The sequence below is a fragment of the Mastigoproctus giganteus genome, chromosome 12 (genome assembly GCF_048544385.1).
Source record: "Mastigoproctus giganteus isolate SK-2022 chromosome 12, ASM4854438v1, whole genome shotgun sequence".
NCBI classification, from domain to species: domain Eukaryota; kingdom Metazoa; phylum Arthropoda; class Arachnida; order Uropygi; family Thelyphonidae; genus Mastigoproctus; species Mastigoproctus giganteus.
This window is the reverse complement of record NC_143586.1, coordinates 24,574,845-24,830,310: the sequence shown is the minus strand read 5'-3', so window position 1 is coordinate 24,830,310 and position 255,466 is coordinate 24,574,845. Positions and strand designations below refer to the sequence as shown.

The 255,466-nt window shown below is 36.6% G+C and overlaps 1 protein-coding gene across 2 annotated transcripts; it reads right to left on the bottom strand.

The window, feature by feature from the left end:
- Positions 1–22,507: 22,507 nt before the first annotated feature.
- ema (C-type lectin domain containing ema) lies at positions 22,508–245,549 on the bottom strand. Of its 2 annotated transcripts, none has more exons than XM_090386684.1 (23): positions 245,319–245,549; positions 226,008–226,136; positions 222,954–223,087; positions 214,924–214,991; positions 207,207–207,287; positions 200,690–200,795; positions 194,377–194,500; positions 188,671–188,860; positions 179,290–179,340; positions 172,798–172,911; positions 159,959–160,211; positions 150,205–150,325; positions 143,832–143,932; positions 136,382–136,434; positions 127,038–127,107; positions 110,473–110,660; positions 104,045–104,095; positions 103,244–103,372; positions 86,417–86,537; positions 77,312–77,463; positions 70,330–70,627; positions 28,450–28,829; positions 22,508–23,262 (listed from the first exon to the last, which is right to left on the bottom strand). In XM_090386684.1, exons 1-23 carry the CDS (start codon positions 245,390–245,392, stop codon positions 22,660–22,662), a joined length of 3,591 nt encoding a protein of 1,196 aa, XP_090242810.1. In that variant the 5' UTR covers positions 245,393–245,549; the 3' UTR covers positions 22,508–22,659. The 2 variants fall into 2 exon arrangements, with proteins under 2 accessions (XP_090242810.1, XP_090242811.1); XM_090386685.1 differs by having other exon boundaries at positions 22,509–23,262; positions 110,473–110,627.
- Between the last annotated feature and the right edge of the window lie 9,917 nt (positions 245,550–255,466).

The following is a 255,466-nucleotide window of genomic DNA, read 5'->3' as shown; positions in this document are numbered from 1 at the left end:
CTATTAATGAACATTGTTCTGCAGTATTTAAAAAAATTGGAACTTACTTTACTTTATAATAGCAATTATATTTTTAAATTAAAAAGATGGCGCTTTAAAAAAAGCGCCATCTCTTAAAATACAGTAACAGAAATCACTGAATTTAAAAAAATAATAATAAATAATTAAAATTTCCAAAAGAAATATTTATATAAATTACAAAACTAGACATTTAAAAATAGGTATGAAAAGTTAAACTATTTTTGCCAGTTTAAAAATCTCAATCATCAGATTGATCATTCAGTACGCAAAGAATGAAAAAAATTATTTATTTATGTATTCAATTTGTTGTCATAGTCTTATCCTTGGACAGTAAGGGCTATCGGGGGTTGTCCACATCAGCTACAAGTCGATTATGAGGTTATATGAGATTAACAATTTATACAATAAAGTGAAAAATAGAGCATGTCTATTAATGAACATTATTATAAAAATTGGAAATGACTTTACTCTATAATAGCAATTATAATTTTAAATTAAAAAGATGGCGCTTTTTTAAAAAAATTATACATGTATTTGTAAATTTAAAAAAAATCATCACGATAACAGAAATTACTGTATTTTAAAAAAAATAATAATAATAAATAATTTAAATTTCCAAAAGAAATTACACAATGTTTACATAAATTACAAAACTTTACATTTAAAAAATGTACGAAAAGTTATATTATTTAAACGTTCAGTCAACAAACTGATCATTTAGAGTCATCCCTGGACAGTAAAGGCGACTATCGGGGTTGGTCCATATAGTTACAAGTCGATTATGAGGTTATAAATCTGTAAATATCCAATAGAAGGGGTGGTGAGGAAAATATCATATTTGATGTGCTTATTTGGAATTGCTGCTCAAATTCCGGCGTTTTTAGTAGCTGGTGAGTTGCAATTGCAATTTAAGTTTCGATGCCGAAAATGGCACGTCACATTCTGGTTTTTTTCTGTGGTACCGGTAGAGACTTAGTTATTGGTACCAACGTCAAGTTTGTAGAAAACAGTAATGAAAAAAAATAGAGAATTTATTGATGAGAACCAGTGTTTTCTACCAACATCAATTTGATTTTGATCCGCTAATCAAACTGCACACATCGTAATGGAAATATTTCGAATGCGCAAAAGCAAAATGACATTTGAATTTATTTATTTATTTTATTTCTTTCTGTGAAGCACAGTGGCATCGTCACTGTCCTTCCCACACTCGGTGGAAAATGCCTGCGTCTGAATCCCGTCAATGGCACGAGGAACTTTTAAGGTTTTTTTTCTCTCCGTGGCTGAGTTAGTCGGTTTCAGGCGTAGATAGCAAGATTCCCCCCCGCCCGAAACTCGGGTTTTTTTCCAGCAAAACAGGCAAATCGACCACAGAACACACACAATTCATGAACATAATACACTTGGCAGAGGATTAACATTCCAGATGGCCCTAGTGTGATAGTTTTTCTTTCTTTCTTTCTTTCTGTCTTTTTTTTTTTTTCTGTTGACCAAAGTCCTCTTCGAATTCATACCAGAAGACCAAAAGACCAGAAGATTCAGTCAGAAAGGGGAGGGGATCCTTTTGTATTCAAAAGAATTCTATTAAATGACTGCATTTAGATCCTCTGGTTTGAACAGATAAATTCGAAGTCTTCCAGTTCTGAATAACAACACGTGGAAACATACATTGTCCGAAAATACCTCTCTTGATGCTGAAAAGGAAGTAAAGTTTTTTTTTTTTTTTTGCTTTTTTTTTTTATGAAAACCCCAAACATGAAAGGTATCAAAACCTATAGTACTTAGTACCGTACATAGGTTAAGGAGATGTATGGCGGTGGGTATGCCGGAAACTTTGCTCTAGAAACTAAACATGGGTTTCACCACTTCAAGCCTCCAATAAGCAAAGTGGTGGTATTGCTCTGATTGATGAGAGTCATCTATTATTACTAGTCATACTAGTAATAATATTTTAGAAAAATTATATGAATTTCTGTTTAAGAATCTGATTAAGTGAGACAAACAGTAAAATGTATGATTCAATAACTTGAATTTCTGTAGGTTTGTAATTTTCAAGAAATACAAAAGAAGCAGTGGCAGATTCGGGTCGGAAGTCACTACGGCTTCATAGGTCAGCGGGCTCGTTGCACCATAGCCTCTCACGTTATAGTTGTGTTATGGCATCTCGGGCTATAGTTGATATATATTGAACTACAGCACAACTTACGCTTCTAATGATAATGATATCATATATCTAATTATTTAGATCAGTAGTTCTCAACAGGGACCTTATGTCCCCCCACCCAGGAAACCATGCCGTATTTCTGAAGGGCCATAGATAAAAGTCGTAAAATTACAAGCCATTGAAACTTAAGTGGGCCACGAAAAGTTCACTTCTAAAATTAAAATTATTACTAATATAAAAAAAATTAGAGAGATCCGCAAGGATCTCACTAAACTAAGGGACAATAATATTATTGTAATATTTTTTGTTAGAAGAATAATTGTATATTGTGAATAAACAATATTATACGAGTAAAAATTCTATTATAAATAAAGATTGTAGTTAATAAACCCCTTTTTATTATTAATATTCCTTATATTATAAATAAATAATAGATATTATAAATAAAAACTGCTGTTGATAAAGTATACATATTTATTATAATTAAACAATATGGTGGTAGGGCCACAGAGTTGAATGAAACTCAGAAGTGGGCCACGAGCAAAAAAAGGTTGAGAATCACTGATTTAGATTACAAAGTACTAGACACACTGTATTTTCAAAGATTAAACAAGACGCCATCTTAAAAATATTTTATTTTATTATTATATTTTGTGATATCTTTTTTGGGATTTCATTTGTTCCTTTTATATATTGGGTTTTTTTTCCTTCTTCCTTTTTTTAAATATACAATATATTTACTAATTATTATAGCTTTGAGTTCAGTAAATCAAAGTGCGGCCTATATATCAAATACAATTTTCCTTTGTTATTAATGTTTGCAAATATCTTCAGATCGTTTCCTTCGTAATATATATAGTATATTTTAATATATATATTTTTATTTTTACTAAAGTAGCATTCTACCATTAATAAAAGGCGTTTTCATCCAATAGAATAGTGGCGTATATATTTTTGGTTCTCTTTAAGATGAAATATTAGGATCACATCGTTTTCAAAAATTCTATTATTTATTATTATTTATTTAATTAATTTAATGATTTATTTTAATTTATTATTTACATATCTCATAGATTTTTACCCTAAAATTCCTAGGAGAGCAAAGTGCACACGGTATTTGGACAAATTCGGTTGGTTCACTCTTAAAAAACCAAGAAGTGATGTTTTATCAGTACGAAATGGAGTTGCTTTCCAGATCGGCAATACAGTATCAAGCAATAAAAGGCAAACTTGTATTATCATCTACCACCTGGATTTTCCCAGTTCAATCATAAATAAAGTCTGAGGATATACTTTTAACATACAGTTTTTAAAATATTTTTCGGTTCCTAAACGTTCTTTGCTTGAACAAGTACAGTTTAATGCTTGCAGTTGTAAATACACACCGTCATCTTTAAATCCGGTGGTTGTTTCTCTTTGGCTAAAAAAAAATTAGAAACCATTTGCACTTAGCATCAACAGATAATTAAATGTACGGAGTGCAAATGTCGCATGGTGTGGTCACAAGTTCTTTGATATCAGATAAACATTGCATGCTTTCCTCGAACTTTTTATCCAGTCTGGTTATGGAAAGACAAGCAATTTTCCTGATTTTCAGAAGGTGTTATTGTTGGAGCACGATTAAGTGGAGCAATACTCGGAAAACAAAGGAAATCACTCGTTTGTCAAAGCAACCATCTGAAAAGTATACAATGAATGAACGACGAAAGGATAATGTAGCTCTAAAAGGAAGAAATACAGCAGAAAGTCGGCACTCCAAGAACGAGAACATAGTAATTTAAAGCGAATTGTGCTTCACAATAGAAAGTCTATTGTGCAGCAAATGACTGAATATTAAAATTTTCAGTGGCATGGATAGAACGAGTTGTGATAGTTGTACCACAAAGATGCTGATCCAATCATCAATAGCTTCTCACAGTCTTAGCTAATTGGACGGTTTTAATTCAATTTTTCCGGTTTTAATTCAATTTTTCAATTCAATTCAAATCAAACCGGTTTTAATTCAATTTTTCCCGGCATATGGCTTTAAAATAGACTTCAGTTCGATTTTGTTCAACTTCTTAAGAAAAGATTAAGTTTGTGGTTACTCCCTTAAGAAAATATTGCTTCTTTCCAATAGTGCTTCCGAAAGGAAGTTTCACACAGCAACAGCTATGTATTTTTCTCCTTAAAAAGAGTATAGTAGATTTCAGTTTGTTTTTATTCAACTTAAGAAAAGATTAAGTTTATATTTATCTGTCGTGTTCAGTGTGTAGACTTGAGTTTATTCTCAAGAAAAGATTAATTCTATGGTTATTTGTGCTTACGCTGCTTGAGTATTTTGCTCTCTTTATTGTGTTTATTGACCTTAGATATGTATTTTCTGAGAAATGTGCATGAAGTCAAAGAAATTTTGTGGTTATCCGTAGACTTATATCCCACAATGAAATTCTTAAATTTAACATTGTGCTGTTAACATTGTGTTTAATGACCTTAGATTCTGTCAAATGTGTCAAAAAAAGACAAACTCCAAATGAAATTCCAACTTTTTCTGTTGCTCTCTCTTTAAAAAAAATCAACTTCTGAAGAGTTTATCTATAGTCTTAAGAAAATATTAATTTTTCTGGTTATATTTGCTTAATCTGTTTGGTCATTCTTTAAAATGTGTAAAAAGAGACAAACTACAAACGAAATTCCAACTTTTAATGAACATTTTTCTCAAGTAGGAGGGATGATCATTTAATTTGCGTGCTGGTGCAAGATTATATCTTAATTTTCATCATTTGAATCTTCTGTAGAGTTCTCCTTCTCGAAATACTCTCCCTTGAACTTTACATGATTTCGCCACCATCGTACCCATGCATTAAATGCTTCTTGCAAGCCATTCTTCGAAAAGACTGCGAAGTGCTTCATTGTGGCTCTGCAAATAACGTTGTGTCGGACACGAAATTCTTGCCTTTCTGAGCTTTCTTCAGACGTGGAAACAGAAAGAAATCACATGGGTCTAAGCCAGATGAATAGGATATGGCAGAACCTCGACACCTATGGCAGTGTTCACAGCGTGCACAATATTAGCCGTATGGGGCCTGGCATTGTCTTGATGAATATGGTCGTCCTACCAACACACTCATTACCATACTCTTCATTCATTTCTTTAACTGTTTCCCCGACTAACATAATAACGACTATTTGGTCTGTATGGATGTACTGCCTTTGATTTTTTCCGAGAACATCATGTTCTAAAGGCACATGAACTGTTCAAAAAAGCACGTAAATTGATTACCAGGAATCATGAAATGAGATTCTATTTGTTTATGATATCTATTTCCACTAGTTTTTTCTTCAAAGCAATGTTATGGGGGTGGAAGTTACGCTGTGATTTTATTTTACTTAAAGGCTGCACATTGTTCTGTTGAACAGACCAATGCCAGAAATATTGCCAGTTCTCCGCAGCGTGTCCCATGATTTCTAGTTCCCTCCTTGATTTGTTTTCTATTGCGTATATTGTGCAACATGATGGGATGACAACTTAGTGCCATGCTTCAACTGGTTCAGATAACAGCAAAATTAAGGGACCGGTTCATTTTCAAAAATTCCTATTTTAACCAATATTTCCTAAGATCTATTACTATGCGCATCTAAATAATTGACATTCATATAAAAACTCTTTAACATAATAATGTAAGAATGTAAGAAAAAATTAAGAATTGACTCTAACAAAAGTATGTTAGAAAGTCAATGTCATTAAACTAAGAACACCAAAAAATTACTTTGAATACATTAAGCCTTTAGTGAATAAGAACTCGCTTATGACTGTCCATCCCTTACTGTTAAGAAGGTAGGCTGCAGAATATAATATAAAAGTTACTCTTCTCGGTAGATCTCTGGCTTTTTTGAGTGTAAACTTTTCACAAATTCAACAAAATTCTTAAAATTTGTTGATTGTGATAAAAGATCTCTTAGATTGTTCTGATCAAATACAATTAAAAGAAATGTTCTTAAAAGTTCGTCTAAGTTACAGCACCACAATCTTTTTCTTGCCAACACAAACAAAGTCGAATTTCTGATGAACATATATCCATTTTCTTTTTTCTGAATGGTCTATGTCCCTGATAAAATATATGACACCTAAACTAAAGAACAGCCATGGACTCGTTTTGTGTTCACATAAATTACTTGAGGTATACAAGTTAGCTTTGCATTAGCGGCGCTGTGTAGGAATCAGCTGATCTGTGACCCCAGTGAACGCTCAAAGTGTGAAAAGACTGATATATGACAAAAACTGATTTCCACACACGTGGAAATCAGTTTTTGGGTATCTGTAAGGAAGAATGAGTCGACGTCAAGATTTTTCCGACTTCGAACGTACAGTGATTGTACGGAAAAGACGTCAAGGTGCCTTATCTCAACAACAACCAACATGGTTAATTGCTTCTATGTTGTCACAAGTCTACCGAGGCTGACTCAAGTGTTTGAACAACCAGCAAAAGGTTACACGTCGGAGAGCCACAACAGGCTGGTGGCGATAGTGTTATGATTTGGGAACTGTTTTCTTGGCATGCCATAAATCCTCTGATCACTGATAATCAACAGCTCGATGGAAACACTTACCAAGTTGTTGGTTGTTGGATGAAACAATATAATTTTTTGTATGGATGCTGATGTTAAATCTCACTTATGGTACAGTAATATTTTGGATACTAGAGGTACTTTTGTAGAATTTTTTATTATAGACAATGATTTCTGTGTGCTCAGTAGGGGTGGTCAGCCTACCACTTTTGATAACTTGAGAGGTTCCTCAAACATTGATGTTACAATTACTATACTTGATATAGTTATGAGGATTTTAAATTGGTAAGTGGATGAATAAGATGATTAATTTGGTTAAAGTCTTCAGAATGATTTTAGTAGTGATAAAATGCAAACATTAAATTTGTTAGATGCAGTAGAATATTCAATGTATGTACAAAATTCTTTATTTAGAGCACTATGTTATGTTTAAAAAAAAGGGGTAGTTATTAAGCAAGTTCCATGGTGGACTGCTGAATTATTAGTATTAAGACTGGAAGCATTTTCAGCTAGGAAAACTTACCAGAGATAAAAGAGGTGAGGGTAAATGAGGCTGATCATTTTAAAGAAGTATATAAAACAAAAAAAAGGATATGTAGTAAAAAAATTGCTGACAGTAAAATTAAGGTTTGGAGGGACTTAGTTTTAACTGCAGGTTAAAACTAAGGGATCTTATTTATAAGATTATGACAAATAAATTAGCTAGTAATAATATTTTTAACATTGTTATTGTTGACAATGTGGAGACAATTGATTGGAATACCACTATTAATGTGGTCACTGGTAGGCTGTTTCATAATGATGACATTGAAAATGTTACTAAGGAACAAGCCAAGGTTAGACTGGATAACTTGGACAGTGGCCCTGAAGATGATTCTTTATTTATTTATGATGATTTGAAAATTGTGGTTACACAACTTAATGTTAATAAATGTCCTGGTCCTGACTTGGTGGAAAAAAGTGTAATACTAAAATTTTTAGATCTATATCCTGTGATAATGCTAAAATGTATAACAAGTGTTATTTAGAAGGTGTTGTTCCTGAATTTTGGAAGTTAGCATTGTTAAAATTATTAAAGAAACCTAGGAAAAGATTACAGAACCCTCGGGAATATAGGCCAATTTGGGCAAGTGCTATGAAAGACTATTGTTTTAAAAATTAAGCTCATTGTTGTATGAAAGGATTTTTAAGTTTGTTTTAACAAAATTTGGTTTCTCTAAAGGTGGATGTTATAAGAGATTTGATAACACATATTGATCTTCACATAAGTATGAATTAGTCGTATTTGTTGACTTTGAGAGTGTCTGGTTTCCAAATATTTTATATGCATTGGGATCTTTACAATGCACAAATTTGTTGTATAGAGTAATTTTACTTTGAAAATGACCGGGCTAGCCGGGTGGGTAAAATGCCTTCCTGGCAACCCAAAGGTCGCGGTTTCGAATCCCGCATCGGGCTTGGACATCACGATGGTGCCGCACTATCCGGTTGGATCTCACGGCCACGATACACGAGGAAAGTAGGAAAAAACTGGTTCCTTCGTGTATTGCTCACATCATACGATAAAAAAAAAAAAAAACTTGCAGGGCTCAGTTTTAGGTCCTATCTTCTGGAATTTAGCGTTACATCAATGGTTGGTTACCATTCAGGAATGTGTTTATAAAGGTTGCCTATGCAGATGACCTCGCAGTATGTATGTCTGACAAATCTAGTAAAATATTGGAAAATAGAGATGAAGTTGTGCTATCCAGTTTAGTCAAGTGGGCTTGCCAGCATAAGCTGACAGTGTCCCAATCAAAGACAGTTATGATGTTATTTAGGGGAAAAATATATTTAAATAGACCACAACAAATGCAGGGGAAACAAATTCCAGGGGTGACATAGGCCAAATATTTAGGGATCACCTTAGACAGTAAATTAATTTTTATATCCCACTTATTATATTTCAGTGAAAAAATTAAAAATTTTACCTCAGTTGTTATGGACTTTAACATTATATTTATAGGGAAATTTTTCTGCCTATGGTTTCATATGGTTCGGTTACTTTGTATAAAAGATTGGACGATGTTGAATTCAGAAATAAACTTTTCTCTATATAGAGGTCAATGTTGTTAGCGATTTGTAGCCTCTGTAGAACAGTAAGCGGTGGTCATTCCCTGACCTTTCCTCATGCTCCGTATTTGGTGGTCACGGGCTCAAACCCCGGTCTAATCAAGAAGCGAGTGCTATGCACTGCTGCTCCTGCCCACCTGGCTACGGAGGCGCCATGTGGGCAACTATACTCTATACTCATTTTTTTCTTTCTTTATTTATTTTTTTAATTATTTATTTATTTTTGCTGGCTTCTAGGCCTGGGCCTGGGATTGCTGGCAACTTCTGGTCTAACACTTCTATCAGAGGGTGTGGGATTTTGTGCAGTCGGCAGTCAAATTAGTAGACCCTCATGTATATTTTTATTCAGTTCATTTCACATAGTATGTATTATAACGAACAGCGACAGTAGGTGGATTTGGACAACATTGTGAGGGCCAACAAAGACAATATATACATACATAACCCCAGGATCCTGAGCTGGATATCACCATTCTTCTTTTTCTTGGTGATTCCCTTCTACTTCCGACTCTTGTTCCCTTCTCTCTCGGGGTAATTGAGAATTTTTTTTTTTTTTTTTTTTGGCTGGTGCATCATAAGCCTCAGGCTTCCTTGCACCATATGGCTAATAATAATAATAATAATAATACCAAATACACCACGAGAATATGATCCTCCACAGCTGGCTCACGAAACTCTTGGATGATTGGTAATTAGTGGCTTTCCCAGATGATCTCACTATCGTCGTTCCTGGCAAATCCCGCTTCAACCTAGAGTGTTTACAAACCGTATCCTATTCGATATCAACTGCTGGACGGTACTCAACAAACTACGAATCAATCCGAATAAAACAAAAATGATGCTCTTGAAATCCAAGCTAGATCTCAGATGCCTGCCACAAATCAAGATCTCTGGAAAGCAACTCCCGATTACATACGAAAATCCTGGGGGGTTATTATTGATCATAAGCTGAGCTTTCATCAACATCTTATGTACTTAGGGACCAAGACTAAAAGATTCTCAGCGACCATCATTAGTTTCCAGATGTGACTGGGGGCTCTCAAATAAAATGCTCTCCTTATATTACAGAGCGATCTTTTTGCCCATTGTGCCATATGCGGCTGGAGCGTGGTTCATAGAGCGAAGCTAGTCAAAATGAGAAAACGAAGCTAGTCGAAAAAAAAAAAAAATTGAAATTACTTTATTGGTCACCAAGAATTTCTGCTATATACCCACTTGTGTAATGTGTCTGTAAATTGCGTGTGTTCTCTGGCCCATTTGCCAGACGAAAAACTAGTTTCTGGGTAGGGGAACCTTGTTATCTACGCAAGAGACCGACTTAACTCAGCCACGGAGTGAAAAAAACCCATTAAAGTTTCTCGCGTCATCGACGGTATTCTAATACAGGCCTTTTCCACCCTGTGTGGGGGAAGACGGTGCCGATACCACTGAACTACGCGCGCAGACAAAATGAGAGACAAGCTTAACTCCACCCACCAACTCAAAGAATTTGCCGGAGAGTGGACAGTGTCCACAGCTGCAATTCAAGTGATCATCGGAACATTACCATTGGATTTATACATCATCTACCGAGGCCTAAACTTTTTGATCAAGAAGAAAATTCCAACGAAAATTCTTGATATTGAATTGGATCTAAACACCAAGCCGAAAGCCATGAGAAAGAATCCCATCAGCATAGAGTCTGCCCAACCCATTCAAGGCCTTGTATACCTCAATCGGATCACCTCACAGGTGCCTAGTCGCCAGATGTTGCAATTTGCAGAACTTTAAGCTTTTCTTGGTAACAAGCCTTTGTTCCCCTCACCAATGTTGTTTCCCTTCTCTGTACTCGTTCTAGCAACTTTATATCCTTCCTAAAATGATGCCTCCAGAACTGTATGCAGTAGTCAAGGTGTGGCCTGACCATTGCTTTATACAAAAAAAATAATCATCTCCTTATCTCTACTAGCAAAATTTCTGTATATCATTCAGTAAACCCCATCACCTGGCCAGGCAATCTGTCTGCTCAGAAAACTTCATATCTGACTGCACAATTACCCCCCAGGTCTTTTTCATTCTCTACCATCTTGAGTGTACCACACAGTTTGTACGTTTCTCTGTGGTTACTGCTACCCATATGCAGTACTTTGCATTTGTCAATGTTAAATTTCAGTTGCCACTTCTCAGCCAATTTGCCTATCCTTTCTAGATCCTGCTGCTGTAGCATACTGTTATTAGCAACCTTGCTGACCTTCGTATCATCAGCAAGTTTGGATAGTAAGCCTGATAAATCTTCATCAATATCATTGATAAATATACAAAACAGGAAAATTTCTTATTCTTCTACAAATACTGATATCAACATAGAACGTATTGACCATCCTGGTTGTTATATACTAATAAAACAATGGGCCCAACACCGAACCCTGGGGTACTCCACTAATAACATTAGTCCATGAAGGGCAGTTCCATTGATCACCACTCTTCCATTGATAACCCGGAGGATACCTTCGCCTACATCCTCCATATTTCTAGCTATACCCTCCTTTCTTGCGTACACTCTGTACTTCCCCGACTCTACCTTAATTTTATTTTATTTTTTTTGTCTCCGTCCAGGAAGCTCTGGCGACTCTGGCGGAGACAAGCCAGAGAATAATGGGCAGACTGGCTACCTCCTAGTGGTGTGTGCGGGCAACGTGGAGTCCCACTAGGGGCCCTGCGGCCAAATTCCAGGACACACAACAGAACCTAACACAATATGTCATATACAACACACAACACTTTCCTGGCATTTACAGTAGTACTGTATTCCTTCACAGCGAACATATGGCGCAGATGTGGGAAACCACAGGTGGCGCCTGACCCTAATACTATGCACACTATGATCACCACTCTGTCTTCTCCCACTCAACTACCCTTAGAGGGCTACCTTACTAGTTGGACGTGCATCAACGCTAAAGAAAAATGTGCTTAAATATGCGTTTTAATTATTATAGTTATTGCCCTAAAAAGTGTTCTCACCTAAAGAAGTCAACTAGTGGACTCTCATGGTAAGAAATTTTTAAATTTCAACTGGGAATTTAGCAGGCTATTTGCGTTTTCATCTATATCCTTTGTTTGCGAGACCGCAGTGGTCACCATGTGGCTGGCAGCAAGGATATAGAGAGGCGCCAATATAAAGCGGCGGCCACGTAAATACCCTGCATTTGACTGGGGAGGTGCCCCAACTTGTGCCAAACCCGAGCTGCAAGAGCGTTCCATCATCTGTGCTGAATTACCGTTACTGTGCTAGTGAAACATGTATTTTATGTCTTCCCCCCCTCTGCAATAGACATACCGTGGACAGAATGGATCTTAGCAAATATACATGTAGCGCAAAAACTGATGTCACCACTGTTATCGGCGCCAAGAAAAACCCCCCAGAGAAAGTAACCCCATTTTCCTAGGGCCACTTATATACTAGGCTGTTTCCCCCCCACATACTGCCAGTGGGGGAGAGCCCAAATCCTCGCCTGCAGATCACACGGCAACAAACATACCCACGGACTAGTGGTTTATATCCTCCAACAGCTCTCAGAGCCCTCAAACAAAATAACTCGTCTAGACCTCACTAATCCGGATAACTTCGAAAATCCGAAATGGATACAAACATGGTTGAAGAACCACACGAAAAAGACTGACTCTGACTGTGAACAAGTTAACCCTGAACACCAATTCCATACTCAAGAAGTTAAACTGACACCTTTGGCTAAAAGAAAAAATAAAAATCAAATAGTCTCTAATTCGGACAGAGCAACTAGAAGCCAGAGCCAGCCAAAGGACGCTCATGATGATCCTGACTCCCTACAACCAGGAAAACAAGTTGAAACCAAGCCGAAGGATTCCCCCCCTGGACCCTGCACACCCAGAGGGATCCCCCCTGGATCAAGCATGCACCCTCAAGACAGCCCTAAAAGACCTATTTAGGGACCAGAGCAACAGAATCTCAGCAGGCCTCAGAGGCCAAATTGTTACTTTATGGAATAAAATGGAGTCCGTTTTATTCCAAACATACTTAGAATCTGAAATAGCCACAGCTAAACTGGAGGCTTATAAGGAAGGAGGAGCAAAAAATATGCCACAGTGCACTCCCTCCTATGCAGATGCGCTGAGGACACCGGCTCAGTGTGTATATATATATTGGGGTGGCCATCGATTCCGCGAACATGTGGCTATCATCAAATGCTACAACTGCTGCAAGTTCGGACACACGTCGCACACATGCTCCCAGGCTGTGCGAACCTGCGGCCACTGCGCTGGCAAGGGCCACAACTTCACCGACTGCTCAAATAAGAGCACAAATGCCGTTTGTGCTAACTGCAGAAGTCAGAAAATGGATGCCTCCCGTTCCCTCAGAGACAGCATGTGTCCCATATACCAAAAATACAAGAGCTTGACCCAATCCAGAACAGATTATGGCACCACACCATAAACAATTCAACACGAAAGTAATCAAATTCTTCCAGCTAAACGCTCATAGAACCAGGGCAGTGGCCGACCAGGTCAAGATGAAAGCTGAGGACGAAAATATAGATATCATCATACTCCAAGAACCATACGCAGCCGCTAATCAAGTAAGGGGATACCCCCTACAATACAAGATCATACAGCATGAAAATGAAATCCCTTGGGCCGCTATTGTGGTGAAACCCGGATATAACAGTTACCAGGATCACTCACCTCTGCACGGCCTGGGCAGTCTGTGCATATTTTATCTCAGCACTGGGAGCCTTCTACGTAGTCGCCCTTTATTGCCGCCCTGGAGAAGATATAACGATGGCTACAAGGTACCTAGAACATGTAACAAATATCCTCCCTGACCAGAAACTAATAATAGGAGCGGACGTGAACTGCTGGTCACCAGCTTGGTACAGCCACACCCTGGACAGGCAGGGGACAAGGAATGGGCAGCGCTTTGAATTCCTAGCAACATCAACGATAACAGTGCTAAACCAACCTAATCAACTACCGACTTACTGCAACCTACGATGGGAATCAACCATCGATGTCTCCCTAGCCACTAGGAACATTGCTGGCAATATAACAGACTGGACGGTTCAGGATGCCTGGACAACATCCGACCACAGGGTTCTGACCTTCCAACTCAACAGAGACCATCAGAGACAATATCCTGAGAGAAAAATGCTGCAGAGATATGCACTGAACACTGCAAACTGGAACCAATTCAGAGACACTTTAATAGCAGAAAAAGATACACAGCAAGCTGCAATTCAAACAAATCAAGACCCTGACCACCTCCAAAAAACAGTCACAGCGATCATTACTAAAGCAGCGAATGCTGCCATAAAACGAAGAAAACCAGCCTCAGGCGCTGTACCATGGTGGAGTCCGGAGCTCCAGAGGCTCCGAAGAGAAGTCCAGGACAAACGGAAAGCATTCCAGAGAGCCAGACGCTCCTCACCTGCCCCTGAAGTGGATGCACTGCGGGAAATCTACAAGGAGGCCAGAAACCAGTACACCTCGCTCATACGCAGAAGTAAACAACTCTCGTGGGAAAATCTGGTCGCAACCACTGGCAACACTGACCCCTGGGGGGTGGTCTACAAAGTAACCACTAATAAACTCCCCAGGGGAGAGTTAATTTCAACCACCATAACACCACAGGGAGATGCTACCAATTCTTGGGAGGCAGCTGTTAACAATATTTTGGATGCAACCTTCCACCCTCATGTAGACCCACAGACACCCCAACAAATCAAGATGTGCACAGAGAATGATGACTACCGAACAGAAGACAGGGAACCGGATTTTACAATAGAGGAATTACAAGCGGCTGCGCACCTTATTAAAAGTAAGAAATGTCCGGGTCTGGACCACTTGGAGCCGGAAATCATCATGAAGGTGGTGGAGATAGCCCCCGATATGCTACTGAACCTCTTCAATCTATGTCTCCAAACTGGGACCTATCCGAAGGACTGGAAAAAAGCAAATATTAAACTCATAATTAAAAACCCGACAAAACCACCAGACCAATCGACTTCCTACAGACCAACAGCCCTACTAACAGTCTGCAGTAAACTCTTGGAACGACTCCTGTTAACCAGAATACAGGCTCACTACCTACAGGCAAACCTAATGTCCCCAAACCAGTACGGCTTTAGACTGGGAACATCGATGCCCTGAAGAACGTCCTTACATGTGCAGCTGCCACAGAAAACAAATACTTCCTAGCTATCTCTATCGACTTTTCTGGGGCGTTCTACACCTTTCGGTGGCCGAGCGTCCTGGCCCGGCTCCAGGCGAGTGGGATGCCAGACAACCTCTATCGAGTAGTCCAAAGCTACCTCTCCAGTAGACTCATCATAGTGAATGCCCCATATAAAATACTCACCAGAAAAATCAACAGAGGCTGTCCACAAGGCTCCGTTTTAGGACCTACATTATGGAACATCGTCTTGGATGAATTCCTAAATACCGATATTGGAGAGGCGTCTTCACAAGCCTTTACAGACGACCTCATCCTGATGATAGAGGCAAACAGCAGAATCCAGCTGGAAAGAAAGGCAAATCATGCCCTTGAAATCCTGCAAGAGTGGACCAATATCCACTTCCTTAGGATCTCTGCAACCAAAACGGACTCCATTCTCCTCAAGGGTGCCCTAGATTACAGGAGACCCCCCCCACAGATTAAGATTGCTGGTATCACACTACGACTGTCCAAGGAACTTAGATACCTGGGAGTAATATTGAACCCCCCACTCTCTCCTTCCAGGCACACTTGAAATACATCCGTAAGAAGATACGGGGCTATACAGCCCTTGTTACCAGAGTAGCAAAAAGGGACAGGGGATTGAAAAAGAAGACCCTCAAGCTGTTTTACAAAGCCGCCTTCCTGCCGATAGCTACCTATGCTTCCAGAGCATGGTACCCCAAAGTCACCATGGCTGTAAATCGCAGAATCCTCGACTCTATCCATAGAGCCATGCTGCTTGCTATAACCCGAGCCTGCAGAACAGTTAGCACACACGCGCTGCAGGTGCTGGCGGGAACCCTACCTTTAGACCTCGAAGTAGCTAAATGTGGAGTATTATACGAACTCTCCAAGGGAAGAGCCTGCACCTTCGTCGGTTCGACGCAGATCCTACCACACACCGTTTGACTGAGAAAAAGAGACTTACAAATCATCTCATGCAAACCTGGCAAACCAGATGGGAGAATTCCCCAAAGGGAGAAGTCACCAAACGATTCTTCCCCAACGTTGGCAAACTCTATCCAATGGCTCCAGCATGGTTCACGCCCGGACTCCACACGACCTTCCTGCTAACAGGACATGGTGCCTTTAAGGCCAAACTTACAGCCCTGGGCATTACAGATGACCCTACTTGCTGCTGTGGAGAGCTGGCACCACCTTATGCATGAATGCCAGCTTTATGATGACCTCCGCTGCCAGCTCATCAGCCGGATCACCTTTTTACCCAGAGATAGAGAACACCTCCTGGACGGGAGACGGAATATATTGCCTTCTCAAAGTTCGCTGAAGCCTTGTACAGAAGAAGACGGGACCTAAATGCACACTAGCCACATAATGGCTAGAAGCCAAAATGTGCATAACACCAAAGATGACCTACCAAGCAACCATGAAGATAGACAAAAAATCTGAATGAATGATGAATAGCAGCTGTTCTGGCAGCCTGAGCCAAGCACTAGCCTGGCTTTCCTTTAATACCATTTCCTGGCAGGAGGACAAGATGACCAGTCGCCTCGTTACCCTGCTACCCCACCTTTCCTTCTGGTGAGGCGTGGGCATGCCTCACTGACCACCTGGGGGAATCTCTTCTGTGTCCCCCATACTTCTGCCTTTCCCCCCCAACCTATCTATACACAACGCGAGCACCCTACACACTAAATTTAATCTAGCCCAAAAATAATCTTCGCCCAGTCTCGGCCTAATTATCCTACGCACTGCCCTATTCCTGCCAAAGAATGTATTCACACGTGCTGTATGCAAACATCCAAAGTAATTACGATTGCATGGATGTGTATATATTATATACCACTGTTGTGTATATGTGCATATATGTGTATGTGCTTGTATGTGTACGTGTACATAAGTTTTTTTTTTTTTTTAGGTCCTAGCAGCCGAAATCTCAGGAAATTAAACGGCAGGACCTGCCAGAGTAAATTTTAGTCTACCGGTGTTTCCTGGTCTGCCTCCACGGGGCGAAGGTGGGGCAACGCTGGGCTCCAGCGGCTAAATGACCAGATGAACAACGGTACACGACATTACACAGGTACAATACCCACACACTTTTAAACCTCTGGCATTCTCAGGAAACTGGTACACCCACAAAAAAAGCAACGCGGAGATGGGGGAAACCCCTGGTGCCGCATGACAATATACCTTACACCTCAACTACCCTTTTATCCATTGTAGCAACTTGTTCTTAATGCCATACTGCTCCAATTTGTATAGTAGTCTTCCATGTGCAACAGTATCAAAAGCTTTCCTGAAATCCAAGTATATGATATCAAAATTTTTTGCATCCAGTTTCTTTGTAACCACATCACATTATCTGATCAAATTGGTCAGACAAGACTTTCCCTTAACAAACCCATGCTGTGTCTGAACTATATTATTGCAGTCCTGTCTAGATGATCCTGCAATACTTTCTTAACCAGTGACTCCATTATTTTACCCGGAACAGAAGTTAAACTAACAGGTCTATAATTACTCATCACCCGCTGATCGTTCCCCTTTATGAATTGGGGATACATTTGCACATCTCCAGTCCATGCGCTCTCCCCTGAATCAATTGATGCACTCATAATTATGGCTACGGGTTTGCTTACTTCCTTTGCCGCCCCTTTTAAAAATATAACTGGATAGAACCCATCCACCTGATGCGCCTTGATGAACTTCAGTAAATTATCCCCTGATTTGCTCTGTTATTAGTCAGTTAGCTCTCTGTTACAGTTTAATGAACTTCTGCCCTTGGCTTCCCTACAGAATTCGTCATTTGTGAATGTAGATGCAAAATACTTGTTCAGTTTGTCAGCTATCTGAGCAGGATCAACAGTCGAACCATCCATATCCAATAGACTAACCTGATTTATCTGCTTCCTTCTAGAAGTTTATATAAGTAAAGAAGTCTTTGCTGATTTTATTTGCATCCTTTATCAAAGATTTCTCATAATCTGCTTTCGCTTGCCTAACCTAAAGCCAAGCAGCTTCTTTGATTACTTCCTATTTAGAATTTGCTGTTGGTAACATCATGTTGGTCTCACTGCACTATATTTAAAAACTGTATAAGACCACTGTAGTCACCTTTATGAAAGCAAAAGCCTTTCCCTTTACCCTTGATAGTAGTTATTCCTTTAATTAAATTCCGCATCAGTACACTGTGAATGGTGCTACCCAGTGGGTCTTTTTCCTGCAGATTCTTAATGCATGAACAATCACTGCTGATAATCAGATCAAGATTACTGCTTTCTCTTGTTGCCTCTGACATGCTGCTGTAGAAAACAGTCATCCAAGAAATCCACAAGTCTTCCTAGTGTGTGTGTGCACGATCAACCCAAAAATTCCAGTCAACATCTGGAAAGTTAAAATTCCCCATTATGAGACATTCTGATTTGTTGGCCCACTTTATTTCTCTGTATAGCTGTACTCATCACAGTTATTAGGCCTATAACACATTCCCACTCTTAATTTTATTTTCCCAGTGCTTATATCACCACAAACTTATCCAACATCGTATTCATCACCCATGTCAACTGGATGTACTGTCTTAGATTTAATATGCTTCTTAACTAAGAGTATAATCCCTCCACCTCTTCTGTCTGAATGACACCATCTCCACTATTCCTACAATGTCTGCATTCAATGACTTAAATCAGTACTTCAAATTCATCAAATTTATTTGCAATGCTCCTAGAATTGGTGTACATGTGAGTTCTCTTCTACTACTTCAGCTCAATAATTGGTTACAGTATTGAAGTCTGGTCCACAGCTCATTTCTCCAGTCTGAAGAAGCTTTGAAGATGCTCTAGAATTTTGGGTCCTGAAGTGGGCCAGCAATTGGGTTCACCTTCCCTATATGACATCAAGATCAGTCCTGTAAAAATCTAAGCTACACCCCAGCCCAGCACTTGGCATATGCATGGAAGCTCACAATGGCACCCAATCTGTGCTCTGCAGTTCACGACTTCATCAACTTCTAAGAATTTGTGGGCTGAAAAATCTCAGGTAGAGCTCTATGAAACTCTCCAGTGCTCTGCTCAAACCAGCAGAAGCTCTTGACCTTCAAGCGGCACTTTCCCAATAGCATCACTGAGCTTCTCTGACATTTTTTTTGATCTGTGGTCCAGTGATTCGGCCCATATGGAAAAAAAGAGAAAATCCATATTCAAGCATTCCTGCAACTGTCATTAAAACTAATACTGACTTCAAGTGAAATGTGTCCAGACTGGCTCAATCTGTTCATCAGGTTATACTTAGTTCATAGTCTATGGTATGGCACTATATCATTAGTATCTCAGAAGAACCAGTTCAAATGCAATTATCTATAATTCAAAGCTGTTTAGGTTAATTTTATGTTGGAGAAAGTGATGTATTCACTGTGATCTGTGTATTATATGGATGTTCCATGTATTCTATGCAATATTTCCATGTTTTAGCAGTTTTTACGTAAGAAAATATGTCTCCAATTAGATTGTTAGATTCCTCGATGCCTGTAACGGGAATCGTATCCTTGTAAAATCTTGTGAATAAAGAGTTTTATTATTATTAAGTGCTCATGTTCTTATTCTTAGTTATCCTAATACAGTACATGTATTTATTTGTTCCATGATGACTCAGAGTACGGCCTGAAGTCCCAGACACCTTGCTTTCGAGGCTACTGCATTTACCAATAGTAGCAGTGCAAGAATCACTTTCATCTCTGCCTGCAGCTCTAGTTAAGCTATTAGCCTATGTAGCCACTCCAAGCTAGCAATTTCCTGACACACCTATCACTGCCTCGATAGCATCAGCAAATATTCTTCCCCACCCATCTATTATTCAAGTGTATCCCAGCCCTGTAAAAAGTCTCTCCTGTTAACAAGCACAGACCATGGTCACCACTAATGTGGAATTTAATTAATGAGATAACTACTGTTAAGGGTAAAGGGGAAGACTTTTGTTTTCATGAGGGTGACTAGAGCACAATGGTCTCTGACAGTTTTCAAATTCTGTGCAGTGGGACCAACTGATAATATTACCATGTATGCCATTTGCAAAAGGCTTCAGAAGGAATACAGTGTGTGATAAAACAATTGTACATATACATGTATGTATTTGATAGTATGAACCAGAGCTGTAATGCTCAATATGTTCTACGTTGATATCAATATTTGTAAAATAATAAGAGAAGTTTACCTCAATATAATATGTAGAACACTTCCATATGATACTCTCCAGCAATTAAAACAAAAATCTTACATTACAGTAAAAAATAATTAAAAATCAATTGAACACAATTAAAAATCAAATGAACACAATTAAAAATTAAATAAATTAATTAAAGGAAATTTAACGAAAAAAATTGCAATCTTTTTAATTTATTTTTTAAAATTTTTAATTGCATTAGATTGATTTTTAATTATTTTTTACTGTAATGTAAGATTTTCGATTTTTTCGTTTTAACTGCTGGAGAGTATCATACAGAAGTGTTCTACGTATTATATTGAGGTAAACTTCTCTTATTTTACAAACGTATGTGTGTATATATATATATTAATGCTATCGATGACTGTTATAATTGGCCTAATAGAGCACAATCAAACAATGCTAAAATCGATTTTTGATTAGACCACCTCATATTTTAAACTTCTACTACTGACTCATTGATTAATTAAATTAAAAAAAAAATCTAAACTATTCTTGACTTTAAAAATCTTACATTAACTAAGGAAAAGAATCTTTTCTACATATAAATTCACATGATTAATGCAAGAGACACTTTCTTTACCTATACAAAGTTTATTTTTTATGAAATCGAAACCAGTTTCCTGACATTTAAAATAAATACGTACAACTGAAAGGAAATATTAACAAGCATTCACAATAAATCTACAACTTGCACTACACTGTACAAAATGCATGGCAGAATTATTTTACATAAATCATCAGATAATATATAAAAAAAATTCTTAAAAAGTTGCATTCCAGACATAACAATTTACAACACCAAGAGCATTGAGAAAGTGTTTGTTTTAATTAATATTAACTTTACAGTTAATATTGATTAAAATAACATTATATACGTACAATACACAATTAATATTGTATATGTACATTACCGTATATATACAAAGTTTATTTTTATTATGAAATCCGAACTATATTCCTCTCATTTAAAATAAATACATACAACCGAAAGTAAATATTAAAAGCATTCACTTCTAACCATAAATTTACAACTTATACAAGACTGCACAAAATGCATGGCAACATTCTTTTATCCAAATAGCCAGATAACATAAAATAAATTGCTTAAAAACTTGCATGCCTGAGACAATAACAATTCACAACACTTAAAAGCATTGAGAAAGTGTTTCTTATTTTAACCAATATTAACTTTACAGTTAAACGAATCAGGTGCGTTTAATTTTTATATTGAAAAAAAAAAAGAAAAAAAAAAGCTGTTTCATAAAAGAGAAAACAAAAAATTAATAAACATGAGTATTGTAATTTGTAACTATCAAAGTGGATAAATATTAAATATATTTTTAAATTCAACCATTTAAAAATGAAAGAGAAACTTTGAATAAAATTTTATGATGCATATATTTTTGCATGCTGCTGCTGCTGCTTATATATGAAATTTATTTACAGTAATATGAAAAATTTCTATTTTCAATGAATCATGATTCTCTTAATTTTTTTTATGACTAAAATTCCTATCGCATGTCAGTCTAGAATTCTGTATTAACTAGCTAAGATCCAGATAATAAGAGAAAAGATTTGATCATTCTATCCTAACAAATGTGTAGATTATATTAATTAGAGCATATTGATTCATTAAGGAAAATATTATGATTGAAAAGAGCAATAACACAGATTATTAAGTTCTCTGAAATAACATTAAAGACAGTTTCTTTAATGTTTATTTAAATGAAATATACTTTATTAAAATCAAAATCAGAGGTAAGCTAATGTTTCCTTCCTCAGACTAGAACACATTTTATACATTTGTTAGTTTTATAAATTAATTCCAGTTCAATTCAACCTTTATGCCATTCGTAATTACAGATATTTAATTTTAATAAATAAAGGTGGCCAATAATATAAAATTTAGTTCGTACAAGCTGATTAATATATAAAAGTGCAATAATGTACAAAAAGAAAAGCTGAACCCTGAACCCAATTATGTGTGCTTCTATTATGTTACTTACGTACATTATGCACTATACATGTGATGGCAATGATGATATTATTTTGCATGTGCAAAAAAGATATATTTTGTTATATTCTGACATCGAATTACATCTGAAAATACAGATTTTTTTTTTTTTTACAGTGCAAATATTCAATTATTTTCATCTCACAAAGAAGTGTACAACAGTTCTGGATACTTTACAACTTTTTTTTTGATATATATATTTTTACCCTATGTATAACTGGAAGTACTGTTCATAATTTGAACTTAAGGCATATATCATCACAAAGAAAAGTGGATTACGCTTTGTATTATGTACATACTGAAAAATGCATGTCTTGGCTTGCACTTTTAATTTATTTTTGTTCAATCCACTGATTTAACTCTTGCGTTATTCAACGTGGCAATGGTATTAAATCATACGGTGTGTATGGCACCTTTAAATTTGCTACTTGATGAAGTAGTGGAAAGCATGGGTTCTTCGTTGGCACTAGCTGCTAAAGGGCAATGGGCACTTCCATTTTTTGAGTTACAATCATCAGTACCACCTACATACTCTTCAGAATTTCTTCTATTACTTGTTACACTACCATTTCTAATATTTTCTTTTCCACACACTTCAATATCCTTTTCTCGTGATAGATCATTTGCACAACAAGGTTTTGAACACACCTCTGGAGGACTTTCAAGATCGGAGTCAAAAACGTGTTCTCTATCACTTTCAGAAGGAGGAACTAGTCGAGGGGCATTTAGAAGTGCTTCATTTGTAATCAAAGATAAGGAAGGCGATTCAGGTGGACACAACGTTTTAGATGAACAGCCAATTGATGCATGTGACAGTTCTTGGAAAATCTCATCACTCTGAAAAGTTACATGAGAAGTTCTTCTGTATTCACCATTTTGAGCTATATTTTGATCACTGGAAATTTCCCCAAGGATTGTAGTTGTGCTTGTAGTATGGTGAGCAGATGCTGAAAAATGATGAACATGGCAGATATTCGGTGGAGCACTGATTCTAGCCTGTAAATAAACATAAGTAGCTATGAATAAAGAAAAAAATATTTAAATGAAATTATTTCATTTTAGTGTAAATTGTATATTTTTATATACATATAAAAATTTTAATTTTTAATAAAAATTAAAGCAGAAATGCTTTTAAAATGTCACATTATCAAATCTTTTCATATAATAATAGCAATTCGATGAATGTTCCATGTAAGCTAGTTGTTTTAAAAAAAAAGTACACCTGGCACTTAAAAATCAAAAACATATTTCAATAAATGCATGATCTTGATTCTCAGGCATTTGAAGATGCTACTAGAAATTATCAGAGCACCACACACTTGAGCCATTTCATAGAGCTTCTTGATAAGCAACTTGGCATATTTATCACTTGTGTAGAGCTAAAATGAGTATCTAGATGCATTGTCAGGTGTAAAAAAGCTTAAAAGGCAACAGTAACTTTAAAGCAAATACGAGGTACATTCAAAACGTTCATGGGATTTAACTATAAATGTTTGAGTGAATAGTTGGGCTTACTAACCTAATCTTAAAAGTACCTTCCTTCAGTGAGCGTGCGCACGCACACCAGTGGATCAACACTGACGGAATCTATACTGGCGATCGTTGATCAGACAGGAGGTTTCTAGGTAGTTCAAAAGTTGGCAGTTAATTGATTTCTCCATTACTTTAGAAAGAGTAGAAGTAATTGCAATGGGATGATAATTGGATGGGAGGGATTTGTCACCCTATTTAGGAACTGGCTGGATATGAGCAAATTTCCAAGCAGAAGGAAAAACACCTTTGGAATAAGAAAGTGAAAAAAGGTGGCAAAGAACAGGAGTAAGCTCAGGAGCACAAGGTTTTGGAACAAGTGGAGAAATACTATCAGGATCTGGAGCTGTCTTAGCATCAAGATTCATCAAAATCCTTTTGACGGAAGACCACAGGAGGCATTGAATGGAGTGTGTTAGGAATGGTGGGAGGTGTTTTACCAAGATCATTAATACTGGAGTTGGAAGAAAAATGGGATGCTAGCAGGTCTACTTTATCCTTGGCTAAAGTGACAACAGAACCATCTGGTTTTTACAGAGGTGGGAGCAGAGATGGGCAAAGGTGGCCAATAGCTTTGGCAAGAAACCGGAATGGTCGGCTACCATTATGGCAAGAAGCAAGTTTTATACTCTTAGCGTGTTCAAAATCTAGTTTGGACTGATTAATAACTGCTTTACAATTGTTGCGAGTTTTGGTGTAGGCAGAAAATGAAACTGGAGAATTGGAAACAAGCCAATTATGATATGCAACATTCTTTTCTTGAACAGCCTTAGCACATTTATTGGAAAACTAAGGTTTAGATCAGTGGTTTTCAGTCGGGGCGCCGCAGCACACTAGGGTGCCCCAACAACATTTTTGGGGTGCTGTGTAATTTGGGTTTAAGTTACTTAAAAAAAGTTATTATTATTTTTTTAAATTTGTATATTTATTTCATTATAAAAGGTGTACAGTATCCATTGTACCCTATATTTTTAATTTTGTAGCGATCTATAATTGCTCTTTATTTAGTACTTCTATATAAAGAATAAAATTATTATATAGGTATATATTAAAAGGTCGAAAACCACTGTATTAGGTATTCCTTTTGGCCTAGGGGTGCCGTGAAAAAATTACTGGGACACTAAGGGTGCCGTGCACCGAGAAAGCTTGGGAACCTCTGGTTTAGATAAAGGACGAGATTTTAAAGTGGAGTGGAGGATAAAGGATTCCATTCCTACAAGAATAATTTCACTGACACGATCTGAGCAAACAATATCAGAAGTTTTGAAACAGTAATCCGACCAAGGAAAAGAAATTTTGCAGGTCAACCCATTTTGCATTCTTGTAATGCCAAACAACATGAGGTTGGGAACAATATGAGATAAAGGCTCCATTGGAGAAGAGACAATCACCAAGTTGTGATCTGAGGTGCCTAAAGGACCATTCACTTTGACCATGTACTTAGAAGGGTTGTTTGTGAGAAAAAGATCAAGCATGTTGGCTGTATGGTTAGGACTGTCCGGTATTCTTGTAGGTAAATGAACAATCTGTGCAAAGTCATTAGTAATTGCAAAAGCCTCAGCATCTCGATCAGCTGGGTTGGTGTGACCAGAAAACGGAAGCCAGCTGGAGTTGTGAGCATTAAAATCACCAAGGAAAATTAGCTCACTGTTAGGAAAGTTGGACTGGAGAAAGTCAAGTTGCAAAGAGAGGAAGTCAAAGAGCTCCAAGTGATTAGTGGTGTTAGGAGAATGGTAGAGACAGCAAATGAATTTGACAGAATGAGTTAGAGGGATTTTAAGACAGAGAAGATCAAAAAGAGGAGATTCCAAATTACCAAGTCTCTGACAGGGAATGTCGGAATGGACATATGTACAAGTACCACCTTTGAGGCAAAAGGAATCATACAGCGAATAATTTGGGCAACTGAAAGGAGTTGAATCAACCGATAACTGAGATTTTGTAAGAAAAAGTAGATGGGCTTTGGCAGACTGCAAGTGGAAATGGACATCGTTGAGATTAGAATTGAGACCACGTATATTTGTGAAATTAACTAGGAAGTGTTTGGGAGGTTTAGATCTTTTCGCAGATAAGTTTACTCTATTTGTTTGACAATTCATGGTGTATTCAATAGTAAGAAAAAGTGGGGGGGGGCATGCTGTATGAAGTAATGAAATTTTTGGATATGAGGTGCAAGCAGAGGATTTAGCTGTCATAGACTGTCCGGACTTCGTCGAAATTGGGTCCACTTGACTTGAGTGTCACCTGAATATCAGTTCCATCAGCGTTTTAGACTTCCAGGTAGCAAGTACAACTTGTCTGGCATATCTGAGAGAATGTCTGTGACAATGGCGGATTTATTGAGCTCTGCGGTCCGTATCGCTCGTGAATGTTCCCCCAGACGGTCCTTGAGACGCCGTCCTGTCTCCCCCACGTAACTTGAGACGCCGTCCTGTCTCCCCCACAGAGCTCAATAAATCCACCATTGCCGGGTGCTGTTGGGAGGGGCAGCACCGGATCTCTCCCGACAGTGCTGTCGTCCTTGGCCGGGCGCGTGGATTCTGGGGCCACGGGTGGCTGGGGGGTCTGTGGATTGGGTCCTCTGGTGGCAATGGTGTGGGCAGAGACGGGAGAGTTGGGCTTCGCCCCCTTTTTGGGGCGGTGGTTTTGACGGGAGGTAGGCGTTTTAGTTTTCCACGTGTCTGGACCGCTTCCGGTTCTGGTGTGGGTGGGGGGAGTGCTGAGTGTGCGCCTGGTCATCCACGTGTGCCGTGAGCCTGGTGTTTGGGGGTGTGTCATTTAAGTCTCACTGTTGCTGAGGGGGGAGGGGGCACCTCCGAGGGCTCTAGTGGTGTTTTTTGTCGTCTTTTTGTCGCTTTTATGTTTGTATTTTGGTGCATTTTGGCTTTTTTGCTTTTGTTGTGGTTTGGTTTTTTGTAAGTAGTTAGAAGTTTTTTGCAAATGTTATTTTACAGTCTTTTTTATCATTTTGTTTTGTTTTATTTCATTGTTCAGTCGGTCATGAACGGTTGGTGTGTGTGTTTAAAGTTGGTGGGATAGAGGGATGGTTGGGTGGGGGAGAACGGAGGGTGGTGGTCAATGGGTGCTGCTCTTCTTGGACTAATGTTATTGGTGGAGTCCCACAGGGTTCGTCGGTGTTGGGTCCACTGTTGTTTTGTGTGTTTGTCAATGATATTGGTGAGGGTATGTCGGGCTTGGTGTCGGAGTTTGCGGATGATGCAGGGGTTGGTGGGGTTGTTGGTGGCAGTAATGGCGGTGTGCTGCTGCAGCAGGATCTATATAGTTTGGGCGGATGGGCTGGGGAGTGGCAACTGAAGTTTGGCCTTGACAAATGCGGAGTGCTGCATATGGGTGGGGGTGGCCCCAGAGAAACGTACCAACTGTGCGGTGCTGCACTTAGGGTGGTGGAGGGTGGAAAGGACCTGGGAGTGGTTGTGCAGTCGGATGTGAGGTTTTCTGAGCAATGCGGACAGGCTGCCAGGGCAGGTCATGGGGTTTTGTCAGTGATGTATAGGAGTTTTGCTGGCAGGGAGGAGGAGGTGATTGTCCCTCTGTATAGGGCAATGATCAGGCCACGCCTTGAGTACTGCGTACAGGTCTGGGAGCCTCATTTTGGGAGGGATGTGGATTTGCTTGAGCGTGTGCAGGGAGGGGCGGCGGGATTGGTGGGGGAATGAAGGGATCCTCATTCCCTTGAGTTCTGCGGATTGCAGTGGCTGGAGACTGGGCACCTGCGCGGTGATCTGATTGAGGTGTATGGGGCCTTGAATGGGTTGAGAGTGCTGAATTCTGATGGGATCCTTCCACTTGTTCAGATTACGAACCCGGGGGGGCATAGGTTCAAGTTAGGAAGGGACGGATGTAGATTGGATGTGCGGAGGTTTGCCTTTGGCCGGCGGGTAGCTGGTTGCTGGAGCAGGCTTCCATCTGTCGTTGTGGAGGTTGATGGGTTGAATAGGTTTGGGGAGGAACTGGAGAGGCATTTGGAGGGAAGGGTGTGATTTTTTTTTTTTTTTTTGGCTGATGCTGCATAAGCTCATACACTTGCTTTCTTGCATCAAATGCCACTGCTACTAATACTACTAATACTAATACTACAACCTCAAGGACCAATGGACCCTTGATGGGCCCCTTATATTAATTTCCTCGAGGACATCTACCCTACAGCAGAGGTTATATTTCACAATTTATGGTGTATTCAATAGTAAAAAAAAGTGGGGGGGGGACATGCTGTATGAAATAATGATATTTTTGGATATGAAGGTGCAAGCAGAGGATTTAGCTGTCATAGACTGTCTGGACTTCGTCGAAATTGGGTCCACTTGACTTGAGTGTCACCTGAATATCAGTTCCATCAGCGTTTTAGACTTCCAGGTAGCAAGTACAGCTTGTCTGGCATATCCGAGAGAATGTCTGTGACAACCTCAAGGACCAATGGACCCTTGATGGGTCCCTTATATTAATTTCCTCGAGGACATCTACCCTACAGCAGAGGTTATATTTCACAATTCATGGTATATTCAATAGTAAGAAAGGGGGGGGGGACAGGCTGTATGAAGTAATGAAATTATTGAAAATAATTATGAAGGGATAGATTTCTAACAGAATATTTTTAAAAGTTTTTTACACGTTTAAATTTTTATGCAACTTTACCTGGGGTAAGCCTGAGCTGCTTCTTCGCCTCAAATTTGGACTGCTGTGCCTAGAACCTCTTGAACGTGACATATCTTCTAATGGAATTTCTTCAGATCCACTGCTTGCTCGTTGACGTGGAGATGAATCTCTGGATCGTGGAGATGGTCTACGTAATGCAAGGGGACTGCTACTGGTGCGGCGCCTTTCTGCTGTAACTCCACTTTTTTCAGTTTCCATAACAGCCTGAATATGACCTGTTTCATCATGTTTGAGGATTGTTGCATAACCTGGAACTTTACTATTTGTAGTAAAGAGTGGTCTATATGGACCTTGTCTGCCACCAGGAGATGAAGTTCTTCCTCTTAATCCTGTGTCTTGAGACTGGCTTCTGTGCATTACTACATTAATAAATTAGTAAAATTACTTATAGATTTAATAATTACATTTTTTTGAAATTAAAAACACTTTAAAACAAAAACTATAGGTGTATGATGTGTTTATAACCTCATTAATACGTTATATAAACATTACTCCAAATTTATTTTATCTTAAGCTCTATTAATACAAGCATGGTTCATTCGAAATAAATGTGAACTGCTATTCATATTTCTCTCTATATGAAGAATGTAGCAGTAAGGAGTATCTCATTAGTAACTGGGTGAGATATACCTGTAACCAATATATAGAATAAAAACAGAAATTTTTAAAAATGATTCATTGACATATTCTTTAGAAACTAGATTCAGAATTTAACACTATTGCTTTCAGTTCTGAAGCTTATGTATTGACTGTATGTTGTTTTTCTGGCATCATGTTATTTAAATGAATTTCAATAATGGTATTAACTCTGTATATAAAAGATTATGATTCAAAGTTGTTAAAAATCATTACTTTCTCATCTTCCTATTGCTTTCTTTAGAAAAAGTGAATGATTATATTTCAGACATGGAAAATTTTATGCAAGTCACCCATTGTTTAACACTAACATCAGACAATTTGTTCTGCATTCAGTAAAATGCTGGTGTTAATATTTGTATATCATCATAGTGTTCTCTTTGCCCGAGGAAGGCAACACTGCTAGAATGTGAGAAGTTTATAGTGATTTTTTAACAGCTTTGAAGTTTTCATATACATATACACAGAATTAATATTGGTATTCATTTAAAGTTGAATTATGTACTATTGGACAACTTACTATTCACCGCCGTAACAATAGTTGATGTCTTTTAACTGACTACAGTAGAACCACAAAAATTTAGCACTTTGTATATTTCTCCAAGTGTAGTCAACTATATAAAGGACAAAGGGGGAAATAGGTGAGCCAGACTTAAATGCAGGTGCCATATTTACATATTATTATTATTATCCACATGGTGCAAGGAAGCTCAGGGCTTATGCTGCACCAGTCGGGAAAAAAAAAAAAATTCTTAATTACCCTGAGAGAGAGAAATAGAAGAGGATCACCAAAAAAGAGAAGAATGATGATATCCAGCTCAGGACCCTGGGTGTGCCAAACCCATACACACCAGATGTGAGCCCCTGGGGTTCCATTAATAATTTCCAAACACCAATATTTTTCTGTTTTACATATTTTAGAGACAGTGTCATTGTCACTATATATTTGCAATGTATCAATTCATTCATTTTGCAAGATATTCAATAGAACTTAATAGAACAACAGTCTGAATTTAGTTTTTAAGATGACTTGATTGCTGAAATCACATCACATTATACCTCATATTAAAAAATATCGGACAATCATAACACACATACAGAGGCAGCATTAGAACCCACAACCATTATTTCTTAGGCAAGTACGTTATCCATTGGGTCAAATCTGGCAGGTACAGATTAATATCTTGGCTTAAAGACTATCATGCTGTGGAAATTATAGAGATCAGAGCTACTGTATTATATAATAAAAATAATGAATATCCCCCAAATATAAATATGTGTGCCAAAACACCATGCTTTCTTTAAAACATTTCTTTAATTTCAGCATGTTTAAATCTTTATTAATCAAATATTACTCTACCGTCAGTTTATTTAGATGATACAGAATTCCAAATTAGTCTCTAAATTAGTAATCAAAGATTATTACTTAGTTTTATTTAGTGTCCAACCAAATCATATATAGCTTATTAACCATAAAAGTAAATTGCAGCAACTTGCCTGCCTTTTGGTAGTCATTTCAAAAAAAAAAAAAAAAAACTGTTCATAGAAAATAAGTTTGCCTTCAAGCATAAATTTAGCAATCAGGAGGATAAAGAAAGGCATGCAAGGCTAGAATGAAGTAATATACAGGTCTTTGTTTTTTTTTTAAAATTTATTATGATTATTTTTTGACCCAAATATATATATACACACACACACAAGTAGGAATATTCAAAATACTTCACAGTGCAGAAATATCCTATTTAAGAAACAAAATCATGTAAAGAATTTTGTATATTCCTTACTTAACTCTTTACATATGAAATATTTGTGGTATTCTATTGATGAATGAGGTATTGATGCTTTCTCACGGCTACCACAAATGTGATTTTTCTTTTCTTTGATATTTCTGCTTCTTCCAAAAAAATCATAAAAGAGTTAATGCTGACATATGTGAAACTTTCAGTACTTTTAAATAAATTACATCTGTAGTAAGTGACTTAATGAAAATTAGTGTAAAAACCTATATCATCCTAGCACTCATTTTTTGAAAAACTCCAAAAAGTCACAATGATTATTGCTTTAGTGGTTTTAGGCTATGTGAAACAAAAAGTTGCAATTTTTACAGTGTCACCTTTGTTTGGATAAAAATGATATAGTAAGAAAAAAAAAAGTATTTCAAATGTTATGTCATTTTTATAAATACCAGCATAGCACTAAATCTGATTTTTAATCTTGATCAAGTTACTCATGATTTTGCTTATGGGGTGGGGTGGGGGGGGACTGCTGAGATATGTGCAAAATAATAACAATAAATAAATAAAAATGAAAAAAATAATAACTGTCTGGAGCACCGTTTTTCACTTAATGCCAAAGCCATTCTAATTGTGAATTATTCTGCATTCAGATCAAAGTGATTTCTTTCTAGAAATCATAAATATGTCTTAATTCCATTGCGTAGTCACTATAAAAATCAATTTTTAGTAAAAGAAACATATTACTTCATTGTGGATCTTAGTGTTGAATTTTAATGACTAGACAATCTTACAAAAGTCACATTAAAAACCATAACTAACTTGCTTTCTTTCCTGGAGGAATCTAGTTCTGATGGCAGCCACATTCCAAAGTTTGCATACGCACTTGAAAATTGTACTCCTTTCAAGTAATTGATGAAAATGCAAATGAGCATATAATTTTTATACGTAAATATGCATGGTTTGAAAGAGAGCAATATAATTACACATTACTCTGTTTATTTGTACACAAATACCAAGCATGTCTGAGTAATGTTTATTACAAGTGATATGGGGATATATCAATTGTGTAGGTGGTGCCAGGAAACTGAAGATAATGGTTCTAACTCCCTCATGACATAGGAAGATGAAATTATAGAAAATTTCCAAGTTGGCGCTGTCTTAGGAGTATATCAATGATTTTTGTTTCTCTCACTTTTTTTTTGTCAAAATTCATTTATTATATCTGTACAAGGGTGTGTTTGCCAGCTAATTTAGATATTCTAGATTTTTCTAATTTAGAAGTCTTTGAATCTTTGATAGAGTTGAACCCAGTCTTCAAACAAGTGAGAGGACTATTATACTGCCACTAAGGACCAGCCACAGGAATCAAATATACAACTCTCCATAATCAACAAAGATGTGCACAGTGCTATTTTATCTAAGAAGGAAATCTATCACAAGTAAAAAAAAAACAAAAAAAAACAGTTACAGTGTTTTTTCCTTCCCTCTACTGAAATATAGTAACATTTCACAGAAACTTGCATGTTGAGAAGTTGTATGATACAATCAAGTTTCTAATGTACAAGCTGAAGGACATGATGCAGAATCAATTGAGATGAAAACACAACTCTGCACTAATTGATTTTCCCCCTAACATTATTAGAATAAATTTGTTAGTAATAAATCAATTTTTCACAGACTGCTATCAAAGATCAAATTAGTTGCTTGACAGAAAACATTATTATAAAATTTAAACCAATTGATTACATTTCTGTTGACTTATGAATGACATTTGTCAGATACCTATACAAAGAGGCATAAAAGGACCCACACAAGGCACATGGTAATATTCTGTCATATTTCAAGTGTTAATGAAAATTGTTGATATTAAAAACGATTTAACTGTGACCTGTTCTCAGATTCAAGAAGGAATCTAGTAAAGACAAATGACAGATGGAACAATGCTTAACTGGTAGAAAATGTTCTTGAAGTGGATGGGGTATTAAAAAAGTTTTTTTTTTTTTTTTTTTCTTTTCCTTAATCAGTGATCAGTTAACTCAGAATTGATGTTTATATTTCTTGTAACTATTCTGTGTGAAAGAATCAGTAAGATACTTGGAGCTAATGTGATTATTATAAAGTGAGAGCCTGGACCTAAGGTTGTGTGTGTGGAGGAGATTCTCCAAAAGCATTCATTCCAAACACTGGAAGCATTAATATAATGATCATAATCTCTTCAGTAATTGTCTTTGTGAGTGCAATTAGCTTCCTGGGAGTGATTCGGATTGAACAAACACTTGAGTATCAGTTCTTCTATCATGGTGGAAATTGAATTTCTATGGGAATATGATGTTGGTAGGAGAACTACCAAAAACATTTAGTATTCATTAAAGAAACTGATGAGGGAGTTCACAGATTGCAGAGCTCCAGTTCAGCAAGATGGTTAGGCAAAATATTTTTAAAACTTATTTTATGAAGATGGAGAAGTTTCTAACATCTAGCCCACATTGGTTTGCTTGCCATCTGAGCATTTTCACATGTAGTATCTAAAGCAACATCATGGAAAAGAAGTCAGGTCAAAAATGACATCAACATCAGAATGTTGGTAAGCTGCTGGAATTAGATGCTTTGAAGGATCAATATCAGATATAAAAAAAAAAAAAAAAAAACTAAAGTTTTAACCTTAGAACTGGTACAAACAAAAACTGAAGTTATTAAAATTCAATTGTGCACAAAGCACAATTGAATCTACTGATATGTTTTTTCTCATGTACACCTAAAGGTTAACAAGTAGATCATAAGAACTGATTTAGAAGACAATGGTTAGAATAGTCAGACAGTTGTTAACCCTTTTGTAAGTTTTCCAAATGTGGCCAGGTCCCTAATAGTGCATTTCCAATAAACATTGGGCTCTGTGAATGAATTTTTTGCTGAAATTTTGTACACAAATGCTTTAAAATGTCTTAGATTTCATTGACCAACACAAGAATTTGCAAAAAATAAAATCTGAATTTTAAAAAAAAATTATATTACTTGATTTGATTTTATTTAACTGCTGCTGGATTTGAATTTCAAAGAAATTCTTTAATTTAAGCTTTTGGAAGACCAAAGCAGACAACTCATATCACTAGGTGTAATTTCTTTCTCTGATTTTGAACTGTTACCTGTTATGAACTGTGTCTAGGATTAGTTCAAAATGCAGATAAGAGACAGCAGGATGTACTGGAAAAATTTCATACATTAACAGACACATTTGAAGTGACCTTCCAAATATAGATCTATGGACATATTCCTGAAACGGTTAAGGAGCAGAATGGAGTCATGATGTTTTGATCATCTGCATAGCACACAATGCCATTTCTGGTAGTAATGATAATGTACATTGCAGCAATGAAACCTACTCTGAAGTACCTTTGGATACTTCAGAGTAGGTTTAGTATGTGAATGTTGTTCATCCTACTACAAGACATAGGATTCTGCTTGTGATGAGAGAGTTAAGGTGAGCATTTTGCCTCTTACTATATTCCACAGGGACTGAGAAAAGCAGGGATATTTTATGAATAAAGTGCTAACTAGATATCCAGTTAAACTACTTCAAGCTTAACATTAGTCTCAAAGGCAATTAGAATTTAGCAGTGATAACAAACAGGCTGGTTACAATTAATCTTCAAGTCAGCATCTACTTGGAGAGTATCTCTCTGGTGTCAATTAATTTTAGTGCTATCTGTTGAAATTACAAGTAGTATGTTGGACCAATCCAGGCCATTCTATCTTGTGGAATCTGTAGCATGTGGGTGGGGAATGATGAAGTAAGAAGCTTCTGCCCATACCAAGTTTATGAAATCGTTATTTTTTAATTCACTCAGTCCTTTTAAGATTTCTATATCACTATTAAACTAATTTCTATGTAATATTGTTATCCTGAGGCATTTTTTTATTTGCAGTGCATTTATCCTGCTAATGGTTTTAAAAACTGTCCTAGAAATTCTCAAATTGGTAATTATATGTAAATAAAGTACACCATGCCCCTAGTACTTCACACTGTCATTGTAGGCACATTGCAAAGCAATATTTAATAATATTAATTATATATATGACTGGGTCTGGGTGGGAAGCAACCAGATATGTAACCCCACTCTCAACTTTCTCTGCCTTGCTTATCACACAACGTGTTAGAAATATATCACTATAATATTCCAGCTCAGAATATAATTTCCACCCTTTAATTGTTATGGGAAACTGAGCTTAATGCAATTTTGCAGCACTTTTCAGACTGTGCTTACTGCATCAAGTGAGGAATTTGTAGGAGAAATAGGTTACCCATGCAGATATAACACACAATATTCCATACAGAACAAAGAAAGTAAACTATGGCACTAAACAGAAAAAGCATTTTCTGTTAAAATCACCACTCCAAGGTAAAAAAAAAAAAAAAGTCTTCAAATGTGACTTTTTATATTTTAACTGAGACATAAAAATCAACATTTGGTGTCTGAACTAAATACAGGAGCTTGGAGTGGTGATTTTAACAGAAAATGTTTTTTCTGTTTAGTGCCATAGTTTACTTTCTTTGTTCTGTATGGAATATTGTGTTATATTTGGTTATGACAACTACCGATTTCAAATATTTGAACACTTCCAGTATATTACCGTACTTTCTTCTAAGGCAGATTTAGGGTGAGCAGGTCTAGTCACTCTATTCTTTGTCACTCTATTCTAAATAGTGGGGGTCAAGGATTAACAGAAAATCTGATTTTTTCTGTTTAATGGTACAGGTAATTTTTTTTTTTTTCTGTATACAGGTTATTCTATGTTAATTCAGCTATAGTAATGATTAACTTTACATAAATATTTAAAAATTTTCACTATGTTACTTTCATTTTCTAAAAATAGTTTTAGGATGAGTAGTCCTTGTGTTCTGCATAATGGAATTAGAAGCTATTTTCCATTCTATTGTAATGGAATTTCTTTTGACAATGGCCTATCAAGGATTAAGTGTTGACTATTTGTAGTTTATACATTGGGGTAGTCTTCTGCTTAGAGTAAGTCAGAGTGCATAAGTTGTGTACACTTTTCTTAATATAACAAGAACAGCTTTTTGTACTGGATCTCCATGGTTTTAGTTCTGGTTTGATTCTGCCATAGTTGCTGTCATTATTTCTTTCCACTGATCTGGATGATTTTTGTATTTGCATAGGGTATTTTGTACAATTAAAAGGACAATTTACCTATCCAGTAAGACCCCAGTATCCACAGGGGATACGTTCTAAAACCTACCATGGATTGCTGAAACTGCAGATATAAGCAAACACCTGCTGACCCCAATATACATTGGTGCATCACTCCTTAAAACCACAAACTATCAGCTGATTATCTTCAGAAATTGATCTTGTCAATGCCTCGACGTTGTCTCAGGGCCAGAGGAGGTTCAACTAAATATTAGTTTGCATCTGGTGAACTTTTCATTTTGTTTTCTATTTAAAATAATGATAAATTGAAGCAAATTGAGGGCTTCTGATAACATTTCAGCCATAATTGTCGTGTTTACCAAAACTGTTGTATAAAGCTTGCAAATTCATTTTGTTCATTTTGGAATATTTTGAGAGCACCTGTCAAATATTACTTAGCTTTGCCTTAACTATTAATAAATATCTTTCGTTTATATTTCTATTTGTGATGCTAGTGATTAATGTAACATACCACTGTGAAAAAGGGTTAGAAATGTGAAATTCCTAGGTGAAGTACTTTCTTTGAACACCAGTGTATAACATGATTTTCTTGTACATACATACATATAATAAAGTTTAATTGATAAATTAAACACACAGTAAGACATTACCAACATTAAACACGGTAATAATAAAGTACAGCAGGCTCTCGATTTACCGGGACACTTCAAGACTTCAAATTTAAAAAAAAAAATACATCAACCAGAAATCATAAAATTCAAGTAATAACTAGAATAGGTATAAACAGATATTTTGCAAGTCATAAATAAGTGACAAGAATCAGCGTTATAAGTCGCCATTGGGAGATTAGTGTACCTATTATCTTGCAACCCCTGCTGTCTTCACACTTACTGCTTAAAAAAAAACCAAAAAAACCCCCAAAAGTTTAGTTTGATTTAGTGCGTCGCATTGATTGTTGTGTTCCACTATTTTGTTTCGTTATTTATGTGAGATTTTTTTTTTTTTTTTTATATTTGGAAAAATTTTTATTTTTTCTGTTTAGAGATTGCAAAAATGATGGGCAAACGCAACAGTTGTGCTTTCAAATTAAACAAAACTTGAAATTATTCAAAAGTTTGAAAATGGTGCATTTGTTAAATCTCTAAAGAACCATTATAATGTTGGTGACCAAACCATATGCAACATTGTAAAAAATAAAGGGAAGCATCGTATTGGACACGCAAGTAGTAAGTGTTAAGTTTTTCATTTTTTCCCCGTGGTTAACTGCAGGTAACTGAATCAGCAGATACGAGAGCACAACTGTAATTTATTCCATAGTACTATGGTGCAACTCTTCAAATTTGAAAATAATCCAAAAACATTATACATGTAGAACACCTCCTTGCTAACAAGTATGCCAAGTGAAACTCCAAAGATCAATATTATCCACCCTTATCAAGCTACCAACCAGATAAACAGTGGGATCTCTTGAAACCCAGCACCAAATATCACTGAACAAAACAAGAGTAAAAAGTACCCACCATTTCAGATGTCTATTCACTAAAATAAAATTATAGCAGTTTACAACAATTAGACTTGTTATCAAAAATGGAAATCTGATAAAATCTAAAAATGTGGCATGCTGCACAAGTTCCAAGACTAGTTGAATGGCTAGTGTTAGCAGAAATTTTATTATTTTTGGTTTGATCAAGTCCTATCATACAAATTCTGTTAAAGCTTGTTATTCTTAACTGGCATAACATGACATATCCCTTTGATATTGTTTTCAGATTTCATTGGATTTTGATACTGAATCAGCTTGATTACAGTAAACTGCATATTTCTGAGATTTTACTTATACCTGAGAGTAAGGCGCATTTACGGCTAGAGCCTAAAGCTGCGAACAAATTTAGACTATGTATATAAAGTGCTTAGCATCATAATACACAGCCATTTCTGAATAAACAGAAAATTTTTAAGGTGGCATCGTTTTAGGTTATATCTCATATTGTGAATGCCTTCACAACGAGTTGCCATGATATTGCACTACTTCGAATAAGTAACGCTTCACCTAAGGAGAAGACTAGTGTTACTTATTCTCAGATAGGTACCACCACCCAGACAGCACTGTTTCAGGGCTATTTGGCCCTTCGTCAGTGAGTGGGTAGGTACCCAAGTGATGCAATAATGGCAAAAACAGTTATGAAGTATAACTCCACAATATGAGAGATGCCTGATGGTGTATGATGTATTTAGACTAAGGCGCATTTAGGGCTAGAGCCTCAAGCTGCGAACAAATTTAGACTATGTATATAAAGTGCTTAGCATCATAATACACAGCCATTTCTGAATAAACAGAAAATTTTTAAGGTGGCATCGTTTTAGGTTATATCTCATATTGTGAATGCCTTCACAACGAGTTGCCATGATATTGCACTACTTCGAATAAGTAACGCTTCACCTAAGGAGAAGACTAGTGTTACTTATTCTCAGATAGGTACCACCACCCAGACAGCACTGTTTCAGGGCTATTTGGCCCTTCGTCAGTGAGTGGGTAGGTACCCATGGCTGTGTATTATGATGCTAAGCACTTTATATACATAGTCTAAATTTGTTCGCAGCTTGAGGCTCTAGCCCTAAATGCGCCTTAGTCTAAATACATCATACACCATCAGGCATCTCTCATATTGTGGAGTTATACTTCATAACTGTTTTTGCCATCATTGCATCACTTGGGAACCTACCCACTCACTGACGAAGGGCCAAATAGCCCTGAAACAGTGCTGCCTGGGTGGTGGTACCTATCTGAGAATAAGTAACACTAGTCTTCTCCTTAGGTGAAGCGTTACTTATTCGAAGTAGTGCAATATCATGGCAACTCGTTGTGAAGGCATTCACAATATGAGATATAACCTAAAACGATGCCACCTTAAAAATTTCCTGTTTATTCAGAAATGGCTGTGTATTATGATGCAAAGCACTTTATATACATAGTCTAAATTTGTTCGCAGCTTGAGGCTCTAGCCCTAAATGCGCCTTAGTCTAAATACATCATCAGGCATCTCTCATATTGCGAGTTATACTTCATAACTGTTTTTGCCATCACTGCATCACTTGGGTACCTACCCACTCACTGACGAAGGGCCAAATAGCCCTGAAACAGTGCTGTCTGGGTGGTGGTACCTATCTGAGAATAAGTAACACTAGTCTTCTCCTTAGGTGAAGCATTACTTATTCGAAGTAGTGCAATATCATGGCAACTCGTTGTGAAGGCATTCACAATATGAGATATAACCTAAAACGATGCCACCTTAAAAATTTTCTGTTTATTCAGAAATGGCTGTGTATTATGATGCTAAGCACTTTATATACATAGTCTAAATTTGTTCGCAGCTTGAGGCTCTAGCCCTAAATGCGCCTTAGTCTAAATACATCATACACCATCAGGCATCTCTCATATTGTGGAGTTATACTTCATAACTGTTTTTGCCATCATTGCATCACTTGGGTACCTACCCACTCACTGACGAAGGGCCAAATAGCCCTGAAACAGTGCTGTCTGGGTGGTGGTACCTATCTGAGAATAAGTAACACTAGTCTTCTCCTTAGGTGAAGCGTTACTTATTCGAAGTAGTGCAATATCATGGCAACTCGTTGTGAAGGCATTCACAATATGAGATATAACCTAAAACGATGCCACCTTAAAAATTTTCTGTTTATTCAGAAATGGCTGTGTATTATGATGCTAAGCACTTTATATACATAGTCTAAATTTGTTCGCAGCTTGAGGCTCTAGCCCTAAATGCGCCTTAGTCTAAATACATCATACACCATCAGGCATCTCTCATATTGTGGAGTTATACTTCATAACTGTTTTTGCCATCATTGCATCACTTGGGTACCTACCCACTCACTGACGAAGGGCCAAATAGCCCTGAAACAGTGCTGTCTGGGTGGTGGTACCTATCTGAGAATAAGTAACACTAGTCTTCTCCTTAGGTGAAGCGTTACTTATTCGAAGTAGTGCAATATCATGGCAACTCGTTGTGAAGGCATTCACAATATGAGATATAACCTAAAACGATGCCACCTTAAAAATTTTCTGTTTATTCAGAAATGGCTGTGTATTATGATGCTAAGCACTTTATATACATAGTCTAAATTTGTTCGCAGTTTGAGGCTCTAGCCCTAAATGCGCCTTAGTCTAAATACATCATACACCATCAGGCATCTCTCATATTGTGGAGTTATACTTCATAACTGTTTTTGCCATCATTGCATCACTTGGGTACCTACCCACTCACTGACGAAGGGCCAAATAGCCCTGAAACAGTGCTGTCTGGGTGGTGGTACCTATCTGAGAATAAGTAACACTAGTCTTCTCCTTAGGTGAAGCGTTACTTATTCGAAGTAGTGCAATATCATGGCAACTCGTTGTGAAGGCATTCACAATACGAGATATAACCTAAAACGATGCCACCTTAAAAATTTTCTGTTTATTCAGAAATGGCTGTGTATTATGATGCTAAGCACTTTATATACATTATACCTGAGAGTTACACTAATGTCTATCATCCATTCATGTCAGGTTCATGGAACTATTGCAGGCTGCATGACAATTTCTGATTATCCCCTGTATAACGAATGGATAAATACATGTCACTTTTAAAAGTACATTATCACTTTCAACAGCACATTTGAAAAGTAGTCTAGCTTAGAGGAAGGTTTCATTTTTATTTTAGTGAACAGATGGTTCCCATAGTGGATATTTTCAACTCATTTTGTTAATATTTGCATTAGGTTTCTTGAGTCATCTCATGGTATATCTGGTAATATAGCACAATAAGGGTGTGTAGCCTGTCAGAAACCCTTGTTAAAACACTGTACTGTTTCATATGTACAATGTTTTAGCAGGGTTGGTTTCTCAGTTTGAAAAGGAAGTACCATGGAATCAGTTACTAGTAAATTGCTCTTTAACTATATAATAAATACTGTGGTAATAAACACTGTTCTTTTATTAATATGTATATTAAGGTTAGTGGAAGTTTGCAGATTCTTCTGTCGCATGGTTGGCTCGTTCGTTTCCTATGAGCCCTGCACATCCTAGAATTCAAAAGAATCTGTTTGTTTCAATGAATGTTGAATGTTCTGAATGGATTCTGATATGGGAGTGAAAATATAACTTTACCTTGTTTGGAACAGGGAAAGTATTTTTCTTTTTCATATATAACCACTGAATCATAAAAATTAAAGATGTGAAGCACTAACAATGTGTGTCGTTTTTTTTGTTTTTGGTATTTTTACTATGAGGAGGCAGAGAGAGAGAGAGAGAGAGAGAGAGAGAGAAAAAATTGCCATCCAACTAGATGAAGCCTATGAAACTTTCAAGGATAACTTACTGATTTATATCTGATAGCACGAAAGTACTCTGCTCCATTTTTGATATCGATGGGTCAAGTGTTGATGATCCTGCTCAGGTAGCTAACAAACTAAATGAATATTTTGCGTCGACATTCACACATGAGGAGTTATTCAGCGAGGGGAATGCCAGAGGTGTATTCAACTCTGGCAGTAAGCTAGAGAATCTTGTAATAACTGAGAGTAAAGTGGAGGAGAAATTTTTGAAGATAAACACAAGAAAGGCACCTGGGGTGGATGGGATCTATCCAGTTATATTAAAGGAGGCAGCAAAGGAAGTAAGCAAACCCTTAGCCATAATTAAGAGAGCTTCCTTGGACTCAGGGAGGGTACCCACAGACTGGAGATGTGCAAATGTGACCCCAATTCGCAAAGGAGGATCAAAGGCTGACACAAGTAATTATAGACCTGTGAGTTTAACTTCTGTTCCAGGAAAATTAATGGAGGCACTGCAGGATCATCTAGACAGGACTTCAGTTATAGCTCGGACACAGTATGGTTTTGTTAAGGGGGAGTCTTGCCTGACCAATTTGATTGGATACTATGATGCAGTCACAAAAGAACTGGATGCAGGGAATAACTCTGATATTATATACCTGGATTTTAGAAAGGCTTTTGATACCATTGCACATGGAAGACTGCTGCACAAATTGGAGCAGTGTGGCATTGGAGGCAAATTGCTGCTATGGATAAAGGGGTGGTTGAGGGGGAGAAGACAGAGAGTGGTAATCAATGGACACTGCTCATCGTGGACTAATGTTATTAGCGGAGTCCCTCAGGGTTCAGTGTTGGGTCCATTATTGTTTTCTGTATTTATAAATGATATTGATGATGATTGGTATATCAAGCTTAATGTCCAAGTTTGGAGACAATACGAAGGTTTCAGGGTTGTCAAGGACACTACTGACACAATGCTGCTGTAACAGGATCTGGAAAGGTTGAGCAGATGGGCTGAGAGGTGGCAAATGAAGTTTAACATTGACAAATGTAAAGTACTACATATGTGGAAACAGCAACCCCAGGGCAACGTATCAACTTTGTGGTACTACACTGACAGTGGTAGAGAATGAAAGGGACCTTGGGGTGGTTGTGTAGGCAGATATGAAGTTCTCTGAGCAGTGCAGATGGGCTGCAAGAGTAGTTCATGGTGTATTGTCAATGATATATATAGGAATTTTTCTAGCAGGGATAAGGAGGTGATTATTCCCTTGTATAAGGCAATTGTCAGGCTAGAGTACTGTATACAGGTCTGGAGGCCTCATTTCAAGAAGGATGTAGAGCTGCTGGAACGAGTACAGAGAAGGGCAACAAGATTAGTGAATGGAACAAAGGGGTGCTCTTACGAAGAAAGGCTTAAGTTTTGCAAATTACAGTGTCTGGAGACTAGGCACCAGCGAGGTGATCTGATAGAGGTGTATATAGCCTTGAATGGTTTGAGCATGCTCAATGCTGATGGGATTCTTCCTCTTGCTCAGAATAATCACCTGAGAGGGCATAAATTCAAATTGAGGAAAGGCAGATGTAGGATAGATGTGCGGAAATTTGCCTTTAGCCAGCGGGTGGTTGGTTGGCGGAACAGACTTCCATCCCTTGTAGTGAATGGTTGATAGCCTAAATAAGTTTAAGGCTCAGCTGGACAGGTATTTCGAACGAACAGAGGGGTGAAGTGGAAGTGTTTTTTTTTTTTTGGCTGATGCTGCATAAGCTTGCTTTCTTGCATCATATGCCTGTACTAATGCTAATTTCAATTATCAGAATTAAATTCTAACATTTAAAGGTAAAGGCAATTATTTTACTAAAAAAAAAACATCCTTTATAGTCAAGATTTGTATCATATTTCATACTACAACAAATGAAACTATTTTTAAAACTGAAATTTTTTTTTTGATTTGCTACTTTTTCAGATAAAATAATCTTTGTTGTAGTATGAAGATAATACCCTTCTCTGCCTACACAAGTGTTTCATATTCAGACTGGAGAGATAAAACATGATTACAGAGTGGATTGTAAATAAAGATAGGTTATGGTTATGTTGGTAAGCGTAAGATACAGCAAATTCCCAATTATCCCATATAAATGGGATTTTCTTGCATCTATGGCAGGAGAAAAAGTTTTTTTTTTTTTTTTTTTTTTTTGTTGAATAACACATGCATAAGAGTAACCTGTGTATACTGATAACATAAACAAAATATACTTGAATAACTATTAAATATTAATTTAACAGATAAAATTAGCTAGCTCAGACTGCCATTTTAGGGGGGAAATGTCTTTAACAAGACTTTTCTTCTATAAGAAAATGTCTTGCATTTTCTGGTAATATTGATTTTATTCATAAATACTAAATATGATCACATCTTAATTGTGATCAATGTATTATACAGTCGGTCCTCGTATAACACGTGTTTACATTACACGAATTCGATCATACACGATTTATAAATAGGGGAACGATATCTTATATAACATGAACCGAATTCGCTTATGCACGATTCGCCTTTGTGTTTACAAGAAATGGCAATCACCCCAACCGAACACAACACGATAGAAATGAAGAGAAGATTCTGAAAATGTATTTATGTTTTTTATATCAGTGAAGGGGAAACATATTTCACCATAATAACATAAAAACCAACACAATTCCAGCTATCGATATAATCGCAAATGCAATTAGATGGAGTTTACTACCAGTTTATAATAGATTCCACTAGCAGAAACGCAACTGGAAATTGTTTTATGGTAGTAACCCCCAGAAATGTGCTTTAGTAAAATGTGAGGTGTTAATAGTGTATCTCGGCCTCTACGGTGTTGTTTATTCAGTTGCTACACGGGCGCAGCTTTGTTTATATGTATCAAGTGTGCCTCCTCGTTTTGTAATTGTGCTTTATTCCCTAAAAATGAGTGAAAAGGAAGCGTCCTGGCGAAGACATTGCAGATTCAGAGAGAAAAAAAAAAGCAATATCGATAAACAGGGGCGGACTGGGTCAAAAATTCTTACCCGGGAAAATTTATAGTGGCCTCATACTACGGTTTATGGCCAAAATCACACCGGCCTCCGGCCCACCGGGATTTCCCGGGTAAGGCTTATGGCCAGTCCGCCTCTGTCGATAGATAAAAAATATGAAATTGTGAAACGCTTTGAGCAAAATGAAAGACCATGTGATATTGCACGTGCTACAGACCTAAATGAGGTAACGCCGAGAATTAGAAAGAATGCAGAGAAAATAAAAACAACTTTCATAGCAGGAACAACACAGTGTAATTAAAATCCATTACATTAAGACACAAATAACTGGAAGAGATGGAACGGCTGTCATCTGTTTGGATAGAAAATCAAACAAAAAACAAGTTTGCTTACGATAGAAGCAAAAGCATTAGCAATATTTTATTACGTAATAGTCGTAATAAAATACGTAAGCATTTTATTATGACTTACGTATTATAAAATACGTAAGTATTTTATTACGACTATATTATTTAATATAATAAATTTTTTACTATTTTATTAATAAATTTTTATTATTTAAATAAATAATAAAAAATAAATTTTTTATTATTTATTATATTATAATAAAAATAAAAAAATATTTTTTATTACGTATTTTAATCGTTATAAAATACGTAAGTATTTTATAACGATTATTAAAATTACCCGATTATTTATTGTGTTTGGTAATGTTTTGGTTCCAAATGTGTGTTCAATCTTGGGTGGTCGGCACCTAACCCCACTTTTCCCATAGGGCCTGTTGTTTATATTGCACGAGGGTTTCTAGGAACACAACTATCGTGCTATACGAGGACAGACTGTACTGTAATTTTAGGAAAAGTACAGCAGAGCTTGCTGAATTCCCCAATAATAAATAAAATTAACTTTCTAGCATTATTTGGTATTTGGAATAACCCATAAAGTATACTTGGTAGGGAAAAAAACTACAAACATTGACAACGTGCAGTTTCACAAGCTATTAATATAGCTGTCAATAAAAAAAAAGAATCATGCACTTTTGCATTAGTTGGAAGGGAACAAACCTAAATAAACTTCTGGAAATATAACTGGAGAAATTAAAAGAAAAAAAAAAAAAAAAACCCCGGTCACGAATGGATAATTTGCATACAGATAATCAGGAGTTTACCATATCTATAAAAAATTCATTTTAATTTGATATATTTCATTCTATGTGATTTGTCAGTCTCCTTTATGAGTCAATGTCAAGTCAAATTTCTGCTAATGCTATTAATATAAGATAATAGCATCAATGTGTCACACATACTGATCAGGGGAAGAACTGATGTAGTGTACATACAGTCAACTGTAATTTAGGAAAGTGAGTTTCCCTATTTGTGCTGAATTACAATATAAAGTGGGCATAAATTGGCCAATGCATTTTTAGTTTTTCTGTTTTAACCAAAAAGATTATGTAAACGGAAAAGTATGTTGAATATTTGATCATTTGAAAATATATTAGCAGCATCAATATACCAATGTTCTAAATGATATTTAAACTGTTTGTTAAGACTTCTTTTAGAATAACATAACAATTGCCAAAGCTTTATATATTTGTTTATTTTGTATATTTTCCATTTATAAAGTGGGGTGAATATTTCCCAGCCCAACGTGGATATGTTTCCTTAATGGTTGATCAATTAGGCCTCACAATAGTTCATAATATTACCGATTTGCATACAGGATCTAACTTATTATCAAAACAATTTTCTTAAAATCAAGCCATTGCCAATTATGGTAATCTATAATATAATGTTTTCGTCATATTTGGTCTGAAATATTAATTTTATATACCACTATAATTTATAAGGTAGAGTGTCATAGGTTTTATATTGGCTAAAATTCATCTTATATACTGAGATTTGAAAAAAAAGTTAAGTGTATTCTAGACCAGATATTTTTCTGCATCAAAAATGCCCTACCTTGTGGAAGTAATTCAGTCAAGTGAACAACAGGAAGTGGGATATTATTGGAAGAAATGAAACACTGCCTTCAAATTGTGAATAAAATGTAAAAATGGATTGGAGGGGGAACAGTCAGATTTAATAATATCCTGAAAATATCAAACTGGGCTTTCCAAGTTGGATGATTTCAGAGGGTTTTCATTCCCTAAATGAATTTCATGACTTTGTTAATAATTTTAAAAAGTTTTACACAAGAAGCAATTTCTGTTTCAATATAAAAAGATAATGTAAAATCTAATGTTTCTTTAATGTAATGATCCTTGGAGGAGAATAATTACAAAAAACATTTACATAGTTCTAATTTTCAAGAATCAGAATAAACATATATATATATATAAATCCTGCATTTTTCACATTTATGTGTATAATTTCTGAAGTAACTTTTCATAATCAAATCATACAGGGAGCAAATTAAATGTTACTTACTACACACATTCTAAAACCACTGTTTGATGCTATTCATGCCTAAAAGTTTCTTGTTTTTGAAATATTATATCTATTTGGAAAATTAACAATGCATTTGGAACTGGGTGAATAAAAAATACATAGAGCAAATCAAGCAAATTTAAGATCTTGATTACATTCATAAAAATTAGTTCATTCAGTGTATCTGTTTCTGCTCTGTAATATTTGTTGTGACCTTGAAATGAAACAGTGTCTCAAAATAACAAAGATAACGATGTTTAATTCTCAACGACTATACATTCTAAACAATGTGACAATTTGACAGTCATAAGAAGTTTGAAAAAAATGATATCTGAATGAAGTTCTCTTTTAGATGAAAGATTTATATACACAATACAAAAATATGTTATTTACAATCGGTACAACAAAAATATGCATTTTATTTAAATTTTTTCACTTTTTAGAGAGCCAAAAAAAAAAAAAAAAATTACTGATAGAAAATCCATTATATTAAAAAATATGGAATAAGATGTTTTGTTAATTTTCATGAATAACAAATGCACTATATATATACTACAAAACAAAACATTATTTGGCACTAATAAATAAAGATTTTAAATATGTTTATGTTATTACATCTAATATACACCATATTTACCCAAAACTACAATGTTTTTTTATGATTTATGAAAAGAAAAAGCAGATGCTTTTAAACACACAGTGGAAAAATATAAGTGTACAATGAAGATAAATCATGCAATGAAGATGAGCATGCTTTTCACAATTAACAAAACTAACATTACTAAAATGCAATGAGCTGAAAAGTTTGGGTGCTGACTCAAAAATTATGTATGCCACACTCATTTTTCAATGGATTCTCAGTTTATGCAGCAGAATATCTGAGTTCATTCAGTAACAGATGAAATCAAAGGCATTTACTGTAAGAATATAAGGCACAGAAGAGAATTAGAATTAGAGTAACAAAGAATGCAATGTGAAAATGACCACTGAATACGATGGATGAAACAGAGATTAATGTGATGCCAGTAGCCAGATTAATGTGCAGCATCAGTGTTTACAACACTGATTAATTTTCACCAAATTTTTCCAGCATTCACTTCAAGTTTGCATATAAGTGACTTATGTGCAATTGCAGATATCTGCAATTTGTCACAGTAATCACTAATCTTTGATCTTAACAACTGCACTAAAACATTAGCAACATATTAAGCTAATTTATTTATTTTTTGCCCCCTAAAACTAAACAAGAACAGTTATGGAGTGATATTAAATTTTGAGTTGGTTTCAGACAAATATGGTACATAACCAAACATGACTGGAAGTAATATATTTTAAATTAAAAATTATTCTTATCTTATCTTTCTATACATTAAAATAATTTTCCTCCTAGTTATATTTATTCAGCCAATGGGAGAAGAGAGATACAGGTTATGGTAATACATAACAAATACACGTAACAGAAGCTTGTTTTACTGTGGTGTTTTACTAAAACTAAACGTGTTTTACTAAAACAAGCTTCTGTTTAAGCGTGATGATGCACTATGTTTATCTAACATGACCACGTAGTACCATTCTTGATTTCCATATGTAATGTATTTACTTAAATAAACTAAATGCAACAAGGCATAATATTTTAAGATTCTATATCTATATAATATCGGTGTAGATACACAATAGACAACTCTTAAAGAAAAACTATGATCGTAGTGTGAAAGGCACCCACCGAGAATAAGTGACAATAGTCTTTTCTATTAGTGAAGCATTGCTTATTTGAGGTACAGGTAGTGCAATACATGGTAACTCATTGTGAAGGATGAGCACAATATGAGATACAGATGAAATGATGCCTTTCACACTACAATCAGTTTTTATTTTAGAGTTGTCTATAGTGTATCTACACCAATATTATATAGATAGAGTAAAATATTTATAGCTAAGGAAGAGACACACAGAGAGTCGAAAGCTTCTGTAAGTATTTTATTTTATGAAAAGAAGCGAGTGCAGCGAGCAGGGGCGAAGCCCCATAGTTCTAAATTAAAATTAACTTCTAAAAATAATCTTATTTGTTAAAAAAAAAAAAAAAAAAAAACAAACAAACAGAAATCTGAAAAGGTTGCACAAAATAAAATTTAATAAACCTGACACGTAATGGTACTTCACTGCATTGATAATAAGTAATATTACTATTTAACTACTGTTTATTTCAGAATTTTACATCTAAAATACCTAGATTATTTCATTATTTATATTAATACTAAGACAAGATTTATTGTTCAGATATAATGATGGCAGATGAAGAATAACTATGAGAAATTTTCTTATAGGTATTATCTTTCTTTTCTTTTATTAGCATCAGCATAACTCAGGCTATGAAACACTGGTTTATTGTATTTGGAAATTGTGTCTGTTTTAAGGTTGGTTTGTCTGCTTATGCAGACAAAAATCCAAAAAAAAATCCTGCACCTCTCCCTGGATTGGCCAACTTTGAAATAATGGTTGCTTGCTTGAAAAGATCTCAATAGTTCTTCCCTTCCTTGACAGATTTCAAAACTTGGAGCTTTTTAAATAGGTGGAAAAAAAACAAAACCACTATCCTACACAAACACAAGTAGATTACAACATATAAAGAAATATGTGCAACAGCTGGTAGTAGCGGTCTTGACAATAATGACACACCTGTAAGCAATCTCTTTATTGCAAATAGTAGCATATGGTTGAGAGAGTTCAAATATGTTTAGTTTTGAACTATGAGGGGAAGAGAAGAGTAGAGCTCATGGTTCTCAACCTGTCAACCACCCAGGATTATTTTATCTTGATCAGGGATATTTCAGTCTGGTCCCAAAACAAAGTGAGCAAGCTATGTTTAGAATCACACAGTTTCTCTGCTAAAAATAAAAAAAAAAATAAAAAAAATAAAGAACATATATAGAGAGTGTTTCCAAATACATGGGGCATGCCACCCACATATTCAATTCCAGATCTGAACACAATGAAAATAGTTCATATAAACATGTCTGAAATTACTTTATTTCCAAGTTATGGCCCTTTTTGTTTCTAGAAATTATCTGCTGGTAAAAAATGCCTCAGTCTATGGGTAGGTTACCATATTACAACAGCATAGGTCCATTGGTATAAAAGATGCAGTGAAGTGCAACTGGCAGCCTAGTCAAACAAAGAAATGATATGTGCATCTGATATATGAACTTGCCAAGCATAGTGCAGTCACCACAGCAAGATGTTTGTACCCAGAAAGGTTTCTGAATCATCATGTACTGGATAAGAAGACCATTCAAAGAATAGAAAAGCACCTGAGATAAAGATAGACAAAAAAAAAAAAAGGTTCAACAAATAAGTTTCAGAATGTGACAGACCAAGACAAGAAACATCTAGAAATGTTAGGTTGGAAGGGCTATTCATGAGTAAAATCCTGGTGGAAGTACCTGAAAGATAGTATGAGCAGAGGGCACAGAACATGCTAGTGTGTGAAGAATTTTATGGAAAAGACATATTTATCCATAACACACTCAAAGATTACAAGGACTTGCCAAAGATGATTTCCCATCAAGAGAAGCTATTTGTACTTGGTTTCTACAACACTGTGCTTGCAATCTTCTTTTTATACTTTCCACATTGTTTCCTAATGAGGTTGTTGTTTTCTGGCATGATCAATTTTCATAACAGTTATGACTGGGCATAGGCAAATCTGCATGCAACCATCCAGCCAAGGCACCTGTAACAGTTAACTACTGATGCATGGGCAGAAATTATTGCCGAATGTGCAACTGTCCCTTTGTTTATGGTCCATGTCAATTTGCTGCATGTGACAATTCAGTGCATGATAGTCCAGTGTATGCAACAATTCGGTGAATGAGATTTTGGTGTGTGAGACAATTTTGTGTACGACACTTCACCATACGTGACAATTTGATGAAGGACAACTGGTGGCTATAACAATTCTGTGTATCACACAAAGATCAGAAATTAACAAAATCAATGAAGTAAGGACACAAGAGAAATGTCTGTTTGCCTTATAGATGACACAGAAAGGGAGAACAAAGAAATTTAGAAAAAATAAAATATTTTTTATCCATTTATTTTGTATAAAAGGATTCACACTGATCCTTTTTATAAGCAGGTTGGAAAGTGAGTACGTGCCTATTTAGCATTCAATCCATACTGTAACACCTTTAATCCACATAAGATTATTTATTAATTTTTTTAAATCCAATCAGCTGAATCCACTTTTCTAAGAGCATAAATTAGTTGAGGGTTAGGAAGATAGGAGGAAAATTATGGGTGCAGAAACCAGGTCAAAGGAACAAAAATGAAGATTATCACTGTGAAAGTTGTTAAAGCCATGCTGTTTTAATAAAATGGACTGGTTGAGGATTGCAAAGCTAGAAGAAACTCATTTAGACAAGAAACCACAGGATCTGGTGAGTATGGGCTTGGCACATCCAGGGTCCTGAGCTGGATATAATCATTCTTCTCTCTCTCAGGGTAACTTGGAATTTTTTTTTGGTTGGTGCAGCATAAGCTTCAAGGCTTCCTTGCATTGTATGGCTAATAATAATAATAAAATGAAAGTGACTTTTTCTTTTACAGAGAACTCCAAAGCCTACTCTATTCTAGTAACATGAATTTGTGATGGTTAGGAAGTTGCAAGAAATTTACTGACTGACACAAAAAAAAAAGTTATCAAGCTGCTAATTTTTTTTTTTTATTTATTTACTTTTTTTTTTGAGGCTGTGGAGCCTATGCTGTTCTAACAGGTTGGGAATTCAGAAGAAACATTAACAGAGAAACTACAGGAGCAAAGTTACCATGTGGAAAATTCCATGGGTACTTGGGTCCCTCCATCATCTAGTAACCTCGGGTGTTTTATGAAGCAAATAAGGCAAACAGACAATACAATATATGCAATTTGCAGGTATCATATACAGACACCTCACTGTCTTAGATGTTCAGTGTAAAAATAAACACCTTTTAACTACCATCCTCCATGCTAACAAAGTGTCTTTTGGTGCTGCCATTGTCCATGGTGAAAATGCCTCACTGGGCCAGAGTGCTTTCCATGTAGGAGATTTGGACTCCAATTCCAACCTGTACACAATCTCCAGGGAAACTTACCTGCCTACCCTTAACCCCCTCCATGGTAGTAGCCTACTACAAACTTTTTTTTTTATTGAAGAGCTTTGAGAAGTTCTTCAATAAAAACTATAATATGGGTTGCAAACCGAATGTCAAGAAATGCACATTACCCAGCCGGCATCCATTAATGATCTCTACTTTTGTCCCTGGAACAACTCTTCCCCCCATGTGTCTTTCCTAAAAAATGCAACTTAACAAAAGTGAAAGTGCAAACAAGGTTCTCCTATATACCAATCTTTTTAACCTTTCTGTGGCACTTTTTAAAATTATTCCAAAGGATTCGCCAAATCAACATACTCTGCAACTTGTCATAGCCATCAATTGTCTTTCAGCAAACTGTCTCATACACTGAACTGTCATGTACTGAATTGGTGCATGTGCTGAACTGTCATGTACTGAATTGGTGCATGTGCTGAACTGTCATGCACCAAATTGCTGCATATACTGAATTCTTGTACAACCCTTTTTTTAGCCTGCAAGGCTTAACTGGAGAATTCTATTGATTTTTTTAAGGAATGATTTACATGATTTATTAAATGAAGTACCTCTTTCTGCCTCATGTCGTAAAGTGGTGTTCGTGTGATGATGCTCTAACTCTAGTCAAGTAGCCAGAGACTAATACACTTGAAATGAAAGCACTTCACCAGTGTGAAGTTTAGACTCTATTTATTACTAAGAGAAATAACAACCATATGTTTATAGATATTTTTCTCCTCTGCTTCTTCTGTGACTGAAAAATGAACTTGTTCAACCACTATATTAGCCAAAGACTATTTGGATGAGCATTTCTCTGATAAGCAGACCACACAATTGTGTGGTCTGCTTGCTCCCCAAACCTGAATCAATTAAATTTTTACCTGTGGGATTTGAACAATAATATTTGAAATACTTTACCAATGTGTAGAAGAAGGATGTCCGCAATTTTGCACAATATCTGGAATTTTTCAACACATCAGGCAGTCCATGACAAAACATGTTCAGGCATATATTCAAAGGCATGACAATCATTCTGAACATTTTGCAGGTAATATGAATAACTGTTGGAACACAAAATAGCCTTACAGAAAACAAAGCAATTTTGGGTGCATGTTCATCTAAACTTCATTGGTTTTGGCCCCTGAATGAATCCTGAAAGTATGACCCATATGTTATGAAATGCCCGGTAAACATCAAATTCTATGATATATATCAACCTTGTAGCATTTTCACTAACAATTAATATTATGCAGAAGTTTTGCAAAAGCTATGGGAATATATTTGAATAAATATGAACTGTTTAGGGCATGTGAATTTTGTAGCATGCCAATGCCAGAGATATTACTGCCTAATTTGTCAATTTTTAAGACACCTAAACTATTCTGTCCTACCTTATCTCCATACATTACAGATACAACATGATTTTTAGCCAATTCCTGAAAGAGAAATTCTGGGGTAGGAAAACTGAAGCATATGGAATATGATCAGAGCACTGAAAGAAGGGGTGGGGGATATCTGCACTGCAGAAATGCAAGGAATGATGTGATAAGTATACACCGATCCTAGTGTTCCAAAGGACAGGCAAATATGAACATGAGGAAGACTAAACTGGTGCAAGTTAACCGGAGTAAATTTACTTTATTCTGCTACTTTGGGCAGTCCTCATATTATACAAATACAGTTTTTAATAATTTTCACATAGACAAGTTTTAAAAATTATCTGGAAAGATATAATGCAACACTGATTAAAAAAAAAAATATAGCAGTGGCATATTTTAAGGCCTATGGAGACTTTTTGATAATCTGAAATACCTTATTATCAAAATTAGATTATTTTCCCAATCCTATATTGTAATTTACACTTTAGAAAATATTGATATATACTCTGATTTTGTAAGAAACTTTTTATGTTAAAAAGCTTGCATATTTTTCTCTTTTATAAATACAAGTACTACAAAAATGACAGTACAAAGTTTGCAGATTAGTTACAATATAATGCAAAAATATTGCATTATATTATGATAACTAAAATCCAGAATATATGCTTTAAATCCAGAACATATGCTATAAGAAAAAAAACATTTTTTTTTTTAACTCAAAGTTAATGATGATAGTAAGTTGGCATGAATCCCAAAATAAGTTTGTGAAATGCTAGTTATTTCTTTAAAATGAAAAAAATAATTTTGAATTGTTTCTGTTAAAAAAAAAAATTGGAACTTGAAATAGAATTTATAGCACTACAGATTATTATAAACATTTGCAACCCTAATTTAAAAGAAAAATGCAAAATTTAATTTTCAAAACAAACATGAGATTTCTACATTTTACTTATTGGCACACTAATTTTAATTGTGCTAATTAGGAAGATTGACAACATTTAATTCATATCTGAAATAAACTGGAAACTTTAATTTACAATGGAATAAATTAGTATGAGATATTTTATGGCACACATGATGTTATGCTGTAATGAGGTCTAACTATACAAATGATCTATAGCAGTCAAATCAACTGATTTTGAGCTTTTTCTCTTTTTCGTATTTTTGTTTTCTGAGCTCGGGACAGTGATAGGGAAGTACTGGAAGAAGAGGAAAACCAGGACATTTTCCCCAGACCTACTAAGCCTGTAGATCAGAGACTCTCAACTTTATTTATTTTATTTTATTTTTTCAACTACCTACATAACATTTTATTATGTAGGTAAAGGCCCATGGTTAAATTCCGTGCCAGACCCAGGATGCTTGATGTGGTCCGGGTTGAGTGCACCATGGTCTATTTATCTATAAATAAAATATATGGACATATTGATTAAGTGTACTTTATTTTCCTTAAATAAATCTGTTACTTTTCACACAACATACAAAACATAAAAGGTATTTAGGTAAATGAAAAGGTAACATCTCCTGTATAGGAAAGTGGCCAGGAAGCAGGGAACATTGGCCAAACAACCACACTGCAGAACAGTCAGTACAATTTATTAATATCAACAATAAATGTCAAAGAATAATCTTAGCAAAGTCAAATTTACAGATTAGAAGCTTTAAAAGCAAGTTATTAAGACTATTAAATAATAAAACAATAAATCTAGGATATACTAAATTTTGTGCACTATAATACAACAAATACAGTTATGTAAGATAGCGATTAATCACAAATAGCAAAAGATAAACTAAAATAATTAAAAGCAATAAGCATTATCATAAAGGCAAGGAAGGTTTCCTATAATGTTGGGCAGATTGACACAGATCAAAGTCAGCTGAATGACACTTCCCTGTAAGAATGAAGTTAATCTATTCAATACTGTGATCAACTAATTTATATTTATCATATGTAAATATAAATTAGCCAGTAATCAGTTTTTTGAAAAAAATTATTACACAATGTTTTGTTTGTTTGTTACTTGGTTTTTAGGAGCTTTAGCAACTAAGGCCATATTGCTCCGGGGATATGCGGTGGTCATTCCCTGACCTTTCCACACCCTCCATATTTGGTGGTCATGGGCTCGAACCCCAGTCTAATCAAAAAGCGTGTGCTACGCACTGCTGCTCCTGCCCACCTGGCTACGGAGGCGCCATTACACAATGACGGCACCCTTGATCATAATATACACAGGGTCTGACACCTGCATATTTCTTTTTTTCTTTTTTTTTTTGAAAAACAAACTTTGGGTTTCTTATTTTGCTTGCATATTACCAATGTTGACTTTTCCCCAATGAACTGCAATATCGATTAAATGTAATTATTTATTTTTTAAAAATAATTTTTCCAGTTTGTGTGCGTGGCTGGTTTTTTTTATTTTTTTCCAAAGCAGGGAGAAACACACGCGCACACACACACGCACGTGCGTGCACACACACACACACACACGCGCACACACACACGCGCGCGCACACACACGCGCACACACACGCGCGCGCACACACGCGCGCGCGCACACACGCGCGCGCACACACGCGCGCGCACACACACGCGCGCGCACACACGCGCGCGCGCACACACGCGCGCACACACACGCGCGCGCACACACACACACGCGCGCACACACACACACGCGCGCGCACACACACACGCGCGCACACACACACACGCGCACACACACACACACGCGCACACACACACACACGCGCACACACACACACGCGCACACACACACACGCGCACACACACACGCGCGCACACACACACGCGCGCACACACACACGCGCGCACACACACGCGCGCACACACACGCGCGCACACACGCGCGCACACACGCGCGCACACACACGCGCGCACACACGCGCGCACACACGCGCGCACACACACGCGCACACACACGCGCACACACACGCGCGCACACACACACACGCGCACGCGCGAAAAATAAAATATAAAAATTGATAAGTGAAAGTAACTGCTTCAATGCTAGAATAACTGATAAGATTGTTGCTCTACTCATTCATTGCTTTATGAATGAGTAGTGTTCTTCAATTTCGCTGTTTTGTCTTATTTCAAATTTATCCTCCTTATTAATACTGTACAGTATGTCACAACAAAGTAATGCTAGGGAGAGTGACGTTAATAAAAAGAAACCGTGAAGAGGAATAACAGTGGAAACAAAATTAGATCATAAGCAAACATGAAATCATTATTCATGTTAAAGAATAAACATTTTTTAACATTTGTATGACAAATAATTTCTTTATTACTATAATTTGCTTTATTTAAAGACTACTTTTTCATTTCTTTGGATAAATAAATCATTGTTTAGGCATAAACTATTATTTTGTTGACCTTCATTTAACATTACATATGATCAAATTTCATCACTGAGAATGTAACTCCTGTTTTTAACACTATGCCTATGGGAAATAAATTCCCGCTTTACGAGTTTGTGCTTTACAAGCATGCGCTAGGAACAAATTAACTCGTAAAGTCGAACTACCTGTACAACTATGGTGGTTATTTCAGAATATGAAGGTAGCTGCTTTAGAAGCTAAAACAACTCTCACCTGTTTACAAAGGGAATAAACTAAAAAGCCTATAGTCAACTGCATTTTTAAGTTCATAAAACTGATAAGCACATGAAAATTCAAATGCATATGCATGTATTGCTATATTTTGTCAATTTAACTTAATAAATTGTGTAACGTATTAAGACATTCACTAATCACAAACTGGCAATTAACATATAACACACATAGAATTGCATTGCCTACATAGAGAATTGCACACATAGAGGTGCATTGCCTGTTAAAGCAATGCACCTCTGCCACTGGGTTAAATACAATTAATGCAAAGTATAAGGTACAATGTAGTGCTGATAATTCTCTTACTTACAAGGTAAGTAATTCAAAATAATATTTTTATTTTATGTTACTTTACTTTATTTTATTGTATAGAAAATGCAGATTAATTTGTAGTGTTTAATAAACCAGTATAATTCTACACACAGAGAGGTGTCACCATACAAACAAGAACAGCTTTGTTTATCATTTCACATTCAAAGTTTTTCCTATATTTAATATTATTAATTAGAATGCAGTCAATACACAATGAGTCAAAAGAATATGAGTATTTGAGGAAGAGATTCTGAAAGTCTGACTACACTGAAAATGCCTGACAAGTGACATTTTTAGTTAAATTTCTCTCTGAAGAAAGAGGTACAGTCATATATATATATATATATATATGGCATATGGCATTTTTAGTACTATATTGATATATTTATTACTTTCAATTTTTTTTTTCTACTGGCACATAATCAGAAGATTTAAACATTAATTTAGAACTGGTAGGTAATAAAAGACATTACAGCTGTGAAAAGTACAGTCATCCCTCAATTTGCACAGTTTTTTATTGTGCGGTCAGGTATTTACTACCTAGATTTTAGATTGCGTGGCGAGTTTAGCTACCTGCATGATTTTTGTTTACGAAGGTTCAAAAATAGGGATGAGGAGCATATTTTGAAAATTTATTTATGTTTTTTACATTAATTAATTATTACATTAATGATTGAAGATTTCACTGAAGGAGAAATACATCTCACCATAATAACGTAGAGCCCCAGAATCCCAGCTGTCGGTATAATTGCGCAATAAGATTGAGTTTACTATCCATTTATAATTATATTTCACTAACAGAAAAGCCCAATAAACCAGAAAGTGCTAATTGTTTTTACTGTTTTATGGTCGTGACCTCCAGAAATGTGCTTTAGAAAAATATCACAAAGACATTCTAAACTGATTCTTATAACATAGCAATAAATGGTGGTGTGTTTGTCCAGTTATTTTTGAAACAACTTTCTCATTCGGGAATCCTCTTCATCAGTTATCCTACATTAGCTGTTCAGACAGAATCTTTTTCTGGTACGAACCAGATGTAAAGTGTTTTAATCAGCAAACGTTGCTTTTTCTGATTTAATATTTCTTGTCTATATAAAATGTGTTTAATTAGTGCCTAAAATGAAGAAAGCTACAACAAAAAAAAATTTTTAATTTAGAGGAAAAATTAAAAATCGTTAAGGAGTTAGAAAATGGCAAAAAGGTTATGGCATTGGCCAAGAAATACAGCATAAATGAATCTTGCATTCGACAAATTAGGGAAAATGCTGAGAAAATTAAAAGTTCAGTTATCTGTTCCATATCACTGGCTGCAAAAAGCACTACAAAAGTGAGAAATCTGTTAATAGAGAAAACCAAAAAATTACTTTCTTTCTGGATAGAAGATCTTAATCAAAAGAGAGTGCCTCTTAATTCAGATATTATTTGCAATGAAGCTCTGCAAATTTTTAATCGCTTACAAGAAAAAGAAGCCAGTCCATACAATGCAGATGTCTTTCAGGCCAGTAAGGGTTGGTTTGAAAATTTTAAAAAACATCAGTGTCTTCACAATCTAAAATTAATGGGTGAAGCAGCCAATGTAGATACGGAAGCTGTTTCTTTGTATCTGAAAACGCTCAAGGATGTTATTGCGACTGAGGGCTATCTAACAAGTCAAGTGTTTAATGCTGATGAGACTGGCTTATTTTGGAAGCATGTGCCAAGCCAAACATTCATTTCAAACGAAGAGAAAACTGCCACAGGTTTCAAAGCTGCAAAAGATAGGTTAACACATTTGTTATGTGGCAATATACAGGGTGACTTTAAGTGTAAACTGCTGCTAATTTATATGTCAGAAAATCCTCATGCTTTTAAAGGAATATCAAAGAACTCCTTACCAGTTCATTGGAAATCAAGCAAAAAAGCCTGGATGACAGCTAAAATCTGAGGATTGGTTTTTTAATTGCTTTTGCATCGAAACAAAAAGATACTGCCTGAAGAAGAATATAGCATTCAAAATCTTGCTCATTCTTGACAATGCACCCAGTCATCCTACAAATTTCTCTGATATGCACCCAAATGTGAAAGTTACCTTTCTTCCAGCGAATACAAGTTCGTTAATTCAGTCGATGGACCAAGGTGTTATAGCTTCTTTTAAACTTTGTTACCTAAGATCTTTTTTACAATTGGTAGAAGCTACTAATGGACTGCCTACTACTAGGCAGTCTTTCAATTCGAGATAATTGGCGGAATTATAACATTCTTGATGCTGTAAAAAATATTGAATTTGCATGGGGTGAAGTTAAGAACTCAACAATGAATGCAGCGTGGAAAACACTGCATTAAAGAAGCCACGGTCGAAATGCTGGAAGAAGTTGAGATTGTGAGAACTGGCAAAATGATCAGCGGAAAAAGATGAACCATGAAGAACTGGAACCAGCAGATATCACAGAAGTCCTTGAATCTCATAGAGAACAATTATCAATGGATGATATTTTTTTGCAACGTGAAGATGATGACAAAAACGAAGAAGATGCACACAAAAATTTGACCGAGAACAGACTAGCTGAGTTTTTAATACTTGCAAATCAGCTTAACCAAGGAGCTCTGGATAGGGATCCTAATTTGGAGAGGAGTTTAAATTTTTGCAGAACTTTATCATTAGCTTTAGTTCCTTATGAAAAAATTTAGAGAAAAACAGCGTGCTTCTAAGCAAACAGTTTTAACTAATTGTTTTCAAAAAGTGCCGGATACTGTTGCAAGTTTATCACAAGAAAACGGCGATGAAGAAGCAATGAATTTAGATTAAAAATCTAGAGGTAAGTATTAGCAAGATTAATTTTATAGACATGTTTCTAATTTTTCTTTTTTTGTTACTGAATGAAGACAATTTTTTTTACATTTTTTTTTTTGTGTACAGGTACAGAACCCTCATTATTTCATGGTCAGGCGTGCGGGTGCCTAAGTACACGTGCCTTGAGTGACCGGGGTTCAAGCCCGTGACTACTGAATACGGTGCTGTTTCTTGTATTTATTCAATCTATCATGCGAACTCCTCTGACCGTTTGGTCGTCCCGGAGTATAAACAGAAAATTTATTTATTTATTTATAAACTACATTTTGCATTACGCGGATTTGGACTGTGTGGTATTTTCCCGGAATGTAACCCTGCACAAATCAGGGTATGACTGTTATCTGATTAGATCTAGAGGTGGTGCTTTAAAAAAACAATCCAAGAGAAGAGAATATAAAGTCAGTTAATTATAAAATATCTGAATATTCTAATTAAATAGGTATCTTTAAACTCCTTAAAAGTACTTTAAATTGGGAAGAATTTTAAATGTAGAACTCAAAGTATAAATAAAATGAAGTGTAATCAACTAATGATGTCTAAATTAAACACTTATAGCACAAATAAAAATTGCTAATGAACATAACACAAAATATGAAACTTGAAATAACTGGCTCCTAGATGCAATCTTATTATTTTTTAATAAAAAAAAACAAAAAAAACCCCACCAACATATTTCTGAGTCTTGCAGGGCTGATGGTTACATTTTTTGAAATTCCTTACTAATAAAACTACTATAAGTACTTCTGCCACTGATAATGAATTTAAAGTCTGTTGATTGTTTTAAATTTAACAGTTGTATGAAGAAACAGCAACTTAATATTAACGAAGTTGCTGTTTCTTCATACACTAATGAAGGAAATTAATATTATCCAACTTTAAATTTAATCTTTTATGTAAATGTATTATTTTTCATTTGCTTTGTCAGTGGTGAAAAGTTTTTTTTTTTTTTTTTTTGCCAATTTCAGACAACACTCCTTGCACTTCATTACAAAATTATTGGAAACTTGGGTGATGTTGATATGGATATAACATGACAGTGTATAGCAACTGTTTTTTGACAGTGGAACACAGATTTTTTTAAAGGACATGTACTGTGTACACAAAGGCAACTTTATCTTCTAGAAATCTAAAAGATCAAACTTTTAAAATTTTGATTCCAGCTTGGCATTTCATACTCTGAGGAACTAGCAAAGCTGCAGACTGCATGTTGTCCACCTAAATATTTTTTGTGGCCCATCTCAGTCCATTAGAATATTTGAATAAATTAAAAAAAAAAAAAAAAAAACCATGCAGTTCAAGTAGCAAAACTAATAAAATAAATAGTTTCCAAAAATATAAATGTTAATAATTCACACATAACAGATGTTGTTAGTGTTGTTTCCATTGCTTACATCAGTACTGTGCTAACAGAGAAAGAGGGAATTCTCTTGCATTGATTAGTAACACACACAGTTGTTGTTGTTCATGTCATATCATGTCATGTCATAACTGCTACATATCAAATATTGCAAGATGTGAAGGTATGGTTTCATATATGAGTCCTAACTATCAATGATTTAAAAATACGTTGTTCTGTACCAGTGTTAAGCTATTATTGTATTTTATACTTTACCAACAGTTTAAAGTTTTGAATAAAATTCCTGTTTTTCATTATGGAAGTAAACATCCAGTTCCCTCATCCTGTGGCCCATGTAATCCAGAATAATTTTTTAAATGGCCCTTCAAAGGAAAGGTTGCGCTTCACTGATCTAGCACTTCCTCTTCTACATATGAAGCCAGTTGACATCGATGGACAGGGCAGGGCAGTGTCGAGTCAGTTTGGTGTGACATAAGCATAGGGAAATCAAAATTGAGAGTAGGAGTGTGCTATAGGCCTAATGACTCTGATGAGTATAATAATATATTGTACAGGGAAATAGAGTGGGCCAGTAAATCAGAGAGTCTTATAATGGGGGATTTTAATTTCCCGGATATTGACTGGAATTTGTGGGTTGGTCACTCGCACACTAGCAAGGCTTTTGTGGATTTATTGGATGATTGTTTTCTACATCAGCATGTTCGTGAGGCAACAAGAGGGAGCAATACTCTTGATCTGATTATCAGTAGTGATTCTTCATGCATTAAGAACCTGCAGATAAATGAACCACTAGGTGGCAGTGATCAGTGTGTTGAAGTGGGATTTACTCAAGGAGGTAACTACCATCAGAGGTAAAGGGAAGGGTTTTTGTTTTCGTAAAGGCGACTATGATGGTCTGAGACAGTATTTAAATTCTATACAGTGGGACCAACTGATGATGTTACCAACAGCAAACTCAAAATGGGAAGCATTCAAGGAACTAATCTTGGTGGCTACCAGGCTTTACATACCAACTAAGAAATATTGTTCAAGGTTTAGGCCTAAATGGTTGTCAGATGGACTAATGAGACATGTGGCAGAGAAGAAAAATGCATGGGATACATACAAATTAATGGGTGACATGGAAGCCTATGAAAGATATAAGTTGGTCTGTAACCAAGTCACAAAGGAGATTAGGCAGGCAAAGGCAGACTACGAAAAATCCTTGGCAAAGGATGCAAAGAAAAACAGAAAGGAGTTCTTTACATACTTGAACTCGAGAAGGAAAGGAATGAATCAGATTGGTCCACTGGATATTGATGGTTCAACAGTTGAGGATCCTGCTCAGGTGGCTAACAATCTAAACGAGTATTTTGCATCTACATTCACGCATGAGGAGTTATTCAGGAAGGAGAATGATGTAGGTAAAGTAAACATTGGCAGTGAGCTGGATGATTTTGTAATAACTGAGAGGAAAGTGGAGGAGAGATTGTTGAGGATAAACATAAAAAAGGCACCTGGGGTGGATGGGATCTATCCAGTTATATTAAAGGAGGCAGCAAAGGAAGTATGCAAACCCCTAGCCATAATTATGAGAGCTTCTTTGGACTCAGGGGAGGTACCCATAGACTGGAGATGTGCAAATGTAACCCCAATTCACAAAGGAGGATCAAAGGCTGACACAAGTAATTATAGACCTGTTAGTTTAACTTCTGTTCCAGGTAAATTAATGGAGGCACTGGTTAAAGAAGCACTGCAGGATCATCTAGACAAGTATTCAGTTATAGCTCAGACGCAGCATGGTTTTGTTAAGGGCAGGTCTTGCCTGACCAATTTGATTGGATACTATGATGCAGTCACAAAAGAACTGGATGCAGGGAATAACTTTGATATTATATATTTGGATCTTAGAAAGGCTTTTGATACTGTTGCACATGGAAGACTGCTGCACAAATTGGAGCAGTGTGGCATTGGAGGCAAATTGCTGCTATGGATAAGGGGATGGTTGAGTGGCAGAAGACAGAGAGTGGTAATCAATGGACACTGCTCAACGTGGACTAATGTTATTAGTGGAGTTCCTCAAGGTTCAGTGTTGGGTCATTGTTGTTTTCGGTGTTTATGAATGATATTGATGATGGGATATCAAGTTTAATGTCTAAGTTTGCAGATGATACAAAGGTTGGCAGGGTCGTTAAGGACACTACTGACGCTATGCTGCTGCAACAGGATCTGGAAAGGTTGAACAGATGGGCTGAGAGGTGGCAAATGAAGTTTAACATTGACAAATGTAAAGTACTACATATGGGTAACAGTAACCCCAGAGCAATGTATCAACTCTGCGGTACTACACTGACAGTGGTGGAGAATGAAAAGGACCTGGGGGTAATTGTGCAGGCAGATATGAAGTTCTCTGAGCAGTGCAGACGAGCTGCAAGAGTAGCTCATGGTGTCTTGTCAATGATATACAGGAATTTTTCTAGCAGGGATAAGGAGGTGATTATTCCCTTGTATAAGGCAATGGTTAGGCCACATCTTGAGTACTGTATACAGGTCTGGAGGCCTCATTTCAAGAAGGATGTAGAGCTGCTGGAATGGGTACAGAGAAGGGCAACAAGATTAGTAAATGGAACAAAGGGTTGCTCTTACGAAGAAAGGCTTAAGTTTTGCAAATTACAGAGTCTGGAGACTAGGCACCGGCGAGGTGATCTGATAGAGGTGTATAAGGCTTTGAATGGTTTGAGCATGCTCAATGCCAATGGGATTCTTCATCTTTCTCAGAATAATCACCTCAGAGGGCATAAATTCAAATTGAGGAAGGACGGATGTCGGATAGATGTGCGGAAATTTGCCTTTGGCCAGCGGGTGGTTGGTTGGTGGAACCGACTTCCATCACTTGTTGTTGAAGTTGATAGCCTAAACAAATTTAAAGCTCAACTGGACAGGTATTTCGAACGAACGGAGGTGTGAAATGGGAGAGGGTTTTTTTTTTTTTTTTTTGGCTGATGCTGAATAAGCTTGCTTTCTTGCATCATATGCCTCTACTAATGCTAATGCTAATATAACACTGGTCAGCAAAAAAAAAACACATTTTTTTGCTCCCTGTTAAAATTGGGTAATTCTTGTAGATTTGATATTGCTGAACCCACCAATTTTAAGGGAAAAGGGATTAAAGTCAAAAACTAAGTTTCTAGTAAAAAAAGATTTTATATATTTTAAGAAAATGTCACACATACAGTACTAAATATTGAACAATGGGTCTATTAACCTTATTCTATTTACAAAAATGTTTATCTGATAACAAAACACTTATTTTGCCATTTTTTTTCCCATTTATAATCATCCACTGGTTTTCTCCCTACGAGAGTCCAATAGTAGTCTGCCAACATATTTGGACTCCATTTTCCCCGGTATCTTTTTTTCCATTTGAGAATTATCTTGGTGAAACCTTTCTTTCACCATGTTCAATGGAGAGCACTCCCAAGTTTTCAGGAAAAAAGTCTAAATGAGAATGTAAATGAAACTTCAACGACATGTTGCATCCCAACTCTCTGTACACTAAAATTAGCTCATCCACAATTTTACTGTAATTTTGCCATTTCTCACTGCCTAAAAGTTCCTGCAGACATTTTCGAATGCCTTCCAGGATCTTATTTCTGTAGCATTTAAATTTTTTGTGAATTCCTCATCTTGGAATAGCAGCTTCATTTAAGGACCCACAAAAATTCCCTTTCATCTTGGCCTCACTGATTCAAACATTAAGAAGACTGTTAGAAGACTAAATATCTGAATAAAAAATCTCATTATGAATAGGGAAGCTTTTACCTCAAACAGGAAAATTCTTTTTTGTCCATTGCTTTCACAAATATTTTTATCAAACCCAGCTTGATGTGAAATGGAGGTTTGTTTGTTTGTTATTTGGTTTTTAGGAGCATTAGCAACTAAGGCCATATTGCTCCGGGGATATGCAGTGGTCATTCCCTGACCTTTCCGCATCCTCTGTATTTGGTGGTCATGGGCTCGAACCCCAGTCTAATCAAGAAGTGTGTGCTATGCACTGCTGCTCCTGCCCACCTGGCTACAGAGGTGCCGAAATGGAGGTAAATGGATTTTTGACTTATCTACCAAAGAAGGATGTGCTATATTTTTCTGGCCTGGTGTAGTTTCTGAACAGTCTGGCCATTTTTTACCCTGTAGTGGCAATCCTTCGCTTGGCTATCCCACTCACATAAAAAAAGCAGCAGTATTTAGTGTATCCACCTTGCAACCTAGTCAGCAAAGATATTCCATTTGTATTCTCGATAGCATATTTTTTGCAAAAGAATAGGTTCTCGTACATTTCCTTCATGTGAACTGCATGGGTCAATAGTACAGATCGATACTTATTTCCATTATGAAGTAAAACTGCTTTCAAACTAACCATGGATGAATCAATGAAAAGCCTCCACTGCTTGGGGATGTGCTCCAGATGTAACTCATTAATTCCCGGACACCGTTACAATAAACCAAAGCACCATCCATGGAACAATAAGTTGTTATGTTAGATTGCCTCTCCCTATAAAAAGATGCGTTGACACTTTTACAAGAAGATTCCACTGCTAAAGCTGTAATCCTAGTAATCAGGCCTTGGTTTTGGAGAGGTCCAAATCTCTGACCAAATTGCTGAATTCTGCCAGAGTGATTAGATGTGGCTTTGCAGTATCAAGATCTGAAAAGTCTGGATCTGTATTTGTTCTGGGTTCTACATCTTCTGAAGACTTCTTTTCTGATCCTGAATCAGAGTCAAGTACATAAGTTTCTTTTGGCTTTGGCACTGGCATTGTATCATTATGAGGAACAGGCCCTAGGGAAGAAGGTATGTTGGGATACTCTACTTTATGCTTGGATTTTCCAGAAAACCAAAAATATTGGTCATGCAAAAGTAACAACCGTTTGTGGTCTTGAGGTTCGCACTATTTCACCGGAACAGCAAAAGGCATCGATTTATGATTACCTCTAACCTGTTAATGTCCTTGAACATGAGCTACAAGAAATCTTTGGAGACCATACTTTATCTTGATTTCCAACTTTACACCCAAAATAGGGTTCATAGACTTTTCTCACAAGTTGTGACAGTGACTTCCGCTGTGATTTTAATACCATTTCTTTGCAAATGTAGCAAAAGCTATCAGGCTTATTCTGGCAAGGACATGGCATATTTCATGTATGGTTGAGGTACGTGCACATAACACAATTAAGAAATTTTAAATTTTTATTTACAATACAATAATTTTATCTAAACACAGTTGATAATTTATACTAATGCACACAACTCTTGTTCACCGCTTGCTCTCTGAAACACATACTTTTTGAAAAACGAAAATGCTTGCTTGGTGCAGAACCCACTCATATATATATATATATATATATATATATCGGTAGACAAGTTTCCAGAAGGCTCACAATGTTTCTAGAGAACTCCATCGAAACTTCTAGAACCTTCCAGAAACATCCTGACCTTTCTTCTGCACATAACAATATTCTAGAATGTTGCAGAAAGCTCCCGACTGCTCTATAAATCTCCGGAATGTTCTATAAAAAAAATAGATACAGTCAGTCCCCGACTTACGTAAGCCCGAGTTACGCAACTTCGGACTTATGTAAATTTTTTTGGTAAAATCGTAAAGATATTTTCTGTATAATTGTTAAGAGTGAAGTCGAATGAAGGAACAATAATTATAAGTTTTTATTTTCATTCCCATACAAACCATGTTGGATAACAACCTGTGGTGTAACTAGAGTTAACATTTCATTTTCTGCTTTAAAACGTCTGAAGAAATATTCAACAACATGTTTGAGACAGGTGAACTACATCGAAGCACTTCAGAGAAACCCCCACAACATTCAAGCCACATGGATTGTGTTTCATCGGCTATTTATTTGAAGAATTACACTCTAGCACTTCGTCTCTATATCCTTTCCTTCCTTTCTTTCTGGTTGTAGGGTCAGTTCAGTTTTGTTAGAGAGCAAAGTGGGAGCTTTTGTTTGCATTTTGTATGTAATATTTGTTACACATCGGGTTATTGTGGTGAAGTTGAAATTCATGTCTTCCAATCATTTTCAACGATGTTGCATCAAACTATCATTGTGTAGTGCATGCCTCATTCGCATGTTTTAAAGTGTGACAGCATCTCTTGTGACTTAACCCTGTGAAGTTCTTTACAGAAAATTCCATTTTGATCATTATCATGGTGTCACCTAAGAGAATAAGTGAAAGTGGTACTACTTCACTGCTGTTCCCAGATAACATTTTTAATTGTTATGGTATACAGCTATTTTTCTTCATTCTGAGGATATTAAGGATAGAGTAGCAATATTTTATTAGCCATTCCTGAGTTACGTAAAATTCAACTGTCTGGAACATACCTCTTACGTATGTCGGGGACAGACTGTAGATAAAATAGATGGAAAAAATGACTAAAGCAACTACAGGTCTTGATTTTCAGTCATTAACCTACGATATTTGAAAACTTTTAAAGCACATATCTGAGTTTTGAATATATTTTCTATGAGAATCTGTTGAAATTATTTCAAGGTGGAAATTGATGCCAACTAGTGCAATCCAAATTACATTTTTTGCTATACTTTTTTGTGATGGAATGTCAGCAAGAGGTTAATTGGGTGAGCTATTGGTGACCATCAGGTTTCTCAGTGCCACAATCAGGAGCTGCAGTACTTGAAGCCATAATTTATTTTATTTTTGGCAAAAAATTCCACCTCAAAATACATTTTTATGATCTTATGTTGTTGTTATTTGGTTTTTAGGAGCATTAGCAACTAAGGCCATATTGCTCCGGGGATATGCGGTAGTCATTCCCTGACCTTTACGCATCCTCCGTATTTGGTGATCGTGGGCTCGAATCTCGGTCTAATCAAGAAGCGTGTGCTACGCACTGCTGCTCCTGCCCACCTGGCTACGGAGGCACCTTATGATCTTATGGCTGAATTTTAAATTAAACCAAAATCTGAAAATTATGATCATGACCATTAGTTCTTTACCAATACAGATGTCCAGATTACCAATCATTATGTACTTATAGTGACTGTGAACAAAGCAAGCCAACTCAAGAGAACTGTAGCTGGAATTATTTATGTAATTTCCTCAGAAACTTTCCAACAATTGCTCCAGGGCCATGCAGTTCATGCTTACTTCTAGATATTTTTCCTTATTACATTACATTATATGCAAGTACATAAAGAATTTTCCAAGGCTGTTATACTATGCTTAAAATCTGGATACCAGTTTTTAAGCATGGTGCTCAGAAAAGGGCTGTTCAAATTTATCTATCTAAATGCCAAAATGTAATAACTTTTCAGTACATATTTGTTGTTTTTGTCCGAATGAATTTTTAAAGTTAGAAAGATACTTTTTTTTTTTTTTTTTTTTTTAGTTTTGGTCTTCTTTCAATGTCCCATACATTCAATTGAACTGAAATAAATTGGACAAGAGAAGGACAACTCGTTGGGATGCTCAGTGAACCAGTCCTATCACATGGGATATCTAATTTGTTCATAATGCATCATGTGACACAGCTGAAAGATGGCCTGGTGATCCAGGAAGACGGTCACCATAAACAGTACGTGTATTGAGAAATGATGGACCTCTATATATCTCCAACAAGGCACTGATTGACAGCCCAATTGGGTCCCGGAGGCTCACAGATGCTGCTCCCACCAGCTTGAACAGCTTCTCCCCTTCATGCAGTGGGATTTGAGAGCTTTGTCAAATATGCAGCAACTGCACTCATCCATCTGGATGGTCTACTTGGAAAAGATTCATGAGATTTGTTGAATCTTTACCAACCCATTTCCAGTCATTCACTATCCAAGTCCACTCCTTTTGTATCTGCATTGCTTGTGATATAATGTGATGGGATATCACAAGCAATGTGATATCCCATCACACTACTGAAATTGGGTGAGCTATTGGCTGCTGAATTGTGCTAATGTCTGATAAACAGCCCAGGCTGAAATGGGTCATGGCATCCCTGTGTTGTATTGTTTAGTGAGTTGCTCAACTCCACTGTGGCACATCTGTCCTGCATGGTTTTGGTCTGTTTGGTAGTTCTTCTACAGTTGGTCCACACTTGATGCACGCACACAAGACATGACTGTACAGATACTCACCCTTGCTAATCAGGCTCCAACAATAATCACCCACTGGAAATGAGATCATGTCTCTGGCTCATTCTTCAGATAGCAGAAGCAGACACCATGCAAGAATTCATGGTTGGGGCTGTTTTCCTAATGTAAAAATATCTCAGTGCACATTTTTAGTGCTGAAAGTGCTTTAAGGTGGTGGACCGTACCTCAAATATACCAATACATTGATGTCTATAAATATCTTCAGAGTGAAAATGTTTTCTCACTTCACACACACACACACACACACACACACACACACACACACACACACACACACACACACACACACACACACACACACACACACACTTATTTCTCATTATATTTCTAAGAAAACAGCATTTCTATATTACTTTTAAACCGTTTTATGTGATGCATTAAATTATATGCTTACAAAAGCATCATAAATGATATAATTTTTAGAATCTGAATCATTTAAGTTTTAAGAAATTATGAAGTGACTAATGTGTTCTGTTTATTTTTATTTTATTTTTGTCCTATTCTTGATCATTATCTCAACATGGTAGCATTATAGAATTAAAAAAAAAGGAAGAAAAAAAGATTGGTGCTATAAATCAAAGACATATACCCTTAATAAATAAGAAAATACAGAAATTTTCAAATATGGCCTTATGAAGAATTAGTAAACCCCATGTCAGTCATATCTAAATAAATTTTCACAACTATTTAAAACAAATTTTTCTGATCATTCAGAGAATTAAGGTAAACTCACCAGAAGAATGTTCACTATCCCTCACTGCATGTAGCCCATATCTTAGAGGTGAAGGAGAAGGATGGATGTGTTCAGGAAGATCCAGAAGACGAGCAATCTGATGCATTTTCCTTTGCCTTGCTTCAATACGTCTTTTGGTTAACCTCTGCTTAGCAGCCATACAGCGAATATGATCATCAAACAGAAATCTAGCTGCTAGCAGAGGTGTACGATTGTTGGCTGCCGCAGCACTGGCTTGCCGATGCACAGTTATATGCAAGCACCTACTGTCATCCTTGTCTCCTGTCACTTCTATATCCTTTAATAGATAAAAGATATTTTTACAGAATGCTTCACCACAAAACAAATCTTTACACATATTATTCAAATCAGACTCATTTTCTTACTAATTACAGCTTCAGACTAAGACAATGCACCATTATATCTTCCAACATAAGCACTGTGCACTACAGTCATAGTTGCTGATGTGCCAGGAAAATTTAAAAAACAAAGACAGTGAATTATTCACAAATGTAATTTTTTAAAAAATTATTCAATTATACAGTAATTAACTACAGGCAGGATTCAGGTGTTATTTTTAAAATGCAAATATAATCAATGTTATTTTAATCTCCTTGTAAAGGTTGAGGCACAGCCTCATTCTGTAGGTAGCAATAAGCAAAGCGTTTGCTCCTAAGTGTGGATACACTTCACCATGATTTGAGAAATACCATCGCTATTTATTATTTAAAGTGTATACCACTAGCCATACCACAGTCTCATTGTCCACTGGAGGAGTGCTTTTATTTAGAATAATGTATGTAATAACAAGGCAACTTGTGGTGATGTGCCTCAACAATATGAGAATAATTCATTAAGTAGTTGGTAGATGACTTTCATCAACTGGTGCAATGCCACCACTTTTCTTATTTGAGGCTTGAAGTGGTGAAACCACTTCAAGCCTCAAATAAGAAAAGTGGTGGCATTGTTTAGTCACCAGAGCAAAGTTTCCAGCATCTCCTCCCCCATTTCCTTTAACCCATGCACAGTACTATAGGTTTTGATACCTTTCGTGTTTGGAGGTTTCATAAAAAGAAACAAAAAAAAAAAAAAAAAACCCCCAGCTCACTGCTACATACAGAATAACATTTATGCCCCACTTCTATAATAATGCTTTGCAGCTTAAAACATTATTGTAGTATGAGGTTTGCTAAATTCCCTTTGTATAACCTTGCTTAGCTTTTTTTTTTTTTATAAAAAGAACAATCTTAATTCAAGTTGGTTCATTTTACAATTAACTTTCAATAATAAATTCCAGTTAAGCTTCTATAAAGAGTACAGTAGTATTGAAGAGTTTGAAAGGAACTGAATCTAGACAGAAGAATTAAATTTATTTTTCTTGAATGGACCACTGGGTTCTTCAAACTTCACAAGTTCCAATTGTATTCAAGGCTACTGAATTTCTCCCTTCAACTGTTCAACCAAAAATACCAAAACAGAAAAACTAATGCAATGAAGAAATTCATAGTTTGTTACAATCAAAACACATTGATTGTAACAAACTATGAATCCTTTATTCTCGCTTTTATAATTCAGTGATACAGATTAAGCAAAAAATAAATCACACTTTTTTATAAAAACCCCAAACACGACATGTATTAGAACCTATAGTACTTAGTACCATGCTTGGGTTGGAGGTTGTGAAGATGAAAGAAGATATTTGCAGACATTAGACTTGAACTTCTGTAGACTGTAATTTTCAGGAAAAACATATGAAGGAAGGTTGTTCCAGGAAACAGCAGTTGAATGAATAAATAAGGAAGATGAAAAGTTGGTTCTGTGAGTTTGAAGTTGGACAGTAAATGGATGTTGGCGGCACATGTTCGGACTGTTTTGAAAGAGACAGCAGGAATTATAAAAGCCAATTCAGAAGAACAATGCCCATGGCATGCAGAAGAAACAGTACGTCTATTAGACAGTGAGTGGAGACTTTGTTAGAGATCAGTCATTAATTAACCTAACTGCCCTCTTCTGAATGGAAGAGGGCAGTCAGGTTAAGTTAGGTTAGGTTCTGAATGGAAGAGGCACTGTTCCAGATGTGGGAACAATATTCCACAGTAGGGCAGATTTGCAATTTGTACAGAGTGAACAGTCATTTGGAAGAAAAGTAATGGTGAGAGCGAAAGAGAAAACCAAATTTTTAGATGCAGAGGAAGCAATATTTGTAATGTGCTTGTGTCAAGAGAAATTAGAAGTCAAGGTAATCCCCAAAAGAGAGGTGCCTCCGTAGCCAGATGGGCAGGAGCAGCAGTGCGTAGCACATGCTTCTTGATTAGACTAGGGTTCGAGCCCGTGAGCCACCAAATACGGAGGATGCAGAAAGGTCAGAGAATGACCACTGCATATCCCCGGAGCAATATGGCCTTAGTTGCTAATGCCCCCCCCCCAAAAAAAAAACCCAAAAGAGATATATCATTTTGTCTAGGAATTGGAGTGTCACCAAAGATAAGCAGAGGAGTAGAAGAATCCTTTTTGCGAGAAGTAAGACAAGACCGAGTTTTAGAAGGATTGAAATGAACTAAATTGTCTTTGCCCCACTGGAGAATTACCTGAAAATCGGAATTCAAGGAATTGGTAGCGGATATTCGAGAAGTTGAAGCTGACTGAGCAGGGCAAGGTTTCTAAAAATGGAAATTGGAATGCAATGTGCTATCATGTCCCATTATAAGAATCAATTTTGTTTCCAGAGGTCACCACCATAAAACAATAAAAACAATTTGCACTTTCCGGTTTATTGGGCTTTTCTGTTAGCGCAATATATTATAAATGGGTAGTAAACTCAATCTTATTGCATTTGCGATAATACGATAACGGGAAATCTGTGGGCTTTTACATTAGCATTAGCATTAGTAGAGGCATTTGATGCAAGAAAGCAAGCTTATGCAGCATCAGCCAAAAAAAAAAAAAAAAAAAAACCACTTCCACTTCGCCCCTCTGTTCGTTATGGTATTATGGTGAAATGAGTTCCCCCATCACTGAAATCTTCAATCATATAAAAAACAAATAAATTTTCAGATTCTTTTTTTCATCCCTATTTACTTATTACAATGGTGAAGGGAAAGGGACCAACGGAAAGTGCAAGTGCTAGGAAACAAAATAAGATTGATTTAGAAATGAAGATGCGATTGATTTTTTTTTTTTTTTTTTTTTGATTTGGTAGTTGTTGGCGCATCGGCTTCTGTGGCCATATTGCACCTCCCAAGGTTTTTGCAGTACTTTGATCCAAGCCCGAGGCGGGAATCGAACCCGCGACCTTTGGGTTGCCGGGCAGGTACTTTACCCACTCGGCTAGCCCGGTCGGCAGAAATGAAGATGCAAAAGCATAGATGTAGGTTAGTGATGCTTTTGCACTAACCTACATGTTAGTCATTCTACCTCAGAGCATGAGGCCTTTGCCCTTAAATATTTTATAAATGAAGATGATTAATTAAGGAGTATGAAGCAGGACAAAGTTTGTTATCTATTGCACAGAATTAGGTCTCGCTGCTTCAACGGTGAATACTATTTTAAGGGACAGTGCATGTATAAAAGAACATGTTAAAGGATCAATGCATTTAAGATCAACAGTGATCATAAAACAGCATTCAGGTGCTATATCGAAGACAGAAAAGCTATTAATAATTTTTTTTTTGTCCTCGCCTTTTCCCATTATTATATGGGGTCAGTGTTTTTATTGTTTTTAGCATGCAATTTTTACGGTTAGATTCCCTTCCTGACGCCAATCATCACCCTTTATTCGGGCTGGGAATATGCAGTGGTCATTCCCTGACCTGCCGCATCCTCCGTATTTGGTGGGTACAGGCTCGAAACCCCGGTCTAATCAAGAAGCATGTGCTATGCACTACTGCTCCTGGCCACCTTGCTACGGAGGCGCCAGGAAAAGCTATTAATAATATGGATGGAAAATCAGATTCAGAAGCAAGTGCCCCTCAGTCCAATGGCCATTCAAGCAAAAGCAAGAAGCATTTATGAAGATATTAAGGATAAGTACGGCGAACTCCAAGCCAAGTTCGTGGGAAGCAATGGGTGGTTTAATAGGTTCAAGCATCGCACTGATTTCCAAAACATTAAAGTATGCAGTGAAGTTGCCAGTGCTGATTCTGCAGTCACAGAGAAATTTTGTGATGTGTTGGAAAAAACTCCTTATAAATCTCCACAGCCCTCAACTTCTTCAGCAGCGTGCTTATTAGCTGGAGAGTTAATTCTGGCAACAATGCTCGAAAGGTAAAACTTGCTGACGTTATGCCTGTCTCCTCTCTCTTTTTGTAATTTTGTACACTTTCGTAATTTTTCCTGCACATGAAATTAAAAAAATGAATAAATAATTCTATTTACATGTTCATCAAACATTTCCTTTTTTGCTTCAATCAAATTCAGTGCACATAGCTGCGAGTGCTGCATAAGCACTTAGGAAAATTCCAACTTACATAAAATTTGATTTATGTAGCATTCTGCGGAACGCAACCCTTATGTAAGTCAGGGAGTGGCTATACTGGTAAGCCATCAAATGGGGACATTGAGAGATATCAGAATTTGAACATAGGGAGTAGAATGTATACAGAGAGGACAGACAAGACAGGAGGAGGTTACGCTCTTAGTTAAGAAGTACAAAACATAAGGCCGTGACATGAGTGGCCAGTGCAATGTGGAGTCAGTTTGGTGTGACATAAGCACTGCAAAAACAAAAATGACAGTAGCTGTGTATCAGTGGCTGAATGACTAATGAATATAATGAGCAAATATACAGACAAATAGAATAGATCAATAAATCAGAATATTTTAAAGTGAGGATTTTAACTTTCGAGATATTGACTGTAACTTGTAGGCTGGTCTTACTACAACAGTAGTAAGACTTTTCTGGATTTATTGGATGATTATTTTCTGCATTAGCATGTTGAAGAAGGGGGGGGGGAAGGAAAGCAGCATTCTTGATCTGACTATTAGCAGTGAATCTTCACATTTTAAGAACCTGAAAATAAAAGAACCACTAGGTTACAGTGGTTACAGTAGTCATTTGTGTTTTATTTAAAGATATAACTACTGTGAAGGGCAAAGGGAAGAACTTTTGCTGTCATAAAGGTGACTAGAATGGTCTCAGACAGTTTTTAAATTCGATGCAGTTGGACCAACTGATGATGTTACCAATGGAAAATTCTAAATGGGAAGCATTCAGAGAAGTAACTGTATAGGCTCTTTATATCTAAGAGATATAAACTAACAGTTAGTTAGTTTATATCTCTTAGATATAAACTAAGTCACCTTTATGACAGCATCTCTTAGATGCTGTCATAAAGGTGACCAGAATGGTCTCAGACAGTTTTTAAATTCGATGCAGTTGGACCAACTGATGATGTTACCAATGGAAAATTCTAAATGGGAAGCATTCAGAGAAGTAACTGTATAGGCTCTTTATATCTAAGAGATATAAACTAACAGTTAGTTCAAGGTACAGATCTACATGGATGTCAGATGAACTGATGAGATTCGTGGCAAAGAAGAAAAGACATGGAATGCACATTAATTATCAAGTGATTGAGAAGCCTACAGTAGACATAAACCAGTTTGCAATCGAGTCTCTGGAAAAAAAAAAAATGCAAGGAAGCCTTCTTAACTTCCTTAGAATCACATTGATCCACTAGACATGAATGGTTTAACTGTTGTTGATCTTGTTCAGTTTGCGACAAACTGAATAGATATTTTGCAACCACATTTTTTTTGTATGAGGAATTTTTTAGGGATGGATAAGCTTAAAATGTATCAACTTCTAACAGGGAGCTAAATGATTTTGTAATAACTGAGATGAAAATGGAAGCTAAATGTAAAAAAGGTACTTTGGGTAGGTGGAATCTATCCCATTATATTATGAGAGGTAGCAAAAGAGGCAAGTGCTTATAGCCATAATTATGAGAAAAGGTTCAACATTACTTCTATAACCAGTGACACCATAATTTTCCCTGGAACAGCTTGACTTCTTCTGTTCACGGAAAATTATGAGTAACGTAGGACCATTTAGACAGGAATATAGTCATACTGCAGTCACAGTATGAATTTGTTAAGGGGGTGATCTTCTCTGACCAATCTGACTATGATGCAGTAACAAGGGACTAGATAAAAAAAAAAATTTATTTGGTCTTCATTAAACAAGTGTTGTTGGTTTCAAATATCAGTACCTTCTAGAACTTCCCAGATCATTTCATTCGACAGAAATACAGCCGATCTCATTAAATAGAATTAAAATTCTATCTAAAGCTCATAATCTAGCAGTTAAATTCCCTATCCCTTATCACTGACAATGGTTATTTCTCTGAATATAATTCTTTTCAATTTTCACTGGTCCTATGATTTCATGGTTTTTAATATCTGATGATCCTGTCTGATCATCAGACATTGAATGAAAAGAATGGAAAGATAAAAAAAAAAAAAAAAAAAGTTATAATGCAAGTTGTTTTTTTTTCACTATTTAGGATTACCTGCCCAATTATATCACAATAATTATGACTTAATTAGCAAACAAAGCAGCTGACACAGGCAATTTCACCCACTAAATATTCTAAGTATTCTTGAAGAAAAATCAAGTCAAGTTATGTTTAAAAATGATATTTCAAAATCCTGAAAGCAATAGTTCGATAGTTATTTTGCACCTTTATACTGCTGTGAGAGGCATATAAGATGTCAGCAGGTATAAGAACTCTTCCATAGTGGTAGTTTTACAACTTTAAGATTTTGGTTTTTCATATTGAATGAAGACAAGAAGATAAAGTAACCTAAGTCTTAACACAGAGTCTACAGAAAAAGTTAATCATCAACTATGACTTAAAGACGTTACTGTGACCTATGGAAAGGAGACAATGGATAATTAAATTAATTAGTCATAATTAATCAGTCATAAGGAACAGTGTTATAAAACATCTGGGTTCTACTAAACAATTTTTAATGTAGTTACCTGAAGAAAGCCAACAAATTTGGCAACACCCCATCCTAGTCTTTTGGTATCTGGTTCCACTAGAATAAGCTGCAACCTATTAATAACCATGAATCTTCTAATCTTCTGGTCATCTTTGGTCACAACAGTGCATGCTATGAGATCACTATTATCTTAAAAAAAAAAAAAAAAAAAAAAAAAAACTTAGATTTCCATGTTTAATCTAAATTCAATCATTCTTCAATCACTATCATTCTTCTCAAAAAAAAAAAAAAAAAACTTATCAATATTCCATTATTTCAAAAACTATTAAAAACAAACAAACAAATTAACTACTGTGAATTTAAATTAAATAAAAAGTGCAAATTACAACAATCTTGTATTAATTACTCTTTATATCTTTCATATACATGTAACCATGAGATTCCTGTAAGAGTCCTGAAGAGTTAGAATTCTAGGTCTGGAAGCCCCATTTTAAAAAAGATGTGGATCTCTTGGAACAGGTACAGAGAAGAGAAAAGAGATTAGTCAAGAACACAAAAGGGGACTCATACCACAAAAGACTTCAGTTCTGTGAATCGCACCACATGAAAACTATGCACTTGCAAGGATTGAGATGTTTAAGGCTCTTTAAACAGATTAAGTAAACCTATTGATGATGGTATTCTCACTCTTTTTTAGAGAACATATACACAGGGGATATTAAACTTAATTTGAAAAAGGAAGGTTGCTGAAAGGAGGGAGAAAGAAAGAGAGAGAGCCAACACATATCAAAGTATCTACTCTTTCAGATTTTAGAAAAATATAGCATCAAGGAGGATAATCTTTTATGGGGCATATATAATAAAAAGCAGCGAAGATTGAAGGAAGCATTAGAGCTCTGGCTAAACTGGAAGTGAGTTAGGGATGCTTCTTATTGCCACTTATTTCTATAATGTTCTTAGATCATTTAATAAAATAATTTACTAACAAAGTTCAGCATAGAGAGCAAAAACTGGAGAATTACTGTAGAACCATATGCGATCATGTTTTAAGGAACTTTACATAGCTGGATTTCATTTAAAATGAATACTACGACTACTACTACTATTAATAATAATAAAGTGAAGACTATCCTCAAGAAAGACAGCACGCACAACAAATACGAGACCTATAACCAGAAGATCGAAGAATACCTGGTTATCCTGAAGCAGAACCTTCTTGCACTCTGCATGAGGCTTTGTCAATATGGGGAGAGCACCCATATAAAAACAGCAACCAAATATTTAATGAAAACCAGAGAGCCTTCTACAGTAAGGCTGGAGGGCAAGAGATCTTCACAACCAGAAGGCATTCTGAGTTCTGGGCGACCTGCAGAGCAGCGGTTAGCAATAATGGCTGTGTCCCCTGGATAAACCTGGAATGGAAGAAAGCCTAAAACATACAAGTGATGTCAGAATGGGAGATTCATGCAGAGGAAGTACAAGATTCAATCAGGAAGAGAAGTTCCACAATTGGTAAACACCAGGGATATACAACATCCACAAATAATGGTACAAGAAGTTCAGCTGCATACACAGGCACAGAGAAGGGCAGTTCACCCAGATGATAAGGCATCTTGACACAATCTCAGTCTCTGACTCAAAGAATAGTCTATCTGAAGGCTAAGGACAAAGACACTATAAACCTAGTGAAGTATAGACCAATCACCTGTCTTCCAACAATAAACAAGATCATGACCAGCTGCATAACCAAGAAGATATCAGACCACTGGGAGAGTTCGAACATCATGGCTGAGAAGCAGAAGGGATGTAAGCAGATGAGCAAAGGATGCAATGATCAACTGACAACAGTTGTGGAGCAAGCCTACAAGGAGCACTGCAACCTGCACATGGCCTGCATTGAGACTGTATCGCACAGCTGGCTGATACACTAATGATCTACAAAGTCAATCTGATACTGACACATTTCCTAAATGCAACCATGGCAAAATCGAGAAAAACTATCAAGATCAAGAACATCATGATCAGACTGAACCCCATCAGAAGAGGAATCTTCTAGGGAGATACGCAGTCCACTATGGTTCTATCTAGCACTCAACCCACTGTCCACCATGCTCAACAACCGCACACACAGATATACCATTAAAGAAGGAAGGACCTGCACACCCTCTTTTGCCTGATGTACATGGATGACATCAAATTATGTGGTAATCAACAATCTATTTCAGCAATTACTATTAGTATTGATGGTGGGAAACGGTGCAAGAAAGCAAGCTTCTACAGTGTCAGCTCATAAGTTTGCTCAAGCCTTAAACACCTCAATCAGATCACCTCACAGGTGCCTATACTCCAGATGCTGCTTTTATTTGCCGTTATTTGTTATTCAGGAGCATTAGCAACTAAGGCCATATTGCTCCGTGAATATGCGGTGGTCATTCCCTGACCTTTCCGCATCCTCTGTATTTGGTGGTGACGGGCTCGAACCCCGGTCTAATCAAGAAGCATGTGCTAAGCACTGCTGCTCCTTCCCACCTGCAATTTGCAGAACTGAAGCCTTTCTTGGTAAGGGCATCCCCCTCTGTAACCTTCACCAACTGAATTGCCCTTCTCTGTATCTACCTATATTCCAGCAGCTCTATATCCTGCCTAAAATGAGGCCTCCAGACCTGTATGCAGTAGTACTCAAGATGATGAACCACTGCCTTATACAATGGATTAATTACCTCCTTATCCCTGCTAGCAAAATTCCTGTATGTCACTGACAAAACCCAAGCTGTCCTGGCAGCCTGTCTGCACTGCTCAGAGAACTTCATATCAGATTGGATAATTACTCCCAGGTCCTTTTCATTTTCCACTACTCTGAGTGTACCACCACACACAGTTGCTACATTACTCTGATTACTGCTACCTATATACAGTAACTTGCACTTGTCAATGCTAAACTTCAATTGCTATTTCTCAGCCTATCTGCCAAATTTTTCTAGATCTCGCTGCAGCAGCACACCTCCTTTACTGTCATTGACCACCCTACCAACCGTTGTATCATCTGCAAACTCAGACATTAGGCCTGATATACTCTGATTAATAAACACAGAAAACAACAATGGGCCCAGTACTGAACCCTGTGGGAAGGTCCCCACGAATAACATTATTCCACAAAGAGCAGTATCTATTGTCTCTTTGTCTTCTTCTACTTAACCATCCCTTTTTATCCATAGCAGTAACTTACCCTTAATACCACATTGCTCCAGTTTGTATAGAAGTCTTTTAAATGAAAGAGTATCAAAAGCATTCCTGAAATCCAAGTATATGATGATAAAATTATTTTCTGAATCCAGTTCCTTAGTCACTGCATCATAGTAACCTATCAGATTGGTTAGACAACACTGACCCTTGACAAACCCATGATGTGACTGAAGTATAATGGCACTCCTGTCTAGATGGTTGTGAATTACTTCTTTAACCAGTGACACAATTATTCTTTCTGGAACAAACAGAAGTTAATTTAACAGTTCTAATTACTGGAATTAATTGTAGATGCATTAGCACATCACCAGCCCACAGGGACCTCCTCTGAGTCCGAAGATGCTCTCATACGGCTAAGGGTTTTCTTACTTTCCTTAATATAATTGGATAGATCCTCCTCCCCATGTGTCTTTATGTTTAACTTCAAAAACTTCTCTTCCACTTTCCTCTCAGTTATCACAAAATCATTCAGCTCCCTGTTAGAATTTGATAAATATCTAGCATCCTCCTCCCTAAAGAATTCCTCATGTTTGAATTAGACATGAGACACTGATATCAAGTGGACCAATGTAATTCAACCCCTTCCTTCTGCTGTTAATATAGGTAAAGAAGTGTTTGCTACTCTGGATCATAGAAGAGTTCAGCACTGATATCAGGATGGAATTTGGCCTAGACAAATACAAGACGATGGACTGCACCAGAAAAATTCAGTTGGCTGAAATTACCAGCTGACAACCAGTGAAGAGATTGAAGTCATAACAGAAGAGAGACCTACAAATATCTGGGATTGATGCAGGCTCAACAGTTAGAACACAAGGAGATCAAGGCCTGATAAACTGCAAAATACCGAACACTGAGGAGCCTGCTATAAAAAAAAAAAAAAATTAAATGGTAGGAACATGATCAGAGCCACAAACTCCTAAGCAGCCCCAGTACTAACATACTCCAGGATCATAGACATGGAAGTCTACCATCAAGAAACTGACCATAGCCCAGAAAGAAGGGGGGAGGAATTTGAGAGACCTCACTGAACTACAGAAAAAGGTGATTAAGATGTTTGTTATTTGTTATTTGGTTTTTAGGAGCATTAGCAACTAAGGCCATATTGCACCGGGATATGCGGTGGTCATTTCCTGAATGACCTTTCCGCATCCTCCGTATTTGGTGGTGACGGGCTCGAATCCCGGTCTAATCAAGAAGTGCGTGCTACGCACTGCTGCTCCTTCCCACCTGGCTACGGAGGTGCCAGGTGATTAAGAACCTGAGAGATTATTTCCAGGAAAACACAGCATCAATCTAACAAATGGCACACACCACTCAACCCACTAACAAAGGCATCCTACTTGCACAGACAAGACAGACAGAGGAAAGTAAGAAAAGTGAAGAATTCACTCTAGAGCAGACATTACAATGAACTCTATCAATATTGCACAGTTCAGATGGCTTCCAAAATATTGCTCATGAGCAGCTCACCCCTGAGACCAAGAAATCAACACCAGGAACTACAGGAAATACATTATCAAGGACCCCAGAGTGACAGATGATGACACATGGTATGTGTCATCATACTATCACTTGGCCCCAGACACAATACAGCTCACCATAGGATGCAGGGTGAACACTCAGAAAGAATACACCAACACACTACCAGGTCGAGGATAGTACACCAGAAGTTAGTGCAAAAATACCAGTCGATCAAAGGAAGCGTACCATATTACAAGTGCAAACCCAAGGCTGTACTAGAGGCCCTTACTCACCAACTATATTGGCATCGCACTATAATAATGGAGAAGATGACTCTACACAACTCGTCTGGTAGTTGTTGGCGCATCAGCTTCTGTGGCCATAATGCACCTCCCAAGGTTTTTGCAGTACTTTGATCCAAGCCCGAGGCGGGATTCGAACCCACGACCTTTAGGTTGCCAGGCAGGCACTTTACCCACCTGGCTAGCCCGGTCGGCACTCTACACAACAGACCAAACATAACCATAATTGACAAGAATGAAATATATACTTACCTGATAGACACAGAGGTGCACAACACCAGCAACCTCCAGAAAACCTATGAGGAAAAGATCAGGAAGTAAGCAGACCTAAGACAGGAAGTTAAAGGTATGTGGCATATGTAACAAGTAATGACCATCCCGATCAACAAGTCAACTACTGGCATGGTGCCAAAGAGCCTCCAGAAGAACCTAGCAGCTGTTGTTGTTATTTGGTTTTTAGGAGCATTAGCAACTAAGGCCATATTGCTCCGGGAATATGTGGTGGTCATTCCCTGACCTTTCCGCATCCTCCGTATTTGGTGGTGGTGACAGGCTCGAACCCCGGTCTAATCAAGAAGCGTGTGCTACGCGCTGCTGTTCCTTCCCACCTGGCCACGGAGGCACCTGAACCTAGCAGCAATAATAATTCTAGGGAACACTTTACATGGAACTCCAGAAAGCCACGATCCTGAACATATGTAGGACAGTCAGAAAGTACCACCCATTCACGAGGTGGAAAAAAGCTGCAATAATAATAATAACAACTATGGAGCTTTGCCCCCTGCTGCTGCACTCGCTTCTTTTGATAAAATAAAATACTTACAGAAGCTTTCAACACTGTTTGTCTCTTCCTCAGCTATGAATTATATAAATACATTACATACAGAAATCAAGAATGGTAAAGTATGGTCATGCTAGATAAACAAAGTGCGTGCACAAGGTTTATCTAGCATGACCATGCTAAAACAGAAGCTTGTTTTACCACAGTAGAACAAGCTTCTGTTAGTATTTTAGCTTTTGTTATGTATTACCACGTAACCCACATCCCTCTATTCCCATTGGCTGAATAAAAATCACTAGGAGGAAAATATTTTAATGTATAGAAAGATATATATGCAGTTAAATTCCGTTAAACAAATACTGTTTTAATGAAAATTTCACCATAGCAAAAATATTTGTAGTTCCAGGCAACTTCCCCTAATAGTGCTTTGTGTATCTCATGCAAAATATTTTTGACAAAAAATACTGTGCACTGAATTGATATTCTACCTAGCCTATACTCTAAAATACGCACATGGAAGCATATGCTTAGGAGGTGGAAATTTTAAAATATGCCACAAAATAAAATTATCACGCCTTTCTGAAAGATCCTGCGGCTCCCCCCATATTTTAAATTGCACTTAAGTTGAATTTTTGCATTAATGCAGGGAGAGAAAGTAAAAAAAAAGTGGTATTTTTATAAATAAAATGTGCTTTCCAAATGGCACTCTAACCAAAATATTTTTACTTTTGTAATAACACATATTACACAATTTTATTTGTTTATAAGTCAATATTTTGTAAAATAATGATAAATTACTAGTTCTGCATACTAGAAAAGTGTAACAGAATTTATTTATACAAAAAAATGACTCTTTTGAAGTAATTTTCAATGATATTCATTATAACAAAATTGGACATAATGAAATGACATGCGCACAGCCACAGTAAAACCCCATTTTACTGTAATCACACACACACACACACACACACACACACACACACACACACACACACACACACACACACACACACACACACACACACACACACACACACACGAACAATCCAATCTAATATATGAACTTTAGCCCCCTTCTCACTCAAAGAAAGCTTTTCACATTGAATTGCCTTGTTTTGGTTTCTTTTTTTCCACCCACTTTGCTATTCTTTAATTTGGCTGTAAGGCAGGTTGTGAATTTTTTTTTTTTTTTAACACTGTGATGATGTTTTTTGTGACAAGATCTAATGATTTTTTCTATCTTATTATCTAATATAATGTCAGAATTAAGGATAAAATTTTAAAGTTTCCCATTTTAAATAATTTTTTTGCCCTTTATAAGCAGAGGCAAGCAAAGGCGAGGGCAGTGAATGAGGCCTATGGGGAACTGGAAAGGAAAGATGGAGATAGGCAATTGATGAGAACAGCCAAAGTGAGAGACAAGGCATCAAAGGACTTCTCATCAATAATACAGATAAAAGATGAGAGGGGAGTGGTTATACAGGACCAGGAGAAGGTTAAGGAAAGGTGGAAAGACTATTTTAAGAAGTTATTAAATGAGGAAAACCCAACAGCATTATGCGAGGATGGAGAGACGAATGAAAGAGTAGTGGAAGGCATAAGCAGGAAAGAAGTGGAAAGCGCACTCAGAAAAATGAAGAGGAGGAAACAGTAGGTGTTGATCAGATACCAGTAGAGATATGAAGAAGTCTGGGCGAAGAAGGGATTGATATCCTATGGAACTTTATGGAAAAACTATGGCAGCAGGAGAGGTTACACGATGAGTGGAGGGAAAGTATACTTGTGCCAATCTATAAAGGAAAGGGTGATGTGCAGGAATGTGCAAACTACAGGGGAATCAAGTTAATGTCTCATTCAATGAAGATCTGGGAAAGAATTGTGGAAGGAAGGAGACGGAAATAGGAGAGAAACAGTTTGGTTTCATGCTGGGAAGAGGAAGAACAGATACAGTCTTTGCTTTAAGGAAGAGATGGAAAAATGCAGGTGATGGAAAGATACAGGGAGGTGCAAGTAGAGTTGTACATGGCGTTCATAGACCTGGAAAAAGCATATGATAGTGTGCCCAGACAAGAAGTATGGAGATGCATGAAGGAGAAGGGTGCATCAGAAAAGTACGTAAGGCTTGTGAAGGAAATGTACGAGGGAGCAGTGACTCAGGTTAACAGTAGTGTAGGTATGACTGAGGGGTTCTCTGTAGAAGTTGGACTGCACCAGGGATCAGCTCTCAGCCCATATCTGTTTGATCTGGTTTTTTTTTTTTTTTTTGGTAGTTGTTGGCGCATAGGCTTCTGTGGCCATAATGCACCTCCCAAGGTTTTTGCAATACTCTGATCCAAGCCCGAGGCGGGAATCGAACCCGAGACCTTTGGGTTGCCAGACAGGCACTACCCGACTAACGCAGTCGGCTTTGATCTGGTAATGGATGTGTTGGTGAGAGAAGTGAAGAGTAGAGCACCATGGAGTATGCTGTTTGCAGATGATATCGTACTGTGCAAACCATCTCAAGGAAAGGTAGAGAAGAAATTGGAGGAATGGAGGAAAGCGTTGGAAGAGAGAGAGGCATGAGGATAAGTAGAACAAAGACAGAATATATGGTATTGAATGGAGAAGATGAGTTTTATAAAACTGCAGGAGGAAAAGTTACCATCAGTTTCAAAATTTAAGTATCTGGGATCGAACGTTGAGAGGGATGGAGGATTGAGTGCAGAAATACAGCATAGAGTGCAATGGTTGAACTGGAGAAAGATGAGTGGGGTGCTGTGTGATAAGAAAGTAAATTGTAGAATGAAGGGAAGAGTGTATAAAACAGTTTTATATGTCTCAGCACCGTACATTGATGTACGGTGCTGAGACATGGGCGATTACAAGGGCCCAGGAGAAGAAGATGAAAGTGGCGGAGATGACGATGCTAAGATGGATGTGTGGTGTGATGAGGAAGGACAGGATAAGAAATGACAACATCAGAGGTACAGTTAAGGTGGCCCTCTGAGTAAAAAAAAAAGGAATCTAGGTTGAGGTGGCTTGGACATGTGGAATAAAGAAATGAGGAGTATGTGGGGAAGGTGTGAAAAGCTGCAGGTGATAGGGAAGAGGAAGAGACCTAAGCTGAGATGAAAGGACAAGGTGGCAGAGGATTTAAAAGAGAAAGGATGGAAGAGAGAGGAAGCCCAGGATAGGGAGGAATGGAGGGAAAGAATTAAGGATGGACATGCCGACCCCATATAAATGTGGGAAGAAGGCAAAGATAAAGAAGAAGAATCAGAGGCAAGCATACAAGAAGACGATTTATTCAAATTTTTTAATAACAAATTTTTTATTCTTCAAAAAAATTATACAATAAACATGAACTTACTCAGATCTAGTACATCATTAACTTTTATGCAAGCAGATGCATTTGTCAATGGCAAATGGATTTCTTGTTCACCTTGAAGAGTTAAGGACAAATCTCGAAGAAGAAAGAATACACGAATTGCCTGTAACATAAAAAGTAATCCAGTGAATCCAGCAAACAAATATAACACATGCAATGGAAATTGATGAAATAATGAGTACTTCAACTTGCATGGAGTGTAATCTACCTTTAATTTCTTAAAAAATTAGATTATTCCAGATGTTTTGTGGCACCTCCTGTATCATTTCTTCAGTGAATTCCTGTAATGCTATCCTTATGATAGCATCGGCTTCATATGATTGCACCTCAGATTACACTGCACACAGGTTGAACTATTCATTATTTCTCCAATTTCCATTTCTTTATATACCTGCACACCATATCACTAAAAGAATATTTAAGATAACTTATGCATTTAAATTATTTAACAGTACAACTAGATTCTTAATCTGAACAAATCGTGATGAAAAGATATATAAACTAAATAAAAAATACCTTATTTTCATGGGTTTCACAGATTTTGTTGTTATTTGGTTTTTTAGGAGCATTAGCAACTAAGGCCATATTGCTCCGGGAAATGCGGTGGTCATTCCCTTGACCTTTCCGCATCCTCCGTATTTGGTGGTGACGGGCTCGAACCCCGGTCTAATCAAGAGGTGTGTGCTACGCACTGCTGCTCCTTCCCACCTGGCTACGGAGGCGCCTCACAGATTTTAACACAAGTTTAAATGGTAATGGGCCTAAATGTATGATTAATAATAGATCATGCCAATCATTCAATTATGAAATGAAAAGCAGATAAAAAGAAAAATTACAGTGCAGGAATTTGAAATTCAGTTAATATAAATTTTTAACATAAATAAAAATGGAAATGTCATAATGAACTATTTCGATTATGACCTCTTGGTCATGCCCATCACTAAGTTTTAAGAATTTCTTAACAAATTCACAGTGAAAAATTTAACAATTTGTTAAACTTAAAACAATGCAGTAATGCCTTGAAAGTGATCTGCATTACCAGCATAAATGCAGAGCTCAACATTCAAGAAAAACTGAACTCAGCAGGGATGACAGATTCAACAAACGTGGTGACTGCTGGTAATAGAGAGTAAATAATTTTTTAAATTCACCATGACCCCTGTACAAAAATGACATCATAATATTTAGTTAATATAAATTTGTGTTTAATATAATTCCAAATAAGTATATTTTTCTTTCTGTGATGTAGAAAGCCTTATATTTTTATTCAAGCAATACTACAAACAACAGCAATACTGAATAAGGTGGATGAAGATCATAATTACAGTTATTTTCATTTACTTCTATCCCACAGATCAATATCACAATGATGCATCCTCAGTTAGTCTCTAGGTAAAGGGAGTAGGGGTTTCTACAACTGGTTTCCCAGTTGTAGAGACCCCAGCTAACAAAACAAATTAACCGATCTTTAGAAGAGGCATTTTCAAAAGGATATAACAATGAAGTGGGCAGCCAGCTGCACTTTTAACTATTACACACTGATGACAAGACAGACCCAATCTTGCAGACCCCAAAAAAAATGCAGTCTATACAAGACATCCTGTTTATCTTTTTTGAATGCCATTCTTCTTATTTAAATAAGTTTTTGAAAGCAACATCATGGTGGCACTTTTCTTCCATGTGTGCAAAATTGGTATGAAAAAAAAATCATCCGGAGTATCACTGACTATGAATTTTGGAATCAAATAGACCTCCCCCCCCCCTTCCATCTTCCAGTCCAATGAAGCTGCTGCTGTTTGTTTGGGCTTAACAGTACAACAGCTGAAGGGCCATAATTCACCTAATCTGTGGTGTAAAGTAATGTACACTTTTGTAAAACAGTTTGTAACTAAAACTTTATGATGTGTCCAATGATGCATCTACTACCATTATGCACGTTATTCCCAAAAATGCACACTAATGGGCTAAATTTTAAAAAATGTCATTGCTGCATCTTCATACCAAGTGCATAGGACCAAAAAAAATTCAAAAATAAATATTGATTTTAGCAATGTAACATTATAAATGTTCCAAATTTTGAGTGTGATAACCAAGTCCATACAACCATTTAGGTTGCAAAATTAAAATAAATAAATTAAAAAAATAACTATTTAAATTATTAACATGATATTTTGATTTTACAGCGTTTATAATATTAATAGGCAGGAAAAAAAAAAAACTTTCAATAAGAAACATTAATAAATGATTCATTTATGATCATTTTGAAATATTTAAAATGATCATAAACGTCAATGAAAAGTTAACATATTGCATCTATAAATTTCATGTATGCCTAGAACTCCTGTTTGCAGAATGAAAAAAACACAAGTTACTGGACCAAAAAACAATGCAACCATTGTCCAATAACTCAGATCATGGTGTGAAAGAACTCATAAAATTCTTCTTCTAATGCAGTGGTGGCCGACCTTTTACATACTATGCGCCAATTTTTTCACATACGAGTTCAGATGCACAACTCAAGCACCTTTTCTACCTTCTCATGTTCATGGTTGGAAAATAGGGATGGGTAGGATCTGCTTCGCTCAGGGGGAGGAAAAAGAATAACTCAAACACCCAACTAAATTAAATAATGTACACCAGTTCAAAAGACATGTTTATTGGAGCACCAATCTACAATAGTGAGAGATGATCTCTAGGATGAGAGGGCGACCGCTGTCATGGAACCCGCTGATGGTGCTACAGCTGCCGGAGAGTCTCATTTGGTGAAGATAGCTCTGTACCACAGTTGTAGGATGTGATGAGAGAGAGAGAGCTCTGAGTGAGATGGAGCACCGAGAGTGAGATCAGGTTGGAACTTGGAGTCGTCTGTTCTCTCTGCTCACTAGAAGGAGTCCAGGCATATCCTTAATAACCTTTTTAATAAAAGTATGTTTATGAACATAATTAACATTTTTAAATGATTTAATTATTGTATGTAAAGCAATTTCTATTACAGCACATAAACATTACTTACCATTAATGAAACTTTTGAGCCTGTTTGGATTTCGCCAGTCTTTCAATGTTTGGTGTTAAATTTGTTACTGAGAGCAGCAGAGAATTCTTCAAATTTGAATCAGTCATTCGCGACCTCGTTTTGCTTTCGATCAATTTCATGGATGAAAATGCTTGTTCACATCTGTATGTCGTTCCGAAACGACATATATAATTTTTTGCAAATTTTCTTAGTATTAAAAATGTTCACAGGGTAATGAACGCCAGAAATTAATCATGTCAGAAGCATTTTGATCTGAAAAAAGCTCATCAAATTTCATTTTTAATAATGAATTTGTTTTTAAATCAATAAGTTCCATTTGTATATTACTAGGCATCTCAATTATGTTTTGTTCACTAAGTAAAAATGGGTTTATAAATGCAAGCATGTAGTTTTCTTCTTTAGCCAAATCATGAAAACGACTTTCAAATGACACTTGCAATAACTTGATTTTTTCAAGATATTTGGTCCAATTGCTTTCATCCACAGCACATTTATTCTGTTCTTTCAAGTGTGGAAATTGACTTAAATCCTGATTTTCTAACTGAGAGATGAACAGTTTTAATTTCATTTTAAATGAATTGATGCTATTTACTAAGCTAGGAAATAATTTATTCATGCCTTGTAGTTTCGAATTTAGATCATTGAGATGACTAGTAACACATCAACTAAAAATGCCAAATCAAATAGCCAGTTGTTATCTAATAATAAGGTTCTTTCAATCAGGTAGTTCATTTTCCTGTTCTAAAAAATTATAAACAGCATTTTTAAATTTCCAAAATCTACTCAGAACCTGTCCTCCAGAAAGCCAGCGCACCTCACAATGAAGGACAAGTTCACCATATTCCAAATCTAACTCACAATATTCTCTGAAATCTCGTCTGTTTAATGCTCTTGCTCTAATTTTATTCACAAATTTCACAACTGGTAAAATAACATGCTGCATATTTAAAGTTTTTCCACACGTGCCTCTTGGTGGTGTATAATGCAGTGATATTTTAGTACAGGAAGATTTAAAAATTTTTCAAGCATAGTTATAGTGCCATTGGCTTTACCTATCATTGACGGCACTCCGTCAGTACACACACTGATGAGTTTACTGTAATCTAATTTTAGATTTTCTAGGCATGATTTTACTTTTTCAAATATGTCTGATCCTCTTGTTTTACCATGCAATGACTCCAGACTGGCAAGTTATTCAATCAAAGACATTAAAATTATCATCAATTCCTCTTATAAAAATGCTTACACCACATATGTCCGTTGATTCATCCAAAGCTAGAGAAAAGAAAGTACAAGAATGGACAAGATCTTCCAGTTGCTGAGATACATCCTGAGAGATTTCCTTGATATATCTCGTAACTGTCTGCCTTGATATAGCAATTTCGTCTGCTTTCCTTTCAATACCTTTATTACCAAGATGGCGTGAATATATTTGGAGTAAAGGCTTAGCAATTTCTTCTCCATCAGAAAAAGGTTTCTTTTTTTCCACCAAACTCTAGAAGTCTAAATGTTGAAAAAGAACAGACAGATCACAAGTATGTACATCGTATCACACAGAATATCAATTGTAAACTGTCGAAAAATTTCGACGAACTGATGAGCAGGCGCGTCGGGGGGGGGGGAACCCCCTACTATTTCTTGAATTGGCAAAATGCGATTTGGAAATGCGATTGATGGAAATTTTTTGTAGATGAAAATACCTCAAATTTATCATTTCATTGTTCCCTTTTAACTTGAAAGACTTCCGACAAAGGATCTATTTGTATATTCTCAGTCCCCAGAAAAAGTCACGTATTGCATTTATTTTCCCACTTGTGCATAGAGTCGGGCGCCGGAGACAACGGCTGTACAAAAGAATGGACGACTAGGTGCTCGATATACTTTCATAGCCATAGAACACTTGATGGTCAAAATTCAGAAATGCATTTTTTTGGAGACTTTAATTTATTTCTTTTGCTAAATTGAGGGAATTGACACGTTTATGTGCGTGTAAGTGGAAAGAAGGTGGTGAGTGTCTTAAGCCATATGCGGAAGGACCTGAAATGAAAGGAAATAGAACCAAAGAATCGGCAATATGGGCTTTGGGTACTTGAGAAATTTTATGATGAAATGCGCCACTTGTAATCTTCCAAAGTGCCACATTTGGCGCATGCACCATAGGTTGGCCACCCCTGTTCTAATGGAAATGAACCCACCCAGGCCTTTTCCATACGTGTGGAAAAACAGTCATAGCCACTATGCTAGATACAATGGCTAATTCTTAAAAAGATGTCCTGGGTAAAATAGCACAAGGAAGGTGTAACAATAGTTTATAAAACTAGTTTGAAAGAAAGTCTAACTGGATGGGAAGTCAAAATTTAAGAAAAACATTTAAGATACAGTCAAAATTTAAAAAAATTTAAGATAGTCAAAATTTAAGAAATAATTCTTTCAGATAAGGGAAGAGAGAGAGAGAGAGAGAGGAAAAAAAAAAACCTTACATAGTATATTTAACTGGATAAACAAAAAAAAAAATAAATAAAAATAACTCCTAAATCAACTGAAAGCAATAGTTCCGAAACTCCAGTACATTAGTATTAGTTGAGGCATATGATGCAAGAAAGCAAGCTTATACAGCATCAACCAAAAAAAAAAAAAAAAAAAACAACTTTCCCATTTCACCCATCCGGTTATTCCAAATGTTTGTCTAGTTCAGCCTTAAATTTATTTAAGCTTTCAACTTCCACAACAACAGTCTTTCCAGCAATCAACTACCCACTGGCTAAAGGCAAACTTCTGCACATCTATTCTACAACTGTCTTTCCTCAATTTGAATCTATGCTCCCTCTCGGGTTCTTAATCTGAGCAAGCAGAAGTATCCCATCAGCACTGAGCCTGCTCAAACTACTCAAGGCCTTACACACCTCAATCAGATCACTTCGCAGGTGCCTACTCTCCAGATGCTGCAACTTGCAGAACTTAAACCTTTCTTTGTAAATGCACCCCCTTTGTTCCTCTCACCAATCTTGTTGCCCTTCTCTGTACTCATTCCAGCAACTCTACATCCTTCCTAAAATGAGGCCTTCAGACCTGTATGCAGTACTCAAGGTGTGCATATTTGGCATTGACAAAATACTGCATATTTGGGCAACTATTGCTTTTATCATAACACATACTCATGCATGCACACAAACCAAGCAAATTAATTAAACATTGAAAACCTACTTTCACCTCAAAAAGGCTAAAGGGGTTCTTCCTGTGTTGAAGAGCTGATTTTCACAGTTTAATTAATTTGGTTAGTTCCTTTCTTTTCCTCTTTTTTTTTATGGTAGTAGTGATAGTTAATGTGCTGAAGTTTCAGCATTATTATTTTTACATGGTTTAAGAGTGATTAATTCACTTAAACTGCTTGTTTATTTGGTTAAATACACAACAACATGCAAGTTTATCTTTTTTTTTTTTATCTTATCTGTAGGCATTATTTGGTAGAACAACCAGTACCATTAGTAACCTTTTTCTCTTGTCTCCCTTCCCCTTTCTTTTTGATTTTTACATGATCTTCAGTCCTTATGATACAAGAAGTATCATGAAACATCTGAAAATAATCTGCAATTCCTTAAGGAATTAAAGACAGATTACACTCCTTGCAGGTTGAAGTGCTCATCATTTCACCAATTTCCATCTCTTGATATACCTGTGCAATCATGCTGCTAAAAGAATATTTAAGATACTTTCATATGGTTTAAGAGTGATTAATTCAATTAAATTGTTTGTTTATTAAGACAGAATGTTGGGTGATAAAATCTGTCTGCACATATGGTGACCCGAATGAAGGTTCCAAAAAAAAAAAAAAAAAATCTTTTAATGTTAGAATGGGTACTAATAACAAAAGAAGGAACAGTAGTAATATTCAGAGATTTAAACAGCAAGGTAGGAAATGATAATTATGTTTAAGAGACAAAAATTTGGAGAGAAGGCTAGCATAAGGCTAACAACTCTTGCTGAGAATTACACACAAAAAAGTTCACTGAGACTTGAGTGGCTACTGGAAGTGACTGCCATTTTGTTTAGAAGGTCCAGGATGCAGAGTTTATTGGGAACAATAAAAGTAACAGTAAAATGATCCCTATTGCTCCCATTCAAAGATCACCAGAATAGAAGCAAAAGCCACATGATATGCTTTGCCAAGAAACAATAGTTTTCCTGACACATTTTTATATCAAACAAAAAATAACAGTAAAAAAATTTGAACATTAAATCAAAGTAAGGGCCTGGGAGTCCAAAATTTACTGTTGAACTAGCCCCCGATGCATTTATGTACTTTTGCTACAATATTGCTGATGAGTTGCCTGTTTTCCCTTGTTTCTTAATTTCTCTAATCTAACTTAGTGAAAGTGTTACATCCAGTCAGTTTAGGAAAGTGGAGATAAGTTGATAAAATTTATTTGTAATTTGCAATTAAAAGAAGACAATACTCTTGCTCAGTAGCATGTTTCACGAAACTATCAATTACCACTAATTGCAGTCCATCGTGCTATCAATGCAGCAACCACAAAAAATGCTAGTGGCCATCATCCCACACGTGGTTCTCTGAGTAAAGTCTTTGAAAGACTCCCAGCAGAAAAAGATTGAGCATAGGCAGCTACCTGAATATACACAGAAGCATAGAGAAGATCTGGGAATGGCAATGATACTGTCGTTCTCAGATCTTCTACTGAGGAAATTAAAAATGGTAATTTTTAATTTCCCAAACTAAGAGGTATGCAAAATTGTTACAACAGATAGAAATTGAGAAGCTCCAAGACTTAAAAACAACTATTAGACATAGAAATCTACTTGCTCCAAAGTTAAATATTTTTGATACTAACACTACTGCAAATGAAGGATATCAAAATATACTTCATTTAGTGCAAGAGAAGTATGTATTGAGAAGATATGTATAGACTACCCAAATTCTGAATGCCCAAAGAGTTAAAGACAGGAAGGCAAAAAGTGTATATATTATAATTTTCAACAAAAAAATCCTTACTGGAATTAAAAGCTGAAATTGGAGAGGCCAAAGAAAAGTCTTTGGCTTCTGCTAATAGAGAGAGAGAGAGAGAGAGAGAGAGAGAGAGAGAGAGAGAGAGAGAGACAGAGAGGGGGGGGGGGGCAGGGGATTATGCTGTCAACTGTCCACTCACTCAAATGCTTAGACAAAGTCAGCTCATTCTTGTCATATTCTAATTGCTTTAATACCATATAATTTTAAATAACTGCATGCTTACCATCAGAAGGTGAAGTTCTCTGACAATCACTGAGCATTAAACTATGTTTATTTGAAGATGAAACCAGAGGTAAACCATAATGAACCATAACCTTGAATGCCAAATGGAATTTCTTATATTGTGCAACCTCCCAACCTTGGTGCCTCAACTCTTGATTTTATGGATTTCAGGTGGCAATATATAATCATACATGGGGGGGAAGAAAAAATCTTGTGCCCACCATATGGAAAAGTACTCTATATTACAATATTGTTAAAAAAAATTATTTTCCTTTATAAAAACATCAGGCATAGTTGACTGATGAACTAAACCCAAAAGTTTCAAAGTTATACTACTGAATTTCTTTAATGCCACCTTTCTTCAATCAGTGTTTGCAACTGAAACTATAATTTGCAAGGTCACTTGCTATTCTTTTAGATTGCATATTTAAGATGAATAAAGGTTAAATATAGAGACATTTTACAAACTATGAACATTACACAGTATGTTCACACTATTACAGTGCCCAAATTGATATTTAATACTGAATGGAGCTTTGGATACTTTTTATTTTTAATGGTCAAATATAAAAAGATGAAAGTTGCTGTCAATGTAGTTTAAAAACATGACAATCTAAGGTTGTTTAGCATTGAGTGAATGTATTACCTCATTCTAACTCAGTCTACTGCTTTACATAAGATCAGCATCATCGATGAAGTTGGCCTCCTGAGGATGTGGGGCCACAGTGGGATGAATAACATTCTCTTAAGAGAGAGAGAGAGAGAGAGAGAGAGAGAGAGAGAGAGAGAGAGTACATCAAGACCATAATCTCAGTAAAAGGACTACCCGGCACTCGTTTGTCATCTCCACTGGTAATTCTAATCCATGTGGTTTAATTCATTGCCCCAGAAGAAATAAAATTCATCCTCCTGAATTCTATCAGTCAATACAAAATAATATCGGGAAAAACTCTCTCTTGAACTTCAACCATCAACTCCAAGTTAGATGTTTTATTACCCACGGATGACTCCAGCTGTGATATTCCTGAACATCAACAGATCAGAAGTAATAATGAATCTTATGTCTCCACCCCCAGCTTTCACACAGCCAGAAAGTCAACACTGCAGTTTCTAAAATCAGGAATGAAAACTGTCCTGGTTTAGATAACTTAGAATGCATTTTAATTAAAAGAATGCACAAACTCCTTCCATCAGCCTAGTAAGTCCGTTCAACAAGTGCTTAACTGAACAGGTTTTACCCACTATTTGGAAAAAATCTCTACTGAAACTGGTCCCCAAACCAGGTTCACTCTCTAATGCAAAAACTTACTGTCCAATTGCTTTACTGTCAAATCTAACTAAAACTTTAGAACATCTTATTGTTGTTTGCTTGAACTCTCTTTTACAGACTTCTCATTAAAATCACCAGATCAGTTTGGGTTCCATGCCAGTCATAATACTGAACAAGCTCTGGTTGAACTCCTTAACCATGTTTCCATATGCACTTTCAATTAAGTAATGGCTATATTTATTAATTTCTTTGGGGCATCTGACTCTCTATGGTGGGGCAGTTTGTTTGCTCACTTTAGGGTTGTTAGCGGTTCATTACAGCTTACATCTTACCCATAGTTATTTTTGTCATCACTCAGTTCAAATTATTTCGGTTACTATTACTATTACTCAGAAAATCTTTTTCACGAGGATGCCCTTAAGGTTCTGTTCTTGGCTCACTTGTCTGGGATTTTGCATCCTGGATGAGGCTGCTTGGCTCTATTTCTAACACTTCAAGAGTCCCTTACACATATGATCTTATGGGAACTCACATTCCTCACTAGAAATATCAGCTAACAAAACTATGACCAATTTGTTCAGAAAAAATAAAGCTTCTATATATCAAAGGTACTCTGTCTACATCTAGACCCCTGTTTCTGACTTTATGAATGTTTCTGCTCCATGGTTGATTCTCATAAATTTGTCTTTGACTGTAAACATAGTTTCAAAAAACATATTTTGCACCTGCATGAAAAAATTATAAAATACACATCTATGACTGCCTGTTCTCTAACCAATCTTGAGTTCTTAATCATTGTATGCTCTATCTCATACATAAAGTTGCATTTCTCTCTCTATACCAACGGTGCTGGCCCCTCTTCAGAAAAAATTATCATCTATCCAGCAATGCATGCTTTTGGTCATGAATTGAATATGTCATAACAGTTACAACAGCTGCACATCAGGTCATAAATGGCTGTTTCCACTGGATCACCAAGATAATCCCCTCCAAGGATTTTATTTCCATCTTGTCATTCAAGAACAAACACCTTTTAGGATACAGTTTAAATATTCAGTGTGACACAAACTTGAAAAGAAATGCTGCTGGAAACACCTTGTCCAACTTTGTCAGGTCCAGTCCTTCCAAAGATTTGGTCACAAAAAAATTTCATTGGTTACTTTGCAAAAAAAAAAAATGTGCTAAAATGGTTTTCCCCAAGTTTACACCCACTTTTCTTACTAACTGGACATGGCTCACTTCAAGCTAAACTTATGGCTTTTAAACCATCTGATTCACCTCTGTTTCTGTGGCCAACTCAAGGATTGGGAGCATTCCTCCTTAATTGCCCATTTTAGTCTTCATCAGCCTCTTCTTATCTCTTGCATTTCATTTACTCTTGGGAATGAATCTTCTCTTCTCTTCTGACATAAAAAAAAAAAAAAAAAAAAAAAAATACTTAACCTTCTTCAGGACTTTGCTTGCAAGACTCCAGTGATTCCTCTCCTCTGGCTTCCATCTACCCTGAAGGTCCCAGGCTGAAGAAATTACCTGGACTACAGATCTACACTGCTATCTGCTGCCAAACTACAACTCCATCTGTTGAATTCAATTGTTTCTGGACCTTCTCTCCACCATTGCTGCAGGCATCAGACTGGCTCTAAGGCGGGATTATTGCTGGCACAAGAAGTGTGTGTGTGTGTGTGTGTGTGTGTGTGTGTGTGTGTGTGTGTGTAGGATGGTTAAGAGAGAGTGTTTTCCAGCTTCAAGTTTTTGGAGTGAGATTACATTTTTTTTTTTTTTTTTTTTTCAATTTTTGAATGATCCCAAGCTTTCTTTGGGCATTCGGTACAAGATTATCAAGGTGAGCTATGGTACATACTTAGTTGTGGCCCACCTACCTGTGGTGTAGATGGACTACTGGGCAAGCATTCAAGATGATCTCCTTCCTAGTCACTAAGTGGCCAGAAACAATGCTTATTCACAAACACAACATTACACACCTTTCTGGCCATTTACAGAATTTGTATCATCACATTGTTCCAGGGCAGAGTCGAACTAAAGTTCTGGAGCCGCCCTACCTAAGACACTATGTGTCAACATGCTTCACATAATAATTGTGGAACCCAGAAACTATGACTTCTCTATTCTAATTATCAATGAGTCACTAATCTTGTTCACAAACAGCATTAAGTGATTCAACGATCTTCTACTAAGCTTTTCCACGTCACGAATTAATTATAGGAATGCAAATATGTCTTTTACTGCACAACTTTTGAAGGAATAGAGATAAATCAAAAAGAAAATAATGTAGATTCTTTCAGCTTGAGAGGAAACCATCTCTCTGAGAGAGAGAGAGAGAGAGAGAGAGAGAGAGAGAGAGAGAGAGAGAGAGAGAGAGAGAGAGAGAGAGAAAGTCATCTGAGGTTGAGGTTAAATCTGAAACTACAAGGAAGAGTGAAAGAACTTTGAGCAACAAAATTCTTGCAAATGTTGTATATTGTTACTCATTTGATTCTTTTTTTAGAGCTTGTCCAATGTCTCGATGTACTGGATTGAATCAACTGTGGTCCCTTTTTCAAATTTTTGGCACAAATAAAACTGACTGAGTCCTAAAAAACCAATTAACATAACTTTTCTGGCTAATGCTTGGACTTTGAATTTATGGAGACAGAAATATGTTATGACAAAATTCCTTGGACTGTTATCTTTCATAACATAGTGTTGAATCCAGGATTCATCCATAGTCACATTATTTAAAAAATCCATAAAACACCATACATTTTCATCATAAAAGATCAATCAGGCAATACATTCTTCTCGGCAGTCAGAAATTTAATAACTGCACATTGATCTGTGTTCAAAGATTCTTCCATTTAAAACAGTAACTGTAAACAAGCCAGAGACAGCCTATTATACATATTAAATAGAAACTGTCAACTACGTACAAAACCCAGCTGGAATGCTGCGCCACATAATGATGAGGCTATGAACTAAGAAGCATACTTTTCAGGTCACCCTGTATTGCTCCTTTCAAAACGGATGGAACACAGTAAAATTTTTATGGTTTGAGGCTATATCTACTCTGCACAATCAAGCTTTGGTGTGCTGGTTATTTATTTTTTTTTTTTTTATTATTATTTTTTTTTTTTTAATGTGAACCCCAAACACGAGAGGTATTAGAACCTATAGTACTTAGTACCATGCTTGGGTTGGAGACTGAGAAGACGAAAGAAGATTTGTTGACATTGGACTTGAACTTCAGTAGATTGTAGTTTTCAGGAAATACGTATGAAGGAAGGTTGTTCCAGAAAACGGCAGTTGAATGAATAAATGAGGAAGATGAAAAGTTGGTTCTGTGGGTTTGAAGTTGGACAGTAAATGGATGTTGGCTGGTGGCGGCACGTGTTCGGACTGTTTTGAAAGAGAGAGAGCGGGAATTATAGAAGCTAATTCAGACGAACAGTGCCCATGGAAGTATCTGTAGAAGAGGCATGCAGCAGAAACAGTGCGTCTATGAGACAGCGAGTGGAGAGACTCTGTTAGAGATGAATCATTAATTAACCTAACTGCCCTCTTCTGAATGGAATCAAGAAGCCTGAGAGAGGTTTTGGGGGCACCACCGCAGATGTGGGAACAATATTCCATGGCAGAGCGGATTTGCGATTTATACAGAGTGAGCAGCTGTTTGGAAGAAAAGTAACGCCGAGAGCGAAAGAGAAAACCAAGTTTTTTAGATGCAGAGGAAGCAATATTTGTAATGTGCTTGTGCCAAGAGACATTAGAAGTCAGGGTAATCCCCAAAAGAGATATATCCTTTTGCCTAGAAATTGGAGTGTCACTAAAGATAAGCATAGGAGCAGAAGAATCCTTTTTGCGAGATATAAGACAAGACTGAGTTTTAGAAGGGTCGAAATCAACTAAGTTGTTTTTGCCCCACTGGAGAATTACCTGAAGATCGGCATTTAAGGAATTGGTAGCAGATTTTCGAGAAGTTGAAGCTGTTTGAGCAGGACAAGGTTTCTCAAAATGGAAAGTTGAATGCAATGTGCTATCATCGGCAAAACTATGGATAGGATTTCCAGTCAATGGAAGGTCACTGATATACAAGAGGAAAAGAGTGGAGGAAAGAATTGAACCTTGGGGGACACCGGCATTAGTGGAGAAGTTAGAAGACAGAGAGCCATCAACCATCACCCTCAGTGAGCGATCAGAGAGAAAACTGGATAACCAATTACTAAAAACAGTTGGCAAACCATAAGATGGAAGCTTGTTTAGAAGACCTTTATGCCAAACACGATCAAAAGCCTTTGAGATGTCAAGAGCAACTACTTGTGTTTCACCGAACCTTTCCATTGAATTAGTCCATAAATGGGCAACATAAGCCAGAATATCACCAGTGGATCGACACTGACGGAATCCATACTGGTGATCGTTGATCAGATGGAGGGTTTCTAGGTAGTTTAAGAGTTGGCGGTTAATTGATTTCTCCATTACTTTAGAAAGAGTAGAAGTAATTGCAATGGGACGATAATTGGATGGGAGGGATTTGTCACCCTTTTTAGGAACTGGCTGGATATGAGCAAATTTCCAAGCAGAAGGAAAAACACCTTTAGAATAAGAAAGTGAAAAAAGGCAGCAAAGAATAGGAGTAAGTTCAGGAGCACAGGTTTTGAGAACAAGTGGAGAAATACCATCAGGACCTGGAGCTTTCTTAGCATCGAGATTCATCAAAATCCTTCTGATATCCTTTTGACGGAAGACCACAGGAGGCATTGAATGGAGTGTGTTGGGAATGGTGGGAGGTGTTTTACCAAGATCATTAATACATGAGCTGGAAGAAAAATGGGATGCTAGCAGGTCAGCTTTATCCTTGGCTGAAGTGACAACAGAACCATCTGGTTTGGACAGAGGTGGGAGCAGAGATGGGCAAAAGTTGCGGCCAATAGCTTTGGCAAGAGACCAGAATGCTCGGCTACCATTAGGGCAAGAAGCAAGTTTTCTACTCTTAGCCTGTTCAAACTCTAGTTTGGACTGATTAATAACTGCTTTACAATTGTTGCGAGCTTTGGTGTAGGCAGAAAATGAAACTGAAGAATTAGAAACAAGCCAATTACGATATGCAACATTCTTCTCTTGGACAGCCTTAGCACATTTATTGGAAAACCAAGGTTTAGATAAAGGACGAGATTTTAAAGTGGAGTATGGGATAAAGGATTCCATTCCTGCAAGAATAATTTCACTGACATGATCTGAGCAAACGTTGACATCAGAAGTTTTGAAACAGTAGTCCGACCAAGGAAAAGAAGAAAGGTCTCGAAGGTCATCCCATTTTGCATTCTTGTAATGCCAAACAACATAAGGTTGGGAATGGTATGAGATAAAGGCTCCATTGGAGAAGAGAATCACCAAGTTGTGATCTGAGGTGCCTAAAGGACCATTCACTTTGACCATGTACTTAGAAGGGTTGTTTGTGAGAAAAAGATCAAGCGTATTGGCTGTATGATTAGGATTTTCCGGTATTCTTGTAGGTAAATGAACAATCTGTGCTAGGTCATTAGTAATTGCAAAAGCCTCAGCATCTCGACCTGCTGGGTCGGTGTGACTAGAAAACGGAAGCCAGCTGGAGTTGTGAAAGTTAAAATCACCAAGGAAAATTACCTCACTGTTAGGAAAGTTGGACTGGAGAAAGTCAAGTTGCAACGAGAGGAAGTCAAAGAGCTCCAAGTGATTAGTCGAGTTGGGAGAACGGTAGAGACAACAGATGAATTTTACACAATGAGGTAGAGAGATTTTAAGCCAGAGAAGATCAAAGAGAGGAGATTCCAAATTGCCAAGTCTCTGACAGGGAATATCAGAACGGACATATGCACAAATACCACCTTTGAGGTGAAAGGAATCATACAGCGAATAATTTGGGCATCTGAGATGAGCAGTAGTTGAATCAACTGATAACTGAGATTCTGTCAGAAAAAGTACATGAGATTTGGCAGACTGCAAGTGGAAATGGACATCGTTGAGATTAGAATTGAGACCACGTATATTTGTGTAATGAATTAGGAAGTCCTTGGGAGGTTTAAATCTTTTCGCAGATAAGCTTGCTCTATTAGTTTGACAATTCATGGTGTATTCAATAGTAAGAAAAATTGGTGGGACATGCTGTATGAAGTAATGAAATTTTTGGATATGGCGTACATGTGGTAAGAATATACCCAGATCCTTGACATAATGTGGCCTCGACAATGCTCCCCGCATACACACTACTCGGACTCCCTCCAGTCACTATCTGGCAGAGTAGAGGTAGCAAGATTATACACTAGCTGATCCGGAAGCCTCCTAGAGAGTTACCAATAGGTCCGGTCCAGTGTACTAACTAGCGGCTGGCCTGCAAAAACCGTTTTAGAGCTGTACCCTCGAAATGTAAGGAATATTGGATCTCGCCACGACGTTCATCATAACCTCAAAAGTCATCAATCATACTGCATGATGGAAGAGATAGGGAAGGGTTGACCGGAACTTAGCTCTAGAGACTAAACATAGGTTCCACCACTTCAAGCCTCCAATAAGCAAAGTGGTGGTATTTCACCGGTTGATGAGAGTCATCTTCCACCTAGTACTGCCTGGTAACATAGAGGGGCGGCGTTCCTCCATGTGGTGTGGGCACCACACCTCGACCCCTGCTTACGTTGGTTCACACCTGGGTGGTCACTCACCATGTACTTGTGCATGGGGGTTATACCCAGGATTACTAACAGTCCCACCATCGTGAAGGTGCAAGCAGAGGATTTGGCTGTCACAGACCATCCGGACTTCGCCGAAATTGGGTCCACTTGACTTGAGTGTCACCCGAATATCAGTTCCATCAGCGTTTTAGACTCCCAGGTAGCAAGTACAGCTTGTCTGGCATATCTGAGAGAATGTCTGTGACAACCTCAAGGACCAAATGGCCAACCCAAAAACCTTTTCACTCATTCATACACCGTTTTTTTAACTAATACACTTTTCGCCACATTGTGCCAACATTCTTTTGTGAATCTGGGAAGGTTTGACCTCTTCTAAACACAAAAATTTGATCATAGTACATTGTTTACTAATGGTACAATTGAAAAAAACAGAGTCAACATGATTCCACCCCTGGAATCATGCTGACTTTGTTGCATAAGACACTGATTGCAGGAAACTATCAATAAACAGCTGTACTTACAAGCATTAAACCAAGTAAACATTAATATGCTCAGTAACATAGTTAAATAATCATAAAAATACAAAATGTTCACATACCCTTCGTGCCCTCTCAACTTCACCACAAGGTAAACGTTTGTGAAATTCAACTCCTGACATTGGTGTACCAGTTGGCGGCAAAAGCAAATTGGCATCCATCATAAGATATTCTACATTTAATGGCTTTTTCTTTTAACAAGAAAAAATAAAGAAAGAAAAATAATTATATAAACAAATAAATACTAAAAATATTATAATCAATATTTTAATGCTGACATTATGAAACCATGCATAAAACTTAATGTTCATTATATGTCTCATTTTAAAACAAATTAGCTTTAGCAAGTATACATTATCCACTCATAAAATGGAGAAATAATTTGATTTTAATAAAATATTATAGCATTAAATCATATACAATAATGATATGTTTTATTAACATTAATTGTCAAACTATATCATAGTAGTCAACTCTTCTAGGTAAATCAGATCATAACTACGATCTCACCCATTTATCTGAGATTCAGAAAAAAGTGGTAAATCAGTGACATTAGGAATGATCTAACTTCCAGGTTTAATATAGAATATTACTGAAATGTACTGTATCTATATAATATATGTCTAGGTGCAAAGTGCAACTTGTAACAATGTAGTGGAATACAAGTAAATATCTTATAAGTGTGCCACTAAGATTAATTTGATATACATCAAATAAAAAATTTTTCTTTGAATGTTTGTTCCATCGTAGAATATAATTGAACTTTGTCAAATAATTAAAAATTCAATTAATAATTTATGCAATATAGTTAGATAACACTTGTAAATTTAATAATTTAATACAAGTTTTAAACTTGCACATACCTTCATTTCTTGATATTCATCTTCAAACATATCTAAAAATATTTCTTCACTCTAAAAATAACAACAAAAATATTAACTAAAAAGAGTTCTGGAATAGTATTTTGTCTTTGGAGGATATTCAAAAAAAATTTCAAAATATCTAGTATATATGAAATGTACTATATCTAACTAACTACACTGGCGTTCAAAGAAAGTGCATCATTTAGGAATTTCACATTTCTAACCCTTTTTTTGCAAGGCAAAGCTAAGTAATATTTGACAGGTGCTCTCAAAGTATTCCAAAATGAGCATTTGCAACCTTTATACAACAGTTTGGGTAAACACGACAATTATGGCTGAAATGTTATCAGAAGCCCTAAATTTACTTCAGTTTATCATTTTAAATGGAAAACAAAATGAAAAGTTCACCAGGTGTAAACTAATATTTAGTTGAACCACCTCTGGCACTGATGATAGCAGCACACTGTCGAGGCACTGACAAGATCAATTTCTGAAGATAATCAACTGATAGTTTGTGATTCCAACACGAATTATGAAGTTCACAAAGGGTCTTTGGTTTCTTTCTGGCAACTGCAGATTCCACATAATGCCAATGGTTCTCTATAGGATTCAGGTCGGCAGGGCTGTTTCCTGGCCAGCTAACAATTGTAATGGACCATTCTTACAAACATTTTTTCACCTGGAACAAATGTGAACACATTACTGTAGAACCTTTAATACAGAAATGAAGCTAAAGTAACTACAGAAGTGCCTACTTACACTTTTCGCTTGATGACAAGGAGCAGAATCATCCTGAAAGATGCAGTTACTTGGCAGGTTGAAATGGTCTCTCTAATGGTTGGCAGCAATTTGCCTTCCAATATAGCGAGGTATCCACTGGCATTTACGGAACCTTTTACAAACTGCAGGTGACTTTTCCGAGATACAAAATGCACCCCAGTATTCATTTGGCTGGTAGGGAATTTCACTGTAGACACCATACAGTCTGGATGGTATTCTTCACCACATCTATGGCAACTAGCTTGTCTCCCATCAGAGCCATGCAGGTTGAATTTCTTCTCATCCGAGAAAATAGCTGACTTCTACTGCCCGGAGGTCCATTTGACATGTTCCTTAGACCAATTAATCAGGTCTTTTTCATTTTTTGTGTGAGGAGGGACTTCTTAGGATGACAGGCTACAAGTCCATTTTTGAAGATGTGTCTTCTGACTGTTACTGCACTTGCTACCACCCCTGTATGTTCTTCCCATTCTCATTTCAGCTCAGATGAATAAGCTTTATGGTTTTTAAGGCATAAGCACTTCAAAACAAGGTCCTCTTTTGGCACAGACTCGTTTGCATCCGGTTCCTTTTTTCCTAGCAGCAAACCAGTATTCTTGAGTTTGGAAAGAAATCTACTCACTGTCAACTGATAACAAGACACTCTATAAGCATGACGGGAAGAACATCCTCCTTCATGTAAAGCAACAATAGCACTCTTTCTTCGTGGCGTCAACTGCACATAACTCACTATCCTGACACAAGCAAGGAATGACTGCAACTCTTGCAGAGCTTATATAGCTGAAAGTAACAGCTGATGCAATGTTACATCACCTATGTGTGATGTAACATTATAAAATCTTATCTGATGCAATCTGTAAGAAATATTGCCATATACTTACGTTATTCACACAACTACAATTTTAAGGGGTGATGAATTTTCTTTGAGCACAAGTGTATATCTATTAACTGAAAGTTATTAATTTCATGAATCTAATGTTATTACACTATCAGTATTTATGTAGTTTTTTATAATTTGTATATTAAAAGCAATTACAAGAAATTAATGAAAATTATAAATTTATTTTTTTAAACCAACTCAAATAATAGACTGAACATCAACTCAACATTCACCATGAATAAACAAAATCATTTTTACAAAAAAATGCTTAAACAGTACAGTGAACGAATCCTCATAGTCACAATGCTTATTTTTTTTTAAAGTAATTGGCAGCCAAAAGTTAAAAGTGGTGTCATTTGAAAATGTTGCCATTTTTCCAATATAGTATTCAATGTCAGATCTGTACTAAAAATATTAAAAATTAAATAAATTTTCTGTTTATACTCTGGGATGACCACACAGGGAGAGAGGAGTATAAGATAGAATACAAGAGCATTACCATATTTAGCAATGAAGGGAACATAAATCACAGTCAAATTCAAATGCAACTTTTAATGCTCTGCCATGATGATAATCAAATTTGTTATTAATATTTGCTGTTAGCAAATTTTGTTGTCATTCCACATTTATAATGAACTGATCTTAAATACTGAATCTTAATTTAAAATTAGCATTAGCATTAGTAGAGGCATATGATGCAAGAAAGCAAGCTTATTCAGCATCAGCCAAAAAAAAAAAAAACCCTCTCCCATTTCACCCCTCCGTTCGTTCGAAATACCTGTCCAGTTGAGCTTTAAATTTGTTTAGGCTATCAACTTCAACAACAAGTGATGGAAGTTGGTTCCACCAACCAACCACCCGCTGGACAAAGGCAAATTTCCGCACATCTATCCGACATCCGTCCTTCCTCAATTTGAATTTATGCCCTCTGAGGTGATTATTCTGAGAAAGATGAAGAATCCCATTGGCATTGAGCATGCTCAAACCATTCAAAGCCTTATACACCTCTATCAGATCACCTCGCCGGTGCCTAGTCTCCAGACTCTGTAATTTGCAAAACTTAAGCCTTTCTTCGTAAGAGCAACCCTTTGTTCCATTTACTAATCTTGTTGCCCTTCTCTGTACCCGTTCCAGCAGCTCTACATCCTTCTTGAAATGAGGCCTCCAGACCTGTATACAGTACTCAAGATGTGGCCTAACCATTGCCTTATACAAGGGAATAATCACCTCCTTATCCCTGCTAGAAAAATTCCTGTATATCATTGACAAGACACCATGAGCTACTCTTGCAGCTCGTCTGCACTGCTCAGAGAACTTCATATCTGCCTGCACAATTACCCCCAGGTCCTTTTCTTTTCCACCACTGTCAGTGTAGTACCGCAGAGTTGATACATTGCTCTGGGGTTACTGTTACCCATATGTAGTACTTTACATTTGTCAATGTTAAACTTCATTTGCCACCTCTCAGCCCATCTGTTCAACCTTTCCAGATCCTGTTGCAGCAGCATAGCGTCAGTAGTGTCCTTAACGACCCTGCCAACCTTTGTATCATCTGCAAACTTAGACATTAAACTTGATATCCCATCATCAATATCATTCATAAACACCGAAAACAACAATGGACCCAACACTGAACCTTGAGGAACTCCACTAATAACATTAGTCCACGTTGAGCAGTGTCCATTGATTACCACTCTCTGTCTTCTGCCACTCAACCATCCCCTTATCCATAGCAGCAATTTGCCTTCAATGCCACACTGCTCCAATTTGTGCAGCAGTCTTCCATGTGCAACAGTATCAAAAGCCTTTCTAAGATCCAAATATATAATATCAAAGTTATTCCCTGCATCCAGTTCTTTTGTGACTACATCATAGTATCCAATCAAATTGGTCAGGCAAGACCTGCCCTTAACAAAACCATGCTGCGTCTGAGCTATAACTGAATTCTTGTCTAGATGATCCTGCAGTGCTTCTTTAACCAGTGCCTCCATTAATTTACCTGGAACAGAAGTTAAACTAACAGGTCTATAATTACTTGTGTCAGCCTTTGATCCTCCTTTGTGAATTGGGGTTACATTTGCACATCTCCAGTCTATGGGTACCTCCCCTGAGTCCAAAGAAGCTCTCATAATTATGGCTAGGGGTTTGCATACTTCCTTTGCTGCCTCCTTTAATATAACTGGATAGATCCCATCCACCCCAGGTGCCTTTTTTATGTTTATCCTCAACAATCTCTCCTCCACTTTCCTCTCAGTTATTACAAAATCATCCAGCTCACTGCCAATGTTTACTTTACCTACATCATTCTCCTTCCTGAATAACTCCTCATGCGTGAATGTAGATGCAAAATACTCGTTTAGATTGTTAGCCACCTGAGCAGGATCCTCAACTGTTGAACCATCAATATCCAGTGGACCAATCTGATTCATCCCTTTCCTTCTCGAGTTCAAGTATGTAAAGAACTCCTTTCTGTTTTTCTTTGCATCCTTTGCCAAGGATTTTTCGTAGTCTGCCTTTGCCTGCCTAATCTCCTTTGTGACTTGGTTACAGACCAACTTATATCTTTCATAGGCTTCCATGTCACCCATTAATTTGTATGTATCCCATGCATTTTTCTTCTCTGCCACATGTCTCATTAGTCCATCTGACAACCATTTAGGCCTAAACCTTGAACAATATTTCTTAGTTGGTATGTAAAGCCTGGTAGCCACCAAGATTAGTTCCTTGAATGCTTCCCATTTTGAGTTTGCTGTTGGTAACATCATCAGTTGGTCCCACTGTATAGAATTTAAATACTGTCTCAGACCATCATAGTCGCCTTTACGAAAACAAAAACCCTTCCCTTTACCTCTGATGGTAGTTACCTCCTTGAGTAAATCCCACTTCAACACACTGATCACTGCCACCTAGTGGTTCATTTATCTGCAGGTTCTTAATGCATGAAGAATCACTACTGATAATCAGATCAAGAGTATTGCTCCCTCTTGTTGCCTCACGAACATGCTGATGTAGAAAACAATCATCCAATAAATCCACAAAAGCCTTGCTAGTGTGCGAGTGACCAACCCACAAATTCCAGTCAATATCCGGGAAATTAAAATCCCCCATTATAAGACTCTCTGATTTACTGGCCCACTCTATTTCCCTGTACAATATATTATTATACTCATCAGAGTCATTAGGCCTATAGCACACTCCTACTCTCAATTTTGATTTCCCTATGCTTATGTCACACCAAACTGACTCGACACTGCCCTGTCCATCGATGTCAACTGGCTTCACTTCCTTTGACTTTATGTGTTTCTTAATTAATAGTTTCTTAATTAATTTATGTGTTTCTTAATTAAAATGACAGCAAATGGAAAGAAAAATAAACAAAGAGTTAATTATCTATTTAAACAATTTTCATATTAAAACATATTAAAACCACATGCCATATAAACTGAAAGGACAGAATTCCTGCGATACCTGGTTCCTGGGCAATGCGACACTGTCACCCCCTCTCGCTAGTAGACGAACCCACCGCTTGGCAGGTATATAGGTACACAGGTACACTGCATTCACATATACAGTAATTTGATGTCAGTATGGATAAACGTCACGAGTTAACCAACTTTTAAAGGGGAGATAGGGAGTGCCCGACACATGGCTCACGCTATCGTACAGAAATTTCACTATCCCCATCCGACAGTATCAAGAGTGCATCGGGAATATGCCATTTCCAGAATAACATTTCATTGTGGACAGTGTGTTGTGGGCGGAGAAGGGTGATGGATGAACATGGCTCTCAATGTCTGTCTCACATTGTTTCAACCAACTGGAGAGCAACAGTGGTACAAATCACCACTGACTTCAACAAGGGAAGTGCCAGAAACGTCTCCACCAAGACCATCATGCGATCATTAGCCACAATAGGTTATGGGAGCCGCTGACCCACTAGAGTCTCATTGCTAACACCATGACAAACTGGGCAAAAGAACATTGGCACTGTACCTTAGATGATTGGAGATGGGTCTCCTGGTGCGATGAGTCCCATTTCCAGTTATTTCAAGCGGACAGGAGGCTCCATATTTGGCGGAAACTGCACGAAGCTATGCACCTGTCATGTCAACAAGGAACTGTTCAGGCAGATGGATGGTCGGTAATTGTCTGGGGCGTGTTCAAGTGGCACACATTGGGACCTCTGGTATGCCTAGATGCATCTCTGAATGGTCCAGGTTGTGTATCTATCCTTGCAGACCACCTGCATCCTTTCATGGTCATCGTGCACCCACAGGGCAATGGACTCTTCCAGCAGGACAATGCACCTCCCCACAGAGGTGACTAGAACATGGTTCTAAGAACATTCCACAGATTTTACCAACATGGAATGACCTCCCATTCACCAGACATGAACCCTGTGGAGCATCTTCGAGATGCTGTGGAAAGGTCCATTCGAGCTTTGGGTTCTCCACCCAGGAATGCGACAAAATTATGGACAGCGGTTCGGAAAGCATGGATGGAAATACCTGTGGAATGTTTTCATGAACTAGTGGACTTAATGCCGCACTGTTTGAGTGCCCTTATTTGGGTGAAAGGTGGGCCTACCCGTTACTAGATAGGTATTCCATGATTTATGTCTACTCAGTGTACTTCTAGCAGTATATGCTAGAGAAATCGGACAAGAAACAATGTATTTAAAACATGGAAAAAACAAAAATACACAACAAAGAAATAGTCATATATTCTTAAGGAAGTCACGACAAATGTAGTAAAACATTACACTAACCTTATAGAAGTTGCTGAGCATTAGTGTACTCTCTTCTCGATACTGTTCAACAGCTGCAAGATGTCGATCCTGAAGGAAACTTTGACCATCTTTAATTACAAGCTGTTTTAAAAGCAGAACACTCATCTGTAGTGTGGCAAGACGGATACGACTGTCTATAAATGTTAAGAAAACATTTCTTAACATTTCTTTAAAATGTTAAGAAAGCATTTTGACTTTAAAAAAGTATAAAAATGTAAATTTCACATAAAAAAGTATATATGTATAAGAATAAGCATCAGCATTAAATAATAGTTATGTAATGCATGACAAGATGCAAGTGAAATTAAACTGAATAAATGATAATAATAAACTAATAAAACGAATTAAATTATCAGATACATTTCTACTAATATTACTGAAAGCTTTACAACTGAAATACTAATCAAGGCATTTATTGTTTATATAAAAAACAGACTGCAGAAAATCAGTTCACAGCTCACAAACAGCTTATGTGGGCATTTATCCAACAAGGGCTCTCTTATGAAAGATGGGAGTTTACTCCAAGTGTGAGTTGCCATAGACTAGATCTGTGACAGAATTTTTTAGCATGTGATGAGTAAATACTATTGCTGTGGGTGCATGACTGCTTGGGTTAGCTGCTAGGGAGTTTGTGGATTCACCAGAATATGAAGGAAGGGCCAGCAGCCTTTATGGTTGGAAGAAGGTTAATGTCTTTGCTAAATGCCTTTGACAAGCAAGGATATCAACCTCATTTTAATGGGCACCTTGACAATGTTACAAATGCTTAAGAGAAATATTGTATGAAAACAGCTAAAGCTTCTTTATAACCTCATGGAATTAAGTGTTTCAGGGAAAAGATGTGTTAAGCATTAGTATTAGAAGAGACATATGATGCAAGAAAGCAAGCTTATACAAGCAAGCATGCATCAGACAAAAAAAAAAAAAAAAAAACGCTTCCCATTTCACCCATCCATCTGCTCCAGAAGTCAGTCTGGATCTTCCTTGAATTTATATATTAAATAAGCTGTCAACCTCCACGACAACAGATGGAAGTTTGTTCCAGCAACCTGTGGCTAAAGGCAAATTTCTGCACATCTATTCTACAAGTGTCTTTCCTCAATTTGAGTTTATGCCCCCTTGGGTTCGTAATCTGAGCAAGAGGAAGAATCCCATTAGCATTGAGCAAGCTCAAACCATTCAAGGCCTTACACAACTCAATCAGATCACCTCGCAAGTGCCTAGTTTCCAGATGCTGCAATTTGCAGAACTTAAGCCTTTCCCCTCACCAGTCTTGTTGCCCTTCTCTGTACTTATTCTAGCAACTCAATCTTTGTAAAATGAGGCCTCCAGACCTGTATGAAGTACCCAAAATGTGGCCCAACCATTGCCGTATACAAAGAGATAATCATCTCTTTGTATAAGGCAAACAGGACCAGATATGTCTACAGGGGCAAAAGCTGATAATGTTGTAGAGCAGATATCATCTTTTAAGGGGACAAAAGGTGGTGATGTTGCACATGTTAGAACTAATGACATTAAGAGTAAGAGATCTGCAGATTTACTCAACAAATACAGGTCAATGTTTAAAAAAAGTAGCAAGTTAGGGCTGAATGTGAAAGTGTGTGCAATTCTGCCCAGACACGATAGGGGGGGGGAGTATATGATGAGAGCATTGTCAATCAATTCGGCCCTGGAGAGATTGTGCAAGGCTCAAGTGGTAGAATTTTTTTCAGCCTAGTCTGTGCTTGTTGACAGGAGAGACTGCTTCTGCAGGGATGGGGTAAACTTAAATAGAAAGGATGCAAGAATATTTGCTGATGCTAGAGGAGGCAGTGTTAGGCGAGTCAGAAAACTGATAGCTTGGGGGATAAACAGACTAAAAGGTTAAGTGGCCACAGGCAGAGGCAAAAGTGATTCTTGCACTGCTTCTACTAGAATGAGCAGCAGCCTGGAAATCAATGTAATGGAGATTTCCAGGACTGCTGGGAGTCATAGTGGAACAAGTAAATACATGGGCTGTGTTGGGGTAACTAAGAGTAGGAACAGGTGCATGTATACTTGCATGTACACCATTGCTAGGAGTATAGTTAATAAATTTGATGAACTTGAAGTGCTAGTCAAGACATCAAAGGCATATACTGTTGGGATATCAGAGACATGGTGTCACACAGATATAAGCAGTGTAGAATTGGAATTTGGGGAGTACAATGTGTACAGAAAGGATAGAAAGGACAGGAAGGGAGGAGGGGTTATGCTGTTAGTTAAGAGAAACACAAAACCTAAGGAAGTGTACCCATTTGATGTTGGTGGGCAATGCAGTGTCGAGTCTGTTTGGTGTGAAATAAGCATTGGGAAAGGAAAAATGAGAGTAGGTGTGTGTTATAGGCCTAACGAATCTGATGAGTATAATGAGAAACTGTGCAGAGAAATAGAGTGGGCCAGTAAATCAGAATGTCTTATAATGGGAGATTTTAACTTTCCAGATATTGACTGGAACTTGTGGATTTTTCACTCTTACACTAGCAAGACTTTTGTGGATTTATTGGATGACTATTTTCTAGCAACATGTTCGAGAGACAATCAGAGGCAGTAATATCCTTGATCTGATTATCAGCAGTGATTATTCATGCATTAAGAATTTGCAGATAAAGGAACCACTGGGTGACAGTGATCACAATATACTGATGTGGGAATTACTTAAAAATGTAAGGCTAAAGGGAAGGGCTTTTGCTTTCGTAAAACTGTCTGAGACCTCTGAGACAACAGAGGTCTCAGACAGTTTTTAAATTCTGTATAGTGGAATCAACTGATGATATTACCAACTTTGAATTCTAAATGGGAAGCCTTCAGGGATTTAATTTTGGATCTGGAGGCTACTAGACTTTTCATTCCAACTAAGAAATACTGTTCAAAGTTTGGGCCTAAATGGATGTCAGATGAATTAATGAGGCTCGTGGCAGGGAAGAAGAATGTATGGGATGCATATAAAGTATCAGATGACACGGAAGCCTATGGAAGGTATAAACTAGTCTCTGATCAAGCAGGCGAAGGCAGATTACGAGAAATCTTTGGCAAAAGATGCAAAGGAAAACAGTGAAGTGTTCTTTACTTATATTAACTCTAGAAGAAACGGAATGAATCAGATAGGACCATTTAACATAGATGGGTTGACTACGGATGATCATGCTCAGGTAGCCGATAAACTGAATGAGTATTTTGCATCTACATTCACACATGAGGAGTTAGTCAATGAGGGGAGTGCCAGAAGTTAATCAAATGCTAACAGGGAGCTAAGTGATTTTGTAATAACTAAGAGCAAAGTGGAGGAGAAATTGTTGAAGTTAAACATAAGGAAGGCACCTGGGGTGGATGGGATCTATCCAGTTATATTAAAGGAGGCAGCAAAGGAAGTAAGCCATAATTATGAGAGCTTCCTTGGACTCAAGAAGGTTCCCACAGACTGGAGGTGTGCAAATGTATCCCCCAATTCACAAAGGGGGTTTAAAAGGTGACAAGTAACTACAGACCTGTTAGCTTAACTTGTGTTCCGGGGAAAATAATGGAATCACTGGTTAAAGAAGCATTGCAAGATCATCTAGACAAAACTGCAGTACTAGTTAAAACACAGCATGGGTTTGTTAAAGGGAGATCTTGTCTGACCAATTTGATTGGACACTACGATGTGGTCACAAAGGAACTGAATGCCAAAAATAATTTTGATATCATATACTTGGATTTCAGGAAAGCTTTTAATACGGTTGCACATGGAAGACTGTTGTACAAATTGTAGAGGTATGGCATTAAGGGTAAGTTGCTACAATGAATAAAGTGATGGTTGAGTGAGAAACGACAGAGTGGTAATCAATGGACACTGCTCTTCATGGACAAATGTTATTAGTGGAGTTCCCCAGGGTTCGGTGTTGGGCCTATTGTTGTTTTGTATATTTATCAATGATAATGATGAAGGTATATCAGGTTTAATGTCCAAGTTTGTAGATGATACAAAGGATGGCAGGGTTGTTAATAACAGTAAAAACAGTATACTACTCCAACTGGATCTAGATAAGTTGGGAAAATGGGCTGAGAAGTGGCAACTGAAGTTTAACATTGGCAAATGCAAAGTACTGCATATGGGTAGCAATAACCTAAGAGAAATGTACCAAATGTGTGGTACTACACTCAGGGAAGTGGAAAGTGAAAAAGGCGGTAATTGTGCAGTCAAATATGAAGTTCGCTGAGTAGTGCAGACAGGCTGCCAGGGCAGGTCATGGAGTCTTGTCAATGATATATAGGAATTTTGCTAGAAGGGACAGGGAGGTGATTATCCCATTATACAAGGCAATGGTCAGGCCACACCTAGAGTACTGTACAGGTCTGGAGGCCTCATTTTAGGAAGAATGTAGAGTTGCTAGAACGAGTACAAAGAAGGGCAACACAAGATTTGTGAGTTGAACAAAGGGGTGCTCTTACCAAGAAAGGCTTAAGTTCTGCAAATTGCAGCACCTAGAGGGTAGGCACCTGTGAGGCGATCTGATTGAGGTGTATAAGGCCTTGAATGGGTTGAGCAAGCTGAATGCTGATGGAATTATTCCTCTTGCTGAGACTAAGAACCTGAGGAGGCACAGTTTCAAATTGAGGAAAGATAGTTGTAGAATAGATGTGCAGAAATTTGCCTTTAGCCAGTGGGTAGTTGATTGGTGGAACAGGGTTCCCTCTTTTGTTGTGGAAGCTAATAGCCTAAATAAATTTAAGGCTGAGCTGGACAGGCATTTAGAATGAATGGAGGGGTGAAATGGGAGTTTTTTTTTTTTTTTTTGGCTGATGCTGCATAAGCTTGCTTTCTTGCATCGTATGCCTCTACTAATCCTAATCTTCCTATCCCTGCTACTAAAGTTCCTGTATATCGTTGACAAGAACCCATAACCAAAAATATTTCTGCTCAGAAAAATTCATATCTGACTGCACAATTACCGCCAGGTCTTTTTCACTTTCCACTGCCCAGAGAAATGTACAGTTGGTACATTTTTCTGGGATTACTGCTACCTATATACAGTACTTTGCATTTGTCAATGTTAAACTTCAGTTGCCACTTCTCAGCCCATCTGCCCAACTTTTCTAGATTCTGTTGCAGTAACATACTGTCATTAACAACCCTGCCAACCTTTGTATCATCTGCAAACTTCGACATTTAGCCTGATATACCTTCATCAAAATCATTGTTAAATATATAAAACAACAATGGGTCCAACACCAAACCCAGCAATCTATAATCTCTGGAATGAGGATGTAACAGCAAAGTATATTCAGCAGTCTTTAGTATATATTTCGACCTGTTTCCTATGACAGTGATATATCTGAATGAGGCTGACTACATCACATTTCACTGAACTTCATAAATTGCTCTGTTTTAACAACACTACTGCTCATTATTAAAGGTTTTTAAGCCTTCTTTTCGGGCTGAATAGGTAATTTTGTTGCTGAAATACAAGTGAAATTAAAATGTATGTGGGAAGAGGGAGCACGGAAGTGGTCTCACTTATGATAACGAGGATAATTTTATTATATATAGGCTTGAGTGAAGAGTTTTACTGATGGCTAGCACTGATGATTATGCTTCCTATTTTTCTTCTAAACAATTGGGGGGGGGGGGGGGCAAGCACCCTAGGTGAGGGCTTCAAAACAATTTTGTTAATTATTTTTGTTTGCTCTCTAAACACGGTTTATTTTTCTGGTTTCTAAGTAAATTCTTCTGTTAACTCCCAATTTAGATCTCACTAATTGGAATTCTCATTTATTAGAACTCACAGATTGGTAGTTTGCTCAGTAGAAAAACATTTCTTGATTTGTTGAATTTAGAGTAGAATTCTCATAATGTCTAATCGGAAGAATTGGTCCTCCTCTATTCAAGTGCATCTGATCTTATAAAAAGAGTTGCAACAACAGATGAAACTGTTTTTACAGAGATGGGATACATGATACCTGAATAGAAGAGCTCCAAGGATATTTGTTGATACTATCCAGGCAGTGTTAGGTGATTTAGAACAGTGGTCTCCAAAGTGGGGTGTGCGAGATAATCCCCAATAAAATCATGAGGGCTGTTTTCCACACTGATATATAATCTAGATATAATACATTATATCTAGATATAGATATAATACATCATATCCAGATAATAAAATCTAGATATAATGTATCATCATCAGCCATTTTCAATCCATTGCATGATGAAGGCCTCTCCAGCAACTTTCCAGTTCTTTCTGTTTTTTGCAATGGCCATCCATTTACTACCCACAAACTCATGAATTTCATCTGTCCATCTCAGTTCTCTTCCAGGTTTTCTTCTAGCTGCTCTTCGGTATTCTGTTATTTTCTTAGTCCATCTGTCATCATGTCTTCGAGCTGTGTGTCCTGCCCAAGACCATTTTAGTTCTTTATTTTTGATAAGAATGTCCTTTACTTGAGTTTGCTGCCTAATCCATGTGTTTCTCTTCTTATGTAACAGTCTGATTCCCAATATAATTCGTTCCATTCTTCGCTGTGTAGTTCTCAGCTTCTCTTCCATTCTTTTGGTGAGTGCCCAAGTTTCACTTCCATAAGTCATGGTGGGGAGTATACATTGGTTCATTATTTTAAGTTTCAGACAAATTAGGATATTGCTCCTCAGTATGTGACTGTATTTCCTGAAAGCTATCCATTCAAAATTTATTCTTCTCTTGACTTCCAGCCATTTGTCATTATTATAGCTAATGACTTGTCCCAGATAAGTATATGACTCCACCTTTTCAATTACTGCTCCTTCAATCATTATATTCCTTTCTGTGGCATACTTGTTCATCATTACTTTTGTTTTAGACTTATTCATCTTTAGTCCAAAATCCTTACCAACTTTGCATAACTGATTAAGATTTTCCTCTAATTCTTTGGGATCGTGGCTTATGACCACAATGTCATCTGCAAATCATAAATGGTCTAGGTACTCTCCGTTCACACTGACAACTTTCTGCGACCAGTCTAATCTCCTGAAAGCTTCCTCAAGGGCAGCAATAAACAATTAGTGTCTCCTTGTCGAACTCCTTTCTCATATATTTTCTTCAAAATCATAATATATGAGGTATCTATGCCTTGTCTTTCCAGTGCCCAAAACATTGCCTTATGCTGTATTTCTTTTCATAATCCACAAATGCTAAGCATAATGGTGTTTTATATTCATTTGCTTTCTCCATTAGCTGTGACATTACGTGAAGGTGATCCATAGTTGACAATCCTGTACTAAAGCCAGTTTGCTCTTTCGGTTGATTCTCATCAAGTATTCTTTCTAATCTGTTAGTAATGACCCTTGTGAACAACTTGTAGATGTGGGATAACAAGCTAATTGGTCTATAATTTCCAATTTCTGATTTATCTCCTTTCTTATGCAGCAAAACTATGATTGCATTATTCCATTTCTTAGGCATCACACCTTTTCTAATGCATTTTGTGAAGAGTCTTGCCAGTTTTTGTGCCATGTCTCTTCCTCCCAATTTTAACAACTCTACAGTAACTTCATCTTCCCCTGGGGCTTTCTGATTCTTCAACGTATGTTCTACCTCATCAGGAAGGATATCGGGTATGTCATGTGTGTTACTAATTTGCGATCCATCTTCCCCACTGCTGGCATCATTCCCTTGCTCCTTGTATAATTCTCTATAGTAGTCTTCTGCTATTTGAATTATTGTTGTTATTTGGTTTTTAGGAGCATTAGCAACTAAGGCCATATTGCTCCAGGGATATGCGGTGGTCATTCCCTGACATTTTATTATGCCTTCTCTGTTATTTATAAGTACACCATCGCTATTCTTCAGTTTCAGTATCATTTGTCTTTCTGTATTACTGCTCATGGCTGCCGATTTAAGTCCTTTGTTTTCCCTTAATGCTTGTTCTACTTTTCTTGTGTTAAATCTTTTTATGTTCTCTCTGAGTCTCTTTCTAATGGCTTTGCATAACTCAGTATATTCAATTTTCTCCTTGTCAGTGTTTATCTTGCTCTTCATTTGTCGTCTTCGGTTCATCATGACAAGTGTTTCTTGACTAATTTTTTCTTCTTTGGATTTCTCTTTACCTATAGGTTTCTTGGGCTTTATCACTTTCAGAAAGTTGTAATATTCCTCGTCGATATCTTGGTCCTGAGCAGTCTGCAGAAGTTCAAACTTATTCTTAAGTTCCAGTACATACTGCTTTTTCTCCTCTTCTGTTATCTCAAAGACGTTCATATTATTTACTCGAGTCAGTTTTTTCCTTTCTTTTCTTACATCTATGTCAAGTGTGCATCTTACCATTCTGTGATCACTTCCAACGTTTACCTTGTTCAGGATGGTAACATCATTCACGATATAACTTCTATAAGCGAGGATGAAGTCGATTTCATTAGTTGTTAATCCATTTGGGCTCTTCATGTCCACTTTCTGTTCATTACTGACAATTCTCAAGATTCTGCAAATTCCACAAGTCTTTCACCTCTTTCATTAATTCCAAAATTTCCTATAGTTCCCCTTTCTGTGCTGTTTTGTCTCTTTCCAACCTTAGCATTGAAGTCCCCCATAATGATGTGTAGTGGGTTTTCTGCTCATCTAGAAGACTCAATTTCTGTGTACATTTCTTCAACCTCTTCATCATCATCATGGCTCGATGTTGGTGCATAAATCATTATAACCTTTAGCTTGTACCTCTTAGAAATCCTGAGTAGTCTTGACACCCTTGGTGATGTATTTTTAAAATCCAAAATGTTGTTTTTTTATATCTTTATGGACCAGAAAGCCAACCCCATCTTCACTCCTTTCACTGTTTCTATTGGTGTACAGCAGATTTCCACTTGATAAGCTTATAAGTGATTCATTTCTTCTTCTTCTTTCAGCCAAACCGATGATATTCCAATTCACATTTTCTAATTCCTTTTCCAGCTCTAATATTCTGTCTTCACTGATGAGCGATCTTACGTTGTAGCAGGCCAAGTTCATTTTCCATGCATGGCAACCTGGTCATACCCAGAGAATCTTAGCATCCTCTGCTTCCACTCTGATCCTCTCGCTGCCGTAAGAGGGGGAGTGAAAGCCGCTGGGGACTGAGGATCATTTATTTCGTTTTGCTGTCATGTGCTGGAGGGTTTGGTCTTTTCCTCTTCACGCTTTCCTTTACACATTTGTTGCCACCTAGGTGATGTAACAGGGCTTACCATCGAGAAGGTGTGCATGAGTGGATTTTAGGGAGGCAGGCCAACCGGACTTCTCCTAAATCTTCTGAGATAGAACGATATTGGATCCATCGGTGTTTTAGACTGTGTCTGATAACACACAGAATACCCGTTCCCCTCTAAGCCCCAATATAATGCATACCATGTAAAAATTATTTATAAATAAATAAAACAAATAGTATTGTATTGCATTACATTTACTACATTTGTTTCATTAATGATTTCTTATCATTTTGTACTTGAACTTCAATTTAATTTTGTTTTGTATTTTTTTTATTTGTGATCTTTTAAAATTATATGTGATTTTAGATATTAGCATTAGCATTAGTAGAGGCATTTGATGCAAGAAAGCAAGCTTATGCAACATCAGCCAAAAAAAAAAAAAAAAAAAAAAACCCACTTCCACTTCACCCCTCTGTTCGTTCCAAATACCTGTCCAGCTGAGCCTTAAACTTATTTAGGCTATCAACCTCCACCACAAGGGATGGAAGTCTGTTCCACCAACCAATCACCCGCTGGCTAAAGGCAAATTTCCGCACGTCTATCCTACATCTGTCTTTCCTCAATTTGAATTTATGCCCTCTCAGGTGATTTTTCTGAGCTAGAGGAAGAATCCCATCAGCATTGAGCATGCTTAAACCATTCAAGGCTTTATACACCTCTATCAGATCACCTCGCTGGTGCCTAGTCTCCAGACACTGTAATTTGCAAAACTTAAGCCTTTCTTCGTAAGAGCACCCCTTTGTTCCATTCACTAATCTTGTTGCCCTTCTCTGTACTCGTTCCAGCAGCTCTACATCCTTCTTGAAATGAGGCCTCCAGACCTGTATACAGTACTCTAGGTGTGGCCTGACCATTGCCTTATACAATGGAATAATCACCTCCTTATCCCTGCTGGAAAAATTCCTGTATATCATTGACAATACTCCATGAGCTACTCTTGCAGCCCGTCTGCACTGCTCAGAGAACTTCATATCTGCCTGCACAACCACCCCCAAGTCCCTTTCATTCTCTACCACTGTCAGTGTAGTACCACAGAGTTGATATGTTGCTCTGGGGTTGCTGTTTCCCATGTGTAGTACTTTACATTTGTCAATGTTAAACTTCATTTGCCACCTCTCAGCCCATCTGCTCAACCTTTCCAGATCCTGTTGCAGCAGCATAGTGTCAGTAGTGTCCTTGACAACCCTGCCAACCTTTGTATCGTCTGCAAACTTGGACATTAAGCCCGATATACCATCATCAATATCATTTATAAATACAGAAAACAATAATGGACCCAACACTGAGCCCTGAGGGACTCCACTAATAACATCAGTCCACGATGAGCAGTGTCCATTGATTACCACTCTCTGTCTTCTCCCCCTCAACCACCCCTTTATCCATAGCAGCAATTTGCCTCCAATGTCACACTGCTCCAATTTGTGTAGCAGTCTTCCATGTGCAACAATATCAAAAGCCTTTCTAAGATCCAAGTATATAGCATCCAGTTCTTTTGTGACTGCATCATAGTATCCAATCAAGTTGGTCAGGCAAGACTTCCCCTTAACAAAACCATGCTGTGTCTGAGCTATAACTGAAGTCTTGTCTAAATGATCCTGCAGTGTTTCTTTAACCAGTGCCTCCATTAATTTTCCTGGAACAGAGGTTAAGCTCACAGGTCTATAATTACTTGTGTCAGCCTTTGATCCTCCTTTGTGAATTGGGGTCACATTTGCACATTTCCAGTCTATGGGTACCTCCCCTGAGTAAAAAGAAGCTCTCATAATTATGGCTAAGGGTTTGCTTACTTCCTTTGCTGCCTTCTTTAATATAACTGGATAGATCCCATCTACCCCGGGTGCCTTTCTTGTGTTTATCTTCAACAGTTTCTCCTCCACTTTACTCCCAGTTATTTCAAGATTCTGTAGCTTACTGCTAGAGTTGAATACACCTCTGGCATTCCCCTCGCTGAATAACTCCTCATGTGTGAATGTCGATGCAAAATATTCATTTAGTTTGTTAGCTACCTGAGCAGGATCATCAACACTTGACCCATCAATATCAAGTGGACCAATCTGATTCATCCCCTTCCTTCTAGAGTTTACATAAGTAAAGAACTCTTTGCTGTTTTTCTTTGCATCCCTTGCCAAGGATTTCTCGTAATCTGCCTTCGCCTGCCTAACCTCCTTTGTAACTTGGTTGCATATCAACTTGTATCTATCATAGGCTTCTGTGTCATGTGTTAATTTGTATGTATCCCATGCATTTTTCTTCTCTGCCATATGCCTCATTAGTTCATCTGACATCCATTTTGGCCTAAACCTTGAACAATATTTCTTAGTTGGTATGTAAAGCCTAGTAGCTTCCAAGATAAGTTCTTTGAATGCTTCCCATTTTGAATTTGCTGTTGGTAACATCATCAGTTGGTCCCACTGTATAGAATTTAAATACTGTCTCAGTCCATCGTAGTCGCCTTTACGAAAGCAATAACCCTTCCCTTTACCCCTAATGGTAGTTACCTCTTTGAGTAAATCCCACTTCAGCACACTGTGATCACTGCCACCTAGTGGTTCATTTATCTGCAGATTCTTAATGCATGAAGAATCACTGCTGATAATCAAATCAAGAGTATTACTCCCTCTAGTTGCCTCCCGAACATGCTGATGTAGAAAACAATCATCCAATAAATCCATAAAAGCTCTGCTAGTGTGTGAGTAACCAGCCCCCAAATTCCAGTCAATATCTGGGAAATTAAAATCTCCCATTATAAGACACTCTGATTTACTGGCCCACTCTATTTCCCTGTACAGTTCCTTATTATACTCATCAGAGTCATTAGGCCTATAGCACACTCCTACTCTCAATTTTGATCTCCCAATGTTTATGTCACACCAAACTGACTCCACACTGCACTGTCCAGCGATGTCGACTGGCTTCACTTCCTTGGTTTTTATGTGTTTCTTAACTAATAGCATAACCCCTCCCCCCTTCCTATCCTGTCTATCCTTTCTGTAGATGTTGTACTCCCCAAATTGCAGTTCTGCATCCCTTACATCTGTGTGACACTACGTCTCTGATATCCCAACAATATCTGCCTTCGATGTTTTGAGCAATACCTCAAATTCATCAAATTTATTTACTAAACTCCTAGCATTGGTGTACACGCAAGTATACCTGCACCTGTTTCTATTCTTAGCTACCCTAACACAACCCATGTGTTTACTTGTACCGCAATGGCTCCCAGCAGTCTCTGAAATACCATGCATCTTGTTTTTCCTTCCATGCCTTCCATGTAAATGATTTATAAATAAAAAAATATATTAAACTTATATATTTAATTTTTTTTCCAGGGTGCACGTAGTCCTAATTAAATAAGGGTGTGCGACCAAAAAAGTTTGGAGACCACTGGTTTAGAAAACCATTTAGGGATATATAAACATAATTAATGACAGCCACAAGCAGAGGTGAAACTGATTCTTCATTGCTTCTATTTTGACATGCTGATGCATGTCAAAATAGGGGAGGATTACAAGACCTGATGAGGATCCACATGAAACTAGCAATTTACATGGACCGTGTAATAATTACTAAAAACACAAGAGGCACACAATTTATTTCTTTATACGCTAATGCTGGGAGTTAAGTAAATAAATTTGATGAGTATGACATAGTGGTTGGATCATGCTGACATTATAGCTATAACAATTTGAGAGAAAATGACAATGACTGATTCAGAGAAAAAAATACTTTCATATTGGAGGATTAAAAAAAATATATATATATATTTCTTGAGCAATTTGTAGTGAAGAATATAAAATAGTTTTTCAATTTTTCACATGTATAACAAACATTGTTGAGTTTCATTTTCACTTCCACAATAATTCATTCAACATCAGTCACTTTTATACTTGTAATCCATGCAGAAGACTAATACAACTGCCTCAGCTCAGCTTAGCTGGTTGAGAGAGAGAGAGAGCGCGAGCGCGAGCTAAGAGTGCGAGTACAGCAGTAAAAACATATGTTTAATAAGAGTTTTGAAATTTTACCTTGTGCAGAATTAATCTATTTTTTGTGCCATAAATTAAGTCACTTTTATGCGGTGGTCATTCCCTGACCTTTCCGCATCCTCCGTATTTGGTGGTCACTGGCTTGAACCCCGGTCTAATCAAGAAGTGTGTGCTACACACTGCTGCTCCTGCCCACTTGGCTACAGAGGCACCTGCTCAAAGGCATCATTACTAATAATATCTCATATTGTGAAATCCTTCACAATGAGTTGCAGTCTTACAATTTCAATTAAGCAACTTTTCCCAAACAGGAAAGACTACTGTTGCTTATTCTCAGTAGAGTGCCACCTAAATGGCATCATTTTGGGAATAGTTATTCCCTCTTCAGTGGGTGGGTAGGAATCCAGAGTAAAGAGAAGACAACCAAGAAGGGAAATATTTTCACAATACGATAGAGAGAGATGCCAAAAGTTGTAGAAATTACATATAAGGCTTATGTAGCATCAACCAAAAAAAAAAAAACTATTTCACACATCCATTCCCTCAAAACGTTGGTCCAGTTCCTCCTTATTTAAGCTGTAACTTCCACAACGACAGATGGAAGTTTGTTCCAGCAATCAACTACCCACTGGCTAAAGGCAAATTTCCACACATCTATTCTATAACTATCTTTACTCAATTTAAATTTATGCCCTCTCAGGTTCATAATCTGAGCAAGAGGAAGAATCCCGTCAGAATTAAGCCTGCTCAACGCATTCATGGCCTTATATACCTCAATCAGATCACCTCGCAGGTGCCTAATCTCCATACGCTGCAATTTGCAGAACTTAAGCCTTTCTTCGTAAGTCCAACCTTTCATTCCCCTCGCCAATCTTGTTGCCCTTCTCTGTACTTGCTCAAGCAACTCTACATCCTTCCTAAAATGAGGCCTCCAGACCAGTAGAGTCCTCAAGGCATGGTCTGATCATTGCCTTATACAAAGGAATAATCACCTCTTTTTCCTTACTAGCAAAATTCTGAATATCACTGACAATGCCCCATGACCTGCTCTGTCAGCCTGTCTGCACTGCTCAGAAAATTTATATCTGACTGCACAATTATTCCCAGATCTTTTCCATTTTCTACCACCCTAAGTGTAGTACCACACAGTTGGTATGTTTCTCTGGGGTTACTTCTACCCATATGCAGTACTTTGCATTTGTCAATGTTAAACTTTGGTTGCCACTTCTCAGCCCATCTTCCCAAATGTTCTAGATCCTGTTTCAGTAGCACACTGTCTTTACTCTCATTAACCCTGCCAACCTTAGTGCCATCTGGCAGGGTTATTAATGAGAGTAAAGACAGTGTGCTATTGCAACTTAAGCATGTGTCTGGGCCTGCTACTTAAGGATGTGTCACTGCAGTAATAGTACTCTGTTGAAGAAGGAGACAGTAGTCTCCGAAAGCTTCAGTATTTTAGCAAAATTTTAACAATTTTAGTATTGTTTTTAATTGTTTTATCGTAATTTATTTTATTGTAATAGTTTAGTTTCCCGATATTGTATCATAGTATTTTATATTTTATTTTATAGTAAAATTTTTAATCGCTTGGCTGGTGTTTGAGTGTAATTATTGCAGTCTGGCAGGGTTCTTAGTCTTCGACAATAAGCCTTATATACCTTCACCAATATCATTGATAAATATACAAAACAACACCTAATCCTGGGGGACTCCACTAATAACATTAGTCCAAGAAGAGCAGTGTCCATTGATTACCACTCTGTCTTCTTCCACTCAACCATCCTTTTATCCATTGTAGCAACTTACCCTTAATACCAAAGTGCTCCAATTTGTACAGTAGTCTTCCATGTGCAACAGTGTCAAAAGCTTACCTGAAATCCAAGTATATGATATCAAAATTATTTTTGCATCCAGTTCCTTTGTAACCACATCATAGTATCCAATCAAATTTGTCAGACAAGACTTTCCCTTAACAAACCCTATGCTGTCTGAATTATTACTGCAATCTTGTCTATTAAGAGTAATTCTAAAAAATATGGAGAAGCTGGTGAACAACAATGGCTCACACTGGCTGACTGCCCTACTGCCAGTTTTGTGGAAAGTTCTAGATCATTTAACATTGAAGCTCTTTATGACATTATAGGTTTTTCTTTGGTCTGACTTCAAAGGGAGTGTTCCACACTGTGGTGGGACAGGGTCCATTGCAGGATTAAACCATCTCACTGCAATTTTTATCTCTATAGACATTTTGGAGATTATCAGACAAAGCAAGGTGGTGAGGTCCAGCTATGCTGAGGAAATACATATGGTTAAACACGGCTCCCTCAGGAGTCAATCTTGGGCCAAATTTTTGTGCAATAACATCAAAAGTGGGGAGAAAGTCACTTATGCTCATGATTTGGTCCTCATTATTTATAGCCAGTCTAATGCTGAAATGGAACAAAAAGTGAAGGAAGCCTGCTTAAACCAGATGAACAATGGAGTGACCTGCATAAGCTGAGTGTCCACCTGCAAATCTGTGACTGCATTCTTTAAAGGTCATTTTAGCTTGATAGGGCCATGTTTGTAGGTGTGGAGGTGTCTTGCCGAAGGGTATGACTCAGTTTCAGAACTTCAGGCTATGCTGGGGGGGGCATTTGTTGCTGGCTGAACATGCTAGAAGATGCTATATGCAAAAATTCACGGGCTAGTTAAAGTGGATTAAGGCATTAAATGTGAGCTCTGAACCTGTTGTATGAATGCATGTCCAGTCCATAACAATTTATGCAGCCGGAGTTTTAGGTTTCAGTGCCACAAATGCCATAGTTCTAAGAATTTGTTTGCTGCCCAGTGTTTTTCTCTCCTAGGTCACACCCAGGAGAGCAAAACTTCCTGTTGCAGGGCAAAATGGCCATGCTCTCCAAAACTCGACTTTGATTTTGTGATCAGTTGGCTGTGCTTGTGCTGATTGAACATTTAAATCTGATGTTTGTATTTTTAGATGCATATGGGCTGAGTTGTCTAGGTGCCATAATAGTTAACTCAAATTTAATTGAATTGTATTGCTGATATCAAGTTTAAGAATAATATAAGCAATATTTATTACTTATACTTATTTTATTATTATTTTGCTGGCATAGCAAAAGCCTTACTTGCACCATATGACCAATACTAATTCTAATATTTTCATTGTGAATGTACTCAAATACTCAGATTTATTACAATATGGTTCCTGCATAATGACCATCATTATTCATCAAAAAAAGAAGAAGAATGTAATTTAGAACTAACTGGTGCAACTTAACATATTCTCTACTGAATCTTTATATATATGAAAAATAATAATAAGTTCAAAAGGATGTACTTACTGTACTGGCAGCTGAAGCTTATTATTTTTATCATCCTGTCTACTAAATTGATATTATACCACTGCTTGGTCTGAAAGAATTTAATTTTTGAGTTGATTTCAAATTGGTTAAGGCAATTTCATTTCCATTAGATTTTAATCTGAATTATTATAAATATTCTCTGATAATATAATTTAAGAAGCAAAGCAATTATATCACAAAAATGTATTTAAGTAATAATAATTTATAAATTACAAATGCAGTACACTCAATTTCACAACTAACAAAGAGTTTGACTAACACAAATTTGTTTTAACATAATTTCTCCAAGACTATAGAAAGAGAAAGTATGCTTCTTGGACTGCACATACTTTTTTGGGCAGTTTTTCACACCCCACAAGTTAGTATGCTTATTGTTCTTCATGACGTGGCTCACATGATCATAACAGAGCCCAGTGATCTCATAATTTAATTTATTAATTTGCATGACTTTATAGTATACTCCTCTTCAAATTGAAATGAGTAGTAAGGATCAGAAGTGTAGTGATAGGAGAAGTAATCCAAAAAAAGGTCAGAGAAAAAACTGAATGTACTTAAGTGAATGAGGACAATGAATTAACATGGGATATTTTTCATGACACTGTCTTAAGTGAAGAACCATTAATCATCTGCATTAATGGTGTGAAGTTTAAGGTAACCTGTACAAGTGCAACAAATTAACATGGGATTTTTTTCATCATCCTGGTCTTAAGTGAAGCAACCTTAATTATCTGTTAATGCTGTGAAGTTTAAGGTAAACTGTGCTAGTGCAGCCTAGGCATTTCGGGCAAGACCCATGATCACAGAAAGAAAGCTTGTAATCTGGATGGAAAACTGGGTGAAGAATTCATTAGTAATTTCAAGATTATAAGAGCACATTTGTCAAACCCCCACATTTTACTAAAATCAGACAAACAGAAATCCCACAATTATTATTTTTTTGCCTGTCCATCCACCTGGACACCACGTGGATGGATTTTCATGAAATTTCATACGTGGCTCTTGTAGAGGTACTTGTTGAGCCATTCTAATATTCATTAAAATCCGATTGAAATAATTTCTTTGTCATCTGCCTGCATATAATTACTCAACTCTCAGTGGGTGAATTTTTATAAAATACTCGCCTGTCAGAACAATTTGTCAAGTAAAACCCAAATTTCATTAAAATCAGACCAACAGAAATCCTAGTTATTATTATTTTTTATTCATACACACCATCACAAAGGCTATCCACATATTGTATATTGTAGCTGAAGCACTGGCTATTATGTTTTTTGAACTGAATGGAGGTACGAATGGACAATATGGTGGGCACACAGAAACAAATACATTCTTGGTTCATGCATAAATTTATTCTTTGCTTTTTTTTTTTTTTTTTTTTGTTATAAATCATGAATTATTACTATTTGCTAATGCACCTGAAATATAATGCACTGTATACATTAATTTGTTAAGACGTGAGGAAAAATTTAAGGAAACAAAGATGGTATTCACAATAGCTAGTTCAATCATTCTAAATTTACCAACAGTTTCATGACATATGTTTACAGACAAAGTAGCTAGTTCAGATACAGTGGCTGCTGAATAATTTCCTCAAATATTACAAAAAAAAAATTAGCATTAGTAGAGGCATATGATGCAAAAAAGAATGCTTATACAGCATCAGCAAAAAAAAAAAAAAAACCTTCCCATTTCACCCATCCATTCTCTCCAAATGTTTGTCTAGTTCTGCCTTGAATTTATTTAAGATGTCAACTTCTACAATGATAGACGAGTTTGTCCCAGCAATCAACCAAATGCTGGCTAAAGGCAAACTTCCGCACATCTATTCTACAACTGTCTTTCCTCAATTTGAATTTATGTCCCCTCATGGGATTAATCTGGGCAAGAGGAAGAATCCCATTAGCTTGCTCAAACCATTCAAGGCCTTATACACCTCAATGAGATCACCTTGCAGGTGCCTAGTCACCAGACACTGTAATTTGCAAATCGTAAGCCTTTCTTCGTAAGAGCAACCCTTTGTTCCATTCACTAATCTTGCAGCCCTTCTCTGTATTCATTCCAGCAGCCCTACATCATCCCTAAAATGAGACTTGTATACAGTACTCAAGGTGTGGCCTGACCATTGCCTTATACAATGGGATAATCACCTCCTTATCACTACTAGAAAAATTCCTGTATATCAATGACAAGATAACATGAGCTCTTGCAGACTGTCTATACTGCTCAGAAAACTTCGTATCTGATTGCACAGTTACCTCCAGGTTCTTTTCATTCTCTACCACCTTGAGTGTATTACAATACAGTTAGTATGTTACTGCTACCCATATGCAGTACTTTGCATTTGTCAATGTTAAACTTCAGTTGCCAGCTCTCAGACTATCTGCTCAATGTTTCTAGATCTTCTTGCAATAGCATACCGTCATTAACAACCCTGCCAACCTTCGTATCGTCTGCAAACTTAGACATTAAGCCCAATATACCTTCATCAATATCATTAATAATACAGAAAACAACAATGGACCCAATACTGAACCCTGGGGAGTTTTCACTAATAACATTAGTCCACTGATTATCACTCTGTCTTCTCTCACTTAACCATCCCATTATTCATAGCTGCATTTTGCCCTTAATATCATAGTGCTCCAATCTGTACAGTAGTCTTCCTAAGATCCAAGTATATGATATCAAAAATTATTTTTTTTTTGCATCCAGTTCCTTTGTGACCACATCATAGTATCCAATCAAATTGGTCAGACAAAACTACCCCTTAACAAACCCATGCTGTATCCAAACTATAACCGAAGTGTTGTCTAGATGATTCTGCAGTGCTTCCTTAACCTGTGCCTCCATTAATTTCCCTGGAACAGAAGTTAAACTAACAGGTCTGTAATTACTTATGTCACCCTTTGATCCTCCTTTGTGAATTGGGAATATTGTGAATATCTCCAGTCCATGGGTACCTCCCTTGAGTCGAGGGAAGCTCTCATAATTATGGCTAAGGGTTTGCTCACTTCCTTTGCCGCCTCCTTTAATATAACTGGATAGATTCCATCCACCCCAGGTGCCTTTCTTGTGTTTATCTTCAACAATTTCTCCTCCACTTTACTCTCAGTTACTACAAGATTATCTAGCTTACTGCCAGAGTTGAATACACCTCTGGCATTCCCTTCCCTGAATAACTCCTCATGTATGAAAGTCGATGCAAAATATTCATTTAGTTTGTTAGCTACCTGAGCAGGAGCAGCAACAGTTGAACCATCGATATCAAGTGGGCCAATCTGATTCATCCCCTTCCTTCTACAGTTTACATAAGTAAAGAACTCTGCTTTTCTTGCCATCCTTTGCGAGATTTCTTGTAATCCGCCTTTGTTTGCCTAACCTCCTTTGTGACTTAATTACATACCAGCTTATATCTTCTGTAGAGTTCTGTGTCACCTGTTATTTTATATGCATCCCATGCACTTTTCTTCTCTGACACATGTCTCATTAGTTCATCTGACCTCCATTTAGGCCTAAACCTTGAACAATATTTCTTAGTTGGTATGAAAAGCCTAGTAGCTTCCAAGATTAATTCTTTGAATCCTTCCCATTTAGAATTTGCTGTTGGTAACATCATCAGTTGCTCCCATTGTATAGACTTTACAAACTGTCTCAGACATCTGTAGTCACCTTTACAAAAGCAAAAACCTTTTCCTTTACTCCTGATGGTAGTTACCTCTGAGTAAATCCTACATCAGCACACTGTGATCACTGCCACCTAGTGGTTTCTTTATCTGCTGATTCTTAGTATATGAAGAATCACAACTGATAATCAGATGAAGAGTATTACTCCCTCTGGTTGCCTCCCGAACATGCTGCTGTAGAAACAACCATCCAAAAAATCTACAAAAGCCTTGCTAGTGTGTGAATGACCAACCCACAAGTTCCAGTCAATATCTGGGAAATTAAAATCTCCCATTATAAGACTGGATGGATGCAGAATACAATGTGTCAAAATTTGGCTTCAGAGAGTGGGTAGTTGGAAACAAATTTAAAGAATTATTGATCAAATTATTAGAATGGGCAAATGAAGTGGGTAATTTTTTTAAAAAAAATTACCCACTTCAGTTGCTGATGCTGATTATTGGTGTTGTATAAACTTACTTTCTTGCCTCATTTTACCACTACAAATATTAACAATAAATTTAAACTGAAAAGGATGGTTGCAAAATAGATGTTCCTGCATTTGTTTTTGGCCTGAGAGCAGACTTGATTATTGGAATAAACTTCTATATAGTGTTGTGAGGTTGATAGAATAAATTTTAAGTATTGGACAAATTATTAGAAGAAATTGAAAAACTAAGATGGTTTTTATTTTTGTTTTCTTTTTTTTTGTTTTTTTGGCTGATACTATATAAGCTTCACTTTCTTACTAAGGCTAATATGAACTTATTTAGAAATATATAAAAAACCCTGCAGATAGAACAATATTCCTGGTAGTTGCATTCACTCTTAAAATTATCACAAGGATAAATAAGAATGGAAAATGAACATGAATGAATGGAGAATCACAAACAAGTGAACATTATATAGATACAGTTCAAACTGTCCTATGTGGATCAAAACTAAATTTAGTTAATGAATTTTATTCAGAACCTCAAAATTCTTAAAATTAGTTCAGGCAGATTTTATGCACGTGCAGATAACAGATATAAAGAAACTATAAGAATTGCAATGCTGTTAAATGCTTCTAAAAAATTAGGTTTTTGTATAAGTAAATGCTTTTTCTTGGGAATGGGCATGACTATATAAGATGATATTATACCAATGGTATCAGTGTGCTAGAGCTGTTAAGCAGCCATTACATTGCATTTATTTTAATAAGAAAGTATAATACAATATTTGTAGGAAAGATGAAAATTTGTAAGATGAGTAGTATATCCTCATTAATTCAATATCAGATTACAGTAAACCCCCGCTATTTGTGGTCGCTGATTTAATATAAAATGAAACCTAAAAAAAAATGTGAATTTTAAAGGGCTGTGAACATTTTCCGCCATAAAAAAACATGGGCGTGGCTAAAATTATCTTTCCCGGTCAAAACAGTGCTCAGTGGGTGGGGGGAGGGGTGACAAAATCGCGAGCATGGATGGTTTCGTCGTTTGCTTTTAATTTATATGCTTATAAATTGAATAAATTTATCAATTTATAAATTGATATGCTTACAAAAGTGATAAATCTACCGTTTTGCAGTAAAACAGACTTTTTCGAGTGTGTTAATGGAAGAAAGTGACTTTATTGTGGACAAGTTCTTTCTAACCCGTACAAAAATATGGCTACGAATAACAAGGGAAATGTGAAAAGATCAAAGAAGGTGATGACATTAGCGAATAAAATTGACTTATTAGATAAAATTTCTAATGGTGAAAGTGTCTCCTCAGTGGCAAAATATTATAAAATCGATGAGTCAATGGTACGATCAATCAAGAAATCGGAAGAAAAAATCTGCCGTAGTGTCCGTGAAAACGCACTAATTGCTTCAAAAATTTGCTCTGTAACTCGTGATGTTAAATTAGAAAAAATGGAAAAGGCTTTAAATCTGTGGATAGAAGACCGAACTCAAAATAAAATTCCGTTAAGTTCACTCAACATTCGTGAAAGGCAAAACACCTTTATCAACACTTTAGCGAAACTGGTGATAGCACTGGCGGGATAAGTTTTTTTGCTAGCAAAGGTGCTGGTTTGAAAGATTTGTTTGAAATTTCTAATAATATTACATTGTTTCTTATTTTCATTTCAATGCCATATGCTTGCATTTCACTATGTACTGTCTATGTACATAGTCATATTATGAAGGCACATATAATATATACATAGACAAAATTTTAGACTAGTTTTTCTTATATATTTCATACTTTGGAACGGAACCCCTTTATTACTATGCAAGCCATAACTCAGTATTCGCGGCATTTCTCAGGAACGTAACCCCCGCGAATAGCAGGGATTTACTGTATTCAAAATGCAATGCATTTCAAAGCTCTTACCATTCCTTGACCAACAACATAGGAAATGGTAACAACTTTGAAAATACATGCATTTTAGCATAGATTATTTGAAATACACCTATAATAAAATTCGAAAATACTGTTGGCAAAAATTGTTATAATGAAAATTTGCTAGGGTCTTGCAAAATTTAGTATCATTATACAGTAATAATATTATTACACAGCACCTTTAAATTTTATATTTCTATTCACTTCCCTAAGAACTGTGTGCAAAATCATAGAGGAGTCATGTAACTGCTACTCACATTACAAGTGGACATGTAATCCAATTTGTTTAAACAGCAGGGAATAGAAAACACTGCCTGCTAATGACACAAAATGGTTAATTTTCCAACACAGGTACTGAGCACCTTGTTGTGGAGGTTGAGAGAATAAATTTAAAGGATTGGAAAAATTATTAAAAGAAATGAGTAAAATGAAATGCCATTTTTTTTTTTTTTTTTTTTTGGCTGATGTTATATAAGCTTCACTTTCTTGATAAGCTAATATTAACTTATTTTAGAAATATATAAAAAAAAAATTGAAGATAGTCATCTATTTCAAACTATAGTCAACTATTTGAAATGACTATTTCAAAACTGAAGATAGTCATTTGTTCAGTGTCTGAATATATGAGAGTAAATGGGCTTGTAGTACTGGAATCCATTGCTTAAATAAATAAATACATATGTCCAGTAAAAAAATTTTTAATACACATTTAATTACAAATGTTTTGTAGCTTTTGAGGCTAAATGTACCTCTTCATCAGCAAATACTTATTTGCTGGCAAACAGAATGGAGACGTTAGAGACAAATTTTAAAGGATACAGTTGTGCGCACAATGAGGCATGCATGGGCACGAGGTTGACCATTCAACCACTAGATTAGTGTTCATTGTTGCTGCATGGACATGTGTGGTTATGCTTCCAGTACTTATCTAGTCTCATTCCCTTGCTGCGGTTCATAGTTCTTGAATTACATTATATATTAAGTGACACTAGCCAGAGTCGGTGGTGAAAGTGTCGGGACTGGTAAATCACTTCATAGTTGAGCTTGGGATTAAGGTCATGGTGGGTTGACCAGAAGTGTTCTGCGATTGCGGATTGGTCAGTCTCAGCAATGTGAATCGATCTGTCATGCTCTGCAAGGCAGTCTTGAAAGCATCTCGAGGTCTCCCCTATGTAGCAGCTGTTACAATCTCTGCAGGTTATGTTATATACTACACCGCTATGCAAGAGAGGGGCGACCGGAGTCTTCTCGCTGGAAACCAGAGAACACAAGTTTCTACCAGGTAGATGCATGCATTTTATGTTGTATTCTTGAAGGATTTTTGAAATCTGGCCTGACATGCGCGGGTAGTAGGGAATGTAGGTACATTGTCATGAGTTGATGGCAGTCTCGGCTTGATCGCAAGCTCCTGCACTTGCAATAAACACTTGTCCGATATGTGGGTTGGATAGTCACAATTGACCAAGTCTGTCCTCACTCTGGAATATACATGCTCAACTGAGGAAAATGATAATAAATGTACTAAGGTGTAGGACTTTCCCATTGGAAGCTTAAAAAAAAATATATAAGAATTCTTCTTAATGAATTCACAGCGAGGTATGTGAAATCTTTTTCAATTTTTCACATATAATAACAAAGGTCACTTAGTTTCATTTATGTCGCCACAACAGTCACGCAGTTTGATGTATAAGAGCTGTACATAAAAACAAGCTGAATGTTGTTTATTGTGTATAACTGCACATACCACCTAAAGAAAAAATATCCATATTTTAGGATATTATTTGCAGTTTAATACTTGTAAGCTGTGCAGAAAAAGCAATTTTTTCTCTTCTGAGCGTTGCTCTTTCAGTAAACTTTGTAACATAGTGCTCAAATGCTCTTACTAATTACAGCTACATACACAGTCATAGGGCACTGGTGCAAACTGTTAACTAGTTTATCTTACTTTAGAGCAGCTAAGTGAGAGCCTAGTATGGCAAGTAGAACTTTCTTATAAAAATATATATTTTATAATAGCCTTAGTTGTGTGGAATTAAATCATTTTTGTGTGAATAAATTAAGTTCCAATTTACAGAAGAGATTAACCATAAAACTGCTTCAGGAACTATGCTCTCATTTTTAATACTACTTTGCTGAGCCAAGTTAAAAAATAAAAAAAAGCAAATGATATAAAAACTTCCACATTTGAACTGAATTATTCTAATGTCCTAAAAATCTCTTTTTTGTTGAGTTATTTGTTTTTGTATATAGTTGCATGTAATATTTTCCTTTCATGCAACTTACAAAGTTAATCTTTTCAGTATATAGTGACTTATTTATGTGTGCAAAGAGAGAAAAAATAAAGATTTAATTCCACAACCAATGAATTTAAAATTTTGCATCTGTAATCAAACAAACAATATACTTTTGAGCTGTACTCAGACACTGGGGATTTTTGTCTACCACTCTCAACTGTTTTAAAGTAATGTCAACTGATCACTGGCTTGCACAAAACAATGGCAATTCATGCTTAACAAAGTTTAATGAAAGCAATCATGCAAAAAAAAAAAAAAAAAAAAAGAAAAAAGAAAAAAGCACTTTTTTTTGCTTGGATTACAGTATTAAATAGCAGATAACATTAGTATTAGTAGAAGCATATGATGAAAGAAAGTAAGCTTATACAGAATCAGTCAAAAAAAAAAAAAAAAACCAACCCTTCCCATTTCACCCATCCATTCGTTCCAGATATGTCTAGTTCTGCCTTGAATCTAAACATCTAAAAGTATGGTTGGTCTCTCTCTCTCTAAAAAGATGTACAATTATATATAATAAACAAAACTATACATAAAAATAAGTGTACAATTAGGAATTAAGAAAATTCTGCACAGTGTAAATAAGAGAGGCTAAAATTTCTCAAAATTAATTAATACCAACATGTTTCGAATCTGTACATGTAGTTCAAATCCATTTAAACTCTGAAACTGATGTATTTTGTTCTGCAATAACTTTTAATAAAGGAGCTTTCACTGTGGTTTACACACTTTAAATTTTTAAATTCCTAAGACTGATCTTGTCTTAATGTGGTAGTTAATATAGCTAGATGTTATCTATATTATGCATTCAAATCTCATCAGCCTCTGACTAGATCTGAACCCAGAAATCTCCAAACAGGTGGCAATTGGGAAATCCACTATACTATCAGTAGGACGTAATTTCCAAGAGCAGGTTTGTTTCTACAGAATGTTAATATTTGTTTATATACTTTAAAATTTCAGAGATATTAAAATAAAATTGTGTTCATAAAAGATTTACCTCAGATTTATCTGATGGCATTAACACAGTATCCAGAAGTCCTTGATTAATGCCTATGCAAAGGAACAAAGAATAAATAAATAAAAAAGAAATGTTTCCACAAAATTAAAATAAAAACTAATTACTTATAACATCTTGTAATCTTGTTTAAATGAGTAATGCAATGTCAAAGTAATAAAAAAAAAATGCACTCATCATCATTGATTCCTTCAAAATAAATTATGAAAAAGTTCTAGAAACTGCAAAATCTGAAATAACTACAGCAGATTCCGGTTATTTGGGCACCAGTTAATTGGCACAGCCATTTATTTGGGGCAAATCTTAAAAACAGAACCCAATCAAGAAAATAGCCAGGGTTTACTTCGCTTAATTGGGACAACATGCCGTTTAATCAGGGCAGGAGACTGCAGCACTGGAGATTACCCTACGATTGTCTCCAACCGTACCACGTGGTTCGGTCGGATTTCTGGAGGTAACAACCATAAAACAATTAGCAGTCACCTGTTTATTGGGCTTTTCTGTTAGTGCAATCTATCATAAACAGATAGTAAACTTTCTTATTGAATTTGTGATAATACCGACAGCTGGAATTCTGTGGGTTATTATGGTGAAATGTGTTTACACTTCCATGGAATCTTCAATCATATAAAAAAATTATTTTTCAGAATCTTCTCTTCATTCCTATTTTTAAAGCTTCATAACTTGTTACTCCGTTCTCACTTGCGTGTATCATGTTACTTGCAATTTGTGTGTGCCATTTTCTTTGTTATTGATTGCTTATATTTTTACTGTTTTAAATTTTAATCCCCACTCATAAATGTCAACTAGTTAGTATGTACACATTACAGAACATATTAATTATTCCGATTATCACGTATATTCTTCTGATTTTCACGTATCATTTAATTTTTTAATTGGTAAGATAATAAAGGGTAAATTTGTGCTTAATATATCTTTACGTTTATAGCCTATGGATAATATTCCATATTCGTGATCACCATGACCAGCACTTACTACACATTGTATAGTGAAAAATACTTTACTATTGTGTCTCAATCGTAACGTGATTTGATTGTACAGTGAACCAATTGTAAAGTGGGGGCCCACTGTACTTTAACTTTTTTTACGTGAAACTTCAGATAATTGGGCAGCTGCTTAATCGAGCCAAAATGCACTAGTCCCGATGTGTCCCAAATAACCGCAATCGACTGTATATGCAAAATTTCACACATTCCTATCTCAGTGTGAAATGAAGGCATAAGGATCCCTGTTCATATACATTTTTTTTTTTTTACTTACTTTCAACATAGGAATACACAGTCTTGAACTGTTTATACAATTATGGAGTACTCTGTATTTTAAAAAACAAATACTTATTTTTAGAAGAGAAACTAACTTGAGGAAAATCCAACCTACCAGCTGCAAGATGTCCACAGGTGGAGCATTAAAAAACAAAAGTATATAAATTATATTCAAAAAGGAAAGCACTGAAATTTAAACTGATAACTTCATTTCATATGTAGTTGAGTATATGTTAGGTAAAACCTTTATTACAATGTACTTCAAGCACCATTTCTTATACTAAATGCATAAATAAGAAATCCTTTATTGTAATTATACAGGTAATCTCAGACTTACAACCTTTCGTAGTTACGACAGTTGCATATATTAAATTAAAAAAAATTTTTTTATTAAATTACAAAAAAAAAAAAAAAAATAGAATTTGAGTCCTAACAATAAGCTGCACTTGCTGATGACAATGTATGACAATTATGGCATCCCATGCTTAGTACACTATCATTAAACCTAGCTACTCTCAGTCTCTCTCTGTTCTTTAAAGCTAGTGAACATGATATTATCGCTGTGTGATTCCCGATCTTTTTGTTATCGGACCAAACCACACTTCAATTAATATGGCTAAGAAACATAAAATTGATTCACCATCTCCTGTCAAGAAGAAGAGAAAGACAATAAGCTTAGAGATGAAGCTGAAAACAATAACACAACAGGAAAAGGGAAATCCATAACGGAACTGCCTCATGACTTAATCTTATCTCACTTGACTATATATGCCATCATGAAGAACAAAGATAGAATCTGTGAAGCAGTAAAAGCGTCAGCACCTATTTGTGAGATAGAAAAGTTATTAGTTGCATGGATAGAGGACCAAACTCAGAAACGTGTACCCCTGAGCTTATTAGCTATTTAGGCTTAAAGCAAGAAGCCTTATTCGAAATTTTAAGTTACGCGCAGAAGATGACTACAAAGAAACACTTGTCGCAAGTCATGGATGGTTCAATAGGTTTAGAAAATGTTACAATTTGCATAATGTGAAAGTAAGTGGGGAAGCAGCTGGCGAGGATATAGAAGCTGCTGAAGCTTTTAAGGAAGATTTTAATCGTATCGCTGAAGAGGAAGAATATTTGCCAGCAAATATTCAATGTGGATGAAACAAACTTATTTTGGAAAAACATGCTTCAACGTATGTACATCTACAAAGAAGCTAAAACGATGCCAGGATTTAAAGCATTCAAAGATTGTGTCACCCTACTTTTTGGAGGAAATGTAGCAGGATATAAGTTAAAACCATTGATTTATCATTCTGAAAATCCAAGGGCTTTAAAAAATATCAATAAACACACCCTGCCAGTGTTTTATCGGCATAACAAAAAGGCGTGGATACCGTTGTTTGAAAATTGGTACATAAATTGCTTCAGAGAAGTCAAGAATTATTGTCATGAAAAAGACATCCCATTTAAAATTTTGTTAACATTGGATAATGCACCTGGACATACAGCGTACCTGGATGATATTCACCCTGATGTTAAAGTAGTGTACCTTCCACCAAACACAATTATCCAGCCATTAGATCAAGGTATTACTGCTGCATTTAAAGCTTATTACATTCGAGCAAAGAGGACAAACTCTGAGAGAATTTTGGAAGGCTTATAACATTTTTCACTGCACAATAAACATAGCTGCAGCATGGAATGAGGTTATTAATAAATGCATGAGCAGCATATGGAAGAATCTTGTGGAAATTCATGTCCCTAGGTTTGATAAAGATAATGCTATTACCAAGATTAGTAATGAGGTTGTAGAACTTGGAGAGCAGCTGGAACTGGAAGTGGGTGGAAACAATGTGGAGCAATTGTCAAAAACACAGAAGAATTAACTAATGATGAGATAATTGAGCTGGAACTATAAGACGTTAGAGAAGAAGAAGAAGAGAGAAAATGTAGAAGAAACACCAGAGCCCGCAAGAAAGTTTTCAGTGAAAAAGATGGCAGAGTCATTTGCCATAATTAATAAGAGAATGCAGATGTTGGAAAAAAATGGATCCAAATGTTGAAAGATATTCAAATGTGTACAAAACTATTCAAGATGTCCTTGCTTGCTACAGGGAGATCTACAATGAAAAGAAAAAGCAAAGTGTGCAGTCAACATTACACATTTTTTTCAAGAAGACTTCCACTGTTCCGTTGCCATCATCTGCTAAAAAGTCTAGCACCTCTCTCTCTCTCTCTCTCTCTCTCTCTCTCTCTCTCTCTCTCTCTCTCTCTCTCTCTCTCTCTCTCCTCTCCCAATGAATAATTTTTATGTTTTTAATTGTGAAATTTTTACTTCCCTTTTCTTATTAAATTTATTATTATTACTATTATTTTCTTATTAACCTTGGGAACCATACCTCTATAATACCATTGTTATTTATATTCAATTTAAGACCATTTTGACTTATGACGGAAGTACCACAAAGGAACTCTAAGTTGGGAGGTATCTGTATGTTATTAAAAATTTTACAATTACTAATAAATAATTGTCAATAATTGCAAATTCTATTACACATTCTTTATGATCATAAAGAAAGTTTAATGCAAAACTTGCTGCTGTGATAGTTTAAAAAAACAGACATGGAAAAATTTATGACACTTTACTGTTGCCATAAGTCTTGAAAGCTGGATTTATTTGAAGATGACATTTACTTAATACAACTGATAGAAATTCAAGATGGACATAGAAGTTTGACTCTTCAGTAACAAATAAACTTAATGATAAGTAAGATACACAATAATAGATTAAATGACATAAGTAATTCAGAAATGATAACTGCTCTGATTCCTAAGCTCAGAATGATACAAAGGGAAATGTGGGAGGTTTCAAAATCTTGCTTTTCCCTAAAATCTGCTGCTGTTGTTGTTATTTGGTTTTTAGGAGCATTAGCAACTAAGTCCATATTGCTCCGGGGATATGCGGTGGGCACTTCTTGACCTCCCACATCCTCCTAAAATCTGAAGGAAAGCAAATATGACTGGGTATTGTGCTTATAATTAATGTAATGTGCACTTATCCTTTCCTTAAGTAAACGTCATTTTAGAAATTTTATTTATTTATTACAAAGTCTGCAGGATATTTTCCTAGTTATCAGACTATGTAAGAAAATATTATTTACACAGCACTGTTTTTTGCATCCTTTTCACTGTATTTATCTTAATGGACAACTTGCACACACTTTATTTCGCATTCTTTTGCGCATCCAAGTGTATGAAAGTGAAATTTTACATTTCTTTTTTTACAAACAAATGCTGAAGGAAGTGAACAAATCTGAAAGATTACTTGAAACAAATAATAAATTTTGGAGAACTTGCTAGCTACTTCAGTGTAACAAATAAAAAGGTCAGAAATACAAGGTGTTTCAAAAACAGCTTCACAACTTTGAAAGTATATATAAATTTATTTAGAGGATAAATTCATATAAATTTATTTAGAAAACGTACACAATATTTTGAAATGTCAGAATGTAGCAAAACACTTAAAGTTTTACCTCGGATAGTTATGGTTCAATGTGACTTCCATTTGTAATGTGGCAGATGTCCCACCTGCAGTCAATTTCTTGCCACATGTGTGCAGCATCTCTGGTGTCACTTCTGCAACTGCAGTGGTAATTTGAGTTTGGAGCTCAACATTTGCAGGTAAAGGTGGTACGTACATTAGATCTTTAACAAATCCTCATAAGAAAAAATCCTTAGGTGTAAGATCCAGGGAACGAGGTGGCCATGCAGTAACAGTACATAATACAATAACAGTTCTAATGTTGTTGAAAAGGTCACTGTGACAGAAATTCTGCAGGGCTAATCAGATTAAATGATCTCAGTATACCATCTACTTAACAAAACCAGCGGCCAAAATGGACCTCAGGGAATTAGTGATTTTGCAAACATAAATGCAAGGAAGATGAATTTTTAAATAAGGATCAAATTTACAAATTAATCTAATTATAATGTTATATATTATTAAATTGCTTATTTTGATGTGCTAACTATTTAAGTGTCTTTAAACATTTAATGTACATTATAAATAATATTATATGATTAAGGCACTGGCATTAAACGTCAACAAAAAAAAAAAAAAAATATATATATATATATATATAGAGAGAGAGAGAGACCCTTTGGTGGTCTTTGCATAGAGGCCCAAAAATTCTAGCTGGCTATACCATTGACTTGAAATCTCCTTACTTGTGATCATTCATGTTAATCACAGAACCACAACTGGCCTAAGTATCAATTCTTGGCATCATATGATTATGAAATTTCTTTCACGAGTTCATTATTATTCATTATCATTATTATTTCTGCAGCTAGTTTGCTGTATACAGCCGAAACTTTTCATCAATGTTCTCTCAAACATATGCGCAAAACTTCCACTATCCGAATTTTTATAAAGATGCAGTTCCATGAATTTATATAAAATAATTTATTTTTACAGTATTAAAAATTACATACAACATTAAATTTTCTTAATGTATCTCTATGGTGCAAATTCCTCAGATCTTATCTGACTCTCCTATGGACATTTACAATACAAATTGCCTCATTACTTCCCATAGACTCTTCCCTATGGATACTCTTCATCATATAACCATTCATATCTGCTGCAAGAGCAATAAAATAGCACTATTGTAAGTTCTAATCTTTTCTCTGAAATTTCCATCTAATATAGTCCCAGATGAGGAGGCATTGTCATGTACCCATTTACTGAACCACACGTGTGAAAAACTTATTAAAAACAACACTGTCCAAGTAGTCACCGTCATTTTCAATCTGCCGGAGTATGTACACAGCAAAAATTATTTGAAAAAAACTTTACAAAACAAAACAAACTGTCCCGGCATTGACAGAAGGCCCACCCGCTCCTTTCTAGTATAAAACATTGCGCATTTCTCAAAACTGTTTCAACTATGCTAGATAAGACTATCTCTGTTTTCTCTACATATTTCAAATATATACAGTGTGCCAATTAAATAACAAAACTACAAACTACAATGCTACTACAAAAAAAAAAAAGAATAACACTAACGGCAAAGTAAGGTTATGTATTTTCAAAGTAATCACCTCTGATGTGTACACACTGTTTACATCTTTTATACAAGTTTTGAAAACACTTCTGGAACTCCTCTTCTGGTTGGTCACTGCAGCTTGAATGTCCTCTATCATCCTGTATCGCATTCCTTTCATGGCTGTTTTGATTTTGGGGAACAAAAAGTAATCTGCAAGAGCCAAATGTGGTGATAATGGGGGGGGGGGGGGGGTATTTTTTTGCCAAAAATTGCTTGGTGTTGATGGAAGAATGTGCGGGTGCACTGTCACGGCCAGGTTGGGGGATCATCCTCTAACGACTCACATCCTTTATGAAAATGAGAAAATCATTCAAACACTCTTGATCGATACAAACATTCATTGGCATAAACTTTTTTTAACGTCAAAAGTTTCAGTAGCACTTTTTCCCAATTTACAATAAAATTTGATAACTGCTCTTTGTTCCATTTTCAATTTTCTAACAATATGCACAAAACAACTATTACTCTTTCCATCATAAATTCACGAACTATTGACCGGACAAGTTTTAATTTGCACTCGCTGGAAAGAGCACATTCTAGCAGATCTAATCATGTACTATTTTGGCCTCTTATATTAATACTAAACGCAGAGCGTATGCAGTCTTGTTATTTAATTGGCACACTGTGTAAGTAAGCTTCCAATACCATCACACACCTGTTGTAACAATCCCATTTTGAGATGGAGATTTCTTGCCACTGCTATCTAGGGATTATGTTACTTGATGAAATTCCATGAAACTTTGCATCACTCATTCAAATAAAATGAACTATTTCTCTTTATCTGGTTTGCTCTTTTTATTAACATGAAATATGGCTATATGTCATGTTATACAGCTTAAGTGCATGCTACCACTGCAATTTATTTTTTTTAAATTATTCTCTCCTTTAATATGCAAATTGAAAGGAAAAAAGAAAGAAAACAGTAAAAATATTATTGTATTTAGATCAAAAATATTTAATTATTTTAGATTACAAGGAGAAATAATCAATAATAAAATTCTGTATATTTTTTTATTTTACTATACTTAGACCTATTAAGTTATTTATAATTACCTGGATTATGGCCAAGAGCATATAACAAACACAAAGAAAATAGAGCTGAGTGATCATTATCGGCACAATCAAGGGCATTGAAAACAGATTCTAGGAATGGCCTGTAAAGGAAAATATACAAAACTAAGGATTAGCAAAAATAAAGATAAAATTCTGAAGTTGTGAAATTTCTAATTCAAAGGATTTATTCAAAACACATTACTCAATATTACACAGAGTACAGTGTGCTATCATTTTATGAAACTACACTGTACTCTGTATAATGACATAATGTACATTGTATTACTTGTTTGGGTACCTGTGAAGCTCAAACAGGCATTATATCCTAAAATGCCCTGGTTTATTTTTTTATCTACCTTTAAAAATATGAATAAACTATACATACATGCAACACAAAAGGAGTGTATGTAATCATGATTATGTACATGTGACCAATTAAATAATCATCACACAAAAGAAGTGTTATATAATCATGTATATAGGCATACTCAAAGCAAGTGTATATAATCATGATTATATAATATAAGATGCTATATATTTTAAGTGTCACAATCAATCTTGTATAAAAATCTTTACATTTTACAGCTAAAAACTTAACATTCCTATGGTTTTGGGAAATGAATGACATGAAAATTATGTAACTGATAATTTGAGACAAAAAAAATTAAAATTCTAGAAGAATGAAATGTTATATGAGGGCTATTCAATAAAGAATGATAAGAATATTTAAGACCAAACCAAGCTACATCACATAGTAACTGCACAGCTGACTCATGCACACAGTGTAATCTTGGCGGTTAGTTAAGTTTATGTCTGTTCAGCTTTGCCTAGATAACAATGGATGTGACACATGAACAGTAATGCAGCTCTAAAATTTTGCTTCCATTTCAAGAAAACATCAGAAGAAGCATATGAAAAGTTAAGAGGCTTATGGTGAATTTGGGCTTCCATATAGGACATATAGCACAGCACACAGATGGTTTAGAATGTTTAAAGATGAACATGATTCAATCACAAAAATTGCCTGTCCTGGAGCTCCAACCAACTGCTGTAACCACAGAAACCATAAACACTGCTTCCGTAATCATGATAGAAGATCGCTGTATAACAGTAAGGCAACTGGCAGAGATGTTGAAAATATCAGTAAGAAAGAAGTGCCAAAATGGCACAGTATTCTCTATGACCATTTGCATATGATGTGTTTGTGCATGGTGGGTTCCAAGGCTACTTGTACCTGAGCAACAGAAAGTTCTCGTGGAGGTCTGTCAGGAGCTGCAACAGATGGTTACTGAAGATGGTGAGGTTCCGCACAGGTGATAATGGCATATGCAACATGGCTTCATCATTTTGACTCAGAGTAAGTAACAAAACTGTCTGGAAGTCTGCATCATCGCCAATGCCGAAAGAAGCAAAAATTGTAGTTTCATCAGGAAAGGTTCTCTTTTTTTTAACATTCAAGGAATGATTTACCAGCATATTATGCCATGTAATACGACTGTCATGGGACCTTACCACAGAACTGTACTGCACACTTTGTGGAATCACATTTGTTGTAAATGACCACAACTGCATGCAGATAGGTGAATGCTGCATCAAGACAATGCGAGACCTCACAGTGCTCATACTGTCATTGAGTACTTAGCCAGCATTAATGTCAAATGTCCCCAAAGTTAAAGGAGCTGCAAGGAAAATGTTTCCAGTCATTAGAAGGTGTAAAGGCATCAGAGGCAATTCTCAAATGCAAGTCAAAAACATGGCTTCAACCATGTTTTTGAAGAATGGCAAAAATGTTGCCATTCTTCAAAATGCCAAGTTGCCATTCTTTAAAAATTACTTTGAAAAGGACCAAAAAAAATATGGATGATTAATAAAAGTATGTCGTTAAAAAAAATTCATTCTTTATTGATTAGCTCTCACAGAAGTCTATAATGCATGGGAACATCAATATAAAACAAAAAGTGCCATCTGATAACTCATTTATGTAATAAGTTTAAATTTAGGAAACTGCTAACATCAACAAAGACAAAGGAAGAGAGCATCTAAAGAAGTGCCAAAATGTCTCTTCTATCAGCAAAAGTTAACAAGGTGCTGTTCTTGAGAAATGTGCAAGAGGGTTTTTTTTTTTTTTTTTTTTTTTTTTGTTATGGGGATTTAAGATGCTATAGCTATAATGCATCTATGTGCAGGACATTCTTAAACTTTTAAAGGACAAAGTGGAAACCTTAACTTGGCTATTGCAGGCAATCCAGGAAGATGATCCAGAGTGACTGTGCTATTATGTATGTTATACCATCACCATCATAAGGCAAAAGCAACAATTCTGAGAATGTAATTTTTTAAAGTCAATTAAAGTCACATTAAAACTAAATGTAGTAATTATATGTAAATCATCCCAACTGTGTACTGGGTCAATAAAAATCTAAATATTTCTCTTCAGGGAGAAATCCTGAAAGGGATTTCTCTCTCTATGTGCATGTGTGTGCGCATGTGCGTGGGGTGGGTCACTCCTATGGGATAATCAAACCATAGTTTCAATGGTACAAAGTACAAACCAAGTTTCCAGGTTGGGACAATAAAATTAATTTAAACTTAGGCAAGCATGTCGGCACTGTCCTCCTTCAAAGTAGACCACTCTAGAGTTTATACATCGATCCCAATGCTTCTCCCACTGTTTGAAATATCTCTGGGACTCTATGCTATTCCATACTTTCTTCAATTCAGTTTGAGTCTCCCTCCTTTTAATTGGATTTCCATTCTGGGGGACCAGGTTTGGAGAACAGGATAAAATTAGGGTATTTCTGGGCTAAAAACTGCTAAATCAACAAAGACACATTGTCATGATGTTGAAACTAATCCTGAGTGCATTATTTGTCTGGGCATTTTCACCTGACATCCTCCCTGAAATGTCTTAGGATCTTGATATAGACCTGGTAATTTACAGTTTGGCCTGGCAGAAGGAACTCCTGATAACAATTCCGTCATCTTGATATTTGATCCGGCCTGCTCTTGATGTTTGATCTGATCTGCCTTGCTTTTCTTGTGCATGAAGATGGACTTTTTCACCGGGAGGACAGCTGCTTTATTCCTGGGGCATAACCATAAACCTAGCTTTGATCTCCTGCTTAAACCTAGCTTTGATCTCCTTTACAGCCATATCCATGGCTGTAAAATGCAAAAAATATGCAAAAATACATACTTTATACATCCTCCTGCCCACTTAGGTATTCTAATTATCTGAAGTGTTATTTATAAAACTTCATGAACTGACCGGAGTTGCTTTTAGCTACACATTGAGCAGCAGCATTGCTCACAATGCTGTTTTCAATTTAGTTTTTGTTTCCAGTTTATATGCATTTTGTGTCAGCATGATTCATTTTAGCTTACTGTGTAGGTATGCTAATAATGCAAAGAAGCTAATCAGAAAAACTTGTAATTGAAAACTAAATTGGTCGTTATAAAAAGACTAGATTTGGGAGACTGCTATTTACACTATGTTTTAAGAGGTCTAAAAATTAACAGCATCACAAGCTGTTACTGTAAATAATTTATATATATAGTATGCATAAGGTTCCATAATTTTAAGCTACGTTGTCTTGCATAATTATACATTTAAAGTTTATGTAAATTTAGTAAATATTTATGTTACATTTAATACTGTATATACAGAAATGCCTAAAATCATTCCGAAATAGTCATGCCAACTAATTAAAATTATCTAATAGTATTTTCTATGAGTAAATCACCCCTGCTTAAGGTGGAAAGTGTTCAGTTTTACAGCTCAATAAAAGCACTACATGCAGGACCCCTGTATAAACATTGTGTGTGTGTGTGACTTGCTGATTTGTCATCATACTCTATCACAGAACCTGATTAAGATTAATTCCCTTTTTTGTAGGTGAATGTGTGGCCTGCTGGTGGGGGGGGATATTAGGTGCATCAGCAACTTAGGTCATATTGTGCTATTGCATATTATGTCTCTGTACAAACGTGTGTGCATTTATGGACTGATTTGTATGTTGTGATTTGTGTGGGCTGCAAAACCAGAATAACTTGTATAGAAAAGCCCAGCCCACCCAACAGCAACTAACTGCAGCCTCAATTGAATAGGACCTCAGAAATTCCTCTAGTCAAAGTGGAAAAACCTAGACCTCTACAAATGATTGACAAGTGGTGCAAAACCACTATACTGTCAAGGACAGTGTGTGTGTGTGTGGGGGGGGAAATAGAGAAATGTTTTGCAGATTTTCCAGGATAATTGCTTCTTTGTAGGCCTACAATGTTTTCAGGAATTTTTATACAGGCAACCACCGTATAACACGGTACTTCTACAACATGGTTTTGCTCTAACACAACTGATAAATTGCGGCAATCCTCACATAACAAGGTACTTATATAACACAGTTAGAGAATTTCGGTAATCCTCGCATAACAGGGTATGTTTGAACTTTTGGTCGATGTAATTTTTCGACATTTCCACTCTTTTTGAATCCCCGCTGTTGACTCGCTAGTAAAAAAAAAAAAAGAGAGAGAGAGAGAAATCCTTGTATTTTATTTTGTTGGAAATTCCCACGTTACGTTCTGTGCTATTGAACTTGTACTTGTTGAACTTGTGGAAAAATCTAGATTTCAAAGTTTTATTACTATTGGATCGCACATCCAAAAGATTTAATTCCTCCAAATGTTGAAGTTATGTTCCTACTGCCACAGTTTTACTGGGTTAATACAACTTCTTTCATTCAGCCATTAGATAAAGGCATTATATCCACCTTTAAAACTCATTACATCAGAAAATCATTACAATGATTTTGCAAAAATATTTATTCCGAATCCATTGAAGTAATGGAGGCAGGGAAACATTTCTCAATTGTGAACTGTATCAGAATCATAGCTTTATCGCTTAAAGTAAAACTGGCAATGTTAAATGCGTGTGAAAAAATGTATGGCCAGAGTCAGTTCATTAAGGAAATATGGTCGAACTGGCAGAAAAGAAAATTGGTGTTGCAATAGTAGAATTTGCTACGTCGGTAGGAGGGGAAGGTTTTGATGATATGACTACTGAAGCCCTCGTGGATAGCACAATTGATAGAATCACCCTCCTCCCCACACTGGCTGGAAAAGACCCGAGTTCGAATTCAGTCAATGAAGGGAGGAAGTTTTATGGGTGTTTTTCACAACGCGGCTGAGTTAGTCGGGCTCGGGTGAAGGTAGCAAGGTTTCGAAAAACTCTGGTTTTTTTGTCCAGCAAAACAGAAAATCGACCTCAGGACACATGCAATTTATCGAAAAGATACACAGAGTAACATGGCCTTAGTCGGCGATGCTCCTAAAAAAATAAAAAATATATAATTATTGAAGACTTTCAAGAATTACTGGTAGAAAAAGAGGCTGGCGTAGCAGATTTGATGCAAATGGCAACAGAGGTAAAACCAAATCATTTCAGATGATGATAGCACAGACGAAAATTCTAAACTTCCAAATTTTACACTAAAAAGCATAAGGGTACGCATAAAGTTAGTCGAGCAATTAGAATCTTATTTTCTGAATGCAGATTCAAAATTTCAATTTGAATGCAGATTCTTGAATGAAAGGAGCCCAAAGTTCAAAGGGGAGCTTCAAAAATGCTTAGTTCCATACAATGAAATTCACAAAGATTTATCAAGCAAGAGCAAACAAACCCAGATTACTGATTTTTTAAAGAGAGCAGAAGATACACAAAATCTAGAATGGTGTATTTTTGTTAATTTTGTTAACAAAATTAGCTTTTGAAATGTAACCCCCCCCCCTTTTCGCACTTTTTCTTAGTGCCGTATTACACGGTTTCGCACAACACGTTTTATAGGAATCTAATAACCAGGTTATACAAGGGTTACCTGTACTTCTTTTTGTCAATAACTCCCTTCTTATTGTCATACAATACCAATTTTTTCAAAATTTTTGCAAACTTCAACATTACAAACTATTAAATTTTTTTAATACAAATTATGCACTGTTCACAACTACTCATGGAACTTTCTGCCAGAGGGCACTATGAATCAGCAAGTTTCATAATCCAAGTTTTACACATTTACTAAATACACTTTTCTTAAGCTCATTTCAGGACTTTCGGCAACCAAAAAAACATTGTTAAACACTTTTAACTACGGGCAATTCAAAACTAAAAAGGTCTGTTTTGCCAATGCGCCTCTAAGCAGCAATTCTAAATGAAATTCCAATTGCAAGTTCTTTACAAATTTTCCAAGAATCACAAATTTATATATAAAAAAATAATAAAATTAAATGGCATGAGTTCAGTCTCCAGAAATGTAACTTCATATAATACAAATATGACCTAAAAATTATATTTAAAAGGAAAATGACAAAGATTGGAAATCACCTTTCTGATAAATTAAAGTTAAGTTGCATTTGTTCAAAAGATGATATTTTTTGTGCAGCTACAACTTTCTCTTCATCAGTTATGTTGGGTCCTTCGTTTGAAAACAATGAAATGGCTTCATCTGAAATAAAATAATATGAATGAATAGACTAGGAATTTCATCAATCATAACATGAGTTTTAACAAACTACAATATAGTTAACGAGTACTATATTAACTCATTAATTCACAATATATTAAAATAAAATAAACACCATTATCATTCTTAACCTTGCAAATTAGAGTAAGCCATCATTACAGAGTTTTCAAAGGAGCTGGCCATAAAGAGCACTATAAGTGGGAAGACATCTTAAACAGGACGCTCCTACAATTCACAAAACTATTATTAACAAAATTATTATTTAAGAAACACAAAATCCAAGGGAGTGAAGCCAGTCGACATGGCGGGACAGTGCAGTGTTGAGTCAGTTTGGTGTGACATAAGCATTGGGAGATTAATATTGAGAGTAGGAGTGTGTTGTAGGCCTAATGACTCTGATGAGTATAATAAAAAACTGTACAGGGAAATAAGAGTGGGCCAGTAAATCAGAGAGTCTTATAATGGGAGATTTTAATTTCCCAGATATTGACTGGAATTTGTGGGTTGGTCACTCACACACACTAGCAAGGCTTTTGTGGATTTATTGGATGATTGATTCTACATCAGCATGTTCAGGAGGCAACTAGCAGGAGTAATACTCTTGATCTGATTATCAGTAGTGATTCTTCATGCATTAAGAATCTGCAGGATAAAGGAACCACTAGGTGGCAATGATAACAGTGTGCTGAAGTGGGATTTACTCAAAAAGAGGTAACTACCATCAGGTGAAAAGGGAAAGGTTTTTGCTTTCATAAAGGCGACTAAGGTGGTCTGAGACAGTATTTAAATTCTATACGGTGGTACCAACTGATGATGATGTTACCAACAGCAAATTCAAAATGGGAAGCATTCAAAGAACTTATCTTGGAAGCTACTAGGCTTTACATACCAACTAAGAAATATTGTTCAAGGTTTAGGCCTAAATGGATGTCAGATGAACTAATGAAACATATGGCAAAGAAGAAAAATGCATGGAATACATACAAATTAATGGGTGACATGGAAGCCTATGATAGATATAAACTGGTCTGCGACCAAGTCACAAAGGAGATTAGGCAGGCAAAGGCAGATTATGAGAAATCTTTGGCAAAGGATGTAAAGAAAAACAACAAAGAGCTATTTACCTATGTAAACTCTAGAAGGAAAGGGATGAATCAGATTGGTCCACTGGATACTGACGGTTCAACTGTTGATGATCCTGCTCTGGTGGTTAACAAACTAAATGAGTATTTTACATTCACCCATGATAAGTTATTCAGGGAAGGGAATGCCAGAGGTGAGTTAAACTCTGGCAGTGAACTAGATGATTTTGTAATAACTGAAAGGAAAGTGGAGGAGAAATTGAAGATAAACATAAAAAAAGGCACCTGGGGTTGATGGGATCTATCCAGTTATATTAAAGGAGGCAGCAAAGGAAGTAAGCAAACTCCTAGCCATAATTATGAGAGCTTCTTTGGACTCAGGGGAGGTACCCATGGACTGAAGAAGTGCAAATGTGACACCAATTCACAAAGGAGGATCAAAGGGCGACACAAGTATTTATAGACCTGTTAGTTTAACTTCTGTTCCAGGAAAATTAATGGAGGCACTGGTTAAAGGGCAGGATCATCTAGACATGACTTCAGTTATAGCTCAGACACAGCATGGTTTTGTTAAGGGAAAGTCTTGCCTGACCAATTTGATTGGATACTATGATGTGGTCACAAAGGAACTGGATGCAGGGAATAACTTTGATATTATATATTTGGATCTTAAGAAAGGCTTTTGATACTGTTGCACATGGAAGACTACTGAATAAATTGGAGCAGTGTGGCATTGGAGGCAAATTGCTGCTATGGATAAAGGGATGGCTGAGTGAGAGAAGACAGAGTGGTAATCAATGGACACCTCTCATCGTGGAGTCCCTCAGGATTCAGTGTTGGGTCCATTGTTGTTTTCTGTATTTATAAATGATATTGTTGATGGTATATATCAAGCTTAATGTCCAAGTTTGCAGATGATACGAATGTTGCAGCCAGTCGACATGTTAAGGACACTAATGACAGTACGCTGCTGCAACAGGATCTAGAAAAGTTGAGCAGATGGGTTGAGAGGTGGAAAATGAAGTTTAACATTAACAAATGTCAAGTACTACATATGGGAGCAGTAACCCCAGAGTGACATATCAACTGTGTTGTACTACACTGAGAGTGGTAGAGAATGAAAAGGACCAGGGGGTAATTGTGCAAGCAGATATGAAGTTTACTGAGCAGTGCAGACAGTCTGCAAGAGTAGGTCATAGGGTCTTGTCAATGATATACAGGAATTTTTCTAGCAGGAATAAGGAGGTGATTATCCCCTTGTATAAGGCAATGGTTAGACCACACCTTGAGTACTGTATACAGGTCTGGAGGCCTCATTTTAATAAGGATGTAGAGCTGTTGGAACGAGTACAGAGAAGGGCAACAAGATTAGTGAATGGAACAAAGGGTTGCTCTTACGAAGAAAGGCTTAAGTCTGGAGACTAGGCACCTGAGAAGTGATCTGATTGAGGTGTATAAAGCCTTAAATGGTTTGAGTATGCTCAATACTGATGGGGTTCTTTCTCTTGCTCAGAATAATCGCCTCAGAGGATCACCTCAGAATAATCGCATAAATTCAAATTGAGGAAATATGGTGGTAGGGTAGATGTGCAGAAGTTTGCTTTTAGCCAGCAGGTAGTTGGTTGTTGGAACAGACTTCCACATCCTTTGTTGTGGAAGTTGATAGCCTAAATAAATTTAAGGCTGAGCTGGCCAGGTATTTGGAATGAAAGGAGGGGTGAAATGGGAGCAGGTTTTTTTTTTTTTTGGCTGATACTGCATAAGCTTGCTTTCTTGCATCATATGCCTCTATTAATGCTAATGCTAACTGATCATGGGACACCAGAACAAAAGTGATAAAAGCAGGATAGCACAATGAATGGATGAATTTTATGTATGAATTCTAGAAATCGTCCAGTAGGTGCTGCCATTTCTAATCCAAATAATTGTAGACAGTTTATAATTGTTGCAACACAAAATTAGCTATTAAAATTGGAGGAGGAGGAAATTGTGCCTATGCTTTTTAGCATAAGCATTAGCATTAGTAGAGACATTTGATGCAAGAAAGCAAGCTTATGCAGCAATGTTATGTCAATGTTAAACTTCATTTGCCACCTCTCAGCCCATCTGCTCAACCTTTCCAGATCCTGTTGCAGCAGCAGCATAGTGTCAGTAGTGTCCTTGACAACCCTGCCTACCTTTGTATCATCTGCAAACTTCGACATTAAGCTTGATATACCCTCATCAATATCATTTATGAATACAGAAAACAATAATGGACCCAACACTGAGCCCTGAGGAACTCCACTAATAACATTAGTCCACGACGAGCAGTGTCCATTGATTACCACTCTGCCTTGATATTAAAGTTAAACTCACAGGTTAAACTCAGAGGTTAAACTCACAGGTCTATAATTACTTCATTCGTGATCATTCGTGTATTAAGAATTTGCAGATAAAGGAACAACTAGGTGGCAGTGATCACAGTGTGCTGAAGTGGGATTTACTCAAAGAGGTAACTACCGTCAGGGGTAAAGGAAAGGGTTTTTGCTTCCGTAAAGGGGTGTACAGTGGTCTCAGACAGTTTTTAAATTCTGTACAGTGGGATCAACTGACGATGTTACAAACAGTAAATTCTAAGTGGGAAGCATTCAAGGAATTAATCGTGGAAGCTACTAGACTTTATATACCGATTAAGAAATATCGTTCAAGGTTTAGGCCTAAATGGACTAAATCAAATGAACTAATGAGACTCGTGACAGAGAAGAAAAATGCATGGGATGCATATAAATTATCAGGTGACGCAGAAGCCTGTGGCAGATATAAGCTAGTCTGTAATCAGGTCACAAAGGAGGTTCGGCAGGCGAAGGCGGATTACGAGAAATCTTTGGCAAGAGATGCTAAGAAAAACAGCAAGGATTTCTTTACTTATATAAACTCTAAAAGGAAGGGGATTAATATGATTGGTCCACTTGACATCGATGGTTCGACTGTTGATGATCCTGCTCAGATAGCAAACAAACTGAATGAGTATTTTGCATCTACATTCACACGTGAGGAATTATTACAGTTTGAAAATGGAAGAAGGTTATCAAATTGTAGCAGTGTGCTTAATGATTTTGTAATAACTGAGAGCAAAGTGGAGGAGAAATTGTTGAAGTTAAACATAAGAAAGGCACCTGGGGTGGATGGGATCTATCCAGTTATTTTAAAGGAGGCGGCAAAGCAACTAAGCAAACCCTTAGCCATAATTATGAGAGCATCCTTGGACTCAGGGGAGGTTCCCACGGACTGGAGATGTGCAAATGTGTCCCCAATTGACAAAGGTGGATCGAAGGGTGACACGAGTAATTACAGACCAGTTAGTTTAACTTCTGTTCCGGGTAAAATAATGGAGTCACTGGTTAAAGATGCATTGCAGGATCATCTAGACAAGACTGCAGCAATAATTCAAACACAGCATGGGTTTGTTAAGGGAAAGTCTTGTCTGACAAATTTGATTGGTTATTATGACGTGGTCACAAAGGAACTGGATGCAAAAAATAATTTTGATATCATATACTTGGATTTCAGGAAAGCTTTTGACACTGTTGCGCATGGAAGACTACTGTACAAATTGGAGCAGAATGGTATTAAGGGTAAGTTGCTACAATGGATAAAAGGATGGTTAAGTGGGAGAAGACAGAGGGTGGTAATCAATGGGTGCTGCTCTTCTTGGACTAATGTTATTAGTGGAGTCCCCACAGGGTTCGGTGTTGGGTCCACTGTTGTTTTGTGTATTTATCAATGATATTGATGAAGGTATATCAGGCTTGATGTCGAAGTTTGCAGATGACACAAAGGTTGGCAGGGTTGTTAATGACAGTAATGGCAGTGTGCTACTGCAACAGGATCTAGATAATTTGGGCAGATGGGCTAAGAAGTGGCAACTGAAGTTCAATCTTGACAAATGCAAAGTACTGCATATGGGGAGAAGTAACCCCAGAGAAACGTACCAACTGTGTGGTACTACACTTAAGGTGGTAGAAAATGAAAAAGACCTGGTAGTAATTGTGCAGTCAGATATGAAGTTTTCTGAGCAGTGCAGACAGGCTGCTAGGGTGGGTAATGGGGTTTTGTCAATGATATATAGGAATTTTGCTAGCAGGGAAAAGGAGGTGATTGTCCCTCTGTATAAGGCAATGGTCAGGCCACGCCTTGAGTACTGCGTACAGGTCTGGAGGCCTCATTTTAGGAAGGATGTAGATTTGCTTGAGCGTGTACAGAGAAGAGCAACACGATTGGTGAGGGGAATGAAGGGATTCTCTTACCAAAAAAGGCTTAAGTTCTGCAAATTGCAGTGGCTGGAGACTAGGCACCTGCGCGGTGATCTGATTGAGGTCTATAAGGCCTTGAATGGGTTGAGCACGCTGAATTCTGATGGGATCCTTCCACTTGTTCAGATTACGAACCTACGGGGACATAAGTTCAAATTAAGAAAGGACAGATGTAGAATAGATGTGCGGAAATTTGCCTTTAGCCAGCGGGTGGTTAATTGCTGGAACAAACTTCCATCTGTCGTTGTGGAAGTTGATAGGTTAAATAAATTTAAGGAGGAACTGGACAGGTATTTGGAGGGAATGGTGTGATTTTTTTTTTTTTTGGCTGATGCTGCATAAGCTCCTACACTTGCTTTCTTGCATCATGTGCCACCACTACTACTACTACTACTTGTGTCAGCCTTTGATCCTCCTGGGTGACATTTGCACATCTCCAGTCTGTGGGTACCTCCCCTGAGTCCAAGGAAGCTCTCATAATTATGGCTGAGTTTGCTTACTTCCTTTGCTGCCTCCTTTAATATAATTGGATAGATCCCATCCACCCCAGGTGCCTTTCTTGTGTTTATCTTCAACAATTTCTCCTCCACTTTACTCTCAGTTATTACAAGATTCTCTAGCTTACTGCTAGAGTTGAATACACCTCTGGCTTTCCCCTCGCTAAATAACTCCTCATGTGTGAATGTCAATGCAAAATATTCATTTAGTTTGTTAGCTACCTGAGCAGGATCATCAACAGTTGACCCATCGATATCAAGTGGCCCAATCTGATTCATCCCCTTCCTTCTAGAGTTTACATAAGTAAAGAACTCTCTGCTGTTTTTCTTTGCCAAAGATTTCTCGTAATCCGCCTTCGCCTGCCTAACCTCCTTTGTAACTTGGTTACAGACCAGCTTATATCTATTATAACAGGCTTCTGCGTCACATGTTAATTTATATGTATCCCATGCATTTTTATTCTCTGTCACATGTCTAATTAGTTCATCTGACATCCATTTAGGCCTAAATCTTGAACAATATTTCTTTGTTGGTATGAAAAGCCTAGTAGTTTCCAAGATTAATTCTTTGAATGCTTCCCATTTTGAATTTGCTGTTGGTAATATCATCAGTTGGTTCCACCGTATAGAATTTAAATACGGTCTCAGACCACTGTAGTCACCTTTATGAAAGCAAAAACCCTTCCCTTTACCTTTGATGGTAGTTACCTCGTTGAGTAAATCCCACTTCAGCACACTGATCACTGCCACCTAGTGGTTCCTTTATCTGCCGATTCTTGATGCATGAAGAATCATTACTGATAATCAGATCAAGAGTATTACTCCCTCTAGTTGCCTCCTAAACATGCTGCTGTAGAAAACAATCATCCAATAAATCCACAAAAGCCTTGCTATTGTGTGAGTGACCAACTCACAAATTCCAGTTAATATCCGTGAAATTAAAATCCCCCATTATAAGACACTCTAATTTACTGGCTCACTCTATTTCTCTGCACAATTGCTCATTATACTCATCAGATTCATTAGGCCTATAACACACACACACACCTACTCTACTTTCCTTTCCCAGTGCTTATGTCACACCAAACAGACTCAACATTGCATTATCCAGCAACATCAATTGTATACACTTCCTTAGATTTTATTTGTTTCTTAACTAAAAACATAACCCCTCCTCCCTTCTGTCCTGTCTATCCTTTCTGTACACATTGTACTCCTCAAATTCCAGTTCTGCACTGCTTATGTCTCTGTGACACCATGTCTGTGATATTCCACCAATATCTGCCTTTGATGTCTTAACTAGCACTTCAAGCTCATCAAATTTATTAACTTAGTTAGTTAGTTATTTGGTTTTTAGGAGCATTAGCAACTAAGACCATATTGCTCCGGGATATGCGGTGGTCATTCTCTGACCTTTCCACATCTTCTGTATTTGGTGGTGACGGGCTCGAACCCCTGTCTAATCAAGAAGCGTGCACTGCTGCTCCTTCCCACCTGGCTACGGATGCGCCCAATTTATTAACTATACTCCTAGCATTGGTGTACATGAAAGTATACATGCACCTGTTTCTACTCTTAGTTACCCTAACGCATCCCAAGTATTCACTTGTTCCGCTATGACTCCCAGAAGTCCTGGAAATTAACATTGCCTTGCTTTTCAGGCTGCTGCTAAATTGCATTTCAACAGAAGTAGTGCAGGAATCACTTTTACCTCTGCCAGTGGCTACTGTTAATCTATTAGTCCGTGGATCCCCCCCCCCAATCTAGCAGTTTTCCGACCCACTTAACTCTGTCTCAATAGCATCTGGGCAGAATTGCAAACACTTTCAAATTCAACCCTAACCCACGGCTTTTTTCAGCATTGTCTTGTACTTGTTAAGTAATTCTGCCAGTCTCCTACTCTTAATATCATTAGTGCCGTGTACAATAATATCACCCTTTGTGCCCTTAAAGGATGATATCTGCCCTACAAAATCATCAACCATTGATATGCATATCAATGTAGCAATTAAAAGTAGTTAATTGTATAACCCCCATTTAATCAGTGATTATACAATCACGGCTATTTGTGATTACTAAAGTGATATACGAGGTACATTAAAAAAGTTCCTGTAATTTCATTATAAATGTTTAAGCGAACAGCTGGGCTAACTAAACTTCATCTTCCAAGTACCTTCCTTCTGCACACATACACAAAAAAAAAATTGTGTATGGCAAGTTTGTGTATTTTTTAGTGCACTTAGGACCACTAAACATTTTTTTTTTTTATGTTATCCACAACGGATAACAAGGTCGGGACAGTAGGGAGACTGTTGCATGACTGCGATTTTTTGAAGCCAAAAACTGCTGAACTGCCATTGGTATGTTGACTGGACACATTGTCATGTTGCAGGATCCAACCATCCTTCCATTTTTTTCGTTATCTTCGCCTCACATCCTCATTCAAATGTGTCAAAATCTCAATGTAGTAAGCATGTATGTTATTTGGTTTTTAGGAGCATTAGCAACTAAGGCCATATTGCTCTGGGATATGCGGCGGTCATTCCCTGACCTTTCCGCATCCTCCATACCTGGTGGTGACGGGCTCGAACCTGGTCTAATCAAGAAGTGTGTGCTACACACTGCTGCTCCTTCCCACCTGGCTACGGAGGCGCCATGTAGTAAGCAGCAGCAATGCTTCTCCCCAATCACAAACTCGTGGTACACTATGCCACCACTCAAAAAAAAAAAAAATAAATAATCAGCATGACTGATGATTTTGTTGCACAAGATTTCTTGGGGTATGAGGACATTTTTGTGTACCATTTGTGATTCCGCCTTTGTCTCAGGGTTGTAGGCGAACACCAAACTCTCATCCCCAGCGACTTTTTTCTTAGGAAGCCTGGATCCTGCATAGAATTTTAGTATGATTTAATGATTCAATATGATAAAGATAACAATTCTGCTGTGGAGAAATTCATTAAATTTCTTGCAGCATAACAAGATTGCTATGAGTTTTGTTTTTGCTGCTATTATCAGTCATAGTTTGATGTATATTTGACAAATATATTTACCTTATAAAAAATATGATATTCAGGATGTTAGAACTATTCAATTCAAATCTACATGATAAAATTCAATGTAATGTCCCTAAATATTACAGCAAGTTCAGACTCATACATCACTGGTAAGAATACAACATTGTAAGTAATTGTAATCATTTTGCTGCTGCTAATGAGAACAGAGGGATATAAAAATTTCCTGTGAAACACAGCCACAACATGAGCAGAAGGGGAACCAGCTCTAATGGTAGGAAAGAAGGATGCCATTTATCAAAAAGTTATACCACCTATAAAATAATAGCAAATTTTCATTATGGTTCCATTCAAGACTGTTTATTATGGTTCCATTCAATACCTGTAAGACTGTTTTGACAGCCTTTTTGAACTTGACAAGCTATTCATAAGTTGCAGGATCCAATTTAGACTTCGAATTATACTGTAGAATTATTTGAATAATCTGCACTGCAAGATTATTTTTTATATAATTTTTTGGAGAACAGTAGTGACTTTGAAATCCATTGCATTTTGAACAATCTGATATTGAATTATTGAGAATATAATGTATATACATACCATTATCATATAAATCATTTTTCCCAATATTGGCTCTGCACAGGGAATAAAACAATTTACCAAAAATAACTGGAGCACTATTTTCAAAATTGGTCATTATAAATACAACAGTAGTAGACAAACATACCTTTAACACTTGCCTGCGAGCCAGATACAGCTTTGTCAGTAATTTTTGGTTCTGAACCAAGTCCTGAATGAGGAGAGCTATCACTAGCCTCAAGGGAAAGAGATGCATCTGACAAATGAGTTCCTTCTGATGATACAGATGTATCTTCCATTTCTTCTTGTTCACTGCTTGTTCTGCTATGGATTGTCGACTCCAATAATTTTTCCAAACTTTCCTCTGGGGCTACAAACTCTGGCTCAGAAGTTATGTCACCCTAAACAATGGAGGAGGTATAGAAAGGAAATAAATCCACCTTCACAGCCTCACTAAAAAAAATCCATTTCTTGACTAAAATTTAATGATAAAAATTTATCAATAAAGGAAATAAATATTATTTATGTTATCACTTTTAACATAATGACTTCCAGGTTTTATAATATCATACATTTTTATATTTTACACTCTATACATTTTACATTCATATTTCCAAAATGAAATAGTTCAAGTGTTAAGCATGAAATGCTTGTTACAGTTTGCAGAGATTATGCTATAATGAAAAAAACATTTTTCATTATAGGTTTCCAGTAGTTTCAATGGTTTCATGAAGGAATTTAAAATTTTAATTGAAAGTGAAGAAAGAAATGAACCATCAACATACTGAAGCATCCACAACATTTTTCAGTTAGATTAATAAGTGACCATTTGAGAAACTGATGAGGAGGCTTTCATCTGGTTTGTGAATGGTCATTTTGACTGAGGATTTGAGCATGAGGTGAGTGAGTGAGCGCCAAGTTTGTTCTATGCATTTTCACTTGAGATAAATAATTCAAAATAAAAAAAAGGAGTGCAATCAAAACCACATGTGAAAGTCAGACTATTTTTTGACAATGAGAGGACGGCATTATCAGAATTCATTCTGTGCAGTGTCAATGTAAATGTAGCCTACTACCTTAGGAAGTTTTAAAACAGTCAATAGACACAATACAATGTAAATGGCCCAAAAAAACTGGTGAAATGGTTGGCTCCATCATGATGTGGCACACATCATGGAGTGCAATCTGGAAATTTTTGACTAACAAAAACATTGCCACACCAGCAAGTTTATATTCACCTAATTTGAAAAAAATCCAATCAAACATGACAAACTGCCTCAGCACCTCTGTAGCTGGGTGGGCAGGAGCAGCAGAGCATAGAACACGCTTCTTGATTAGACCGGGGTTCGAGCCCGTGACCACCAAATACTGAGGATGCGGAAAGGTCAGGGAATGACCACCGCATATCCCCGGAGCAATATGGCCTTAGTTGCTAATGCTCCTAAAAACCAAATAACAAACATAACAAACTGCCTAAAGCACTCATAAGGGATGATGTCCAAAAACGTTTTGATGTGGCAGGCATGACAGAACAAGTGTGTAGTTGTTGATTCAGTGATAAATGTTTATAATTTAAACATTTACCACTGAATAAAATTAATATTTTTGCAACATTTACCAAACGTTTTGATCAACCCTTGTACAGCAATCTGGTACAATGTAAACCATAATTAAATGCATAAGAAAATATATTTGGTCATGCCAAAGAGCTGAATATGAGGGGAAAATGAAGAAAAGCTAGTTTTGAGTCAACATATGAATGGATGTTGACCTACTGATGCAACTGTTTTGGAAGGAGACTGAACTACATATGCTAATTCAGAACAGTGCTCGTGCAAACATTTGCAGCAGAAACATCTGTTGTGATAGGCAGATGCAATTATTTGCAGAAATAAATGTTCTAGGTGGCAGATGACTCTCATCAACCAGGGCAATACCACCACTTTGCTTGTTGGAGGCTTGAAGTAGTGAAACCCATGTTTAGTCTCCAGAGCTAAGTTCCGGTCAACCCCTCCCCATCTCTCCCATCATGCAGTATGACTAATGACTTTTGAGGTTATGATGGACATCATGGCAAGATCCAATCTTCCTTACATTGAGGGTGCAGCTCTAAAATGGCGTTTGCAGGCCAGCTGCTAGGTAGTACACTGGGCTGAACCTTTTAGTAACTCTCTAGGAGGCTTCCAGATAAGCTAGTGTATAATCTTGCTACCTCTACTCTGCCAGATAGTGACTGGAGGGAGTCCGAGTAGTATGTATGCAGGGAGGGAAGAGGCCACATTATGTCAAGGATCTGGGTATATTCTTACCATGTATTAGAAGACGAAATGCACAGGGCATAATTTCTTATGGGTTTAGGTAATTAACTATATAATATCGGTGTAGATACATCATAGTTTACCCATAATTTGAACTATATATGTAGTGTAAACGGCATTGTTTTAATTGTATCTCATACTGTGGGTGCCTTCACAACGAGATAGCTGGTATTGCACTACTTCAAATAAATAATCCTTTCTAGCAGAAAAGACTACTGTTATTTATTTTCAGTGGATACCCCCACCCAGACAATCGTTTCGAAGCTAGTTGGCTTCATCATCAGTGAGTGGGCAGGTACTCTGGTAATGCAACATGCCATCACAGTTGCAAAGTTATTCTTTAGAAGTTCTTCTCTACTAGAGAAGCATTATTTATTTGAAGTAGTGCAATACTAGCTATCTCGTTGTGAAGGCACCCAAAATATGAGATACAATTAAAACGATGCCTTTTACATTACCTACGTAGTTCAAATTTATAACTTCACTGAGGATGATTGTAGATAGCTCTCTGTCTTCTAACTTCTCCACTGATGCTGGTGTCCCCCAAGTTTCAGTTCTTTCCCCCCCCACTCTTTTCCTCTTGTCTATTAATGACCCTCTTCCATTCACTGGAAATCCTATCCATAGTTTTGCCGATGATAGCATATTGCATTCCACTTTTCAGTTTGAGAAATCTTACCCTGCTCAATCAGCTTCAACTTCTCGAATATCCACTACCAATTCTTTAAATGCCGATCTCCAGGTAATTCTTCGTGATGCAAAGACAACTTAGTTGATTTCAATCCTTCTACAACTCAATCTTGTCTTATATCTTGCAAAAAGGATTCTTCTGCTCCTCTGCAAACTTGGACATTAAGGCTGATATACCATCATCAATACCATTTATAAATACAGAAAACAACAATGGACCCAACACTGAACCCTGAGGGACTCCACTAATAACATTTAGTCCACGAAGAGCAGTGTCCATTGATTACCACTCTCTGTCTTCTCCCACACAACCATCCCTTTTTCCATAGCAGCAATTTACCTTCAATGCCACACTGCTCCAATTTGTGCAGCAGTCTTCCATGTGCAACGGTATCAAAGGCTTTTCTAAGATCCAAATATAAGATATTAAAGTTATTCCCTACATCCAGTTCCTTTGTGACTACATCACAGTATCCAATCAAATTAGTCAGACAAGACTTCCCCTTAACAAACCCATGCTGTGTCTGAATTATTGCTGCAGTCTTGTCTAGGTGATCCTGCAATGCTTCTTTAACCAGTGCCTCAATTAATTTCCTTGGAACAGAAGTTAAACTAACTGGTCTGTAATTACTCTTGTCACACTTTGTCCTCCTTTGTGAATTGTATACATTTGCATATCTCCAGTCCATGGGTACCTCCCCTCAGTCCAGGGAAGCTCTCATAATTATGGCTAGGGATTTGCTTACTTCCTTTGCTGCCTCCTTTAATATAACCGGATAGATCCCATCCACTCCGGGTGCCTTTTTTATGTTTACCTTCAACAATTTCTCCTCCACTTTCCTCTCAGTTATTACAAAATCGTCCAGCTCACTGCCAGAGTTCAATTAACCTCTGGCATGCCCCTTCCTGAGTACAGCAGGCCCCCGTTATAACGCGGTTCGCTTTACGCTGATTCGCTATACCGCTGTTCTTATATTATAACCCGTATCTGACTATAACGCTGTCACAGATCACTATAACGCTCTTTTACAGATTACATTTTTGACATATTAACGAAATCGTTTCATTTGATGGAGTCGATAGCTTGAAAATGAATAGCAAAACAGCATTAAAACGTTTCCCACGCCGAGTTGAGAAATTTTCCCACGCTCAGTAAAATTTTCTCGCACGCTAATTTAGTTTCAGTACAGTGACTTGTCACGTAGTTCCGCGATCAACATTTTAAAAAATGATCAAGTATATTGCTTGTAATATTTGCGTTATATGCATTTATTCGAAGTCTAGTCATCACTCAGTAGAGTATTAGACATTGTGCGTAATGGACAGTTTACTTGAACATTGTATCGTAATTAATTCAACCAACGCAGTTACATTTTCGAAGAGCTAATAATGACTGATAGGAATGAAAAAGCAACAACGTCTGGGCACAGTACGAAGACCATAAATGTAAGAAAAAGACTGAATTTGAAAAGTAAATTAGACGTTTTGAAGCGAATCGATTCCGGTCAACGCCAAACGGATGTGTGCCATAATTTAGGACTTGCAACTTTAACTGTAAGAACAATTATAAAAAAATAAAGAATTAATTTTTGCAGCGGGAAAGATAGCTGTTCCACTGCAAGCAACTAGGACTAGGCCGGCTATTAGGATTGAAATGGAAAGACTTTAATTTTATTGAAGATAATATTCCAATGCAGAATTCAGTTAAGTTAAATATTAAAAAGAGAGAGAAAGAGATTAGCCAATATGATGATCTGAAGAAAACTCGCCTAAAAAAAAAAAAAAAAAAAAAGTGGAACCATTTAAAACTGGTAAGGGCTGGTTGAATAGATTTAAAATCCAGGGAGAAGCCGCAAGTGCAGATCAAGGAGCCGAAACTTTCAAAAAAGAACTTTTGTTAAAATTATTGAAGAGGGGTATTATGTGTTATACTTCTCAACAAGTTTTTAACATAGCTGAAGCAGGACTTTTGTGGAAACGAATGCCTAAAAGAAGTTTCATATTGAAAGAAGAAAAAAACATGCCAGGTTTCAAAGCAGTGAAGGATCGGTTGACTTTATTGTTGGTTTTAACGCTGCGGGGGATTTAAAATTAATACCCCTTTTAGTTTATTTGGAAAAGGGCCAAAGTTCAACTCAAAATGCACACATTTTTCATGATTAAATTCATCAATTAAATTAAATTCATTATTTTAATTGGAATTTTAAATTTACTTTTGACACGCAAGTAGTTACCACATAATTATACGTATGCAATGCAGAATATTTTATATGTGCAAATATTTGAATATTAAATATTTTGACCAACATTTGTGCATCTTTTCATTACTGTTTATTATTCATTAGGAAATATCCTATGGCACTGACCGCAGCTCATAAATACATATGTTACCTTATGGGAAAGCGGCGCTCGCTTAGCACGGATTCACTTAGCGCTCTGTTTTTCGGGAACGAATGATCAGCGTTAAGCGGGGGTCACCTGTATTTGTTTTTTCTTTATTAGTTGTTGGCGCATCAGCTTCTGTGGCCATAATGCACCTCCCAAGGTTTATGCACTAGTCTGATCCAAGTCCGAGGAGGGATTCAAAACCGTGACCTTTGGGTTGCCAGGCAGGCACTTTACCCACCCAGCTAGCCCGGTCAGCTCCTCCCTGAATAACTCCTCATGTGTGAATGTTGATGCAAAATACTCATTTAGTTTGTTAGCCACCTGAGCAGTATCATCAACAGTTGAACCATCAACATCCAAGTGGACACATTAGCATTAATAGAGACATATGATGCAAGAAAGCAAGCTTATGCAGCATCAGCCAAAAAAAAAAAAAAAAAACCCCTCCCATTTCATCCCTCCATATGCCTGTCCAGCTCAGCCTTAAATTTATTTAGGCTATTAGCTTCCACAATAAAGGATGAAAGCCTGTTCCACCAATCAGCTACCTGCTAGTTAAAGGCAAATTTCCACACATCTATTCTACAACTATCTTTCCTCAATTTGAAACTGTGCCCCCCCCCCCCAGGTTCTTAGTCTGAGCAAGACAAACAATCCCATCAGTATTCAGCTTGCTCAACCCATTCAAGGCCTTGTGCATCTCAATCAGATCACCTTTCAGGTGCCTACTCTCCAGGTGTTACAATTTCCAGAACTTACGCCTTTCTTGGTAAGAGCACCCCTTCGTTCCCCTTACCAATCTTGCTGCCCTTCTTTGTACTCATTCTAGCAACTCTACATCCTTCCTAAAATGAGGCCTCCAGACCTGTACACAGTACTCTATGTGTGACCTGACCATTGCCTTGTATAACGGGATTATCGAAGGTTCCACCATGAGACGCGATGCATGCGTGACACCGACACGGCATGGATTGATGGACACGGTTGAATACACCTGGAGTTTCTTTGACAGTAGCAGCAACGCAGACGAGTCTCGCCACGAGATCCATTTCCGTCTCCAAAGGAGATTCATACATGATAGATTTGAGGGCCCTCCCCCACAGAAAGAAATCAAGGCTCGATAAATCAGGTGAGCGTGGGGGCCAGGCAACGGGTCCACCACGGCCAATCCATCGATGCCCAAAATGCCTGTTCAAATGGTCACGAATATACCTTCCATAATGGGCAGGAGCCAGTCACGTTGAAACCAAATGTTGCGTCTCACATTTGCTGGAACATCGTCGAATAACCATGGTAAAACTTGTTCAAGAAAGATCCGATATTTAGCGGAGTTCATGCAGGATGGTAACAGGTATGGGTCGACTAAGCAGTCACCGACCATACCTGCCCACACATTTATTGCGAAGCGATGTTGTTCTGCATGAGGGCGCACACTTTGTGGGTTGTCGTGAGCCCACACACGAGCATTGTGCTGATTGAATAAGCCTTCCCAAGTGAAATAAGCCTCATCTGTAACCAAAACATAGGCTGGAAAATTCAAGTCTTGAACACTTTCTTGGAGAAACCACTGCACAAAAGCCACACGTGCGGGATGATCTTGGGGGAGCAGTAACTAAACCCTTTGGAGATGAAAGGGATTGTCATGTCAGACACGTTGTACACTGCATAAGGTATATATTCGTGTCAGACAGCACCTGGGATTTCTCCCATCTCCGTGTGTGTTTCGCTGTATCGAGGACAGTACACTGTCAAGCCAGAGACTTGAAAGTGTGTGGGCCGTGTCTGTGCCGTGTGATATGTTGTGCCCATTGTTTATCTGGCTTACTGGCTGCCTGGCCCCTAGTGGGGCCCGACATTACCCATACCCTGCCATGTGGAGGCTAGCATGTTTTATCCAGTATCACAACAAATTGCTCTGGCAGGTCCTGCCACCTAGTTTCCTGGGATTTCAGTGGCTAGGACCTAAAAAAAAAAAAAAAAAAAAATTGCATTTGACATTAATGCTTAAAGGGATTGCTGTTAGGAAATCGCTGGTTGGGGTTGAATGCTATAGAGATGTGTTAAAGGCCAAATAGGTCGGCCAAAATTTTGATGTTATTAAATTTAGACATGTGAGGCTATACGCTAGATAAAAGCTAATAGTCTTAGTTGTCTTAGAGATTTACATAAAACCGGTAGAATTTAGACGGTGATTATAATTTAGCGGCATTGTTAAGGGTGTACTCTGTCGATTTAGTGAAGGGGAGGAGACTGAAGACTGGGGGAAAACAGAAGAATAGGGTCAGTGGAGACGAGCCCTACTCCTCTTCTCCCTGCCTACCCCCCATATTTCACCTACAAGGTGAAATATGGGGGGTAGGCAGGGAGAAGAGGAGACAGAGATCCGTCTCCCTCCGTCCCCTGCCTGGGGATGGAGTTTTAAAGGGAACCAGGTTAGAGTACCCAGTTCAGATCGTCAATGGCGCAGAATGTCTTCGTCGGGGTCATGTCCAAGCAGTGTCGAATCCGGTATGAAGATCAAGCTGCCCATCCTGCTCCGGGGGTGGGATATGTTAGCTGTACACTGCAAAGAGACACTCCTAAGGCAGAGGTAACGGCATGTGTGCTGGCAGTAGGATTATTCTGGATGGCATTCAACACGCTTTCTTCCATGGCGGGAGTTTGCTTCGAACGTGGTCTGCCCACACTACTCCTGTTACCTCTAACTTACCCATAATTCCACTAATTTTAATGCACACGTGCAAAAAAACAGTGGTCCGGTACATGTCTGTCTGGGAAGTATTCTCCATAAATTTGTTGAGCGGCTCGTCCATTGCCCTCTGCTAATCCATACATTAGGTGCATGTCTGCCAGCTCACAGTTCATATATCGATGTATGCGCTTCGTGCGGAAACTACTGCTTGAATGAGTAAACCAGAAATTTTCCCTCTCGCGAATTGATGAGCAGCGCCATCTACTGACTTACGGTGACGTTTCCAGTTATGGGTTCCTATGCGATTCACATTCCTTTAGATGTTACCTACCTTCCCTAAACGTTTGTACCAATATTTTTGAGACACCCTGTATACAAAACAACAGTGGGCCCAACACCGAACCCTGGGGAGCTCCACTAATAACATTTGTCCAAGAAGAGCAGTGTCCACTGATTACCACTCTCTGTTGTCTCCCACTCAACCATCCCTTGATCCATTGTAGCAGCTTACCCTTGATGCCATACCTCTCCAATTTGTACAGCAGTCTTCCATGTGCAACAGTATCAAAAGCTTTCCTGAAATCCAAGTATATGATATCAAAATTATTTTTGGCATTCAGTTCCTTTGTGACCACATCATAGTAAGCAATCAAATTGGTCAGCAAGACCTCCCTTTCCTTTGCAAACCCATGCTGTGTCTTAACTATTACTGCAGTCTTGTCTAGATGATCTTGCAATGCTTCTTTAACCAGTGATTCCATCATTTTCCCCGGAACGCAAGTTAAACTAACAGGTCTGTAGTTATTTGTGTCGCCTTTTGAACCTCCTTTGTGAATTGGTGATACATTTGCACACCTCCAGTACATGGGTACCTCCCCTGAGTCCAGGGAAGCTCTCATAATTAAGGCTAAGGGTTTGCTTACTTCCTTTGCTGCCTCCTTTAATATAACTGGACAGATCCCATCCACCCCAGGTGCCTTCCTTATGTTTAACTTCAACAATTTCTATTACAAAATCACTTAGCTCCCTGTTAGCATTTGATAAACTTCTGGCACTCCCCTCATTGAATAACTCCTCATGTGTGATTGTAGATGCAAAATACTCATTCAGTTTATCAGCTACCTGATCATGATCATCAATAGTCAACCCATCCCTTTCCTTCTAGAGTTTACATAATTACTTATGTAAAAAACTCCTTGCTGTTTTTCTTTGCATCCTTTGCTTAGAATTCACTGTTGGTAACATCATCAGTTGATCCCACTGTACAGAATTTAAAAACTGTCTGATACCTCTGTAGTCACCTTTACAAAAGCAAAAAGCCCTTCCCTTTAGCCTTGATGGTAGTTACATCTTTATTTAATTCCCACATCAATACATTGTGATTACTGTCGCCCAGTGGTTCCTTTATCTGCAGATTCTTAATGCATGAAGAATCACTACTGATAATCAGATCAAGAGTATCACTTCCTCTGGTTGCCTCTCAAACATGTTGCTGTTGAAAACAGTCATCCAATAAATCAACAAAAGTCTTGCTAGTGTGCGAGTGACCAACCCAAAAGTTCCAGTCAATATCTGAAAAGTTAAAATCTCCCATTATAAGACATTCTGATTTACTAGCCCACTATTTCTCTGCACAATTGCTCATTATACTCATCAGATTCATTAGGCCTATAACACACACACACACACACTCTCATTTTTCCTTTCCCAGTGCTTATTTCACACCAAACAGACTCAACACTGCATTGTCCACCCACATCAATTGGATGCACTTCCTTAGATTTTGTGTGTTTCTTAACTAACAGCATAACCCCTCCTCCCTTCCTATACACATTGTACTCCCCAAATTCCAACTCTGTGCTGCCTATATCTGTGTGACATCACGTCTCTGATATCCCAACAATATCTACCTTTGATGTCTTGACTAGCACTTCAAGCTCATCAAATTTATTAAATATACTCCCAGCATTGGTGTACATGCAAGTTATACATGCACCTGTTCCTGCTCCTAGCCACCCTAACACAGACCATGTATTTACTTGTTCCCCTATGACTCCCAGCAGTCCTGGAAATCTGCATTACCTTGCTTTCCAGTCTGTTGCCCATTCTAATAGAAGCAGTGCAAGAATCACTTTTGCCTCTGCCCGTGGACACTTAACCTTTTAGTCTGTGTATCCCCCCATGCTAGCAGTTTTCTGACCCACCTAACACTGCCTCGATAGCATCAGCAAATATTCTTGCACTCTTTCTATTTAAGTGTATCCCATCCCTGTAGAAGCAGTCTCTTCTGCTTCTACAGGCTGAAAAAAATTCTACCCCTTGAGCCTTGCACAATCTCTCCAGGGGCCAAATTAATTGACAAGGCTCTCATCATATATGCCCTCCTATCGTGTCTGGGCAGAATTGCAGACACTTTCACATTCAACTCTAACTCGCGACCTTTTTTCAACATTGACCTGTACTTGTTGAGTAAATCTGCAGATCTCTTACTCTTAATGTCATTAGGTTCAACGTGTACAACAAAATCACCTTTTGTGCCCTTAAAGGATGATATCTGCTCCACAACGTCATCAACTTTTGCCTCTGGCAGACATACCCTGGTCCTGTTCCACCTATCCTTCTTACATATTATATTCCCCATCTCCCTGACAATAGAGTCACCAACAATAACTAGTTCCTTTGGGACCAGCGCATTCTGCCTTGGAGACTACCTCTGTGTTGCCTGATGCACAGTAGTTAGCTCTGTCGTTGAGCTGGGCAGCTGAGAGCCTGATGGGGCCCTCATTAATTTCTTCAAGGACATTTACCCTACACCTCAAGCTCTCATAGACGCCCATCAAAATGCTGAGTTGGCGCCTAATTTCTTGACACTCCAGACACCTAGCACACACACACACAAAAAGGCATCCTCCTTGCCTATATATCACGTCCTGTTTTAGAACGGTTGGAAAACATTTCACATTTTGTACATTTTTTGAGACACTATGATGCGTTGGAGAATTGCCCCTTTGTTTCTCCCCCGAGCCACAGTATCCTCGCTAGTCTGTGTTCTTTGCTTCACAGCTCTAGTCTGGGTCATGATTTCAATTTAGATATAATTTAATTAACAATGAAATTTAATAAGATTAATAATATTTTGATTAACTGATAATACTATAATAAGCTAACAGATTCCTAATACAGTGCTTTGTATTACATTATCTAGTTTAACTTTATACCTTACGCTATCAGTTCGTGATATATATATTAAGCTATTTCTTATCGACTACAATATGGCGGCTAGTTCAACAATATTGGCGCCAACACTGGGAGTTGTAACTTCTAAAAATCGCTGGTTAAATTCAAAATAAGAAGCTAACGAACGCTACTAAACCTATTTAATATCTCCATAAAACACAATGTAAGTAAACACATGAGTAAAGCTGTGGCAAATATCACTAAGGAAGAGTTAATAATGAGAATTTTAAATAATTATGTTTCCAAACTGTGTGAATGAACTGTTACCTTATATTAACACTTTACCATACACCCCAACCCACACAATTAAAAAGAGAGATGATTAATGACATTAGTTGAGAGGGAAGACTATGGTATTAGGACTACAGGTTGTTTCTGAAAACCTGTGCGTGTGTGCACACTTTATAATTTCTAAATCCACACACACAATGCCATGATACAAATATAGTACTGTAAAGGCTCTGATGAACAGGACATAGTCCCATTATAATGACCAAGTCTGAATGGCAGACATGACAGAAAACGTAAATTTAATAAGTTCACTGTAACAAAATAATGCAAAATTTAGGAGATGGAAAACCTCTTGTAAGACTTCTCCAGTGATTATGGCATCTATTCTATTTTTGTTTTTTCTAGTATTACAGGGTATCTCATGAAGATTTCTCAGAACACACAATGCTGCACAGTTCACTAACCAACGAAACGCAAAATTATAGCTTGGTGATTCACCAAGGACATTTGTCCCACAGCTGAGGTGATCTGACATCACATATGACTCTTATTATACCATGACTACAGTTGTACATTATGTTTATAATAATTAGGTAGCAACATCGGACTATGCACTCAACTAGTATAAATAGAGATGGAAGAAAACATTATTTATTGAGGAAAAAGTACCAATAATTTAAACAGAAATGATAGGCTAGGTATTCATTATTTATGTGGGAAATAATCATGTAACATGAAATACAATGGTGTTCTGATACCAATCAATAGAGTTGATATCAACTCTACTGATAGGTCACACCTTATACATAACTAACACTACTGTGCCTACACACAGTTTGACCTCTGAGTGTTATAAGGAAATCATATGGCCAATTCTTTGCCACTGTGAAAGCTGGTAGAAAATTTGCCAACTTTCATTAGCAGTGAAGAACAGACTCTGCACTCACTAATTCAATCCATTTAACTTCTGTGAAAAGTATATTGGAGGAAGACACTATTCTTCACATAAATTTTAGTTTTGAAGAAAGCACTGGTAAATGCATGGAACCTCAACAATGAATACTGAAATTCCTGAAACATTTGAAGGAAGTCTTCAAAATAAAAGGTAATTAAGTTGAATTCTGATTGTTATTAATATTCGTCTGCAACGTTTCAATTCAAATTGTTTTAATCATTTCACTTCTGAGTTATCATTAAAATATTCATGTTCAAACTTTTGAGTAATCCAGTAAATCAATGATAGCAGGTAGTGAAGACTGGCCAACAGACTGAAAAAGCAAGGAAAAATTGTCAGAAGAAAAATCAATTAAAAGATTAGCCACCTGAGGGAAAGTAGGAGCTAACAGAACTTTAAACAGAGAAGGTGACTGAATTGTATACCTCATAAAAAAAATAAATTCAAAATCCCATTTTAATAAATCAAATAATTACCTTAGAAGATGCAGAATCGTGTCTCTGTCCACCAGAAAACACAGACATTCCTCCATTCAAAATAATATGGGCCAACTGCTGAACCAAAGGCTGATGTGAAATTATTAGAAATACCTAAAAAATAAACAAAATAACAAAAAATTAATACCTAAACAAATTATGCTTACAAAAATATACACAATAAACCCCTGTATAGCACTCACACTTTTGGCACCACCCTGGTATTAGTACCGTTTTCTTCTGGTCCCATGATCAATCATGAGACAAGAAGAAAAATAAGACCATGATTTAAAAGGCCTTTCTCATTTATATCAGTTTTTTAAGGTTCTAAGAAGGAATAAATTCAGATATAATCACCTTCCTTTTGAGTTTTGGTTTTGAGAAATGGATGAGAGATACAAAAGTCTAGGAATCATTTATTTATGTAGTTTGTTTACTCCACAAAAATTGTTTCCAGTGCAGATACCTTTTTTTATTTCACATTTAACTTGAAAGTAGAAAGGCATGTTTTACAACTCAGTGTCATTCCATTTATTGGTGCATTCACATGTACTTTTCAAAAATTCTCTTCTCTCTCTCTCTCTTTCTTTTATTCAAGATTTTTTGTTCACTTCCCTTACTGGTAACAGCAATCAGTATCTTTTCTGCACATGCACTTTCAACATGATATCAATAAATTTCATTAATGATAACACTATTCTTCTTATGTTAATACTATGTTTATCATATTTATACAGTAATAAAACTCAATAAAATCTTTTTAAAAATTTCCATTCTTTTTAACAAAGTTCGAAGGTGCCAAAAAAGCAAGCATAGTTCCTCATTTCTCTTCAGGTCTGAGGGCAGTCAGCAGTATGGTCTGATGATGGGTATCGGCAAGATACCCGAAATGTCACACTATTGTATATATATTAGTTTAGACTATGCTTAATAAAATATATATTAAAAACTCCACATGGTAAAAAAGTGGTTAATTATACATATTAATAATTCCCAAGCATAGTTGTTTATGCGACCAGATTTTCAATTTACATATAAACCACTTCTTCATAAATTCATAAACACTACAAAAAAATTAAATTTTATTGAAAAATGGCCTCCAAAAGGGAAGGAGAAACCTTTTTATAATGCTTTCTGTTTATATAGCTTACTATATAAATAGATCCAATAAAATAGTGGTTTTAATATAATAATAATATCCTTATATAAACAGAGCTTTATCAGAACTTGATCAGAGTGAGCTTTCTGAACATGTCTGGATCCTGAGTAGTGAAGCCTAGTAGTGGGTTCTGCGGAGTGAATTTTCTCATGAAATTTTAAAAATTCATAAAAATGAAAAATCTATATATAAATAGTTTTAAATATTAATTCTTACTTTGAAAGTATTTAAATCTGTATTTTAAAAATCAGTAAATCATAAAAACTTATTGTTACTTCTTTTTTTTGAAGTAATACTATTGTCTACATCTACTTACATAGCAACCTCTAGATCCAAATTCTAGAGAATTTTAGCTTTTGAAGCTGAAATCAGACAACAGTAGTTGACAGACAAAATCTTCTACTCCTCCTCAGATTTTAAAATATTTTCTGCTTCCATCTATTATAAATTGTGCTTACAATTATTTAGAGAAACAGATGACAGCATTTTACTGGATGATTGTAACCTACTTTGATAGGTTTTTGAAATATCTTGAAAAATGTATACAGCAATACCCCGCTGCATAGCACTGAAGCACTGATAATTGGTACCGAAACTATTCCATGTTATGTGAAACAGTGCTGATTGAGGTATTATAATGGGTTTTAATTGAATGCATACCAGAGAAACAGTCTATAAACAAATTATAATAAATCTATAAGCAATTTGTGCTTGATAGCCAATTAAAAGGATTCAAAATTAAAAATATTGCAAAAATTTTATTAATGAAAAGGTAACATCATTAGAGATGAGAAAAAAAAGCTTTATTGTTTATTTAGGTATTTCAATAATAAAATCTGGTGAAGTCATCTCTTCTTTTTCTCAGCGTGCAAGTCTTTGCAGCATCAAAATCCATCTTGTAAAATTTGCCATATCTTGATGCCATGTTCAACATCCGGATCTCCATTCATAATCGCCTCAGACCATGTCAACCCCCCCCCCCCCGAAAAACTTTCTCCAATTCTTCTGTTGAAAATTATTTTGGTGCCACTTCAGAATTGTTTTCCTCTTCTTCATATGCAGTTTGCTTGTCAATTTCAAGGAGAGTTGCATCATCTAAGTCATTTGCACATGAGTCAATGCAGTCATGTACATTGGCAGTGTCAAAAAGTTTCAAATCCCAAGTCTTTTCTGATCTTCACAACGTCTTTGGTAATTGTCTGAATTTGTGATTCAAAACCAGTGAAATAATTTGCCAAATGGGGCAAAACATGCTGCCAAACAGAATGCATGTTGTTGTTGGCAGTGGTTTCTAGCCAAGATGCAAATATATTTTTGATTGTATTTAAAGGGGTAAAAAATAAATTGTGAAATGAAAAGTTTGAAAAGCTATCATGTTGTCTCATCAGAATGGAATTAAGAATACAGAACACTGTTGCACATTGCCACAGACTGCTTGAGGGGAGCAATTGGCAGATATGCACATGAGACAATATAGTTGGCACTGCAGCACATATGTACGCATTCCTAGGCTACGAAAATGCAGCACATACATAGAGTATGTGTCTAGGCTATTGTTTTAATATGTATAGTAAATTTTTGACTTAGCTTAATTGAAAATCGTGTTAAAGTGAAACCTGTGCTGTTTGAAGCCGTGCTAAGCGCGGTATTGCTGTATGTACATATGTACTCCTCATGATACAGTTGCCAATTGTCCAGTTCATACCTTTGTCCTTAATCTGAAACAAATTTTTGTTTCAAGAGAATAATGAGAATTGGTAGTCAGTACATTATATATCTAGTTTGGTGAGATTCTCAGAAGATATGATAGAATAAGGCTATGGTTTTAAGAAAGACTTCCACCAAAATCTGTACACAAAACAATTTTGCCATTTTGAACAGATCACCCTGTTTCTCCCCATATCCACTTTTGTATATCATAAATGGAAAAAATAACTATAAATACAAATATTTACTTTACCTGATTAATTTGAATACATTATATAAACAACTAACCATTGCTAAGCTTTTATTTATAATTTATTTTGATGAAAAAGAACATGTTTATTATTATTTTTAAATATATTTAAAAATATCAGTGTGAAAATTAATTTGTTAAAAGTTTGTTCTTGAACATTATTTCTTAAATGTTAGTAGTGGGTAGTGCAGACTACTTTTCTTTTTCTTCGAAAAGTGCATCATCTGTTCCAACTTTCCCATACTGTTTTCCAGTTATTCATAAAAATATTTAAATGATGCTACTGAAAATTAAATTCAATAAGAATTCAATGATAAATTCAATGATAAATTCAATAACAGAAAACTTCTGTTAAATTCAAGTAGTAGGAAGAAATAGTCAGAGTTTTGGCAAGATTCTCAGAAGATATAGTAGAAGATAATATAAGAAAGGTTACCACAAAAATTGTAATCATTATTTATTATTTTGGAATTTCTAATATTATCCTTTGTTGTTCTCCATTGTAATCTTTTTTTTTTTTTTTTTTTTTTTTTAAATGAAAGCTTAAGCTGAATAGTAACGAATATGAACTAGACCCAAACGTATATGAACCTCTATCTGATCCACCCATTAAGGTCTTGAAACGTCTAGAGACATGTCAATAAACTCGTCCACACATGGTTTAAAGATAAGAAGATCTCGACTACAACTCAGCGTCTTCTACGTGCTACTGGCTGCCAACTACCGCAATTCTATGGATTACCAAAGATCCACAAACCGGGTATTCCCCTCAGACCAATAGTGTCGTGCTGCAGTGCCCCAATGTATGAACTGTCCAAGCATATCGTGCGCCTTCTCTCACCTCTTATAGGTAATACCTCGCACACCGTTAAAAATAGCAGTGAATTCATCCACCTCATTAAGGACCTTTCAATCCCTGACAACACTGTCATGGCATCATTTGATGTGATTTCTTTATTCACTTCAATTCCCGTCCAACAGGCCGTGCACTGCGCCAGAAGGCTCCTCGAGAATGACTTAAGCCTCCAATCCAGGGCATCACTATCCACTGATGACATCTGTACCGCCCTCAACCTATACTTATCAAGCAGCATCTTCACTTTTGAGGATTCAGTCTACCAGCAGGTACATGGCACTGCTATGGGTGCTCCTGTTAGTTCCGTAGTAGCCAACATCGCCATGGAAGATCTGGAGGAGCAGATACACCGGAACCCACCTATTACAACATGGTGTAGATACGTTGACGATATTTTTACTGTAATACCAAGTGGCTCTGAAACAGCACTACTGGAATACCTCAACTCCCTATCTAATTTCATCGTTTACTATAGAATTAGAGGTGAACGGTATGCTCCCATTCCTGGACGTCCTAGTGCATCACGTAGGCCCACATCTAGAGACTTCAGTATACCCGCAAACCTATGTGGTGCGGTCAATTCACTAACTACAGATCCGGCCACGCACCAAGCCATCTCAATAGCACTGCCCGCACCCTATTCTCCAGGGCGTGGAGCCATTCCAGCACTGTCATACAATTAGGCGTAACGAGATCTCCCGTGTGAAGGCGGACCTAACCAAATGTGGTTATCCATCCCATGTGCTAAGCAGATGCCTATTACAGGCAGAAGAACTCACATCCAACCCAAGACCACCGAACCAAGTCGGTATATCGTCCACCTACATTCCCTATTATCCAGGCATGTCAGGACGGATCTCGAAGGTCCTTAGAAAGTACAACATCAAATGTGTGCAATTACCCTGCAGGAACCTACGTTCACTTGTCTCCAGTGTGAAGACCCCTGTCACACCTGTCTTACGCAACAATGTAGTATATCGCATCACCTGTAGAGACTGTAATAACAGTTGCTACATCGGAGAAACATCAAGGCGTCTCCAAGATCGCCTTATGGAACACGACAGAGCAATCCGACTTGCCGAAACTGACCCGTCCGCGGTCGCGGAACATTTTTGGGCCACCAACCACGATCTTGACCCCAAACGTGACTTTGAAATAGTAGACCACTCACGACACTTTCGCCACCGCCTATGGCTAGAGTCACTCAACATAGTAAACAATCCAAAGGCAATAAATCGCCAAAAAAAGGCATACGTCTATCCTAGACGTATGCCTTTCACCCCATCCTAGAGACAACCGTTTTAATGCTAGATGATCAGTGGAGTAGAAAGCAGCGCACGTCCGTGCAACAACAATGGCGCATGATTAACGTGCCTCACTCAGCTCATTGCACTTATCCGTTGTATTTTTGTATTTAAATGTCAGTTGATGAAGAGACACGTGTCTCGAAAGCTACTGTTAGTATATATTTGTATTCTTACATTAAACTGGATTTATAACTTATACGTGTATGTTAATAAAAAGCTTAAGCTGACATTAGGAGTGAAGGAACACATAACTATGTATATAGTTCTAGGTGTGGTGTAAGAAATATTCATGGCCATGTACGTCAGAAGTTTCTGCTGAAACTGTAATAACTTATCTATGTAGTGTATTCTATCAAACATGTCTAGTGTTTATAACAATCCAACCCAATTTAAAATGTAATCAATAATATTTAAAATTGATACATCTTTAAACTTTGAAAACATTTATTTTAAAGTAATTGACATGAATATGCAAAACTGGAAGTTAAAGATAAACAAAACAGGAATTTTTCGCCTCAGTGAATATGGCTGGGTATGAATGTATATAAAGCTGGCCTTAAGCTTCATGATGTTGTTCCAAGGTTAGTTTAGTACATTTCAGGCAAATTTCTGTTTCTTAACATTGTAATATAAAAAATTTTAAAGTTCATTAAAAGAGTTTAATGTAATATAAAAAGTTATTCTCTACATTTGAGAATAGCTGATTTTTTAGAATGAGTCTAGATGTAAATTATTAACCATTTATTTCCTTCTATTTTTAGTTCATAGGTTATAGTCAATATGAATGTTTTATTGCACACTTGTTAACATGGAGTAATTATAAAATAACCTTTAGGATTTGAGTTCATATATTTCTCAAAGTACTTCAAAGAGTTCAAATTATTAAACATTCCTATATTAGACAAACCTTGAACGATGCCTAATACGGAATATTCCACCTCTTACCAACTTTTAACATTGTTAAGATGAGAGATATATAAATTCATTCTACTCTAATTATATTAGACCATCCCTTTTTATCAATAAAAAAGGATATTGGTCTTAAACAGAATAAGTAAAATGCTAAACGAATAACAAACCCAGGAATATTATTAGATTCAAATAAACAGAGAAATATAAAAAATATTTGGTTTCTGTAAATATACACCTATTCTTTAGTGTTTTTTTTTTTTTTTTCACATAACAATGAGTACATATAATACAAAGATCTTACCTGTGATAGTAAAAAAAGGGACACTACACTGCTTACATGAGGCCTGTCATCCTGAAAATATTAATAAATGAGAGAAAATCTAACTGGAAAGCTTACTTCAACATAAAACCAATTAAAGCAGATAGCTATATTATAGAGACTATCTCTAAATACAATACAGTAAGTCCCCAACATACGTAAGAGATACATTCCAGGACTTCTTACGTAAGCTGAGTTTTATGTAACTCGGGAATGACTAATAAAATATTGCTACTATATTCCTGATATGCCAAAATTACAAAAATCACATAAGAAGAATGAAGAAAAATAGTTATATATTTTTCAATTAATTAGATATATATAGAAAAGGTTATATATTTTTAATTAGTTCAATTAAAAACTTTATTTGGGGACAGTGATGAAGTAGCCAGAGTGGCACATAAGAAAAGAAAACAAAAGAAAAAATGCATGTTATTGTACTGTAAAAACTGATATGTATTTCGTAGCCTTGGTTATTATAGCTGATTTCATTGGTGCCAATCCCTTCACCACTTCTCGTATTCTCTCTGTCCTTTATTATGTTCACTGTTGACACTGACAAATCTAAATTCCATGTGATACTTGTCAATGTTTGGCCATTTTTATGCATCCTTATTATTTTAATTTTCTGATCCAAATCAATCACTTTCATTTTCTTGGTAGATTTACTAGCCACTCTCACTTATTCTCTTAGTCAGCACCATGATATTTTCTGTAAAGAACTTCACAGGGTTATGGTGGAAACATTATTATCACCTCACACTTTACTAAAGCACATTTCTGGAGGTCAGTGGTCACTAAAACAATTTGCAGTTTCCAGTTTATCCAGCTTTTCTGTTAATTTCAATCTATTATAAAAGGGTAGTAAACTTGATCTTATTGCATTTGTGATATATATATATATATATATATACACATAGCTGTAATTCTGTGGGTTTTTACATTATTATAGTGAAATGTGTGTCCCTTTCACTAAAATCTTCAGTCATATAAAAAAAAAAATAAATAAATTTTCAGAATCTTCTCTTCATTCTTGTTTTCAAGTTTTGTAAACTTGTTACACTGTATCTCATTTGTGCGTGCCATTTTCGTAGTTACTGATTGCTTATTATTTTATTTTTTTACTGTTTCAAATTTTACAATCCTAAAAAAAAAAAAAAAAAAATTACACAAGTCCAAAGTTATGTAACTCGGGGACTTACTGTATATGGAACAATAAGGCGATTAAGAACCTGTGGGATTACTTCAAGGAAAACATAGCAATAATCTACCAAGCTCCTTGTTAGATTATTGCCATGTGGTCTCCTTGTTAGGTCTCCACCTAACAAGGAGACCACATGGAACATGCTCATCACCCAGGAGCAGTAACAGACATGACCAGGTTGCCAGGTTAATACATCAGAAGCTAGCACAAAAATATCAGTTGATCAAAGAAAGTGTATCATATTACAAGTATGAACCTCAGGCTATGCGGGAGACCCCCCCCCCTTACTCACAGACTATACTGGGACCTTGCCATAATGATGGACAAGATAATCCCACACAACAGACCAGACATAACCCTCATTGACAAGAAGAAAATGACTACCTACCCGATCGACATAGTGGTGCCCAACACTAGAAATCTCCAGAAAACCTATGAGGAAAAGATCAGGAAGTACACAGATCTAAGATAGGAAGTCAAAGATATATTGGCATCCTGGTCTCTGTGTCAACCACTGGCATGGTGACAAAGAGCCTCCATAAGAACCTAGCAGCAATAGGTCTCCAAGAGAACACTTACATGAAACTCCAGAAAGCGGCAATCCTGAACACCCATAAGATAGTAAGAGAGTTCCTTGACCAACACTAATAACATTAACAATAGTAACCAGGCACAACTAACCACCCAGTGCACTTGGTACCAGTATCCGTCACAGGGTAGAAAAATCCCATAAAAGACAAAAAAGTTTATAATAATAATATATACAATATGATAATGTCATTAAATCCAAAACATTATTCTTGATCTGATCAGCAATGATCATAATATACTGATGTGGATTTACTTAAAGACATAATTACTCTCAAGGATAAAGGGAGGGGGTTTTGCTTCAATAAAGACAATTTTTAAATTCTTAGATGGTTTTTAAGTTTTTTTTATCCAGGACATTAAACTGATGTTACCAATTGCAAATTTTAAATGGGAAGCTTTGAGGAAGTGATCATCGAAGCCACTAAGATTTTTATATCAACTAAGAGATATCTGTTTAATGTTTAGACCGAAATGAATGGCCTAAATACATGAACTGATGTGACTAGTGGTAGACAAGATAAATGCATGGGATGATTATAAGCTATTGGAGGACACAGAAACCTAGTTTTTTTTTTTTGGCTCATGCTTGCTTCCTTTGCATCATTTGCCACTAATTAATACTATATATACATATATATACAGTGGAACTTATCTATTGCGAACTTCTATTTAACGAATTTCTCTATATTACAAATTTTTTTGCAAAACACTGCACCTTGAAACGAAATTACATGTAAAATTAACCCCATATAGCGAAGTGTTAGTCTCTCTATAACGAATTTTTAAAAAAAATTAGTAAAAGCATTTTAAGATTTTCAAGCATTTACTGCTAAACAGCAGCTCAAATATACTGCCTCCTTCCTTCCGAAATTGCGCATTAGCATCCGGAATTAAATAACCATCCTTTTAGTGAACACTTGTGGCCATTGACGCCCGTAGGAGGGTCTTTATTTCAGTTTTGTTACAGTTCTTAAAAGTGGTCGTAAACTTTACAATAAACAGGGTAGATTTGTAAATCGATGTTGGCTCAGAGGAAAATGAAATTCGCTGCGGTAAACTTGAGCATGCTGCGGCGGCAATACATAGAATGCTACCATAGTCGGTTTTTAGTAACGCCTACTGAGTGACATTCGCTTCTCACCTCAACTGTATCATATGACCTTGCTGTCAATCATTATATGATATGTCCGTTCTCATCTAACGGGACTCCCAATAGATGGATTTCATGAATTTTTTTTTTTTTTTTTAATTTCGTTCATCAACAATCACATAGGCTATATGCTCTTGTATTTTTTTTTCTAAGTAACACACAGCATACATTAACCATAAATTTTCTTTTGTGTATATATATGAATGAAAGCAGAATAAAAAAAATTCACAAAGTCATATATTTTTTCAAAGTGATTGATAGGAAAGGTCACGCAATACTGTTGAATTGGCAAGCGAATGTCATTGAGTAGGCGGTACTAACAATTCACTATACGGCCAGCACAGCGAAGTTTGCGGTGTATGTATCGGCAAGAGCTGCAGTCGAGTAATTTTTACAATTGCGGAAACAATGTCGAAAAGAAAGTGTTTAAGTATTAATGATAAAGCAAAGATTGTTATGATATTGACCAGGGTTTTAAGAAAAAAGATGTTGCGGAGAAATATGGCATACCTGAAAGCAGTTTATCTACGTTAAAAAAATTGAGAATCGATTTTAAATGCAATTGAAGGAGGAGCCGACAAGAAACGAATTAAGTTATGTATATACGAAGATGTTGATAAAGCTGTTCTAAAATGGGTGCAAATGATATGTGAAAAGAATATACCAATATCAGGTCTAATAATTAAGCAACAAGCCCTGAAATTTGCACAGTCCCTTGGAATGAAATTCCAAGGGACTGTGCAAATACAGAATTTAATGCGAGCACTGGGTGGCGAGATAAATTTAAGAAGCGCCACAGAATTGCGGAAAAGGTTATTTGTGGAGAAAGTGTTAATGTAAGCGAAGAAGATTGCAACAGTTGGAGGAACAATACCTTAAAGAATATTTTGGAAGAATATGAGCATAAGGATGTTTTTAATGTTGACAAAATGGGTTTATTCTTTTAAATGTTTACCGAATAGAACACTTGCTTTTAAGGATGATAAATGTTTTGGCAGAAAACAAAGCAAAGAATCACTGTGCTAGTTGGAGCAAATATGACAGGAAGTGAAAAATTAAGACTTTTAGTCATCAGAATATCAAAAAACCCAAGATGTTTTAGAGGCACAAAATCTTTGGAAGTTGACTACACCTTTAATAAAAAAGCATGGATGACAAGTGATATTTTTGAAGAATGGATATTAAAACTAGACAAGAGTATAACAAAAAAATTAAAATGGAAAATCGTGTTGATAACTGACAACTGTCCGGCATACCCTGCCAAACTTAAAAGTGCGAAGTTGTTGTTTTTACCACCAAACATAACGTAAAAACTCCGCCAGTGGACCAAGGCATTATTAAAAATTTTAAATTTCATTATCGAAAGAGAATAATAATGAAGATTGTCAATGCATTATCAGAAAATAGAAACTTGGAGGTTACAATTAAACTTAGAGATTGCATCTCTGAACTGGCAAAAGTTTGGACAAACAATGTCACTGAATACACTATTCAAAACTGTTTTTCGAAAGCGGGATTTGCATTGGATACAGAAGTTGAACAATGACTGGACGAACAAGATGAACTGTCCCTTTCACAACTGAAAAACATTGGACATTATTAGAATTGTCTGGAAACATCGAAAATGAAATAATACTGGATAGTTGTTTATGTAGGTCACAGCAGAACATCCAAATGAAGATGAAATACTGCTTAACAGTGTTAGACACAACCGTAGAAAAGCCAACTCGCGAAGAAATGATTAACACTTAAAACGGTTCATATGGGTCTACAGTTTTGTGAAAATGTTCCTGATAATGTTTTTAATGCTCTGAACAAGTGAGGTTTTTTTTGAGAATCAGACAATTTTTTAATTGTACTGTGCAAACGAAAATTACAGATTTTTTTTTAAATTTGTGATACTTACTGGCAAAAATTGTGTAAACGTGATTTAAATAAGTATGTTTTTGAAATAAAATACATTAAAAATAAATGTAGATTCGTTTTCATTTTCTAATTATATAACAATTTCTAATAAAAAAGATATTCTCTGTATAACGAAATTTCTCTATAACAAATTTTTTTGCTGGATTTATTGAATTCATTATAGGGAAGTTCGACTGTATATACATATATATTCAGACACTCCTCTACTTACGTACAACTCATAAATATGTACAAAGCACAAAGCTTCTCAAAATTAATAAAAATACTGTATAGGCACTCCCCGACTTATGTAAGGGTTGTGTTCCACAGAACTCTGCATAAGTTGAATTTTACATAAGTCGGAATTTCCCTAACGGCTTATGCAGCACTCACAACTATGCTTGCTGAATTTGATTGAAGCAAAAAAAGAAAATGTTCGACGAGCATATAAATAGAATTATTTATTAAATTTTTTTTTTATCTCTTGCGTAGGAAAAATTATAAGTGTGCAATTACAAAAATTTCAAAATTATAAAATTAGAAAAAAGGGAGGGGACAGGCATAGGATGTCAGCAAGTTTTACCTTTCGAGTATCGTTGCCAGAATCAACGTCTCCAGCTGATGAGTACGCCGCTGTGGAGGTTAAGGGCTGGGGAAATTTAGAAGGGTTTTTCCCCAACACATCACAAAATTTCTCTGCTGCTGTAGAATCAGCACTGGCAACTTCACTGCATACTTGAACATTGTGGAAACCAGTGTGATGTTTGAACCTATTAAACCACCTGTTGCTTGCCACGAACTTGACTAAGGGTTCACCGTACTTATCCTTGATATCTTCATAAATATTTGTTGCTTTTGCTTTAATGGTCATTAGACTCAGGGGCACTCGCTTCTGAATCTGATTTCCATCCATATTATTAATAGCTTTTTCATCTTCAAAATAGCACCTGAACACCGTTGGTTTTAAATGTGTTGATCCTTTAACATGTTCTTTTATACGTGCACTGCTATAAAATAGTATTCACTGTTCAAGCAGCGAAACTTAATTCCCAATAGATGACAAACTTTGCAATAGATGACAAACTTTGCTTCGTACAATTTCTAAATCAAATTTTGTTTTGTTTCCTAGCACTGTCAACACTTGCACTTTCTATTGGCCACTTTCCCTTCATTATTGTAATAAGTAAACACGAATAAAGAGAAGATTCTGAAAATTTATTTATGTTTTTTATATGATTGAATATTTCAGTGAAGGGGAACAATTTTCACCATAATAACGTAAAAACACACGCAATTCCAGTTATCGGGATTATCGTAAATGCAATAAGATCGAGTTTACTACCCATTTATAATTAGATTGCACTAACAGAAAAGCCCAATAAACCAGAAAGTGCAAACTGTTTTCGTTGTTTTATGGTCGCGACCTCCAGAAATATTCTTTATAAAAATATCAACAAAACCATTCAAAACTGATTCTTATAACGAAACATAAGATAATGATGGATGGGTAGCACTCCATTATAAAAATGACCGTTTACAGAGATAAATAGCTTAGTTATATTGCAAAAATTTCAACTTCCGAGGTCTTGGAACGAATTACAAAAAAAAAAAAAAAAAAAAAAACCCAATGTGTTATTGGGTTCAACATTGCGATATTTTCACAATTCTTTCATTTATTCTTATGGGATGCGAAATACGTTTCCACAATTTTTTATGTTTTCAACAGCCGGCAAAACTTACAGAAGTCGAATCTGCAGAAGTCAAGTATTATTTAAGCCAGGGAGTGCCTGTATATCGAAAATATGACAGTTTTTAACCATGCACACAAAGTGCCAAAATCAGCTGCTGTGTACAGTGGAGCCCCACTTTATATTAATCTGTTCCAGGGACACCAGGGTATTGAAAATATCATAATGAGAGCTCAATAACACATTGTTTTTTGGTAATTCGTTCCAAGACATTGGAAGTTGAAATTTTCACTATATAACTAAGCTATTTATCTCTGTAAAAGGTCATTTTTATAATGAAAATTGTATTAGTTTTATATAAATTTATATGAAATAAGCACAACACAAAAATCACTTTTAACTAAAGGACGCAAAAACAAAACACGCAGCCAACATGTTTACAAATACTGCTACTGGCTGAGAGGAAGGACTATACACGGTCTGGTCGGAGACAATGTAAGCCCTGAAATAAGTAGGCACTGGTTAACATGATCACTAGAATCAGCTGCTTTATTTTGAATTTCAAAAAAATCAATACAAACAATTAAAATGTACTACACTTTCACTGTTTTAATTTTTAATTTAATATCCCAGAAACTCATGTTTTTCGTCCAACAAACAGAAAATCAACGACAGAACACGCACAATTTACAGACAGTATAAATGGAGCAATGTGTCTCAGTTGCGGATGCTCCAAAAACCCTACTCCAACACCGTTTATTACTATAAGAATCAATTTTGAATGCTTTGTAATATTTTTCTAAAGCATATTTCTGGAGGTCGCTGCCAAAAAACAATTTGCAGTTTATGATTTATGTATTAGGCTTTTCTGTTAGTGCAATCTATTATAAACGGGTAGTAAACTTGATCTTACTGCATTTGTTAATACTGAGAGCTGGAATTCTGCGGTTTTTACATTATTATGGTAAAATGTGTTTCCCCTTCTTTCACAAAATCTTCAATCATATAAAACACAAATTTTCAGAATCTTCTCTCATTCCTATTTTTTAAGCTACATAAACTTGTTACTCCATATCTCACTTGTGTATATCATGTTAGGTTGCAATTTGTGTGCGTTATTGATTGCTTATCTTTTTTACTGTTTTCATTTTACAACTAAAAAAAAAAAAAAAGCTCTTGTTTATTTTTGTTCTTGTATATTGTATCTTGTTTATACACTATATAGTACTGTTTACAGGTATTAGATTATTTACTCTACATTATTATTCATTGTGTTTTTCAGCCTCATTTAATTTGGTTAAAAATCATAAAATGCTGTAAACAATACCGTACTGCCTGGTGAAGTTTGTTGGGGGTTATAATCTCGGTGAGTTGTACTGTACATGTATTTAGTATCTATAAGCACAAAGCTACTTATGTACAAAAGACACACTTGTGTACATGAAAAAAAAAAAAAAAAACCAATGAAGTATGTAAGTTGAGGTATGGGAGTACCTGTATATTTCCCCCTCCCCTTGTGTGTGTGTGTGTGTGTGTGTGTTGAATACAATAAGTAGAAACAAGAAGGCTGCAAAATGGATGGAAAAAATAATGGAAACACCTAATATGAAGAAGTAGTAGTTTTTGTAATGGTTCTATGATGTATTCATGAACATGCAGTAACAATTTATTTGTTTTTATTTATTTTGTTTCTTACAGGTAGTACTGTGAAGAAAAGAATAAAGCTGATGTTTATTTAGAGGTGATATAAAAAGGTACATGAAGAAAGTGACCAACATGTCTGAATTTCAGAAAGGTCAAATTGTTGGTGCACATTTAGCAGGGGCATCAGTGCCTATAACTGCTGATTTGTTTAATGTATCCAGAGTAACTGTATCAAAAGTGATGTCAACATTCACGAGTATGGGAATCTTGTGAATGTTCAAAATCTGAGGGAATGAATTGTGGCAGAAAATCTAAGCTGACTAAAAGAGACCACTGGACAATGAAAAGAATTATACACTGAAAACAAACTACTACCTCAAAAATAACTGCAGAACTTAGTGTGAGTCTCAACAATCCAGTTTATAGCAAAACAGTTCAGTGAGAACTTCATAAAGCTGAAATTTATGGCAGAGATGCTAGCTACTGCCGAGCCACTCATTGCTGATGGTGATGACTGAAAGAGGATGCAATGGTGCAAGGAACATAAAATAGTGGACACTTAATGATTGGAAATTTCATAATTTTGCACAAATCATCATTCACACCTTTTCAGGCACCTGGGAGAGTTTATCTGTGGCGAATGCCAAAGGAAGTGCATCTTGCTGACTATCTTGTACTAACCGTCAAACATGGATAAAGATCAGCAATGGTTTGGGAAGCAATCTTGGTATATTGCTGCTTTGCCTGTTCACCCATTCAGGGTTCTATCACCGCCCTGAATAGGTGAATTGCTGCCCCTGAATACTTTGATATTCTGAGTGAACAGTTTTGTCCCACAGTGTAAACATTATTTCCCAAAATGCATGCCATGTTTCGAGATATAATGCTCCAATACACACACAGCCACATGCTTCCAATCTCAATTTGAAGAGCTTAAAACAGGGGTTAAGCATGGCCTCCAATGGCCTGCACCATGACCTGATACTATAAAATAAGTGTTTTCTGTTTAGAATTAAACACAAACCTGACCTCTAAATTCATTAATTTGTTTCTCATATCCTTATTATAATTATGTGGGTAACACCATAAATCAAAATCAATATCATAAATATTTAAGCATTTCAAACCAGCACAAAGACAGACACGGATTAATCCATATGTCTAAGATTAATATACCCTACCTCAACTTCAGAGTGTTGTCTTCTTTTCATAAGTGAATAAACATAGAGAGGCACTAAAAGCCTGTTAAGAAGATGATCAGTAAGAACATCATTCAGGGCATCAATTTGCAGGCACAGGATATCATTCAGATAATGGAGGTGATCTAAGTGTTCTGCAACTAGATCTGAAAGTCTGGTATGGCTCTGATGACTTAAAAATAAAAAATAAAAATAATAAAAAAACACAGAACAGCAATTCAGACAGATATCAATCAAACAGTAATTAATAAAAAAAAAAAAGTGATAAGGTGCTTATTTCCAACATAGAGCAAAAAGAAAATTCACACAATTTTTTAATATGATCAGAAAATGGCATGGAAATTATATATAAGATGAGTACACTATTGCAGGATTATATCAAAGTCAATCCACACACTATATTTTCAGTTTTATTCCGATTATTATTACAAATATAATTATGAGATGTCACAATAAGCTTTATTTAACATAATTATAATAAAGACAATAATACACACTGAAAGTGCTCTCTTTCTCAAACTTAAGTACAAATGCTTTTCGCTATATTTGATGATACTTGACATAGTATTTGAAAGTACAAAGTTCTTATTTAATTCATCTGCACTTTGAATTGACTATGACCACTTCCATCTTTTATGGTACCTATCTGATTTACTCTTTTCTTTCTTGTATTCATGTGTTAGTAGCATTCCTTTCTCCATTCTTTACTCTCTTTGCTAATGATTTCTTGCATTCAACTTTTTCCTATCTTACCTCATAAGTGGTTTTGTTAAAAACATGCTTATAACTGTCAATAAATCTGCATACTGCAATAGTGTGTAACTGTCTTATGCTTTTTTTTTCCTTTTCTCAATCAGGCTTTTCAGCTCTCTTGGCACCCATTTTGTCATCTTTCTTTTATGGTTATTCTCCAATGGAATGAATGTGTTAGTGCTTATGATAAATCCCTTAAGCACTTCCCAAAATACATTTGTATCCCAAAGCAGACAGTTTTCGCTCCAGTTGATAGGACCCTAATAAACACTTCAACCTGCTATAGTTCCTCTCTCCTGAAAATGAAGCCTTCAATCCTTTCCATTGTCCATTAAATTGGGAGCATTACATATATTCAGGAATGTTGAAATTTCTTTGGGCACTGCTTACTTTATAACAATGTGGTCACCACTGCTGCACTATTCCTACACTGTCATATCCCTGATACTGTAAATTTCCTTGTGAAAATCAGATCAAGAGCATACAAATTCCTTATAGCCTCTCTGACCTGCTGGAATACGTAAATATGATACATCAATATGATCATCAATATATCCTGAATATATGTAATGCTCCCAATTTAATGGACAATGGAAAGGATTGAAGGCTTCATTTTCAGGAGAGAGGAACTATAGCAGGTTGAAGTGTTTATTAGGGTCCTATCGACTGGAGCGAAAACTGTCTGCTTTGGGATACAAATGTATTTTGGGAAGTGCTTAAGGGATTTATCATAAGCACTAACACATCCATTCCATTGGAGAATAACCATAAAAGAAAGATGACAAAATGGGTGCCAAGAGAGCTGAAAAGCCTGATTGAGAAAAGGAAAAAAAAAGCATAATTGGGAGCATTACATATATTCAGGAATGTTGAAATTTCTTTGGGCACTGCTTACTTTATAACAATGTGGTCACCACTGCTACACTATTCCTACACTGTCATATCCCTGATACTGTAAATTTCCTTGTGAAAATCAGATCAAGAGCATACAAATTCCTTATAACCTCTCTGACCTGCTGGAATACGTAAATATGATACATCAATATGATCACTTGGTGCATCACCAGTTCACAATTTCCAGTTTATAAGAGGTAAATTAAAAGTCATCTGTAATGAGGCAATCACAGTTACTGGCCCTTTCAAGTTGCCTACAAAGATTTTTATCATACTCTTCAAAGTTCTTTCCAGTAACACACACTCAGTATCATCTTTCTTTTACCCCTACTGATCTTGGAGCACTTTACTTGCACTACACAGACAACTTCTTAATCAGATTCTGAAAATGACTGGTGGTCACTCCTGGCAACCTTTGATAAAAATCATACCCTCCCACCCCTCTGAAACAAATTATTCACAAAGTGTTTGTATAGTACTTAATGTATGAAATATGACAAACTTCATTAAACTCTGTTTCCCTTTGTAGTATTTGTGACCTTTGGGAAAATTATAAAGGTCGTAATTACATACAATAGCAATGCATAATGTACTCTTAATTGATTCCCAAAATATTAGCATTTTTATAAATGATTAGTGTTTTTATTAAACATCTACAATCCAGAATCTGAAATTCTGGATTGTGGATGTTTACATAGTGCAAATACTATGTATTCTCCCCTTCCTCCCCAAAGCTTACAAAAGTTGGTCTGCTTCCACCAATATTGTCTTAATTAATTATAACTGTTATAATTAATTTATAATAAATAGTATTATAAGTTAATAGTTAGAATACATTAATTATAATTTTTATAATTAATCTATTCTAACTAATTTGCACAAGAAATAAAAGCTAACTAATCTTATAAAAATTTAAAAGCTTTTAATCTGTGAAGCTTAATTATCAACAGACCCTTTAATTATAGCACGAGTTGGATTGGAAACAATGCTTTTTTTTAAAAAAAACAAACTACAGCACAGTCTTCCAATGGGATCAAATTCCAAATATCATAATATTATCACAAAGAAGTTGATTCTTCTACTACATATGACATCAGAGAGCAAAAAGAATAACCAAAATTATTCTTAGCTAATTCTGAGACTGGGTGTTGCTACATGGTCAATTTTGCTCTGTCCTTTATACTTTTATGTATTTCTTATTTTATTTGATAAAATAATAAGTAGATAAAATATAAAGAAACAGATGAGTTCTTGCATGTTAAAAATTTCATTTTAGACAAATACCTAAAATCTGAAAAATCTGATATATCTGACAGTGATGAAGTCCCATAGATGACAAATTACTTCTGCAATCTGACAACTCTGGACTTCATTTTGTTGTTGTCTGGAATACCAATGTACAAATCGGCACAATCTTTGTTACAGTAGGGTTAGTATTAGAATGACAAATGGACTAGCAAATGCATTCTTAATTTAATTCATATACCGTTTTCCATATTCAGCATTATCACCATAAAATTAAAGTAATTACACGATATATTAATATGTTGTGCTATGGTAGATAAAGCAGTACAAGTGTCAATATGGTTAATTCTAATTCCAAAGTTGTTTTTATTTATTTAAAATATTTCCTTCTGGAATTTACTAGTTGTAATAATAATAGTGTATGAGGGGTTGTTGATAAATTCTGGGTCTATAATAGAAGGAAACAAAATAATCCAATTAATTGTACAGAGAAGGGCAACAAGATTGGTGAGGGGAATGAAGGGATCCTCTTACCAAGAGAGGCTTAATTTCTGCAAATTGCAGTGGCTGGAGACTAGGCATCTGCGTGGTGATCTGATTGAGGTGTATAAGGCCTTGAATGGGTTGAGCACGCTGAATTCTGATGGGATCCTTCCACTTGTTCAGATTAAGAACCTAAGGGGAGTTAAATTCAAATTATGAAAAGACAGGTGTAGAATAGATGTGCGGAAATTTGCCTTTAGCCAGCGGGTGGTTAATTGCTGGAACAAACTTCCATCTGTCGTTGTGGAAGTTGATAGGTTGAATAAATTTAAGGAGGAACTGGACAGGCATTTGGAGGGAATGGTGTGATTTTTTTTTTGACTGATGCTGCATAAGCTCTCATACACTTGCTTTCTTGCATCACATGCCACTACTACTATATACAGAATTTGTTCAATATATTCACTTTTCACCTCTTTCTACTACAATGATGTTCCAGCATTTGTAAACCTATAAAACAGAAATCAAGAGATTGCACCACAAACCATGCTTCTACTGCTCGTATCAGTCATCATTTAAATGTTTTTTGAGATTTGGAAAAAGATATTAGAAGTCTGAGGGTACAAAATCCAGTGAATATGGGAATAATGAAAATAGAAGCCTATTTCAGGCAATCTGGCATGTGCTCGACATGCTGCATGCACTGGAGCATTATCCTGCAAACAGCACTCCTTGGGTGAGCTTTACCCTGTATTTACCTTCAATTACTCCTTCAGTTTGTTCAAAAGTGATGAATAATGCTCAGAAGATATTGTTTTTATCCTTTTCCAGCTAAGTTAGTAAACAAAATCCCATCCTTGTCCCAAAAGACAGAAGCCACAACCTTTCCAGCAGACTTCTGGGTGCAGAATTTCTTTGAATGGGGAACCACTGTGCCTCCACTCCTTTTGACCGTTCTCTTGTCTCTGGATCATAATGAAACAACCAAGTTTCACCCATCACCACAATTTGTGCCAAAAATTCATTAGCACCTTGCTCGAAATGGTAAGAATGGCAACTGAAGACAGAACAAACTGTCACTTTTGATGAGAATTCTGACATCACATTCTAAAATCTTAGCTGTTCATATTTAATCTGTTCAGCAAAAATTCACCTGTTCAGATAATATCATGGTGTGAATGGCATCAACGTTTTCAGGCACTATCACAGGAACTGGTGTTCCTGTCCTCTTTTTGTTCTTAGTGTCAAAAAAAAAAAATATATATATATATATATATATTTTTTTTTTTTGAAACCCAGATTTTTTCAATGGTTGAATAGCATGACTCTGTTTGCCTGTCACCAACATATCAGCATGAATTTCTTTCCTTTGGGATTCTTCCATGTAAAACCAAGTATTTCATGATCATTCCTTCAGTTTTGCTGAAAGTAGTGTTTTAAACTGACATCCTTTATTTAACTGTAAAAAATAAAAATCTATATTAGGATTTTTTTTTTTTTTTAGGAAAATTGGCTGTTTAAAAAAAAAATATGCACTTTCATAATTTGACATCCATTTATCAAAAAAAGGGGGGGGGAGTTGTGTCGGGGTGAGAATTTATCAGCTCTCCTTTTAACTTACTACACTTTTCTTTTCTTTTAGCAAGTTGTTGATTGATGGAACAAGTTCCCCTCGCAGGTAGTTGAGGCTGATAGTTTGAATAAATTCAAAAGGTCAGCTGGATATGTGAGGAGGGAAGAATATAATTTCCATTTTCTTATCTAATTGGGGCTTTTTTTTTTTTTTGCTAGTGCAGCAAAAACCTGTGGTTTCCTTGCACTATGGCAAATACTATTACTACACTATAAATATCAGGTAAATTTATGTGCTAGACAAAGCTGGCAGAACAACATGAAAAATGAAGCCCTCACTCTCAACCTTTAGTGACATTATGCTAAAGTGACCATATGATACTCAATAAGTACTAAACTCATTATTAGTTGTGACTTTGCAAATTTCTGTGTCCTTGATCTCCTAAAAGTTTATGCTGGCCCTGATGTCATATTAACAAGGAAATAAAGAAAATATAAACTTGGCACTAAAACTGTACTGTACCATATTATACATGTATTTACAATAATATAAGTTAAATACATGCGTATTTCACATTCATTCATTTTACTTTCAGAATAAATTCTGTGCAGCTGCTGAAGTCAAGAAAATAAGCACAAAATCGAGCTTTCAGTTCATAAATCAAATGTGTCAAAAATTCTTATCTGTAAGACTGAATGCTAGTAAACCAAGTGACAATTGTATTACGTTAAAATACTTACTCAGCATTTTTCCTAACACAAGTATCTAGTTCCAGAACATGACTACCAATAAACCAAACCAAATTAGAAAAATAAGGAGCTGCTGTTTTATCCCGGATAAACTTGAGCATAGCTTTATCATCAACTGAAAAATAATGAACAATTACATTTAAATATAATTTAATTAATAATATATGGGAATTTAAAAAAGTATATACTTGTAGATGTTTAAAAAACTCGAACTATGCATGACAAATTCTTAAATACTAAACTATTATAAACCAAATTTATTTATTTTCTTTATTTTTTTTTTTATGAAAAATTTATTCATTAAAAATTACGTTGCATTCTCGGGCAAAAGCCTCAAGTTGCGTAGTGAGTTAACATGCTTACAAGTTAGTGCAAATGCATCAGATCTGCCCGTAGCTAACTACTAAATAGTTATAAGATTGGCATCATTATTTATATCTCATATTGTGAATACCTTCATAACGAGTTGCCATGAAATTGCACTACCTTGAATAAGCGACTCTTGTAGCCGAGTGGGCAGGAGCGAGAGTGCAGTAGCACACGCTCTTTGAGTAGACCGGGGTTCAAGCCCCTGACTACTGAATATGGTCGATCTACCAACCCGCACTGGACCAGCGTGGTAGATTATGGTCCATTTTCCCTCAGCATGAATTGTTGAGGAGGCTTCCATCCTGCAGTGGGTTGATAATGGCTGCACTTTACTTTTTACCACAGGAGAAGACTATTGCTACTTATTCTCAGCAGATGCCACCACCCAGACGGACCATTTCAACCAGACGGACCATTTCAAAGCTAACTGGCTCCTCTTTGGTGGGTGAGCAGGCACCCTGGTGTTGCAACACTGCAGGCTAAAATGCGACATAATTCAAAATACTACACACCATCAGGCATCTCTCATATTGTGGAGTTATACTTCGCAACTGCCTTGCCATCATAGATAACCATTTTCTTTTACCACCAAGATTTTTTTTTTTTTTTTTTTGCAATTAGACTTTAACAAGCCTGATGCTAATGTTAACTTTGAACCATAAGTAGAAACTGTAACCTAGGCAGGTTTCAACAAGTGGGATTACCGACAGAAGGATTTACTTGGTTCTACTTGTGATAATGACTACACATTAATAATATGATTCAGGCATTGTGCAAAGATGCCAAGAAATACTCAAACATACTGCATGCAGTTCAGTTTTGTCACCATGTGACTTTCATGTTTTTGGTTCACTATAAAAAAGGTTTAAAAGAATATTATTTAAATTTAGATGCTTGGGTCAAAACAGCTATCAAAGAATGGTTCCATCAACAGTCAAAAGAATTTTTTGAAGGTATATATAGATTAATGAAGCAATGGGATGCATATCTAAATGCAAAGGGTAACTTTTAAAAATTTTTCAAAAACAAAATTTTAAGTTTTAAACGTATTTTGATTAAACATACATATTATATTTTAATACGTATGTATATTTATTATATTTTGATACATATGCCTATCTGTCAACTTTCAGAAATCAAAATTTGGAAGACTTAAAAGAGATCCAGCTTTAGCTGAACGGTATTCCCAGATTTTTTCCCCTTAATTAATAACTAATTAATGCATCTTATATGCTGAAGTAGATAAATTGCACACATTGCCATAAAATACCATAACCATATCCGAATTTCTTTGCTTTCCTCAGCTGCTGTAATCACTCTCGGCAGAGCATTCTTTATCTCTGACAGGTCTGTACTTGAACTGATTCTCAGGCATTTAGATCAAAGAAGTGGTATATGCAGTGAATCTGCTTTTGATTAGGCTTTCAAAGATTTTGCCTAGAATCAAAATTAGAGAAATTGGCCAGCAAGATTTCCAGTCATCTGGTTAACCCTTCTGGACTTTTAAGAAGCACTTGAAGCACTTGTGCCGCCTCCAGGGTTAAGGGAAAATGACACAAGTATATGTTGTAAGATAAAAGGTTCAAGGGACCAGAATTTGTCCCACACCTTTGCCTCAGTATGATCTCTAAATGCACATTTACCAGATTTTGACATTTGATGGCCTGATTTATTTCTTCATACTGAAGTTCTATCCCAGTTGCCTTCTCCGATTCTACATTGTGAATCGGAGAAAACAACTGGAATAGGACTTCAATGATAACTTGTCTTCAGTGAATTATCACTAGGGCGATGCTGTCCTGAATGGTTAATAGTTGCTTTCGAGGTAATAGTATCAATGGTTCCATCTTGGAAGACAGAGTAACATGTCTCTCATGGCTTAATTTTATATACTAAGCACCATCATACAGATTTCCATTAGTTTAGATCAAGTATCTCCAAGATTCCCACTTCCAATTGTGGATTAAGATGGTATAATGCCTTTATCCTGTTGACTTCATTGAGTGGCCACACAACTCCCTTCCTTTGATATTCATGCCTGGCAGAATGGACCACAGCAAGTAGAAGAGAAAGCTCATTTGTCCGCCAAGGGATGGATTTGTTATGATACTACTTTTTCTTCATTAGCAGAAGCATATGATGCAAGAAAGAAAGCTTATACAGCATCAGCCAAAAAAAAAAAAAAAAAACACTTCCCATTTCACCCATCCATTTGCTCCAAAACTTTGTCTAGTTCTTCCTTGAATTTATTTAAACTATTCTCAAGTAGCTTTCCTTTGGTATCCACAGAGTTGCTGTACTAGAGGGTGGATAAGCACTGATGTCACTTGCAATGATAACTGGGACATGTACTAATGCATTCAAGACTTAGTCAAGGTAGTCCACGTATGGTTCAATAAGTTCCCTATACTAGAAATATAGAAAAACTACATAGGAGCCCATAGTAATGTGAGCACATACACAAGTGATGCAGAAAAAAAATAGTGACAACCAGGTCAAAGTTCAGCAACCCAATAGCAACAGAGCTGACTGCATTTGGGCATTGCACTATTCTTGAGGCTAGTGGATATTCTATTACTTTGTTCTTCAGACAATAAAGCTCCTGAAGACTGATTAGGTCAATATTCTTTTCCATTGCAGATTGCCATATTTGGTTCGTAACTCCTTGGGACTTTCATACACTGATTTAAATTACACTAATGTAGCTTACAGCTTGAGGTTATCCACCCATGGTGTTCCTTTAAATTTGCTTGCTTTCAAAATTTCTGAAAAACTGTACACTTATTATCCCCAACAGAGTAGTTTGTTGCAGGTGGAAGTGTTTCCTCTGTTTGGACAATTCTTGTGTATATGGCCTTGTATATTATATTCTTGTACACTGAAAGGGCAGAATTCATGGGATACCTGGTTTCTGGGCAATGCGATGCTGTCATCCCTCTTGCCAGTGGACGAACCCACCGCTTGGCAGGTATTTAGGTACACTGCATTCACATAGATGGTAATTCAATGTCAATATGGATAACGTTGTGAGTTAACTGACTTTGAAAGAGGGATGATAGTGGATGCCTGACATGTGGGTCACTATCAACAGAGGTGGTACAGAAATTGCACTATCCCCCGTTTGACAGTATCAAGAGTGTATCGGGAATACATTCCATCGTGGACAGCGCTGTGGGCGGAGAAAGGTGGTGGATGAATGTGGCCATCAATGTCTGTCACACATTGTATCAGCCAACCGATGAGTGACAGTGGCACAAATCACCACTGACTTCAATGAGGGAGGTGCCAGAAATGTCTCCACCAAGACCATTAGGTGATCATTAGTGGCAATAGGTTATGGGAGCCGCCGACCCACCAGTTCCATTGCTAACACCACGACACAGGACTCTACACCTCAAATGGGCAAAAGAACATCGGCAATGGACTTTGGATGATTGGAGACAGGTTTCCAGTTATTTCGAGTGGAGGAGGTTGCATATCTGTCGGAAACCGCACAAAGCTATGCAGTCATGTCAACAAAGAACTGTTCAGGCAGGTGGATGGTCGGTAATGGTCTGGGGGCACATTCAACTGGCACACGTTGGAACCTCTGGTACATCTAGATGCATCTCTGTCCAGGTTACGTGTCCATCCTTGCAGACCATCTACATCTCTTCACGGTCATCATGTACCCACAGGGCAATGGACTCTTCCAGCAGGACAATGCACCTCCCCACACAGCCATGGTGACTAGAACATGATCTGAAGAGAATTCCGCAGATTTTACCATGATGGAATGGCCTTCTCATTCATGGACATGAACCCTGTGGAGCATCTTTGGGATGCTGTGGAAAGGTCATTTGAGCTTTGGATCCTCCGTCCAAGAATGTGAAGAATTATGGACAGTGGTGCGACAAGCATGATAAATTAGATTGATCAAATCTAATTTATCATGTACTCGATAAATTATATTTGAAGCTATTAAGGTGGTAGTATGCACGTGTGTTAGAAATCTAATTTATCAAGTACAGAACTAACACAACATGTTCAATCTTATAATCATAACCCCACTCATCGATTCGGCTCTATTACAGTAGATAAACTAAATTCTAGTTATAAAATTCTTCAAAATGAAGCCCTCGTCATTGAGTGGTTTAAGCGCCACACATCATTCAACATATTAAACAAAAAGATTCTAACCAACTTCTCCCCTATTTGGAATTTAGCAGGTATAAAGTTTCCACGTGCACTGAAATGCATTTCGGGAACTTAACCAGTATATAACACACTTTGCGCGCTCTTCTCTTCTCACTATAGCTAACTGAAGACGGTTTTGAAAGTCGCTAGTGCGCGGCTATTAGCTTTTTATCTCACTTTAATTTATTTTAATACATAATTTTATTAGACAACCATAGAATGGAAGGTGCACTTTCCTTTCTTAGGCAAATTTTTAAAGCTCATAATTTCTTTAAGTCATTAAAATTTCTTAACTACTATGTACGGGGTGAAACTTTCAACAAACTAAGTGGATTACTATGAGGTGAGTGCTGAAAATTAAGCTAAGCTATATCTACGATTTAGTCATTACGCCACAGCACATAAAGACTCCTTAATATATCATCGGTCAAAGTAATCACATAACCACACCCTACCTTTTTATCTAAATCTCAAGCACTGTTGGCTACAGACTCTCAACAAAACAATGTCTCAAAATAATGCACATTGTTTTAAGGGCACTCTTTCCATTGTTGCCAGAGGTGCACTAGCCTGAACAGCTACCAAATACTTTTAACAGCATTAACATCATTTACAGATGTGTTAATACTGTAGTTTTGGATGTAAATTTTTATCTTTTAGTTTGTTAATCCTCTGCCTCTTTTTCTTCCTGGAAGCAAAACTCTTTGCCATCTGTTAGCAATCACTGTATACCCTGATGGATTTATAAGAATATGTACACAATTACAAACTACTGTAATCAACAGTAAGCATAAATGGAAACATCAGAACAGCGATGTCCAAAACAAGTACAGCAATAATCACGATTTGCTACATTGTTACCAACAAAAAATAAACAGAGAATCTGTGCAATGCATGGCTGGAGGGTTAAAATGCTCTTTATTTTCACAATGAATATTTGATATTCACAATGTTTTTTACATTAATGTTAAAGATGAAGTGTAGCACAATTTCTAATGTGATCATGTTGCTTAAAAAAAATCTCTTATCATTCAATTTTTGGAGAAAACAGCCAGTAATCTTCATTATGAAGCAGTAGTTCAATACAGGATAATCTGTGGTGAGTAGAGATAAAGGTCTCTTTCCAATTAAATACTGAGTAAGTCTCCAAAGAATTTTTCTGATAATTTTCAAATTAATAAAATATATAGGCATAATTTGGCTATTCTATTTTTTTTCTTTAACCTCTTTTGGACAGCTAAGAATAGTACCACATTACAAAAACTATTTTGACTTTTCATAGTCCAATACATTGAAAATGTGAGGTGCAGCACAGTAATAATTCAGTTAATAAATCCTCTATAAATGAAGCTCCTTCATAATGAAGTCAGCCATTTAAAAAAAAAACCACATATCTTGTTGCTCTGAGAAGTCTTCATGACAGAAATAAGGAAAAGGTGGTAATCACTTTGATGGTTCTCTCAAATAACATATGAGAAAGTTATCATATCCTAACTGACAGTGATTAAATTAATGTGTAAAATCTTAGAGATAGAGGACATAGTTGTGGTACTACTATGGCCACATCTTAATCTTTACTTCAGTTTATGAAACTTTCACTTCTTTGATTTAGCTTGGTAGGAAAAAAACAAGGGCAGCATATTCTCAAGCTTAGAAAATTACTATCACAAATGCATTATCATAGACAGGAAAGGCAGATCCTGAAAAAAAAAAAAAAAAAAAAAAACTTCATCATAACTGATCTACTTCTAATGCTTACCCTTGAATACATTTAATGTAAGAGTTCGAACGGCTATCCTCACCATGCTTTCACTGTGGTTGAAAAATGAAATTGCTTCGGTATAAAGTGGGAAATCATTTGTATGCTATAAGAGAGAAAAACAGAGTTTGTGACTGGTTACCATGAATCATTTTTTAAATGTTTAAAAACTGAAATTAAAAATTTTAATAATTCTCTTATAATTCTTATAATTTTGAAAAATAAAATAAATTATTTTATTTTTTCAAAAATTGAAAAATAAAATAATTTATTCAACTAAGATTGGCATAACTCACATTTTATACTATTTATTATCTAGCATTATTATAAATAGTGGAGCTTATCTGAAATATGCAATCTGAAACTACATTTCATGAACTACAGAGAATTTCTTAAACTATTAAGATAGTTGTGAACAAGTGATGTCAATGGATCAAAGCAGCAACCAATACAAGGACAAGATACATCTTGATATTTACTCAAAAAAAAATAAATAAAAATAACATTGAACACACTCAGTGATCACTGAATTATGACCACTCTATCCATAACACACTATGCCGCAGCTTGCAGTATAAAATGCTAAAGTTTCCTACGGTAGAGCAGTGGTAATTAGCATCTGGTTGTGCAAATCAAAGTGATAAAATAGCAATTATGGGCCATAGTAAAGATGTCATAGAGTTTTAAAAGGGTAAGATTGTATGTAGGAGCTCTTGTATCAGATCTTTCAATATTGGAAACAGCATGTCTTGTTGGTTGCTCACAGCCCACTCAGTGATCACTGAGTGGGCTGTGAGCAACGTAGGTACTTTGACCTGTTGAACAGCTCAAAGTACTTACCACCGACAGAACTATAAAGGATTATGCAAGGTGGAGTTCGTGGTAAGCAAAGGGTGCAGTGTATGTACAGGCTCAATGGCAGGTCACTGTGTGGCAGTTGACATCGTAATACAATATGGAGAATACAAAGACAATATCTCGAATGACAAGGAGCCACACAGTCAGACATATGAGGTTCCACAGCAGATGACCCAAGAATCATCCTCTCCTTACCACTAATCATCATCAGTGGTGAATGCTGTGGTGTCAAGAATGCACTGGTTGGACATTGGAGGAATGTAAATGAGTGTGCTGGTCAGATGAGTCAAAATACCTTGTGCAACATGCTGATAGATGCCTTTGTGTGTGTGTCTGTCTGCAATATGCTGACGGACACACAAACAAAAGTATACTACATGCCCATTATCCTGGCAGTGGTTGGGACATGTTTTGCTTGCAAAAACTAGGACTTCTGGTGCATACGGACAAACATTTCACTGGTGAGATCTACCAGCAGCAGCAGCTCTTAGGAGACCATGTGCACCCAAATGTGTTGCATTTTTTTTCCCCACACAGAAACGGGGTCTTCCAAGCCAATAATGCACCATGTAATCAGGTCTGCACAAGTGATTCGAGGAACACAGTGAAGGTACCACCCAAATGTGGCCAAATACGGTATTAGGTGGGTGGTCATAATATAATGACTACTCAGTGTACAACACACTGAAGCTGTTAAAATATTTTCTGTCTTTGACTTCTCCCACAAATGCACTATGTTCATGATCTTCCATTTGTTTAGGCTGTACACTAACTCACCATTTTATAGTACATGTTTTGGCTATTGTTGTAATTAGTGGAATGAAATTGTTTAATTCATATAATAGTATATAAACAGTTTGTAAAAATATTTACCTTGTTAATCCTAGATAATCCACTGCAGTCCACAGGTAATCCAATAGTTCTTATGTTTAATACTGTTTAATTTTGCATATATTTTCACATTGTTTCATCATCATCATTCTACTCTTCCGTTTGGCACGGGTTGAGTCCCTATTTAGATCTCTTCCTCCATTGTTGTCGATCTCTTGAATCTTGCGTCATTTGTTGATAACTCTGAAAGCCTGTGTTTTCCTTTAGGCATTGGAGCCATTCTCATTTGGGTCTTTCTGGTGGTCTCTTATCTCCAATTCTTCCTGTCAGTACTACATTAGGCAGCCTGTGTCGTTTCATCTGGTTCACATGTCCAAACCACTGAAGCTGTTTTCTGTAGATCTGCTCTATTATTCTGCATTCAAAATTTAGATCTCTCCTTACTTGTCCATTAGCTTTACGTTCTCTCCAATTTGTTTTATTGATTTCCCTTAGACATCTCAATTCAAATGACATTATTTTTTTGCCTTTCTTTCTTATTTATTCTCCAATTCTCTGATCCATACGTTGCTGTGGGTATGATGAATGACAGTTTCATATAGTTTACTTTTTAGACTATTTGAGATTTGCTCTTTCATATGTTTTTGAGTTTGTTCATGTTTGTCCACCTGATTCAGTCTGTGATTAATTTGGTCAATATTACTTAGGTCTGAAGTTATTAGAGCCCAGGTATACAAATTTTTGTACTTGTTCTATTTGTTGATTTTGGATGTTTGTCTTTATGTTTTTTCCGATTTGCATTACTTTGGTTTTATTTATATTAATATTAATTCCATAATTGTTGCTTGCTTTATCAATTATCAATGTTTGTTAATATTTCTTTTAGTTATTCTTTGGTTTCTGTTAAAATCACAATATCATCTGCATATTTTATGTGGTTTATATTTTTTCCATTTATTATTGTGCCTCTTTTTTCTTCAACTGATTTCATTAGTTCTTCTAGGTAGATATTAAATAGATATGGAGATAAAGGACATCCCTGCATGACTCCTTTCTCTATTTCAAATTTCTCTTTTTTTAAGTTTGTTGAATTTTACTATTGCTCTTGTATTTTTGTAGAAATTATTTACAAACATTATTATTTCACGATCAAGCAGGAATTTCTGTAGTTGCTTCATTAAATTTTCTCTATTTACAGAGTCAAATGCCTGCTTGAAATCGATGAAGCACAGATAAAGAGGTTTCTTCTTATTCCAATAGTTTTCTGCAATAATGTTTAGTGTGAATATTTGGTCTATTGTTGATTTGTCTTTTCTAAATCCTGCTTGTTCTTCCCCTATTGTTTCTTCATGTTTTAAGTATCCTATTTTGTAAGTTCCTTATAAATATTTTATATATATGGTTTAAAAGGGTAATGGGTCTATAATTATGACAATTTTCTTTATCTCCTTTTTTGTGTATAGGTACTATTATTCCACTTTTCTAGTCTTCTGGTACATCACCTGAAAATAAAATTAAACAATTGTGCGAGGTGTTTTAACATTGCATTGCCTTCGAATTTCCATAGTTCTGCTTGGATATCATCATTTCCGGGTGCCTTGTCATTCTTCATTTGTATAATTGCTTTTTGAACTTCTTTTGTTATCGAGGGTGCTTTATCTCTTCTATTATCTAAGGCAAGAGTGTTTTTTCCTTCCCCTTTGAACAGGGTTTGGTAATATTTTTTCCATATTTTTTTAATTTCTTTTCGTGTTTCCTGTTTTTATATTGTTTTTATTTTTCATCGTCAGTGTTTTCGGGATGTATGTTTTAGAGAGTTCCTTTATAACTCGGTAAGTTGTTTTAGAGTTGTGACGTTTATTTGCCTCTTCTTACTGCTTTGCTTTGTCTTCCAACCATTTCCTTTTAGCAGCTTTACATAGGTTGTCTATTTTGTTTTTTAGGGCTTTATATTTTTACCTTTTGTCTTGACTATTTTCTTTGTTTAGGAGGTTTTTCATTTGTCTTTTTTCCATCCATACATCTAAAATTTCTGCTGTAATCCAAGGATTATTTTGTTTTGGTTTTGTTCCCAAGGTTTCTAAGGCTGCATCTTTAGTCAATTTTTTTGGTTTTCTCCCACATATAATGAATAGTTTATGTCTTTTAATTTTTCTTGTAGTGTTTTCCTATAAATTTCCTTTATTTTATCTTCTTCAAATCATGATATATTTAATGTTGCTCTATTGTTCTTTGGCTTCGTATTTTTAAATTTCCATTTAATTGTTGCTGCTAGCAGTTCATGGTTGGTGTCAAAATCTGTACTTCTAAGAGTTTTAACATTTTGAATAGATGATTTCCAGTTATTTATTAAAATGTAGTCAATACAGTTGTTTTATATTTCCATCTGGTGATGTCCATGTATATTTATGTTGAGATTTGTGGTATAACAGTGTGTTGGTGATGAATAGTTTATTTTCTTTGCAGAAGTTCAAGAGTTCTTCTCCTCGCTCATTTCTATTTCCTATCGTGAACTTTCCTAATACGTCACTGAAATCTGTCAAAAAGCCTCCAACTTTTGCGTTTAAGTCTCCCATTATTATTAAAATATCTTTTTTGTTTGTGTTATCTATGGTTTCTTGTAGGTCTGAATAGAAGGCAGCTGTCTCTGTATCATCATGTGAGGAGTATGGGCAATATACCTGGATTATTTTTATGAAGATTCCTTTTTCTTTACCTTTTATTCACATTTGTTGCCTGCTTATTCATATTTTCCACTTTCCACGTTTATTCATTATGTTTACCAAACTGACCGCTGTATGATCATCAGCACTGCTTACCACAGAGAGGAAGCATTCAAAAAAGTTTAGTTATGCTAGAAGCTAGTCATAACGTTTACAAATTTAAGTAAATAATTAAATAATTTTTTAATGAATCTGTTCAGTTATTTTAGTACATGAAAGATACAGATATTGAATTAGTGCATAAAAATGTCAGTAAATGCTAAAGAAAAGTATTTAAAGTTTGTGTAAAGATTTTTTTATTAAGAAACCGAACACATTTAAACTGCTGATAGTTTAAAGGGAAACTTACAAGGAAACAAAAGTTAAGTTCTGAAAAGACTTGCAATACAATTAAAAGGTTCAGAAAGGTATCTTCATGGATAGAACATTTATACAGTATAAATTTCATATAGGTAAGAAAAGTTCAGCTCTTTATTTTTGTTAGTGACATAACAATGATGAAATTATAGTTTCTAAAGACAAGGAAGTGGCCAACTTAACAGACACAGTGAAAGAACAGTGGAAATTAAAGTTGTTAATTTTGAAAGATAGTTTTTTTTTTACTTGGACACTGAAAAAGCAAACTGCATGAGCTCTAAAGAAATTAAATATTATCTTAATGCAGTTACAAACACTACATATGTTGGTGGATGTTTGCTATTAAAATACAAGATAAATTAACTTTGTGGTGACCCCCACCCCCATTAAGTTTAAGTAGAGTGTGGGAAAAACTGATATGAAACAGTAAAGTGTCTGTAACTTTATTTTTGGTGAAACTAAAGCTTACATTGAAATTCTAAACATGTTGCTATTTCAATTATTTGAAAACACATTTCTTTTATTGAAATCACAGGAGATTACGATTTAGGCTCCCCATACTAGCAATGTTTGTGGGTAACCCAAAAGCCACAATCTAGAACAATTTATACAAATTGATTTGGTTAAAGAATTTTCTTAAGCACTGTGAAATACATTCATCTTTACTTGCCTATTATGAAAGGGCATCATCTGTTTATAACTTGTGCACAATTGCTTCAAACTGGCTGATCCTCTGATTTAGTTTCGAGTTTATATATATATATATTCAGAGATTTATTTGCAGGATATCACCAGTGTGTCTAACTGTTTGCATAGCTTAAAGACTATCAAACATCATGTGGGTCATAAGTTTGACTGGGTTGACAAAAATATTCAATAAAATTAATTATGATCAAAAAATGAAGATGTTTCACTGAATACAATATGGATTTATTTCCAAGCACTTCAATGCCATATCAAAATGTATACTCAGCATTTTGGGCCTCAATGCCGAGCATACATTTCAACTACCAGGAATTAATTTACATTGATAAACATTGTTATTACAGAAATTTCAAAGATAAAACACAGAGCAATAGATTGCCATTCAGACAAATTCATAGTGGAGTGGAATCTTTAGCCCTTCCAGTTATGACAAGAAAGATGGTAGCTATTGGTTCGTGGCTTTCAGCTATAAGGCATTTGAGATGCCATGTACAACATATTTAGGGTGTACAGCGGAGTTAATGGGAGATGTATGTAAGTGGTTTATGCTGATTATTATTGAAGTCATGGGATGTCATTTACATATGGTAGCAAAAGAAGATGGTGGGGAAGGGCACCAAAGAATTTGGTAGCAGCCTGTTTGAATATGTTGATATGGTGGGGAAGAGAGGAACTGTTATTAAAAGTCTGTTTACTTTCTTCTCAAATAAAGTAGCTTTTAAAATCATTTTTGATAACACTCACTACATTAATTTAGCTAACATTTTATTCTTCCAAATTCTGGGGAGAAAAACTAATGTTTCGTGAAATAAGCAACATGAGATTAGCCTACTACATTCTCTCTTCCACTGCCTAGGAACAAGTGATCCAGCTCCTTATCCATAATTAGAAGCTGAAAAGGATGGTTAACTTTTCAAAATATTTATACAATTTTCATATTTGTATTTATACAAATTTTCAAAATATTTATACAAATTTTCAAAATATTATACAATTTTATAAGATTCTTTAAAAAAATTAAATTAAACAAAAGATGCACTTACTTCATTATAAAAGAAATGAATAGTGTGGGTATTCAATTTGAGGGATAACGTCTTTAAGAAAGATATGTAGTAAGCCATAACCTGAAAACAGAAATAATGCAAAAGAACTTTTATTGTAACTTATGCAAATACATTAAAATAAAAAATTATTATTACTAAGACAAAATGATAACTACTAACCAGTAATGCATATTCCCAAAATAATAAGATTAATATCTGTGCATTTCAAAAATAATAAAATGGTTAAACATGGCTACAAAATTATTAGCACTGTTAATATTACGAAATCACAGGAAAGGATATTTTTCTAACTTACAGCTATCTGCAATGTTTACAGCTCACAAATTCGAGCATGGTACCTTTCTATCAATTGCCAGAAAATATCAAGAACTCTTCTAATCAAATCTCTCTCTTGAATAATTTGTAGAACTATTTCTTTTTATAGAAAAATTGCTAATTATTCAATCACAGTAACAAACATCACCACAGTTATCTAACAAATCACAAATTAAACCTATTTTTTAAAATAATTTCACCTAGGGGAACATATTGCTAAACCCTTTAAATTCACATGTTAAAAAAATATGTATGCAATTTAATAATATTGAAATGACATGCCAGCCTAGTGAAACAACTAGAGATAAGTAATTCGACCTGCTGGTCCCATTTGATGCTGACCTAGGTTGCTATAGCCCCATCACTTCATTACTCCTACAGTCTAATCTGTCTCACATAGGTCATACTTCACAGTAGATGACATCTATACAAGCATATTACTCTATCTCAGCAGCATGTTTTTTCATATACAGTAGTTGTTTATTGTTTGGTTTTTAGGAGCATTAGCAACTAAGGCCATATTGCTCCGGGATATGCAGTGGTCATTCCCTGACCTTTCCGCATTTGGTGGTGACGGGCTCGAACCCCGGTCTAATCAAGAAGCGTGTGCTACGCACTGCTGCTCCTTCCCACCTGGCTACGGAGGTGCCCATATACAATAGAGATATAAACAAATCTGACTGCTTCCACTGCCAATTTTTTTATATAAAATTAATGGTAGTAAAAAATGTAAAATTGGTATGCTTATAACCTTTTCTCAATCATCTTTAAGAGCACAATTAGAAGCCTCTTCAAATATATCAATAGTTTTTACCATCATATCTAGTTTGCAGCAGAGGAAAAGGAGTGGCAGATACACAGAGTGATGGGATAAGTGGATGACTGCAAATACTGTCCACCTGAAGTAACAAATATAAATGTGCAAGCCGGCAACAAGTACAGTTTTAACTCAGTGTTTCTCAGTCTTCTAATGCTGACACCCTCTTTTTCAATGAACTAAAATCTGACTATTACACAACATCTACAGCCCTTATTGGGCACAATAAGACTTTTTTTTTAGTTATGGTACATTGCAACCCACTGCTTTAACTAATTGCATTGATAATCAGTGAGCAGTTCAGAAGCTGGATAGAACAGAATGGATCAGAAAGTGCAGTTATCTCCAATCCCTTAGTGACAATTCCTTACATAGTAGCCAAGGTGGCAACCCCAATATGCCATTACCATAAAATAGTAAAAGACAGAAATATCTACAATATTTTTGCCATTAAAATACATAGATGAAGTGACCATAGTTCTAGCCCATAAGATTGCTACATAGAGTGATGTGCTCTTGTATTCTCTCTATCTTGTAAACTCCCCACTCTGTATAGCCATCCTGAAGTATAAACAGAGATTATTTATTTATATCTGTTTAACTAACTTTCCACTTCCCATCATTTTCTGTGCAACCTTTCTACACTACATTTCACCTTACACTTGCTTCACTTACATTTCATCAGATATTCATTATCACCAATGTTTTTCAAAAATTAAATAATGTAATGAAACACTTATATTACAGGAATAATTTTTGAAGTAACTAAGACTGCTGCATAACAGCCACAAGTTTAACAAGTTTGTCAGCCAAGGAGTAATGAGGTGATAATTGGTCTCATAATAAGATTTGCAAAAGGGTCCTAACGTGTCACATTTGTATTAAATTTAGGGTAAAAATTGTATGAAATTAAGTTTGTGTTAAATTAGCTCAACAAGTACTCAATAAACTAACTTTGAATTATTAGTATAATAGTTTTTCATTACACTGTTTAATCTATGAATAATTACCACATATTTCCGAATTACAAAATTTCTTTATTTATCCATGTTTAAGTCTTATTCAATCTTTCCATCTGTTGGTTTCATTTGTTTCTCTTAAAGCTAATTTCTGAATATTCTAATTTGACCAATTCCATTAGTTCTTATCTAGTTTTCAGATATATATGTTAAAATTGGCATAAAGACTGTTCTAAACAGCTGTTCTTTTGCCTTATTTGTAAATTTCTCTTTCGTTCCAAATTAATTTGTTTAAATGGTTTCCTACACTTCCTGCATTACTTATTCTGGTTTAATTTTTCCAAATTCAGCCTTCTAGCTTCAATAAAAAAAAATTCACTTATTCCAGTTTTAGTTATTCCACAGTTTAAAATTTCCTTAGCACTGCCAACTTTCATAACTTTTGTTTCTGAATAGCTTTTTTTTTTTTTTTTTTTATAAAATTGTCTACAACCTTTATTAAATTTATTCTGTGATTGTGGAAGATCTTGAAAGCTATTGTTTAACAAGTGCAACACAATCGGCATAAAATAAGGATCCAATATTTACATCTTCTGTACAAAACAATCAGTAACTTTCATTCTTTTATTAAATAAACCAAGAATTATAGAAAGGAGAGAGGCAATAAGATGTGCCACTACCTCTCTCCAAGTTTAATATTAAACTATTTTCTGATACTTCCTTCAACCTTCACAATGCATATTCATCATTTTTGTAAGGAAAAATGAAGAGCAAATTTCATAATTCTTTTCAAGATCAACAAATCCCTAATACAATTTTTGATTTTTCCTTGTTCTTTAAGTTCAAATTTGAACTGAAAGACTTGATTTAAATTTTCAGAGATTCATGAAAAACTCCAGGTAAGGTTGAAGAAGTTCAGGGGTTCATAATGCTTCCAACTGTAACAGAATCACTGGACTCACTATATCAAGTCTCAAGGAAATACTTCAGTGGTAGCTGCATGAACTGCTGCCCCCACCTCCAGTTGAAAAAGTGTGCCATGAAAAATATTGACATTTTTGCCTTATAAACAATATCTGCCAATCAATATCAACAACAAACTCTAGAAACTTTCTTTTAAGTTAAAAACTCAACGAAAGAACTTCTGTCCAGCATTAATGAAAGTCAAGAAAATATGGCAGATGTTCTCTTAAATATTTCAAAAGAATAGTTTTCAACAGTAGCAGCATAGTTAATTAAAGTGTATAATGCTATAAGAAAAGATTCTTTTGTAGGAGATAAACGTGACTTATCTAATACCAATAAAGATGTTTATTAGTGTTTATTATATTAGCATCATTACTTAATATCAATCTGCACTAGTGGTGAAATGTAATAAAACTTGAAACACTATATGAAGATAACACCAGTCTGCAAAGATTTTGATTTTTCCAAAATTCAGAGGATTTCTAGGTGTATTGTTGATGCTAATTGTAAAAACCAAAAACTTTTACCCATTACATACAGCTTTTTAGCAAAAAGTAAGAATTGTTTTCTTAGATACAATATACATTCAATGTATATGTCATATGTGCACTAATTCCTTTGAATGTGACAGGTACAGATATGTCCAAATGTGCTTGCACATGTGGAGACTTGCAAGTCAGGTAGCTATATGAAAATGAGAGGTGTTTATCCAACATTCAGTTGTTTTCTGGCTAGTATTTGCTTCTAACATGATTTTCATTTTCTGTAACCTCTTGGTCATGGTCACTGCAAACAATCCACATATATTCTGATACATTTGCAGTAAGTTGAAGTGAAACAAAAGAAGGAAATAACATTATTTGCAAAAAAATGTATATGCTGCATTTGTTGGAATTAAATTAGGTGACAAAGATAAAAGTGCTCCCCTCATCCCCATAAAGTGTGCAGTACATGTATGGAGGGTGGGCTTGCAATTGTAGAAATGTAATAAAAATAAAGCCATGGTATTTGCCACACCTAGTGTGTGTGTGTGTGTGTGTGTGTGTGTGTGTGTGTGTGTGTGTGTGTGTGTGTGTGTGTGTGTGTGTGGATGGTATTAGATCTGAACCACACACCCTTAGCAATTGGAACTGCATCCAAACCCAGCCCAGCTGGGATTTTTTGTACCCATAAAAAAAAATTATGCATTAAGAAAATTTGTATTAAATTTTCTACATACAATATACTGTAGTTATTTTTAAATTAAAATTTAAAATAAACCAATCAGTATTAAAGTTCTTTATTAATACACAAAAAAATTTAAAAATAATTAAATTATTTTGGTAAGTTGGTTACAGAATAGATGCATGGAAGTTTGCTTTTAGCCGGTGGGTGGTTGATTGCTAGAACTAACTTCCATTTGTTGTTGCAAAAGTGGATAGCCTAAATAAATTCAAGAAAGAACCAGATTTGGAGGGAATGGATGGATGAAATAAGGTGTTTTTTTTTTGCTGATGCTGTATAAGCTTAATTTCTTGCATCATTTGCCACTACTAAGTTACTATGTGAAAACAAGACATCAATAATTTCTAGGTTAAGCTGCATTTTTCCTTCTTGGATTAGAAGTCGGATGCTGAAAACTTTCATTCGCTGGGCTGTTCGCAGGATTGGCAAGTATTATGTCTCTCCAAGTTTGCCAAAAAGAGGAAAATGTGCTTTACAGAAATAACCAAACTGTATACCCTAAAATGTTACTTTCCTTCTCATTCAAAATGATACTGCATAATTTATGCAAATTACTTAACTGAAAGAAACTACAAACACCATAACAACTTTGGAACTAGAGGGAACTACATCCACCTTGATCTTGCACTTCCCACAATTTTCAAGCCTGATTTCAAGTAGAAACTTTGAAACTCAAATTTTATATTAAGGTACTCCTTTTTTAAAATGATTTTGGGAGATAAAAGCAACAGATTTACAAGGGAAATTTGTGGCATTCAAAAACAACTTGTTTACAAAAGTTATGAGTCTTAAGATGATTCCTATTCAAGAACTTTGTTTTGTTGCTTTTAAATACTGAATACAAAGAAATTAATTAATTTAATTGCAATTAACGGTGTAAAAATGTTACTGCATAAAATAGCATTTTGGTGCATATTTTTGTTTATTTTATTGCATAATTTTAGTATATTGTCAGATATCTAGTAATAACAATAACAGGAAATAATTCAGAAATCGAAAAAGCATAACTTATTTTTAGAGAGAGCGAGAGAGAAAAAGAAAATAAATTTAATTTGAAAAAGCTAATTGTACATTTTAGGTGAACATGTGCAATTCATAAAGATATCAGTAGTGGAATAATGTTGTGTAATTCAAGTTACACATAAAAATGGATACACACTTGATAATTTAGCAAATAAAGTTAAGTCAGAAGAATAATAATAAAAATAGTTCATCACGAGGGGAAAAAAAAAAAAAAGAATTTTTGGCATTATTGTATTTATTTACATTAAAATTCTGGACCCACACCCAAACCACAAAATTACTGAAGAACTGACCCACACTATGTAACCCATGGGCACCTGACCCAATGCAGGACTCGAGCGTATAGGGAACTTGTGATAACAATAATGACTTCTACTTTTGTTCCAGAAATGTAGCAGATTATAATGTGAAGAACAAGCAGAGCACTGTGGTAGCCCAACAATATTACTTCAGGCCAGTATCCCATGGACCTGAACTAACGGTACCACCTCCACCAATTGGTCTTGAACATATGCCATCAGATCTCTAATTGGACAATTGTGATCTAGCGGATGAATAAACTACTGTGATGAAGAAATTCACAACTGTGGACCACAGCTGGTTCTACAAAAATGAATTCAATAATCTCACCAAAGATTTAAATCTATCAAAAGGCCTTCAGAAATTTAAGGGTCAGGGCCGAACTCCAATAATCTACTGGCCCAAGGCATAGTCTCTAGATGGTATAGATATGATGTAAAGAATTGGTTCCAAAGAAGGTTCAATGACATGCTACAACAAAATTCCTACAGTTATGATTTTTTTTTCCTTTGGAGTTTTCTACCAACCAACAGAGTCAAAGCTATTTATTGACTCAAAGCAAAGGCTCAAAGGAAATAAGCATGCATTCGTTACTGTAGCTCATTCAGCACATTTAAGAGAAAATGAAAATGTTAAGCTCCTTTTGGAAAAATTCAGATCATTATTAAATAGTGTGGAGATTTTAAAATCATTTGTCTGCTACTCAGCCAACAATGGCTTTCTGTGTGAAGAGAATAGCTAAGCAAGCAAGTTTAAATTGGAAAAGAAGTGTAGCCACCAAGATTGTCTCTAATAACAGGTTTAAATAATATTAAAACTAATCACTAGTAGGCTGAAACAAAGTATTGTTATCTCTTCTGCATAAAAGCTAGGTTTAGTGAAACAGTCTGTCCAGGCCCTGAATAAAGAAGGAAATTGTTTCAAGTATGTTTGCAATAAATTCCCATTTCTTACATACAAAAAAAAAAAAAAATATCAAAGCAAGAATTTTTGTTGTACTTCAAATCTGCAAGCATCTGTTACTCTTTATTTGAAGAATCTAAACTAAAAGAGAAGATTGGACTGGCTTTAAAAATGTAGTATGCAATTTTTTGGGAAACAAACACTCAGATGAGACAATTGTGAGTGACATGCTGGAGAAATTCAGAAAATTTGCAAAATGAGTGTTAAGGTACACTTCCTGCACTCTCATCAACTATTTTGCAGAAAATTCAGGTAGTTTAAGTGCAGAGCAGGGGAACAATTCCATCAAGATAACAGAAAAGGTACCAAGAAGGATGGAATGTCAATACGATCGCTGACAATTGCCGGATGTTAAGAGGAGCAGCCACCAAAATTAGCTGCCTGATGAACTCAAAAAGACATGCATTCAACCTAGTGTAGTGTATAAGAAATGCATCTATGGTTGTAAATATACAAAATAAACCAAAACTATCCCACTAATATTTTTGTTTTTATTTATTTGCAAAAAATTCTAACATGATGGAGAAATTTTAAAATAAATTTCCATTAGAAATGTGGTTCAGATTTCTTATCAACAGTAAGACAGAATTTTTCTGAAATTGTAGACCAGTACAATTAATACTTTTAAAACTGAACTTTTGAACTAAACTGAACTGAACAAACGTAGACCTCAATAATAAAATCTTCATTGAAAAACTGATGCAAATTTAGTTTAATCTTTGCAAAACGTTCTGTGCACTATATTTGTTTACAGGATAACTATAAGAAGGCTAAATGCTCCAAACTTCTTAGTATACATTTATCCAAAATTTAATACCTCTATAAGACAAACTTAATAAATGTTACTATAAATGAATAAGGATAATGTAACATGATAATGTAGTATGTTTTCCATACTGCATTTTTTTTAAATTTTTTTAGCTGTTTTGCAATATAAAATTCCTCAGTACATTAACTGATAATCAATACCTTTCAAGAAAAGTTTGTGCCTTGATTTCTCTAATAGAAATTAAAGCAATTATTTTTATTTTAAAAGGTTTGGGCACAACAAGCAGGTGCAAGCATGCCTGCTAACAGGTTAAACAATAATAAATGCTTATAACTAAAAAATAAAATAATAACTGCTCACCTCTTCATCCGAAAAGTCAAATTTGTGAACAATGATGGAATTTACATGATTATTAGACAATAAGTAGTCTAGAAAAAAAAAAAAATAATAATAAATGACATTTTATAATATACTTTTAAAACTTGTAAAATTTTTATAATATACAAATACAATTTTTATAAAATACAAAATTTAGCTTGACAATCAAAACTACAACCATGGTGAAAAGTTGCCACTTTTCACCTTGGAGATAATGAGAGTGATCACCAGCAGAAATCTATAATCTTTATATAATATCTACCAATCAATACCAGCAAAAAATTTAACAGGCCTACAGAGATCATTTTTTTTTCTTCTTTTAGCACTTCTAAACTTTACAGAATGCCTACAGATGGTATCTTTATATTTTCTTACTGGTAGATCATAACATTATATGATGCAATGCAACAAAATAGTAGGTAGTGATACTATTATCTCATTAACAATGGTTAGGTGCAAAATGTTCAGCCTCACTGGATAGGGCCTCTTGCCAGCTAAATCAAAGATAGTTCTGCATGAACATCATATGCATAAATTGGAAAAGTGTGACATTAGGGTTAGCTGAAGACCAGAGTGATTACAAATGTGTAATATTCCAGTGGCCTGGTGTTATGAATGGTGTCCCTGAGGGTTCTGTTTTGGGAAATTTGATGTTTCAAACTTTCATTAGTGATGGTACAAATTTAAAACCACAATATTATCCTCAAATAGGAGCAGTGAAAAAAAACAAGTCCTCAGTCTATAGAATGCTTATATGACTCAAGGAAGTACACTTTTCTACATAAAAAAAAAAAAAAAAAAAAATTTCCCCAAACACTTATTTTTCCACGCGCAAAAAGGAAAAAAAAAAAAAAAAAAAAGAGAGAGAGAGAAAGAGAGACCAAAATTATCTCCAACTTTACCAAAATAGTTCCTTTGGCTACCTTAGCTAATTTATTCTAATGATTTAGACAAACTGCTCAAAGGTAAACTTCATTTTATGCCCACTGGTGCGCTCTCGCTCTATCAGTAAGAAGATATCATATACTGATTTCCCCCTTCAGGGTCTAATACAACTTAATCAGGTACCTCCCCAAAGTGTATAGCTGTCAAGAGCTTTGCACTTTCTAAGATATAACCATTCCTTGTAGAGATAACAATTGGTGTTGCTCGCCAATCTAGTCACTTCTGTGCACCCTCCCCAAAAGTTATGCCTTTTTATCATTGCTCCCCCTAAAAACTTACAATATTCCAAATGCAGTCTCAGTATCATCTTATACAGAAAAATAACATTCTTCCTTGATAGATCACTGATATTTGCATTGCAATGGAAATTCATTTTGATTGTATTGAAATCCTTAAGTCTTTTCTAACCATCTTTAAAGGCCATGGTACTTTCATAATGCAAACCAACAAAACATCATAACAAAGTCATCAATCAGGAACAACTGAAGTCATAGTCTGGTGAATTTGCCAGCACATATAAGTCCCCTGCAGGGCACAGACAGAGAGGATATTCAGATCAGAAGCAGCAGAAATTCCCAAAGTAGTGAGCAAGGAGGCAGAGGCAGGACTCCACACTCCACGGAAGGAAACTGTAATGGTGGACACAACAGGAGGATGACCAAATTCTTGGCAGATCAGTCGTCTGAGATTGGAGTCACAGTATCAAGCCTTAAGGCAGTGAGCCACATCCAGGTTGGACCCATGTCCCACAGCTTGGGCATACAGAATGAAAACTGAGTTAACATGACAGAGTGTCAGGATTCCATAAACCATCAGAGGGGGCGGAGATGGGAGAAATCCCCGGTGAAACTCCACATGGACTGTCCAGCCTCTCTGCATCAGCTGATTCACATCGATATTGATAATGGCATCATGTTTCTGAATACGAGCACCACGTGTTCTATGGCAATGTTGAGAGATGCGAGCCAGGGACTCTCAAGCATTAGCATATGATGCAAGAAAGCAAGCTTATACAGCATCAGCCAAAAAATAAAAAAAACCTTTCCCATTTCACCAATCCATTCACTCCAAAATATGTCCCTTGAATCTGTTTAAGCTATTAACTTCCAGAATGACAGATGGAAGTTTGTTCCAGCAATCAACCCACTTGCTGGCTATAGGCAAATTTCGGCACATCTATTCTGAAACTGTCTTTCCTCAGTTTAAATTTATGCCCCTTGAAGTGCATAATCTGAGCAAGAGGAGGAATTCCATCAGCATTCTTGCTCAAGCCATTCAAAGCCTTATACACCTCAATCAGATCACCTCGCAGGTGCCTAGATGCTGAAATTTGCAGAACTGAATCCTTTCTTGGTAAGAGCATCCCTTTGCTCCCCTCACCAATCTCATTGTTCTTCTCTGTACTAGTTCCAGCAGTTCCACATCCTTCATAAACCAGGCCTCTAGACCTGTATACAGTACTCAAGGTGTGGCCTGACCATTGCCTTATACAAAGGGTTAACACCTTCTTATCTCTGCTAGCAAAGTTACTGTATATCATTGACAAAACTCCATGAGCTGCTCTGGAATGCTCTGAAAACTTCATGTGACTGCACAATTACCCCCAGGTCTTTTTCGTTCTCCACTACCCTGAGTGTATTATCACACAGTTGGTATGTTACTCTGGGGTTACTGCTACCCATATGCAGTACTTTGTATTTGTCAATGTTAAACCTCAGTTGCCACTTCTCAGCCCATCTGCCTAACTTCTCTAGATCCTGCTGTAGAAGCTTACTGTCATTAACAACCCTGCCAACCTTCATATCATCTGCATACTTGGACATTAAGTCTAATACCTTCATTAATATCACTGATAAATAAAGAAAACAATGGCCCCAACAATGAACCCTGTGGAACTCCACTAATAGTATTAGTCTACAAAGAGCAGTGTCCATTGATTACCACTCTGTCTTCTCCCACTCAAACATCTGTTTATCCATAGGAGCAGCTTGCCCTTAATGCTATACTGCTCCAATTTGTACAGCAGTCTTATGTGCAACAGTATCAAAAGCTTTTTTGAAATCAAAGTATATGATATAAAATTATTTTTTTTGCATCCAGTTCCTTTGTGACCACATTGTAGTATCCATTCAAATTGGACAGGCAAGATTTCCCCTTAACAAAACCATGTCATGTCTGAACTATAACTGCAGTCTTGTATAGGCTGGAATCTATCAGAGCACTGCTGCATTAAGTGTGAAGGGCACATAGTGACAATTTGATTCCAGGCAACACTTCAATGTCACAAAGCCAGAAAGCACTATTGATTGGAGGTGGACCCAATCACACATGCCACAATGAATACAAGCAACAAGACTTGGACTTATAGGTGAATCATTAGTTAATTCTTCCCATGAGCTATCATCCTGAGTTATGATATAACTTATCTAGCAGTGAAATTACAAATCATGCCCCCCCCCAAGATTCATGAATAGCTTCCCTTACTCTTTGACACAGCGAGGCAATTCATGAATCCAAACCAACTGTTCAGCATTCCCCACTACCTACAATGATGGCTGACCTTGTGGTACAGTAGTTTTGTCACTAAACTTAGCATTTATAGTAAAAACTATATATAAACCATAAATATAATTAAACTGAAAATAATATATTCAATAAAGTTAAAAATATTTAAATTGTTTGAAGATATGACAGTTATGGCATGTCTTCAATGTGCATGTGATGAGGTAAAAAAAATTTAAGAACATGCTATTCATAATTATGCCCTATAAACTTAAACCTTGGAAAATAAAATTAGTCATATGGATAATGCAAGTTTAAAAGTAAACAAAAAAAATATATATATATAATTAAGTGTAACCTCAATATAATGCATAGGAGAGAGGAGAGGTAAACTTTACACATCCATGTTACAGCCAAAAATAAAATTTAACCAGTTTTTCCAATTGTTTTTAACATAAATACACAATAACCAATAAACACAATCTATTAATTAAACATTTGTTGTAGTGATTTTATACCAACAACTCAGAAATTACTTTCCACAGAAAATAGTGTAATATGACAGATACATTCTGGGTCAGAACACAGGTTTCTCTCTCAACAAACCTTCAAGGATGCGCTACTTTGTGGTATCAACAACAGAAGTGAATTTTACAGTACTACAGTAAAATTATGGAGAAACTGTCATTAGTAGCAACCACATAAAAATATACAAACTGTTTGTCAATTCATGCACACTTTGCATTATGCCTTTAGCAGATTCTGCCATTCTAAATGTGATTTCTTCCTTGAGAAAAATGCCACATGCTACTGTTTACAAACTTTTATAACTGAATATATATTGCAACTCATAAATACGGTAACTGGTTCCACTCTCTGAGCTAAATGTTTAGTTTTGTGAGAATCCTATGTGGAATTAACATTTCATTGATGTATTTTTATTGTATCTCTAATTAAAGCAAGATGGCAGAAACTGAACATCTACACTCTTGGATAACTGCTAGTACTTATAAAAATTTAACTGTCTAATTGAGGGACAATGCCACAGAAGCATTAAAGGAAAACAAAGGAATAGTAGACGACTACTATAAAAAATTATTTGAGGAGCGAGGAAATGATGCCAGCAGTGGGGAAGATGGATCACAAATTAGTAACACATACAACATACCTGATATCCTTCTTGAAGAGGTAGAATATGCATTGAAAAAAGGAGAAGATGAAGTAACTGTATAGTTGTTAAGGTTGGGAGAAGATATAAACACAGAAACTGACAAGACTCTTTACAAAATACCTTAGGAATACCTTAGGAAAGCCTAAGGAGTGGAATAATGCAATCATAATTTTGCTGCATAAGAAAGGAGATAAATCAAAAATTGGAAATTATAGACCAATTAGCTTGTTGTCCCACATCTACAAGTTGTTCACAAGGGTCATTACTAACAGATTATGAGATTCAACCGAAAGAGCTGGCTTTAGGACAGGATTCTCAACTATGGATCACCTTCACATAATATCGCAGCTAATGGAGAAAGTAAATGAATATAAAACACCATTATAGTAATCGTGGCATGTGATGCAAGAAAGCAAGTGTATGAGCTTATGCAGAACAGCCAAAAAAAAAAATTTGGTTTTAATTTACAAAACAATTCCCTCTAAATGTTTGTCCAGTTCCTCCTTAAATTTATTTAACCTATCAACAACTTCCACAACAACAGATGGAAGTTTGTTCCAGCAATTAACCACCCGCTGGTTAAAGGCAAATTTCTGCACATCTATTCTACAGCTGTCTTTCCTTAATTTGAATTTATGCCCCCTTAGGTTCGTAATCTGAACAAGTGGAAGAATCCCATCAGAATTCAGAATGCTCAACCCATTCAAGACTTTATACACCTCAATCAGATCACCTCGCATATACCTAGTCTCCAGCCACTGCAATTTGCAGAACTTAAGCCTCTTGGTAAGAGGCTTAACCAATCTTGTTGCCCTTCTCTGTACACGTTCAAGCAAATCTACATACTTCATAAAATGAGGTCTCCAGACCTGTAGGCAGTACTCAAGGCGTGGCCTGACCATTGCCTTATACAGAGGGACAATCACCTCCTTTTCCCTGCTAGCAAAATTCCTGTATATCATTGACAAAACCCCATGACCTGCTCTTGCAGTCTGTCTGCATTGTTCAGAAAACTTCATATCTGATTACACAATTACTTCCAGGTTTTTATCATTTTCTACCACCCTAAGTGTAGTACCACACAGTTGGTACAATCCTCTGGGGTTACTTCTACCCATATGCAGTACTTTGCATTTGTCAATGTTAAATTTCAGTTGCCACTTCTCAGCTCATCTTCCCAAATTTTCACTGCCATTACTGTCATTAACAACATTGCCAACCTTTGTATCATCTGCAAACTTTGACACTAAACATGATATACCTTCATCAATATCATTGATAAATATACAAAACAACATTGGACTCAACACTGAACCATGTGTGATTCCACTAATAACATTAGTCCACGAAGAGCAGTGCCCATTGATTACCACCCTCTGTCTTCTCCCACTTAACCATCCTTTTATCCATTGTAGCAACTGTTACAATGGATAAAAAAGTGTTACCCTTCGATCCCCCTTTGTGAATTGGGGATACATTTGCACATCTCCAGTATGTGGGGACCTCCCCTAAGTCCAAGGATGCTCTCATAATTATGCCTGGCATTTGTGGATTATGAAAAAGCATTTGACTCCATACAGCATATGGCAATGTTTCGGGTACTGAAAAGACAAGGCATAGACACCCCACACATTATGCTTTTTAAGAAAATATATGAGAACGCTACCTCCTTTATTAGACTAGACAAAGACAGTAGCAAATTTTAAATTGAGGAAGGAGTTCGACAAAGAGACACACTCCGAAGTTGTTTGTTGCTGCCCTTGAAGAAGCTTTCAGAAGATTGGACTGGTCGCAGAAAGGAGTCAATGTGTATGGAGAGTACCTAAACAATTTACGATTTGTAGATGACATTGTGATCATAAGCCACGATCCCAAAGAATTAAGAGGAAAATCTTAATCAGTTATGCAGAGCTAGTAAGGATTTCGGACTAAAGATGAATATGTTTAAAACAAAAATAATGATGAACAAATATGCTCAGAAAGGGATATAATCATTGAAGTGGCAGTAATTGAAAAGGTGAATTCATATACTTATCTGGGACAAGTCATTAGCTATAATAATGATAAATGGCTGGAAGTCAAGAGAAGAATAATTTCAGATGGATAGTATTCAGGAAATAGTCACACCTGAGAAGTAATATCCCAATTTGTCTGAAATGTAAAATAATGAACCAATGTATACTCTCCACGATGATTAAGGAAGTGAAACTTAGGCATTCACCAAAAGAACGGAAGAGAAGCTGAAAACTACACAGCAAAGAATGGAATGAATTATATTAGGAATCAGACTGTTAGATAAGAAGAGAAACACATGGATTAGGCAGAAAACACAAATAAAGGACATTCTTATCAAAACTAAAGAACTGAAATGGTCTTGGGCAGGACAGGTAGCTCGAAGATATTACAGGTGAACTAAGAAAATAACAGAATGATACCCAAGAGGAGCTAAAAGAAAACCTGGAAGACAACAACAGAGATGGACAGATGAAATTCATGAGTTTGTGGGGTTTAAGTGGATGGCCATTGCACAAAACAGAAGGAACTGAAAAGTTGCTGGAGAGGCCTTCATCCTTCTGTGGATTAAAAATAGCTGATGAGGATGTTGTTGTGACGACACAGAAAAGAATACATTTGGAAATATTTTTGCAGTAGCTGGTTCCTCTCTAAGATATACAATTTACTTCTACAAAATTACAAAAGTAATTTTGCAGAAGTAAACTGCATATGTAAACTACAAAACTACAAAAGTCAATTGTGAAATTCATGTTTTGTCATAAACTGAGTTTTTTTTATGTTCCTCTTGGGGACATGATCATATTTTTTATTATTATTATTAGCCATATGGTGCAAGGAAGCCTGAGGCTTATGCTACACCAGCCAAAAAAAAAAAAATTCTGAATTACCCTGAGAGAGAGAGAGAGAGAGAGAGAGAGAGAGAGAGAGAGAGAGAGAGAGAGAGAGAGAGAGAGAGAGAGAGAGAGAGAGAGAGAAACAAGAGCCAGAAGTAGTAAGGAATCACCAAGAAAGAGATGATATCCAGCTCAGGATCCTGGGTGTGCCAAGCCCATATTCACCCGATATTTGTGTTATATTTGAAACCATGGCATAAACGAGGTGATATATAGAGGTTGCACTGTATTACCATTATTGAATATATTATTTTAGTCTTAACACCAGTGATATGATTATTAACTTGTAAAAAAAAAAAAAAAAAAAAAGAGAAATTCTACATCCATAAATGGCTGTGCTTTTAAGATTTTCATCACAGTAACAGAGAGAAAGCATCATTATTATTTTGCTAAAACAAAATTACACATCTGAAAAATTATTCTGAACTAAATTAAACTACATTTTACATGCAGCATTAAAAAGAAAAAAAAAAAGTGATACTTACACAATGATGTTTCATTCCTAATATTCTCAAAGAGAATGTTCAGAGTTTGTAATAACTGAACACAAACATAGCGTCCACATTTCTGTTTCATTATCTTTAAGAAGAAAGACAGCATATTCTTCTCCAAAAAGAAACTGCATTTAAGAAAATAAACTTTATTTGATATTTAATATGGAAAACAGAGTATTAAATCCGAAGTAAATCAAATTACTTTAAGTTGTCTAAATAAGAAAAAATATTTCTGAAATATAAACAAAAGATATTCAAATGAAAAGTGGACAACAACTCCTCTAAGTCCATAATTGTATGGGTGACTGTTGTGCTTTCTCACAGGAAAATGGATAGAGTAGGTAGCCAGTTTATGAAAAACACTGACCTAATAGTGAATACCACCTTCTCCAGCCTTTGAACAATCAACCACAAGTAGTCACTACACAGAAGAAAATTTTATTGATACAGACTTTCCGTGGTGTCAACAGCATTCCACAAGGATGCTGGCCTGAACTTGACCATAGATGCTCAATCAAGTTGAGATCAAGTGACCAAGCACAATGAAATGTGAAGTTATTCTCATATTCCTGGAATCACACCTGAATGAGCTGTGCCATGTCACAGCACATTATCCTACTGGAAGTAACAATTACCAAAGCAGATAAACTGAGCACGAAGGGATGCATACGGTTGGAAACATATGGCATTGAGATGTTGCTCCAGCATTACAGGCTCTTATGCATATCACAAAAATACTTCCCACATCAACCTGCAGTGTTCACACCTGGCATTATAATCTAACTGATTCATGCCACTGTTGTCATCACAGCATGGAACAATTAAAACCTAGATTTGTCAGACAAGGCAATATCTTCCTTGCATACTCCTCGAATGACCAGCATCAGTGTTCATGCGCCCACTTACCAAGAGCTGTAGCTGTACATCTGTGACAGACTTTGATGCATCATGTATTCCAACATGCTCCTTTTCATGCCACAGTTGTACTGTGCTATCATTTGACCAACTATGATTCTTATCCACCTCTGACATCAGCAAGCTGTCCCCAGTCAGAGAACTGCCATTAGAAAGATGTTTTCCGGTTGGCCCATTCTCAGATGGGCCAACCAGAAAATGCTGTTTTGCATGAACACCCAGGGGCATAGCAATGGTGGTGCAGAGGGATACAGTTACCCTGGGTGCAGAGCTTCAGGGGTAAACTGAAGGAATTGTGTATCACATTCACATTACCACACTCGGGTACCGGGAAGACATGTTGCCTTGGCATCAAGACCCTAGCTATGCTACTGTGAATACCCCAACAAAGCAGCAGTGTCCATGATGATTGTAATAACAGAAACAAGTATGCACAACAGTGCATACTTGGTATGCAAAACTTGGCACAGACATGAATCAACTGAGGATGACCTTCAACCGGGTTAGGCATTACATACATTGATTGACACTGTGATGAATGACAGACATAACCAAGCAACACACAGTTTCATTAAATCAGTACCAGAACATATGAACAGCACCTCAATGACTCCCACAAAATCTGCACTCACTGTATTCGATTACAGTGATTAACAAGAAAAAAGCAATGAGAATGGTTTGAGCCTGCAATATCTCATCAGATATGAACAAAATGGTAGACTTTCTCTGCCATAATGTTGTTGTTGATGAGCCATGGGATCACTATTTCACAGTTGAGAAACAAAAGAAATAAATATGCAAGTTAAGCATCCATCCCCCACCACTCAGAAGTTGGGGGCAACGAACAACACAGAAAAAGTCAGGCTGATATTTTTAGATGCTGCTTGAGTGCCATGGTGCACAAGTAATATAAATATTTTAAAAGAAGGAATGGAGCACTTTTAAACTAGATAAGATCTGAATATTTGTTTATTTCCAGTTGGAAATTATATATATTCAGATGGAAATTGGACATTGTGTAGCATGTTTCTACCACTTCAATGATATCCCAACAGCACATAATGGAAAAATAGGGATAAATTGTTATAACCACAATTATACTTATACAAGGCTAAAATTATCAGCTGAGGTATATTTGAATCGAATTTACAGTTAAATATTGTGAATGAGATGAAGGTTAAGAAGACAGAGATACTTGTTGAGACATTAGACTTAATTTTCTGTATATTGTAATTTTTGGGAAAAACATATGAAAGAAGGTTGTTCCAGAGAACAGAAGTACAAAGGCTAAATGAGGATGGTGAATGGACACTAACTGGATGAGGAGCAGCACACATTCAGACTGCTTTTGAAGAGATCAGTAAAATTACAGATGCCAATTCAGAAGAATGCTGTCCACAGAAGTATCTACAGAAAAGGAATATACATCTATGACAGAGTGGAGAGACTTTATAAGAAGCAGGTCATTAATTAGCCTGATTGTCTGCATAGAATTTTAGAAGCTTGAGAAAGCTTTTCCTCCCCACCCCTCAATGTGGGAACAGCATTCCATGGTAGGGAAGACTTGAGGTTTATTAAGAGTTAGTAAAAAATATTTAGAAGAAAAGTAATGGTGAGAGCAAAAAGAAGCCAGTTTCTTTGATGCAGATGAAGCAATATTGTGTTGTACTTAATCCAAGAGAGATTAGAAGTCAAGATGACCTTGACTTCTAATCTCTCTTGGAATAAGTTCTAAAGATACATGTGACCTTGTCTAGAAATCTAAGCATCATCAAAGATGATGCATAGGAGCAGTCTACTTTTAATATATATATTTTTTAATTTCCATTATGGTAAGCCATTGTATGTGAGTTGCATGTATTGAAACAAAAAAAATAATTTTTTTTTATGTATAAAGGGAGAAACACATTACATAACTTGTTATGGTAACAACAGAAAAAAAAAATTTCTGGAAAAAACACCTGTTGCCTGGGGTAGGGGATTATAGAAAACTATAATCTTGCACAGAACTTTCAATCAATATGATCAAAAGCCAAAATCAACGAAGTTGACAGAATGAGGCACTCACCCATACAATTTTAGATCTGAAATATTTATAAACAGAGTGAAAAGAAAATAAATATAACTTACTCAAACACTGTACTATCATTTTGATCTCCCCATATTAAGATTTCAGCTATGGATCTCAATGTCTCTACAAGGAGTCCCTTATTCTGTTCTGTTACAGTTTGGTTCTTTGACAAGAGGTAATACAAATATCTAGAGAAAAATAAACCCAGAAGAATTATATATAAGGCAAATGATTTTAAAAAAAACCAAATTCAATTTATAATAAAAAGTTTAAAATCAGAATCATAATTTATATTAAAGTATTCAACTATCAGTTCAAAAGTAAAACATGTTTGCTTAGTTCACATTATTCCTATTTAAAAAAATGTATATACTACAGAATGAAATTTGACATAAAATTTAATATGTATATATTACTTTTTGAAAAAGGAATACAATGAGGTTTGCTCTCTCCTTAGTTGGCCTTCTTGAAAATGGTACTAATTAAATTTTGAAGCATCCACTAGTTGAACAAAGTGCTAAATTTGACATTTTTTCACCTTTTTAATGTTGAAATAAAAGTTTTTGTTCAATAGAAGGAACAATCAATTTCCATTTTAACATGCTGGATGAACAGATGCAAATTAAAAAAAAAAAAAAAAAACTGAGAAGAATGAACAGAATTAAGTGTACAATATAAAAATGAAGAATGACTAAAATGTGACTAGAGTGGGCTAGCAAGCAGAAAGTAGACAAATAAGATTTCTGAGTCTGAAAAATTCAGAATTGAAAGTTCTGAATACCTAATTTCTCAGAAACCATAACTGAGAGTTTACTACACCATCCACCTTCTCAACCTTCAACCCATGTCAGCACTAAGCACTATAGGTTCCATATATATATATTTTATAAAATTAAAAATAGCTATACATTTAAATTTCAATCAATAAGAAAAAAAAGCATGCTCTCATTGCAAAAAATGCTATGTAAATAACTTATATTTACATTGTTATATCTATGTACACCGAAGAGCCAAAACATTATAACCAGTGAGTCGTTATGCAAATTGAAGCAACTGCAGGTGAACTATGGCACATGCGCGGGTCAGGACACTGTATAAAAAACACCTGATACTGAGCTCCGTTAATCAGTGTTACTCTTGTTCTTCAGATGGGAAAGGCAGCAGACTTAAGCGAGTTTGACAAAGGCCAAATTGTAATGGCCAGACAACTGTGTCAGAGCATATCCGAAATGGCATGGCTGGTGAAATGCTCATGGTCAGCAGTGGTTAGTACCTACTGAAAGTGGTCCGAGGAGGGGAAACCCACGAACTGCCGGTGAGGTGTTGGACGATCATGGCTCATCGATGCTCGAGGTGAGCGAAGGCTCTCCCAGATGGTACATGGCAATAGATGGGCGACTGTGGCACAACTCGCCCGTAATTGGAATGCTAGTGATGAGAGTAATGTGTCACAACACACAGTACATCGAACCCTGCTGGAAATTGGGCTGCGTAGCTGCAGGCTGCTACGAGTACCCATGCTAACCATGGTCTGCCACGATAGCGCCTACAATGGGCACGCGAGCATCAAAACTGGACCTTGAGTGATTGGAAGAAGGTCATCTGGTCCGATGAATCATGTTTCCTGTAGCACCATGTAGATGGCCAGGTATGTGTGCGCCATTTACCTTGGGAAGTGATGGTGCCTGGATGCACCGTGGGATGAAAAAAAGCTGGTAACGGCAGTGTCGTGCTTTGGGTGATGTTCTGCTGGGATACCCTAGGTCCAGTCATCTATGTGCCGGCTACTCTGACGTCTACCACCTACCTAAACATCATTGCTGACCCTTTCACGGCAACGGTGATGCCATCTGGTGGTGTCCTCTGACGGTGCCATCTTTCAGCAGGATAATGCCCCATGCCACACCGCCCAGATTGTTCAAGACTGGTTCGCAGAACATGAGGAAGACTTGGGTATTGCCCTGGCCTCCAAATTCCCGAGACATTAATCCCGTCAAGCATCTGTGGTTTGTGTTGGAATAGCAACTCCGATCTGTGGCGTCTCAACCACGGACCTTACAGGAGTTAAACGATCTGCTGGTTACATGTTGGTACCAGATACCACAAGACACATTTAGAAATTTTGTAGCGTCCATGCCGTGGCGGGTACGAGCTGTTTTGGCTGCATGTCAAGGACCAACATCATATTAGGTAGGTGGTCATGTTTTGGCTCATCGGTGTATATAACTGATCATTATACAGATTTATATCTGCAATGTTTTTTTTTTTTTTTTGAAATAAGACACTGGGGATATAAAGCTATATAATGATATTGATAATGTTTATATCAGGGATGGATGGAGGGAGGGTGGCATACTCACATCAGGATATTGGGCCCCCCAACCAAAATTCAAACTATTTTCCCCTATCACAGACCAAGTGGTTAATCACGCAACACAAACAAAAGACAACACTATACTATGATACTTGCACATCATTACACTGATTGGCCTCTATCATATATAGTACTTCACACTGGGCAGGTTTTTTTACTAGGCCAGAGCCGTCTACAAAATAAAAAATAATAATAATACCCTCATACATTTATAATCAACAACTGACGACAGCATATAAGAGATATGTGCACCAGTGAGTGGAGACAATCCTGAAATAACTTATACCTTTAGTGGTGTTGAATTAAAAATGGTACAGGACAAAAGGGGATGAATCTTGAGATTATTATACAGGTAAATATGAGGGGCTCTGTTTAGTGCTCACTGGTGGCAAAGAGTCAATGGTGTCCAGTAGATGACTTATGAAAGAATCATTTGTAGAGGATGGGAGGTTATTATTTAATTATATAAGAAAATTATGAGACAACTGGCAAAAAAGGTCATCCATACATTTTTTCTTTTTTTTTTTTAATGTAAATCCTGAACACAAAAGGTATTAGAACCTCTAAAACTTAGTACTGTGAGAAGACAGAATATACTTGTGGACACCAGACGTGAATTTCTGTCAATTGCAATTTTCAGGAAATTATGTGAGAAGGAAGGTTGCTCAAAAATATAGATGTGGAAGGGGTCATTGATCAGATGCATAGCTGCTAACTTTTGACTTTCATAAAGCTGGAGATCAGGCAATTGTTCACAGGAGAAAAACAGGAGAATTCCAAGCCAAAACAGGAGGTTTTTGTAAAGTCCACTGTGCACTAGAAATTAAATTTCACTGACAACAAATGTCTTTTATATTAAAACATACACATAGGATTGCATACCAATATGCTTTCAAATATTAGCTTACCTAGGATTCTTCTGTGTGGATTTCTGCATGGATCTATTAGGCATCAACTGATTTTGATTACTTTAGGAAAGAATGTTAAAGATTTTAATGCTGAACTCAGTTTTTGTTTTTCTAAACAGACTGAAAATTCTCTCATGCAGCATTACAACGAAGAATTGTTAAAATTACAAATATGACTTTGGATAATCTGTTATATTTTAAGCTTCTATGTGCACTTGTCAGTTCCCCAACTAAGGACTACTGAATATCAATTTTTAATTATTTCTTAATAGCACCTGATAGGTTCTTACTGGAACTGGTGCTGCAAAACTTTTACTGCATCTATTTCATTAACATCAAAAAGCAATGGAAACTTGCTCACAAAAAATTTCAAATTTGAAAATGATGCACTGACATTGATATTTGTGCTGCCTCAGCATTTACAAGACCATTTTTCAATGGGAACTTAGCAACATAAAGTTGCATGCACTGAAAAAGTACTTCCTTGCTGAACAAAAGAAGAATCTTCTCCTCTTGTTTTAGACTGCATAACCTTGTAGTAGAAATGTATGACTACATCAGAATCATCTTTCTAGTTTACTTCTACTATACTATGGTAATTATACTTATAAAATGAAAGTAGGTGATTTATAAACTATTGGTTTGTTTGTTTGTTTATTTGGTTTTTAGGAGCATTAGCAACTAAGGCCATATCGCTCCGGGATATGCGGTGATCATTCCCTGACCTTTCCACATCCTCCGTATTTGGTGGTGACGGGCTCGAACTTCGGTCTAATCAAGAAGTGTGTGCTACGCACTGCTGCTCCTTCCCACCGGGCTACGGAGGTGCCTCACAACTGGTGAGTATGGGCTTGGCACACCCAGGGTCCTGACCTGTCAAGGTCAGAAGAGAGAAACATGAACAGACACAGTATGAGGATAACATGCCTAGAGTTATCAGCTTACTCAGCCTGTTTAGGATTGCTTTTAACCAGAAGTTTGTGATTCAGGAGAGTTAATTTATATTCTTTCAAAACTTCTTTTTGATCATGAACCACATTTGGATATGAGTCAATGCCACTAACTAGTGATTGTCTGTTGCACTTTTCAATTTGGTAACTCTGAAAAGGGTTCATATGGCTTTTCTTGCCACTTCTAACCTTTTCTTTCTTTAAATAGACCTGTCAAAGGTTGCCAGTGTTCTACCAGTTTTAGTTAAACATTTAACCAAAGACCACTGAAGCCATTTTGACTGCAGTGGAATGCATCAGCTGAAATTATTTAAATCTATTTTTCCCTTCAGCACTTCTCTCTAGACAGCATTAATTGTCTATCAACTATTAATCCCCTTACAGCAGCTCCTTTTTCAGAACACATTAATTGGATTATAAAGATGTTGCCTATTACCACCAAGTGCTCAATCTCCTCTTTTAATGCCCTTGCTACTCCAGTTTTTAAACCTACCATAACAGGTCATTATCAACAGTTCTAGACAGATTTTTTTTAGAAATGACCACATTGCTTTGACCTAAATTCAAGGGCAAAAATTCAAGTTGAGAAAGGATAGTTGCAGGATAGATATGTGGAAGTTTGTCTTCAGCTAGTGGGTGGTTTGAATAAATTCAAAGAACTAGACAAATTCTTGGAGGGTATAGATGGATGAAGTGGATAGGTTTTTTTTTTTTTTTTTGGTTGATGCCATGTAAGCTTCCTTTCTTACATCATTTTCCATTACTACTATTACAATTTTTCAGACAATGTCCAATGTTTATCCTGCACAGTCACTTCCTATGCTGCCACTGAAATAATTTGTATTTTTTATTTATTGTATTCTAGTTCTAGCCAACTTTTGGCAACCCCATTGCACTTTTACAATAACATACAGATAAAAGCCAGTGGAAAAAAAATAATAATAAAAAAGATGAAACGACTATGTCCAGATCAGGAATATAATACTCAGAGATGAGATATCACTGATATCATATCCCAGATTTTATTGTCAAAGAAGGGATGATCATTTCTAGGCAGACTAATTAGTCCAATTCTTGGTATGAATTCCAAGAAGCTGTCAGGGTTAATTTTCAGGAGTATTAAAATCTTATCTGCGAGGTGTTCCACACAAGTTCCATATAGTTGAGGTGAATTCGCATTTCAAGAAGCCAAACCCTATGAACAGTCTGCAAAGTCATAAATGTCCACAAGATTCACCAACTTACATATCTTAATCTCACTAGTTCACACAGTCATTAAACCATATAAAAGCTCCAAAAGATACACGTATCAACTAATTACAAGATGGAGCCCTATCAGGAACTGAACTACCCCCAGTTATATTTTCTCCATCTACATCACAAGAAACTGCTCAAAGCAACATTGTCTAAACTATTTGGAAGAGCACATGTCCCAGTCAATGTTGATGTTTCCAATGCAGCATAAGGAACCACTAGCAAGGATCTGTAGCAACCACATAGACTATGCAGAACAAGGAACTACAATAATTACAATCCAGTTATCTCAGGTATTTACTGACTGACAAGTGCACATCTAAATCACATTAAAAACCCAGATTGTCTGTGCATTCTTTCACTGTAAGTGGGCCAGCCTGAACAGCACAAGGAACTGAACTGTATTATTCCCTGTCTGAATACAACCAGTGACAGGTGGTTGTGGAAGTGGACGCCCACTGAAAAACGGAAAAAAGTACCTTATCCTGTCTACTCTCACCAAAACAAATTTCTCTGTTCCCCTTGTTTCCTGTCCTCAACCTCTATATTTATGACTAGTATAAGTCGTAAAACTTAATATCAAAACTGTAAAGAGGACAGCAGCCTTCTTTACAAAAGCTTCAAAGCTCCTTTACAAAGGCTCCACTGACACAGAATAATATTTGTGGCTAGTAACCAGCCATAGTAAAATTCCAGCATCAAAAGAGGCAGACAACAGCATACTACATAAGATCATAGCTTGCTCCAGTGTCCTATTTCTCTACAGGAAATCTCACTCTCCCATTATACCCAAAGAGCAGCTGCATCCAATACTGTATCAGCTACATACATCCACACCATCAAAGCAGGTTTCACTAAAGAAAACACAATCACCAACTATCTACATTTCAATAATAACAGATCCTCCTTTAGTGAAGAGCAAGCAAATCACCAATACTTTTCATTGAAATCAATCAAATAGATGATTTGACCACCTTGTTTTGTGTACCTTTTGCCCTAGCTATGTCAATTCACAACACCACCATTTAGCTGGTACACAATTGATCTGAATCTGCTTTGTCGATGGAGTTGATGCCTTAAGTAGAATGTTTGAATCACATAGGCTAGCATTAGTTACATAAATTTATTATTTATTATTATCATCATTAGCATTTTGGTGCAAGGAAGCCAAGGCTTTTGCTGCACCAGCCAAAAAAAAAAAAAAAAAAAAAAAAAATGCTGAGTTGCTGAGAGAGAGAGAGAGAGAGAGAGAGAGAGAGAGAGAGAGAGAGAGAGAGAGAGAGAGAGAGAGAGAGAGAGAGAGAGAGGGCAGAAGGGAATCACCAAGTAAGAGAAGAATAATGATATCCAGCTCAAGACACTGGGTGTGCCAAGTTGTTGTTATTTGGTTTTTAGGAGCATTAGCAACTAAAGCCATGTTGCTCCGGGATATGCGGTGGTCATTCACTGACCTTTCCGCATCCTCCATATTTGGTGGTGATGGGCTCGAACCCCGGTCTAATCAAGAAGCATGTGCTACGCACTGCTGCTCCTTCCCACCTGGCTACGGAGGCGCCAAGCCCATACTCAAAAATGCTGAGTTGCTCAGAGAGAGAGAGAGAGAGAGAGAGAGAGAGACAGGCAGAAGGGAATCACCAAGAAAGAGAAGAATAATGATATCCAGCTCAAGACACTGGGTGTGCCAAGTTGTTGTTGTTATTTGGTTTTTAGGAGCATTAGCAACTAAAGCCATGTTGCTCCGGGATATGCGATGGTCATTCACTGACCTTTCCGCATCCTCCATATTTGGTGGTGATGGGCTCGAACCCCGGTCTAATCAAGAAGCGTGTGCTACGCACTGCTGCTCCTTCCCATCTGGCTATGGAGGTGCCAAGCCCATACTCACCAGATGAGAGCCCCTGAGATTATCAATTATAATTACTTAGAACATATAATTGTAATGGTATAGTGTAATACATATAACTTACACTTGATAGGCCATACAAAATATATATACCCATATGCTCGATATTGCAATACATATATATATAATAAATAAACTTCGTAGCATAACTGGTGCATAGTGTTATTATTGCATTAGATATATTAGTTTAGTATAATATTTTTATTATATTGAATTTTAATGAAATCATCTTCAGACCAGAGCAGCAAAGCAAAAGGCCCAAGGTAGTGGCAGTGCTGCAAGTCAGGGGAGAACTGGGGGGGGGACAGTTGTCCTCTGAATCATGGCCTTACAAAATGGTACTGCTTGTTTGATGTTTGTGGCTATCTGAAACAAGACATGATATTGCCGGGAGGGGTGGGGGAGAATGCCTTTGTGTGTGTTTGATGTAAAGGTGTGTGAGAATATTAGGCACCAACTCAGTGTTGTTAGCATTAGAGGCATATGATACAAGAAAGCAAACTTATGCAGTATCAACTGGAAAAAAAAAAAAAAAAAAAACCTCCCATATCACCCACCCATTCACTCCAAAAGTTTGTCTAGTTCTGCCTTGAATTTATTTAAGCTGTCAACTTCTATAACAACACATGGAAGTTTGTTTGGCAATCAGCTACACAACTTCAAGTTTAACATTAGCAAATGTAAAGTACTGCATATGAGTAACAGTAATCCCAGAGTAATGTACCAATTGTTACATACACAATTACCCCCAGGTATTTTTCATTTTCCACTACTCAGGGTAGTGGAAAATAAAAAATACCTGGGGGTAATTGTGCAGTCAAATATGAAGTTCTCAAAGCAGTGCAGACAGGCTACCAGATCAGCTCATTGGGTTTTGTCAATAATGTATAGAATTTTGCTAGCAGGGATAAGGAGATTATTATCTCATTGTATAAGGCAATGGTCAGGACACATCGGCAGTACTGCATATAAAATGATGCCTCAATTTAGGAAGGATGTAGAGCTGTTGGAAAGAGTACAGAGAAGAGCAACGAGACTGGTTAGGGGAATAAAGGGGTGCTCTTGCCAAGAAAAGCTTCATTCTACAATTGCAATGTCTGGAGACTAAGCACTTGCAAGGTAATCTGACTGACTTGTTTCTTAAGGGTTTGAATGAATTGAGCAAGCTCAATGTTGATGAGATTCTTCCTCTCACTCAGACTATACACGTGAGAGAGCATAAATTAAAATTGAGGAAGGAAGGCACAGAACACGTGCAGAAATCTGTCTTTAGCCAGTGAGTGGTTGATTGCTGGAACAAACTTCCATCTGTAGTCATGGAAGTTCATAGCTTAAATAAATTCAAGGAAGAACTAGACAAACTACTAAAGGGAATGGATAGGTGAAATGGAAAATGTTGGCTTTTCTTTTCTGCTGATGCTGTATAAGCTTGCTTTCGTGCATAATTTGCCACTATTAATGCTATTGCTTACTGCATTACCTCCTGCCGTATGTGACAGTCTGAATATTTTCCCAGCTCTCCTGGATCACATCATCAAAGCAAGTCTAGATTGCATATTTGGCACTGAGAGCAAGCTGATTTCAATATTACCATTTTTTTTCTTTTCTTTTATTATGAAAGGTTACCACAATGGATAGCTTAGATTCACTTTGTTCGCTCCCATCTGTAGCAATCAAAAATGTTCCATTTTAAGAGTATCTCTTCTGTGATGGCACAAAAGAGGTAATGATTGCAATCATCAGGAAATTTTCTGGCCAATGCACCTGAATGAGCAGCCAATTCATAGGAAGATTCTATGACAAAAGATACAAATAAACATTGAACATGCATGGCATCACTATGAAATGCCACATCTATTTTTTGCATTTTTCTCTATGAGCTTATTATTTGCAAATGCCTTGTATTACATTGTGTTTCCCACTGGTTGCAATTGAAAAAACATATCTGTATACAGTACTGAAGGCAAACATGTTATCTTAGAATTTAGATTTTACAATACACAAAATCTTGCATATGCAAATTTTACATCATATTTCTTTGGCATCTTACTGAAAGATATTGTTAATTAGCTTCCCATTATGTGATGTACTATGAAATGATAGTACATAACAGAGAACAGTGCCATTATACCATTTTCCTATTTTGAAACATACAAGATATGGCAACAAAGTTCCTGGATTGGTGCTATTCTGATCCTGTTCAACAAGTTTGAAAATAAATGGAAGCAGTATGTTGTAGTTCACACTTCCTCCAACAGATGGTAATACAAAGATTATCCAGTAGACTGAAAGGTTACAAGTAACAACCAGTTTCATTAGTGGTGTTACAATTCCGTGTCATGATTTTGCAATGGAATGACAAACAAATATCGAATTTTGCTTTAGACTGGGAAAAATCAGCAACAGAAATATTAAAAATTGCTCATGGTGATTAAAGGTCAAGTTGTACTAGTGAATGGTATAAGCGGTTCAAAGATGAATGTGGGGACATTCACAATGACCCAAGAAGCAGGCATCTATCAATCTCTTGAAATGAGAGGGTTGCAAAATTTCAGGAAATTGTGGCAAGAGATCATCAATTGGTCCTCAGAATGACAGCTGATTAGCTGGATACGAAAAAGGAAACAATTCTTCAAATTCTGCATGAAGATTTAGGGAAAAGGAAGGTCTATGCAAAATGATTGCCCCACAGCCTCAAAGATCAACAGAAGCAATGAAGAGCAACATGTGACAATTTCATTAGCCTTGTCAAGACAAACCTAATTTCCTCAACTGTACTGTCACTAAAGATGAGTACTGGGTGTTTCAGTACGACCCAGAGATAAAGTCTCAGAACATACAGTGGACTTCAAAATCATCAAGGCCCAAAATGTTTTGTTTAAAAAAGTCCAGGATCAGGACAATGCTGATCATGTTTTTTGACAAATTTAGCATTAGCATTAGTAGAGGCATACGATGCAAGAAAGCAAGCTTATGCAGCATCAGCCAAAAAAAAAAAAAAAACCTCCCATTTCACCCCTCCGTTCGTTCCAAATGCCGGTCCAGCTCGGCCTTAAATTTATTTAGGCTATCAACTTCCACAACAAAAGACAGAAGTCTGTTCCACCAATCAACCACCCTCTGGCTAAAGGCAAATTTCCACACATCTATTCTACAACTAACTGTCTTTCCTCAATTTGAATCTATGCCCCCTCAGGTTCTTAATCTGAGCAAGAGGAAGAATCCCATCTGCATTCAGCTTGCTCAATCCATTCAAGGCCTTATACACTTCAATCAGATCACCTAGCAGGTGCCTACTCTCCAGGTGCTGCAATTTGCAGAACTTAAGCCTTTCTTGGTAAGAATAAAAATGGTGTGATTCACAAGTAATTCCTCCAACAGATGGTAGTACAAAGATTATCCAATAGGTTGAAAGGTTACAAGTAACAACCAGTTTCGTTAGTAGTGTTAGTTCCGTGTCATGATTTTACAATGGAATGACAAACAAATATCAAATTGATACACGAAATAGAGAGTCAATGCTGCGTTCTACATTGAGATGCTTCAAAGATTAGTGAAGCACATTTCCCTGGTGAGCCTGCAATTTTCAGAGAAAGGCAGTTAGTTACTGTTGCACCACAATATCCCCCTACCCATTCTGCACCAATCGTGAAACATTTCTGAAGAAACATGGCACTGTACAGATCAATCATTTGCCCTACTCTCCAAATCTAGTACCAGTGGACTTCTTCCTCTTTCGCAGGGTAGTAGTGGCATGTGATGCAAGAAAGCAAGTGTATGAGCTTGTGCAGAACAGCCAAAAAAAAAATTTTTTTTATTTACAAAACAATTCCCTCTAAATGTTTCTCCAGTTCCACCTAGGGTGCCTCCGTAGCCAGGCTGGAAGGAGCAGCAGTGTGAAGGGCACACTTCTTGATTAGACCGGGATTAGAGCCCGTCACCACCAAATACGGAGGATGCAGAAAGGTCAGGGAATGACCACCGCTTATTCCCGGAGCAACATGGCCTTAGTTGCTAATGCTCCTAAAAAACCAAATAACAACAACAACAACCTTAAATTTATTTAACCTATCAACTTTCACAATGACAGATGGAAGTTTGTTTCAGCAATTAACCACCCACTGCCTAAAGGCAAATTTCTGCACATCTATTCTACATCTGTCTTTCCTCAATTTGAATTTATGCTCCCTTAGGTTCGTAATATGAACAAGTGGAAGAATCCCATCAGAATTCAGCATGCTTAACCCATTCAAGGCCTTATACACCTCAATGAGATCACCTTGCAGGTGCCTAATCTCCAGCCGCTGCAATTTGCAGAACTTAAACCTCCCTTGGTAAGAGGATCCCTTCATTCCCCTAATCAATCTTGTTGCCCTTCTCTGTATATGCTCAAGAAAATCTACATCCTTCCTAAAATGAGGCCTCCAGACCTGTACGCAGTACTCAAGGCATGGCCTGACCATTGCATTATACAGAGGGACAATTATCTCCTTTTCCCTGCTAGCAAAATTCCTATATCATTGACAAAACCCCATGACCTGCCCTGGCAGCCTGTCTCCATTGCTCAGAAAACTGAATATCTGACTGCACAATTACTCCCAGATCTTTTTCAATTCCTACCACCTTAAGTGTAGAACCACACAGTTGGTACGTTTCTCTGGGGTTACGTCTACCCATATGCAGTACTTTGCATTTGTCAAGGTTAAACTTCAGTTGCCACTTCTCAGCCCATCTGCCCAAATTTTCTAGATCCTGTTGCAGTGGCACATTGCCATTACTGTCATTAACAACTCTACCAACCTTTGTATCATCTGCAAACTTCGACTTTAAGCCTGATATACCTTCATTAATATCATTGATAAATATACAAAACAACAGTGGACCATCACCGAACCCTGTGGGACTCCACTAATAACATTAGTCCACGAAGAGCAGCACCCATTGATTACCACCCTCTGTCTTCTCCCACTCAACCATCCTTTTATCCATTGTAGCAACTTACCCTTAATACCATTATGCTCCAATTTGTACAGTAGTCTTCGATGTGCAACAGTGTCAAAAGCTTTCCTCAAATCCAAGTATATGATATCAAAATTATTTTTTGCATCCAGTTCCTTTATAACCACATCATAATATCTAATCAAATTTGTCAGACAAGACTTTCCCTTAACAAACCCATGCTGTGTCTGAATTATTGCTGCAGTCTTGTCTAGATGATCCTGCAATGCATCTTTAACCAACTCCATTATTTTACCCAGAACAGAAGTTTAACTAACTGGTCTGTAATTACTCTTGTCACACTTTGATCCCCTTTGTGAATTGGGGATACATTTGCACATCTCCAGTCCGTGGGGACCTCCCCTGAGTCCAAGGCTGCTCTCATAATTATGGCTAAGGGTTTGCTTACTTCCTTTGCTGCCTCCTTTAATATAACTGGATAAATCCCATCCACCCCAGGTGCCTTTCTTATGTTTAACTTCAACAATTTCTCCTCCACTTTGCTCTCAGTTATTACTAAATCATTAAGCACCCTGCTACAATTTGATAACCTTCTGGCATTTTCAAACCTTAATTACTCCTCATGTGTGAATGTAGATGCAAAATACTCATTCAATTTTTTTGGTGTCCAAACATCATCTGTTTGAACACCATCACTGACTCTTTTAGAACAGCATAAGTAGTGCATGCAATCAGGTTGTGATTTCTTTGAATAAAAAAACATCATTTTTGAGCTCCTTCACTGTCCTTTTTTTGGTGTCCTTTTTACTGCACCAGAACAGGTACTTTATTGCCACACCTCTTAGACTAGCACACCTGATGGCTATTTTCGTAAATTTGCTTATTTTTGTTACCAAAAATTAATAAAAAATCCAATTGTAATGTAGTTTTTTTATTTTTTGTGAAAAGAAACAGACTGAAAAAATTGAGTTTTTGCAAAAAAAAAAAGGAGAAACTCTGTCATGAACTATATTAAGACAGTGAGATAGAGGAGTCACATGGATTCTCTATTACAAATCTGACGAGTTGGCTATGCAAGTGAAAAGTTAAAAGTTAGTGGTTAATTAATTTCTCCTCCATTACTTTGGAAAGAAGAGGTAAGTGTAATGGGGCAATAACTGGAAGGGAAAAAACAGCAGTGGAATACGAAAGTGTCAAAAGGCAACACGGAACAGGACAAAACTCAAGAGAACATGTTTTGAAAACAAATGCATTTGTAGAGAAATGCCATCAGATGAAGAGTTTTATTGGCATCAAGATTGTTCAGAATTCTTTAACACTCTTCTGTCAGAAGACAGAAGGGTGTTAGAAAAATTCTGAACAATCGTGGGAAGCACTGAGTGAAATGTATTGGCCATGACAGGCGTCGGTTTACAAAGATCAATGATACAATGGCTAGAAGGGTTAGATCAATGATACAAGGGTTGTGGCCAATAGCTTCAGAAACAAACCAGAATGCTCCACTATCATTTGGATCAGAAGGAATTTTTCTATTCTTAGCCTGTTGAAAATAAGTTTGGACTGAATAATAACTGTTTTACAATTGTTCCTTTAGTGTAGGTATAAAAATAAAGCTAGGGATAGAGACATATGATGTAAGAAAGCAAGCTTATATACCATCAGCCAAAAATAAAAACATTTCACACATCCATTCCCTCTAAAAGTTTGTTCAGTTTCTCCTTGAATTTATTTAAGCTATAAACTACCACAACGACAGATGGAAGTTTGTTCCAGCAATCAACCACTCACTGGCTAAAGGAAAATTTCTTCACATCCAATATACAACTATCTATCAATTTGAATTTATGCCCCCTCGGGTTCATAATCTAAGCAAGAGGAAGAATCCCATCAGAATTGTGCCTGCTCAACCCATTCAAGGCCTTATACACCTCAATCAGATCACCACACAGGTGCCTAGTCTCCAGATGCTGCAATTTGTAGAACTTAAGACTTTCTTGGTAAGGCGCATTATAGCCACAGCAGCTTATGCGCTGATAAACCCCCATAACACACACACACACTTTCTTGGTAAGAGGACCCCTTTGTTCCTCTAACCAATCTTGTTGCCCTTCTCTGTACTCATTCTAGCAACTCTACATCCTCCTAAAATGAGGACTCCAGACCCGTACGCTGTACTCCAGGCATTGCTTGACCATTGCCTTATACAAAGGGATAATCACCTCCTTTTCCCTACTAGCAAAATTCCTGTTTATCATAGACAATATCCCATGACCAGCTCTGAAAATTTCATATCCGACTGCACAATTACCCCAAAGTCTTTTTCATTCTCTATGACCCTAAGTGTAGTAACCACATAGTTGGTACATTTTTCTGGGGTTAGTTCTACCCATATGCAGTACATTGCATTTGTCAATGTTAAACTTCAGCTCTCACTTCTGAGCCCATTTGCCCAACTTTTATAGATCCTGTTGCAGCAGCAGCACACTGCCATTACCGTTATTAACAACCCTGCCAACCTTTGTATCATCTGCAAACTTGGACATTAAGCATGATATCTTAATATCATACTGCACCAATTTGTACAGTAGTCTTCCATGCACAATGCAAAATAAAGGATTTCATCCCTACAAAAATAATTTGACTGACACGATAAAAGCAAACATTGGGATCAGAAGATTCCAAGAGAGGCTTCACTAGAAGAAGACAATGCTAGTAATGCCTTAAGCACTGCTAGGCATTGTCCACACACTTGGAAGGGTTGTTGATTGTTTGTTATTTGGTTTTTAGGAGCATTAGCAACTAAGGACATATTGCTCCAGGGATATGCAGTGGTCATTCCCCTGACCTTTCGACATCCTCCGTATTTGGTGGTCACGGACTCGAACCCTGGTCTAATCAAGAAGCGGGTGCTACGCACTGCTGCTCCTGCCCACCTGGCTACGGAGGCGCCAGGGTTGTTGATCTGAAAAAGATCAAGAGCATTAATGTGCAATTAGGATTGTCTGGTATTCTGGTAAGTAAATAAGTAAAACTACGCAAGGTCATTAGTAATCACAAAAGCCTCAGCACTGTAACCAGATGATTCCATGCAAACAGAAAAACTGAAGACAACTGAAATTGCAAACATTAAAATTACAACGGAAAATTATCTCAATATTGGTGAAAGACTGGAAAAAGTCAAGTTTCAAAGAAAGGAAGTTAAAGAGTCTCTCAAGCAGTTAATGGAATTGGAGATTTATGGAGAAAGATAGAAGCAACAGATGAATCTGACAGAATGGGATAGAGGGATTTTATGACAAAGGAGATTAAAAAGTGAATATTCCAAGTTAGGAAGTCTCTTATGAAGAATATCAGAGTAGACATATGCACAAGTACCACCTTTGAAACGAAAGGAATCGTAAACTTAAGAATAGTTGGGACACCCCAACTATTCTTAAGTTTATTCTAATGCTTCCCCAATGTTACTTATTCTCAGTAGACAGGCAGTGTGCTAGAGGTGCACAAGTGAGACGCTTGCCACAGGTGCCACCTAAAATGGCACTGCTAAATGCATTACTGCATATATATATGCATGTTAAGATATGATATGAATTAGGCTCCACGACAAGGTTTTGCCTCAGATACCACAAATGTTAGCACAGTTTCTGTCAGTGGATACCACCATCTTCTTTATTGGGAAAGCATTACTTATTCAAAGTAGTAAAATGACAGGAACTCATTGTGAAGGTATTCATAATATGAGATTCAACAAAATGATGCCTTGTAAATAACCACAATTATTTTTAATATGAACAGAAATGATGTGTAGCACTAACTTGTACGTCAGTAATCTATTCTACAGTCCGAGGCTTTTTAGCCATAAATTTTGACTTAGGCAACTTTAATAATTTTTAATATAATTTTTAAAAATATTTTAAAATCCTTCAACCCATGCATGGTACTAAACACTATAGGTTCTAATAACTTTCACGTTTGGAATTTTTATAAAAAAATAAAACAATGATCAAAAAAATTTTTTTTTATTCCTAGTAATTAACTTGCATTAAAAAGTTTAACAATTATGAGAATTATAATCAGCAATGAATACATAAAAGGAGGAGGAGGATTGGGTGGAGGACTAGACAGGTGTGCCATACGAAGGCTAGGTGACATTTGGTGTGCCATACAAAGACTAGGTGACATTTGGTGTCACCAAATGTCACCTAGGCTAAAAACTACTAATATACTAAGGCTAAAAACTACTAATATACCATTTCCCCATACATTATCTGTAAATGATGATGCAACATTTTCTGTTTTTGATTTACTATTGGCTGCAAGGATTGATTGTTTAGTCTGCATCTAAGTCTGCAATGCCGTGTGAGCACTCCTGTCTATATTGTAATGAATAAGGAGGGAATCCATGTTTAATAGTAATTTTCTCAATCTTTTCATCTATGCTATTAGTTAAGAAACACAAAATCCACAGAAGTATAACAGGTCGGAATGGCTGAACAGTGCCGTGTCGAGTCAGTTTGGTGTGACATAAGCACTAGGAAAGCAAAATTGTGAGTAGGAGTGTGTTAATGGCCTAATGACTCTGTTGAGTATAATAAACAATTGTACAGAGAAATAGAGTGGGCCAATAAATCAGTCTTATAATGGTGGATTTTAATTTCCCAGATATTGACTGGAATTTGTGGGTTGATCACTCACACACTAGCAAGGCTTTTGTGGATTTATTGGATGATTGTTTTCTACAGCAGCATGTTCGAGAGGCAACTAGACGGAGTAATACACTTGATCTGATTATCAGGTCGGGGGGGGGGGGGGGAGAGAGAGAGAGAGAGAGAGAGAGAGAGAGAAGAAAGGATTGGATGCTATGATGTGGTCACAAAGGAACTGGATGCAGGGAATAATTTTGATATCATATATTTGGGCCTCGGTAGCCGAGTGGTTAAGAGCGGGAGTGCAGTAGCACACACTCTTTGAGTAGACCGGGGTACAAGCCCCTGACTGCTAAATACGGTCGATCTGCCAACCCGCACTGGACCAGCGTGGCAGATTATGGTCCATTTCCCTCAGCAATGAATTGTTGAGGAGGCTTCCACCCTGCAGTGGGTTGATAATGGCTGCACTTTACTTTTTTTATTTGGATATTAGAAAGGCTTTTGATATTGTTGCACATAGAAGACTGCTGCAAAAATTGGAACAGTGTGGCATTAGAGGCAAATTTTTGTTATGGATAAAGGGATGGTTGAGTGGGAAAAGACAGAGAATAGTAATCAATTGACACTGCTCTTCATGGACTAATGTTATTATTGGAGTCCCCCAGGGTTCAGTGTTTGATCCATTGTTGTTTTCGGCATTTATTAATAATGTTGATATATCAGGCTTAATGTCCAAGTTTGCAGACGATACAAGGGTCGGCAGAGTTGTTAATGACACTAATGAAAGTACATTGCTGCACCAGGATCTAGAAAAGTTGAGCAGACAGGCTTCGAGGTGGCAACCGAAGTTTAACATTGAAAAATGTGAAGTACTACATATGGTAAGCAGTAATCCCAGAATAATATATCAACTCTGTGATACTATACTGACAGTGGTAGATAATGAAAAGGACCTGGGGTAATTGTGTAGGCAGATATGAAGTTTTCTGAGCAGTGCAGATGGTCTGTAAGAGCTCATGGTGTCCTGTCAATGATATACAGGAATTTTTCTAGCAGGGATAAGGAGGTGATTGTCCCCTTGTATAAGGCAATAGTCAGGTCACACCTTGAGTACTGTACACAGGTCTGGACCTCATTTTAAGAAGGATGTAGAGCTGCTGGAATGAGTATAGGGAAAGGCAACATGTAGTGAATGGAACAAAGGGTTGCTCTTACGAATAAATGCTTAAGTTTTGCAAATTACAGTGTCTGGAGACTAGGCACCTATAAGGTGATCTGATTGAGGTGTATAAAGCCTTGAATGGTTTGAGCAGGGTCAACGCTGATGGGATTCTTCCTCTTGCTCAGAATAATTGCCTGAGAGGGCATAAATTCAAATTGAGGAAAGGCAGTTGTAGGACAGATTGAGCGGAGGTTTGCCTTTAGCCAGTAGGTGGTTGATTGCTGGAACAAACTTCCATCTGTCATTGTAGAAGTTGACAGCTTAAATAGATTCAAGGCAGAACTAGACAAACATTTGAAGCGACTGGATGGGTGAAATGAGAAGGTTTTTTTTTTTTTTTTTTGGGGGGGGGGGGGCTGATGCTATATAAACTTGCTTTCTTGCATCATGTGCCTTTACTAATGTAAATGCTAATCTGTCATATTTTCATCCAGTAAAATTTGTGAGATGAAAAGTTGAGAAAGTTATTGTTGAACACAGAATACTGAACGAAAATCATAAATTTCAATTGAAAAATTTATTCTTATATTTATGTAAATTATTATTATTAAAATACAATTTTTCCAGCAGCAACAACAAAAACTGAATCTTACAGATGCTATGATAGCAAATTGGTGTTGTGGCCAGTATAGAGTAAAATCAAATTTAAATAAATAAATAAATTTAAATGGCCATTAAATACCGGCTGTAACGAAGTGAATTCACAACAGTGTGTATATCAGCACTAAAATGTATTAATTACTCCCAGAATAAAAATATTTTAACCTTTCAAAAATACCAAGTAATTTCAATTGATTAAAGGCAGACATCTTCACTCCATGACTGCATATATGTTTCTTAGTAAACGTCTTTTAATTTAATTAAAGGAATCCATACTATGACGAATGACAAAGGAAAGTTTATTTAAACACTACACTGTCATTCAGAGATCTTAAATACTGTATATATTAATATCATGTAATTTTAATTTTATATGGTAATTTTATAATTTATCGCGAAGCAAATTTCTGCTATACTATAATACAGGTTTAACAAAAGCAGAGGAATAAATGAAAACACGAACAAGTGATTTCCATAACACAACAGCTGAAACTATAAATAAACTGAACATTCATAATATGAGTGTAGAGAACACACAGGCACAAACTTACTTCAGGTGATCTAAGGAATGGGGATTTTTCGGCCTCCAGAGTCCACCTGAAAACCATCCTTTGTTTCGAAACATATTTAATTACTGATCACATCTTGTTTCGACTTAACGTAACAAAACACACATTAAATTGCTTCAAATCTTATCCAGTGTTATTCCTTCTCTATGAGAGAACCACATTATAACAGAACACTGCCATCCATGCTTGCATTACAGCACCCACCTAAGATACGTGAATTCAAGCACAGAAAATAGCGAAAATATATTCGAAGACGCACACTTTTCTGCAATAATAATCCATATGTAATACAGCGCCACTACTTTGCAGCGGCTCATCTTCTCAACTATTTAGCGGCTGTCCAATTTTGTAAATGCTACAAGATTTAAGAGTATAATTCTTATAGTGCTAGCATAAGCTGGCAGAGGTGAAAGTGACTCTTGCACTACTTCTATTGGAATGAGTAGCAGCCTGGAAAACAAGATGCAGGGTATTTCAGAGACTGCTGGGAGTCATTGCGGTACAAGTAAACACATGAGTTGTGTTAGGGTAGCTAAGAATAGGAACAGGTACATGTATACTTGCGTGTACACCAATGCTAGCAGTTTGGTAAATAAATTTGATGAATTTGAGGTGATGGTCAAAACATCAAAGGCAGATATTGTTGGGATATCAGAGACGTGGTGTCCCACAGATATAAGGAATGCAGAACTGGAATTTGGGGAATAAAATGTGTACAGGAATGATGTAACCCCGGGGGTTCACATCTGGTGAGTATGGGCTTGACACACCCAGGGTCCTGAGCTGGATATCATCATTCTTCTCTTTCTTAGTGATTCCCTTCTACTTTTGACTCTCTCTCTCTCTCTCTCTCTCTCTCTCTCTCTCTCTCTCTCTCTCTCTCTCTCTCTCTCTCTCTCTCTCTCTCTCTCTCTCTCTGTTACTCAGGAACTTTTTTTTTTTTCCTGGTGCAACATAAGCCCCAGGCTTCCTTGCATCATATGGATATTAATAATAATAATGATAATAATAACAATAGACAGGATAGGAAGGGAGGAGGGGTTATGCTATTAGTCAAGAAACACATAAAACCCAAGGAAGTGCAGCCAGTCGACATCGATGGACAGTGCAGTGCAGTGCGAGCCAGTTTGGTATGACATAAGCACTGGGAGATCAAAATTGAAAGTAGGAGTGTGTTATAGGCCTAATGACTCTGATGCGTATAATAAAAACTATACAGGGAAATAGAGTGGGCCAGTAAATCACAGAGTCTTATAATAGGGAATTTAATTTTCCACGAAATTGACTGGAATTTGTAGGTTAGTCACTTATACACTAGAAAGGCTTTTGTGGATTTATTGGATGATTGTTTTCTACATCAGCATGTTCAGGAGGCAACTAGAGGGACTAATACTCTTGATCTGATTACCAGTAGTGATTCTTCATGCATTAAGAATATGCAGATAAAGGAACCAGTAGGTGGCAGTAATCACAGTGTGCTCAAGTGGGATTCACTCAAAGAGGTAACTACCATCAAGGGTAAAGGAAAGGGTTTTTGCTTTCGTAAAGGTGACTACGGAGGTCTGAGACAGTATTTAAATTCTATACGGTGAGACCAACTAACGATGTTAAAAACAGCAAATTCAAAATTGGAAGGATTCAAAGAATTAATCTTGGAAGCTTTCAAAGAATTAATCTTGGAAGCTACTAGGCTTTACATACCAAATAAGAAATACTGTTCAAGGTTTAAGCCTAAATGGACGTCAGATGAACTAATGAGACATGTGGCAGAGAAGAAAAATGCATGGATACATATAAATTAATGGGTGACATGGAAGCCTATGATAGATATAAGCTGGTCTGCAACAAAGTCACAAAGGAGACTAGGCACGCAAAGGCATGTTAAGAGAAATCCTTGGCAAAGGATGCAAAGAAAAACAGCAAAGAGTTCTTTACCTACGCAAACCCTAGAAGGAAAGCGATTAATCAGATTGGTCCAATGGATATTGATGGTTCAATTGTTGATGGTCCTACTCAGGTGGCTAACAAACTAAATTAGTATTTTGCATCTACATTCACACGAGGAGTTATTCAGGGAGGGGAACGCCAGAGGTGATTAAACTCTGGCAGTGAGCTAGATGATTTGTAATAACTGAGAGGAAAGTGGAAGAGAAATTGTTGAAGATAAACATAAAAAAGGCAACTGGGACAGCTAGGATCTATCCGGTTATATTAAAGGAGGCAGCACAAGAAGTAAGCAAACCCTTAGCCATAATTATGATAGCTTCCTTGGATTCAGGGGAGGTACCCATGGACTGGAGATGTGCAAATGTGACCCCAATTCACAAAGGAGGATCAAAGGGTGATACAAGTAATTATAGACCTGTTAGCTTAACTTCTCTTCCAGGGAAATTATTGGAGGCATAAAGAAGGTTAAAGAAGCACTGCAGGATCATCTACACAAGACTTCAGTTATCGATCGAGCACTGCATGGTTTTGTTAAGTGGAAGTCTTATCTGACCAGTTTGATCGGATACTACGACGTGGGCACAAAGAAACGGGATGCAGGGAATAACTTTGATGTCATGTATTTGGATGTTAGAAAGGCTTTTGTTATTGTTGCAAATAGAAGACTGCTGTCACACAATGCCACATTGGAGGCAAATTGCTGCTATAGATAAAGGAATGGTTGAGTGGGAGAAGACAGGGAGTGGTTATCAATGGACGCTGCTCTTCGTGGACTAATGTTATTAATGGAGTCCCTCAGGGTTCAGTGTTGGGCAGATTATTGTTTTCTGTATTTATAAATGATATTGATAATGGTATATCAGGCTTAATGTCCAAGTTTGCAGACGATACGAAGGTTGGTAGGGTTGTTAACTAATTACAGTACGCTGCTGCAATGGGATCTAGAAAAGTTGAGCAGATGGGCTGAGAGGTGGAAAATGAAGTTTAACATTACAAATGTAAAGTACTACATATGGGAAGCAGTAACCCCAGAGTAACGTATCAACTCTGTGGTACTACACTGACAGTGGTAGAGAATAAAAAGGACCTGGGGGTAATTGCGGTTTTGAGCAGTGCAGACTGTCTTCAAGGGTAGCTCATGGTGTCGTGTCAATGATATACAGGAATTTTTCGAGCAGGGAGAAGAAGATGATTATCCCCCTTGTATAAGGCAATGGTCACCACACCTTGAGTATACAGGTCTGGAGGCCTCATTTTAAGAAGGATGTAGAGCTGTTGGAACGAGTACAGTGAAGAGCAACAAGATTAGTGAATGGAACGAAATGTTGCTCTTACGAAGAAAGGCTTAAGTTTTGCAAATTACAGTGTCTGGAGACTAGGCACCTATAAGGTGATCTGGTTGAGGTGTATAAAGCCTTGAATGATTTGAGCATGCTCAATGTTGATGGGATTCTTCCTCATGCTCAGAATAATCACCTGAGAGGGCATAAATTCAAATTGAGGAAAGACACTTGTAGGACAGATGTGCGGAAGTTTGCCTTTATCCAGCGGGTAGTTGATTGGTGGAACAAACTTCCATCTTTTGTTGTGGAAGTTGATAGCCTAAATAAATTTAATGCTGAGCTTGACAGATATATGAAACGAACGGAGGGGTGAAATGGGAGTGGGTTTATTTATTTATTTATTATTATTTTTTTTTTGGCTGATGCGGCATAAGCTTGCTTTGTTTCATCGTATACCTCTACTAATGCTAATAAGACATTTTGCCTTGTGCATTTCATCGTCGACAGGATCTGGAAAGGTTGAGCAGATGGGCTGAGAGGTGGCAAATGAAGTTTAACATTGACAAATGTAAATACTACACATAGGAAACAGCAACCCCAGAGCAACGTATCAACTCTGTGGTACTAATGTATTATAATGCTAGCGTACTGCGTGAAAAACAGACTGAACCACAACTGAATATAGAAATTAATTTCAGTGCTTTATTGAAACTGTGTAAAACAAAACTTTTCTCTTGAACATACTTCATATTTCTTGCATAATATTCGAAATAACTGCCGATTGCATATGCAAACAAGATGTTTCAAAATTTTCTCCAAAGCCTCATCCCATCTACTTCGAGTTTAGCATCAAATCATTACCCACTTCGCTTTCTTCCTTATGTCTTTCCGTACTGTCTCCAATGCTCTCGTGGATGGCACAGTTGGTATACACAGCGGGTGGGAAACACCGGAGTTCGAATCTGCTCAATTAGGCCAGGAATTTTTAGGTATTTTTCGCAAGATAGCCTAGTTAGTATGTCTCAAGCGGGAGTACATGGCTTTTCTTCCAGCAAGCAAATTGACCACATAATAGTAGTAGTAGCTGCACTGGCAAATGATGCAAGAAAGCAAGCTTATATAGCATCAACCAAAAAAAAAAAAAAAAGAAAGAAAAAAAGAAACCACTTTTAGCATTAGCATTAGCATTAGTAGAGGCATATGATGCAAGAAAGCAAGCTTATTCAAGCTTATCCCATGCATTTTTCTTCTCTGCCACATGTCTCATTAGTCCATCTGACAACCATTTAGGCCTAAACCTTGAACAATATTTCTTAGTTGGTATGTAAAGCCTGGTAGCCACCAAGATTAGTTCCTTGAATGCTTCCCATTTTGAGTTTGCTGTTGGTAACATCATCAGTTGGTGCCACTGTATAGAATTTAAATACTGTCTCAGACCATCATAGTCGCCTTTACGAAAACAAAAGCCCTTCCCTTTACCTCTGATGGTAGTTACCTCCTTGAGTAAATCCCACTTCAACACACTGTGATCACTGCCACCTAGTGGTTCATTTATCTGCAGGTTCTTAATGCATGAAGAATCACTACTGATAATCAGATCAAGAGTATTGCTCCCTCTTGTTGCCTCACGAACATGCTGATGTAGAAAACAATCATCCAATAAATCCACAAAAGCCTTGCTAGTGTGCGAGTGACCAACCCACAAATTCCAGTCAATATCTGGGAAATTAAAATCCCCCATTATAAGACTCTCTGATTTACTGGCCCACTCTATTTCCTTGTACAATATATTATTATACTCATCAGAGTCATTAGGCCTATAGCACACTCCTACTCTCAATTTTGATTTCCCTATGCTTATGTCACACCAAACTGACTCGACACTGCCCTGTCCATCGATGTCAACTGGCTTCACTTCCTTTGACTTTATGTGTTTCTTAATTAATAGCATAACCCCTCCTCCCCTCCTGTCCTGTCTATCCTTCCACAACAACAGACGGAAGCCTGGTCCAACAATCAACTGCCTGCTGGCTGAAGGGAAACTTCCACACATCTATCCTTCCCCAACTTAAATTTATGCCCTCTTATGTATGTAGTCTCAGCAAGAGGAAGAATGCCATTCATATTCAGCTTACTCAATCCATTCAAGGACTTAAACACCCCAATCAAATCATCCCACAGGTGCCTAGTCTTCAGAAACTGCAATTTGCAGAACTGAAGCCTCTCTAATTTACCCCCAGGGGCTCACATCTAGTGAGTATGGGCTTGGCACACCCAGGGTCCTGAGCTGGATATCATCATTCTTCTCTTTCTTGGTGATTCCCTTCTACTTCTCTCTCTCTCTCTCTCACTCAGGGTAACTCGAGAATTTTTTTTTTTTTTTTTGGCTGGTGCAGCATAAGCCTCAGGCTTCCTTGCACTATATGGCTAGTAGTAATAATAATAATAATAATAGTAATAAGTACCAGCATCCGTTTCTTTCCTTCATCAATAATACTTGGATTTTATAGACATTTATATACTCTCAACGTGTCCTAAGTTGTTGATGCGCCTAAAGCCTATGAAGAACAGGTGCATGTTTACTTGGAGGTACATCAATACAAGGCGTCTAGTAATTAAATTCTATGATTTTGAAGTACTCGTAAACCTATCAAAACCATGTTTTATTTGGGTTTTTATATTCTTCATTTCCCTTAACCGGTATCACTATTACCTTATTCTTTTGAGCCATCAGTGACCGTCGCTTTATTGACTAAACCAAATGTAGTTTGCTGCATATTTCTTCAATCGCCCACACAAACGCACGCACACACACACACACCGACTATCTCTGATAAACCTCATCTCCGTTCATGTAAGACTGCCCATCCATCTCAGCATTCTCATCACCTCGCGGGTAGCAGAGTGGATTTAATCCTATGCAATCTCCATCCTTCCCAAAACGGGTAGAAAAAGCGTGAGTTCTAATCCTGTCAATTGCCAAGAAATTTCATGGACTTTTTTGCAACGTGGCTAAGTTAATCAGTTTCCGGCGAAGGTTGCATGGATTTTCTCCCAGTAACTTGGAGCTTTCGTCCATCATAAAATTAACCACAGAATAAATGCAATTTAAATGCACAAAATACAGACGCTGGGTAGTCTTAGTTTTTTTGGCGCTTAACACACACACCACACTAAAACTCTCCTTCAGTCTAGACAGCTTCTAGCTTTCTAACCCTTGAAGTGTACACTGATGGTGTTGCTGTTCCTGGCTGTCTTCTGAATTCATTGCTTCACTGCTGATTGTGCTACTGTTCCTGCTGCTTTCCATCTAATCTGCCCTCATGGCTCTGGAGAGACTGTGCAATGCTAATGGTGTAGATTTTTCTCAGAATGGACTTCTTGTTAACAGGAGAGACTGCTTCTATAGAGATGGAATACACATAAATGAAAAGGGTGCAAGAATACATACTGATGCTATCGGGGCAATGTTAGACAGTAAGAACACTGACAGCTTGGGTGGATACACAGATTAATATATTAAAAATAGCAGAAAGCAGAGGTGGAAATGATTCTTGCACTGCTTCTATTAGAATGAGCAAGAGCCTGAAAAGCATGGTGCTGAGGATTTCAAGAAATGCTCGGATCATCATGAAACAAGTAAATACATGGGTTGTGTTCGGGCAATTAACAGTAAGAACAGGTGCATGTTTGCTTGGAGGTACATCAATACAAGGCGTCTAGTAATTAAATTCTATGATTTTGAAGTACTCGTCAAGACATCAAAGGCAGATATTGTTCGTATATCAGCAACATATAAAGAATGCAGAATTTGAATTTGGGGAGTACAATATGCACAGCATTAGCATTAGCATTAACATTAGTAGAGGCATTTGATGCAAGAAAGAAAGCTTATGCAGCATCAGCCAAAAAAAAAAAAAAAAAAAAATCAATAAAGTAAAATAAAAAAAAAATAAATAACCACTTCCACTTCACCCCTCTGTTCGTTCGAAATACCTGTCCAGCTGAGCCTTAAACTTATTTAGGCTATCAACTTCCACGACAAGGGATGGAAGTCTGTTCCGCCTACCAACCACCCACTGGCTAAAGGCAAATTTCCGTACATCTATCCTACATCTGTCTTTCCTCAATTTGAATTTATGCCCTCTCAGGTGATTATTCTGAGCAAGAGGAAGAATCCCATCAGCACTGAGCATGCTCAAACCATTCAAGGCTTTGTACACCTCTATCAGATCACCTCGCTGGTGCCTAGTCTCCAGACACTGTAATTCGCAAAACTTAAGCCTTTCTTCGTAGAGAGCACCCCTTTGTTCCATTCACTAATCTTGTTGCCATTCTCTGTACTCGTTCCAGCAGCTCTACATCCTTCTTGAAATGAGGCCTCCAGACCTGTGTACAGTACTCTAGGTGTAGCCTGACCATTGCCTTATACAAGGGAATAATCACCTCCTTATCCCTGCTAGAAAAATTCCTATATATCATTGACAATACACCATGAGCTACTCTTGCAGCCCGTCTGCAATGCTCAGAGAACTTCATATCTGCTTGCACAACCACCCCCAGGTCCCTTTCATTCTCTACCTGTCAGTGTAGTACCACAGAGTTGATACGTTGCTCTGGGGTTGCTGTTTCCTATGTGTAGTATTTACATTTGTCAATGTTAAACTTCATTTGCCACCTCTCAGCCCATCTGCTCAACCTTTCCAGATCCTGTCGCAGCAGCATAGTGTCAGTAGTGTCCTTGACAACCCTGCCAACCTTCTTATCGTCTGCAAACTTGGACATTAAGCTTGATATACCATCATCAATATCATTTATAAATACAGAAAACAATAAACGACCCAATACTGAACCCTGAGGGACTCCACTAATAACATTAATCCACGAGTCCATTGATTACCACTCTCTGTCTTCTCCCCCTCAACCACCCCTTTATCCATAGCAGCAATTTGCCTCCAATGCCACACTGCTCCAATTTGTGCAGCAGTCTTCCATGTGCAACAGTATCAAAAGCTTTTCTAAGATCCAAGTATATAATATCAAAGTTATTCCCTGCATCCAGTTCTTTTGTGACTGCATCATAGTATCCAATCAAATTGGTCAGGCAAGACTTCCCCTTAACAAAACCATGCTGTGTCCGAGCTATAACTGAAGTCTTGTCTAGATGATCCTGCAGTGCTTCTTGAACCAGTGCCTCCATTAATTTTCCGGGAACAGAAGTTAAACTCACAGCTCTATAATTACTTGTGTCAGCCTTTGATCCTCCTTTGTGAATTGGGGTCACATTTGCACATTTCCAGTGTGGGGGTACCCCCCCTGAGTCCAAGGAAGCTCTCATAATTATGGCTTAGGGTTTGCTTACTTCCTTTGCTGCCTCCTTTAATATAACTGGATAGATCCCATCCACCCCAGGTGCCTTTCTTGTGTTTATCTTCAACAATTTCTCCTCCACTTTACTCTCAGTTATTACAAGATTCTCTAGCTTACTGCTAGAGTTGAATACACCTCTGGCATTCCCCTCGCTGAATAACTCCTCATGTGTGAATGTCGATGCAAAATATTCATTTAGTTTGTTAGCTACCTGAGCAGGATCATCAACAGTTGATCCATCGATATCAAGTGGACCAATCTGATTCATCCCCTTCCTTCTAGAGTTTACATAAGTAAAGAACTCTTTGCTGTTTTTCTTCGCATCTCTTGCCAAGGATTTCTCGTAATCTGCCTTCGCCTGCCTAACCTCCTTTGTAACTTGGTTACAGATCAACTTGTATCTATCATAGGCTTCTGTGTCACATGTTAATTTGTATGTATCCCATGCATTTTTCTTCTCTGCCATATGCCTCATTAGTTCATCTGACATCCATTTAGGCCTAAACCTTGAACAATATTTCTTAGTTGGTATGTAAAGCCTAGTAGCTTCCAGGATAAGTTCTTTGAATGCTTCCCATTTTGAATTTGCTGTTAGTAACATCATCAGTTGATCCCACTGTATAGAATTTAAATACTGTCTTAGTCCATCGTAGTCACCTTTACGAAAGCAATACCCCTTCCCTTTACCCCTAATGGTAGTTACCTCTTTGAGTAAGTCCCACTTCAGAACACTGTGATCACTGCCACCTAGTGGTTCATTTACCTGTAGATTCTTAATGCATGAAGAATCACTACTGATAATCAAATCAAGAGTATTACTCCCTCTAGTTGCCTCCCGAACATGCTGATGTAGAAAACAATCATCCAATAAATCCACAAAAGCCTTGCTAGTGTGTGAGTGACCAGCCCCCAAATTCCAGTCAATATCTGGGAAATTAAAATCACCCATTATAAGACTCTCTGATTTACTGGCCCACTCTATTTCTCTGTACAGCTCCTTATTATACTCATCAGAGTCATTAGGCCTACAACACACTCCTACTCTCAATTTTGATCTCCCAATGTTTATGTCACACCAAACTGACTCGACACTGCACTGTCCAGCGATGCCGACTGGCTTCACTTCCTTGGATTTTATGTGTGATCTTATGATTTTATTTGTGATTTTATTATGTGTGATTTTATGTGATCTTAACTAATAGCATAACCCCTCCTCCCTTCCTATCCTGTCTATCCTTTCTGTAGACATTGTACTCCCCAAATTCCAGTTCTGCATTCCTTATATCTGTGTGACACCACGTCTCTGAAATCCCAGAAAGGACAAACAGGATAGGATGATGAGGAGTTATGCTGTTCGTTAAGAAACCCATCAAATCTAAGGCAGTTGACATGGTAGCAGTGCAATGTTGTGTCAGTTTGGTATTCCATAAGTTCTGGAAAAACAAAAAATGAGAAGGAGTGTATTAAAGGCCTAATGCACTTTGCAGATATTGACTTAAATTTGTGGGTTGGTCACTCCCACATTAGATG

What these genes read in the sequence shown, in the direction of transcription:
- ema (XM_090386684.1), bottom strand. Translation starts at nt 245,392, where the DNA reads ATGTTTCGAAACAAAGGATGGTTTTCAGGTGGACTCTGGAGGCCGAAA. An exon ending in TGTGTTAGGAAAAATGCTGA is followed by an intron (nt 188,861 to 194,376) that starts GTAAGTATTTTA and finishes TTTATTTTTAAG; the next exon opens with TCATCAGAGCCATACCAGAC. An exon ending in GACAACACTCTGAAGTTGAG is followed by an intron (nt 179,341 to 188,670) that starts GTAGGGTATATT and finishes TAATATTTTCAG; the next exon opens with GATGACAGGCCTCATGTAAG.